The 286,218-nt window shown below is 39.2% G+C and overlaps 22 protein-coding genes, 6 non-coding genes and 10 pseudogenes across 32 annotated transcripts; 20 read left to right on the plus strand and 18 right to left on the minus strand.

The window, feature by feature from the left end:
* Positions 1 to 711: 711 nt before the first annotated feature.
* On the minus strand, positions 712 to 2,079 carry LOC144654594 (histamine H2 receptor-like; annotated as a pseudogene).
* A 3,512-nt stretch (positions 2,080 to 5,591) lies between these two features.
* On the minus strand, positions 5,592 to 6,575 carry LOC144653994 (beta-4C adrenergic receptor-like). Its single transcript, XM_078514123.1, has one exon. The coding sequence runs from the start codon at positions 6,573 to 6,575 to the stop codon at positions 5,592 to 5,594; it is 984 nt and encodes a 327-aa protein (XP_078370249.1).
* A 4,291-nt stretch (positions 6,576 to 10,866) lies between these two features.
* LOC144654778 (beta-2 adrenergic receptor-like) lies at positions 10,867 to 12,093 on the minus strand. The gene has a single exon (XM_078515003.1). The coding sequence runs from the start codon at positions 11,817 to 11,819 to the stop codon at positions 10,872 to 10,874; it is 948 nt and encodes a 315-aa protein (XP_078371129.1). The 5' UTR covers positions 11,820 to 12,093; the 3' UTR covers positions 10,867 to 10,871.
* A 7,584-nt stretch (positions 12,094 to 19,677) lies between these two features.
* Positions 19,678 to 20,719, plus strand: LOC144652968 (trace amine-associated receptor 7e-like). The gene has a single exon (XM_078512864.1). The coding sequence runs from the start codon at positions 19,678 to 19,680 to the stop codon at positions 20,629 to 20,631; it is 954 nt and encodes a 317-aa protein (XP_078368990.1). The 3' UTR covers positions 20,632 to 20,719.
* Positions 20,720 to 24,781: 4,062 nt separating this feature from the next.
* On the plus strand, positions 24,782 to 25,732 carry LOC144652940 (beta-1 adrenergic receptor-like). The gene has a single exon (XM_078512832.1). The coding sequence runs from the start codon at positions 24,782 to 24,784 to the stop codon at positions 25,730 to 25,732; it is 951 nt and encodes a 316-aa protein (XP_078368958.1).
* Positions 25,733 to 29,716: 3,984 nt separating this feature from the next.
* LOC144653995 (beta-1 adrenergic receptor-like) lies at positions 29,717 to 31,024 on the plus strand (annotated as a pseudogene).
* A 3,330-nt stretch (positions 31,025 to 34,354) lies between these two features.
* On the plus strand, positions 34,355 to 35,308 carry LOC144654918 (beta-2 adrenergic receptor-like). The gene has a single exon (XM_078515157.1). The coding sequence runs from the start codon at positions 34,355 to 34,357 to the stop codon at positions 35,306 to 35,308; it is 954 nt and encodes a 317-aa protein (XP_078371283.1).
* Positions 35,309 to 40,267: 4,959 nt separating this feature from the next.
* On the plus strand, positions 40,268 to 41,520 carry LOC144654265 (beta-2 adrenergic receptor-like). The gene has a single exon (XM_078514346.1). It carries the CDS (start codon positions 40,464 to 40,466, stop codon positions 41,445 to 41,447), a length of 984 nt encoding a protein of 327 aa, XP_078370472.1. The 5' UTR covers positions 40,268 to 40,463; the 3' UTR covers positions 41,448 to 41,520.
* A 4,306-nt stretch (positions 41,521 to 45,826) lies between these two features.
* LOC144655740 (U5 spliceosomal RNA) lies at positions 45,827 to 45,947 on the plus strand. The gene has a single exon (XR_013571195.1). It is a non-coding gene; the product is annotated as a U5 spliceosomal RNA (small nuclear RNA).
* Positions 45,948 to 48,273: 2,326 nt separating this feature from the next.
* On the plus strand, positions 48,274 to 49,342 carry LOC144655177 (beta-2 adrenergic receptor-like). The gene has a single exon (XM_078515391.1). The coding sequence runs from the start codon at positions 48,330 to 48,332 to the stop codon at positions 49,338 to 49,340; it is 1,011 nt and encodes a 336-aa protein (XP_078371517.1). The 5' UTR covers positions 48,274 to 48,329; the 3' UTR covers positions 49,341 to 49,342.
* Positions 49,343 to 49,728: 386 nt separating this feature from the next.
* On the plus strand, positions 49,729 to 49,849 carry LOC144655743 (U5 spliceosomal RNA). The gene has a single exon (XR_013571199.1). It is a non-coding gene; the product is annotated as a U5 spliceosomal RNA (small nuclear RNA).
* Positions 49,850 to 51,519: 1,670 nt separating this feature from the next.
* LOC144655175 (uncharacterized) lies at positions 51,520 to 55,827 on the plus strand. 2 transcript variants are annotated; one of them, XM_078515390.1, is made up of 5 exons: positions 51,520 to 51,777; positions 52,603 to 52,725; positions 53,276 to 53,338; positions 54,506 to 54,595; positions 55,625 to 55,827. In XM_078515390.1, the coding sequence occupies exons 1-5, from the start codon at positions 51,667 to 51,669 to the stop codon at positions 55,676 to 55,678; spliced, it is 441 nt and encodes a 146-aa protein (XP_078371516.1). In that variant the 5' UTR covers positions 51,520 to 51,666; the 3' UTR covers positions 55,679 to 55,827. The 2 variants fall into 2 exon arrangements, with proteins under 2 accessions (XP_078371516.1, XP_078371515.1); XM_078515389.1 differs by having other exon boundaries at positions 51,520 to 52,725.
* Positions 55,828 to 55,840: 13 nt separating this feature from the next.
* Positions 55,841 to 63,071, minus strand: LOC144655178 (uncharacterized). Of its 2 annotated transcripts, none has more exons than XM_078515393.1 (4): positions 61,747 to 63,071; positions 61,486 to 61,545; positions 61,115 to 61,204; positions 55,841 to 56,912 (listed from the first exon to the last, which is right to left on the minus strand). In XM_078515393.1, the coding sequence occupies exons 1-4, from the start codon at positions 62,791 to 62,793 to the stop codon at positions 56,859 to 56,861; spliced, it is 1,251 nt and encodes a 416-aa protein (XP_078371519.1). In that variant the 5' UTR covers positions 62,794 to 63,071; the 3' UTR covers positions 55,841 to 56,858. The 2 variants fall into 2 exon arrangements, with proteins under 2 accessions (XP_078371519.1, XP_078371518.1); XM_078515392.1 differs by lacking the exon at positions 55,841 to 56,912 and adding an exon at positions 58,884 to 59,655.
* A 1,706-nt stretch (positions 63,072 to 64,777) lies between these two features.
* On the plus strand, positions 64,778 to 64,898 carry LOC144655754 (U5 spliceosomal RNA). The gene has a single exon (XR_013571209.1). It is a non-coding gene; the product is annotated as a U5 spliceosomal RNA (small nuclear RNA).
* Positions 64,899 to 66,134: 1,236 nt separating this feature from the next.
* LOC144655744 (U5 spliceosomal RNA) lies at positions 66,135 to 66,255 on the plus strand. Its single transcript, XR_013571200.1, has one exon. It is a non-coding gene; the product is annotated as a U5 spliceosomal RNA (small nuclear RNA).
* A 3,254-nt stretch (positions 66,256 to 69,509) lies between these two features.
* LOC144654518 (beta-2 adrenergic receptor-like) lies at positions 69,510 to 70,795 on the minus strand. The gene has a single exon (XM_078514669.1). The coding sequence runs from the start codon at positions 70,723 to 70,725 to the stop codon at positions 69,739 to 69,741; it is 987 nt and encodes a 328-aa protein (XP_078370795.1). The 5' UTR covers positions 70,726 to 70,795; the 3' UTR covers positions 69,510 to 69,738.
* Positions 70,796 to 73,522: 2,727 nt separating this feature from the next.
* Positions 73,523 to 120,247, minus strand: LOC144653887 (prolactin-releasing peptide receptor-like; annotated as a pseudogene). The gene is made up of 2 exons (XR_013570834.1): positions 118,363 to 120,247; positions 73,523 to 73,706 (listed from the first exon to the last, which is right to left on the minus strand). The product of XR_013570834.1 is annotated as a prolactin-releasing peptide receptor-like (transcript).
* Positions 73,829 to 74,974, minus strand: LOC144653889 (prolactin-releasing peptide receptor-like). Its single transcript, XM_078514016.1, has one exon. It carries the CDS (start codon positions 74,972 to 74,974, stop codon positions 73,955 to 73,957), a length of 1,020 nt encoding a protein of 339 aa, XP_078370142.1. The 3' UTR covers positions 73,829 to 73,954.
* Positions 77,159 to 78,257, minus strand: LOC144653997 (G-protein coupled receptor 54-like; annotated as a pseudogene).
* Positions 97,131 to 98,717, minus strand: LOC144655291 (G-protein coupled receptor 54-like; annotated as a pseudogene).
* Positions 120,248 to 126,904: 6,657 nt separating the features above from the next.
* On the minus strand, positions 126,905 to 128,208 carry LOC144652970 (G-protein coupled receptor 54-like; annotated as a pseudogene).
* Positions 128,209 to 130,915: 2,707 nt separating this feature from the next.
* Positions 130,916 to 131,035, minus strand: LOC144655755 (U5 spliceosomal RNA). Its single transcript, XR_013571210.1, has one exon. It is a non-coding gene; the product is annotated as a U5 spliceosomal RNA (small nuclear RNA).
* A 1,339-nt stretch (positions 131,036 to 132,374) lies between these two features.
* LOC144654239 (prolactin-releasing peptide receptor-like) lies at positions 132,375 to 134,393 on the minus strand (annotated as a pseudogene).
* A 2,703-nt stretch (positions 134,394 to 137,096) lies between these two features.
* Positions 137,097 to 138,176, minus strand: LOC144655207 (beta-1 adrenergic receptor-like). Its single transcript, XM_078515427.1, has one exon. It carries the CDS (start codon positions 138,158 to 138,160, stop codon positions 137,156 to 137,158), a length of 1,005 nt encoding a protein of 334 aa, XP_078371553.1. The 5' UTR covers positions 138,161 to 138,176; the 3' UTR covers positions 137,097 to 137,155.
* A 1,537-nt stretch (positions 138,177 to 139,713) lies between these two features.
* Positions 139,714 to 139,834, minus strand: LOC144655742 (U5 spliceosomal RNA). The gene has a single exon (XR_013571198.1). It is a non-coding gene; the product is annotated as a U5 spliceosomal RNA (small nuclear RNA).
* Positions 139,835 to 140,240: 406 nt separating this feature from the next.
* On the plus strand, positions 140,241 to 142,769 carry LOC144655180 (beta-galactosidase pseudogene; annotated as a pseudogene).
* Positions 142,770 to 152,216: 9,447 nt separating this feature from the next.
* LOC144655181 (beta-galactosidase pseudogene) lies at positions 152,217 to 155,663 on the plus strand (annotated as a pseudogene).
* An 807-nt stretch (positions 155,664 to 156,470) lies between these two features.
* Positions 156,471 to 170,023, plus strand: LOC144653850 (calnexin-like). Its single transcript, XM_078513957.1, is given in 20 exon segments — positions 156,471 to 156,791; positions 156,867 to 156,985; positions 158,345 to 158,403; positions 159,202 to 159,266; positions 159,708 to 159,784; positions 159,999 to 160,080; positions 161,286 to 161,354; positions 161,734 to 161,769; positions 161,771 to 162,091; positions 162,636 to 162,747; positions 163,222 to 163,334; positions 163,486 to 163,560; positions 163,771 to 163,874; positions 164,142 to 164,187; positions 164,364 to 164,486; positions 165,437 to 165,505; positions 166,373 to 166,426; positions 167,108 to 167,137; positions 167,330 to 167,397; positions 168,300 to 170,023. Coding segments are annotated over 20 exon segments (1,809 nt in total). The 5' UTR covers positions 156,471 to 156,641; the 3' UTR covers positions 168,337 to 170,023.
* Positions 170,024 to 170,068: 45 nt separating this feature from the next.
* Positions 170,069 to 187,074, minus strand: LOC144653854 (alpha-1,3-mannosyl-glycoprotein 4-beta-N-acetylglucosaminyltransferase B-like). The gene is made up of 13 exons (XM_078513967.1): positions 186,907 to 187,074; positions 184,538 to 184,876; positions 183,196 to 183,329; positions 183,015 to 183,061; positions 182,102 to 182,215; positions 181,415 to 181,490; positions 179,298 to 179,412; positions 178,153 to 178,283; positions 177,030 to 177,137; positions 176,154 to 176,347; positions 175,505 to 175,611; positions 174,089 to 174,288; positions 170,069 to 173,121 (listed from the first exon to the last, which is right to left on the minus strand). Exons 1-13 carry the CDS (start codon positions 186,998 to 187,000, stop codon positions 173,089 to 173,091), a joined length of 1,692 nt encoding a protein of 563 aa, XP_078370093.1. The 5' UTR covers positions 187,001 to 187,074; the 3' UTR covers positions 170,069 to 173,088.
* Positions 187,075 to 191,777: 4,703 nt separating this feature from the next.
* Positions 191,778 to 205,321, plus strand: LOC144653848 (coiled-coil domain-containing protein 22 homolog). Its single transcript, XM_078513954.1, has 18 exons — positions 191,778 to 191,866; positions 192,916 to 193,087; positions 193,660 to 193,792; positions 194,282 to 194,415; positions 196,048 to 196,132; positions 197,665 to 197,834; positions 198,793 to 198,922; positions 199,634 to 199,707; positions 200,767 to 200,835; positions 201,511 to 201,630; positions 201,777 to 201,896; positions 201,995 to 202,111; positions 202,705 to 202,806; positions 202,933 to 203,040; positions 203,149 to 203,244; positions 204,122 to 204,181; positions 204,625 to 204,699; positions 205,129 to 205,321. Exons 1-18 carry the CDS (start codon positions 191,817 to 191,819, stop codon positions 205,243 to 205,245), a joined length of 1,932 nt encoding a protein of 643 aa, XP_078370080.1. The 5' UTR covers positions 191,778 to 191,816; the 3' UTR covers positions 205,246 to 205,321.
* A 760-nt stretch (positions 205,322 to 206,081) lies between these two features.
* Positions 206,082 to 215,869, minus strand: LOC144653866 (proton-coupled amino acid transporter 1-like). Of its 2 annotated transcripts, none has more exons than XM_078513984.1 (10): positions 215,712 to 215,869; positions 213,957 to 214,159; positions 213,074 to 213,164; positions 212,032 to 212,120; positions 211,365 to 211,448; positions 210,514 to 210,598; positions 209,452 to 209,712; positions 208,367 to 208,533; positions 207,276 to 207,445; positions 206,082 to 206,798 (listed from the first exon to the last, which is right to left on the minus strand). In XM_078513984.1, exons 1-10 carry the CDS (start codon positions 215,748 to 215,750, stop codon positions 206,542 to 206,544), a joined length of 1,446 nt encoding a protein of 481 aa, XP_078370110.1. In that variant the 5' UTR covers positions 215,751 to 215,869; the 3' UTR covers positions 206,082 to 206,541. The 2 variants fall into 2 exon arrangements, with proteins under 2 accessions (XP_078370110.1, XP_078370111.1); XM_078513985.1 differs by lacking the exon at positions 215,712 to 215,869 and adding an exon at positions 214,301 to 214,419.
* Positions 215,870 to 218,076: 2,207 nt separating this feature from the next.
* On the plus strand, positions 218,077 to 225,365 carry LOC144653900 (transmembrane protein 33-like). Its single transcript, XM_078514040.1, has 9 exons — positions 218,077 to 218,345; positions 219,827 to 219,921; positions 220,637 to 220,721; positions 220,950 to 221,052; positions 222,371 to 222,438; positions 222,886 to 222,926; positions 223,099 to 223,209; positions 224,313 to 224,396; positions 225,079 to 225,365. The coding sequence occupies exons 1-9, from the start codon at positions 218,244 to 218,246 to the stop codon at positions 225,230 to 225,232; spliced, it is 843 nt and encodes a 280-aa protein (XP_078370166.1). The 5' UTR covers positions 218,077 to 218,243; the 3' UTR covers positions 225,233 to 225,365.
* A 4,872-nt stretch (positions 225,366 to 230,237) lies between these two features.
* LOC144655182 (uncharacterized) lies at positions 230,238 to 232,101 on the minus strand. The gene has a single exon (XM_078515396.1). The coding sequence runs from the start codon at positions 232,045 to 232,047 to the stop codon at positions 230,863 to 230,865; it is 1,185 nt and encodes a 394-aa protein (XP_078371522.1). The 5' UTR covers positions 232,048 to 232,101; the 3' UTR covers positions 230,238 to 230,862.
* Positions 232,102 to 232,264: 163 nt separating this feature from the next.
* On the plus strand, positions 232,265 to 241,710 carry LOC144653859 (uncharacterized). Its single transcript, XM_078513972.1, has 7 exons — positions 232,265 to 232,647; positions 234,624 to 234,702; positions 235,172 to 236,061; positions 237,532 to 237,633; positions 239,008 to 239,064; positions 239,147 to 239,232; positions 240,141 to 241,710. The coding sequence occupies exons 1-7, from the start codon at positions 232,360 to 232,362 to the stop codon at positions 240,190 to 240,192; spliced, it is 1,554 nt and encodes a 517-aa protein (XP_078370098.1). The 5' UTR covers positions 232,265 to 232,359; the 3' UTR covers positions 240,193 to 241,710.
* Positions 241,711 to 248,650: 6,940 nt separating this feature from the next.
* Positions 248,651 to 249,671, plus strand: LOC144654921 (D(1A) dopamine receptor-like; annotated as a pseudogene).
* A 10,647-nt stretch (positions 249,672 to 260,318) lies between these two features.
* Positions 260,319 to 264,860, plus strand: LOC144653888 (nicotinamidase-like). Its single transcript, XM_078514015.1, has 6 exons — positions 260,319 to 260,457; positions 260,593 to 260,720; positions 261,027 to 261,080; positions 262,430 to 262,798; positions 263,644 to 263,958; positions 264,809 to 264,860. Exons 1-6 carry the CDS (start codon positions 260,334 to 260,336, stop codon positions 264,839 to 264,841), a joined length of 1,023 nt encoding a protein of 340 aa, XP_078370141.1. The 5' UTR covers positions 260,319 to 260,333; the 3' UTR covers positions 264,842 to 264,860.
* Positions 264,861 to 265,689: 829 nt separating this feature from the next.
* On the minus strand, positions 265,690 to 280,309 carry LOC144653868 (DNA-directed DNA/RNA polymerase mu-like). Its single transcript, XM_078513986.1, has 17 exons — positions 280,108 to 280,309; positions 279,340 to 279,405; positions 278,696 to 278,733; positions 278,306 to 278,399; positions 276,537 to 276,588; positions 276,373 to 276,432; positions 272,109 to 272,218; positions 271,301 to 271,370; positions 271,111 to 271,182; positions 270,210 to 270,339; positions 269,823 to 269,902; positions 269,545 to 269,597; positions 268,847 to 268,949; positions 268,652 to 268,722; positions 268,078 to 268,313; positions 267,752 to 267,838; positions 265,690 to 267,206 (listed from the first exon to the last, which is right to left on the minus strand). Exons 1-15 carry the CDS (start codon positions 280,302 to 280,304, stop codon positions 268,079 to 268,081), a joined length of 1,431 nt encoding a protein of 476 aa, XP_078370112.1. The 5' UTR covers positions 280,305 to 280,309; the 3' UTR covers positions 265,690 to 267,206; positions 267,752 to 267,838; position 268,078.
* A 3,224-nt stretch (positions 280,310 to 283,533) lies between these two features.
* On the plus strand, positions 283,534 to 285,095 carry LOC144654026 (alpha-1A adrenergic receptor-like). The gene has a single exon (XM_078514146.1). The coding sequence runs from the start codon at positions 283,834 to 283,836 to the stop codon at positions 284,977 to 284,979; it is 1,146 nt and encodes a 381-aa protein (XP_078370272.1). The 5' UTR covers positions 283,534 to 283,833; the 3' UTR covers positions 284,980 to 285,095.
* Positions 285,096 to 286,218: the final 1,123 nt, after the last annotated feature.

A 286,218-nucleotide genomic window follows, 5' to 3' on the forward strand; every position in this document is an offset into this window, starting at 1 on the left:
GGAAAACAATGTTTTCTCTTCAAAGCGGTAAGTTAATTGTGAAACACATTACGGTATTGCAACATCACATGTCTCGTGACGCATTTCCGCCACCAGTATCCTCCGGTCCACATTGTACGAAAACGAATTTTTAACTGCCTAAAACTCGTCCCTCGAAATACAGCTTAAACGACTTGTTTGAAGATTTTCTTACAGCGTATGGGAAGACAATCCTAGTCTTAAACCACATGTTAAAAATGAGATCGATTCGTTTGATTTTTAGCGAGTAACGAGGGATCGGAATTTCGCCTCAAATCGCTTTCGTCCCTTGCTCTTTTTTTTACTGCTGGTCTCTCTGGTAACGCCCACAAACATTGATGTCTGCGGATGTCGCATGAGGATATGAATACGATATCACCAGACCAGACGATCTGTAAACAAGTATCGTATGACGGCGTTGTATCACGTACGGCTCACACGATCGCTTTGAAAAGCTTTTGAAGGTCGTTTTGCACGGTAGAGATTTGGAATTGCGGACAATTCTCCCCAGGCGACCATTGTCAGAATACGATATCACCAGACGATCTGCAAACAAGTATCGCATGACGGCGTTGTATCACGTACCTGACGTACGGCTCACACGATCGCTTTGAAAAGCTTTTGAAGGTCGTTTTGCACGGTAGAGATTTGGAATTGCGGACAAACTTGACTCCTCTGTGCCCTGTGATACAATGTCGTTTGAGTCGTCCTGGGAGCGCTGTCTCATTGATTACCTAACTGGCAACAACACTGGCATTTTGCAGCCTCTGGTTGCGATCTGGTTCCAGGGAAAGTTCTGACGCTACTCTTGAGTCAAGACATGGGCAGCAATGAAGATAGCGGCGCAAAGCTTCGCGAAACTCGCTGTTTCGGAAACAGTAAATCCACGGGTTGATCGCCGATGATGTAAGCGCGATTGCCTCAATCCAGGGCCACACAGCAAACGACAGTTTATGGTCAATGCATTTGTCACTTCCTGTTACATAATGCACAACCAGAAATGACTAAACAGGGCATCCACGAAATGATAAAAACACCCAACACAGACCCGACGGTTTTGACTGCTTTATAATTTTCAGAAGCACAGACTCTAATGCTTTCCATGTTTTGCGAAGTTTGAGCTGTTTCTCTTCTTGCTTGTTTTCTGGCGACTTTGAAAATCCAGAAATAGCACAAAGTGACAACAGTTATTGGAAGCACAAACGTTATAAATGTTAAAGACAACCAAAGTGTTGCATCGTTTTCCGGATTATCTACCGACAAAATCCTGAAGAAAGGAAGAAACAGCGAGATTAACCACACTATAACAATTGTTGTGTAACATTTCTGTTTTGGTTAAGATATCCAGATAATGAAAAGGAAATCGAATGGCAATAAAACGGTCTACAGAAACACAACATAAGTTAAACACTGTAGCGGCAGTTGTGTGAATCCACAGCATGTCCAAAACGTTGTTCAAAATATGAGTGTCTGGAGGCTGAATCAAACATCTAATGGCTATCCAGGTCGGGTCTATGACAAGCCCTACTAAAAAGTCTGCCGTCGACAGTGAGGCTAAAAATCGGTTTGAAATTGTTCAAAAAGTCTCGTTTTTGTAGAACAGCCACAACACCACTGCATTTCCAATGACAGCTGCTAATCCGGACAAGGAGAACCACAATGAGAGAACGATGGATGCCGCACTGCTCAGTCTTTCGTTTAAGCAGCTAATATTCATGTTAGGTTAGTCTACAACAAAAGGAGAAGTCAGAAAGTAATTTTAAAGTGTTCAAAGTTTAGCAATTCTTTCCACACCACTCTTTCCGGAGGACAAAATGTCAAGCAGTTAAAATACACCTTATGGTTTTCTCTTTCGCATAAAATGAATAAAACGTTTAGTGCACGCAGGTGGCTTTGTTAGTTAGCAGGCAGGAACTTCTAATGACAGGAAGTTCTTCTTCTTTTCCTTTTTCTTTTACTCAATGTCATGATTAAGTCCTCCTCTGAAAACGTACGGTTATTGACTTGAGTTACTTCTTGAGCCACTTGGAATTTAACTATCAAGAGTTGAACATTCGTCGAAATTTCCTTTCTATACCAGTCGCACTGACAATATGTGCGCAACGATTATGTTGCTTCTGCATAAAATGAATAAAATTTTGCACGCAGATGGTTTGTTTTTTGAGAGAACTTCTAACGAATTTAGAATAAGCCAAATAGAGGAACTTGTAAAGAAAACCTGTCAATCATGAAAATAGTTATTAATACAAAACGGGTAGCAGAAATGGAAAAAGCATAATGAAATTGGCAAGGCGACCAATGATTAACTGTGAGTTTTTACAGTGAAAGTTTAAAAATAAAAACAAATTGTCATGTGATAAAAGGTGCTGGATGACATCCAGGGCCGCAGGTTTGGTTGGAGCTGTAATACGCGGAGGTTTCGTTTGTTCAATAAGTCTTGAAAGAGACAGATGTTGGAGATCTTAGTACGACTAAAACAACTCTGTATTAAAACCAAAGTTGATGTGCTCACCATAACGGGAATCCAGTGAACCGCACGAGTTTAACCGCCTCTCAAAAGCTCACTTTAAGAGAAAAGCCGCAGACAATTTATTATAATTTCTTTTATCTTACAATTTTTCATATTATCTTAACACATTGTATATTTTCACTATAGCTTAACTTTTAGATTTTTAACATTTTTAGCAAAATTATTGTACATTATATCATAACTTTTTATCATAGTTTATTTTATATCTTATTCTCATATCTTTGTTTTTAATTTGCATAGAAGAGCCAATATTGTTTTAGGAATGCAAATAAACCAATATTATTATTATTATTATTATTATTATTATTATTATTATTATTATTATTATTATTATTATTATCATTATTATTATTATTAACGGGTGTTTTTTTTAAATGATCTCCAACAGTAATTTAATATTACAAAGATTCACGTGCAAAACATGTCCTGAAACGTCAGCTAATAAAGCATAAGCTTCTGCTAGAGATCATTATGTTTTCAAGTCTAGGTTCCAGACCTCTGCTATTACAATATAAATAGTTTCCAAAACTTTGTAACGGTTAATTTTGAATATGTATGTTGCCCGGCATACGAAACGTCAAATTTAGTAAAAATGCGTTTATCACCGCTGTTTGTTTTATAATTTTTTGGCGAACTGTCTGCGAAATAATGACAAAGATTCACCGGACTGATCCGAAATGGGCCAGGATTCACAAAACGGCCGACTCAGAAATGTTGAAAGAAAATTACTGTATTAACAGGACGGAGTCCGAAATGATGTTAAAGATTCATTGAACATTGATGAACGGCAAAACGAGTCTCTCAAATATGATTACCTGCAAGGTTATATAATCTTATTAGTATTTTTAATGTTAGTGCCTTTCTAAAAACCACAGATGTGATTGAAAGGTCCTAATAAAAGATTATTTACTGAAGATGAAGTGTTCAACATGACACGAGTATGGGACAAAGAAAAAATCTGAGTCCCCAGACGGGAATCGAACCCATGGCCTCCCGGATACCGGTTGGGCGCTCTAACCAACTGAGCTACGAGAGACTCTTTGTGAGCTGGGCCAATTCCTAGGTTGATATGTGACACGTGTCCTGCATACTGCTGGGATCAGCAATGTCGAAATCATCAAGTGTGTAGAAAATAATAAAGATTTCCCATGCTCGTGCCATGTTGAACACTTCATCTTCATTATTTATTACCGAGCTTAAAATTTACCATCTTTATTATTTATTACAAAGATTATTTACTGTATCTATTATACAATTCATCCAAGCTAGCTACAAAAGGTAAGAGCTAGAGTTGTTGCTGGGAGACTATCACATATAATTCAGGCAAAAGGCTTTTTCGTGTGTTTGTTTTGCCTTATTGCCCCCCTCCCCGGGTAGCCTTCTACAACTTTTTTTACCAGTCAAAATTCAGCGTACAGTAGGGTCCTACAGCCAGACGCTATCCCCGATAGAAAAAACGGTCGTTCTTGGGCCCACTTATCATATCCGCTTTGTTGTCGTCACGTGGCAGTGCCCAGATGTCCATTGGCCTTTCGAAAACTGTCCTGCAAAGTGGTGGTAACATCCTTGGCGTACTGTGTCTGCGATTTATACTGCATGTCTGGTGGCTCTACAGATATCCTGAGTTCTATTGGCAGTCGTTTGTCTCGACCATGAGAAAGGAAAGAAAGGTGTGTAAGCAATACTTTCGTGCACAGCAGAACTGCTATCATGGCCAGGCTGTTTATCCCAACCTCCAGGATGGGCTGCTGCATGTTTCGCAAGCATGTCAATTGCAGTGCGATTAAAACGTTCAACGAGTCTGATGGACTGTGGTTGCATGTGGTATACGTTGCCTGTGGTCTGAGTCTACCTAATCTGCAGAATTTCTCAGACCTCTTTTAACATTTTATGTTATGTTTTCCTTCAGTGGTAGAATGTTCATGTTCTCTGTTTGATAGTGCTGAGGTAAGCAGTGGGGCACAGCACATCGGGAGTATCACTTTGTTAGCAGTACACCGCCAACTGTCACAACCGGAGCAGTGGTAAGGCGCTATTTGAGTGTGGTGAATGCCTTGTCTGCTTGTCTATTCCACCCAAACTCTTTTTTTCTCCAATTGGTGATACAGTGGCTTGGCTATTTTGGCAAAGTGGAGTACAAAATTTCGCCATCAGCTACAAATACCCAGGAATTTTGGAGCTTCTTTATTGTCTTGAATGTTATCCCACTGGCAAACTGTAGCAGTTTTCCCGGTGTCTGGGTTAACTCCATCACGGGTACTTCTGTGCCTCAACCAAGTGGCTTCATCTATAACAAAGTAGATTAGAAAGTAGATGTTATAGATCAAGATGTTCATGAAATGTTTGGATATTAAGCAGAAGTCATGTATGTATAACGCAGGACAGTCTTGAGCGAAGGGTATTGAAAACTCTTTGCAAGAGACGGCACTCTTTTGTGGCACTTGCAATGCAAGACACTCACAAGTCGATCAACAAATCGGTCTTCCAATTTCGAAAGATTTTGTTTGTATGACCCTCCGAAAGGATGGTGTGCACTCTACATTGAAGCTGCTCAGCAGCCTCCCAGTGCTGTTTCCGGGATTAGTGAAGTCTGCCTTATGTAGTTGCAGATGTTGTCCTAAAACGCAATCGCTGGGACTATTTCCTGCGATATTGGCAGTGATAAATATTGGGAAGCGAGCTATTTTTGATGTTTCTCGGTGCTAAGGTCCACTTCTTGGAAAGCGTTTCGATTTTTTTTGGGATTCGGCTTCCCGTCAATACGTCCAGTGGCTCGTCAATTTCTCGTGTTGAACACGTGAGGTCCGAAAAGTGTTCGCCGTCCGTCTACCTTTTGCCAAACTGCGTTCTTGCTTGAGGAGTTTCTAATCTGTAACAGTAGATTCGATGGTGTTCCAATAATCATCGGCTCTGCCTGCCAACTACTTTAGTCTTGGGTTCCCTTCGACACAATTTGTCAGAGGAATGAATTTTTATTTTTAAGGAAGAAGAAGTACAATGTCGTTTAAGTCGTTCTGGGAACGCTGTCTGTATTTTTGATTACCTAACTGGCAACAACACTGACATTTTGCAGCCATTGGTTGCGATTTGGTTCGAGAGGAGGTTCTGACGCAACTCTTGAGTCAAGACATGGACACCAGTGAAAATGGCAGCGCAAAGCTTCACAAAACTCGCTGTTTCGGAAACAGTAAATCCATGGGTTGATCGCCGATGATGTAAGAGCGATTGCCTCAATCCATGGCCAAACAATAAACAGCAAATGGTGATCGGCGCACTGGTCATGTTCTGTAACATCATGATGATGCACAATGGAAACAACCAAACAAGGCATCCACGAAACAATAAAAACACCCAACACAAACCCGATGGTTTTGATAGCTTTATAATTTTGTATAGTACGCACTGTTTTATTCTCATCGCAGTTATCTTTATCCCTTCCTATCATTTCAGCTTGTTTTCTAGCGACTTTGAAAATCCAAAAATAGCAAAATGTGACAACTGTTATTGGAGCCGCAAATGTTAACGTTGTTAAAGACAACCACATTTTATCTTTGTTTTCCGGAGTGTCTCCCAAAAATAACGAGAAGGGAAGAAATAACGAGATTAACCACACCATAGTGATCACTGTATAACATCTTTTCTTGGTTATGATGTCCTGATAGCGGAAAGGAAAACGAATGGCAATAAAACGGTCTACGGAAATACAACATAAGTTAAAAGTTGTGGCGGCAGTTGTGAGAATCCACAGCGTGTCTATAACGTGGAACAGAATGTGAGCACTTGGTGGCTGAATCAAACATCTGATGGCTATCCAGGTAGGGTCAATGATAAGTCCTACTAAAAAGTCTGCCACGCACAACGAGGCTAAAAATCGGTTGGAAATTGTTCGTAAAGACCCGTTTTTGTAGAACAACCACAGCACCACTGCATTTCCAATAACAGCTGCTAGCCCAGACAAAGAGAACCACAGTGAGAGAACGATGGATGCGGCACTGCTCAGTCGTTCGTTGGAGCAGCTTACATTCATGTTGGGTTAGTCTTCGACAACAGTAGAGGTCAAAAAAATTTTTGAACACGGTTCGAATATTGCAGTCTTTTCTACCACTAAAAAGCAAGCAGTGACGTTTTCCGCATAAAATGAATAAAGTTTCGTACGCAGGTGGCTTGTTTTTTTGGACTTCTGATGAATTTTGAATAGTCCCGATGGAGAGCCTGTGAAGTGAAGCTGTCAATCATGAAAATAGCTTTTAGTATAAAATGAGTACCAGAAATGGAAAAAGCCTAATGAAATTAGTTTAAGTGTGAGCTGTTGCGGTGGACTAAGTTTAATCACAGGGCTCTGTGAGCCACAACTGATTTTTTCTTACCAAGTTTTGCGTTTGATTTCCATACTTTGAGTATGTATGAGCAGCGGGTGTTTTTAATACTTCTTTGATGCAATGGGCCTTATTCACGATAACTGCGATGTTTGATTTCGCTTTATAATGCAAATAAGGCACGCAATTTTTGAGGGGGCAAACAAGCTTAAATAGACAAACTCCAGCTGGCTTCTTATTTTGACTGACAACTTTTTTATAGCATACTTTGGTTTCAGTGTTGTGGTAAAAATACCCTAAGTTTTTCAATTTCGGCGCTTTCATAAAACAGAACACGGCTTGCGTAGTTAACAAGTCAAGTTATAGAGAAACTGTTTCAAACTTACATCAATAATGAAATCATTATTCCATGACTTGACTCTCAAATGTGATTTAGCGCAGATAGTTCACTATTTCGACGAGCCGATTTTCCGAGAAACGGCATCATTTTAATGTACGTTTGCCCCCCCTCCCCATGTTTTTTCTTTTGTGAAAGCAAAATGGCAATTTATCAATATGGCGATTTTATTTGTAGAAAAATATCAAAACAAGAAAAATTTAGCATTTGTGACAAAATAAACATTTGAGGTTCCACTCTCTGGTCACGTCCACTGGTCAGAAATTGACGTAGACGGCTGCCCGAAGGTTAATCACAGGGTTACTCCCCAGCATTAAGTCCACCGGTACCTATTTACACAGCTGGGCGGAGGGAGGCACTGTGAGAGTTAATTTCCTTTCCCATTAATACCACACAATGAGCCCGACCAGGGCTGGAACCCAGACTGCCCGATCCAGAGCAGTAACTCCCCCCCCCCCCCCTTACCCCATTCAACAGTTTGGTTCTCATGTATGGCAAATATTGCCAGTTTTGTTTAAAGATGTATTAGAGAAATAATTTGTCTTGTGTCAATTCTTGGTTTAGTTTGTTTGGGAGGGTCTGAAAGATAAAGGGAAAAGGAGTCATGCAAGAATTCGATGCAGCGAGTAAGAGGATGGGGCCATTTGCATATTTGCTCAGCATTTTCAATTCATCCTCTATTTATGTGATGCTGGCTATTATTGTCGTAAAAAAAATCGGAAGCATTGCAAGGATCATATCAGAAGTCGTAGTGCTATTTACAGATTATTGACCCAGAATTTTGTTTTGATGCAGGTATCAATATTAATCCTAGGGGTAAGCTTGAACATGTAGACAACTGCAGGTAGGAGATGAAAACAGGGGTTTATGCAACATAAAGGAATGACAGAGTGGAAGGGAAAGTTCACAGTTTACATAATCCCCTCCACTTCCTTTCCCTTCTTAGTCTGTGTTGAAGGCTTCAGTCTGTCATATTATTATTATCATTATGATGATGATGATAATTATTATTACTAAATTGGAGACCTTGTGTACACTTTAAATGCATTATTCTCTGTATTATATTATATGTATTACATGATTTTTCAATGTTATTTACAGGTTGATGAATAAAGTTTTCACATTCCTGAGTGTCGTGTCACATGTATGGCAACAACAACAAGAAGCTTTATTTGCATGACTATAAGTAAATACAGTATTGCAAAAGCGTACAACTAAACTAAAGAAAAACTTATAACAATCATAATCATGTAATAGAAAAAAAGCAATTATGTATGTGTTACATTACTTTCATTCGATAGAAGATTATTTCGTAAGGACAAGCATCTCACAAGGAACTTCATTAGTCGACTGAGTATTTAAATAATAATTATCAGAATTCATTAAATTTTTGGTGGCTTGCATAGAAGGTAATTGTGTTATGTCTGGTATTTGATTCTCTATTTTTTTTGTAAAATTCATCTCTAAAACTACAGTATTTGGTACAATGGAAAAATAAATGAACTTTGTCTTCAATTTGGTTTGAGACACACGTAGGGCAGAGTCTATTATTCCTTGGGATTTGATCATATCTGCCAGTTTTGATCAATAATTTATGATTACCTATTCTAAGTTTCACTAATTCTTTCCTGTTATTTAGTTTTCTTGTAAGATCTAAATAGCAGGAAGGCGTATACTCGTTCTTGAACGTTAGAGACCCCGTTAAGAACGTTCTAGAATTTCTTAGAGTTTCGAATAGTGTGTTGCCAGTGTGAAATATACTGTACTTTTGTTGCATAAGACTTACATAGTGTTTAATCTTAGCATTAGTTAAGAGCATAGGGTCAAAATCAGGCAAATTATAATATTCAGACATCCTAATAACATTAGAGTAAAAACTATTTTTGCTGGTGTTATGAAGATCAGATGACATAAAAAAGATTTGTTTAACAATAGAATAATTTTCCTTATTGTGGAGATATAAGGTGTAATTAATTAGTTTTTGATTAATAGCTATTATAAGAGGAAACCTTTTTAGCTCAGCTCTACAAGCTACATTCGATGCCTTACTGCTTACTTCTAAGTAACGTTTACAGTACCGGAGATGAGCTTTTTCAATCTGTGAACTGTCCAAGGAATAAAAATAGGTGGTATATACTCCCCAGATTTCGCTGTTGTAAGAAATTGGAGAGATTATAGCGTAAGTTTATTTGATGGATGGGAGTTTGTTGTGTGTTTTTTGGGTGGGGGGTTTTTTTTTTTTTAAAAATTTTTAAAAGCCCTCGAAAAAATCAATGTCGTTTGAGTGGTCCTCGGAGCTTTGTATCATTGATTACTACTGGCACTGGCATTTTGCAGCCTCTGGTTGCGATCTGGTTCCAGGGAAAGTTCTGACGCAACCCTTGTGTCAAGACATGGACACAAGTGATGTGATGCAAGCGAGCATGATGTGTGCGTAAAAGGCCTGGAAGCGGGTTGCGCCTTTTGATGACGTTACGACGTTTGCGCCATTTCGATTGAGCAGAAAGAGAAGACCTGGTCACCAGGTGACGTGACGTGTGATATTGAATACTATAGCGAAATCGAAGGTGAAAATAAAAAATAAAAACAAAAAGGGACTTGAAATCAAAGAGTTTGCATACATATGGATTTTATTTGCTGAAAGGACTGGCTAAAACAAAGCGTTTTATCAATATTTGCTATCTTTTTATGGCTTCATTTAATAAAGGAGCCAGACCAACGGAAAAATGATGGCATAAAATAAGAAGGAAAAATTGTCAATAAATTCAACTTTTGCATGCAGATGGCTATGTATTTTTTGGTAAGAGGTTCCAATCAGTCTGCATTTCGAAATGTTTAAAGCGCCCAAAAGGTAGACGCTGCAAGTTTAAATGCTGTTTAAAGGATCTTAAAGCTTTTAAACACTCCGAATATATGAAAACAAAAGCACCACTCAGTGGCTATATAGCCTGCGTGGAAATGTCTCCTATTTCTGATTCTCATTTTGACAAGGCGTTTTATCCAAATTTACGGCCTTCTAATTTTCGTTTTATTCAAGGCGTCAACCAAAACATAAAATGGTGAATTTAAGCCTCAAGATTACTCGAAAGAATCATATTTGGAATAAATTCGTAATAAAGAACTCGAGATTTCATTGGCGGAGAATTTGGATTTATGGTCTATTTGGACGTAATTGACAAATGAGGCCTGTCCTTTTGTCACCGATGCAGTGGCTAATAAATTAACTTGCCGGCTGGTTACATTGCAAAAAGTTTACAATGAAAAACACGTGGGTGGCTCTCTGAGGGGTCAAAATAAATTACGAATTACTTTCGCAAATTGCTTTTTAGATGTAGGTCTTTTCTTCCTCTTGTCTGCAGCTGGTTAAAACTTCAGTAAAAACCTCTAATGCACAAAAAAAGAAAGAGTATGCTCAACTTTAAATTGGCGGGTGCGATGGCCGAGAATGGAAGCATTAATTAATCAGTAAAGTTTTAAAAAAGCCGGATGATTTATTCCCTAAATGTTAGAAATTTTATGGAAGAAGGAAAAAATAAATTTTTTAAGAGAGAAAAAAAAAAAGGACGAAAATTGTGGCAAAAATTTCAGCATGTCGCATGGTCCCTGGTCCCTATCTGATTCTAAGGAAAGTTCCGGTCGAACTCCTGAGTGAAGACCTTGGTGGACCCCAATGGAAATTGAGGCGCAAAGCTTCGCGAAACTCTCCATTATGGAAACAGTAAATCCACGGGTCGATCGCCGATGATGTAAAGGCGATTGCCTCAATCCAGGGCCAGACAACATAGACCAGTTTATGATCAAAGCATTGGTCCTTCGCTGTAACATAATCCACAACAGAAACAACTAAAGCAGGCATCCATGAAACAATAAAAACACCCAACACAAAACCAATAGTTTTAACAGCTTTATAATTTTGTATACCGCGGAATGAAGTATTGCTTTCGTCGGAGTTTTGAAGATTTTCCCTTGTTATTCTTCTAGTTTGCTGTCTGGCGACTTTGAAAATCCAAACATAGCACAACGTGACAAGAGTTATTGGAGCCACAAAAGTTATAAATGTTAAAGAAAACCAGAAGTTTTCAGCGTTCATTCGATTATCTACGAAAATCCTGGTGAAAGGAAGAAACAATGAGATTAACCACACCACTGCAATCACTAAGTAACATCTTTTCTTGGTTACAATGTCCTGATAACGAAAAGGGAAGCGGATGGCAATAAATCGGTCAACGGAGACACAGCATAAGTTAAACACTGTAGCAGCCGTTGAGTGAATCCACAGCCAGTTTATAACTTGCTTTGAAATGGCATTTCTTTTCGGTTGAGTGGAAAATCTGATGGCTATCCACGTAGGGTCTATGACAAGCCCCACTAAAAAATCTGCTAAGGACAACGAGGCTAAAAAGCGGTTCGAAATTGTTCGAAAAGACTCGTTTTTGTAGAACAAACACAACACTACGGCATTTCCAATTACAGCTGCTAAACCAGACAAGGAGAACCACAATGAAAGAACGATGGATGCCGCACTGCTTAGTCTTTCGTCTAAGCAGCTAATGTTCATGTTAGATCAATCTACGTAAACAGTAAAATGATGTGGAAAAATGTCGCAAGTTTTCAGGTTTTTCTCACTGCCAAAATGTTAAGGAGCTGAAAGATACTCCCACTGACTTTCTTAGATTAAAATGAATGAAAATGAACCAAAACTTCTAAATAAATAGAAAGTTTGTACGCAGATGGCTATGTGTTTTGACGGACATTAAGGGCTAATGAATCTGCATTGCGAAGTTTTCAAAACGCCCAGAAAGCCCCAAAAGCGTACTTAGCGGCTAGTTCAGTTAAATGAACTTTTAAAAATTCAGTATTTTTAAGGAAAAGTACTTCTCGGCAGACTGTGTTTGCATGGCAGTTTGATGGTGAGTGAATTCTCGATGCACCTGGCACTTGACGAAGTGGTCTAAGTAAAGTGATTCGTGATTTGAATATTATAATTTATGATTTGAATATTATAATTTATGATTTGAATATTATAATTTATAATATAATTTAATATATATTATAATATAATAAATAATATAATTCGTCCACAGGTCAATATTTGTAGTGGAAGCTTATCTACTCTCTTTTGCTTCAGAAATGACACTTTTGCAGTCCCTGCCATCCTGCAGAAACCCTTTTTTCTGTCATCGAGACAAATCTAAGCTCTGGTGAACATTTTGGAGTGATGAAATGTCAGGCTAGATCATTTAGGCGTTCCCTGGGTGCGCGTTGATATGATGTCAGTGTAAAGAATATACAGAAAGCGAAAACGAAGGCGAAATAAAAAAATAATAACACGAATAAGACGAAGCGTTTTTATCAATATTTACAGCTTTCTGGTTTTATGCAAGGTGTCATTCAGGACGCAAAAACGATAGCAAAAGAACAGAAGCTAATTAACCGTTGGCTAAATGAGCCTACATGTCAACCCTTTAGAGTCGCCAAAAACAGGCACAATTACTAGTTTATAAAATGGTATTAAAAGGTTTTAAAAGCTTTAAATATGTATTGTTGAGAGGACGTGCTAAAACAAGGCGTTTAATTCAGCGCATTTTCTTCTTCTTCTTTTGTTTTTCGTCAGACCGATGTTGAGAATAATTCAGTTCTCATTTCATTTGTGGCTAATTTGGAACTATTGTCAATTTCGCCGATGGTTGAAAAATGAGGCCTGTCCCGTGTTGTCACTGATGGCTGGCTAATAACTCTGTTGGCAGACTTGTCACAGAGGACCTTAATGAGAAATTAATTATATATATGGAAAAATGGTCAATAATCAGGGCCGTAACAAGCAAGAGGCAAGATGAGGCACTTGCCTCGTCTTGATTTTAACCCAAAATTTAAAGCAAAGTATGTTTAGTTGGGAACAAAATAATTACCAGTTGAACAAGATTAATTTTTTCAAGAAAAAATGTTAAAAAGAGTATCAGAGGTTTTAGTTCTCCAAATTTCATGGAGGGCATGTCCCACAGAACCTTCCAGCAAGATCTTGCCTCGTCTGTGCCAAAGGTCTGGTTACGGCCCTGATAATGAAAAGTAATTCCCTGAACCATCTAAATTTTGGAATACGGGCTGCTAAGGTTGTCCGGTAACGAATTAATTTCACCAAAAAGCTTCAACAAAGTGAAAATCTTTTTACTTCTGTTGGCCCCTGGCAAACAATCGCAATTCCGACCAACTAGAAATAGTTGACACTACGACTGCCCCCGGTGTTAATCAGTTTTTCTTTCTGCACATCTTTTTTCGACTTTTTTTCTTGTTTACAAGCAAAATAAAGGAGAATAGCGTTAAGTGGGGTTAATCTGGAACCGGAAGGAACCACATTCTTGTTAACTCTCAAGGGACTGTTTTAATTTCTCAAGGGAATACTTTCCGCTGTGGGTGATCAAAGCGCGTGACTTGTATTATAATATAAAAGTGTCACTCTATAGTTGTGCTTTAGCACTTCCGTTCTTGTAGAAAAAACGTGACTTGTCAAATTTACAAACGTTATATAACAATCAAAAACGTGAGTATCCCAAATCTTACGTCACATAACCAATTAAGAATGCGAGGTCTGCCATCCGAGTCGGTATGACCTCGCGTTGACAGCAATGTTACATGAATCGGCTTTACAACATGCGATCGTATCTACGCAGTTCGAGCGAAATTTTAGTAAAAGACGGCAAAATTCTTTCGTATTTCATCTTCAAATATAATTCGAAAGCATCGACTAAATCTATGCCTCTTGTTAAGCCTTCTAAAGCTCACAAAGAAGCTGTCTTGATATCCCACCCTCGCAGAGCCCAGAGAAGACGCAGCATGAATACCGTAACGCAATTGCGAAATCTGGCGTTGCTATGTGTATCATATTTGTTTACGTCGCCATGTTTTTCTCCGACAGTAATCGGAAAAATCCGTATTTTTTCGTGCTTGTTCGTGTAGCAATCGTAACAATGCGGCCTTCAACACAATGAACAGCGGTCTTCCTCTGAGAATTCAATATGGCGTCGAAAAAAACAGAGCCTCGAACGCACATTTCGCTGCCTACATTCGCTAATTTCGCCACTGTAACAGACCGCCTCAAAAGGTACTTGCAATTTAAAGGTGTAGAATTGTCAGATCTCGGTGAAATTTGCACTGTTTATTTGTGTAATGTCGAGGAAACTGTGTGTGAATACCCGGAGCGGCCCAGACATTTTTGACAAATTTATGGCTGTTCAAAGTTGAGGCACACATAAAAATAATTAGAAGGCTTTATCTCCAGAAGTAATACTCCGGGTATTTGTAGGTAATTAAACGTTTCTATCATAAATCGGCTCCGATTGAAATTATCTCTGTATCTTTCAGAGGAAAGCCGTAAATTGGAAATCTCTAATTTTATGAGCCTGCGATTTAACCGCGAATTCACACCTAAGGTGTGAAAATTGACACCTCGTATATCATTTTCCTGAATGTCCAGGTCTTGTTTTATAAGCCTATGTAACTTTTATTTTGAAAAATTATTTAACGTTTGAGATATTAATTTTCAAATTGGACATGTTTATAGCAGTTCTACTACCTTAACCTAAAACGATTAACAACGCAAATTTGTACTGGTACAAGTCTTTCACACACTAAAACGTTGCTAATAGTTAACCAAAGGGAACTCATTTCGTGACCATTGATTATTTCTGCTGAGTTGCACAATTTAGAATTGCAACATTCAATGCAGGTGTGAAGTGATATTTACAAGTGTTTTTGTGGCCTGTTATGAAATTACTTCCGGTGGAAGCAGTAAAAACTAAAAGTTTTTTCTTCTGTTCAGAAGTTAATGCATCGCCATTAGAAAAAAAAAAACAGTAACTGTTTTACTGAAAATGTAGTCGTTAGCAATGGCATGTGTAGCCGTAAGGTAAAGAATAACGCGAGGAGAAGCGGCTTTTGGTAATATCCAAACGAAAATTTACTTCTCAATGTGGGGTTAAGATTGCGTGACGAGACAAAAGGTAACTCTGTTGTGCGTAACCTTTATCGGGAACCCTGCATTAAGCCGAGTAGAAATCTTTCTAACTCAAAAGGAAACAACTATTTCGATTAGAGGCAAGCGTCAAAGTTTACCATTTTTAACCAAGCCAAAGTATATGAGTCGCAAAGCGCCCCGCCGTCGCGACTGACAAATACAGCATTTCCTCCGCGAAAATAAAAAAAATGCTTGAACTGAAAGACGTTTGAATTCTTCCATGATATGTTCGAACAACAATGCCCAGGATAAACCTTCTACTCATACTAACTTCATGCAAAAAAGTCGATATCTCGAAGAGATCTTTGATTTTAAAATTTTTTTGGTTTGCAAAAACCTTTATTTAACAATTCACAACTTACAAAGCACAGCTTAAATTACATTGAGTTACTAGTTACAGACCAAATTACAGAAAAGGAAAAATTTAAATACAAGGATACAAGTTCAAGTAAGGGCTTCTATCCTGGAAAGTGCTTTGATAACATGGTAAGCCAGATAAATTATAATGCAAGTTTTTTTTAACTAAGTTAATAGTACATTTATAGGTAATGGCTAGCTTACATTGAATGAATAAATGAATGACTTTATTATCGTGTCTAAAAATGTTTAGCTGAGGGGAAAAGTCCCCTCTACTAATTGTGGACACCTGACTAATAAAAAACTTTAAAAAAACTTAAACCTATCATTGTACAACTATTACAATTAATAATTTAAAGTTAAAATAAGTTAAAAAAAGGAGCTATTTACATAATAAAAACGGGTAAAAAAGTAAATCTATTTATGTGATAAAAAAGACTATATACATGGCTAGTATTAATAGTCACAGAGGCGGCAATTGCAACGTTCATTGTTTACATTAAAGAATGATTTGTGATTTGCACGTACTCTTTTCAATAGATAGTTTACTATTGAGGAAAGCAAGGAAGGCTTCGAAATAGTACTGTTCCTGTTCTCTTGAAGCAGAGTACATGTAATACTTGGCGATTATCAGTTAGAGGTTTAAACCAAGTTGCTGGCTAAAGTTGTTTGTGAAGCCGTATATTATAGTTTTGTCGTTCATGTCAATAAAATCGTCGTTTTTAACATTCCACCAGTGAGAAAAGCTTTGCTAGAAAGATTGCACGTTCGAGCAAGAAACAAAACGATGTTGTAAAGTTTGTTCTTGACATTTGTCTTCTTGAATGATCTTAACTCTGAAAAGGGTTGCATTGGTCGGCAAGATACGATGTATAATTTTGAATTGGAATATAGCGAGCCTTATATCCTTGGACACTTTAAAAGGAATGCTATAGATAGTTACTGCACATCTGTTAATCAATTATTTCGCTTGATGTTTTGGATGTTTAAGAAGAAAATACTCCCTGGCAGCTCGTGTTTTCTAATGGTTTCTGGCCTTCTCTTCTTCAAGATGGAACGAGGACATACGATTCAAAATGAACTTTTAAAGCCAATTGCTGAATAAACATACAAAAGCGAAATTATGCAAAACAAAATCTGAAAGATTAATGATAAACGTGAATTCAATTACAAGGACGCTACTTCAACAACCTGACATCATTTTGCCATATTTTGCTGTAATGAGTGATCCCAACGAGGATAAACTCCAACAACAGCAAAATGTTTTAAAATTACCATTTGAGCCCAACTGTTTTCAATATTTGAGATAAGAGCCCAAGCAAAAATGATCAACTTGACTCGCGAACTCTTTTGAAAAATTGCATAGCTTTCGACTTTCAGACGTTGTAAAATGAGTAGACCTCGAATAAAACCTCAAATTATTTTTACCTCAAGCTGGAAATCAAATTTACCAACGTTTGCAAGAATGGTTGAAGTGTTGTTGTCTCGTGCGCGCGTGTTTACGTTGATGGGTTCTCATCATCACCCAATCACCGCGCAGAGATTCATTCATCTTGCGTCATCATTGACCAATCACCTTACAGGCATTTAATTATCACACCTCCCGATGCCCACTTGTGGGCATTTTGCACAACGCCCGATACCATTTGCGTGTCCACTACAGGCAAATCGAGAATTGTTTTCTGTATATATGGATAATATACGTGCGGACTTCAATGATGCCTCCTTGGGTTATGGCCTCTGGGTTAAAACCCTGACGGGGCAATAACATGCAAGCTAGCAACGGGAGAACTGAGGCACTTGCCTCGGTAAAAATCTTGAATTTATCATTTTTTACGTGTTCCTAAATGTATCTTCAACACTTTTTAAAAAACACACAGAATTTATAGAAACAAAAACACCGCTCAAGGGGTGATTTGTAGTCTGCGTGCTGACTTCTCCTATTTCTGACATCTGACAGAGTTGTCTTTAATAATAATTCGAATAACGAACAAATAAAATAATATATAGACTTAGCCAAGCCTAAAAGCGGAGCTCCACACATTTTCTGGTTCATAACTTTTCATTGAAAATACTGTTATTAAAGTTATTAAACGTATACTACTCAAGAAAAATCCATAGCCGAAATAAATCGTCAACTCCAATCACAGAAATTGCGCTCACAAAATCCTGTCATAGCCTCAGACAAAAAGTGTAAGATTTAAGCCTGCGATACAATGGATAAAGGAACTTGGTCAGCGGTCAGCTACAAAAAACAAAAGACCTCGATGAGGTGTACATCTGAGCCCCTCAGCGGATACCTTGTTTTGACAGCTGTCATTTGACCAGAGCTCGGGTTACCTTGTTAATCCCCTCCCGCTCTCCGAAAGTCTGTAGGCGCGTGCGTACGCTCACTCGATAACCAAATTTTTTCGGCTTCATGGGTTAACCAAAATTCCTTACCAATGGTGCTCCGCCGGCGCGCTTCGCGCGCGGGAGCTCCGCTATTATGCAGTTAATTTGTGAAAATGCCACTGTAAATCTCATTAATTTATTTCAATTTGTTTTTATTTATTTGTTGTGTCGTAAAGTACTCATACCATACTTTTGATGTTGTTGCTGCTTATTTAACCGAATGGAAATAGTGCACTGTAAAGTCCAGTAAAAATAAATAACTTGGGAGCTGCGCGCGCTTTAGGCTTGCCTAAATCTATAAATAATCAGTTTGGCTCAGTTGTGTTATCCGATATAATGTTATGGCTTTTAGTTTTGGGTTTTTGCAAATACTAGAATATTAAAGTCGTCAGCCATGTTATTCAATCAATCAAGCAATCAATTCTAATAGGTATAGACACACTGTATAGACTTCTACATCAAATCTATTCCAACTCTTGGCCTTTTAGTAAATGTTGAGATGGAAAAAAATTGCAACAATAAATTTCCGACTCTTAAGGGCTTACGACTGGTTTTTCCTTTACTTTTAGTTTTGTCTTTGTCTTTGTCTTTTTTTTAAGTATGCTAAATGTTAAAAGTTTACTTACATATAAATTATTTTTATTGTATGTGTAGGCGCCAGAATTTTCGTTTCGTTTTCGTGTTAATTGATTCCCTTTGTTTTTAGTGTATTTCTGTAAATGTTACTTTTATTTGCATATTGGTATATATTCTGTTGCGTGTAATTTATTCAGTCAGTTTTGTTTGCGAGTTTCGAGTCAAGATTCGAGTTTACAGTCTATTTTGAGTTTATGGCAAGTTCCAAGTTTACAGTTCGTCTTTTATGATTTTTTCAGTGGTCACATTCGTCTTTGTAAGTTTCTCGTTTAATTTGCTTTGTCGTTTTCCTGTTTTCCTCATGTCGTTCGTTTTAAGTTATTTTAATTATGCTTATTTCTGAATTTGTAATTTTGTTATTTTCAGTTACCGTATCTATATTCGATTAAACGTATGTATAGCAAGATGGATTTCACGTGATTTTGCGTTTTGCGACTACAGTATGCATCTATGTGTGTTTTGTAATTATTGAAAGTGAATACAAAGTAATAAAATACAAAAAAAAAACATTTAATCTAGCAATGTATGGTTTTTAGGTGCTCTGTATGGTTTTAGGTGCCGCTTGCCACGAATATTGATCGTAAATCAATTATATAATATCGAAAGTCTATGTATATTTATGGACTCTTAAATTCATATAATTAAAATTACAAAATTATTTCACTAAGGGCCACTTTCGAATGCGTTTTCGATAGCCAAATGCCAGGTGGTCGGAGAACTGTATTTAGCATCAAATAATACACTAAGAGCAGATCGACACGACAGTAACTTGAAGTTTCCGAGGGAGGAGCTACATTACTTTTTGCGCCCAGGATTGATTTTAATTGCTTTTGAGTGTTTTCATGGTTTTAACATCATACAAGCTACAAGGAATAATGATAGTAAGTTCTGTCAACAAAGCCATCTGCGTGCAAAAGGTTTATGCCCCTTTTGTAAAAAAAAAAAATCGGCGAGGTGTTTTTGCCTGGTGTGAAATTTTTTTTTATGAATTCTACCATTGCAGTAGGCAAAACCTAACATGAATATTAGCTGCTTGAACGAACGACTGAGCAGTACGGCATCCATCGTTCTCTCATTGTGGTTCTCTTTATCTGGTTTAGCAGCTGTCATTGGAAATGCAGTGGTGTTGTGGTTGTTCTACAAAAACGAGTCTTTACGAACAATTTCCAACCGCTTTTTAGCCTCGTTGTCGGTTGCAGACTTTTTAGTAGGGCTTGTCATAGCCCCCACGTGGATAGCCATCAGGGTTTTCACGCAGCCGCAAAGAAGTGATATTCTGTTAAAGGTTATCGACATGCTTTGGATTCATTCAACTGCCGCTACAGTGTTTAACTTATGTTGTGTTTCTGTAGACAGATATATTGCCATTCGCTTTTCGTTGCGTTGTCAGGACATTATAACCAAGAAAAGATGTTATACAGTGATCACTATGGTATGGTTAATCTCGCTCTTTCTTCCATTATGTAGGAGTTTGTTAGAGAAACGGTCGCAAATTGAAAGATTGTGGTTTTCTTTAACATTTATAATATTTTTGCTTCCAATAATTGTGGTCACTTTGTGTTATTTTTGGATTTTTAAAGTCGCGCGAAAACAAGCTAGAAGAATATCAAGGGATATTCATCAAAACTTCGACGACAACAATACCCCAATACGTGCTTTACAAAATTATAAAGCTATCAAAACCATCGGGTTTGTATTGGGTGTTTTCATTGTTTCATGGATGCCCTCTTTACTCGTTTCACTAGTTGATTACTTTACCTCAATTAATGATCAGTGCTATGATTATAAACTGGCATATGTTGTGTGGCCCTGGATTGAGGCAATCGCGCTTACATCATCGGCGATCAACCCGTGGATTTACTGTTTCCGTAATGGCGAGTTTCGTGAAGCTTTGCATCGCAGTTTTCATTGGTTTCCTTTGGAAGTTACACCAGAGTTTAACTTAGAAACAGATCAAAACGAGTGTTTGTGAAATAGAGGATATACGAAAGGGCCCTATCATATACCCTCGATATAGGAAAGGTTAACCCTTTCGACCTACAGTTGGGTTGCTGCTTCTGTTTCCCACTCTCACTCTTGTAAGAAATATCATCTTTACTTCTGTTGACGAATGAATGTAGTTTTACTTGCTATATATTAGACACTTTCATGATACTGTTTCTATTCCTATATGCGAGTAACAAAACCTACAATTTTTGTCGTATTAAAGTCAAGCAGTCCAATTCGTCAAACGACAACATCACAGCTTTCTCTGATTAGTGGACGCGAAGTAGTGCGCGAGCTGTGAACTAAGAGTCATTTTGTCTTCTAATAGTCTACTTGAGGAAATAAAAGGACAATGCGCGACAAAAAAACATTAGCGGGCCATGGTGGCAGGGATTTTTACAACGAATATTTCCCTGATGACTAGGGAAGGGCTAAATTTAACACTACATATATGGTAAATTTCCCGCCATTTCCCGCTGGTGGCGGGGCCGGGGTTTCAACTGACTACTAGTGCATAAGGTCTTTTGCAAGGGAAAAGACGGGAAGCAGACTGACAGATACCACATAACTCAAAAACATTCCTCAGAACCTCGATTTTAAAGACAGAGGTTTTCGCGGACTGGTAGGGACGGCATGGAGGAAAAAGCGAGTCGATGAGCTTCCATTACAAATATTAACCCATGGAAAAATTAAATGATATTCAAATTACGAATTGTTATTTAAGACCACTTCGTCAAATGTCAGAAATTTAGGAGACCTCTGCACGCAAGCTACAAATGATCCATTAAGGGGCGTTTTTGTTTCCATAAATTCTACATCTGATTGCTTTAATGTTTTAACTCTATTTGTTCTTACAATGTCTGCCTTTTTGGGTGCTCTAGAAATTTTACATTGCAGGTTTTTAAAAGCTTCTCTAACGACCTATCAAAAATCTGCCATCTGCGTAGAATCGTTTAATTCATTGAAATTCTCTGTTAAGTTTTGTTTATATTCATTAATTTATATTTTTTATTTATATTTTATTTTATTTAGTTTTTTTATCGCAAGAAACATCATTACGTGCAATTAAACTACTTAAAACATTTTTCCCGTCAGTAAAAGTAGTGTAGAACAGACTGGCAAACTTAGAGAACTTTTGAAAATTATTTCCTTAATTTGAAATTTCCTAGCATAAATATTAACTCTTTTTAACGAACGACTTGGTTCTACTTTCGTGGTTTAGCAGCTGTTATTGACCCGTTATTGGAAATGCAGTTGTGCTGTGGCCTACAGAACGAGTTAATTTAGGAACAATTTCGAACCAATTTGTAGCCTAATTTTTTGGCCTTAGCAGATTTTTGAATAGAGTTTTTCGTATCGGATTTACACAACTGCCGCTACAGCGTTTATCTCATGTCGTGTTTTCGTAGTCCGGATTAATGCCATTCGGCTTCATTTATCTTTCATTATCCAAGAAAGATAACTGACCTACCTAGTGATGATCTAGCTTGTGATTGTAATGGTGTGGTTAATCTCAATGTTTCTTCCTTTCTCGTCCCCGATTTTGACACATAACATTGCGGAAAACTTAAAATCTGTTTCAATTCCCTATACATACATACATACTTTAGATATTTCCTTCTTCTATTAAATTTTCATTTTTAAAGCCCTGGTCAATAATACGGTTCGTGGTGCACCTGCATACAGGGAAGTCGTTATTGCTGGACTTCTAAGTGTTCAGGTGAGTAAGTGCATAGGAGGCGCGGTGGCCTAATGCTTTGCACACTGGACTCCGGATAGAGCGGTCCGGGTTCAAACCCTGGCCGGGGTCAATGCGTTGTGTCCTGAGGTGAGAAACTCAACTTTTATAGCGCCTCTCTCCACTCAAGTGTATAAATGATTACCGGCGAATTACAACCCTGCGATGGATTAGCATCCCATCTAGGGGAGAATAGAAATAATCCTAGTTGCTTCTTGCCAAGGAAACCGGGATAAGCTCCGACTTGATGGGTCACTAGGGCCCAACGCAGACGTTTTACCAAGTGTTCAGTTTTTCATCCAGCAAATGTCAGGATGTTTGGTGATGATGCCTGATACAATTGCTGTACCTCTGTTATAGGTTATAGGGTGTCTCATGTAAACTTCACCTCTGGCGCATTCCTATTCGCCCTTCTTTTCTTAGTGATACATCAACTCTTCATTCTGCTCGCATCACCTTTTCTTTCCAATCACACGTCCTTTCAATTTTGCGTCTGATTCAAAGTCACCGGCCCACGGCGCATGAGCACGAGGTCAAGCATATTGAAAGACCGCCGACACCACGACTCTCCAACTAGGTTTTAAGCTGCGAGAAAGGTCAAACGCTCTCTTGCTCACAGCAGCTCTGTATATTATGAGAATTAGAAACTTCTGTCTTCTAAACTGAATCTAATAGATCCCGTCATATTAGATAAGTCTCTTTCGTTTATACATTGTAGTGTTCCATTCTAACTGCACGGTAGTATTTTGCTCTTGTGTTCCACGCGGCGATTTCTTGCTAAGTCAAACTTGATTTCTGTTCGATCGTGCTAAACAGAATAAAAGAATAAAAGATCCTGTCAATCGACTGCCTGCAAAAAGCGATGATGTCATAAGTTATACATCATCCTCAGATTAACGGTTAAAAACAAATCACTAAGCGCTCTAATGTAACCTGCAAACTGCTAACTACATTAATGCACGCGTAAAAAATTTCGCGAGATGCAAATATTTAACTCGCTAGGGAGGGGATAGGAGAACTGTAATTAAGCCCAAAAGCGATTTCATAGAACTTGAAAACAACTCGTATAACTTTTAAAAACGCGCGGTGACCCCTACTTTTTATTTTATAAAATGGAAGTGTTAAGTTTTTAGAGCACATGTTTAACTTGTCATTAAGTGGAAAAATTTAGGCCGATTTTTGGCCGTGCAAGTGAGAGCTGTTAGAATGAAAAATGGCTCAAACCCAATTATTTTGTTAATAAAAACGCGCATCACAGTTTTGTTTTATTCAATGTTGATTTTGTTCATAAAAAACCAATTTCAAATGGAATTTGCAAGAAATTTTTTATTTACTTTTACTATTTTTTAAAATGCCGCGTCAGCACTTTTTTTTCCAGTTTTCAAACCTAATTATCTCGAAACTTGCGTGGCTACCCCCAATTTTCTTTTTGGATTTTAATAGCCCTTGGTAACATCTACATTTCTTGCATAGTCATCGGTCGGGCAAAAATACCTCGTTATTGGTAGGCACCGTCCTTAAATCCCTGTTTATTAGAATCTCGTCATTAAAAACATGCAAACGTTTTATCGTTTTATTTTATTTTTGATTTTATTCCAGTTTAGTTTAGTGGTTTTATTATCGTAAACTGAGGAAAACAGCGTTCAGTCATCGCTCGATACAAATACAGATTTTTTTCCAAAGGCGTCTAAGCCGTCATGGACTGAAGTATTTGCTTAGGCCGCATACAAACAAAGAAAGGTTGAACCAATACATAAGTTCCTATGCGCCCATTATCTTTTATGTTCCAGGTCTCTGCGATTTTTTACTATTCCGGTTTTATTTTAATATTCAGTAGGGTTGGGAACGACGCTAATTCTAAAGTGAGTTGCTTACTACTGTCCACAAATATTGATCAGTGACCAAATTATATGATATCGGAAGTCTATGTACATGTATATTTTTAGACTTTGATAGTTTATTAAAATTACACAATTATGTTACTAGAGACCACTAACAAGAATTTTCCTTAATCGTCAAATGCCATGCAGGTGGTTCGAAAACTTTATTCAGCATCAAATAACACTCTAAGTAGAAATCAACTCAAGTTGACGTTTCCGAAGGAGGACTTATATTTATAAGCATCATATGAGAAAAATTTTCAAGGAGAACCAATTCAAAATTAACTCTGCTAAATTCTGAGAATTTACAGGGTTTCAACGCCAAAAAGTTCCTCTCATTAGAAGTTCCTGTCAAAAAACAAAGCCTGCTTGTAAACGTTTTATTAATTTTATGCAAAAAAGGACATCACCAGGTGCCTAACATCTTGTTCGTCAGTGAGAGTGTTGTGGAAAGAACTGGCAAAATTATTTTCTGACTTCTACATTCTAATTCCGTTCTCAGTGTAGACTAATCTAACATGAGTATTAGCTGCTTCAACGAAAGACAGAGCAGTACAGCATCCATCGTTCTCTCATTGTGGTTTTCCTTGTCTGGTTTAGCAGCTGTCATTGGAAATACAGTGGTGTTGTGGTTGTTCTACAAAAACGAGTCTTTACGAACAATTTCCAACCTATTTTTAGCCTCGTTGTGCGTTGCAGACCTTTCCGTAGGCCTTGTCATAGACCCTACATGGATAGCCATCAGGTTTTTCACACAGCCACAAAGAACCGATATTTTGATGAAAGTTATCAACATGCTTTGGATTCACACAACTGCCGCTACAGTGTTTAACTTATGTTGTGTCTCCGTAGACCGATTTGTTGCCATCCGCTTTCCGTTTCGTTATCAGGACATTATAACCAAGAAAAGATGTTACTTTGTGATTATAACGGTGTGGTTAATCTCACTGTGTCTTCCTTTCTCCATGATCTTGGTAGACAATGAGACAAACGTTGAAAACCTGTGGTTGTCCTTAACGTTTGTATTTTTTGTGCTTCCAATTACTGTTGTCACGTTGTGCTATTTTTGGATTTTTAAAGCCGCCATAAATCAAGCTAGAATAATAAGAAGGGGAAATAATCTTAACTCCGACGAAAACAATACTCCAGTCCGTGCTATACATAACTTTAAAGCTGTCAGAACCATTGGCTTTGTGTTGGGTGTTTTTATCTTTTCCTGGCTACCATCCTTAGTCGTTGAAGTTGTACATCATGTTACGGCAAATGACCAGTGTGTTGACCATAAACTGCTCTTTGTTGTGTGGCCCTGGATTGAGGCAATCGGGTTTACATCATCGGCGATCAACCCGTGGATTTACTGTTTCCGAAATAGCGAGTTTCGTGAAGCTTTGCATCGCAGTTTTCATTGGTTTCCCTTGGACGTTACACCAGAGTTTGCCTTGGAACCAGATCAGAACCAGAGGTTGTGAAATGGCAGACATTTTGACAGTTAATAAGACAGTCCAAGAGACGGACGTACCCGGGGGCTACTCAAAACGTTTTGTACGGGGAGGCTCCGCTCCGAGGTCCAACCCTTACCCTTTTATATACCATTTTGACAGAAAAGGCACCCATTTCGTATACCTTTTACTGAAAAAATTTACCCCTTTCATATACCTAAAAGACATGACATAGGCCTAAAACGGGAAGTCTGGATGCCATTTTTTAAGAAAACCATCAAAGTGCACGCGACAAGACCGAAAGGTGGTTTGGGTATTCACTGGAATTTTGCATATTGGCCTAGAGGAAATTTACAAGTTTGTATTTTTGCACGTGGAGAATTTGTTTTTCTTCTCAGGAGGCCTATATCTGTAGCTTTACATTTACTGTCGCATGTCTTTGAGTGAGGAAAAATTCTTCTAAACTTCAGAGGGTCTAAACGTACCTTGTTTCTACATGTCTGAAAAGAAAGAAAACCTGAAAATTGCGCTTATTTTGTTGTTATATCTCATTAGTATTCAACACGTGCAGTAGCTCAATACGTCTACCCATACTACCTTTAGGGATTGGCTTGTGCAGTTTTGTGCTTTTTTCCGACAAAGTTTCTCGAAATAGCTGTATACCTGAAGCATAAAAAAGGTACCCCTTTCGGGCGGAGCCTCCCCGTATAGCCATTATAGCGAGTCCCCCCCCCCCCCCCAGCGGACGTATCGCAAAGATGATGTGCTTTGTATAACAGATACTTTTGAAATGTTGAGGCTTAATAAACTATTGTCTTAAAAAGCCGATAAGTTAGACGTTGTTTAAGGCTAAATCGAAGTTTAGACAATGACTCCATAAGACATAGGTAACCGGAGTCTAAATTGCATTATTTGAACGCCGATGAGCCGGAGTTTACGAAGACAACGTTTAGACGCCGTCTTACAAGTGTAGCTATTCTTTTGAGATCATGCTTGCGTGCTACACCCAAAGGAACACTACTGGCTTGCTGTCGTTTTATTTTAATAAAAGGGCTGCATACATAATGTGGTATAGAGTCGTGCCGAAATATTTGCTGGAAATGAAAAATGGAATCAAATATCAGAAATATCACTTTAAACCAACTCAGAGATTCAGAAAGCACATAAAAATATGAATCAAGAAATAAGATGACTCCAGTGGGCAAGAATCAGTGACAACAAAAGATTAAACGACGTTTAAACCTACTCAGGAACAGGTCTAACTTGCCATTGTTTGTTATTAAATTCTCAACCTCGGATATTGCATTTCTAGCTTTCTGATTGGTTCACTGAATCCCGATCATCAGCTCGTATACCTATGTTTGACCTTATATGGGAAATGAGTGCGGCAAGTGCCTCTCAGCGTAAAATTTTTCTGCGGGAAGCGACAGTTCCATCAGAAAAGTGGTTGAAAACAGCACATTTGGCGAGTTTTATGAACAAGAAATAATCAGCGGCGCCTACAAAAACCACAGAAATGCCATAATAAAATTAACTGCGCAAAACAAAAGGATTGCAATGCGAAAAGTTTAATTAATAATACTTGTAAACGCACAACAAGAGCAAGTGAATAAAGTAGAAAAGCAGCAAATAATTTACGAAAGAACGGCAAACTGACGCAGTTTCATTCATTGTACATTGTCATAAAATTAGGCTCAGCACTTCTGTAAAGTTTGTTACCTTTCAATGTTGGCCTTGTCCTTTTATACTTCAATAAAACTGTTCAACTTTGAGCTCAATTTCGCTTCAAATAATATAGCAGTCCTGATGACAGCCGTGGAGCCGTAAAGAAGTACAATGTAAACACTTGCTTCGTTCGACTTGCTCAAGACTTGCAGTTTCCAGAAAAGCTTTTGCTTCGGATCTTCTCGTAAATCTTAACTGTTGTCACAATTTCCAGGATATTTGGACGACTTTAGAGGGGATTGTTCGAGGCAAATCTTGGGAAGAAAACTCTCTCGCTCGCTTTCCTCGTATGTTTCATTCAACTCAAGAAGTGAACACCGCGCCAGAAATTTTCGCGCCTCTTCATACTATCACTTCGTTTACATCAAAATGAAATGTACAGTCGATTTAAACTTGAGAGGAATTTAATAAAACAATTATTCCATTCGCCCTTGTTGGATACGAGTAGTTATAGCCAACTCGGCGCTTCGCGCTTCGTTGGCTATTTACCACCTCGTATCCAACGCGGGCTCATAGAATAATTGTTAATTAGTCGACGGTTAAACTTCGTCCAGACGCGACGAAACAGCAGGTTATCATTCTTTCTTGCAATACTTTCTCTATCTTACGTGTGTAAACTTAATTAAAAGATGGAGAGTTGGAATAGATTAATATTGGCTCTACATTGAAACAGAAGTTAATTAGAGTTACATGATTGACGACTTTTAGTTATCCTCTGGTATCAAATTCAGACGCACAAACAAAACTACTGACTAGTATCAGAAACCCATAATGGTTATGAGTTTCTGATGATATCAATCACAAGGGGTTAATCTTCAATACCGTGTGAGGCTTTAGCGCTATTCCAATTGGTTGCTTCGCAATTTACTTTGTCAATTTTGGGTATGAAAAACTTACCGATACGTGTAGCGAGAAAGGCCATGGCGGGAGACCTATTTGAAAAATTGTAAATCCCTCACACAATTTTTAACAAGATGTCTAGGGAATTTTCGGACCAAATTTCGTGGCAATCCGTAAAATTCTCACAAAACAAAACCGCATTTTTTCGCTTCTAAAGATTTCTGAACATTTCACGCCTTTGCTGCGCCATTTGTCAACACCGTGGATACCACAGTCGCCTACTGGGCATAAACCAGCCAGTAGAAATACAAAAAATTCCAGGTATGTCCCAGGAGGCGCTTTGGAAAGAAAAGAATTTCTCGCTAACTAGTCGTTTGTGTGAAGGGCATGGGAAGAAAATAAGAAACAAATCTCATGTCAAATATCGGTGACTTTATTCGCTCGGGATTCCTCCAGAACCACCCAGCGTGCCGCCAGGAGTGTAGGGATGAAATTCGCTACGACGAGCGTATAAGGTCGCATCGGGTGACGCTAACTTTTAAAGCCCTAAAGAAGGATCGAACGTTTTCCTCAAATATCGTGTTGGGTGAACATTTCTGCACGACCGACAATTTGCAAAAGCTTAGGTTGTTGGTGATAAATCATGAGATGAAGTTGTAAACAACAGAAGGAAAGCGACTTGAATTAAAATGTGGCTCCGCGGATGAGATCGCCGCGAAAGACGTCACGTGACACTCTGTGGTTGACACATTCTAATTGGCTTAAAACACTTAGCAGACTTTTGACTTGTATTAAACAAATAAATTTTGAAAATTTGTTTTTGTGGATAACTTGCGTGTGTTTCAAATGCTTAGAATATTGTTTTTGGAAATTGCATAACTACTAGAAATCATTGATTTGACTTTAATTTTTTTAAGAATATCCCCTTGAAGGTAAACTGAAATCTTATCGCACGCCACGACACTCCGCTCTTTATTTATAGACTTTGACAGTTCTTTTAAAATTGCTGAATTATTTTACTAAAGACCAGTCACAAGTATCTTCCTTACTCATTAAATGCCATGTGGTTCGAGAACTTTATTCAGCATTAATTAAAAATCTAAAGCAGAGATCAATATAAGTCTGTAGGACCCTGTAGCCTGAAGGTTCCGAACAAGGACTCACAATTAAACAGGACAAAAATGTTAAGGTTCAGAATTGATTTCAAAAGAAAGATCTGAGAGTTTACAGGGATTAACACCAAAATATACGAAGACGAAGAAGTAAAAAATTCCTGTCATCATTAATGCTCCTGTCAAAAACTAAAGCCCTCTGCTTGCAAATGTTTTATTAATTTTTTGCAAAAGAAAACATCATCAGGTGCCTTGCATCGTGTTCGTCAGTGAGAGTGTTGCGGAAAGGACTGGCAAAATAATTCTCCGACTTCAAATTCTGTCGCCGTAGACCAACATGAATATTAGCTGCTTCAACGAACGACTGAGCAGTGCGGCATCCATTGTTCTCTCACTGTGGTTCTCCTTGTCTGCTTTAGCAGCTGTCATTGGAAATGCAATTGTGTTGTGGTTGTTCTACAAAAACGCGTCTTTACAAACAATTTCCAACCGATTTTTAGCCTCGTTGTCCGTGGCTGACCTTTCCGTAGGGCTTGTCATAGACCCTACGTGGATAGCCATCAGAGTTTTCAAGCAGCCACAAATAACCGATATTTTGATGAAAGTTATCAACATGCTTTGGATTGAACTCAACTGCCGCTACAGTGTTTAACTTGTGTTGTGTCTCCGTAGACCGATTCATCGCCATCCGCTTTCCTTTTCGTTATCAGGACATTATAACCAAGAAAAGATGTTACTTTGTGATAACAGTGGTGTGGTTAATCTCACTGTTTCTTCCTTTCTCCAGGATCTTGGTGGATTACTGGGTGAATGTTAAAAACCTGTGGTTTTCTTTGACATTTGCATTCTTTGTGCTCCCAATTACTGTTGTCAGTTTGTGCTATTTCTTCATCTTCAAAGCCGCCAGAAAACAATCTAGAAGAATAACAAGGGGAAATCATCATAACTACGACGAAAAAAATGCTCCAATCCGCGTTATACAAAACTATAAAGCTGTCAGAACCATTGGTTTTGTGTTGGGTGTTTTTATTGTTTCGTGGCTACCTTCTTTAGTCGTTGACTTTGTGTACACCTAATTGCAATAACGTTGTCATAGAAAAAAGAAAATAGCAAAAAGGCAAATAGGAATTAATTAGCGTAGTTTCATAACTAATACCATTTACAGAAAACTCACGAGTTTTTATCTGCACACTTTGAGTCCACTTGTTTATGCTAGTATAACAAGATAAATTGATTTATTCGTATTTTGAGGCATTTTGAAGCCATTTGTACAAATAACTTTCATGCATGCGCTTAATTAATTCCTATTTGACTTTTTTCTTTTTCCTTTTTTCTATGACAACCTTATTGCAATTAGGTGTATCTTGTTAAAGCAAATGACCAGTGCCTTGACCATAAACTGGCATATGTTGTGTGGCTCTGGATTGAGGCAATCGCCTTTACATCATCGGCGATAAACCCGTGGATTTACTGTTTTCGTAATAGCGATTTTCGTGAAGCTTTGTATCGCAGTTTTCCTTGGTTTCCCTTGGACGTTACACCAGAGTTTTCCTTGGAACAAGATCAGAAAGGTTGCGAAGTGGCAGGCACTTTGACAGTTAGACGGTCCAAGAGAGGGAGGTCTGAGAACAACTCAAACGCCTAAAACTGTACTAATCGCAAAGTTAATGTGCTCGCCTTAACATATGTTTTGGAAACGTTGACGCTTGATAAGCTGTAGTCTCATAATTTCTCTCCTGTAAAACAATCAGTATGGTTTAATAAAAAAACTTATTTTTTCAAGGAATCCTTTTCTCAATAACTTGTACTGTATACTGTTTTTGGTCTTGTATGTTTCTCTTGACAGGCCAGTCAGGTGAACTTATTAGCTAGGTCATCATCGCTCGCAACCCTCAAGACGTCCTAATCAAACAAACGCGTGCTAACACTAGGATTCAGTTCCATCTTTTTTTCTGACACTAACTTAAGGGTAGCAAGGAAGTAAAACCTAGTCCCTTTACCGTGTAGGTCCCCCCCGTTACATGATAAGGCCCCATCCTAATCGGCATAAAATTTGATGACAATCATGGCTTAGGGGAAATTTACCAAATAACTCTCAAACTTGGCAGTGGTATAACACTTGTTATTACGTAGCTAGCTAGCAGAGCTGCACAAAAAAAATTCAGTAGACGTGAGAATGCAACATAATCCAATACACGCTGCACGCTGGTGGCGTGAGCAAATAGCTTTGCCAGAATCTTTCTCTCGCGCGGGTTTTGATATACATTTCCACTGGCAACAATTAGTCCATGCTTTTTAGCTGTGCACTATTTAACAAATAGATTCCATTTTGCCGTGCGTTTGTTCAGTTATAGATCACAGATGACGTCAAAACGTGGTATGAACAAAAAAGTGGCCCACGAGCCGCTAGGCGAGTGGGTCACTGATGTTCATATCACATTTTGACGTCTTCTGTGATCTATAACTGAACAGACGCACGGCAAAATGGAATTTATTTGTTTTATACAATAGCACAAGACTTCAGTACACTTCAGTGTGAGCAATGCCGCTACCGGTGAGCTAAAGTTGTTTTCATTTCATGATAAAGTTTCCGTAACCACGAAGAACTGTTAAACCGATTAAATAAACAGAAAAATGGAAAATTGAAAGTCAATAAAAAAAAATAACCTTTATTCCATTTGGAAAGTTGTTCAAATCTGTAAGCATTAACCTAAGCGTAACCGCCATTCATTTGTTTCCCGTGGCGTCGTTCAACTGTACAAAATTAACATCGGTCAAACTCTTTCATACAGATTTCGGTAATTTCTCGAATAATTCACTGTCTTCTTCAAGCTTGTTTAGTCCAGTTAAATGCTTTGAAAAGTGAACGATGCTTGGCGTATTATTTCTCACTGTAGATTTGTAATTAAGCTGAACTTTTTTGCTTTGTTGTGGCCCCGCGAGTTTGAAAAATTTGCCGACAACTCTGATTTGGACTATGAACTCTGATCACGCGCGCGAGTCACACCACCCCGTGACGTGATATGTGCGTCTGTACTCTAATAGATGACAGGCATCAACCAATCACAACGCGCGCAATAGCTCGGTTACTGTATAACGAGTTATATATGCACTTGGGAAGTTTGGAGAACACTCAAGAAGCTAGAGTTGTTCGAGATGATAGCCGAAAGCAACTCTTACGCTTCTTGAGTGCTCAAAAACTTCCCGCGTGCACCTTAAATTGATAGTGCACGCTAAACCATGAACCAATTTTTAAATGACCTTAATTAATATTTGACTTAAAGCAGCGAATTAATGTGTCACGTGACTTGCTATTATGGATGCCTTCCACGAACATAAAATTTTAAATGGGCTGCTGAAATGGTATATTATGAATAGTAGTATACTTGGAGTAAGAACACACTACTTTACTTTTACAATATATAATAAACCACCAGGTGAGGATGGCTTCATGAAAGAATTTTTTAAGAGTTTTTCCACTCCCCTTGTTAATTTTTTGCATAATATTCTTAATCACGGTGTCTCGGATGCCAGTTCTTTCCGCCATTTTAGAGCACCTGGGTCCTTACTGGTTTTCCAGCACCTTTTATCTCATGACAGATCTTTTTAATTTTTTAAACTTTAAAACCGCAATTAAACTTACACTTGCACTTTGGGTCTCACTAATTAAATTTCCATTTATGCCACTCATTTTTATATACTATCATCGATGACAAGCTATCGTGACAAGCATCTATCCTGACGGGTCTTGCCATAAGCAGGCTTCCGACGATTTTAAGGAAAAGGAAAACGCTCTTCAGTTTTGAAAACATGTTTCGACAGAAACGTCTCTCATTATCTCATCGAGTGTTTAAAAGGATAGATTCATTAAAGTTCTTGCTAAAAAATAAGCAATCTGCGTGTACAATTGTTTTTCCATTTATGACAAAATATTATTGGATTCATTTTAACTACTTAGAGTATGCCCAGATTGTACATGTCAGTGATGTGCAGAACACTGGCAAACTTTAACACTTTTCAAAACTTTTTTCTGACTTTTAATTCCGTAGTCTATCCTATTAACATGAATGTTGGCTGCTTCAACGAACAACTGAGCAGTGCGGCATCCATCGTTCTCTCACTGTGATTCTCCTTGTCTGGTTTCTCGCATCAACTTTTCGTTCCAACTCGCAGGTGAAACATCCTTTTAATTTTGCGTCTGATTGAAAGCCACCTACGGAGCATGAGGCTACGAACACTCGAACACAGTATTTTAATACTCAACTAAAATGTGAGAAGGCAACACTATTAAAATCGTGACGAAATTGCGCATTACCCTTTGAATTGAATTCCCTGTTTATTCAGTTGTTTTATTATTGTCAAGTGACGACATCAGCGCTTGGTTCATCGCTCGATACAAATACAGACTTGCTCTCCATTTACATCCAAGCAATCAACGACTGAATATTTGCTTAGGCCAAATACAAAGAAAGGTTAAATCAAGTCCTGAGTTCCTTTGCACCCATCATCTTTTATGCTCCAGGTTCCATCGAATTTTACTATTTCGGTTTTATTTTACTGAACAGCAGGGCTGGGTACAGTTTAAGTTGCTTACAACCAGCCACGAATATATTGACAAGCGAACAAACTTATATAACATCGGAAGTCCATGTATATTTGTAGACTTTGACAGTTATATTAGAATTACAAAATTATTTCACTAAAAACTAGTGACAAGTATTTTCCTCAGTCGTCAAATGCCAGGTGGTTCGAGATCAGAACTTAATTCAGCATCAAATAACACTTTAAGTAGAGATAAACTCAAGTATATGACTTGAAGTTTCCGACGGAAGACTTACTGCGTGATACGTTTTATTAATTTTATGCAAAAGAGAACATCATCAGGTGCCTTACATCTTGTTCGTCAGTGAAAGTGTTGTGGAAAGGACTAGCAAAAATTATTTTCTGACTTCTAATTTTGTTTTCGTAGACCAACATGAATATTAGCTGCTTCAATGAACGACTGAGCAGTGCGGCATCCATCGTTCTCTCTCTGTGGTTCTCTTTGTCTGGTTTAGCAGCTGTCATTGGAAATACAGTGGTGTTGTGGATTCTTTACAAAAACGAGTCTTTACGAACAATTTCCAATCGATTGTTAGCCTCGTTGTGCGTTGCAGACCTTTTTGTAGGGCTTGTCATAGACCCTACGTGGATATCCATCAGAGTTTTCACACAACCAGAAACAACTGATATTTTGCTAAAAGTTATAGACCTGCTGTGGATTCACTCAACTGCCGCTACAGTGTTTAACTTGTGTTGTGTCTCCGTAGACCGATTTATTGCCATCCGCTTTCCGTTTCGTTATCAGGACATTATAACCAAGAAAAGATGTTATACAGTGATCGTTATGGTGTGGTTAATCTCACTCTTTCTTCCTTTCTCCAGAGTTTTGGTGGATAGTCACATGAACGTTGAAAACTTTTGGTTTTCTTTAACATTTATATTTTTTGTGCTTCCAATAACTGTGGTCACTTTGTGCTATTTTTGGATTTTCAAAGTCGCCATAAATCAAGCTAGAAAAATAACAAGGGACGATCATCAAAACTCCGACAAAAACAATACTCCAATCCGTGCTATGCAAAATTATAAAGCTATCAAAACCATTGGGTTTGTGTTGGGTGTTTTTATTATTTCATGGATGCCCTCTTTAGTCCTTTCTGTAGGTGACTACTTTATATCAATTAATGACCAGTGTCTTGATCATAAACTGGCCTACGTTGTGTGGCCCTGGATTGAGGCAATCGCGTTTACATCATCGGCGATCAACCCGTGGATTTACTGTTTCCGAAATGGAGAGTTTCGTGAAGCTTTGCATCGCAGTTTTCATTGGTTTCCCTTGAACATAACACCAGAGTTTGCCTTGAAACCAGATCCGAACCAAAGGTTGTGACGTGGCAGGCACTTTGACAGTTAGACGGTCGAAGAGAAGGAAATCTATGGGCAATTTAAACGCCTTAACTGTACTAATTGCAAAGTTAACGTGCTCGCTCCGACAGATGTATTTTAATGTTGACACTTGATAAGTTGTAGTCTCATAATTTCTCCTCTGTAAAAATCTCAGTATAGAACTTATCTTTCAAAACAATCCTTTTCTCAATTACGTGTTCTGAATTTTTTTGTCTTGTCGACTCTTATACGTTTCTCTATCATCATGACTGCCCAGTCAGCCTAACTTATTAGCTAGGTCATCAGCCTTGCGTGTCTAAAGAACTCTTACGCAGCCACGGAATAACACTCAGATTCAGTTTCATTTTTCATTCTTACTTCACAGAAAGCGTAGCAAGGAACTAGAACTTAGTCCCTTTATCGTGCAGGTCCACCCCACCACATGATTGGGCTCCATCCTAATTTGCACAAAAACTTAATGACGATCATGGCCCCCTTTGTAATGAGCTCTTAAATTCCTATAAAGGAGCCTTTCGCAGTGGTAAATTGTCAATTTCGTAGAGAGGAGGAAATATTAACGTTATTATAAGGGCTGTGGATTCACACAACTGCCGCTACAGTGTTTAACTTTTATTGTGTTTCCGTAGACCGATTTATTGCCATCCGCTTTCCGTTTCGTTATCAGGACATTATAACCAAGAAAAGATGTTACTTAGTGATTACAGTGGTGTGGTTAATCTCACTGTTTCCTCCTTTTACCAGGAGTTTGGTAGTCAAAGGAAAGTTGAAAACCTTTGATTTTTCTTAACATTTATATTTTTGTAATTCCAAAGACCTTTCTCTCTTTTTGCTTTTTTTTGGATTTTCAAAGCTGCAGGACATAAATTAAAAGGGAAAATCATCACAACTCCATCGACAAAAAGAATTCAGTTCTTGCTTTGCAAAATTACAAAGCTGACAAAACCATTGGTTTTGTGTTGGGTGTTTTTATCATTTCATGGATGCCTTCTTAAGTAGTTTCTGTCGTGGATTATTTTTCATCAATAAATAATCAGTGCGTCGACCATCGAGTGTTGTTTATTATGTGGCTCTGGATTGAGACAATCGCTTTTACATTATCGGCGATCAACCCATGACTTCTTGCAAAATGGTGAGTTTCTTAAAGTTTTGGGCCTCGATTTTTATTGGTGTCCTTACATTCACTAAGAAGTTCGGCCAAAACTTTCCCTGTAAGCGGATAGCGACAAGAAAATTGTGAAATGCTGAGCTTCTTTCCAGTTAGGTAGTCAAAGAGACAAGGCTCTGTGCATAAACCATATTATAGTTCTCGGGTGTAAATTCACTAAAAGGTTTCAGTGACATGTGCTGTATAAATTAAAGATCTCATCAAATTTCAGTGCTTTTTTTTCGATCCGTATTGGGGATCATTCGTCCAGCTACGGACCGAACAAGCTGTAGTTTTATAAATATTTGTTATAACGGCTGTTTAATTTCTAAAAAAACATTGCTGACAATTTATTCATCTATATTAAACAAAATTTAGCCACTGGCTTTCCAGGTAGAAGTTTGATTGAAATTGACCTGCAGGTGCAAACATGCAGTCAAGCAATTTCTACTTAAACACCAGAATGTTTTTCAAAAGCAATTCGACAAAATTAATTCCTTAACGTTCTACCTTAGCAGGCCGCCTGATTATTACAATCAGACTGCACGGGGAACCACCCAAATGTTTTAATGGACAGGTTTTTCATTCATGTTCTCTGTTACAAGCCGGTCAGTAGAGTTATTAGCCACGCCATCAGTGACAACTGACCCACAACTGAACCGGTATGCTTATTTTCTCAAGCAATCCAGACCACGATCGGCGAAAAAAAGTTCCAAATTAGCCTCAAATGAAATGTAGATTTATTTTTAAATCTTGAACAATTATTGAGGTTGAAGAAAATTTCTTGATTTGTCAGTGAGGAGCAAATCAATTATCAGCCAAAGCCGAAGCCGCTAACCCAAATAATTGATCTGCAAGACACTGACAAAACGCAATATTTTGCAAAAACCGAGCTCAATATAATAATTGTTTTATCTTTCAATTACTGAGTTTGTTTTGCACAATTACCTTTGGAAACTGGAAACCGCGCGTAACCGAAAAACAAACAATGTAAGGAAAATTAGCCTTCTTTGTATTCCCGCTGTTTTTTCGGGTCTAGAAGACAAATTTAACCACTCTCCTACAACTCTTGAAAACGAACTGGAATCGGATACATCTGCACATGCAACGCGGACAAAATGTTAAGTACAATTCAGCTTGTGAAATCACTTCCCATTTGCGATCCAGGTTCCGACGAATTATCTCAGCGGATTGGTGTGAGTTCCAGACTCGTTCCCAGTCGCTCCCTTGGCGGTTTTGACTAGAACGCATTGCACTACCAGCCTGCCCCGCAACCCTTGCCTTATTCCGCCCCAGTGTTTTGTCGCCTTTAGAAACAAATAAGTAGGGACTGGGAACGAGTCTGTGTGAGGTCAGCCTAGTCCCCCCAGCGACAGCAAGGAACTCGAACTGCCTTTATAGGAGACGAGCATAGGCTCACATCACACCAATCCCGAATATTCGTCTAGGGAGAGTGGTACATGAGGGAATATTTAGGAGAAGTATATATATAACTTCTCAGTATCAGAAAGTAGCTTTATGATCGCAGCGACCCGAATAACCAGATCTCTCCTGTTTTCTTAATGTTTCTTTCTTGCTCAGACATGACAGACATTGGAAACTCTGCAAAGAGGCAATTTACTCCATTCACATTTAAAGTCGACAAACAGCAGTTAGCAACTTTTCTTAAAGGTACTGTGTCACGGTTGAGTTAAGTTTATTTTATTAAGTTTTGCCAAAAACTTGCTATGAAACTTAGTGTTTGCAAATAAATTAATTCTATGGATCAAAATGATAAAACCATAGTTTCATTGCAACCAAATATGTTTCCCGGGAGTTATAATTTAAAGTTTCAAGCAAACGAGACTAACTTTGAAAACTGTTCAGTTCGACAATATTTCAAAAACCCATATGGCAATTCATTTCAATCTTCGTCACTTTTGTCCATTAAAACCTTCTATTGTATTGCTGATATACTGAAATGTTAATTCACTATTTTAAGAGGTTATTTTAATATTTCACCGAATTTGATGGTCATTTCCTATAACCATCAAACTAAATTTGACTACCTTAAAAATTTGGTTAAAATCCGTGCCACAGTCCCTTTAAGAAAAACAATTTCACACCCTGTTTAATTAAACGGTCTTAAACGTGTTTTAGCTCTGGTGCGTTTTTGGTAAATGATATGCCAGTGGCAGTCTATGACGCCCGATTGCATTGTTTCTTTGAAATTAGCCGTTTGATTAGCAGTTTATTGATGTACCTGAGGCCGAGTGAATGACAAATTATCAAAATATTCCAACCTCTTCTCCAGCTTTCTTTTTCCTTCACATATTTCAAGAACAAAGCTGGATAACTTCCCTGGAGACAAGGCTGCCAAAATGCAATTCACATTCAGTTTTTATTCTACTGAAGACTAAACACGTCACGTGAAGCATGTGTCGTCCTTTGTCAGGAACATCACGGCTGAACCAATCCCCAAGATCCTGCCTGATCAACAGGGGCTGGGAACGAAATTAAATGGAAAAGTGCGGTTGCTAATCTTCACTCGCTGATATTGACTTGTGAACAAATAAATATAGTATATTCAGAAACCTATAAGGGGTTGAAACTTATAACGCGCGTTCACAGCGTGGCATATCTGCGAAAGCAGAGAGTTTGTAAGCGAATGCTTTATACACGCAACAACATTTTTTTTCGAGGCAACATTTTTTTCGTAAGTGTCTCTGATGTATAAATTCAAAACACTTATCTGTCATCGAGCGCCCTTTTACACTGAACAGCTTGAGACAAATTAGTGTATAGTAAAAGTTGTTTGTATCCTGCAGACGGCAAAAGATAAAAGAGAGGGTCCATTATACCGGCGGTTTGGCGGTTTTAGGCCCGGGGGGGGGGGTACGTACTCCATATAACGGCCTATACGGGGAGGCTCTGCCCGAAAGGGATGCCTTTTTCAGGCTTCAGGTATATAAAAGGGTAGCGATTTCACAAGTTTAGGTATATGAAAGGGTATGAAAATCCGTCATTTAGGTTTTTTAAAAGGCTTGTCATTAAAATATTTCGAACAGACGCACTTTATGGCTGTATTATTTTAATTTATTAAGCGCTACATAAAAATGACAAGAAAACGTCCTGTTCTAAGGCTATGTGACGTCTTTTAGGTATATGAAAGGGGTACCTTTTTTCAGTAAAAGGTATACGAAAGGGGTACAATTTCTGTCAAAATTGTATGTAAAAGGGTAAGGGGTAAGAGCTTGGGGCGGAGCCTCCCCGTATAAAACTTTTCTGAGTGCCCCCCCCCACCCCCCCGGGGTTTCAGGTAATTTTAAGTGTCGGTTTGCCGGTACATTCGCATGATTTATGTGGCGGTATACGGTCATGAAATTATGGTTGTTTCCGTTAAGTAGAAAACGAAAGCTTCGAGAAAGCTGTTTGCTGTCTAGAAAAAAACAAAATATGGCGGTTTGCGGAATGAACGACCCCCTATAATAGACCCTCAAAAGATGACTGGCGGTTCCTCTCAAAATGTTTGAATTTTGATGTGCGCGGGAGGAACTCAATTAAGTGTGGCGGTGTCAGTTGCAATTTTAGTTGGTTAATTCCCCTTTAATATGGGTTTCTGATAATACTCAAATTACAAAAATATTTTACCGAAGGCCTCCAGGTGGTCGAGACTTTATACAGCATCAATAACCCTCTTACCAGGGATCAAGTTAATTATTTCTTAAAAATAAATTATAGTGCACTTATTTATACTGGGTTATGCACTCGGAAGAAAATTGAACAATCAAAATTTTAATTCAGAACAAAAGATGTCAATCTATTTTGTAAACAGACCGATGACTTTGAAGAAATTAGAACTAAAAAAGAGAACAAGTCATCTGCATGCAAATTGTTTGTTCACTTTATATAAGAAATACATTTAATATCGCGGTTGTCCAAAAGGGGGTGGAAAACTATAAACGCTTGTCAAACTTATTTTCTAACCTCTGTTGCTGTCCAAGACTAAGCAAACATGAATATTAGCTGCTTAAACGAGCGACTGAGCAGTGCGGCAACCATCGTTCTCTCACTGTGGTTCTCCTTGTCTGGTTTAGCAGCTGTCATTGGAAATGCAATTGTGTTGTGGTTGTTCTACAGAACCGAGTCTTTACGAACAATTTCCAACCGATTGTTAGCCTCGTTGTGCGTTGCAGACCTTTTAGTAGGGCTTGTCATAGACCCTACGTGGATAGCCATCAGATTTTCCACTCAGCCGAAAAGAACTGCCATTTCAAAGCAAGTTATAAACTTGCTGTGGATTCACTCAACGGCTGCTACAGTGTTTAACTTATGCTGTGTTTCCGTAGACCGATTTATTGCTATCCGCTTTCCTTTTCGTTATCAGGACATTGTAACCAAGAAAAGATGTTACTTAGTGATCATAATGGTGTGGTTAATCTCATTGTTTCTTCCTTTCACCAGGATATTAGTTGATATGCGAACGAAAGAAGACCTGTGGTTTTCTTTAACATTTATAATTTTCGTTCTCCCACTAACTGTTGTCAGTTTGTGCTATTTTTGGATTTTCCAAGCCGCCAGACAGCAATCTAGAAGAATAAAGAGGGGAAATCGTCAAAACTCCAACAAAAACAATACTTCAGTCCGTGCTTTGCAAAATTATAAAGCTGTCATAACCATTGGTTTTGTGTTGGGTGTTTTTATTATTTCATGGATGCCTTCTTTAATTGTTTCCATTGTGGATTATGTTACAGCAAATGACCAATGCATTGATCACAAACTGGCCTATGTTGTGTGGCCCTGGATTGAGGCAATCGCCTTTACATCATCAGCGATCGACCCGTGGATTTATTGTTTCCGAAATGGCGAGTTTCGTGAAGCTTTGCGCCGCAATTTTTATTTTTGTCCATTTCTTTCGCCGGCAAGAGTTCCAAAAGATCTTAACTTGGAATCAGATCGGAATCAGGGACTGCAAAATGCAACGGCTATTGGCAGCTAGGAAATCAACGAGATAGACGTCTCCCGAGGACGACCGTCGCAAACGATATTCTGTTTGTCTTCTGTAAATTAAATAAAAGATTCACTTTATTTCATTCGCGTCAAACTAGTCTTTTCGTTTCAATACGAACCGAACAAGCATGTTCAATAAATATCTCATTTTATTCAGTGTAGATGTGGCAATACAACTAAAAATATAAAATAAATGTAATAAAATACAGGCTCCGACTGAAATAGTTTAAACAAGATTAATTTTTGACTGTAGTGACTTATTGGTTCTTCAAAATTACTCCGTATCAAATTTGCTTCAGTAACAAAGATTTCTACCACTGCATGTTACGAACTGAAAATTGTAACACAAGACTATTTAATTTCATGTAAGTAAATAGGAGCAAAACATCCTCCACAGAGCCGGAAAATAAGTGATATTTAGGCCTTAATTAGAACTTTAACACAAAATTCTCGAATCTGATTAGTTCGCAGCTCGCTCTATTTGTTCGCTAAATTGCAGCCCGTGTAGCTAAGGTTTCAAAAACAAATTGCGCGTACGTGCTTCGACCAAGCTATATTGGGTTCCTTCTTGCGACTAATAATGAGATACAACTTCTTTTTTGTACGTTATTATACAACGTATCTTAAAACCTGTCATAAATGACTTTTTTTCAAGGAAATTTGTCATAGAAATGACTAATCGTTAACAGACCTCGCATTTTCTTTATTTTTCCCTTGAAGTTTGGTATAGTTACGATTAATTGGTAAAACTTCGTGTCGTCCTGTTCGTTTAAATAGTGAATAGATCTGAGAAGAGTCTAATTTGGTGCGTGTAGTGGTAGTCCGCTTTGTTTTATCACGAGTTCGATTCCTGAAAATCACATACCGAATTGGACAACACGAAGTCCTGTTATTTATCGATTTTAACTACGATAAAAACGCGAGGAATAAATAAAGAAAAAGCAAAGGCTGTTAACGATTTAACATCTCTATGGCAAAATTCGCCTAGAACCGCTGAAAAAGCCTTTACTGAAAGGCTTTTAGCCGATATAAAGAAGTATTCAGTCACAGAAACGAATCAAATAAACAGCGCGTGCGGCACGCGAATTTTTTTTAATTGGACAACTGGAGTCAGCTGCTCGCGCTTCAATTTGGTGAAAACTAGAGGGTGTGTTAAAAACCAATCAGATTCAAGAATTTTGATACAGTTATAATTATCTTTTATCGTTTTCGATATCAGTTCGTGATTAAACAAATCGTTTACACACTCAATGATGTGATTACAGGCTTAATCGTATCTATAACAAAATTCTCGTTTTTGATTGGTTCTGCGCGCGCCTATTTGTCGCGTAATCGGCGCGCGATCACGTGGGTGTCCAATTACAGGTATCCAATTTGAGCAACTTCAAATTGGATACCTGTAATTGGACACCTACGCCATCCGCGCGTCAATCATGCGCATTTCAATGGGTTTTTTCTTGCTGTTTTCTAACTTTTTGTGCAACCAACTGAATTTACCTTTGACTTTTCCTCACAGAAAAGGTTCCTAAAGACTTCCTAACCTCGAATTTTGTTATTGACACGATTAATTAGTAATTGGAACTCGTGTCGTACAATTCAGAGAGTAATCGTGCTCGTAATTTCAAATCGGCCTCGCGCTGCGCGCTCGGCCGATTTCGAAATTACTCGCCCGATTACTCCCTGAATTCTACTCCACTCAGTCCAATTACTATTACGAATTAGAATCCACTCTGCGTTGTTATCATTACTTATTAACTACCTAATATCATAGGTGACAAATTACTCCTTAATTTTGGCGCGAAATTTTAACGTTAATTTATAATTTCACATGTGAAATTATAAAATTGCCATGGCAACGTAGTTAGCGGCAAGATGGCGTCCGTAATAAAAGTTGTTTTAAAGCTTAAACTTTGTACATTTTCGCTTGAATTTCATCTTAGCCAGCTAGCCTTGGCCATGTTATAAAACTTTTGATGATATTTTATATTTCAAAACGTCAAAACGACTTCTAGACTTAAGCCAATTACATAAATGGCATCGAGCGGATTTTTGAGCGTTTTACACGGGCACCATTTTCAGTTCATTCAAGACGAAACTACGGTCATAATGTGAGAAATAATTGACAGTTTATTCATCTTTGAAACTTTTTGTCATCAGCAAAAAGGAATCTCTAAAAGGTTTTCTTCAAAGACTAAAAAACTTGCGAACTTGAGCAAAATGTATGCTTTCAACTTTTCAAAGCTCGGAGTTCGCGAGGCAAAATACCAGTCCAAAACCTACGATTGCAAGCTTAATTTGTCACCTATGATATTAAAATGTAATCAAATGGTATACTCGTGAAATTAGGAAATAATTTCACTTGCATTTTGTCAAAATGCTTATAATTTCCCTCGCCTTTTTTAGCATTTCGACAAAACGCGCGTGAAATTATTTCCTAATTTCACTCGTCGCCATTTGATTACCAATACTTATTGTTACTACAGTATATATGACTGGATTTATGAAAACCAGGTTAGTGAAATGTTCACCGTTGTTAGCGCAAATCTCCAAAGTAGACGATATAAAAACTAAAGTGAATGACAGTCTTTTTTTCTTTCCTCCTCTCCCTTTTCTACCTTTCAGCGCTGTAGTTCATTTTTTTTCCTTTCTCGGCATGTTTTTAGGCCACATCGCAGTGTAATGTACTTGGTCAAAAACACTCAGGTCACCGGCTTTTCTTTGACCACGTTTTCATAAATCCAGTTATATATATTTTCACAGAAAACTTAATTTTGCGAATTGGAAAAGGCAAATTTTGCGAGACTTTTTTTTGCGATTTTCGTGAGAAGAGGTAGTCTCAGAATTGGCGCTACAGATTTTAAAGCCACATTTTACATGAAAGTCAAGAGAACCATCACAAAAAAAGACTTAGAAACAGGTCACATGTATATCTTTTTCTGTGCATGAAGCTCAACGTTAAAGCCCGGCCAAACGCACGCAACATTTCAAAGCAACATATCCTAACATTGTTGCGCACAGCATGTTGCAATCGTTTGACCACCATGTTGCAACATGTTGAATGATGTTGGATCAAGTTTGAAAATGGTCAAATTTTTCTCCCAACATCTAGCAACATTTTTGGATGTTGCATGATGTTGTACTCGTTTGGCCACGTTCGTACAACATTGATGCACCGGAGCAGGCGCACTAGTTCGGTTTGCGCCATCCAACATGCTACAACATATTGCAACAGGGTGGCCAAACGCTTGCAACATGTTTTGCACAACAATGTTGCGTTATGTTGCGTTCGTGTGGCCAGCACCTTCACAACATCTGACAACAAGATCCAACAATGTTGCGATATGTTGTGTCCGTTTGACCAGGCTGTTATACTATACACAGGTCAGCATTTACATTTGTGCCGCGATGTGTCTCCTCCTTGTTGTATGATTCGCAAGCAGAAAAAGAGCGCGAACACAGATAAGTATGTGGATTTACTGTTTCCGAAATGCGGAGTTTCGTGAAGCTTTGCACCTCAATTTTCCTTTCAGGTGTCCATGTTTTTAGAGGCCCTGCCAGGGAGGGATCCTGTGTCGCTTGTCTAAATTTAATTTAAGTGTCCCGTGTTGCTGTTTTATCGCACTTCCCGGCACTGTCGGTTGTTAAATTTAAGGAAAATTGCTTGTCATTGTCGGAATTTAAGTTTCTGCCAAAGGGTTGTCGTTTGTCGCGATTTTATTTATGTGCTGTCGCTACTTTCTGGGCCGTGTTGCTTGTCGGAATTTACCCCGACAGGGCCTCTTTTTACGCAAGAATTTCTCCAGAACGTAAATCAGTCAGGAACCAAAGACTGGGAGATCTCGAGGTTCTTGCCAGTAAGGCATTCAACGAGTCAAAGCTCTGAGGATGACTGGAATCTGGCCTCGCGTGGAATTTTTTTGTTTCAGAAAAATAGCGTTACACACAATTGAAAATTAGAATGAAATGAAGTCATCAAATGATGACTTCAACAAGCAATAAAAATCTACACAGGGACTTATAACTAGACGCTTGCCGATTTATCGGGCGCGATAAATTGTGAAGCTTATTGGCGCGTGTTAATAGTGATCCAATGCGCCTGTAACTCCAACATATCCAATCCAACAAGTTGCCCGAGTCGGAAAACTCTGTGGCAGCCGCAAAGACTTTCGCTATTTCGCACGCCGGTCCAGATTTTGCGAATGAGAAAGTACTTTTTTTCAAAGTAAAATGGAAATCCAAAAGAAAGTTGAAATGAATAAGTAACAGTTTTTTGTTGCGCATGCGTATTCGTAAACGTCATGACATTGATTGCCCCACATGCTTTGTGGCGTCACTTTCAACAAAGCGCCTAACCCTTAGTGAAATCAGCAACTCTGGTTTTCCTTCATCACGCATAAATCTTTCGCCTTTTACTAAAGATTTCCGTGGAGGAGAACAACTAAATGAGTCTATAGACTAATTTTTCGACGCCCTGCCTTTCGGCGGGGCTCCTAAAATAAAAAAATGTATAGTATTCTGTTTTGCGTTTGCACAGAAAAGTTAATTTACATTGAGTAGATATCCCGGAGCTTGCTCTGCAAGATGACTCAATATGTTGGCTATGATGTCGTATGACGTCGTTAGATCCGCCATCTTGGATTTTACAATTACTTAGAAAGTTTAGAATGTAACGGAAATTAATACAAAATGAAGCTAGTATACTAGCTATACACCAATCCCCTTTGTACGTCCGAGGGTTAATTATTAATCATAAGTTGCTTTCAGCTTCCACTTATAGGCAGCATAGACAGTCCAACCTCACGTTTCGAGCGATTCAAACTCGGCTTAGCGGCCTGGCCTGGTATCAATTCCACATACTTCCACGGGAGGGAAGATAAAAATATCTGCAATCCGCATATCGTACATCTTTGTGGGTCTTTGGAAGGCCATACAGATGGGCTAATCAGGAGCTTTTCTTGCAGACGGAATTCGCTATTTCTTTGGGAAGAATTCTTTTAACGACCGCTTCGAGATGTTTTTCTTTTTCAAACAACGGATGATAGTATTTTGGTGGTCTTCCTCTCGTCGTGGGTCTCTCTGGTGCGACTGAAGTAAATTTGGTAAGATCGTTGATTGATGCTTCGCAGAGTAAACGGAGATAATCGGACTTGTCCATGACAACAGCGCCTGAATCCTTATCCGGCAAAGTACGAGCTTATCAAAGAAAGTGAGTTGATAAGAAGATATATTCTGGATGTGTTCGTCTCTGCAATCTTTTAAAAGACAGATCACTTTAACTAACCTTTCACTGAAAATTGAACATGGATGTCACAACTGCGTTTTATGTAGTACATGATTTATTTTAAATACGAATTAACTTATTATAAAATTGTTATTGAAATTATTTGTAAATAGCGTAGTTAAATTTTAGTCTGTTTTTATTGTAAATATCAATTTTAAGTCTTTTTATTATTATTTTTATTTATTTTATGTGTCCCCTATTAGTAGAGAGTGTTTCACTCTCGGCTAGAATTCCTTTGACACATTAATAAAGTTGTTGATTGATTGATTGATCGACATCAATATCTTTAAACAACAACCTGGCGATTTTTGACGTGTGTTCGTCAGACATCTTCTGGTAGTGTTTCTTGCGTAACAAGGCGATTGTTTTGAGGATGCAAAGGTAATGGAGAGAAGAGCATCTCTGTCGAATTTCACTGTAGATCTCACTAATCTGTGTCTTTAGGGACGTGGTTTGCTTCAATTTGGCACACAGTTCCTCTGCGATGACATTTTCAGTGAACTACTTTAATTACTAGAATAAGCGCCGCGGCGCTTATTAAATTTTACCGCCTCAAGTGTGGTGCTTATTCGAGGGCGGCGCTTATTTAAAAATTGGACGACGCAAACAATGTCATCAAGACAAAACTTCTACAGTAACTAAAAGAAGAGTATTTTGATTGTAAGTATTCGTTTCCTGTCCCGACAAAGTTCACGGCCTTCACCCGGGGGCCTTCACAACGTTAACAGAACTAAGTATTGTAAGAATTTTGAATAGAAAAAATAATGGGCGAGCGGAGCGGTAAAACATAATAACTTGAACTGCAAAACATTGTTTTTGATGAAAATGAATTAGCAAAGCTATTTCAGAGTTGCTTAGAAGTGCTATTTTTAGTTATACGGAATTCTTCAAATAAGCGCCGCAGTCCCGATGCGGCGCTTATTCGGGGGCAGAGCTTTCTACCTGTCAACAAACGGCATAAAAGTGCAAACGTTTATTTATTTTTCACAAAAGCATCTTTTTGAGGGGGTTCAAAACAACTTAAACTGCGTTTCCTTTTAGAGATCTTAGGAAAGTTGTGTTCATGAAGTCAAAGAAAACATGGACTGTTTGAATGGCTCTTACATGAAGAGTTTTACAGATTTTTTCACTTTCACATGAAAATCGCACTTTTTTATTCGACACCTGCACAACACTTCTATTTGCTTGATGGGAAACCTTGGTACATTAACATTACACTACAAATAAAAAAAATAAATGGGGAATTATTACAAGTTCCTACCTGTCAACAACGTCGGGCAAACGATCTACGAGAAAACGTTTTATTATTTTCTGCAAAACAATTAGAACAATTATAAACTGCGTTTCCTTTTTGAGAGCTCAGGAAAGTTGGAAAGGCAGAATCATATTACAAGTTCAACATGTCAACAAAAGAGACATCTGCGTGCAAACGTTTATTTATTTTCTTCAAAACATCTTTTAAAAATGCGGATTTTAACTGCTTTACATCAGTTTCCGCAAGAGAAAGAGAGCAGTGAAGAGAGAACTGGTAAACTCCGAACACCCTAAATTTATACTCTGGAATCCGCTGTTGTCGTCGACTAATCTAACATGAATATTTGCTGCTTCAACGAACGACTGAGCAGTGCGGCATCCATCGTTCTCTCACTGTGGTTCTCCTTGTCCGGTTTAGCAGCTTTCATTGGAAATGCAATCGTGTTGTGGATTTTCTACAAAAACGCGTCTTTACGAACAATTTCAAACCGATTTTTAGCCTCGTTGTGCGTTGCAGACCTTTTTGTAGGGCTTGTCATAGACCCTACGTGGATAGCTATAAGATGCTTGATTCAGCCACCAGAAAGTCATATTTTGTTCAATGCTATGGACATGATGTGGATTCATTCAACGGCCGCTACAGTGTTTAACTTATGTTGTGTTTCCGTAGACCGATTTATTGCAATCCGCTTTCCTTTTCGCTATCAGGACATTATAACCAAGAAGACATGTGATTCAGTGATTATTCTGGTGTGGCTGATCTCGCTGTTGCTTCCTTTCTCGTTTCTGATTTTGAAACACAACAGCGCTAAAAACTTTGATAAACTGTGGTTGTCTTTATCAGCTATAACGTTTGTGCTTCCATTGACTCTTGTCACTTTGTGCTATTTTTGGATTTTCAAAGTCGCCAGAAAGCAAGCTAGAATGATAACAAGAAGAAATCTTCAAGCCTCCGAAGACAAAAGTACTCCCGTACGTGCCGCGCAAAATTATAAAGCTGTCAAAACCATCGGGTACGTGTTAGGTGTTTTTATTCTCTCGTGGTTACCCAGTCTAGTTGTTTCATGTGTGCATTATTTTACTGGAAATGACAAGTGTTTCTATCATAAACTGTTGTTTGTTGTGTGGCCGTGGATTGAGGCAATCGCGTTCACATCATCGGCGATCAACCCGTGGATTTACTGTTTCCGTAATGGCGAGTTTCGTGAATCTATGCACCTCAATTTTCTTTGCAGTTGGCCGTGTCTACACGCAAGAGTAACACCAGAACGTAATTCAGACAGGAATCAGAGACAGGGAAATGCCGAGGTTCTTGCCAGTAAAGCATTTAACGAGACAAAGCTTTGAGGATGACTGGAATCTGGCCTCGAATAAAATAAGCATTACACACAATTGAAAATTAAAATGAAATGAAGTCATCCTGAAGCTTATTGGCGCGTGTTAATAGTGATCCGATCGCGATGCGCCTGCGACTCCAACATGTCCAATCCAACAAGTCGCCCAATTCGGAAAACTGTGTGGCAGCCGCAAAGATCTTCGTACGTCGGTCCCGATTTTGCTAATGAGAAAGTATTTTTCAAACTAATATGAAAATCCAAAAGAAAGGTTGAAATGAAACTTATATAATTTACAGTTTTTTGATGCGCATGCGTACTCGTAAAAGTCATGACATTGATTACCCCACATGCGTTGTGGCGTCACGTTCAACAAAGCGCCTAGCCCTCAATAATATCAGCAACTCTGGTTTTCCTTCATCACGCATAAATCTTTCGCCTTTTACTAAAGATTTCCGTGGAGGAGAACAACTGAATGAGTCTATAGACTAATTTTTCGTTGCCCTGCCTTTTGGCGGGGCTCCTAACTAGAAATTAAAGATGTATAGTTTTCAGCCCTTCATTTGCGGAAATTAATGGACCCCTCTAAGTTTGCGTTCCATTTAGGCACAGAAAAGTTAATTTAAATTCAGTAGAAAGCCCGGAGCTTGCTCTAAAAGATGACTCAATTTATGTTGCATGACGTCATTATTTCTACAATCTTGGATTTTACTGTTATCTCTATATTTGCCGACTGGTTTCAGATGTTATTTGGCAACAAATTATCAACTACGCACAAATCCACTCGACATTTCTCAGACGTATGTTGAGCATCTCTCACGATTAATTTTTTAAAAGATCGGTTCTGATGTATGCTGAGTGTTTTAATGGTTTTAAAGGGGTCATGTCACGATATTTTATGTCATATTTTCGATGTACAGAATTACTTTTAAGTGGATAAAACGTCGAAACAATTATTTTCTATGGTGGCAAAATACAAAGATGGAAACATAAACTGAAAATATGGAAGGCTGGTTACGACTGAAAAGATTATATGACCGATTATGAACGAGAAACACCGGTACAATTTTTTACAATGCGCCATCCTAGTGACGTAGTTCTTTTAACGTAGTTCAGTTAAAGGGACTGTGTCACGGCTGATCATGAAGTCTATTTTATTAATTTATGCCAAATGCTCACTATGAAACCTAATGTTTGTAAAGAAATTACTTCTATGGAACTAAATGACAAAACCAAAGTTTCATTGAAACCAAATGTGTCTCCCGGGCGTTATAATTTTAAGTTTCGAACAAACAAGATTAACTTTGAAAACTGTTCAGCCCAACAATATTTCAAAAACCCATATCTCAATCCGTTTCAGTCTTGTTGTTGTTGTTGTAAACAGCCAGCAAAAGAACGCGTTATTCTTAGGACGTAACAACATTCAAATGTAAAAAAAACTTTTCTGAATTTGCATGATTATGTGGATTTTTGTGTTTTAGTGTTGGGAAACGACCAGATGGATTTATATTTTGATTGCTCATTAAAGTAACTTCCCATCGCGATTTTTCAATTCATGTCTTATTATAAGTTATGTTTGTTCGTTGTTTATACTGTCACATAAAGTTCATGCAGCGTTCATGACAAAGTTTTGTGAGGGCTTCAAAGACATTTTTCGAACTGTTTCCCGAAAGAGAGTTATTTGTACTTTTCAGAACATAAAAAAACTCTTGTCCAGCTGGTACTTTTTTGTAATGATTTTGTCAAATGCGTTTACCATATCTTTCATGTTAACCTTGTGTACATCATGTGTTTGTCAACATTTGATGCTGAAGAACTAATTGCTTTTCAATGTTTCTGATACCATTCTAATCCTCTAGGATATAATTGTCAAGTCTTCTTATGGATCATCACTTTTTTCCATATTTCAGCTATTGTAGACAATTAACCCTGAAATAAACAGAGCGAAGTTTGCAGTAAATGTGATCAAATTATTTATATTGCTTTATTACTGTGAAAGCGCGGAAGATTAATATTATATGATAACTAGTTTTGAAGGTGAAGTTATTAATAACAATAAAATTTTGAGAGCAAGTAATGACTTACTGCATGCAAAGCACTTAAAAGCAGAAATGTGCATTATCTTGGAGATAAAAAAGTGATGTAGTTTTGCTTGTGACATAAAATACTTTGGCACGCCTGTGATAGTTGCCGACTTGAAGAAAAGACCTTGTGGAGTTTCTTTCTGAAGTCATAGGCAATATTATTGCTATATAGCAACAGTCCTTTAGAAACAGTGGGCAACCAAACAGGTGCACAACGGTTATACAGAATTCAATGAAGAGCATCCTTGATCGTGAATGAAAAGCCGCGTCCTTCATCCACACCCGACAACGATGTCTCGAGTGCACAGCGCTGATATTGAAGACACACATTCTGAAGCTCCTCGGGAAAACGAAGATAGAACGGAGGTGATGAGTAGAGATATAAGTTTAACAGCCAACCGTGATCTTCGCCGCAGAGAGTTGTCGTGCAAGCTTCGACCAATTTTAAGGTTAATGAAACTAACGGGAGGGTATTATGGTGACACGTCATTGGAAGAATTTCAACAAGCAAATTCTAACCTTTCACGTTTTTACTGTGTCATGGTGTTGCTGGGTCAGTGGATTGTTTTTGTACAGGCCGTCACGAGCATTTTCTTCGAAGGTTTTGCTCAAATGCAGAACACTTACTTTATACTGATGTTTAGCATTTGGTATTTGCAGAGCGCGGCAATAAACACGGTGCTCTTTTTAGTTTTGCCAAAAACCCAGAAACAGCCGTCTCGTTTTTCAAAATTTACAACCAGTTTACTCGCATCAGCATCTGATTTTGGCAGGATGACCAAGCGTAGAGTTTATAAGCTGTTGGCATTTACATGTTGCGCTGTTGTCTTCAACTCTATTTGCCTCGCAGCTCTAGACTTTTACAGAAATACCTCGATCGCCCGGTTTCAACCGTGGAATGGACTGTTGGTATACCGCTTGCTTCACTTCGTGTTTAGTGTCTTTAACAGCTTTGCGTACTTGTTGCCAGTTGTGTTGTTCGGGGTTTCGTGCTCACTGTTGTCTGGAATGTTTGATAACTTGCAGAAGAAAATATCCACGGAGAGTCCCTCTTCTCTCAACATCGCATCGCTGAGGCAGGAACATCAAAAGATTTGCGAAACAGTTGCTTTCGCCGACAAAGTCTTTTCACCGTTCCTTTTTGTGGTGATGTGTTTGCACATTCCTCTGATATGCTTTAATTTTCATCAGTTGGTGAAATCCAAAAGTTCAAGTGAAGACGCATCATATCTCATCACTGTGTTTTATTGGTGGTTGGGCATATCAGCAGAATTAGCTATTATCTTGGTGCTTGGAACAAGGCTAAACGAAAAGGTGAGCGATAACTGTCGGTAATTTGGTGTTCGGAAAAAAAACGATTCGTGACCAGAAATTTTCACAAGACACAGAAATGGTAATTGAGAATTCCTGCTATTGGGTGAAAGGGATAACGTTATGCGAGGGAGAAGAAGTGGCTACATATAGGTTAATTGTCTCTCTCTCTTTTTTTCTATCGTTTAAGTGACCTTCGTTCTCGACGAAATATCAAGCCTTTCTTGCTGATTTATTACGAATAAAACTAGTAAAGGCATTGTCCTCTTAAAAGCAGCTTATAGTTAACTTAGTGTATCGTGTCAATACAGTATAGTCGGTGTAATACAATGAACAGTTGAGCGAAACGGGTCAAAATATAAACAACGTAACGAGTAAAATATAGACCAGTAGTATACAGCAATATAACTTTCTTTCTGGTGTTTTATTAAACGATATTAAGACACCATGCCGGCAACTAAAGAAGTGCAAAACAAATCATGCGAATATTAATAAGTTGTGCAGTGTTATATTCTAGTAAGTGTGAAATTAACGAAATGTTTATTTCTTTCAGATTCACAGTTTCTATGACATCCTGCACAATATAAGCGTCCCTGACTATAAAGAGCACTTGGAGGTACGTTTGATTAGCAAGAACATTGAGTAGCAAACTGTCACTTGCTTGAATGCGAAGCTAACAAATATACATTTAAAACGAATCCTTTCGGCTTTTTTAAACAACTTACAAGAGTGCTGTTGGCTATTTTTTAAGCTTGTTAAAAAAAATAAAAAAAAAATAAACATTTCCGTAGGTTTAAAATTAAACTTCTGTAACTTTACTCGAATGTACGACCAGATCATGTGTCGAACAATCAGAAGGAACATAGCGTTTCCCTGCAACCTTCACATATTAATGAGTTTTTATTCATTGAAATATATTGTTCATTTAAGGCCCGGTTCAGACGCCGATCTTTTCATGAGCCGGACCTAATTCCTTGAATTAAGTACATGAAAAGATCGGCGTCTGAATCAAATTAAAACGGCTATTTCAATTTGGAACGGCTCACCCGTTCTTCCCGCCTGGCTTGGCCGATAATTTCGCCTGTGGAACGCCTTTTGAACGACTTTGATTCAGACGCCGTACTTTCCATGTGCCGATCCTAATTCATAAATTATTATAATGTATTTTGACTGGTTTTATTGGAACTGTATTAGGAACGGCCTCGGAACGGCCAAAAAGTACGGCGTCTGAATCAAGAGGCGTACTTTTGTCAATTTGGGTCGGTCAAATTCGAATTGAGTTCGGCTCCCCGGGGGGGGGGACTCCCATATGAGAGTGACGGGGATGCTCGTCGTCTCGCTTAGGGGTATAAATTTCAGACTTTGGGTCTCGCTTAGGGTGTTCTGGGGAAAATGAAAGAAAATGACAATATTTTTAGCCGTCAGGGTCTCGTTTAGGGTTACACACGAAGAAATATACCAATATAAATTTTTTTCTCAGAATTTTGGTGTCTTTTAGGGGTCTTAAATAGCTTGAGCCACGCCCAGATTGGTCTCTTTTAGGGGTTATTTTCAAAATTTCCGACGAGCATCCCCGTCCCTTTAATATGGGAGTCCCCCCCCCCGGGTTCGGCTCATGATAAGTACGGCGTCTGAACCGGGCCTTATAACATTTTTCTCTGAGTATCAGAAGACAATCTTATCAGCTAGCTCATTTGGTTTGTGCTGAAAGAATGAAAAGGATTGATGACACACTCTGTCCTAAGCAATTCAAATATATCAATATTCTTTTGCTTTCTTTCAGTTGCTGCATTTCTTGATGCATCTTCGTGGAGAACCAATCGGATTGTCTGTTGGAGGGTTGGTTGTAATAGACAAGTCTCTTGCACTCTCGGTATGTTTACATTTATGTATGTTTGTGAACGTGCCTTATGACCTATACAGCTATTTCAATTAACGTTGTCAGATCAAAGCTCAAAGCTAAAAGACAAGACCGAATGGTGGTCTGGGTATTCACTGGAAATTTGCATATTGGCCTATAGGTATTGTACAAGTTTGTATTTTTGCACGTGAAGATTCTAATTCGTGAATTTGTTTTTCTCTCAGGAGGCCTTTTCTGTAGCTTGCTTTCACTGTCGAGTAGCTTTGAGTTTTGAAAAGTCTTTTTAAATTTAGTGTAGCAAATATTACCTTGTTCATACAGGTCTGAAGAGAAAGAAAACGTGCAAATTCGCGTTTGTCATGTCATTATATCACATTAGTATTCAGCACGTGCAGTTGCTCTCCTCTTTGACCCATACTACCTATCGGCCTTGTCTTTAGCCTTTTTTTCCGACAACGTTAATTGAAATAGCTGTATACACTCTTATTTATATTTTCAATTTGCACAGTGGCCAATCACGCCGAGCCACTCAAACGGGGGTGGGCTTGTCTTGCTTGGAAATGGCAGGGGAGAAAGGATTTGCATTAGAAAACATGCAGATGAATTTAAGAAAAAAAGAAGAAGACATTGGGTGGATTTCAATTCAAATTTTGTCCTGTTTTTCTATTGCTGAAATGTTAAATACTCAAAACGTACATGCGCATTTTGTCTTTTTGAATTTGCGTTAGACATACGCGTTTAGGTGCTTTGTAAAGAGAGGAAAATGATCATCATATAGCACAGCGGAGTTTGTTGACGTACGCTTACCCTGCACTGGAAAACAATTCTCTGGCGAATAGCGCTAAATACACCCTTGGACGGGGTGATCTTTTCTTGCGCGTCGATCCTTTTTTGTCTGCCTAGCACTAGTAAACGAAGCTCGAGAGTGCAACCTTTTAAGGTGTGTAATAAGTAGTCGCCAGACGAGTGTAATTACACCATTCTTCCTCTCAGTAGATTTTATTTTATCTGATCAACTAACTTTTATAATTTTCATTTCAGATTGTAGGGATAATCATATCATACCTTGCAGTGCTGTTAACTTTACCAACTTAATTAATATCGAAGAAAAGCTTGGATTAAACGACAAACAGCGACGATAAAGACAACTCTTTGTTTGTACAGTTACATTTCACGCAAGAGAACTCTTGCATCTATTAAATGTGTAATAACACAAAAAATATGGAGCATTTTTCAGTTGAGTATCGAATGAATAGTCAATATATTCAGACATAGTGTAGCTTGGATCGTAAAATTTGGATCATGGAGAAAAGAAGCTTTATTAATAAGTTAGAGTACAGCAAATTGTCAGAACGTCTATATGTATATACATTTATCACAGTTGCAAAAACAAGACTTGTAGCATTATTGTGCTCATGTGTTATGTAGCAACATTTTATATCGACTGATTCATCAGGCCATTTGTTTAGACCGTAAGAAAGCGCCACAAAAAAAAATAGAACATGAAACATCAGTAAGGATAGCCAGTAATACAGGCAACATTTCATTTCAACTTGACTTGCAACATTGTTGCATAAAAAATTGTTTAGTGTTGTTGCGCTTATTACCACCCGTGTTGTAGGCAACGGCAACATGTTGCGCGAAGAACACATGAATTCAACTTCGTCTCGGTCCAAAAACACGCAAAACACTAGGCCAATACCTCAATAATAATAATAATAATAATAATAATAATAATAATAATAATAATAATAGTAATAATAATAATAATAATAATAATAGCGCATATTTCCATATTCTGATCAATAACCCAAATAACCCAATAACCCAAATGTATGGCATTGAACAATAGAGAAGTAAATTATATAAACTTTCAATGTTGTGATTATTATCTAGGTACATGGCGTTGCTTGTTCCTGTGATCCTACGGAATGTTCATTAAAAAAAAAACTTTTTCTGTAGGCAACTACACGCATCTATAACATTCATCTTAAAATTGTGGCCAAAAGGTGTTACTAAAGAAAGTCCTCTGAACGAACATGGGGAGTAAACTTTGGTTGTGTTTAGCACTAAGCTGACAGCTGCCACTGCCGCACTGACTTTCTTTTAATAGAGAGGTTCTAGTTGGTACAATGTTTTGTATAACTATATATTGAAACAAATATTTATATTTGGAAACACAGAGGTTCGCATAATCACTCAGTTGAAACGTGACTCAATTTATGATTAAAGTACTTATTGTTCTGTCGTTTAGTCATTATTTACACAGTAACGATTACTTTGGCAAAGACAACATAACCGCAAAGTAGGAGACAATCACTCCGACAATCTGAAAAAAAAGGATAAAATAAAGCAATTTAAAAATACAGCACAGTTACTGTCTATTAAATTTGTTATTCTACTGTCGAAACACAGGCGGTGTTGGACACGACTCGCAAAGCATGCCGGAAGAAATTTTCAATTGCACTTATCATCGTCTGATCGCCGATCTGTAAACATCTCCTCGCGGTGCGAAGATAATTTCAATGCTGAAAGAAATATCGGACGAAATCCATATCAAATCTTTCGCGAGCCTAGTAGCACCTATAGATGATCGTAGATGCGTATTGCTGGATTCATAAAGGCGACATTTTACGGCGGAACAACTGATTTTTGGATTCGAAACATCGCGGTTCGTCGACAATTGGGAATATTATTCGATTCTAGCACGTTTGTGATCGAAGTAAACGGGCTAAAATTGAACTTATCTTTGGCGCTTTGCTTTTCAGAAATGTTGAGTATTAAATGAATGAAGTGCGTCGATGTACTGCCACTGCTGGCCGACGCAGTTCGCCCTATCGTAGTTTTTGATGGATTTTCGCTGGGTTGTTTTGCTTGGAGGGCCCAACGGCCGTTTTGATATATATGCCGAGTATCGGCCAAACAAAATGATGATATAAACACTTTATATTCGTCTTCTTGAATAGATAGGTGGAACAAATGCATATTTCTAGTTCTTCGAGCGAGTTGCGCGAAGGATAGGTGGAGCACATGTATATTTATCGTTCTATTAAAGCGTGCTGCGCGAAGGATAAGTGGAGTACATGCATATTTTTCATTGTTTATGTTGCGCGAAGGAACTGAAGGATAAGTGGAATACGTTTATATTTTTCGTTCTTAATTAAAGCGGGTGCGTATAGTATAAGTGGAGTACATGCAAATTTCTCGTTCTTACTAAAGCGTGTTGCGAGAAGCCGATATAAAGTGTAATACATGTGTAAAGCATGTTGAACGAAGGATAATTATTCGTCGACTGCGGGACTGCGGGAGCATTATAGTTCAACTGCCTGTGGCTGGGCAATCGCTCCGACATGCCGAATATCGGCCAAACAAAAGGATGATATAAACACTACAATAACAAAAATGGCAAGTGAACATTAAAATATAAATACACATGAACGGGAGTACCAAATTAAGCCGTTGTCCTGTAAGAACATCGACAGAAATCATACCATCAACTCCCGCAAAATGCCGCGAAATGGAAGAGAACTGAGTGACATATCAAGGAAAATACCCCAACTTCAAGTCCAAATTTGACCGTTAAAACGGCGGGGCCCGCCCGGGCCCACCGTACTTTTCTTAAAGTTCAACCATCGAACTTAAGTTCTATGCAAAAATAATCCACAGTACTGATCCTTGTTTGTCAAGAAATGAGCAAATGTTCATCGACGTCGAACGCTTGCGCCAAACAACCCTTTACCATATAGCATGATTTGAGAGAAAAATCGCTTCCCTTAATTCAGAACTTGACAGATGACTGGCCTAGGTATTATTCTTCCAGCTCCACTAAAATAATCTGTAACAACCGTTACAGTTTCGCCGGAATCGCACGAAAAAGATGAGACCTTCTTAAAATCCCGCGACAAAATTGTCCGCCATTGCTTCCACCAAGGTGACAAATGATTGGTCGAAAAATGTCACGTGAACCGTGTCCAACACCGCCTGGCCGAAACAAGGAGATTAATCAACTAAACTGATTAACGCCAGACCATACGATATTTTGCTGTGAACAAGTTCGAGCATCAAATTGATATTAAATAGTCTTTTTTTTTGTAGCATTTGTTACGAAGTTTAAGCAAACATTCGGTTATCTTCCTCTTAAATCCCTTCACAAGAGATGCCGATAGGAATTGTACTAGTAAATAGATATTGTCTATGTGTGTTCACCAGACATTTCCATTACTTTCGCTGTGCGCAAAATCTGTACTAACACCACGTAATTATTAAGAGTACACAACGAAAGCATAGAAAAACTATGCACTGACACCGATTATATATTGAGGGAGTTTTCTTCTTATTAAGAAGTGAGTTGACAAAATAAGGCCTTCCTTATTTTGATCTCAGGCGAACTAATTAAAGATGTAAATAGTATGAATATATGGATTATTAGAAGCCCACAAGTTGGTTAAACTTTGACACGTATTTTAAATTTGGCTGAAATGTACTACTGGACTTACCAATCACTTTTCAGAAATTTCTTAGCCTGTAGTGTAAGGGGTCTTATTTGTTTCTTCCTGATATCTTACATAGGGCAAAAACTCACAGAAATTTTGTACTTGCAAACAATGTGTTTATTTATGAAGTGAAATTGCGTAATATGAAGTTTGCATCATCGATATTGTAAAGTTTCTTATGTCTTTCCTTCAATATTGTAAAGTGTTTTACTTATTTAATAAGAAAAAAAAAAAACGCAAAACACCCTCCTTTGTCCGCACTTGACAATAAATGTTTGTTATGATAATTTACAGCTTCCGTCTTCAAATCGATAACACTGACATATACAAGAAATTTCATATATATCTGTATTTATAGTGAGTACCTTAAATTACAAGCGTTTATAACGACTCTAATGTAATGTAAATATTGTTCAAATTTTTGGCGCATCAAACACATAAAAAAAAATCCCGGCTTGGACAGATCCGTCATCGTTGATGTACAATCAGATACTTCGCATTTTAATGCTAATAGAGATTTTTTTGTTACTTTGGCAGTGACAACATAACAGCAAAATACGAAATAATCACTCCAACAATCTGAAAAAAAAAAATGGCAAAAAGCGACAAATTAATTTATGATAAAGATTTAATAATTAACAATTATTCGCCGAAGGCGAAGTGATTATTGTTGAATAATCCCCGAGACGAAGTCGAAGGGATTATTCAACAATAATCACTGAGCCTGAGGCAAATAATTGTTTTAGTATAATTTTTAGAGGTGATCATCAAGAAGTTAAAAAAATAACGATAGCAAACAAGAAAACAGCAAACAAATGTTCGCTTGCATACGGTGTAAACCAGTTTAAATCATCGATTGCAATCAGAATTTGTTTAGTTAAAGCAATGAAACGGAACAAAACAAACACAATGAGAAAGATAGATGTCCGTTACCTTTGTATGATTGTGGATGACTTCTAAGCGAATGTGCGAATCCTCTAAAAATGAGTAGCTCCGGTGAGAAGAGAACTAAATAATGTTTGCTCAATCGATCTGACTGAGTTTCTCATCGATCGCCAAAACCGCCGTGTTTACGATCATTTCTAATGCACCTATCAATGTTAAGCCGCTGGGGGGGGGGAGGCTGGGCATAGGCGGGGGATTTGGACAGCATCCACACTTGCCCTGGGGTTGGGCATTTGATCAGAAAGTCTCAGCGAAGTTCAAATGCCCGGCCTATGCCCCCCCCCCCCCCCCCAGCAGCTTAACATTGATACGTGCATAATAATGCCTCGAGAACCATCTCTTGAAAATATTTTCGGTCCAAAAGTCTTGGTAGTTAATTTGAAAAATTCCCAATGTTTAAAATATCCAGGATTTGGACTGGTTTCTTTCCAATCAAAGAAATTTTCATTCAGCAAAAGCGGTCATGTTTACTTCCCTGGATGTCAAAGGTGGCGTGGCTAAGTAACCAAGCCTTCAAAGCTATAATCACCTCGCGCAGGGTGATTATAGCCTCATAAGTCGACCTTCTCAACCAATCAGAATTCTTATAATCACCTCTAAAATTATACTAAGATAAGTTAACACGATATATTCTACCTATGCGTACCTTAACCATCAGGATGTATATTTTGAATTTTTACATTGAAGTAATTCCAGTGAGGGGGAACTCGGAAGCATCGTGTGTGTTTAACGAAATAAAAGCATATGGGAAAATTCAATACAAAGCCCGCATAAGATAATAAGCCCGTATAAGATAATGTTGAGACATTTTGGTACTTCTTAACAGTAAACCATGTTGAAAAGTCAGTTACCTTAAAAAGTCAACACTAGGGGACCTTTAACCTCTTTTAGTGTTGCCGTCTTTGACAACTATTGCTGACATTAAGAAGATGTTATTCGTATTGCTGGTAAACCCTACAAGTTTATACTAAAGTTATTCGTCAACGTTATTGGGTTAAGCTGTGATAAAATGAGATAAGATGTAAGTCGGTTTAACACTCAGGGGCAGTCCCCATCATATCTATTTGCTGGCAAAAAAAATCAAAGGCTTTACCGTTAGAGACATGGATTTAGTGATAACAACCAGTCCCCCAATAGAAAGACCCTTCGGGTCACCTTGAAGATCCAGCAGAAACATCACTAACTGAAAGAAAAAATGCTCGTCAGTGGCGTTTTCGTTATTCCAACTTGACGATTATTATAAATGAGGGGAGAAAAAACTCTAGTTCAATGTATCTCTTCTATCCAGAAGGAATAAAAAAGTTTGGTACTGCAATCCTGATAGTTCAATTATTACTTGACCCCGATCACGTTTTTCGTTACAAATGAGCGGACGGTTTTACTTTGCTTTTTCGAACTAATATAAATAAATATACGTTGCCAAGGTGACTAAGTCGTCGATGTTCGTATAATACATGAAGTTACCTTCGCTTCGTCAGCTGTCGAAAAAGTAGACGTCTGCAAAATCTTTTGAAAGCCGTTAATCTAAAGTAAAAAAAGAAAAAAATCAATGTCAATACTTGGGAAATGTTTAAAATACTGCGATTCTACAAACTTGAGGAAGTAAAATTTCCATCACCTACATTTGTACAGTATTTGTCAGTGCCGAAATGAAATTAATCTAAATTCATACAAGGATGTTTCCGTCATACCAAAACAAACAAAAATGGAAAAAGCATGTTGTACCTTTTCGCTGAAGTTTGATCCAAACATCAATATAACAGCTAAGATACTAGCTGCAGCCAGTAGCCACCCTAGATTACCTAGTAAGAAAAACAGCGTATCTTCTTCCCGTAAGATAACAACTTGGGAAAAACTAAAACAAAGAAGCGGTATGTATACAGAAACAAATACTAAGAGAAGCGGGGCGAGCATCTTGTCAGCAAGTTCGATTACTTCACACAGTTTATGGTACTCCATTTTCAAAGCCGCTATGTCTATTGATATCCAATCCAGTCGTGGCGTAGTTCTTTTGTGTAAACAATCAACAAATTCTCTCAATGTTAAGCACGTTATGCAATAAAATAAAATTGGTAGCAGCCACACACCAAGTCCAATAATTTGAAAGATCATAGAGAGCACTTTGAACCCAAACCAATCATTCCAAGGTTTATAATTTCCAAGGTTGATTGGTTGCAATAGTTCGATGACTACCAGGCTTGCTTGAAAGGTTATTACGAAGACACAAAACACGATTAAACATTGTTTCGCCTGCGCTTTCACCTTTGCTAACTTAACGTCCTTAACAACAGACGATACGCTAACAAGGAAATTTTTGAATCGGGATTTCTTCGTACCAGTTAAACGAAACAGAACCAAACTCAAAGTAGCGTTTAGTGCGACTAATAAATTCCAGAAACTGGCCATCAAAAAGAAATAGATATCATTTTCAAGGAAAATACCGGAGAAAGCCATAATAACGTTTAGGCAAAAACCAGAAATTACCACACCGCAATAAATGCGAGGAAGAACGCTCAGTTTATGGCGACGGCCCGGGGTATGCGCCAGACAACGTCTTAAAGATGCATCTCCAAAATATATTCCGAACAACTTCATCAGCTTCAACACCGGACTGTATACTTCATCAATTTCTTTAAGCAGCTGTTCGTTGACATTTTCTTGCTCTTGAATATTAACAACGAACGAGGCGTCGTTTGTTGAGGGTTGTGACGATGTCGCCATTTCTTGGTCCAGATGCGCGATAGCTTCGTTAGGTGTTACTCGAGAAGGCATCGTTACACTCTCTCGAGCCTAGCCAGAGAAACGTTTCACTTTCCAGTTGTCCTTAAAATTTCTTCCTCCCTTGAAGTCCAATTCCAAGCCTGTTAATATTCCTTAATGTCGACCTTTTCCTCTCCCCTGATTTTATGTTGTGTGCTTCCACGAGAAGAAGAGTACGACGCGTGCTAGACTTGATTGAACCAAGTATATATGCCTTGTCTTCAAATTGATTACAAATAAACTGGAATAGAAGTAAACCTCCTCGGTGTTCAACGTAATGAAAATTTCATCTTTTGTGTTAATAATGTTGATGACTCTTTTTTGCCGATATCCTCTTGAATTGATGTTTATAAATTGATTTAATGTAAATTATGTTTTCCACAAGTTAATAAATGACCACCTACGAGTTATTTTCAATTTAAATTTTATTTACGATTGTCGAACTTTATGCTAGCTGCATGAATAATGTGTGACTTTCATTCACGATCAAGGATGCTCTGCATTGAATTCTTCATAACCGTTCTGCACCTGTTTGGTTGCCCACTGTTTCTAAAGGACTGTTGCTATGTTGCAATAATATTGCCTATGACTTCAGAAAGAAACTCCACAAGGTCTTTTTTCAACGCGGCGACAATCACAGGCGGGCCAAAGTATTTTATGCCACAAGCAAAATTACATCACTTTTTTATCTCCAAGATAATGCACAGATGTGCTTTTAAGTGCTTTGCAGCTGCAGTAAGTCATTACTTGCTCTCAAAATTTTATTGTTATTAATAACTTCACCTTCAAAACTAGTTATCATATAATATTAATCTTCCGCGCTTTCACAGTAATAAAACAATATAAATAATTTGATCACATTTACTGCAAAATTCGCTCTGTTTATTTCAGGGTTAATTGTCTACAATAGCTGAAATATGAAAAAAGCGATGATCCATAAGAAGACTTGACAAATATATCCTAGAAGATTAGAATGGTATCAGAAACATTGAAAAGCAATTAGTTCTTCAGCAGGAAATGTTGACAAACACATGATGTACACAAGGTTAACATGAAAAATATGGTAAATGCATTTGACAAAATCATTTTAAAAAAGTAGCAGTCGGACAAGAGTTTTTTTACGTTTTGAAAAAACTATCTGGTCCTTTCCCACCACTAAAACACAAAAATTCCACATAATGCAAATTCAGAAAAGTTATTTTCTTTACGTTTGAATGTTGTTACGCCCTAGGAATAAGGCTTTTGCTGGCTGTTTACTACCTCTCTCCTCCGCAGAGGTCTCTTTCGTGTTTCGGGCTGGGAAATAGGGAGAGGAACGTCGTCCCAGCGCTCCCCCCATTTTTTATTTTTCGTGTTTTCGCCTTCCTCCCCCGTGTTTTTCGTCTTCCCCCACGAAAGAGGCCTCTACGGAGGAGAGAGGTTTACTACAACAACAACAAGATTGAAACGGATAAGATATGGGGTTTTTGAAATATTGTTGGGCTGAACAGTTTTCAAAGTTAATCTTGTTTGTTCGAAACTTAAAATTATAACGTTTGGGAGACACATTTGGTTTTTTCCTCTAAAGTTTCATATAAATCCTTATATTTTTGACGCCGCCATTTTGACCCAGTTGTCAGAGCGTGAGCCTGCGCACCCTGTGATCAAACCACACACAAAATGGCGCCAGGTAGACAAAATTGACCTCAGCGGTGAAGGGACATGAAGTTATTGTTACTTACTCTAAAATACGCAGTGAAACCAGGAAAGGTACTGTGGCTCTTATCGTTAGCTTGGGCTGCCTGTGGTCGGCCGAGTCAGAAAACTTTGTGGCAGCCGCACAGACTTTCGTACGTCGGTACCGATTTTGTGAATGAAAAGAAAAATGAAAATGAAATGAAACATATAATTTACCTTTTTTGATGCGCATGCGTTTTCGTAGAAGTCATGGCATCGATTGTCCCACATGCTTTGTGGCGTCACGTTCAACAAGGCACCCAGCCCTTGCTAATATCAGCAGCTCTGGTTTTCCTTCAACACGCATAAATCTTTCGCCTTTTACTAAAGATTTCCGTGGAGGAGAACAAATAAATGAGTCTACAGACTAATTTTTCGTCGCGCTGCCTTTCGGCGGGGCTGTTACCTTGAAAGACGCATAAGTATTCTGTGGCACAGTGTTTCCAGCCCTTTAGTTGCTGAAGTTAAAACTAGACCCCTCTAGGTTTTCGTTCCATTAAGGAACAGAAAAAGTTATTAAAATTGAGTAGAAAGCCCTGAGCTTTCTCAACAAGATGACTCAGTTATGTTGGCTATGACGTCATATGATGTCGTATGACGTCATTAGATACGCCATCTTAGATTTTACTATTTCCGTAGAAAGTTAGAAAGTAACGGAAATTAATACAAAATGAAGCTAGAATACTAGTGAAATGTAAACATATATGAATTTTGTAATTCTGCAACTGGAAAAATCTAAGAACTAAGCCAATTTTTTTTTTAATTTCGCCAAACCTGCATGTAAGTTTGTAGCTGCTATGGCAATGTCAAACATTATGGACATACAATTGACAAATTAAAACTAACTTGATTTGATTGAACAACTACTGGAGTTTTCAGTATCATAGAGTAAATCTGCTTTTCAAAATAACGAGAAAATCTCGAGGGGGTGGCACTCACCCCCGACCCCCTTTGTACGTTCGAGGGTTCATTTTCAATAATAAGTTACTTTTCAACATCCACTTATGTTGGCCTGTAAACAAATTATATAATATCAGTAATCTATATAATATTTTATTCTGATAATATTGAAACAATTAAAACAAACCAAAATTTTGTTTTCAGTCCTATGCCGAATGGTTCCAGATGTTATTTGCTAACAAATTATCAACTACGCACAAATCCACTCGACATCTGACGTATGTTGAGCATTTCTCACGATTAATTTTTTGATGTATGATGAGTGTTTTAATGGTTTTAAAGGGGCCATGTCACGATATTTTATGTCATATTTTCGATGTACAAAACTACTTTTAAGTGGATAAAACGTCCGAAACAATTATTTTCTAAGGAAGCAAAATACAAAGAAGGAAAAATAACCCAAAAGAATACATGACCGAATATATCACCGATTACCGAGGAGCAACTTCGGTGCAATTTTTTACAATGAGCCATCCTAGTGACGTAGTTTAGTTAAATGACGATTGCTTTTAAGAACCTCTTTCTGAAATCCGTCAACAAAAGAAAGTTTAAATGAACATTAAATAATTTACACTTTTTTGATGCGCATGCGTATTCGAAAAAGTCATGACATTGATTGCCCCACATGCTTTGTGGCGTCACGTTCAAGAAGGCACCCAGCCCTTTGCTGATATCAGTAACTCTGGTTTTCCTTCAACACGCATAAATCTTTCGCCTTTTACTAAAGATTTCCGTGGAGGAGAACATCTGAATGAGTCTATAGATTAATTTTTTGTCGCCCTGCCTTTCGGCGGGGCTCCTAACTTGAAAGATGTATAAGTTGAAAGATGTTTATTCACATAAACACTTCTCGCAAAATCTCAACTGTTCGGATTGTTAAAAGTCGCAAGATGAAGCATTTTGTAAGTATACGCGATAGCCTTCTGGTGGACATCTTTGATGTAACTCCGAAATTCAAAATGCTCTATCTTAAAGACGGCCAATGCTATCAAGCTAAAAACCTTCATGTATGTATTAACTAAGTCTAATAGCCAGTGAAAGATTAAAACTCAGGGGCCTTGCAATTCTGGATTTTAGAATTTTGATGTCGTCACGTGAAAGCCAAGAATTGTCTTTAACTAAAAACAGCACGCTAACTTCGGTGCTAAACATAACGGACAAACGCATTTTTAGAAAAAAATTAGACCTTTTACTTGGCGTTTCGAATGCCTCTACATACATCTTCAGAAGTAACCGTTAAAATAGAAGTTCAACTAAATTTAAATGCGAATAACAATAGGATTGACAGATGAGGAAAAACAGATTGTGAAAAGAAATAATAATAATAATAATAATAAAATAATAATGGGATGATGTGTAGAGAGAATGAACTCAGAAAAAAAATTCTGAGTTCACATATGGGAGTTGAACCCACGACCTTCCGTGCACTAGTCGGACGCTCTAACCACTGAGCTACTGAGAACTCAAGTAGTGATCATGAGCAGTGACGATTTGTGGGTGACACAACGACTGCATCGCGCAATCAAATTATGGCAATGAAAACACACATTTAACCGCATCACGCAGTCACGTAGACGGAAATCTTCGGAAAATCGTCAATCAATCAATCAATCAATCAATCAATCAATCAATCAATCAAACTTTATTTATAGAGGGTAACACGTGATAGTTTTACAACTAATAAATTTGTGGCCCTCTCTAATGTACTAAAAAATTAAGAATCTACTATAAACAATAATCTAATTTAAAATCTAGTTAAAACCTTATTTAAAATAGAAATGTAAGTTAAAAATTTAAAAGGTAAGCTACAATGTTAATTTAAAGGTTATTACAAAATATCACAATCTAAAAATTATTATTTAAAAAAGGAGTAAATATATTATTCTTGTGCTGACTTAATTGGATAACATCGTAGTTAGTAGGTCTATATAATAAAAAGAATAATACATGGTTGCTTGAAGATATGAAATTTATCTTCTTGTGATAAAATCGATATTTCACTTGTTCGCTGCGCTCACTCGTGCGATAGAACAATCAAAGATAAATTTCAATCTCCGGGAAACCATGTATTATTCTCTATCTCCTTCCCCGGTCGGGTTGCCTTGGGACCCCCCTCCCCGAGAGCGTGTAGGCGCGGGCGTACGCTCACTCGATAACCAAATTTTTTTCGGCTCCATGGGTTTACCAAATTTCCTTCCCCATGGTGCTCCGCTGGCGCGCATCGCGCGCTGGAGCTCCGCTATTATTTTTTTCTCAAGCATCCTTGTGGTCCGGAATCCTCAATCCTTGAATCTGATTGGCTAATTGCACGCGCTCCAACGGTCCTCATTTTCCCATCCGGACCCGGAATACGGATCGCTCACGGCGCTAAATCATTTTGCAGCGTCGGACAAACGAACAGATGCAAGTTTTGCTCCCCAAAATCGAAAGCGCTGTTCACCAACCATTGTTAATTTCAAAGACAAAAAAGCAGTGGAATTAAAAGGCCTCAAAGTTCTTTAAAAGGCGAGTATATATTTCTTTCTCAACAAAATCGAGTTGTAGTCAGCTGTGTAGTTTACTGTTCGTAGTTTGTCGTTGTTTGTGCATTTCGCAGTGTTTTTTACGCCATTGTTGGCACTGTTTATCAGAAAAAGAAAAACAATTCTGCTAGGAATCATTGCAAAGATTTGTTAAATACAAGGGTGTGTAATTTGAAAAACTGCTTTTCAGTCGAGTATTTTTTGAGTCAGAGAAATAGGCTTAACACCCTGCGAGCAAAGTTGCTTTCAAGACTTTTCAAAACATTTACTAGTCGGACTCAAAATTGAAATCAAATCCTCGCGTATACAAGCGAAGATTATTTGTCGGTTTCTTTTCCAAACAAATTAACCGGTAGGAAAAAATTAAAACGTTATTTTGCCGGCCTTGGTCGGTCCGTATTGGGAAAAACTGTACCCTGGGTCTTGAGTACGGCCCTCGGACTGCGGCCTCGGTTCCGTACTCAAGACCTCGGGTACAGTTTTTCCCAATACGGACCTGATTAGTTTTTATCACGTCCTATAGGTGTTCAATAACAAAATTTGCGTGTCTCACGCGCTGTTTATTTGGCTCGTTCCGTTGACTGAAAAACTCCATTGTACTGTTTGTATTCCAAAAAACTTTTAGAAGTGGCTATTTTCTCAGCCAATCTTTCCATAGAGATGATAAATAGTTGACAGGCTTCGCTTTGTCTAAATTTACCTAATTTATTGATCGAATTTTTGTCATAGTCAAGATTGATTAACAACAGAACAGGTCTTCGTGTTGTCCAATTCTTACTGAACTCTGCCTGTGATCATCAGGAATCATAAAAGCTCGTGAGATGAAAAAATTGCTGAAATTGAACTCCCGCTATGCAGACCAAGTTGGGCTCCACTTAGTCCAATTTTCCACTAAAACGAATTGGAAGACACGCAGTTTTACAAATTAATCGTAACTAAAACAAACTTCAAGGGAAAAATTAAGATAATGCGAAACCTGTCAACGGATTAAACAGGATTAAACATCTCTATGACAAAATTCGCTGGAATGTATTTTTTGACCCCGGGCTTGAAGATATTATGCTCCTATTTACTTGAATGAAATTAAACAGTCTTGAGTTGCAATTTTCGATGTCGAAAAACCTTTCATACTGAAGCAGATTTGTTTCAGAGCAGCTTTGGAGACCCAGAAAGCCATAATAGTCATAAATTAATCTTGTTTAAACTATTTCAGTCGGAGCGTATATTTTATTACGTAATGATTCGATTTAGCGCCCTCCTTCCAATAGCGCCCCCTTCCGAAATCCCCCCCCTTTTTTTTTTTTTTTACCCCCTTCGCCCCCTTTTTTTTTTTTTTTTTCTCTTTTTTTTTTTTAAAATAAATAATTTTTAATTTTTTTTTTTTTTAAAAAAAACCCCCCCCCCCCCCGAAAAAAAAAAACCCCCCCCCCCCAAAATTTATTTTATATTTTTAAGTAGTATTGCCACATCTACATCGAATAAATTATCACTTTCTGTAGTAATGAGATATTTATTGAACATGCTTGTACGGTCCGTAGTTCGACCAATATTCCCTAATACAAATTGACCGATTTTTTTTCAATAATATCTGTCTACAGCACGTGCTATTGTAACGAAAAGACTACTAGACTAGTTCGACGCGAATGAAATGAAGTCAGTGAATCTTTTATTTTATTTTATTTTATTTTATTTACAAAAGACAAACACGGAGATATCCCTTGAGAGAGTCGCCGTCGGAATAGTCTGACCCTTTAATCGCCTAGCTGGCAATAGCCCCAGCATTTCGCAGTCGCTGATTCCTATCTGAGCTATCTGACTCCAAGTTAAGTTCTCTTGGAACTCTTGCCGGCGAAAGAATTGGACAAAAATGAAAATTGCGGCGCAAAGCTTCACGAAACTCGCCATTACGGAAACAGTAAATCCACGGGTCGATCGCTGATGATGTAAAGGCGATTGCCTCAATCCAGGGCCACACAACATAGGCTAGTTTGTGATCAATGCATTGGTCATTTGCTGCTACATAATCCACAATGGAAATAATGACAGAAGGCATCCATGAAACGACAAAAACACCCAACACAAAACCAATGGTTATGACGGCTTTATAATTTTGCAAAGCACGGACTGGAGTATTCCCGTCGTTTTGATGATTATCCCTTGTTATTCTTTTAGATTGTTGTCTGGCGACTTTGAAAATCCAAAAATAACACAAAGTCACAAGAGTTAGTGGGAACACAAAAATGATAAATGTTAAAGAAAACCACAGGTCTTCTTTCGTTCGATTATCTACCAAAATCCTGGTGAAAGGAAGAAACAGTGAGATTAACCACACCACTGTAATCACTAAGTGACATCTTTTCTTGGTTACAATGTCCTGATAACGAAACGGAAAGCGAATGGCAATAAATCGGTCTACGGAAACACAACATAAGTTAAACAATGTAGCAGCAGTTGAGTGAATCCACAGCAAGTTTATAACTTGCTTTGAAATGGCATTTCTTTCCGGCTGAGTGAAAAATCTGATGGCTATCCACGTAGGGTCTATGACAAGCCCAACTAAAAGGTCTGCAACGCACAACGAGGCTAAAAACCGGTTCGAAATAGTTTGTAGAGACTTGTTTCTGTAGAACAACCACAACACAACTGCATTTCCAATAACAGCTGCAAAACCAGACAAGGAGAACCACAGTGAGAGAACGATGGATGTCGCACTGCTCAGTCTTTCGTTTAAGCAGCTAATATTCATGTTTGCTTAGTCTTAGACAGCAACAGAGGTCAGAAAATGATTTTGAGAAGCGCTTAAAGTACAATTTACACTCAAATGGCTTGTTGTTTAGATTAATAAAATCTTTATTCGTGTTTAATTACGTTCGCCTGTCTCCGGTTTGATTGACAAGTTATGTAGCCTCGGGAGGCGGGGGAACGTTTTTGATCTCATTGACCTTATTGAATCGTGGAGACGCTGAGACATTCATAGCGTTGTTGGGTGCATTGCGAGTAGTCGCGGTTTACAAACCCACCCTCCCTCTCCTATGGAGCATTGCTGGCCTTTTGGGGGCTTTATGTAATTTCTTCAAAGTCATTGGTCTGTTTACAAAATAGATCGGCATCCATTGTTCTGAACTATCGTCTTGTTAAAATGTTTGTTTAATTTCCCCCCAAGTGTATGGCCCAGTACTATACAAATAGACGCACTATGATGACTGCATATACAAACATATTCGATTCACGGTTGTGCTACTCTCTCCTCTCCAGAAGCCTCTTTTTTTCCATACGGGCCGGAAAATGAGGAGGGGTGAAGAAAAGTTAACCGAATTTTTCATTTTTCGTGTTTTTCGCCTTCCCCCTCCACTGAAAGAGCCTCTGCGGAGAAGAGAGGTTGTGCTACGGGTATTCCTGTCAAGCTGGTTGTAACTAATCTTTGCATGGTGGTGGTCGAAGAAATAGCAATTAGTACTTCCACAATTTAACACACCAACAATTTTGGAAACGATATGTTGATGACAGGTTTGTAATTAACAAGAAAGACGCCGTAGCTGCCTTCCATGATATCAGTATACCTTAAATTCCATTGATCCAAAAACTTCTTTCACCATTGAACAATGGTCAAATCGCTTTTTTAGACATTTAAGTCACTAGAAAGAGTGGTGTCCTCATCACTGATTTGTACCGGAACCGACAGAGAGACTGAAGAAGCCACCCTCACAAAACAGTAGCTCCACCAGAAAGACTAGTTACCTTGTTTTACAAATGGGTCGAACAATCTGACACATAATTGTGCTTTCGCTTGTCTTCCATACATCAACGGTCTAGCTAAGCCACTTACGAGATTACTGATTATTACTCCGTAACAATATCTGAGTGGTCAGTAAAGCCTTTTTCTAAAACCCTTCAACAAGAATTTCTATCTCCAAAATGTAGACAACCTATCGATTTCTAAGCTAATGCAGTCTACAAAATCCCGTGTCACGGCAGGTTACTCCTGGAACTGCATAGGAAAGACTGGCATATGCTTTCAAACCAGAGAGAAGGAAAATCAAAGAATCTTTAAAAACTGCGCGAAGGACTCAAACTTTGCCAATCACGCTTGGTTGAACAACCACTGAGTTGACTTCAAAAGTGCACGTGTGATTGGCAAGGGCAACTACCGGCCGTATTCGAAAGTCCTTACAACCTTGGCATACTGCACAACTGAACTGTTGATGCAGATATTTCAAATTCCATTCTTTTATGACTTTATACTATTAATTTTACCCCTTTTACTAATTTTTCACACTTTTATTGTATATTTTTGCTCTTTAAGTTTTTTCGTACCTTTATTGTATCAACTCCGTAATTTGTGCGCTGATGGCCTTCACAGACTAGTTATTTAGTTGTTGACAACTATTTGCTATCGAAAAACTAAATGTTATCGACAACTGATTCTGTCCGATGCAAGCATTCCACGCATTGGAGTGTTAATTGTCAAAAAATCGAAGGGTCTCCACAGACAAGCTAGACATTCATTAGTTGTCGGCAATTATTTGTTACCGACAACTAAATGTTATCAAACATTGGGGTGTTCACTGTCGATAACCATGTCAGGCCAGCGAGAGGTTGGGAACTAACGTTCACAACACATGCTCATGACGCAGTACGTTTTCGTGGCCGTGGGGGTGGCCGCCAGTATGAAGAATGCCCGTAAAAATAGGTTTATTGACGTTTTCTTATCAAAGCGTAAATTCGCAATGAGGCCTTCGTTTCCTCAGTGTGTGCCATTAGTTAGCCAGAATTTCATGACATTGTTTTTGCCCGCAGAATTCCGCAATATTTGTTTATTTATAGACTGAAACACTGGCCACTCGTCGACAACTAAACAAATTTTTGCCAAACATGCGAAAAACGATCAAAAACGTAGTATCAGTTGTCGACAACCAAGCGAGTTTTCCTTAATTTTCGAAAAGGGAAACTGCCTCGTTAACTAAGAATTTAGCGTTTAGTTTTGGACACCTTGTCTCACACACTACGTTTTTTCAGTTGTCGTTTTTTTTAGTTTTACCTCATTGCTGTCACTCAAGACACTAATTGAGACTTCCTGTATCAGACCTTATTAAAACATGCATTATTATATGAAGCGAGTTATGTAGGTGTTATTACGTACTGTTATTACTTAAAACTAATATGTCTTCTCCCGACTCATTTGTAAGCCAACTTCTACACATGAGTGGGCGAAGAAAAACGTCAATGACTGTGTGGTGGGGTTGATAAAGGTGCTTGGGTTCAACTTTTTTAATCTGTTTTAAGTGAAGAAAACGTAAAAAATAAAGGAAACGTAGAACAACCTTTAATAAAGAGATGCAGCTGCTTGGGACTTCTTGGGGCTTATCAGCACTTATATACCGAGAAAAGTCAACACAATAACATGTCACTTAAAGACAAGCTAATACTTATGAGTTAAAAATGAAGCTTTAATTTTACAGAAGAGAAATTACGAGAGTAAAATTTATTGGACTACAACTGTTTTTACAGTCGTATAACACAATATATTATTATCACCTTTCTCCGTTTAAATCACATTTTATGAGCGTGAGTTTATTTTGCTCCTTTTCAAGCATTTCAGTCATAAAAAGCTTAATTCATCAAGCAATCAAACGAGAGGGTCCTACTTCTTTACATATTTCACAAAAATGCAAATTATATTTTTACAACTTTTTCCGGTGTTTTGTGGACATCTGCTAATTTCTGTAACTTTTTTTCCAGCAGAAAAACAGGAAACGAAAGGATTATTTTCCACACCGGCCTAGATCTGAGTATAAGTTATTTCTATCTACTTGCGCTATGTTTAAGTTACTCTGTATATTAATTTTGTCTTGATTAATCCATATCAGTTATAGTTGGACATTATAAGTCACCAATGTTCTGAACTAGTGTTTCTTAATCTTCTTGTCCGTGTGTTGACTCGATAACGATGGCCTCGAATGAACGCTAAATGAGTGTCATCCGAGGCATAGGCAGCCGGACCGAAAATCCTTACTCATAGCTATTAATATTATCGGGTTAACCACATGCTTAAGGTAATACATCGCCAATGTTATTAGTTCCACGTAGAGGAACTCCGGCTGGGCTGTCGTTTCTGGGGATAATTCCGGGATCAACATGAGGACTCCACGCGGAAGATAACAAACTTGGAAAACTAGCATCAGCACTATCAGCATCCTGACCAAATGTTTCTTCTGTCTTGCACGGTCGCTGAAGGTTTTCTGCATGGAACTGTTCTGCTGTTGGGCGTTGCACATCGATTGGATCTCGTTTTTAGCCCTGATGAGAGCACGAATGACGCTGAAGTAGGCTACACTTTGAAGCACCAGCGGAAGAGTTATGAAGAAAACCACGAGGTACATCTCATATGCGATTCTATAACTGGCGCTGGAGAAGCGCGCACGACAAACGAAATGCCCATTGGGGAGCAATTTGTTTCGGAGAAGGATAAGGATAAGGATCGGAACACCACTCGTCACGTAGCAGGCAATCCAGATGACCGGCACCGCCATCTTGACGCGTTTGACAGTCACCTTCGGTTTGAAAGGTGTTACAACGGCTCGATGCCTCTCCATTGCGATAACAGTATGTGTGACGACAGACACGACCACGAAGACATCTTGAAGTGGAGCCAGGATATAGCACAATACATCACCGAAGAGCCAACCGCGGTAGATCTCGATGATCCTCAACGGCGCCGCGAGAACGCAGACTCCCAAGTCAGCCGCGCAGATATTGGCAATGAGAAGGTTGCACGGTGTCCTCATCTCTCGCCACCGACAAAGATTCGCCACGACCAGACTGTTCCCCACCAGACCGACGACGATGACAAACGAGAAAAAAAGTGTCTTGAGAATGTTATAAAGCTGAGATGGTCCCCCTGGCGTTTCATGCGTCACCGCATGAGTAGTATTTGGCGGAAAGCTGTTCGTGTTAACTGTCATGTTCCCCTCGGGAAGAGTGTAGTTCGGAGTCATTTTGCCAGTAACTGATCGGTCGCTGTTGTTGAGACTCAGTTCAGAGTGCGACTTGGGCAGATCTTTCATCAGCTGCTTGCGCATTAACAGGATGAAGTAAAAGGCAATTTTCTTGCGCAGTTTCAGCGTTATATAACATTTGCCTTTTGATAAGGGGGCGGTTCGAAATTAATTGCGTAGAGAAGAGAGAGAATGCAGACAGGTAGGATATTAAGAGAATACACACAAATAAGACAAGAGAATACACAAAGATAAGCATAAAGGAAAATAAACTTTCAAGAGACGTGCGTCCAACGCCAAAACACACGTCAATAAGTGAAAACTTCCTTCCTTTTTTACCTCAAAAGTAGCGCGGTAAAACTTTCATAAAGAAGTCAAAGAGGGGCCGCCTAGCGAAACGACAAGCATCAAAAACTCATAACTATACCTCTAAAGACCAATATATGGAATTGTTTCTAAGTGAGGAACTCAATATTCATTTGTGGTTAATTTGGAACAACTCTTCAAACAAGGCATGCCCTGCGTCACTGTTAGCGTAGCCAATACCTCCACCGGCTGGCCAGCTTGCAATAACGACCGCTGTGATGGACCGCTCGTAAATTAATTTTACAGAAATGCTTTTGATGGGACGGCGGTTCGGGATTAATCGCTTTCATGTCAGTCACAGAAAACAATAAACTTTAGAGAGACGTATGCCCAACGCATAACACAGACCTGAATGAAAATTTGCATTAACAATCGCAATTTCGGCTTGCAGTAGCAATCGCAAGAATGGACTGCTCGACAATTAATTTAACAGAATTGTTTTCCTAAAAACAGAATCGTGAAGGGAAAGAAAAATAATTTGCTGTTACCTTTTTCACTCGATAAATTAAAGTTCTAGCGAAAATGTTACGATTTTTGATCCTTCGCTCATTCGAGGGCAATTAATAAACTTGTTTAAACTAGGGGTAGTTGACACTACAGCTGACCCCGCTGTTAATCGATCCTTTTTTCAGCGCATTCTTTACCATATTCAATTTTTCTCTCTCGATATTTTTGGCTTTTCGATTTGCCCAGTTCGTTAGAAAACAGTTTTCTGTTTAGGACATTTCTGCGATAATTCTGGGATTACGAAAACACTCGCTTTTAGCCAGTTTGCCTTCAGTCGCGAAGTGTTGAAATAATTTATTGAGACTATTTTATTTTAATTGTCTTGAATATAAATGAAGAATTTTTCAGATCGATTCATGTTGAGATTCAAATGTGTCGTTTAGCGGTATAAACACGAATACACTGAAAATGATTTTGAATGATTTCGATCCTCTTGACCTATTTGATTCAGGGAGTTTGTGGTGGTTAACACCTTGATTGCTATTTTCATAATGCCGTCAAAACGTCAGCAGGCTGGCTTCAGGAAGGACTGCTCCTCAGTGTATCTTCCAGATAGCCAGTCATCGAGCAGTCCATTTAATGGAAAACCTCCCTCTAAATCTATTTCATCGACTTTGAGGAAGCTTTTGATGCCCTCATAAGAAACGCTCTTTGGTGCGTCATGAGGCACTACAGCATACAAGGGGTATTCATCCGAACTCATCAGCACTGATGGACTAACTTATAACTCAGAGTGACGGGGTTGTCTGGAGAAACATATCAAACGCGAAATATTTAATGATAAAATATTTAATATTAAAATACAGCAGATGTCACTAAGAGAAAGGCTACTTTTACATCAATCGAAAATGAAGTTTTAATAAATTCGAAACTGAAACCTAAGTTTTACAGAGGAGAAAAGATGACAATGAAATTCACTGGACTGTTTCTTCTTTTAAACTCATATAATACATTTTATTTTTCACCATTCTCGGTTTAAATCACATTTCATGAGCATGAGACTTGTACCCCTCTATAAAGATTTCATAAAAAGCTTAATTTATCAAGTAATTAACAACTGAGTCGGTCGTACTTCTCTACAAAATGATTAACAATTACTATTTACACTATCTGTGGTTTCATTGAGATCAGCTAATTTCTGTAACTTTTTCCCAACAGAAATACCATACAAAGAATAACCTTCCATCCTGGCCTAGAGTGTGAGTACGTTATGATAAGTCACTCATTTTACGTACAATAGTCCTGGTAAGTCACTAATTCTTCGTATAATCAAGAATGTCGAAAATTTCACAACGTCTTGATTAGTTGATATCAGTTTATCAGCCTTCTTTTCCAGGTGTTGAGTCGGTGACTTGTCGAATATTAACTGTTGTTACGAAAGAACGCCTGATGAGTGTTATCCAAAGCATCGGTAGCCGGACCGAAAATCCTTACTCATAGCTATTAATATTATCGGGTTAACCACATGCTTAAGGTAAAATATTGCCAATGTTATTAGTTCCACGTAGAGAAACTCCGGCTTTGCTGTCGTTTTTGGGGAGAATTCCCAGATCAACATGATGACTCCACGCGGAAGATAACAAACTTGGAACACCAGCATCAACACTATCAGCATTCTGATCAGGCGTTTCTTCTGTCTTGCACGATCGCTAAAGGTTTTCTGCATGGAACTGTTGTGCTGTTGGGTGTTGCACATCGATTGGATCTCGGTTTTAGCCCTGATGAGAGCACGAATGACGTTGAAGTAGGCTGCACTTTGGAGTGCCAGAGGCAGGGCTATGAAGAAAACCACGAGGTACATCTCGTATGCGATCTTATAGCCAACATTAGGAAACAATGGAAAGCAAAAGAAATACCCATTGGGGTACAATTTGTTCTTTAGAAAGATTAGCATCGGAACACCGCTCGTCACGTAGCAGGCAATCCAGATGACCGGCACTGCCATCTTTACGCGTTTCACGGTCACCTTTGGTTTGAAAGGTGTTACAACGGCTCGATGCCTCTCCAGCGCGATAACAGTTTGTGTGATGACGGAAACGACCACGAAGACATCTTGAAGTGGAGACAGGATATAGCACAGTATGTCACCGAAGAGCCAACCGCGGTAGATCTCGATGATCCTTAATGGCGCCGCAAGTATGCAGACTCCCAAGTCAGCCGCGCATATATTGGCAATGAGAAGGTTGCACGGTGTCCTCATCTCTCGCCACCGACAAAGAGTCGCCACGACCAGACTGTTCCCCACCAGACCAACAACTATGACAAACGAGAAGAAGAGGGTCGTGAGAATGACATAAAGCTGAGATAGTCCTCCTGGCGTTTCCTGAGTCACCGCTGATGTGGAATTTGTTACAAAGCTGCTGGTGTTTTCTGTCATGTTCCACTGGGAAAGAGTCGTGTTCGGAGTCATTTTTTCAGCAACAGATCGGTCGCTGTTGTTGAGATTCAATTCAGGTTGCAACTTGCGGTAGATCTGTAAGTGAAAAGCAATTAACTTCCTTGCCCATTTACCGCGTTTTATAAGATTGGCCTGCCTTTTGATTAGACGGCGGCGACGACACATGTCACAGAGAAGAATAAACTTTCGAGACTGGCGTGTGTCCAACGCACACCATAGACGTTAATTTGAAATTATTTGTTTTTCAGTACCTCAAAACTATGCAATGTTTAATCAACGAGTAGCCTGAGTGCTGTATCAAATTTAAAACACGAGGCGCAGCCGAGTGTTTTGGACTTGATAAAGCACGAACTGCGAGTTTATTAACGTTTGATGTAGATCTTTTCATTCTTGCAATGATATTGTTCTGCGGCATTTTGTAATAACAACGCATTTTGTAATGGGTGCGGACAAAACCTGGGCCCAGGCCCATGGGCTATCCTATGGGCTACCCTATGGGCTACCCCTAAATTTTATTTTTTTTAAATTTAATTTTTTTTTCAGACTATTATTATTATTATTATTATTATTATTATTATTATTATTATTATTTATTTATTTATTAATTATTATAATTATTATATAAACATCAATGACATACTAGGAAATCTTTCGCAGGAAACGTTGTCTCACAAAAAATATGCTGAATAAGCATATTTTTTGAGAAAAAATATTAAGATATTAAGTCCAAGTTTATCGATATTAAGTCGAAACATCTTCGGATTTTCCTCTGCAATCTTCGGAAGTCTTTGGAAATTTTCGGAAAAGTTCGGAAACTGTTTGAAAACATTCATATGACCTTCGGACAACATTTTGAAAATCTTCGGAAAACGGTCGGAAATATACGGAAAATCGTCAAACGCCTTGTTGGTTACTTGGAGATATGAAATGTACCTTGCACACTCGAAGATAATTTCATATTTCCGCACAACCATGTATTATCTCCTATATATTATGATTAATTATCACTTGGAGAAGGGTATCCCCTGACAATGCTAGCGTACGAAAGAGACGAAGAATCCATTCCCAAAATTATCAAAAACTTTGGAATTAAAGTCTATCCGAAGCGAAGCTTTGTGTTATCCCACGTTCACTGTGCTATTAGAGAGATTAAGCTTGACGTAATACGGCAAACGGCAAACGCGAGCTTGCCTTTCATTTTGCTACCTATTAATTGTATTCTAAAATTAATCTCTCATAAAAATAGGGAAAAAATCCTACATTCGCAACAAGCAAAAAACTATTCATTCCCGCGTACGAACGCCAAACGGCAGACGGCAGAAGTTGAATTTTTGCCGTTCGCGGGAAAAATAAACGTCATGCTTAACCTCTCTATTATGTTACATAAGCAATCGGAATAATTTTGTCCCCTTAGGAAATATTGAAAAAAAGCAGAACACTGCCCGTCGGTTGCTCATTAAGCCACTTATGCGGTAAACGTCACCCGAGAAAATAGAAAGTTAACCAAGGTAAAAGCTCGATTAACCCTCAGGCATGGTTTAGGTCGCGATCGGTAACCAAGGTTGAGATGACAGATATATATCTGCTTGCGGTCGCATAGTATTTCACATCCCGTGGTGTCCAGATTGTGTCAGTCTCATTCTATCACGTTTTGATTGTTTCCACGTTTTTAATCTACCTATCAATCTGGTGTCTTTCTTTGCCAAATCCGGAGCAACCACTAGGACAATGTAATCAAAAAAATTTAAACCAGAATTGGTTTCTCGGCCAAGATTTTGCACGTCCAGCGCGCATTGTCTTTCAAAGAGAAATTGGTCTCGACTTCTCGAGCTTGAGGTGCTGCAAAGGTAAGAGCCGCTGAAATCTTGAGACCTGAGTTTGCAGCTCAAAAATAAGAGCCACAGCTTTTCTCTTTCTTCAGCTGCCAATTCGATTTGATAGTGATCGTGTTTCATGACAGATTTACCTCGGCTATTTAAGCCAGTATAAACCCTGTACAAATGTACTATCTTTTAACCTCGCACAGCTGCACGTTTACGGCTAGCAAGGCAAGGCCCTTTTAGGGTAAATTCCGACAAGCGACACGGCGTTTAAACAGCGACATGGAAGAAATAAAATGGCGACGAACGACAAGACTTTTATTAAAATAGCAGGGTCGTAACCAGGTATATTTTTTCATCGCTGATCCCAAATTTTAGCTATAAATTTTGATTCCTGATCCCCAAAATGTGGCAACATTTGATCCCTGATTCCAATTCTGATCCCATCTGATTGGCTGATCCGGATCCCATGACTTGTGACCCGGGATCCCGAGGCTGTGATCCCGATCCCGAGGCTGTGATCCCGATCCCGAGGCTGTGATCCCGATCCCAAGGCTGTGATCCCTGATCCCATATACCTGGTTACGAGCCTGAAATAGCGACAGCGAAGTAAATAATTAAATAAGAGCACTACGGCGAATCTCTCGGTTTCTTAAATGTTCGACGGCGAACCTGATGTAGTCACAAATCGACACAAATACCCTGCCCTATCAGCATGCAGGGCATGCTTTTATAGGTCCCGCAGCTATCAAGTCGAAAAGTGGATAAATACAAACAGTCAAAAATTTTCTTTGCTTGTCCTACTCACCAGTATTTCGCTATAAAGGGAACAATATGACAGATCCTTATTCGTTATGGCTGTGGCTGATCAAAAAGTTATAAATTCAATAAAAAAGTTGAAAGGAACAAACTCACGCTAAACTAATGAGGGTTTGCATTAGAGCGGAAGAGCGAGAATGTTGCTGTTATAATCACTGAGCTGGCAACCAACTAACGTACTTCATCCTGATAAAGCATAGCAAAGTATAAGGAAATACGACAAACAAGCCCAGATGTCATTTCAGCCGAGCGAGGTCAAACCCACCTTTGAAAAATTGACAGTGAACGCCTGAAACAGCGGACAGCAGTCCAAAAATAATCGCCCGTCGAGGTCGAGAAATCGGTGGAGAAATGTTTAGCGATCGAGAATTTTTGATCAGTTGAGAACACGTTCTGCTTTGCGTACCTAATTTAGTCACGTCGTTTTTAATTGGTCGAGACATTAAAAACATTAACTGCCTTTTTAAAATACCGGAGAAAGTTCTGCCCTGTGTACCTAGGTTACTCACGTGTATTGTGTTCTAAAGCTAGAACGTCGTGTTTTTTATCTGTCAAATGATTAAATTAATCTTAACGGCTCTTTCAAAATGCACGAAAAAACTTCTGCTCTGTGTACTTAGTTCAGAGTGATGTCGTTTTTTAATTGCTCGAAAACTACTGCTCGTTTTTAATTGGTCCAGATATTAAAAAAATGAACTCCCTTTTTAAAATACTGGGGCACTCAGCAGACCGTTTCGGTGTAAATTCGGGTAATAGTATTTCGGTCCATAAAATTTTCTGAAGTTTGAAAGTACTAGCTTGCGTATCCAAAAAGATACACTTTTCTTAGTGTTTAAAAATAAGGCTTTAAATCACACAAAAAGGACACTTATAACGTAAAAACGATGTTCCGACACCTATAGTAAAATTTTCTCGTTGGGTGCCCCTGAAAATACCAGAGAAACTACTGCTCTGTGAACCTAGGTTACTCACGCATTTTTTTAATTGGTTGAGAAATTAAAATATCTGAGAAAGTTCTGCTCTGTTACTCGCGCCCGTCCTTAGACGAAATGACGAAATTACGACATCGACATGCGGACCATTCTTAGTTGCGACATGACAAGCTTTGAAAAAGGAGAAGGGAGACATGCATACCTACCCTAACAGGGCCGCGGCAAACACTCAATAATTCATTGATAAGTTGGGACCCCAGGAAAAAACCCTGCTGCTTGTTTCCAGCTTTCCTTATGTATAGGATAATATATAGAAGATAATACATGGCTGTGTGGAAATATGAAATTATCTTCGAGTGAGCAAGGTACATTTCATATCTCCAAGCAACCAACAAGCATGAACAAGGCTTTTGAAGATTTTCCGTATATTTCCGACCGTTTTCCGAAGATTTCCGAAGATTTTCAAAATGTTGTCCGAAGGTCATATGAATGTTTTCAAACAGTTTTCGAACTTTTCCGAAAATTTGCGAAGACTTCCGAAGATTGCCGAGGAAAATCCGAAGATGTTTTGACTTAATATTGATAAACTTGGGCTTATTCAGCATTGTGAGACAACGTTTCCTGCGAAAGATTTCCTAGTATGTCATTGATGTTTATATAATAATTATTATAATTTATTAATAAATAATTAATAATAAATAACAGTCTGAAAAAAAATTAAATTAAAAAGAAATTTAGGGGTAGCCCATAGGGTAGCCCATGGGCCTGGGCCCAGGTTTTGTCCACACCCTTTTGTAATAAGTTACGCATTTTGTAATAACAGTTGCGGCATTTTGTAATTATGTGCGCATTGTGTAATAAAGTGTGCAGCATTTTGTAATAAATCCAACTTACGCATTTTGTAGCAAGGGCTGCAGCATTTTGTAATATTTGTAAGTATACGCAAACTGTAATAACGTCTGACGCAAATTGTAATAAGTTGTTTTAAAAGATTTTTTTGTGAGAACTTATTTTGCGTGACATCTTAGGCTGAATCAGGAAGCTGACCATTTGAAAAATATTTTAAAAAGATCCTCTAAACGAGACCAATCTGAGCGTGGCTCAAGCTTTTTTACCCCTAAAAGATACCTAAACAGTGAATTTTTATTTTTTGGTGTGTATCCCGAAACGAGACCTTGCCAGACAAAACTATTGGCGTTTTGCCCGGTGCACCCTAAGTGAGACCAAAAATCCTAAATGTTTAATTCGAAGAGACGCGAGACAACGAGCATCCCAGCCCCGTTCATTTGAGAGTCTCCCCTCGCCCCCCCCCCCCCCCCCCTTACCTTAGTATTGTTCTGTTGTTGTTATCAGGTTTTTGGGGGTAACAGACAATAACCAACGTAAAATACACAATGTACCATGAAGTTCAAAGTGCAATGCGATGTAATGAGTAATTAAAGCTCCTGTTCAAAGTCTTAGTGTACGTAGTAATGACTTTCAATACTTTTCTGGCAGAAGAGTTGTTAGACTCTCCAGATATATTCCTATGCATTTTCGTGTTAGAAATAGCTTAAGGAGGTGGGTGACCTTCTCAACAAAAAAACATGCAAGGGAAACTTGTCTAAAGCACAATCCCTGCAGTACATCACTCATTCAGTATCTGGCGATTGCATGAAAGCTCTCGCATCATCATTTACATCATGTTTGGCGTGTAATAGAACCCTTCTGACGGCTTCTTCATTGTTTGAATCTAATGGTCTCACCAACTTTGGGCTTTCCCTTTTTGATAGAAACTGCAACATTTCTTATACACTCAGTAGCAATAACAAGATTCTTTTTAATAAATATATATTAAGAATCGGATTGGGAGAACACGAGATTAGTCCTGTCTTTCGGTTTTAAAATATATATAAACAGTAAAAAACCGCGAGTAAGAACCTAACAGTTAAGAACCTGTTAGGCTAAAATTTGGAAATTACACCCCATTTGTATTAGAACCTATTTAGCCTCAAATTTGGAAACAGGTTCTTATTTTCTACAATTGATTAAAAATGTTTTTTGGGAAGTTTGGACAAAGCATAACTGTGCATATATATATATATATAATTTCATGTTCTAAATGATTAGTACTTTTTCAAATAAGCACTTATGTGGTACGCACATTTTATACAAGGAATAGGCCGAATATCACTAAACGTTCTATTAGCATCAAAGTAGTTTTTCTTCAGAAAATATTAACCTGTTAAGAACCTGAATAGCCTAAATTTGTGTTACTACCATTTATATAAGAACCTGTTTAGGCTAACCTGGGAAAAATTAGGTTCTTACTCGCGGGTATTTCCCTGTATTTAACTCAAGGAAGGGATGTATGGGGGCCATTAATATCGATTTTCAATGTTTTTTTCCTTTCTTCTTTCGCTCTGCACCTTTGATGGATATTTGCCAATAACGATCAAAGACAATGTTTACCCCACACTATTTTAGGTGAGAGGTAACACTACTGTTGAAGTGCTTTGAGGCAAGGGTACCAAATGTTCTTACTTCGGACGATTGGAGGCTTAAAGTAAGCCATACCGCCAACCAAGTAAGATCCTGGCTTTGCTGGTCATATCGGAAGGCTTGGTTATACATGCCTCAACACCAACCCCACCCCCTCCCTCGGCCACCACCCCTCCTCCTCACAAAAAAGTCTCCTTAAGACGAAAGGGAATTGATAGCGGAGCTCCCAGCGGCCCGAAGGGCCGCAGAGCAGAGCCCCATACACATAGAAAATTAACAGAACCATGCTTTTGGTTTTTCATGGTCATCATGGCTAGCGGCATGGTTCGCGGGCGCGTACGACGTACGTACGTCGTGCAAGATGGCGGCCATAGTTTGATGGTAGAAAGAGTGAAGCAAGACGGCCGTATAAAGTCGGCCTTTAAAATTTAAAGTGGTTTGCCAAGAAAAACAAGAAGCTAAGAAACAAAATGTTGCTGACAATTACGTGTAGAAAGTAATCGACCGCCAAAAAAGTGGACATTGAGAGCCATAATCGATCGATGACTTTCGTGTCTATCTGTAGAGCTAGCGTCGTACATGAAGGAGCATTCGAAAACTAAATCGGGTTTTACATGAGTTTCATCATCGATGAATCTATCTAGAATCAGTTGCTGCTCATATATGTTCAAGGTATGAAAACCAAACGTAAAACTTGGTGTAAAAATTCAGTCCTGGCTCGAAGAGCTCTTTGATTCATAGCGTTTTTGGAGGAATAATTCTGTTCCTACAAGTTTTATTGCATTTTTGGAGGGACATATGTATTTTTGGGAGGGACAGAAGCATCAAGCTCTCTTTCGTAAGCGAAACTATAACAGGATCGCGAAACTATTTTCTTTGCTAGAAAGAAGATAATTTACTGTCCTCTTAAGTAATTTTTCGTGCCATGAGTAATGACATTTGCCCTGCTTTAAGATTATTATTTTTGTCGTACCGCAGACATTCAGTTTAACCGTGAGCGATTTAAATTTGTCTTGCACTTATAAACCTAATGTTAGAACATTAGTAACATTTCGATATACAATTAAGTATAAAAATAAGCGAAAATAAGCCACGACGTTTCGAACTCATCTTGAGTTCATTATCAAGTAGATATGAGTAAAATAACGGTCGAGTTAAGTTTAAATGCAAATAGAGGTGATAGAGTATATTAGAATATTTTAAAAAAACCACCGTAAAAATTAGTACATTGGCCGCTTATTCACCAGAATGAAAACATTGTAAGCTCCAGTGAAAATTAAATAAATGGGGAGCTCCGCTTTTAGGCCTGCCTAAATCTATATATTAAATTTGTGCGATCATTGCATTCTGGCAGCGAGAAAGCCTAAGGAAAGTTTCTATTACACACCAAACATAATTTGAGAGATGGTGCGAGAGCTGCCATCTTGCGAGACACAGCTGTACTTAACACAGAAGTAATGAACACTTCTGTGCTGCCCAGTCAGGAGCTCGAATTGTGAGGAGACAACAACAAGTTTGGGTCCCTGAGTAAGGCTCAAAAGAAGATGCCATGGCTCTTCCTGTTGAATTCTGTGAGGCGACTTGCGAATGAAGGCGCTGACTGGGCAGCACTACGCGTATTTCATTACTTCTGTATTTAAGTGCGAAAGGTTCCCTAGGACTTGGAAAATAGTTGTGGATTGTAGTTCTCTCCTTTTTTACGCATTTCCTGGTGCTTTGAACTCTCTTGCTGTAACTGGCAGTTTTACGTAGAATCAAAAACTAAGATCGTTTAGGGCGGTTAGAGAAAGCGGCAGAGGTAGAAGTGTTAAGGATACTAGCCAAAAGTAAAATATCGTGGCTACATTCGCCAATGGTTATGAATATTTGTTGAACTTTGCTTATTCGTTTGGAGATTCATTTCCTTGGCCAAACAATGAGCATTGCTAGCGCATCAGAATTCCTTGGTAACGACGCGTCACCTGATCCGGACTTCGAGGCGACGCCGCAACTTGAGCCACCCAAAAGCGTGACAGGCGTGGAGCCATTCCGCTTGAAAAAATCTAAAACAACAGAACGAAGTAGAAAAATGACTGAAAAGGGAATGGCTTATTTAGAAATTAAACTGGCAAATCGAAACTCTGCCTATAGAAGATTGAAACAACAGATGGAGAAAATCAATGCGATGCGTGACTCGCCAGACGCGCCGATAGAACAATTAGAAGAACAGCGCTTTCATCTGGATCGTTTCAAAGATGAATTTGACGTCGCGCATAAAGAGCACGACGATCTGTTAGAATTTGAAGAAGAAAGAGAAGCCTCGTATCGATGGTTTGATGTCCGAGACCGAGAGTTCTTTGAGTGTAGAATGAGACTTTGTGAACGAATACAAGCATTAGAAAGAAAATCTAGCCGAGCACCATCAATGAAATCTGGCCACAGCAAGGGGTCCATAGCCTGCGTTGCAGACGAACAAAACCCCGGTTATATGCGTCTGCGAATTAGAGCACAAAAGCTTGTTCCGGCCCCCCGCGCGTTACCAGGGATTTCTATAATTACCTCTGATTGGCTCTTCGATAGGGCCGTTCTTTCGTGCGCCGTGATTGGTCGAATGGATCTCGTAACACCATAGTTACGCTTTTGATGAATAACAGATACACAATAAACTTGCGGCGATCACGGCAGATCGGTGAGAATAAACGTTTGAAGCGGTAAAAAAGCAACCGGTCCGAACTATCTGATAAAAAAGAAAACAATAATGACAAGAAGCAAACACAACTGAAAAGCAAAAGGTCTTTGTCTTGTGGTGAAAGAATGTCACACAACGAACCATTCGTCATCCGTGATGAGAAGCAACATAACCTTGCAACACAATAAACAGCCGAACCCGGCGTTAAAAATGCGGAATGCAAGTAGTCGACATCTTCACGGAAAATTAAGGACCAGAGCAAATATTTCGAGAGCTCAAAAAATATCTTGCAAACATGAATATGTTCCAGGATGTTCAAAGACTAACCGCAATAGTAATAACTGTACATATGACAAATTTAACACAGAGGTGTCAAAACAGTCAAAATATACAAAGAAAAAGCCGTGCAGACTATGACCTCTACACATTTGCTATTAAAGTGCCTATGAAGTAAAAAATAACTTTGCTCAATTTGCTTGTTTATGTCTTAGTTAGCACGAATATGCGTGTTTAAGATATCAAAAGCGCTTTTTTCTAGTATTTTTTGAGCCTCGAAGTTTGGATTTCGCAATTTGAAGTGGGTCCTTTTCGCGCGCGGCCAAACGCTCCGGTTTCACCGGAAATGACGTACTTAGTGGTTCTAAAGACACCAGGATTATGGCGTAAAGAGAGCAAAGAGGGCTGACGAAAGCCATATTTCGGCTTTTGAGTCAAACAAAGGCAATTGCACAAACGAAACTGCATCAAATACACTTATTTCCTTTGGTGAAGCTTCGCAGAGTAAATGGAAGCGAAATTTCAATGTGTATAGTAAAGCTATTCGTTCTGATGAAAACGCAAGAAGAAACGAATTCTGTTCCGTCGGCAGTTCAAGGATCGCTGTTCTCAGCAAAAGCTCTTCCTTGCCACAAATGAAACGATAAAGTCATGAAGCGAAGAGGAAATTTATCAAAAGAGTTATCTCTGTAAAGGATATGGTGGTCTCTCTATATCATTCTGCCCTGACTAGCCGAAGAAAGATTTAGCCAGCAGTCGCGCCAGGAGTTTACAATATGTTACACAGCTGGGTACAGTATACGTGTTATTCTTTTATTATGAGACTTCGTTCCTCAAAATTTAATTTGTATGGTTAGTAGATCGTGTTATCATTCGTAAGGTAGCAGTCGTTTCTTTTCCCAAACGATCGATCGCCAGACGCAAATGTGAAATGCATCTGTGAAAGAAGCAAAAATATGGAATGTAAATTCGACTTGAGTGAGTTAGAAATGCTTGTTTGTTTTCAAGTAGCGCGCTTCGAATGTTGTCATTCACGTCTGCATTTCCGGTAGTATTCTATGGCGAATGCACTTTTAAACAATACACTGAGATCTTGCAAAATCTTGGACAAATTTTACGGCTGCCTTCGCCGGAATTATTTGCTGATAAACACGCACTGTAATCAGGATTTATCGTATCCGGATAAAGAAGTCGACGGTTGAAAATATACCGTAGAGCTAACGAACCATAAAGAGCAACCACTGCAGTTCTGTTTATTCTTGAAGAGGAAATTTTTGGTTTCGTTCAAGTCAAAAAGTGCTAATCTTGAGTTTGAAGAAGTGTTATCTTGCCGTGTTGTCAAGTTTAATTATGTCACTCTCACGCTTCGGAGAAATATGTCAGTCCACTGTGTACTTTCCCACACAAGAACACAATCAAAATGAAAGCGAGCAACTGATCGCTACTTGTATTAAAATCACCAAATCGTTATATAATACCGAATAACCACCGGGATAGGCGTACCGTAACCTGAATTTACACATTCGACAAGCAAGCAACCTCGGCGCGGCAAGCAGCGCTCGTGTCAATTCCGAAGCACATTGCGACACTGCGAAACCACTCACAAAATCAAAGCCCGTCGATGTATGTGCTTTTGGAAACAATAAAAATTCTAGTTATTCATTTTTTATAGGGAATTTCTCATTTGAATCTGCTTCGCCGAACTTCGATCGTCCTCGTCGACCAGCGCTTGTGTGAAAGAGCGCTTGATCGGCTTGCGGCGGTTGGACAGGTCCGACTGACTACTTCAGTCCATTTAGTGTCACGATATTTCGTTGTGCGATTCTTTTCTGCTAGAAACACGCTCTGCCAAGTCCGCAGATGGCAACATAGCGTTCTTGTCGGACAAGATTTCGATTTATCAACGAAAAAGCAGCAACAATCTCAGCTGAAGTAGTGAACTTCACTGTGTATGAACAAAATCTAAGTGTAAACTGATCCGTGGAACCACTAACTACGTCATTCGAGCCAAATTCGTGTCCAGTCTCCGGACCCACTGTTTTGTCTTACCGAGGGCACTTTAGGCGGCAAAAAGTCCGATTTCTCTCTCTTTGACATTATTCTTTTTTTAACTTTTCGGAAAGTAGACATAATAAGCTACCAAAAAAAGCAAAAAAGTTTTTTACTTCATAGGCACTTTAAAGCGACAGTCTTATGGCTCTACGCAATTTAAAACGCCTCCAAATAATACAGCCTACAGCATAAAGTGTCCTTTCTAAACAAGTGAAAAGCGAAATAAATTGGATTACCCATTTCACAGAGCGGCAAATATACAAATTATACGACAAGAACGCCTCAGTGTAACTGGTATCTGGTATTCATCGAACGCGTAACTATGGTTTCACAAGATCAACCGACCAATAACGGCGCTCGAAAGAACAGCCCTTTTCAAGAGCCAATCAGAGGTTATTATAGAAATCCCTGGTAACGCGCGGGGGGCCGGAACAAGCTTTTGTGCTCTAATTCGCAGACGCATATAACCGGGGTTTTATTCGTCTGCAACGCAGGCTAGGGGTCCAAAGTGTCTGACAGGTCTAAAATAAGTTCGCGTGGTTCTTCTTCCACAAAACACCTTTCGCTTGCTTTAGTGGATGCGGCAGCTAAGGCTGCAAAGCTACAGGCTGAAATGGAATTTCTCGAAAAGGAAAAGGAATTAAGAAGATTGCAGCTTGAAAAAGAACTAGCTATCGCAAGCGCTGAAGAAAAAGCAATAAAGCGAATTCTCGAAAATGAAAGATTAGCGGCCGATAAAGAAGAGTTAAGTGTCAAAGGCGTCAAGCAGGAGTTGAAACCGGACGTAAGCGACCAAAACATTAAACAAGAAAGAAGTTTTACTCCCAACCCGCTTGCTCCTGCATTCGTTTCTACGCCATCTCTTGAGCCTCTGAGACCAAATTCTGCGCCGCACTTCCAGAACAGTGACGTTAATACAACACTTCAAGAATTAGTCACCTTACAAGCCAAGCAAACAGAGTTGAGCTCGTTGATAATCAATCAGCAGAAGATTACTAACCTTCCGGTAAAAGAGCCGCCTGTTTTTTCTGGAGACTACTTTGAATATCCAGCCTTTGTCGCCGCCTTCGAATCTATCATCTGCAGCAATGTGCCTTCGAACAAAGATCGCCTTTACTTCTTAGACAAATATACTAGAGGGAAAGCCAACCAAGTGGTAAAGGGATTCTTGGCTATGACTTCAGATAGCGCGTACGAAAAAGCTCGCAAGATGCTAGACGATCGCTTTGGCAACCCCGTCCATGTCGCAGAGGCATACAAGTCCAGACTCAGAAACTGGCCAAAAGTTATGGACGGAGACAGCAGTGGCATTCAGGACTTTGCAGATTTCCTCGTGCGCTGCGAAGAAGCAATGAAGAAAATGCACTCCACGGGAGACCTGGATTCCACAGAAACCCTCCGCCTCGTAAGCAGCAAACTGCCTTCGTACTCTGGGGTGAAATGGTGCCGTCACGCCCACGATATACAGAAGAAAACAAAGAAAATTGTCACCTTCAGCGCCTTTGTTAAATTTGTCGGCGAGGAAGCAGATGTAGCAAACGACCCCGTGTTCTCGCCAAATGCTCTGAAGGCCGATAGAAAGAAACCCGATAATCAGATCAGGTCTGGGTGGAAAAACAGACAGAAGAAAAGAGACGATAGCAAGCAAAGTGCAAATACTTTCGCGATGTCCACTACTCCACCACCGAACAGTTTCGTCCCGCCGTCGCCAGCGAATCAGGCAGCTCAGGCCTGCCCCCTTTGCGATGGTCGACATTGTCTCGCCAAGTGTAACAAATTTTTGAAGAGCTCAGTAGATGAGCGCAGTGAAATCATCCGCAGTAAAGGTCTTTGCTATGGATGCTTTAAGACGGGCCACTTGTCCTCTGGATGTATCAATCGATCTACTTGTGAAGAATGTGGAAGACGTCACCATACTCTACTTCATGGCGTGAAAAGGAGAACGACCGCAAGTAATCCGCAAGACACTCAGAACACTCAGCAAGCTTCCAGTGAGAAACCACCGGTCGCAGAGTCCGCTAGCTCAAACCTTATCAATGTAGCGCACAGTTCAGCTGCAGAACCCGCTGTGATCACCAACTGTCGAATCATTCAAGTCATTCTGTTTCACAAAGAGAACCCAGAGAAAGAAGTCAAGGTTTATGCTCTCCTAGACGACGCAAGCGATACAACCTTCGTCACCACCCAAGTTCAGCGTAAACTCGGCATTGAGGGTGTTGAAACCAGTCTTGATTTGAGTACAATGCTTGGTCGTGAAAGGATAACAGTGAAGAGAATCGATGGTTTGGTAGTGCAGCGTCTCGATAAGCGCACCGAAGTTGAGCTACCAAAGGCGTACGCAAGACAAAGTATTCCGTCCAGACGAGACCAAATACCAAGACCAGAAATCGTGAACAGCTGGCCACACCTTAAGAAAATTCAAGATAAAATTCCACCCTACGATCAGAATGTTGAAATCGGCTTGTTAATTGGTTGTAACTGTCCCAAGGCGATCAAGCCAACAGAGGTGATACGGGGTAAGAGCGAAGAACCTTACGCAGTTCGCACCTTGCTGGGATGGAGCATCGTTGGACCAGTTGCGACGTCAGACACCCCTCTTGATGACCACGCCCTAGATTCCACCTGCAATCGAATCATAGCAAGAGAAGTTATCCCTGGAACTAGAGACAGCCAGTTTAGCTTCGTTTTCAACAGGAAAACAAAAGAAGTAATAAACCCTTCTGCAATCAGACAGATGTTTGAACTTGACTTCGTAGAGCACAAGAGCAATTCGAAGCATGGACTATCCAAGGAAGATAGAAAGTTTATTGAGATTGTTGAGCAGGGAGTTCACCAGTGTGAAGATGGCCACTACGAGCTTCCGCTACCTTTGAAGAATGAAAATTTTAACCTTCCTAACAACAAGACTGCTGCGCTTCGCCGGCTTAGTCAACTTAAGAGAAGGTTCGAGGCTAAAAACGGCCAAAGATACTATGCAGACTATGTGGAATTTATGAAGAAACTGATAGACAGTGGATACGCTGAAAGGGTGCCGGAGATGTCTGATTCGGAGCATAAATCAAGCGATCAAGCTCAAACGAAGCACAATGTTTGGTACATTCCTCACCATGGCGTCTACCATCCCAAGAAACCTAACAAGATTCGTGTGGTCTTCGATTGTGCTGCTGAGTATGAAAGCGAATCGTTGAACAAGCATCTGCTTCAAGGCCCTGACTTGACGAATAACTTGACCGGTGTGTTGTGCAGATTTCGACAAGAAACAGTCGCTTTCATATGTGACATAGAGGCCATGTTTCACCAAGTGAAAGTGAATGAAGAGTACAGAGATTTGCTACGCTTCCTCTGGTGGGAAAACGGTGACCTCACGAAGCAACCTAAAGAGTACAGAATGACAGTGCATTTGTTTGGAGCGACCTCGTCCCCAGGCTGCGCAAATTTCGCCTTGAAGTCAACGGCAAACGATTTTGAAAAAGAGTTTGGAACCACTGCCGCAGATTTCCTTCGTAACGATTTCTATGTTGATGACGGCTTGAAGTCTGTTCCGTCGGTTGATGAAGCCGTAAAGTTAGTCACAGATGTCAAGCAGATGTGCAACAGAGGGGGTTTCCGTCTCCACAAGTTTGTGTCTAACAGTAAAGAAGTCATCAGAAGAATCCCAGAGCTTGACAGAGCAGATGGCGTAAAGGAGTTGAATCTAGATCTTGACTCGCTTCCTTTAGAGCGCGCGCTTGGAGTTCATTGGTGTGTTGAGTCCGACTGCTTTCAGTTCTCCATCGTGCTACAAGACAAGCCGTGCACTAGAAGAGGAATTCTTTCAACTGTTAGTTCGATTTTCGACCCACTTGGATTCGTTGCTCCGCTGTTGTTGGATGGAAAGTCAATCCTTCAAGAATTGTGTCGTCATGAAGTAGGCTGGGACGATCCGATACCAGACGAAATTAAAGTGAAGTGGGAAAAGTGGAGAGCAGATTTGTTACAAGTACAGCGCGTCTCGATCCCCAGATGTTACAAGCCCGAGAACTTTGGTCGAGTAGTAAACGCACAACTCCATCATTTCTCGGACGCGAGCGTCAAAGGTTATGGTCAGTGTAGTTACTTGCGACTCACAGATGAACACCAGAGAATTCATTGTTCCTTTGTTATGGGCAAGTCGAGAGTTGCACCGCTGAAACCCGTGACCATACCTAGACTGGAGCTTACCGCCGCCGTGTGCTCAGTAAGGATCAGTCAGCAACTTCGCCAGGAGCTAGATTATCACATCGACCAAGAATACTTTTGGACAGACAGCAGAGTGGTACTTGGATACATAAGCAATGAGAGTAGGAGATTCCACGTGTTTGTCGCTAACAGAGTGCAGGAAATTCAAGAAAACACTTCTGTTGATCAGTGAAAGTACGTTGAATCGAAACAGAATCCAGCAGACGAGGCTTCGCGTGGTATGAAAGCACAAGAACTACTAGATTCTCGATGGATTACCGGACCAGCCTTTGTTTGGGAGAAAGAAAACCAGTGGTTAGCCAGCAAAGAAGAAGACTACAAGCTCCAGGGAAGCGACCCTGAAGTTAAGAAGTCTGTCGTCATGGTAACCGCAGCAACGATGCAAACTGCGCAGACCCATTCAGAGAAGTTCAGCCTTGCAGAAAGAATAGAGTATTTCTCTGACTGGAATCGTGCGAAACGAACAGTTGCCCTGTGTCAACGCTACATCAGATGTTTGAGAGATCGCGTGCACAAGAAGTAGGGCAGCCAAGAAGAAACACGACAGCTAAAAGTCAGCGATTTAAAGAGCGCAGAGTGCGAAATTATCCGTACAACACAGAAGAAAGCCTTTAAAGAAGAGATAGCAATTTTACAGAAGATGAAGCAGGAGAGTACTGATCCCGACAGTAGAGACTTTGCCCAGCAGAGAAAGGTGAACATGAAAACATGCAGCTCGCTCTACAAACTTGATCCATTTATAGACGAAGATGGAATTTTGCGAGTCGGTGGTCGTCTCAGACGTGCAAGCCTGGCCGACAACATAAAGTTTCCCATTATCCTGCCGCGTGACAGTCATGCTACCAAGTTGATCATCAAGCATTTTCACGAACGTACACGGCATCAAGGCAAAGGGATAACCTTAAATGAGATTCGATCAAATGGATTCTGGGTGGTCAGCGGTTCGTCAGTAGTCGCCAGCCTGATTGTGTCCTGTGTCAAGTGCCAGAGACTACGCGGAGCAGTACAGGAGCAAAGGATGTCAGATCTACCTGAAGATCGCCTTGAGTCTACACCACCTTTCACTTACTGCGCCGTGGATTATTTTGGACCGTTTATTGTTAAAGAGGGGCGCAAGGAGCTAAAGCGCTATGGTGTCCTCTTTACCTGTATGGCTTCGAGAGCTATACACCTTGAAATCGCCAACTCCCTCGAGACTGACTCCTTTATCAATGCCTTGAGGCGGTTTATCAATCGTCGAGGTCCCATCCGCCAGCTACGGAGTGACCGAGGAACAAACTTTGTGGGAGCTCGTAATGAACCTACCCAAGCTCTAGCCGAGATGGACCAGGAAAAGATCAAAACAGAGCTGCTAGAAGAGCAGTGTGATTGGTTCTCCTTCAAGATGAACGTTCCAGCTGCTAGCCACATGGGGGGCGTTTGGGAGCGACAAATAAGATCAGTGCGCAACGTCCTCTCATCGTTATTACAAGATAACGGAAAGCAGCTAGATAATGAGTCACTTAGTACTCTAATGAGTGAAGCAGAAGCGATAGTCAACAGTCGCCCCTTGACAGTCAACCAGCTTGCTGATCCAGATTCCTCAAGCCCATTGACCCCTAACCATCTTCTGACGATGAAATCGAAAGTCGTTCTTCCTCCACCGGGTTCATTCCAGCCAGCAGATATGTATTGCAGAAAGCGTTGGAGACGAGTACAACACCTTGCGAACGAGTTCTGGACCCGCTGGAGAAAGGAATTTCTACTTAGTCTTCAACAGCGTCAGAAGTGGACACGCCCTCGGAGAAATTTACTTGTCGATGACGTAGTTTTGATCAAAGATGAAAATCTCCCTCGAATCGCATGGCAGCTCGCGAGAGTATCAGCCGTCTACCCCAGTTCTGATGGTCAAGTACGCAAGGTTCAAATAGCTCTTGCGGATAGCTGTTTGGACAGCAAAGGAAAGAGGATCGACTCAGTGCGGTATCTAGAGAGACCAGTCCAGAAGTTAGTGCTGTTGATGCCAGCGTCAAAGAATTGAAGAGATCCGGGGTAATTCCCGGCCGAGGAGCCTTTACAAACATTGAACTGAACTGTAAATAGAACTTGATTAAGTGATAATTTGAACATTGATAGGTTAATTAGTGAAATATGATTATTTCAGGGGAGCCATGTTAAGGATACTAGCCAAAAGTAAAATATCGTGGCTACATTCGCCAATGGTTATGAATATTTGTTGAACTTTGCTTATTCGTTTGGAGATTCATTTCCTTGGCCAAACAATGAGCATTGCTAGCGCACCAGCATTCCTTGGTAACGACGCGTCACCTGATCCGGACTTCGAGGCGACGCCGCAACTTGAGCCACCCAAAAGCGTGACAGGCGTGGAGCCATTCCGCTTGAAAAAATCTAAAACAACAAAGCGACACGCCTAGAAGTTTGTTTTGTTTTTGATTTCGTTTTGGCACAGTCGCTGCAAGCGCCACAAGAAGAGAGAACAGCAAACAAACCAAAGCTTTGATCTTTAGAATGTCCCGAAAGAGGGCTGTTTGTACGTACTGCGAATGAGCTGTGCTATATCATGTTCTGTAAAAAAAAGAACATTACAGCATGTCCTTGAAGCCAAAGTCATTCAGACTTACGTTTGAATAGACAATTAAGCTACAGCTACTAAAGACCTTGCCATAACCTGTTGGGAATGGATAGAAAAAGTAATAAAAAATGCTGCACTGTACAGGGGACCGCTTGTGCCGAAACAGAAATAAAATGACTGTTTCATTAAGTGACTATTTGTGTCCTGGTATTTATGATATTCTAAGCGTCATCTCGACCGTTTATAACTTTTAAATACGAGACACGTTTTAACAAAATCTAAGGTGGAAACTTTCTAAATCGTCGTCTTTAAATTAGTTTTGATGGGTTTTGGCAGAACATTGTTAAACGTCAGATTTATTTTTGGCGCTACAGTTGACGGCACCTGCATGTATTTTAAATATCTTCTTGTGGGCAAATTTCATTAAACATTGCTTCTTTCTTTACCAAGTTTAATATCATTCTTCTTTTTCTACTAACACAAAAGCGAGGCTTCAGTAAAAAGGCGCTGCTTTAACGTCTTTGGTCAAGGTTTTTATTTCTGCAAATTATAAATTATAAAATTATCGCCTTTCTTTAGTGCGGAAAGAGCAAATTGAAAGAGCAAACGGTTTGCAGTTGATCGTGAGCGAAAAGTTTCTGTTCCTATGAAACGATGAATGAAGATGCTACACGTCACACAATACGGGGACAAATATCATGTGATTTCTTTGCAAGCAGTGGTGCTTTCCATAAAATCGACTTTCATAGAGTCCTATCAGTTATCTGGATAACATTTATTTTCTTATTGAACAAGTTTCTATGAATAAATTGAATGGCAATATAAGCCTCGTTCTCATGAGAGACCTTATTTGACATGTACCGACTGACAAAAACATAGCTATAACTCAAAACTTATACCACAATTTGAAACCACAAACTACCTATAGCTAGCATGAAAGAGGAGGTTTTAAATCCGTCGTCAAACCTTTTCAGTACTCTTGAAGTGCAAAACATCATTTCTGTCCTCTTAGCTCCCGGACTATTATGAGTTAAAAATGAGGCTTTAATAAATTCGAAACTGAAACATTTTACAGAAGAGAAATGACGACATTAAAATTTATTGAACTACAACTGTTTTTACAGTCGTATAACACATTATATTATTATCACCATTCTCCGTTTAAGTCACATTTAATGAGCGTGAGTTTTGCTCCCTTTCAAACACTTCAGTCATGAAAAGCTTAATCCACCAAGCAAACAAACGAGAGGGTCCTACTTCTTTACATATTCACAAAAAATGCAAATTATATGTTTACAACTTTTTTGGGTGTTTTGTGGACATCTGCTAATTTCTGTAACTTTTTTTCCAATAGAAAAACAGGAAACGAAAGGATCATCTTCCACCCCGGCCTAGAACAAAGTACGTTTTTTCATCTACTTGTGCTAAGTTTGATAAGTTACTCATTCTATATATGAATTTTGTCTTGATTAATCCATATCAGTTATAGTGGGACATTATAAGTCACCAAAGTTCTAAACTAGCACTTCTCAATCTTCTTGTCCGTGTTTTGTCTCAATAACGGTTGCCTCGAATAAACGCTAAATGAGTGTCATCCGCGGCACGGGCAGCCGGACCGAAAATCCTTACTCATAGCTGTTAATGTTATCGGGATAACCGCATGCTTGAGGTAATACATCGCCAATGTTATTAGTTCCACGTAGAGAAACTCCGGCTTGGCTGTCGTTTCTGGGGAGAATTCCCAGATCAACATGATGACTCCACGCGGAAGATAATAAACTTGGAAAACCAGCATCAGCACTATTAGCATCCTGATCAGGCGTTTCTTCTGTCTTGCACGATCGCTAAAAGTTTTCTGCATGGAACTGTTGCGCTGTTGGGTGTTGCACATCGATTAGATCTCGGTTTTAGCTTCATAATGAGAGCACGAATGACGTTGAAGTAGGCTGCACTTTGGAGTGCCAGAGGCAGGGCTATGAAGAAAACCACGAGGTACATCTCGTATGCGATCTTATAGCCAACGTTAGGAAAAAATGGAAAGCAAAAGAAATACCCATTGGGGTACAATTTGTTCTGGAGAAATATTAGCATCGGAACACCGCTCGTCACGTAGCAGGCAATCCAGATGACCGGCACCGCCATCTTGACGCGTTTGACGGTCATCTTTGGTTTGAAAGGTGTTACAATGGCTGGATGCCTTTCCATTGCGATGACGGTTTGTGTGATGACGGACACGACCACGAAGACATCTTGAAGTAGAGACAGGATATAACAAAGTATGTCACCGAAGAGCCAACCGCGATAGATCTCGATGATCCTTAATGGCGCCGCGAGCACGCAGACTCCCAAATCAGCCGCGCAGATATTGGCGATGAGAAGGTTGCATGGTGTCCTCATCTCTCGCCAGCGAGAAAGAGTCGCCACGATTAGACTGTTCCCCACCAGACCAACGACGATGGAAAACGAGAAGAAGAGGGTCGTTAGAATGACATAAAGCTGAGATGGTCCCTCGTGCGTCACCGCTTGAGTAGTATTTGGTGGAAAGCTGCTTGTGTTGACTGTAATGTTCCCCTTGTGAAAAGTCGAGTTCGGAGTCATTTTGCCAACAACCGGTGGCTGTATTTTTAGATTCAATTCAGGTTGCGGCTTGCGGTAGATCTGCTGCTTGCACATTAGCAGGATGAAGTAAAAAGCAATTATCTTGCGCAGTTTCAGCGTTATATAACATTTGCCTTTTGATAAGAGGGCGATTCGAAATTAATTGCGTAGAGAAGAGAGAGAATGCAGACAGATAAGATAATGGAATACACACAGTTAAGCATAGAGAAGAATAAACTTTCGAGAAACGTGCATGCAACGACAGAACAGACGTCAATAAATGTAAATTTTCTTTTGTTTTCACCTCAAAAGTAGCGCGGTAAAACTTTCATTAAAGAAGCCGAAGAGGGGCCGCCTAGAGAAACGACAAGCATCAAAATTTCATAACTATACCTCTAAAGACCAATATATGAAATTGTTTCTAGGGGAGGAACTCAAAATTCATTTGTATGTCTGGTTAATTTGGAACAACTCTTCAAACAAGGCATGCCCTGCGTCACTGTTAGCGAAGCCAATACCTCCACCGGCTGGCCGGCTTGCAATAACGACCGCTGTGATGGACCGCTCGTAAATTAATTTTACAGAAATGCTTTTGATGGGACGGCAGTTCGGGATTAATCGCTTTCATGTCAGTCACAGAAAACAATAAACTTTCGAGAGACGTATGTCCAACGCACAACACAGACCTTAATGAAAATTTGCATAAGCAACCGCAATGACGGCTTGCAGCAACAATCGCAAGAATTGGCTGCTTGAAAATTAATTTTACAGAATTGTTTTCCTAAAAAAACTGAATCGTGCAGGAAAAGAAACCTTTTTCACTCGAACAAAGCGCTAGGGAAAGTCTTCCGATGTTTGATCCTTCACTCATTCGAGGACAATTAATTAAGAAACTTGTTTAAGCTAGGGATAGTTGACACTACAGCTGTCCCCGCTATTGATTGATCTTTTTTTTCAGCGCATCCGTTACTACATTCAATTCTTCCTCTCGATATTTTTGGCTTTTCGATTTACTCGGATAGAAAACAGTTTTCTGTCAGGGGCATTTCTGCCATAATTCTGAGATTACGAAATACGAGAGACATAAGCCTTAGGGCCTCTTTACATGAAAGCCGAGTTGAGTTTCATTCCGGGATGAAAAAAATTTCATTTTACATGAGCGTGTTCATCCCGGGATGCTGGGACGTAAGTCGTCCCGCCCGAGTTGAATTCATCTCGCCCGTGCTTACATTACTTTATATTTCATCCCGGAAAGACTGTTTACATGACGTTTCTCGTCACGTTTCATCCCGGGATGACATTTCAACTCGGTGTTTCATCCCGGGATGAAATCATGTATCATCATGTAAACAGCAACAAGAAAATGACCAGACACCGAGATGAATTCATCCCGGAAAGAAAGTCATCCCGGGACGAAAACTCTCATGTAAAGAGGCCCTTAAAAAAATTAGATACAGAAACTGTCAAAAACGAAAAAATAAGAACAGACGTCAATAAAGCTCTGGTGAGGGGTGCATGCTGTAAACTATACCGTCCAAGAGTCTAAAAAAAGTCTAGTAGTTGTTGTCTTTGAGTCCTAAACTACAATTTGTAATCCAATTAAACGCTCAATAAAAATATTTATATACATATCTGGATGGGATAATAAAATTAAATAGGCTAACCCTGCCGCCTTTCCCCCCTCCCCACCCCCCCCCCCCAAAAAAAAATCGCCTTCATAAACCGGCATGCCTTGTGTGTTTGAGTAAAGCAATCTAGTTTATAATGGCGGATCGTAAACAAACTCTTTCGAACTCTTCAATTAATTCCACAGATTGCTGTCGTTAACCGTGCTTTGAAGGTAAGTTTTAGTTAAAAATTGATTGCATTCTTGATCTTTCAGTTATCAAAGAGGTGTTTAATTTCTAACAAACGGCGACTTACTTGTATTCGACAGCCGACAATTGAATTTTTGCACTGATATTTCCAAAGGCTTCATGTCTGACTCGGAGCTGAAAGTGAAAATTCCGTACTAATTCCTCGAAAATCTGCTTCTGTACTGCCGAGAATGGAACTTGAAGTGTTCAGCTCCTACACTCCTTGATAATCTGGCAGGTAAGTGGATTGTATTAATTTTTCTCTCTGCGTTAATTTTTTCCGTTGGTTGAGTAATTTCGCGAAGGCGGCATTTGTTTACAAAAGTACTGTTTGAATTTTTACTTCTCACAGTTCGTACTTTTAACTGCCCCAAAATTTTATTGCATATATTTGAAGCGAAGACATTGCTCTTTCGCCGGAGTGTAATTTTGTGAAGTCAAGTCATGTACCCTTAAACTTGGCCATTTTTTCGAACCTTCGACCTTAGCTTCAAATGGGGAAAAGAAAAAAATTGTAAAAAATTTAATTTTTTTCAAAATCCAAAACCAACCCAGTAATAAATAGTGAACATTCCCTTCTACCGAATAATGACTGAATATTCGGTCTCGTTAGGTTTTCTTTTCGCGACGAGTTGTTTAAAAAGTGTCGAAAATTGCAAGTGAAACCCTTCTGAGAGCCCCCATACCGAAATTCATCCACTGCTGCTAAAACATAAATCGGATGGAGCTCAAAATTATATTTATGTGAATCACTCATCAGGACCTTTATTCTGAGAAAGTTTGAAGAAATTCATTTTGAAAAATTCAGATGACCGCTCTTAAAACTAATATCTCTTCGACCGACTCATTTGTAAGCCCACTTCAGTCTACACATGAGTGGGCGAAGGAAAACGTTAACGATGTGGTGGGGTTGATAAAGGTGCTTGAGTTCACCTTTTTGATCTGTTTTAAGTGAAGAAAACGTAAAAAAAAGGAAACTTAGAACAACCTTTAAAGGGACTACCGTAGAATTCCGGTTATAAGCCCTGGGCTTATACAACTTCGTAAGGGGTTTTGGGTGGGCTTATAAGCGGAGGGGCTTATATCCGGGAGGGCTTATAAGCGGAATAAAAAAAACGTTTCGAAACGAGCGGGAGTGTTGATCGAAATACGTTTTTAAGGTTGAAAACACATAATAAAGCAACATTTAGCCCTGTTCAGTACCGTCATTCAGCAAAGGGGGGCTTATAACCGGATGTATTTTTTTGTTTTAAGGTCTTTAAGGTAGATGGGCCTATAACCGGGGGGGGCTTATAAGCGGGGGGGCTTATAACCGGAATTTTACGGTATGTCACGGGGATTTCGCAGAGTTTTGGTCTAAACTGTTCTAAAATTAGTGGCAGGCAACTAAACCCACTTGAGATAACGAGACAACTGCGACGATAATTGCGGGGAAGATTAGACTCAAATGGGGCACTCGCTTGCAAGGAAGAGCCGTTACACTCTTGGGTACCGGGATCTAACCACGAACTGAACGGACAGCAACAGCAACAACTCAGCTTGATTCCAACAGCAGTTTCTTCCGAGTAGTTTGTAATCGTCGATGTAATCGAAGAAATGTGATCAAGAAATGTAATCGAAAAAGCATAACAAGTGCGGTTGCTTATATACGATTTGTACAAGCGTCTATTGTTAACAGAGTATAATACCGTATTTTCTCAATTAAACGCCCCCGGCGTTTATTTAAAACTTGGGTTGGTGGACCCGGCGTTTATTTGAAGCCGGCGTTTAATCGGGGCCCGGCGTTTATTAACGGATTGCAATTTTCTGTTAATTTTTTTAGATTGATTTATTGTTACCGATCTCCGAGACCAAGGGGCAGTTTGTCAAGGCGGGACGATTTTTCTCTTCGTTCTGCCCCGAAAAACTGCCCCTGGGTACCCAAAGTTGATAATTATTTAAAGGTACATTATTGCCCATCGAGCACGTTTATGTTGCAATCAAGATTTGTGACAAACAGAACATAAACGGTATATGAACAATAAAGGAACATGCAAGTAAAGGTTATGGGTACAACGTTTTAAGTTCATAAACGACAGTCGCCAACGTCCTCCTCGTCTTTAAACGACCTCCTCCAACTTATAAGCAAACGCTGGAGGGATCCTCGAGATTTCAACGACTGTGAGCACTAACAGAAGAAAGGAAATGCGTCAGTTATGAAGACAGCGTCCAACCTAGCTATGTTACGGCGGACTTTTCCTTTGAAGGTTTTTTTAAATTTTCCAAACAGCATACCATACTAGTATGTCATAGCAGTGTCATTCAAGAGAGTATATTTACTTGTTAGCTTGACCTCAAATAAACGCCGGGACCTCGAACAAACGCCCCCGGCGTTTATTTAAATATTAGCAATTTTGACCCGGCGTTTATACGAGGCCGGCGTTTAATCGGGGTCCGGCGTTTAATCGAGAAAATACGGTACGTGCGCTAACACCAAGATGTGAAAAGTGATTACAACAGAATATAAAGTCCTTTGAGGATAGCGCAACCTAATAAAAATTCTAACTTAACTTTCCGAGTTTATTGTCAAAAGTGTTCGTTGCTTGGCGGAGAAAGTTACAACTAAAATAACACTAGATTCAAACTACCGAACGAAATTAAAACTAGTGAATAGCTAGGAAGTGTTAACGAGCGGTTTCTTGCCGACCGCTCGCACCTCTAGTAAATTAAGTAACCAAACATTAATTAAAGAAACTAGATGTGTCAGCAAATGTATTCACAGTTAAAACAAGATGAGTCAGCGACCAACAGGTTGTTAATTACTCCTATTCAAGTGAATAGCAGAGACGAGATCGGCACGAGACTCATTTAGTAAAGTAATCAGAAAACTAAATTAAATACTGAGAAAATTTAACACTATACACCGAATGCAAATATGGCGGACCACTCGGTTGTTGCCTGGGACGAGCTGCATGAAAGCGAGGCTAGTCAGGCTTCGGTGTTGTGTTTTGACAATGCTTTCGTACAGAAGTCTTGCTTTATATTCATCGATCTGGTGTGTTTCTTTACGCTGCTGCTACGAGTTGCTGTGTTTCTGAATGCGACGAGAAGTGATAGAAGTGTTCACTGTTTGCCTCTAAGGGAAAAAGTGGATCAATGTAATTCGTTGAGACGAAACAAAGGAGTTCGCGATCGCCGCTGGAACTACCGGTATTGAGGTTTGTTCGCTACATTTCAGGTTCGAAGATCTTAGAAAATTTCGTTTAAATGACGAGCTTATGTGGTGTCTGGTGGTGTTGCAGCACGAGTTACATGGCAAGGACCTTTCCCAAGGTAAAGGAAAGCTCCACTTCCAAGACATCCTCTGTCTCAAAAGAAGATGTTCATGTCCGGCTTTGTTCGCGTACGATCCACTCGCACGGAATCGCACGATCAAATACTAACCAAGTCAATGAAATTTAACTGCCCCGATAGTTAAAACTAGTGAAAACATTGAGCCAAATAAGAACGACTTGGAGCTAAATGTGATCGCTTACACATTTTTCTAAGATCTTCCAACCTGAAACAAATTAACAGTTCCCGCGGCGATCGTGAACTCCTTTGTACTCCTTTCTTTCGTCTCAGCGAATTGCATTGATCCAATATTTCCCTAAGAGGCAAACAGTGAACACTTCTATCACTTCTCGTGGCATTCAGAAACACAGCAACTCATGGGAGTAGCGAAAAGAAACACACCAGATCGACGAATAAGCTAGACTGTCCACAGCCCTCTATTTTTTCGTGTTTTTTCGATCGATGAGCGCGCGGTGAGAACGGCGAGAGAACTGGACGCCAGCGCAAAACGGAAGAAGCAAGGGGGTGGGGGGCGGGGAGCGAAAAAAATAGAGGGGCTGTCATCTTTGGAAATATTGAATTTCCCGTTTCTCCAGAAACGGAAAATTCCCATTGGTTGAGAGGCGGCAAAAGTGTCATCGCCTTAACAACGGCCGATCATGATTGCTTGCAGGCGGCGTCTTGCGGTTTGCTCAAGTTGTCATCATTGTTGACATGCTGTGATTTGTGATGAATCGATTATTGGAACGCTTGTTGGAGAAATTTCCAAACGTTTCGTCGCGCAAAGACGAGCAGAAAGAGGCTGTTCGCCACCTTTGTTCGAAGGACGTAGTTGGAATTTTACCGACTGGCTTCGGAAAAGCCTTATCTACCAGCTGTATGCTACGGCGAAACAACTGCAAGAAGATGGGAATGTTGTTGTTTCGCCGCTAAAAAGCATAGGCATAGCTTTTGCGGCATAACCTTTGGCGAATCACTTGGCCGGCATAACTTTTGCCTCGCCGAGGACGTGTGAGGCGAACGTGACATTCTTTTGAATCGCTCGTCACGATCAACTTGCCTTGTTGAAGGATCTACACGCTAGAGATTTCTTTATAAATTCAACATTGCTTGCTGCAAGTCTAGCTTAGCTTTTTATGCACAAGATGAACAACACAGTACTTGTCTTCTTGCACTGCAATTCCCAAATCGACCAAGACGTCTGCCAAATTTCGCCGTAAAACACCTTCGCGTTTTGGCTCGACAAATAAATTATTATATCGGTAAATTATTTGTAGAGATGTACGATGTCTTGCCGAAGTTCCCCAAGTGAATCGCGAATGAGCACCCGCATATTCTGCAAAAATCGGAGGGACCGTTGATTTCGGCTTTCTGCCTCTTTTTGCAGGTTTTTGGGGGTTTAAGAAGTCGTCTCAGACGACATCCTCCACACCGAAATAAAAACTCACGCGTTGTTGTCACCACACGTGTAGTTTTGTAAACTGTTGCTTAGTCAATTAAACAAGCACTTTACTCAAATTTAATTGGTCCAATTTAATTGAAAGGTCAAGAGGCGGAGTTGTAAATTACAAGGCGATGACAAGGGGAGGAGTCTAATACTTCCACTTTTATTTAAAGATGTCTACAGCCTCTCTAGCTTCGCTCGCTTCCCGCCCCCCTCCCCCCGCGCGCTCGCTTTCTTTTGCTTTTTTGCGTTGAAAAATCGAGAGGCTGTGGACAGTCTACGAATAAGCAATACTTCTGTACGAAAGCATTGTCAAAACAAAACACCGAAGCCTGACTAGCCTCGCTTTTATGCAGCTCGTCCCAGGCACCAACCGAGTGATCCGCCATATTTGCATTCGGTGTATTTAATCGGGCGTGGCCGATTTATAGTTTACCCTTTGGTCGTCCTAGACAATAGTCTCCTGTCGGCTAAAAATGACGGGGATAGCCTGGGCCAATCGGTTTCAATTCAGTTTTGACAGTAAATCGTTGTAGGAACACTGTGTCGACTTTTGGGCTAATCTACAATCTGGTTCTCTTCTTTGCTTCGGCGGGAGGGCAGAGAAAAAAGCTTAAGGGGTAAAGTACTAATAATCACCATTGTGAAACTGTAGTTGCTTTGACAAGTTGAAGCTATTTTTGTAAATAAAAGGGGTAACGTCATTCATGTCACGCAATGTTTTTGTGGGAAACTTTGAAACTAGACGCTTTGCTGGTTTCTACAAATAGCAGTGTGATCTGGCGGTACATTTTTTTGAGGCAGACGCCACTTTAAAACTATTTTTATATATTTAGCAAGAAGTATGCGATTTTCATTTCCGCACAGTTGGGCGTCAAAGTCACCTGTCACAAAGAGTAGAATGTTTGCACAACTTGGTTTGGATATATTTTAGATTTGACTAGTGACGTTAGTAAGACACTTCTCAAGACGTCAGCAAAACATTGGCAATGTACAGTATTGGTGTGAACTTGAATGGAATTTTACGAGATCAGTAAAGCTATCGAATAAAAAGATGACTTGAAAATGAAAACTTCGAATAATTATAATTAAATGCCAATTGAATTTTAGATGAGAAATTCCGGAAGTGACATCTGTGTTCAAAATAGGAATTTTTGTACAACTTAAAGTTCCGAAAAAAAAGACCACATGTTTTGTAAAAATGACAGACAAACATGATCAGGAAAACAAAACAGGCCAATGGGTTTTATTCACGAAAATACAACTTTCTTAAGAAAGAGTTTGTAAACAAGAAAATGGAATCGAATTACATTTCACACGAAATTTGCATACATTTGAACTTGCAAAAAAGAAGTATCTCTGCCGAGACATAATAGCGAGACCTTACATTAATAATTATTGTATTCTGATCTTCGATGATCTGATTGTTATTTTTTATGCATTAACTATTTGAAAGTGGTTCTCATCGATGAAAACAAAACGGTTTTTCACTCACTGCTTGAAGTATTTATAGACGTGAAAACATTCGCTTAATCAAATTATATTCTGCACGAAATATTTTGTATCCATTTGTCTCGAAACTTTGAGGAAATTGACATCTTTGTGGACAGTACTGCATAAAAGCAGTTCATAGAATTGAATAAAAAGATAAGAACCATATCGATAAAGGATATTTTAAAACTTTATTTTGGCTCATTTTGACGAAATTCAGGATTTTCAAAGACTGGCAGTAAACGGCTGTATCTTGTCTGTCTCTAACGATTTTGCTACGGCTTCGAACGACCTAATTATTCAACATGGTATCATGGTAGCGGGCAGAAGTCGGTTCGTTCTGAATTTTTCAATACGGTATACAAGTTACAGGTCAATATACAGACCCTCTGTACAGTAAAGAACGTTTTGGGAACAAACCATTGTGACATGATTGTGAACTTATTTTCTATGTTGATCAGTAAAAATCCTTAGTACGACATGGGGTTTGTTATCAAGTTCGTTTGTACGTTAATACTGCAAGGTGTATAACCTAAGAGAATTATTATCAAGTGTGTTTTGTTTTATTAGCGGTTTATACTCTAAGGTCTTGGTATGGGAGATCAAAATTAAGGCAAATTTCTGTTATTATCTGATTGCTCAGTGGCACAGATTAGTACGATACTGAATTGGTTAGGAAATGTAAACAAACATTAAATTGAATGAGAGTAGAAAGGGAGGGACAGGTGGGGGTGAAAGGCTAAGGAGATAGAAAGGGAGGGAGAATTAAAATCCATGCTTGGTTATATCACGCAGCCTTTGACTTCTGTTGTTTTCTCACAAGAACAAAACTTAAGGTGGGGTTCTACCTGAATTTGAATGGAACTTTAAGAGATTTAAAGAAGGGATTGAAGAAAAGAATGGAAACACCTCCAAACAGTTGACCCCCTCGCAAGAGCACTCCGGGTTGTCAGGAGACTGTTTGGTGTCCGTCCACCAATTTTTAACTTCAAATTCAAATTTTAAAATCACATTAAATCTCCAATATTTCTTATTTGTCTAAATTTTACTAATCCTTTGAGAAAAACTATCGCCTCCCAGACATCCCCCAAAATCGTCCAAAAATTAACAAAATACTGCAAAACAAATATATATGGGATAAGTAAAGCTTTTTTGGATTCCTTGAAACGCGGCTGAAATGGTTTTCAGTGTTTTCCAGCCCTTATACTTTGGGTCAGAACTACTATTCTTCACCAGTTGCTATAACAGTAATGGTATGAAACAAATACCTAATCATTGGTCAATAAGTTGTGATCATTTTCTTGACAATAGTAGTTACCTGATTACGAGTTGTATACTGTTCCATTAAAGTGTAAGGGATGGAAAATACTGAAATGCGTCAGCCACCTAAAGCGTTGGAAAAATTGGTCTTCAGGTAAAAACCCCGCCTTTATTAAGTATTGAGAAAAGGCTGTACTTTGCTAAGTGTTACAAGTTTATATTTTCTAGACGTCTAGTTCAATCGTTTATTTGTATTGTGCGAAATAAATTTTTATAAATTGAGACCATTATGTCATTAGGTAATAATGCAATCTTGAAAACATTCCAGATTTTCATTATTAAATTGAAACACGAAAAATTCAAATTTGGGAAAACAAGCCTGTCAAAATGACGTTGCCATGGTGGTTTCAAGTTACTGGCACAATAACTAATCCTACCAAATTATTGCGAGATAAATTTTAGATAAACGCGCAAAATTTGGCAGCATTTGGTTGAATCTTGAAAAAGTTATAAGCGTCCAAAGTCAGCGCGGGCCTCAAACCCCCCCCCCGCCCCCCCCCCCCCGTCCTGAATAGGTTTAAGTGACTGTTTTTCCAGTGATTTTTACTGTACTGTACCCTGCCTTTCAACTCAAAACAGATAGCTAATTATATAGCGCCCGATTTTAAGCTTCTCAAGCTTCTCAAGCTTCTTGTTAGAAATGTGACAAGCGCGGAACTCTTAAGTAATTAGCTACACGTCGAGAAAGAGTCTTCAAAATCGTCGCTTGAACCCGATTGGAAGCGTGTCTTTTTTTTTTGTTTTGTTTTAAATTTTGTTTTGAATTTTCAAAATGTATTCTACTTTTTACGCGATCTAGAATATCGGCCGGCGAATGACCGATGTGAGCGGCGCTAGAGTCTCGTTGAGGCTCGATGTATTCTTGATTTAAATGTTCAACTTCTAAAGCGGAGCAGGGACCGGTCTGAGATCGCCTGGAGTTAAGCGGTGAAAAGTCTTCGAGTGAACTGCCTTCGCTCACTTCTGGCGGTCCTCTGGGAGTTTGTTGTTTTGATGAACTTGGTTGCAAAATAGACGGGTCGTGGATTGAATCAATACTTATGTCTATGTTTTCTCTATTGGTAATATTTGCTTGATCTGGACTTGAATACGCTGTCGAGTGTCGGTCGTGGCTGATCGCCTGGCCGGATACGTTGTACTGGTTTGTTTATTTCGCTGGGATTTGTCGGGTGCGTCGAGACTTGAAATGGACTTGAGTTAAAATATGGTAATTCACACAACAACGTACAATTCTCTTCGTCGGACAAAGAGACCTGAACTTCACTATTGACTTTAGGTGTACTTGAACGTATGACGTGGGGAGCTGACCCTCTGCTTCGTAGATAATACGGCGTTAATTTCTTCTTAAAAACTTTCCTTACGGACTTCATAAGATACAAAAGAAGTGACTTGTACTCACGATTACTTGAGCGGCTTGTTTTCCTCGGCGCTCAAGGGATTACATGTCTCGAAAACCAACAGGATGGATCTTTGTCTGTGTTTACAGGGTCTGGAAGGGTATTTTCGGGATCCGGGATTTGACTAAAATACAGTGCGGGATTCCGGAAAAAGCAAGATATCTTGACGGGATTCGGGATTTAACTGCTCTCCGGGAAGTGAGATTAACCGAAATTTAGGCACGGGATGCGGGATTTTTAACCTTTCTGTCGGGAAATCGGGAAGTCGTCACGACACAAATGAACGTTCAGGCAGCGAACACGAATCAACCGGGCGAGCACGCGGTGTATCGTTTCAGATAAGACGCGGTCGACACTGTTCCTGTAAACTTCTTTAGTGCTCTTTCATCAAACTGATGTATGAATAGCGATTTCGTTTTTTGCACGCGTAAGTTCAAAATATCAATCGAAAGCACCAATCTACATTTTACTTTTTCTAGCTTTTGCAGAAATTAATCTTCCATTTTTTTGGGGGGAGGGGAAGAAAAACGGGATTTGGGATAGCCACTTTTAAAATGCGGGATGCGGGATTTTCCTAAAAAAGAAGCGGGAATGCAGGATCAGGACCCCCCTTCCAGACCCTGTGTTTAGATGCTTCTATGCTGATAAAACGTCCAGTCGGGCTACCAATCTCTTCTCGCACCACTGTAACGGTAGTTTTTTCCTTGTGTGCGTACGGGAAAACGGGCGAACTCTAAACTTGAGATAACGAGACAACTGCGACGATAATTGCGGGGGAAATTAGACTCAAACGGGGCACTCGCACATGTACTCGCTTGCAAGGGAAGAGCCGTTACACTCTTGGGTAGCGGGATCTAACCACGAACTGAACGGACAGCAACAGCAACAACTCAGCTTGGTTCCAACAGCGGTTTATTCTTACTAACTTCGTAATCGAAAAAGCATAACAAGTTCGGTTGTTTATATACGATTTGTACAAGCGTCAATTGTTAACAGAGTATAATACGTGCGCTAACACCAAGATGTAAAGAGTGATTACAACAGAATATAAAGTCCTTTGAGGATAGCGCAACCTAATAAAAAATTCTAACTTAACTTTCCGAGTTTATTGTCACAAGTGTTCGTTGCTTGGCGAAGAAAGTTACAACTAAAATAACACTAAATTCAAACTACCGAACGAAATTAAAACTAGTGAATAGATAGAAAGTGTTAACGAGCGGTTTCTTGCCGACCGCTCGCACCTCTAGTAAATTAAGTAACCAAACATTAATTAAAAACACTAGATGAGTCAGCAAATGTATTCACAGTTAAAACAAGATGAGTCAGCGACCAACAGGTTGTTAATTACTCCTATTCAAGTGAATAGCAGAGGCGAGACTCATTTAGTAAGGTAATCAAAAAAATAAATTAAATACTGAGAAAATTTAACACTATTTAATCGGGCGTGGCCGATTTATAGTTTACCCTTTAGTCGTCCTAGAGCGTAGTCTCCTGGCGCGGCCAAAAAGACGGGGATAGCTAGGGGTTGCTACAAAACCGCTACGGGTGACGCATACCGCAATGGTTTTCATTTTAGTTTTGACAGGAAATCGTTGCAGGCACACTTGGTCGACTTTTGGGTTAATGTGTAATCAGGTTGTGTTTTTTTGCTTCGGCGGAAGGACAGAGAAAAAAGCTTACGGGGCAAAGTACAGTATGGGGCCCAGTTGTCGGCCACTTTTGACGTAAACTTGTATTTCTTACCTCAGAAGAACCGCAGGAACTTGAAATTTCTCCCAGAGCTAGCTACATTATTCAGCTTTTTGGTGTAAAGCTATCGACCGGTCAAAAATTAATTTGCCCGAGCAATAATAAAAATAAAAGCTCCATTTGTGGGCCCAGTTCTCGGCCACTAAAAAGCTTGTGCGTAATTATCTGGTTTTCATTTTAGTTTTGACAGGAAATCGTTGCAGGCACACTTGGTCGACTTTTGGGTTAATGTGTAATCAGGTTGTGTTTTTTTGCTTCGGCGGAAGGACAGAGAAAAAAGCTTACGGGGCAAAGTACAGTATGGGGCCCAGTTCTCGGCCACTTTTGACGTAAACTTGTATATCTTACCTCAGAAGAACCGCAGGAACTTGAAATTTCTCCCAGAGCTAGCTACATTATTCAGCTTTTTGGTGTAAAGCTATCGACCGGTCAAAAATTAATTTGCCCGAGCAATAATAATAAAAAAAAGCTCCATTTGTGGGCCCAGTTCTCGGCCACCTTGGCCCAGTTCTCGGCCACTAAAAAGCTTGTGCGTAATTATCTGTAAAAAAAATGCTCAATTAATTTTCACAGTCATAAAATCACTCTGTAAACCTATTTATGTTATATCGATCCCAAATTATTTTGATGAGGCTTTGTTTTACTTTAGAAAAGAAGGATTTTAACGCGCCTAGTTGCCTATGTGCAGGTTCTGGCAAAACCGCATTGTGTGACCCGTGCATTTAGATGGTTTATTTTGCAGTGAAAAGGTCTTGAAAGATTTAGGTGTTGTAGAAATAATAGACAAGACAAGAGTCAGCTCAAAACTTAGAGATAAGATTGAACTTTATTTTTAAAACATTTATTTCTTTCATTCTGGCAGCAGCAGATGAAATTATATTAAAAACCAAGCGCTAAGCTGTGATAGCGAGCAGGGTGGCCGAGAACTGGCAAATACGCAAACGTCGCAAGAAAAAATTTCGAAGTAAATTAAGACCAAAAAATACAACGGTTCAACGAAAAGTTAACTAAAGCAGAAAGCTGAATTATTCTACGTTTCACGTGCCAAAAATGAGCTCGTATGGTGGGGGCTTTTGGATAAAATACGAATTTAACTACATCCATGAATTTTAAGGAGCCGTAAACAAACAAATTTTTCGGGAATGCAAATTCACCTACCTCCGCGTAAACTCGACGTGTGAGCTTTCTATATCGAATTGAACGATCAAACTCAAGATACTTAAAGCACATGAATCAGTCTATCGTTTGAAGGAAATACCTTTTTCTTTTAATTCAACTGGAGTGTGAAAAAACGCGTTAAACACAAAGTGGCCGAGAACTGGACCCGGCCGAGAACTGGGCCCCATACTGTACTGATATTCACCATTGTGAAATTGCACTTACTTTGACAAGTTAAAGTTATTTTTGTAAATGAAAAAGGTAACGTCATTGATGTCACGCAGTGTTTTTTTTTAGCAAACTAGATGGTTTGCTGGTTTCTGACTATGAATGGGGGTGTGATCTTGCGGTATATTTTTTGAGCCTGACTCCGCCGTAAAACTTTTTTTTTATTTAGCAAGAACTGTGTCGATTTTCATTTCTGAACAATTGGTCGTCAAGTCGTTTGTCACAAAGAGTAGAATGTTTGTACAGCATGTTTTGGAATTATTTTAGATTTGGTTAGTAAGACGCTTCTGAAGACCTGAGCAAAACATTGGGAATGTACAGTATTAATAGGAACTTGAATGGAATTTTTCACAAGTTGGATAAAGGTATCAACTGAAAAAAATGGACTTCAAAATGAGAACTTGGATTTTGTTGTAATTAAATTTTATCGCGGATTGGATGCATAATATCACGGCTTTGAAAGCTGAGTCTTCAAATAATTAGAAAGGTTCCTTTCTTCCTTTTGATCTTATTGTTATTTTCATGTATTGATTATTCGAAAGTGGTTTTCGTTGATACGAAAAAAAACGGGTTTTCACTGAATTGCTTGAAGTATTTTTAGACGTGATAATATTGGCTTAATCAAATTACATTGTGCACGAAATATTTGTTATTCTTTTGTCTTGAAACTTTGAGGAAATTGAAATTTTTGTTTGACAGTAGTGTATGAAAGGCATTTTATAGAACTGAATAAAAAATAAGAAACATTGATAAAGGTTATTTCAAAGATCTATTTTGCCTGATTTTGAAGGGTTTCAGGAGTTTTAAAGAGTGCTGGTAAACGGCTGTATGTTGTTTGTGATTACGGATCTTATTTAGTTTCGAACGCTCTAATTTTTGAAAGGTTAAAACAGGTTAAAACCGGGCGGTTTCATGAGTTTTTTGGGTAGAAAGGTACGGTGGTGGTAAAAAAAAATGTTTAGAAAGGAATGACTGTAGTAGCACGTAAGTCGGAGGTTTGCGTGAGTCACGGGGTATAGTATGCGTGAGCTGGATTTCCGGCGTCATAACGGCATGTTTTGTTTACTGAAAGATACACTCGACGTTTAGTTAGCTTAGTCGGCTTGGGAAACTATTTTAAAAATGAATGTTGTAATAGTTAATTAATAGTAATCTAGAATTAACCCACTCTCGATTGGAGTCTGTTCTGGATTCGCGCTACCTTTTCGCCGCGAAGGAATTTTGTAAAATTTCGCTAGTGGAAAGAGGTACTGTAAGAACAGTAAGAACAGTATCAATAACTCAAAAGGAGGAACTTCTTTGTAGCTCTGAATTAAGACGTATGATAAAATTTTAGAATAAGAAACTTTCGATATATGGTTTTCATATTGTTTTTGTCAATTTCCTTTTGTGGCAGATTTTTTGAGAATCAAGCTTTTCTTTCGTGTGATGACAGACACAGGACAGAACGAGAGGTGGATGAGAAAGATGCCGAAGATGAATAGGCACCGAAAAACGACAAGAACCGTCAAGGACTTATCTTTAGAGGGCGGGGAGTTTTGGCATACTGTATTTCGAGGACTGGACTGGACTAGTAAAACGCGGACTAGTAAAACGCGGACTTGTAAAACGCGGACTAGTATAACGCGGACTAGTAAAACGCGGACTAGTAAAACGCGGACTTGTAAAAAGAGGACAAGTTAAACGCGGACTAGTAAAACGCGGACTTGTAAAACGCGGACTAGTAAAACGCGGACTTGTAAAACGCGGACTTGTAAAACGAGGGCTTGTTAAGCACGGACTTGTAGAACGCGGACTTGTAAAACAAGCGCTTGTAAATCGGATAAAACTAAACGGTTTAGCGAGCGAAACAATTTGTGTTCGAAGCTCTTGTGTGTTTCTTCGACGGCATATTTCTAGCTTTTTTGAGCACTCTATGGTCTGTTTTAGCGTGGAGATGTTTTTGCAGTATAGCACATGTTCGTTCTGCAAACCCCTACTAAAACAACGGGATTGATGCTATGAGTTGTGTGCATATGTTTCTTTCTTTCCACTACTTGACGTCTGTTGAGTGCAGTCGTTTGTATTGCTCGCACGAGGTAGAACGGGGCCCGTCCAGAAATCAACAGTCAATGGTAAATAAAGGTGACGGGCCTACACGACTCCTACGTTCGTGACATTAGAATATTTGCCGTTACAGTGCGGCTACTGTAACCGGGGTCACCCAGACAGAGTTAACCAATCACAAAGCAGAACTGAAACAAAAGATTTCTACATTTTAAGCTTCAGCCAATGAAATGTCGAGTACAGAACAAAGAAATTTCAACTTCTTCGTTCGCCACGAAAACAGATCGATACAAACTTTGGCCGTATAGGCGGCGCTGAATTTTCAATTAATTTCAATTGCATCCGTTTTGAACTTGAGTGGTTGTGACAGCAACATTTGGAAGGTAAATATTAGCGATGTATATGTAAGAGAAGTTCGAAACTGTGTAAAAACGGGGAAAGAAACGACCGTATCGTCTGTGTCAATGGTGCGTGGCGGAGTTCGCTCGTGACAATTTCAAGTTTTGAAAGGTTACGCAAAGTGCGTGGCGTATTTGCAAACAACGAAGCACATTACCAGCGTGATAAATTTAGTTTTCTGCGATGTCCGATCGTTGAGTTCCACCGAAAGCGTATCGGCCGTATACATCCGAAAGTTTCGGCAATTCAGCTAGCTTGAATAAACACGCAAAAACATAAGCTTCACGAGTGAACAAATTGAAATTTTATTTTTATTTACTCAAACGACAAAAAAAATGTTGGCATCGCCACTTTCACTGGTACGTTATACAGCGCAGAATGTCTTCCTTCGCTAGCATCACGTGTATTTATTTCCCAAATGGTACAGCTACCAAAACTCCAGTTGATGCCGTAGAGAAAACTTGAAATTGTCACGAGTGAACTCCGCCACGCACCATTATTGACACAGACGATACGGTCGTTTCTATCCCCGTTTTTACACAGTTTCGAACTTCTCTTACATAAACATCGCTAATATTTACCTTCTAAATGTTGCTGTCACAACCACTCAAGTTCAAAACGGATGCAATTGAAATTAATTGAAAATTCAGCGCCGCCATACGGCCAAAGTTTGTATCAATCTGTTTTCGTGGCGAACGAAGAAGTTGAAATTTCTTTGTTCTGTACGCGACATTTCATTGGCTGAAGCTAACTTTGTCTGGGTGACCCCAGTTACAGTAGCCGCACTGTAAATGTTTAAATTCGGTCTTTCGACCTTATTTGCTTCTGACTTCTTTCTGAGGGTACTGTTTTAATTTGGGGGCAGTATGTGGTAAATAAAGGTGACGGGCCTACACGACTCCTACGTTCGTGACATTAGAACATTTGCCGTTATATGTTCAAATTCGGTCTTTCGACCTTATTTGCTTCTGACTTCTTTCTGAGGTTACTGTTTTTTTGAGACATTATGTATTGAAGAGAGCCGTAAGATGATTGTGGCCAAGGAAGTGTCTAGAGGCGTTTTACAAGTCCGCGTTTTACTAGTCCGCGTTTTACTAGTCCGCGTTTTACTAGTCCGCGTTTTACTAGTCCAGTCCAGTCCAGTCCACAAGTTAAAGACACATCAAGACCACCCCACTGTGAATTGCCATAGCACAGACAAAATTATAGTCAATATCTTATATGTTTTTAAGAGAATTACATAAGAACCAAGGCATGTCTTGTCTTGCCTTACATTGACATGCAATAATTTGGAAATACTAAGCTCGTAACATAAGACAGAATCCATCAGGAATTTGAGTAACATTAATTTTAGTTACGCAAAAATTGAGCACCAGAATAATTTAAATCCTTGTGTTCTTTCATACCTTGTTAAAGGCTTGATAACACCAACATAACACCAACAACAGTTCTTTATCAGTGGGGATTGAAGAAAAAAATGGAAACATCATCACACAGTTGACCCCCATGCAAAAACACTCCAGGATGTCACGGGACTGTTTGGTGTCCGTCTGCCAACTTCTAACTTCAAATTCCAATGTTAAATTCACATTAAATTTTCAATATTTCTTAGTTGTCTAAATTTTACTAATTCTTTTAAAAAAACTATCACCTGCCAAACATCCCCAAAAATCACTCAAAAAATTACAAAATACCGCAATACATAGATACATGGGATGAGTGAAGTTACCTTGGATTCCTTGAAACACCAACAAGCTATTTCCGTTTAAGGTGGCTGATAATGGGTTTCAGTATTTCCCAGTCCTTATACTTTGGTTCAGGACTAAAAGCCTTCATCAATTGCTATTACAGTAATGGTATGAAACAAATGTTCAATCATTCATCAACAAGTTGTGATCATTTTCTTGACAATAGTAGTTCCCCGGTAAACAGTTGTAGTACTGTCCCATCAAAGTGCAATGCCTGGAAAATACCGAAAAGCACACGACCTTCAGGTGAAACCGCACCTTACAGTATTACCAATACACTGCACTTTGCTAAGTCTTAAAACTTTACATTTTCTAGTCGTCTACTTCAATCGTTTATTTGTATTGTGTGAAATACATTTATAAATTGAAACCATCATGTCATTAAGTAATAATGCAATCTCGACAACGTTCTAGATATTATATTATGCACACTAATACAGCTCATGCAAGCCCTGTGACTTACACAAACACAGTCGGACTGAGTGCTACTTAAGTAACTGCTTCGTGGTTTCTGCTGTACTGAACCCTGCCTTTCAAGGCAAAGCGCCCGATTTTAAGCTTCTCAAGCTTCTCAATGTTCTTGTTAGAAATGCGATAAGCGCGGAACTCTTAAGTAATTAGCTACGGCAATAAACCAAAACAACCGCTATCACAAAAACTTTATGACACAAAACGTCGGAAGTAAAAAGGAACAATCTATTATTTTAAATCACGCCTTTTTGTAATTTCGGATATTACGTGAACCAAATAATAGGTCAACAGAATATTTTTGGCTAATTAGATGCTGTTGGCTTTTTTAAGTGTTTTTTTTTTTAAATGTTAGATAAGGATAAACACAGAAATTACTAAAATGCGGAAATTCTCTCGTAACAATATATCACCTTAATTTGCAGATAGAAATCAAGCTACGGCTATAAATATCGATATTTTGAAGACGCGCGGAAACAACTTGCAATCCGTTTCCATCCGAGCCATCCGCAGCCAAAGATGCTTGTTAACAGATTCAGTGCTTTAATATAGCAATTTGTAATAAAAATGGACTATAATTTTTAGGTTTCCTGCGACACAAATATAACTGTTTTGGCAGTTTAAAAATCCGGTAGAATGGGTGACATAGTCCCTTTAATAAAAAGATGCAGCTGCTTGAAACTTCTTGGGGCTTATCAGCACTTAGCGAGAAATGTCAACACAGCACATGTCACTTAAAAGCTTATACTTATGAGTCGAAAAAAAGGCTTTAATAAATTCGAAACTGAAACATTTTACAGAAGAGAAATGACGAGTATAAAATTTATTGGACTAAAACTGTTTTTACAGTCGAATAACACATTATATTATTATCACCATTCTCAGTTTAAATCACATTTTTATGAGCGTGAGTTTTGCTTCCTTTCAAACACTTCAGTCATGAAAAGCTTAATCCATCAAGCAATCAAACGAGAGGGTCCTACTTCTTTACATATTCACAAAAATGCAAATTATATTTTTACAACTTTTTGGGGTGTTTTATGGACATCTGCTAATTTCTGTAACCTTTTTTCCAACAGAAAAACAGGAAACGAAAGGATTATCTTCCACTCCGGCCTAGAACTGAGTACGTTTTTTCATCTACTTGTGCTAAGTTTAATAAGTTACTTATTCTATATATGAATTTGTCTTGATTAATCCATATCAGTTAAAGTGGGACATTATAAGTCACCAATGTTCTGAACTGGTATTTCTTAATCTTCTTGTCCGTGTGTTGACTCAATAACAGTTGCCTCGAATGAACGCCAAATGAGTGTCATATGCGGCACAGGCTACCGGACCGAAAATCCTTACTCATAGCTATTAATATTATCGGGTTAACCGCATGCTTGAGGTAATACATTGCCAATGTTATTAGTTCCACGTAGAGAAACTCCGGCTTCGCTGTCGCTTTTGGGGAGAATTCCCAGATCAACATGATGACTCCACGCGGAAGATAACAAACTTGGAACACCAGCATCAACACTATCAGCATCCTAACCAAGCGTTTCTTCTGTCGGGCCCGGTCGTTGAAGGTTTTCTGCATGGAACTGTTCTGCTGTTGGGCGTTGCACATCGATTGGATCTCGTTTTTAGCACTGATGAGAGCACGGATGACGTTGAAGTAGGCTGCACTTTGGAGTGCCAGAGGCAGGGCTATGAAGAAAACCACGAGGTACATCTTGTATGCGATCTTATAGCCAACATTGGTAAAAAATGGAAAACAAAAGAAATACCCATCGGGGTACAACTTGTTCTTTAGAAAGATTAGCATTGGAACAGCGCTTGTCACGTAGCAGGCAATCCAGATGACCGGCACCGCCATCTTTACACGTTTCACGGTCACCTTTGGTTTGAAAGGTGTTACAACGGCTCGATGCCTTTCCATCGCGATAACAGTTTGTGTGATGACGGACACGACCACGAAGACATCTTGAAGTGGAGCCAGGATATAGCACAGTATGTCACCGAAGAGCCAACCGCGATAGATCTCGATGATCCTTAATGGCGCCGCAAGTATGCAGACTCCCAAGTCAGCCGCGCAGATATTGGCGATGAGAAGGTTGCACGGTGTCCTCATCTCTCGCCACCGACAAAGAGTCGCCACGACCAGACTGTTCCCCACCAGACCAACAACTATGACAAACGAGAAAAAAATTGTCGTGAGAATGTCATAAAGCTGAGATGGTCCTGCTGGCGTTTCCTGCGTCACCGCTGATGTGGAATTTGTTGCAAAGCTGCTGGCGTTTTCTGTCATGTTCCACTGGGAAAGAGTCGAGTTCGGAGTCATTTTTTCAGCAACAGATCGGTCGCTGTTATTGAGATTCAATTCAGTGTAACTTGCGGTAGATCGTTAAGTGAAAAGCAATTAACTTCCTTGCGCATAATTTTCCGCGCTTTGAAAGATTGGTCTGCCTTTTGATTAGACGGCGGCGACGACACATGTCACAGAGAAGAATAAACTTTTGAGACTGACGTGTGTCCAATTATGATCTAAGAGGCTATTGTAAGCTTAATCAGCCTGCTTTTAAATCAAAGTTTTTACATAAATCTTATCGCTACATAACTTCACGTTTATGGAACAACCTACCTGACAATATAAGAGGAGCGTCCTCTCTTAGAATTTTTAAAAATTTACTGAACAATGTTAACCTGACCACCGAGGCCAACTGCTGCTGTAATCTTTGTATCGATTAGTTTACATTTTTAAATTTTATTGTCTACGTAGTTTTTAAATTTTTATAGTCTAGTTTTTAAATTTTATAGTCTAATTTTTGTATTTTTATTGAATAGATAATCATATTTAAATTTTTTACATTGTAATTTTTAGAATACACGTTCACTTTTAAACGAGCCCCAGGCTCATTGGTGACATGTGTTTAAATAAAGTACTACTACTACTACTACTACTACTCCAGCGCACAACATAGACGTTAATTTGACATTATTTGTTTTTTAGTATCTCAAAACTATGGCAATGTTTAATCAACGAGCAGCCTGAGTGCTATATCAAGTTTAAAACACGAGGCGCAGCCGAGTGTTTTGGACTTGATAAAGCACGAACTGCGAGTTTATTTAACGGCTTTAAAAACCTGTGATGTAGATCTTTTCAGTCCTGTTCTGATATTTTGATTTTGAGTTATTTTGACCAAGAAAACTGGACATAAAATTAAGCCGTGTCTTACTCAGATATAAAGACACTCATTAAACATTAATTTCCTTTATATTTCCTTAATGAATTATTAATGTATTTTTGTAAAGCCCAGTAAAATCGCAAGAAAGAGGGTCTGAATGGGGTAAACCGACTAGCGACAAAGGGCGAAAAATATTACCGACTACCGACAAAACAAGGAAAAAATTACCGATTAGCGACAAATAAATTCTAACCGACAACCGACATGGTCCGATGTTATACGGACGTTTGTATTCAGAAAGAACAGCATTTTGAAGTTTATGTCTAGCTTAGGAAATGTCTAGTTCAGAAGTAACCACACAAAGTTTTCTGTCGCCTTTTCGAGCAGCAGCGGGGATTCATTCGTAAAACAGCGGCTGGTAATCGAGGCCACAAGGCGTCCCGCTGTTGTATTTTCACTGCGCGTTGGTTATTCATGTGGTGACAGGCCATGAGCGGGACTGTTAAAGTGATTGTAAGGCAAGGATGTTGCCATCGAACGCCATCGTAGCCGGGTTCCGGTGGACAAAGAAACCCATAAAGGTGTTTCCGAGCTAAAAAACATCTACCGGGCTAAAGGAGCAGGCTCATCAATTTGGCATTGGCGGGTTCTCGCTGAAGTTATTTCGCTTGGCGAAAACGCTTGCGGGAAAATGCGAAAATTTTGCAATTGTAACGGATGGGCAGTGGCAGCTTGAGCTTCCAAATTTAATATCGGATGAAAGCAGCAGTGAGCTCAACGGTAAGTGTGGAACGTTCTATTAGTTTTAGTGTGCAGCGAAGTTAAATGTTTCACATGTAGTTCTGTAGTTAAGTATTAAGCTCAACCATTAACGTGGTTAACCTTTGGTTCCACGTTTTTTATTTGCTGTTTTGTTGAACGGAATGTTTGTATTCACCGTCCATTTTCAGGAAAGCAAAAATTGAAAAGAAAAATCCCTTACAAATAGAAGAAGCGAGTAAATGAGTTTATAACCATCTTTCTGTTTTATTGCGGTAAATGAATTTAAACACTGTGGTTTAGCATATTAAAGACCGTGTTTATTAATAAACGCCTTTAAATTTATTCTTTTCTGAGAACGATCCAAATTTCGCTCCAAGTGTAAGTACTATTTGGCGAGCATTTGCTTATGCGAACTGATTTTATCGGTACTAGACGAACACGTTGGTTAAAAAACAGAGTTAACGAGGTTTAAGTGCAACCAAATAATGAATTATTACAAATTTTACATATCGTCTAGAGTTTAAAGTCTTAAAACTGCGTAAATTAAATAACAAATATTAATAATTAAATTGCACTTTTAATCATTAACTGAGATTTACCGACAACCGACAAAGGTCGAAAATTTTAACCGACAACCGACAAAGTAAAGAATTTTTAACTGACTACCGACATGTAGACCCCCCATTCAGATCCTCAAGAAAACCTTTTTAAGTAACAGAGGTGATAGAAACGATCGGCGCAATTATTAACCTGCGATCAGGCGTTATTTTTCTCGCGGCGGAGGGGTCAACGGAAAAATTAACGCCTGATACAATTACTTGACGAGTCGTCTGTAAAAAGTCCAGAATCTGGACTTTTTTTCTGATTGGCCGGAAAACAAAAGGCAGCATAAGAACTCTATCCTGATTGGCTAATGAATTTTAAGTCTGATTTCTGGTCCAAAAATATCGCACGTAGACAAAAACAATGGTAGATGATTGTTATCATGGCGGGTGTTGAGCGGAATGAAGTAGAAAGCGAGTTCTTCTAGGTTTTAGAAAATCTCTCAAGAGTTTTGTTCACAAAACATTTAAAGACGAACAAAGGGAGTGTTTTCGGCGAATAGTTTGTGAAAGAAAAGATGTTTTGGCTGTGCTTCCGATGGGATTCGGTAAGAGCGTGATCTATCACCAGTGGTGTCGAAGAGTTTACATCACACCACCAAAGACGCCAGACGATCGTGCCAGTGACGAAAACTACGACCTTGAAATTAATGACCTGAGCCTTACACAAAATCAGCCTTTGCAGAAAACAAATTTTAAAAACCACCCGATCAGCTCGTTCAAAAAGGGTAATTCTAACACATGTTTGTGAGAGTAAAAATATAATTTGAAGGAGCTAATCACGCCCGGGGGGGGCACTACCCTATATGGCCTATACGGGGACGTGCCGCTGGATAGGGTATGGTTTTTGACTCCTCCGGTCCTGAACAGGGTATATAATTTCAAGCTCCTCTGTCCTAAACAGGGCCTGAAGCTGTCCTAGACAGGGTATGGCTGCAAGACTGTCGTCCATGTATTTACATTGTTTTCGCTTTCGCTTCAATAAAAAGCATTATTTTATTCAGTGGGATAGGTGTTTTTGCATTTCAATGCTTCAAACATCGCGTATGGAACGCAATCACAATAAAGCGTAAATGATTGTTGATGTTGTCCTTTGTCCTAAATAGGGTCTTAGAATAGGGGGTGTTGTCCTACACAGGGTAGGCATTTTAAGTTTTTATTGTCCTAAACAGGGTCAGAGTTTCAAACCTCCAGCGGCACCCCTATACCTAAACTTAGGTCAAGTACCCCCCCCCCCCCCGGGTAATCACGCTTATCTGATGGCATCGCCGACATTCTCGACGACGTTGACAGATATTTTAATTAGGGGGCGGCAAACGACTTGACAAGTAATTGTATCAGGCTTTCCTTTTTTTCTCCTTCCCTCCGCCGCGAAAAAAAGAAAGCCTGATCGCAGCCGCAGGTTACGCAATTATATGAGAACCAGCCTTTACGATCGGGGCGATAATATGAGAACATTACACAGACGATCGCCAACGTCTGCGGCGATTGGGGCGATCCGGCGTTCGCTTGGATCGCCCGTGTTCTATCCTTCTAGCTTCTCTTTCCCTCCTTCGCGTAAAACTGCAATACCTGAGAAGATAGGAGGCCACGAGATTTTCTCTTTCATTAAAGGCTGCCATTGCGTTGGTTCTAGGGCTAAAATGATTGTTTTTTGTAGGTCTTCGCACATATCAGGCGATCAGGCGATCGGGCAGTTGATGGGCTCCTGGATGATCATATGAGAACCCCCGATCGCTTTCAATCGATTGAATCGCCTGCGATTGTCTCAGTATTTGCAAACGATTGATGCGATAGAAACGATCCGGGCGATCATATGAGAACCAAACTTAAAAGGGACCGCTCGGGAATTTGTAGGGACCTTACGAAACCATGACGGCGACTGCAACGAGAAGGTCGCCAAAAAAAGGTCAGAACAATAGCTCTTCACGTGCGTTATTCATCTTGATACATTTCTTAGTCGTCCATTGCAAAATAACAGCGTGAAATGACCAAAATCTGCGTAGTCCAGAGAACGTGAACCGCCCCAGTGAATTTTTAATGTTTCTAGTTTGAATTTAATGATGCGCTTACATGTTCAGCTGGGAGGTGTAGTGGCCTAATGGTTAGCGCGCTCGATTCCGAGTCGAACGGCCCGGGTTCGAAGCCTGGCCAGGGCGCTGCGTTGTGTTCTTGGGTAAGACACTTTACTCTCACAGTGTCTCTCTCCACCCAGGTGTATAAATGGGTACCGGCGAATTTACTGCTGGGGGGGGGGGGGGTAACCCTGCATCCTATCCAGGGGAGAGTAGCAATACTCCTAGTCGCTTAATGCTACAGAAACCGGGATACGCTCTGGCTGTATGGGCCACTTGGCTCGGACACAGACGTTTTTACATATTCAGCTAGAGATTAGGTTAAGCCGCTAATATTCATGTTAGGCTAGTCTACGCTAACAGAAATCAAAAAATAATTTGGAGAAGCACTTAAAGTACAATTTGCACTCAAATGGCTTGTTGTTTAGATTAATAAATTCTTTATTCGTGTTTAATTACGTTCGCCTGTCTCCGGTTTCATTGACAAGTTATATAGCCTCGGGGGGCGGGGGAACGTTTTTGATCTCATTGATTTGTACTTGAAGCCAACACAGAGAGACCAAAGAAGCCACCCTCGCGAAACAGTCGCTCCACCAGAAAAACTAGTTTCCTTGTTTTTCAAATGGGTCGATCCATCTGACACATAACCCTGCTTTCGCTTGTATTCCATACATCAACGGTCTAACTAAGCCACTTATGAGATTACTGATCATTACTCCGTAACAATATCCGAGTGGACAGTGGCCCTTTTATAAAACCCTCCAACAAGAATTTTCATCTCCAAAATGTAGACAACCTATCGATTTCGAAGCTAATGTAGTCTACAAAATCCCGTGTTCAGGCTGCTCTAGGGGCTGCATGGGAGAGACTGGCATATGCTTTCAAACCAGAAAGAAGGACCGTTAAAGAAACCTCCAAAACCGCGCGAAGGGCTCAAACATTGCCAATCACGCTTGGTTGAATAACCATTCAGTTGACTTCGAAAGTGCATGAGTGATTGGCAAGGGCAACTACCGTATTCGAAAGACCTTAAAATCTTGGCATACTGCACAAACTTATGATGCAGATATTTTATATTGCTGTCTTTTATGACTTTATACGATTGCGTATTTTTACCCCATTTACTAGATTTTCACACCTTTACTAAATTTTCACACCTTTACTAGTTTTTCACCCATTTACTAGTTTTTCGCGCCTTTATTGTATAAACTCCGTTATTTGTGCGCTTGGGGCCTCCATGCACGGACTAGTTTTTTAGCTGGCGACAACTATTTGCTATCGAACACTAATGTCCGATTCTAGCATTCTGCACATTAATTGGAGTGTTAATTGTCGCTGACTTAGTCAGGCCAGTAAGGGCTTGGGAGCACTACGCATGCTCAAACCACTGACAGCTGACAACGAAGATAAGATAGTTGTCGACAACTAGGCCAAACTTTTCCGCACACGGGAAAAACGATCCAAAACGTAGTTCTCGACAACTGTTAGTTGGAAAACTAAGGGAAACTGCCTTGCTGCCAACAACTAAAAATTTAGCGTTTAGCTGTCGACAACTCGCCTCACACACTACGTCTTCTAGTTGTCAATAACATTTAATTTTCGATAACAAGTAGTTGTCGACCACGAGGGATCGAATACCTGAATGCTGAAGCATTTTTATGTTCGTCCAGCTCGGTTGCAAAAAAAAGTATGTTTGCATAATTATATTTAACTATTTGCTTTTTTTCCCCCGGTTCAGTCTTCCTCATCTACGTACTGAAACTCAGATTAGCGCTGCCTTGGGAGTCTCATAGAAAATAGGGGTCTGGTTGTTTGGCCGGATGAACATGGAAGAACGTAGCTTTCAAAAATGTTATTTCGATCAGACAGTTTAACAACACTGTTGTCACTCAGGACAGAATTGAGACTTAATTTATCAGACCTGATAAAAACATGCATTGTACATGATATATAAAGCGAGTTATATTAGTTATTACGAAAAACTAATATGTCTTCTTCCGACTCATTTGTCAGCCAACTTCTTCACATGAGTGGGAGAAGGAAACGACGTCAATGATGTGGTGGGGTGGATAAAGATGCTTGGGTTAAGCTTTTTTTGGTTTGTTTTAAATGAAGTAAACGTCAAAAACAAAGGAAACTTAGAAAGACCTTTAGAAAAAACAGGCAGCTGCTAAGGATTTCTTCGGACTTATCAGCACGGACCGGACTATCCGTAGATTAACACATATCAGACGAAAAATGTTTAATACGACACATGTCACTCAAAGAGGCTACAACTGAGCTTTAATTAATTTGAAATTGAAACGTTTTACACAAGAGCAATGGCGAGAATACAATTTATTGGACTGCAATTCAACTGATGTTACAGTTGTATAATACATTATATTAATGATTGTTACATATAGGACCAAACGTTATTACACTTAGGACCTTTATTACATTTAGGGACATTTATTACATTTGAGGCTTCACAACTATGCCAAACTTTCCCGCACACGGGAAAAACGATCTAAAACGTAGTTCTCGACAACTATTAGTTGGAAAAAGGAAACTGCCTTGAAATGTTCAATAAAGTACATGTCACTGACAGAAAGGCTACTACTTATGAGTTAGAAATGAAGCTTTAATTACTTCGAAACTAAAACGTTTTACAGAAGGGCAATGGCGAGAATACAATTTATTGGACTGCAATTCAACTGATGTTACAGTTGTATAATACATTATATCAATGATTGTTATCACCATTCTCTGTTTAAATCACATTTCATGAGCCCGAGTTTAGCTCCTTTAAAGTCAAACATTTCAGTCATGAAAAGCTTAATTCATCATGCAATCAAACGAGACGGTCCTACTTCTTTGCATATTACCAAAAATGTAAATTAGTTATTTCCCTTATTTTCTCTTGGTTTTTTACAACATTTCCTGTGTTTTGTAGACATCTGCTAATTTCTGTAACTTTTCCCAACAGAAAAACAGGAAACGAAAGGATTATCTTCCACACCGGCCTAGAACTCAGTACGTTATTTCTATCTACTCGTGCTAAGTTTGATAGCTAAAAGTTACTTATATGTGAATTTTGTCTTAATATCAGTTAAAGCGGAACATTAAATATCACCAATGTTCTGAACTGGTATTTCATTCTGTTGACTCAATAACCCGGGTTGCCTCGAATGAACACTTAATCGTGATGAGCGTCATCCGCGGCACGGGCAGCCGGTCCGAAAATCTTTACTCATTGCAGTTAATATTATCGGGTTAATCACATGCTTAAGGTAATATATCGCCACCGTTAGTCTTTCCACGTAGAGAAAGTCTGGCTTGGCTGTCATCTGTGGGGAGAATTCCCTGATCAACATAATGACTCCACGCGGAAGATAACAAACTTGGAAAACCAGCATCAGCACTATCAGCATCCTGACCAGGTGTTTCTTCTGCCTTGCACGGGCGCTGAAGGTTTTCTGCATGGAACTGTTTTGCTGTTCGGCGTTGCACATCGATTGGATATCGTGTTTGGCCCTGCTGAGAGCACGGATCACGTCGAAGTAGGCTGCACTTTTGAGCACCAACGGAAGGGTTATGAAGAAAACCACGAGGTATATCTCATATGCGACTCTATAACTATCGCTGGGGAAGAGTGGATAACAAAAGAAATGCCCATGGGAGAACAATTCGTTCCGGAGAAGGATAAGGATAAGGATCGGAACACCGCTCGTCACATAGCAGGCAATCCAGATAAACGGCACCGCCATCTTGACGCGTTTGACCGTCACCTTTGGTTTGAAAGGTGTTACAATGGCTCGATGCCTCTCCATTGCGATAACAGTATGTGTGACGACGGACACGACCGCGAAGACATCTTGAAGTGGAGCCAGGATATAGCACAGTATGTCACCGAAGAGCCAACCGCGGTAGATCTCGATGATCCTTAATGGCGCCGCGAATATGCAGACTCCCAAGTCAGCCGCGCAGATATTGGCGATGAGAAGGTTGCACGGTGTCCTCATCTCTCGCCAGCGACAAAGAATCGCCACGATTAGACTGTTCCCCGTCAGGCCAACGACGATGATAAACGAAAAGAAGAGTGTCGTGAGGATGACATAAAGTTGAGATGGTCCCTCTGGCGTTTCATGCGTCACCGCTTGAGTAGTATTTGTTGTAAAGTTGGTCGTGTTAACTGTCATGTTCCCCTCGGGAAGAGTGTAGTTGGGAGTCATTTTGCCAGCAAACGACTTTCGCTGTTGTTGAGACTCAGTTCAGGTTGCGACTTGCGGTTCTATCATCAGCTGCTTGTGCATTAACAGGATGAAGCAAAAAGCAATTTATAACATTTGCCTTTTGATAAGGGGGCGGTTCGAAATTAAATGCGTAGAGAAGAGATAGAATACAGACAGATATAAACATACAAATAAGCATAAACTTTCGAGAGACGTGCGTGCGACGACAAAACAGACGTCAATAAATGAAAATTTTCTTTCTTTTTTATCGCAAAAGTAGCCCGGTAAAACTTTCATAGAGAAACGACAAGCATCAAAAACTCATAACTATAACTCTAAAGTCCAATAAATAGAATTGTTTCTAAAGGAAGAACTCAAAATTCATTTGTATGTCTGGTTAATTTGGAATAACTCTTCAAACAAGACATGTCCTGCGTCACTGTTAGCGTAGCCAACACCTCCACCGGCTGGCCGACTTGCAATAACGACCGCTGTGATGGACCGCTCGTAAATTAATTTTACAGAATTGCTTTTGATGTGACGACGGTTCGAGATTAATCGCTTTCATGCCACAGAAAACAATAAACTTTCGAGAGACGTATGTCCAACGCACAACACAGACCTTAATGAAAATTTGCAATAACAACCGCAATGACGGCTTGCAGCAACAATCGCAAGAATGGACTGCTTGAAAATTAATTTTAAAGAATTGTTTTCCTAAAAACAGAATCGTGTAGGGAAAGAAACACAATTTGCTGTTACCTTTTTTACTCGATAAAGCGCAAGCGAAATTGTTTCGATTTTTGATCCTTTGCTCATTTGAGAGCAATTGATAAAATTGTTTAAACTAGGGATATTGGCACTGCAACTGTCCCCGCTGTAAATTGATTTTTTTTTCAGCGCATCCGTTACTACAGTCAATTCTTTCAATCGATTTTTTTTGCTTTTCTTTTTAATCAGTTGGTTGAAAAACAGTTTTCTGTTTGAGACATTTTTGCGATAATTCTCAGATTAAGAGATTAGATTTAGAAAACACTCGCTGGCGGCTCGTGTTTTCTAAATAAATTATTCTCGTGTTGTGCTAACAGAATGTTTCGTTGTTTCTGGTCTTCTCTTCTTCAGGGTGGGAAGAGGAAGTGCGATTTGAAACAAACTTTCAGGACAAAGTGTTGAAGCCAAGAGAATAAACAAAACAAACGCAGTGATGCCAAAAAATTCCGAAAGATAGAAGATCACGTAAATTTAATTACAAGAACGCGACCGCAACATCTCGACATTATTTTGTCATAACTGGCTGTAATAAGTAATCTCAGTGAGGATAACCTTGTGCAATGCCAAACGTTTTAAAATCATCACTTGAGTCCAAATGTTTTTTAAGATGTTTGGGCTGGGAGCCCAAGCAAGAATGACCAACTTGTCACTTGAGCCGAAAAGGATGCCGAAAGAATTTCTCACTTTCGTCAATAGAAACGCCTGCGTCGGTTTATGTCGAGAGCTTTTTGAATTTCGTCTTTTCTTCTTGACAAGTTTTAGTCACCAGGGAACATTTTAGACCTAGACGTACTATTCTTGTTCTTGGACAAGTCACTTTCGGCTTTCAGACCTTGTGAAATGAACAGATCTCGAATGAAACTTCACATAATCCTTACCTAAAGCTGGAGTTCAACTACAATCAACCTTTGTCAGAATGGTTGAAGCGTTGTTGTCGCGTGCGCACGTGCTTACGTTGATGGGTTGTCATAATCACGCAGTCGCCGCGCAGAGATTCGTTCATATTACGTCATCATTGACCAATCACCGCACAGGCGCGCATTTATCACACCTCCCGATACCCACTTACCTGGGGCAATAAAACACAGCAGCTCTTTCTTTTACTCAATAATGAGACGGAAACCGAATTTAAAATGTAAATGTCATTGTTTCTTTCCATATCGGAGCCATGGGCTGCATAGGGGCGTAACCTTCTTTGAATAAGGGATGTTTTTATCTCAAGTGTTGAAACGAAGGGTTCTCTACCACTTTGTAGAGAGTAAGACTCGTTGCTCACATTAACACAACAGCCTTTATTCGACGTACAAAGTTTACCGGTTTCGAGCGTTACTCGACCAAATGCTACGTTATGTAATGGTCTCAAAGTGTCTCACTACACCTCGAGCCACATTGGTGGTATGCAGTATGATCTAGCTTGTAAATTGCGTCTTTTCAAGACAGCGTTTTACTCCATTGGTTCTTTGAGAGACTATAGGCGCTAACATCCGTAAGCATAAACAATGCACTGTTACCTTTTTATCACAAGAGTGGTCCACGTATCGTCTAATTAAGATCAGTAGCAACTCAAAGGCTCGAAACACTAAGCAATAGAGTACTTATTGTAAATAATAAAGATAGTAATTGTTTTTAGAGCGCCCAACCGGTATCTGGGAGGCCATGGGCTCGATTCCCGTCGGGGACTCAGAATTTTTCTTTGTCCCATGCTCGTGTCATTGTTAAAAAATTCATTTTCATTATTTATCACCGAGCTTAACATTTACCATCTTTATTATTTACAACACACTTGATGATTTCGACATTGCTGATCCTAGCAGTATGCAGGACGCGTGTCACATATCAACCTAGTAAATGGCCCAGCTCACAACGAGTCTCTCGTGGCTCAGTTGGTTAGAGCGCCCAACCGGTATCTGGGAGGCCATGGGTTCGATTCCCGTCGGGGACGCAGAATTTTTCTTTGTCCCATGCTCGTGTCATTGTTGAAAAATTCATTTTCATTAGAGTACTTATTATTACTACGTTGGAGCCCCGCCGAAAAGCAGAGCTACGAAAAATTAGTCTTAAGACTCATTTAGTTGTTCTCCTCCACGGAAATCTTTAGTAAAAGGCGAAAGATTATGCGTGTTGAAGGAAAACCAGAGTTGCTGACAATAGGCCATTTCCGTTACCCTTCGCCTCTGTTTCAAAACGAGTAAGTGCGAAACCATTCATAGAAAATGAGTTTTACCTACAGGTCCATTTTTATCAAATCGACATTTTCATTTGAATGTCGCACGAGATAAAGAGGAAAATGTAAGGGCGGAAATTGTGAACGCGATACCACAAAGCATTGGGACATAAACATACTTTTAAGAATACTCATACGCATCGAAAACGTAAATTATTATAAATTTCATTGCAACTTTCTTTTGGATTTCCATTTTAGATAGAAAAATACTTTCTTTTTTAAAAAAATCGGGACCAACGTGCGAGAATCTGTGCGACTGCCACAGATATTTTCGAATAAGGCTCACTGATTGGAGTCGCAGGCGCATAACATCTTCTTTTACAGGCGCTTATTCGCATCACCATTTATCGGACCCGTAACCATGACGATTACCTTATAATGGCCTACCGTCCCGAGTGAAGACCCTTTGTTGCGTTTTGTTTCTGCCCTGTCACAAACTGACAACCTTATAATAAGTAATTTTAAAAAGTTTTCAAAATTTAAGTTCCTCCTGCACCGACAGGAAATAGATGGAAATGCACGAAATGACATTTTTGCCAAAAATCAATAAAACATTTACACGCAGATGGCATATTTTTTGACAGGAACTTAAAAGGAATAAGCAATTTAAACTTTTTGTAGATATCGAAAAAGGAAGACGGTACTTGAGTTGATTTCCGCTGAACATGCAAGGCTAATTTGACGGTAACTAAGTTTCAGATTGAAAAAAAAGTTTCATATTTAGTGGCACATGGCATATGACAAGCGAAAAAACAAATTGTCAGTGTTAACGTTTTTTTTTTTTTAAATAATATCGTTATTTGAATATTATCTGAGGGCGCTTTCCATTAGTCGGAACTAGACTGGTATATTCGTGATTAGTATTCCGTTGTTAGTCAAATCAGTAAATGCATAAATATTATACGCTGTCGTGGTGGATACGTGGGAAAATGTCGTGGAAAAGGCCCATTTTACATCCAAAACCACAGGACATGCCGGCCAGTTCTAGCTAATTGAAAGTGCCCTAAGTTTCAGATTGGTATCTGGCATTTGACAAGCAAGAAATACTTGTCAGTGGTCTTTGTTAAAATAATTTGAACATTATGTAGGTTGCCCACGGGGCAGTATTTGTAGTAAAAGCTGATCGACTCATTTTCGCTCCGGATATGACACTTAAGCCGTCCCTACCAGCCAGCAGACACCTCTCTCTTTGAAATCGATCGAGGCCCTGACGAATATTCCGGACTGATGAAATGTCAGTGTAGTTGCCGAGAAAGCTTTATACGGTAAAAAATGATGAAGATGAAATTTACTGAACTGCAAGTGATTTTCCAGACGTATAACATATTTAATTATTATCACCATTTTCGGTTTAAATCACTTTTCGCGAGCGTGAGGATTGTGCCTCCTTTACAAGCATTTTGATAATTGTAAAAGCTTATTTTATAAACTAAACAACAACTGACTTAGTCGTACTTCTTTACATAATAAAAAAATTCGAAATTACTTTTTACACGTTCTGGGATTTTTTTTTGACATCAGCTAATTTCGCTAATTTTTACGACTACTTCCAAACAGAAAAACCAAAGAATGACCTTCCACTATCGACTACAACTGAGTACGTCTTGTCTACTTTATACTCATGATAGGTAACTATTCTGTATATCAAAGATGTAGATAATTTTACAATGTCTGGATTAACATGTATCAATTCAAGCAGGACATTCTAAGTCACCCATGTTCTAAACTAGAACTTCTCAATCTTCTTGTCCGTGTTTTGTCTCAATACCGGTTGCTTCGAGTGAACGCTAAATGAGTGTCATCCGCGGCACAGGCAGCCTGACCGAAAATCCTTACTCATAGCCGCTAATATTATCGGGTTAACCACATGCTTGAGGTAATACATTGCCATTGTTATTAGTTCCACGTAGAGAAACTCGGGCTTGACTGCCGTTTCTGGGGAGAATTCCCAGATCAACATGACGACTCCACGCGGAAGATAACAAACTTGGAAAACCAGCATCAGCACTATTAGCATCCAGACAAGGCGTTTCTTCTGTCGGGCCCGGTCGCTGAAGGCTTTCTTCATAGAAATGCTCCGCTGGCGAGCGATGCGCATCGATTTAGTATCGTGTTTAGCCCTGAGTGCACAGATGACGTTAGAGTAGGCTGTACTTTGGAGCGCCAGCGGCAGGATTATGAATAAAACCACGAGGTACATCTCGTATGCCATTTTGTAACTATCACTGGTAAAAAATGGAAAACAAAAGAAATACCCATTGGGGAACAATTTGTTTTCTAGAGAGATTAGCATTGGAACAGCGCTCGTCACGTAGCAGGCAATCCAAATGAAGGGCACTACCATCTTGACGCGTTTGACGGTCATCTTCGGTTTGAAAGGTGGTACAATGGCTCGATGTCTCTCCACTGCGATAACGGTCTGTGTAAAAACGGAGACGACCACGAAGACATCTTGAAGTGGAAACAGGATATAGCACAGTATGTCACCGAAGAGCCAACCGCGATAGATCTCGATGATCCTCAATGGCGCCGCGAACACGCAGACTCCCAAGTCAGCCGCACAGATATTGGCGATGAGAAGGTTGCACGGTGTCCTCATCTCTCGCCAGCGACAAAGAGTCGCCACGACCAGACTGTTCCCCACCAGACCAACGACGATGACAATCGAGAAGAATAGTGTCGTGAGAATGACATATAGCTCAGATAATTCTTCTGGCGTTTCCTGCGTCACCACTGATGTGGTATTTGGTGGAAAGCTGCTTGTGTTAACTGTCATGTTCCCCTCGGAAAGAGTCGAAGTCGGACTCATTTTGCCAGCAAAAGATCGGTCGCTGTTGTTGAGATTCAAATCAGGTTTCAACTTGCGGTAGATCTGTTATCAGCGCTTGCACTTAACAAGATAAAGTAAAAAGCAATTTTCTTGGCAGTTTCAGCGTTATATAACATCTGCCTTTTGATGAGATAGCGTTTCGAGATTAATTGCTTTCCTGTCACAGTGAAGAATAGACTTTCGAGATGTGCCTAACGCTCACCGTAACACAAACTTTAACTTCTAATGTTAATGAAAATTTCCATTTGTTTTTACAGCGAAGCTAGCCCGGTAACAGTGCCATAAAAATAATAAAAAGAAGCTACTGCATGCATAAAAATATTACTTATTAAAATGTGACAATTTCAAATATCATTAAACAAACAGTGCTTAGTTTCACATGTCACTGAACAAATACTGGTAAATTAAAAGAACGATCACACAGTTGGCGCTAAATGACTTACTGACTTAATGTGACAAACTATTTAATTTTTTTTAACATATTTAGCAGAGCCGCGCAGTCAAATTCGGTGTACGTAAGTGTAAACCATAATCCAATAGTGCACGCTGATAACGTGAGCTCATCGGCTTTGCCAGAAAAGTTTTTCTTGCGGGTTTCGATGTACATCTTCACCGGCAATGTTATAAAACAACTGACTTGTGCTTTTAGCTGTGTACCATGAAATTATGGTGCACTGGAGAAGTTTGGAGAGCACTTTAAAAGCTGAGTTGCTCTTGGTTATCGCCTCGAGCAATTATAACGCTTCAGTTGGTGTTCTCCAATCTTCCCGCATGCACATAACTCGATAGTGCACACTAAAGCATAAACCAATTGTTAAATATTATTTTACCATTGTTCGAAAACAGTGATGTCTGCAGTAGATAATTTATGCGATGAATGTTTGCATAACTACCGGTTATAACAACAAAGGTAAAATAGAACATGACAAACCTGTCAAACTGGTTTTTCGTTAATTATATTTCACCGCATTTTATTCATGAGTCTATGACATCATCGAGATTAATGTATTCCTGCCCAGGCTAATAAGAGGGAATAAGGGAATAAAACATCACTACGTACCATACTGTTCACAGGTGAGAAGCCATTTGAGGCACATATTCTAGGGAGCACATAACTAGCGCAGCAAGATTGCGCTGGATGAAAAACTCAGTCAAGAGGAACAGGTGGGGTTCCGGGCTTGTCGAAGCTGTGCGGATCAAACAGCAACACTGCGGATTATTGTGGAACAGGGCATCGAGTGGGAGTCTTCCTTGTACATCAACTTTATAGATTTCGAAAAGGCCTTCGATAGCATCAGCAGAGAGGTTTTGTGGGAGTTGTTGCAGCACAAAGGGATGCCTGTCAAGATAGTCACCATCATCAGAGCTCTTTCTATGAGGGTTTCTCCGCACAGGTGGTACACAATGGACAGAGGACTCAACCATTGCACATAAGGACTGGGATAAGACAAGGATGCCTGCTATCTCCCTTGCTGTTTCTGGTCGCCTTGCATTGGGTGACGAGGACAAAGTTTGACAGGAAGAGAGGTATTCAGTGGACCTTTACGACATCCTTAGAAGACCTTGATTTTGCCGACGATTTGGCCCTACTTTCGCACAGAATACAGGACATGAGGGATGAGACACGGGCCTTGGAGGTATAAGGTGCGAGGGTAGGCCTGAAGATCAATGCCACCAAGACAAAGCTGATGCGAATTGCATGGTACCAAACGTGGTAATGGTGTGTCGGTTGCAGGAAAGCAGATTGAGGGAGTGGATGGGCATTGTAAGCAAGAAGGGAGGCACTGATGAGGATATACTTTCAGGCACGAATTGGAAAGGCAAGACAGGCATTTGCTATGCTGAGACCAATATGGCGATCCACGGCACTAACAACCAAGACCAAGCTGAAAGTCTTTGGGTCAAATGTGAAGGCGGTGCTTTTGTATGGCTCTGAAACTTGGAGGCTGACCAAGGGAATGTAGCAGACGTTGCAAGTGTTTATCAATAAGAGCCTGAGGAACATCTTGCCGATTTGGTGGCCTTGAAGAATCAATAACAAGGAGCTTTGAGACATACAGGGCAGCGACCGATAGAGGAAGAGATAAGACAAAGAGCTTGGAGCTGGATCAGCCACACGCTGAGGAAACCAGATAGACAGATGTAGTCAAGAGGGCACTAGAGTGGAACCCACAGGGGAAGCGAGACACACGAGAATGGCAGAGTTGAAGGGAAAACAACTTGAATTGCGTGGAATGAGGCAAAGGGCACTGCACTAGTTTAGGACCTATGTTCCACTAAGGAACGAAGAGGAGTAAGCAAGCAAGCAATCAGGCAAAGGGCAAGAAGTAGGTAAGTAAGTATTCTAGGGAGAAATTGGAGGTGGATTGGTCACCCCTTTAGGTGTGCATTTACCGGGAAAAAATGGGTGCATTTACAGGTCTATAGTGGCCTCAAAATGAGTCGAAAATTATTGTGTATCTTTTGCCTTTATTTCATAGTACCAAATATTCTCTCTTTATGTTACCGTTTATAGTCAGTATGCTGTACTTATTTTTAGTTTTGATTTTTCAAACCGATCACCAGTTTCTATTTCATGCTACACTGAAACTACTAAAAAGTAAAGATTGCTTGTTGGTAGGGTAACATACCATTTCTTTTAGCGCAATTTTCTTTCAAAAAAAAGCCTACTCGCAAATCTGATAGCGCGTGCCGTTGCCTCTCTCCACCACAGAGGCTCTTTAGCGGAGGGGGAGGTAGAAAGGGGAGAACGAGGGCGAGGAGGAGTGGGAAGGGCCGCGCTCGCTTTCGTTCCCTATCCCCAGCCCCGCAGCTTCCAAACTGCCAGCGGTCAAGGCAGTACGAAAGAGGCTTACTGCGAAGAAGAGGGCGCTATGATAGTAAATGTAGTCTTCTAGCATTACAAGCTGGCGGCACTTCTTTCGAGTACTGAAATACAGTAAGTAACAATTTCTACTTTTTGTTTCCATAAATGCATGCAAGCCTATGCTTAACCTCATTTTAAATTAGTTAAATTTTATTTGATACATAAGTCGACCAATATTTCCTCAATAGGGTCCAAACAAGCTGGTTAAATAACATCTATTTTTATAGCATGCACACGTGTCATTGAGAGAAAGATAGAAAATGAATCTTTCATTTAACCCGATCCAAAATGAAACATTTTTACCAAAGAGAAATTCATCCAATTCCAGATTCCAGTCGTCCTTAGAGTTTTGTCTCGTCGAATGCCTTATTGGCAAGAGCCCCGACATTTCCCAGTTTTTGGTTCCTGTCTGATTTACGTTTTGGTGAAATTCTTGCGTTGAAACATGGACAACAACGAAAATTGACGCGCAAAGCTTCACGAAACTCACCATTTCGAAAACAGTAAATCCACGGGTTGATCGCCGATGATGTAAACGCGATTGCCTCAATCCAGGGCCACACAACAAAGTACAGTTTTTGATCAATGCACTGGTCATGTTCTGTAACATCATGATGATTTACAACTGAAATGATTAAACAGGGTATCCACGAAACGATAAATACACCCAACACAAAGCCAATGGTTTTCAGGGCTTTATAATTCTGTAAAGCACGGACTTTATTGTTCTCGTCGAGGTTAATTTCTTGCCGTCCTATCATTCTAGCTTGTTTTCGCGCTTCTTTAAAGATCCAAAAATAGCACAAAATGACAACCGTTATTGGAACCACAAATGTTATAACTGTTAAAGACAGCCACAGTTTATCTCTGTTTTCTGGAGTGTCTCCCAAAAGCGACGAGAAGGGAAGAAACAATGAGATCAACCACACCATAGTGATTACGATATAACATCTTTTCTTGTTTATAATGTCCTGATAACGAAACGGAAAGCGGATGGCAATAAATCGATCTACGGAGACACAGCATAAGTTAAACACTGTAGCGGCAGTTGTGTGAATCCACAGCATGTCTATAATGTTCATCCAGAAAAGTCGAGGATTTTGAGGCAGAGTGAAAAACCTGATGGCTATCCATGTAGGGTCTATAAGAAGCCCTACCAAGAGGTCTGCTACGCACAACGAGGCTAAAAATCGGTTGGAAATTGTTCGCAAAGACCTGTTGCAGTAGAACAACCATAACACAATTGCATTTCCAATGACAGCTGCTAAACCAGACAAGGAGAACCACAGTGAGAGAAAGATGGATGCCGCACTGCTCAGTCTTTCGTTGAAGCAGCTAATATTCATGTTGGGTTTGTCTGCATCGACAGAAGAAGGCAGAAAATAATTTTGAAAAGAGTGCGAAATTTTCAGGCTTTATCAACACCACTCTTACTGATAGGCTATACAATATACGGTATGCTGGTTAAAATGCACACTGATTTTTTTTGCATAAAATCAACAAAACGTTTGCACGCAAATGGCTTGTTTTTCGACAGGAAGTTAAAATGTTTCTGACGGATTTCAAACTAGAGCTTCTTAAAAGCTATCGTCATTTAACTGAACTACGTCAAAAACACCTACGTTTTAAAAAGAACTATACGTCACTTGGAGGGCGCATTCGGTGTTGTAAAACATTGTACCTCGTCTTTAGTTTCTCGTTCCTAATCGGTCATATAGTCTTATTTACTCTCGACCACCCTTGCCTATTTTCGATTTAATTTTACTTTTTTGGTGTTGTTATATATTTGAAAGCAATTATTTTGAGGTTTCCTCCATTTTAAAAGTAATTTTGTAAATCGTAAATATGCCTTACAATATCGTGACATGGCCCCTTTTTTTAAAAAACCATTAAAACACTCAGAAGACATCAAAGCCGATCTTTCACGGATTATGACTCCTGTCAGAACTTGATGTCATGGCTAAATGCAGCGCAAACGTCAGGCAAATGGCTCGAGTTGAACTGCGTTTATTGGATAATTTGCTGGAACCACTTGACATATAAGCACCAAAAAATTTATTGTTAGTGGTCTTTGTTTAGTTATTTACAACTAGACTCGGGTTAATTAATCACTACCGCTGGTCAGGGGACCGAAGACCCCGGTTCGAGTTTTACAGCCGGGTCAAACGCAAAATGTGACGTCACGTCCGGTCTTCGACGCCTCAAACTTTCCTCAGAATTTAAATGACTCGAAAGTGTGCAAACGTTTGTAAGAAATTGCTATAGAAATAGCACAGTGAAAGGAAAATTCAAGCTGGGGAAACTCAGTGAAGATCAATTATCAAATTCGCCATCCATAAGCTGCGTATAAACCTTAACTTTTCAGGGACGGCGTTAACTTTTGGCTTTTAAAGCGAATGTTTTTGGAGCAGCTTGGAGAAGATTTGGCGTGAACTGTGGCACGCGCGCGACGTTTGACCGCTGTGTGCTGCAATCGACCTGCAATCTCGTTCCCAGAGCCTGCGTTCCCCTTGACAAATCCAAAACCTGAACCAGGAAATCCTGGTCCCGGTTTGATTGTGCCAGTGTGCCGGAGATTGTGGTGAAGCGAACAAGTTTTTAACAGCCAATCAGATTTAGACGCCTTTGTGGCGGGCTTTCAGAATAGCCCAGACATCCCGATGCCTGACGCAGACCAAAAGGATCGCGACCTCCGGGGACGAGATTGTTCGTCCGTACGCCATTTACTTGCACTGCGCGCGCGTGCGTTTCAACTGATCGTAAACAAAACGGGCGTCTTTCTTTATTGATTCTATGGTACCATCCGTTTTCCTGACAAGAGTGATCGAGTTATCGTCTGATAGAAACCAGCAGCTTTTATTGTGTTCGAGACAGAGTATTTCACATCTTTTAAGTTGGGAGCCCCGCCGAAAGGCAGGGCAACGAAAAATTAGTCTATAGACTCATTCAGTTGTTCTCCTCCACGGAAATCTTTAGTAAAAGGCGAAAGATTTATGCGTGTTGAAGGAAAACCAGAGTTACTGACAAATGGAAAGGCAGGGCGCTTCGTTGAACATCACGCAACAAAGCATGTGGGACAATCAATGACACGACTTCTACAAATACGCATGCGCATTGAAAAAATGTGCATTATTCTTAATTTCGAATTTGTCGAAGGCAAATTGGTACGCATAAAGTTGTAAATTTTCCTTATGTAGTTTTTTTTTATTACTTGTCGTTTGTTTAAGCATCTAGCTAATATTCATGTTAGGTTAACCTTAGGCGCGAAGAAGACGGTACGATTTTGCCTTTGATTATCGCAAGCTTGTCGCATGCGACGAAGTTGTACCGTGTATTATAAATCGGCGAAATCAGCAGAAGTCAGAATTAAATTTTCTCAAGAAATAGCTCATGAGAAGGTTATTAGTCTGTCCAGGTGGCGGCTCGGCGGCAGGTGCAAGAGTTAGGACAGTATTAAACCCGTCATCATTAAAATATACTGAATGTGTAAAATACCATAACAAACTTACAATCTACATTACACTTCCTGCACTTCTAGCCTTTTAAATGTACTTCTTTTGTGGCCCGCTGGCTCAGTGTAGTACTCATATTCTCTTGGTGCAGACCTGCTTTTGGCGTTACTGTGCGCTTTGACTTTGCGTGACGGTATCACGCAAGCCTCCACGGTTGAGCCTCTCTCTCGTGCACGTCACATGATTTCCATGAGCTTCCAAAACTGAAAAGCACTGTTAGTGACAATGGCTGCTTTTCAGAAGTTGGTTCTGGCTTCCTTGGCCTTTTTGTGTGCTTTACATTACTCCGAGTCACGCTCTTTTGTCATCGACTACGAAAACGATTGCTTTCTAAAAGATGGGCAACCATTTCGTTACATTTCAGGAAGCTTTCATTACTTTAGAGTGCCTAGTTTCTACTGGAAAGACAGGCTTATGAAGATGAAAGCAGGAGGTTTAAACGCTGTCCAAACTTATGTCGCTTGGAATATTCACGAGCCGACTCATGGACAATACAACTTTGATGGAGACGCAGATCTTGTCAGTTTCATAGAGCTCGCTAACAGCCTTGGTCTTCTAGTTATTGTCAGAGCAGGTCCTTACATTTGCGCCGAATGGGAGTTTGGCGGCTACCCACCCTGGCTTGTGAAGAACACTTCAATTATTTTAAGATCCATGGACAATCACGAGTTCACGACCTATGTAGAGTCCTGGATGGGAGTACTTCTACCCAAACTGCAACCTCTGTTGTATGCAAATGGCGGACCAATCATTTCAGTCCAAGTTGAGAATGAGTATGGGTCTTACTTCGCCTGTGATCACGATTACATGGAATTTCTTGAACAGTTATTCCGCGAGTATCTTGGCAATGATGTTATTCTGTTTACAGTCGATGGTGATTCAGAGACTGACTTAAAATGTGGTACTATCCCATCACTGTATGCCACTGTCGACTTTGGAGCATCGACAGATCCAGAAGAAGCATTTGCAATTATGCGCAAATTTTCCCCCAAGGGACCCCTGGTCAATACTGAGTTCTACCCAGGCTGGTTGGACCGCTGGGGTGTGCCTCACCAAACACGACCTGCAGAAGATGTCGCCAGTACTCTTGACAAGATTCTGTCCATGAACGCATCCGTCAACTTTTACATGTATGAGGGAGGAACTAACTTTGGCTTTATGAACGGGGCAGGTTATAACAAATCTTCAAATGTTCTAATACCAAGCATTACCAGTTATGACTACGATGCCCCTTTGTCAGAAGCTGGTGACACAACTACAAAATTTAGCATTCTGAAAGAGACAATTGCCAGGCATGAGAAGATACCAATTATTCCAGTCCCTGCTAACACAACAAAGTTTGCTTATGGTAAAGTTCAAATGTCGCAAATGGCAACATTCCTAGATGTTGTGGCAAATCTTTCTAGTCATGGTCCTGTGAATGCCTCTTTCCCTTTAACTATGGAGCAGATTGGACAGAACTATGGCTTCATTCTCTACAGAACACAGATTCCGGAATCTTTTTACGAGTCTGGTGCCACCTTAAGCATCAGCGGCTTATTGCGTGACAGAGCAATCATATATGTCGGCAAAGTCCGTCAAGCCACAATGTTTGGCTATCCAGGAGGCGAAACTGTGGCTCTTAACATTGGACACTTTCTTCAGCTAGATATTCTTGTGGAGAATATGGGACGACGCAATAATGGAATCGCTGATCCAAAAGGAATCCTCGGCAATGTCACCTTAAGTGGAACAACACTAATGAACTGGCAGATATATCCTATTAACTTAGGAAACCTGTTTGCCGATGAATTTGCCTTTGCATCTAACTCTGATGAACACGAAATTGAATTATCTGATGGGGATAATGCATTTGCTCCGTCCTTTTTCCATGGAGAATTTTTTGTAAATTCTTCATTTGACACGTTTCTTCAAATGCCAGGGTGGAGTAAAGGTCAAGCGTTTGTCAACGGCTTCAACTTGGGTCGCTACTGGCCAGTAGTCGGTCCACAGAACACTTTGTTTGTCCCAGCAAATGTGCTTTCAGTCAGCCAGAATCCTGCCAGTGTAGTGTTATTTGAACTGGATAGTGCTCCATGTGAATTTCCTGAAAAGTGTTATGTCGAGTTTGTGTCAACCCCTTCTATAAATGGTGCTGTACATCCTATAGGTGGGAGTGAAATGGAAGCTTGAATCAATGTGAGCTTGTGGTAATGAAAATTGAACATAGGACAGCTGCCAATGCTGTCATGTTTTTCTCTGTACTGACAAATCATAAAAAGAATGCTGCATGAAAGTACAAAGTACATGTAAGTCATAATACAGTCAAACCTTTGTTTCAAAGGACCCTAGTCAGGATCCGCCATTTTCAATGCCATCAAAATTATGAAAATTATATGATGAAGGGAAATCTTATTGCATGATCGCTGCAAGTTGTGCTACTGGAAGTCTGTTTAATTACCTTGAATAGTCAGGTGCCCAGGAGTCCAAAATGTGACACCCACGGGCATTTTTGTCTGATTTTTGGCAACATAGCTATTTTTACTAAATCGAGTACGCTGATTTCGAAAATCAATGTTGCCAAGCTTAATTCTTGCGTTAAGATGATGTTTTGATGCATTTAATAATGACGTCATGGTCCAAATAAGGAATTTTCTTTCCTTTAGCTATTTTAAGCAATATTCATCCAGAAATTCGTTCAAATCATAATAAGTATACTGTAAAATGATTTTAAGAATTTTCTGATAGTTTTTATACCGTTTCTATGAATATCAAGCCGTCCAGTGAGAATTGACCACGCCCTCTCATAAAAATTCACTTTATCATGGGTATAGTGTTATCATTTTGTTTAAAAATGAATGTGATTCTTGTATTAATAGAAAATTGTAATTGAATTGCTCCACAAACATCAGCGATGTTTGACATACACCATAACGACTGCTTTTATCCACAAAGAGAGTGGCAAGGAGAGACAGAAGCAAGATAATGAAGCTGAGAATTCTCTACATTCCACACAACAAAATCCGGGTTGTTCTTGTCACGGACAAATGAGACATTGCAAAAAATTGCCAAGAAAGATCTCGTGACTCTAGAAATAAAACAAGATCTTTCGATTGGACAGACTCAGCTTGAACGATTCGTGGAATGGAGGCTACTATCTTCAGACAGAGAGAAAGAACGGGAACGGGAAGAAGGGATGCAAGAAAAACTTTCGTGACCCTGTTCGAAAGAATAATCCACCTCTATTTGCCAGCCTTTATGAAGTTAAAAGTGCTGCAACTAGCCGCAAAAAGAGAAAGTCTTTAAATTTGCATGGAAACCAGAGTATTCTATGTTGTCTAGTGACGGTGTATGAAGGCAGACGCGAGATAAACATGCAAGCCATATTGTAGCATCTGAGGTATAATGCCGGTGCCACTGTTTCTCGCAGAAATGAACCCCACAAGTGTGAAACAAGTCAATTTTAGAAGACCTTCTCAGAAGAAAAGGTCCAGTGCCTAGAGTCAGTTTGTTCTTCGATGGCTTCGCCCTGGTGGTAGCATACTAATTATGGTGGCAGCTATTGGCAAACCAAAAAATGCAAATGCTTTCGGTGGGTTTGCGGAATGTTACGTGAACACTGTTTTACGGAAAGGTCCTGGATACCAGAGGATTGATGTGTTACTCGATGGGAGGCACTCCATAAAAGCAACGACAAGAAGTCGACGCTCCGAGAACACGGCGCGGCCTGTGAGCAGAGTCATTGAAGTTCATAAGAGAGGTTCAGTTGCGGCCGATGAAGTGGCGAGCATTTTTGGCACTGGGAGACAACAAAGCGGACTTTGCACGGATTCTCTCAGATGAACTTATCTCGCAGGCACTGACTCTGCAATCGTAGTATATCTGGTGGTTTTTTCATACGAAGTGGATTCTGCTCAGATCCTGGCCTAGATGTAGCCTTTTTGAGATCCAACCAAGAGGAAGCCGATACGAAGTTTGTTCGTTATGCAGTCAGTCATAGCGGGCATGTCGATAACATAATAGTTTCCACTCGAGGCACAGACTTGCTGTTACTTCTCCTGGCACATCGATCGCGCTAAGCTCTCATCAACAGTGTGGATATGGGCAGGAACTTAAGAGAATCCAACGTAAATAACTTTAGAGGATGTCTCAGCAAATCTTCCTAATAACTCGTCAAGTTCATTGTTACCATCTCACACCATCACCGGCGGTAACAGCACCTCTTTCATCTGTGGAGAGTTTTCACAGAACACTTTGTTCTTCTTTTCTCGGTCGGCGAAGATGTCCTCGAAGCTGACCCCACTACCTCCGCAGAAAACGTTTGTTGAATGTAAGAAATCCGATCTGACCACTGGCTATATATGTGCCTCTTCGCTATAAATTTAGAAAAACGCATGCCATGTGCACTGGGCTGTGTAGATGCACCAAGACCGACGCTAATTTCTATATCAAACTGCGCTAAAGCGCTTTAAAGAAACTTGTTTAAAAAGCAATATTAGTTCAGTGTTTTTAAAAAAGTTCAGAAGATATATTAAAAATATTTACCGATATTGATTAAAAGTAGAATACACAGATTTAAAACTGAAAGCAAGGAGCAATGTTATGATCATTTTGAATTCGTTAATTTTACATGCGTTCAACCAAAGTCTTTATCACGAGCCTATAACAAACAAAGTGCATTGTGAAATAAGTTAGATTCAGCAATATACAAGACAAACAATAAAGTTTTATCTCTAACTATAGCAACGATCATATATTACGACATTAACTATGATGTTATTTCCATTTATTTTACCACAAAACTTAAACAAAATGCTGAAACAAGGGAAACTCGATATATGAAAATTGGAATGGCGTCATTCTTGATGCTCGCTAGCTCGTAGCTTCAGCGTGGCACGACGACAATATTTTTCTTTCTTATTGCAACTATAGCGATTTGTTAATACAAAAATCGCATATGTTCTTTAACAAAATAACAAAACTACACCCGTGATAAGGTTCCCGCGATAGGGTGAATTTTGTTTAAGAGGGCGTGGTCAATTGTCACTGAAGGGCTTGATTTTCACAGAAACAGCGTAAAAACGCTCAGAAAATTCTTTAAATCATTTTTACAGCACACTAACAATGCTTTAAATGAATTTCTGGATGTATTATGCTTAAAATAGCTAAAGGAAAGAAAATTCCTTATTTGGACCATGACGTCATAATTAAATGTATCAAAACATCATCTTAACGCGAGAATTAAGCTTGGCAACATTGATTTTCGAAATCAGCGTACTCGATTTAGTTAAAATAGCTATTTTGCCAAAAATCAGACAAAAATGCCCGTGGGTGTCACATTTTGGACTCCTGGGCACCTGACTATGAAGGGACTATGTCATTGGGATTTCGCAGATTAATTTTGGTCAAAACTTTTTTGGAGTTATAGTCCATCAGCTAGTGGGGTTGTATGGCTCACTTAAGGGGAACAAACGAAACTTGTCTAACACTACTCTTTGACTATTAAGCATCGTAAAAATGTGTGATAGCAAGGATAAAACGGTAGCTTTCACTGTGTAAATCGAATTTGAAATTTGCTCTCATATCCTTCTTTTGGCCGCCATCTTGGATTTTAAAACAAAAATCCTTAATTTTTTTTATTCGTTCTTAAATACTTACTGATTTTTTGCTTAGATATATATTTGAGAGGTACTACATATTCGGGACATTATTTTAGCATTGTTTACGGTAATAAAAGCAAAGTACGCAATAAATGAGGTCGCAATGTCCGCCATTTTGTTTTTCAGCTCGTTTTCCTTTTGCTCCTCAATCATCTAAAATAACAAAATTACCATAAAGGCGTTCCATCGCAATGCTACGTTTTTTCAAGTATACTACACCATTAATCAGTATACCCCAAATCAGATTACATAGCTACGTCCACGCATAAGGTTAGAATAGGGCTCAGTTAAGAGATTGTTGAGTACAGAACAGACAGAATCGCCACACTCGTATAAAGTCCTCCTTCACTGCTGCTATGCTTCCTACTCTTCTGGAGCGGTGAAGGAATTACCTGAAGGGAATCAGTAGCTCTTCTCTAGATTGTGGCTTGAAAATTTCCTCTTGTAACATTGAGTTCGGTTAGTGGAGATGCCTCGCGTGGTGGGAGAACCTCTGGCTTTACTTTCCCGGGCGCCTTTCACTTTTCTCTGGCTTCACTTTCCCTGGCGCCGTGAATCTCATAGCACAGCACATCCACACTCTGACACGTCTTCTCGTACAGCTGATACACTTATGCTTTCGTATCTTTAATGATCACCTCGGATACTGCAACTCCTCCCTGCTAATCGCCATAGCTCGGACGTACGTTTCGTACGTTGGCAAAGCTCCACTTTTCTGGTCTTCGCACCTCTTCCCTCTTTTTTAAAGTACTTTGCATGTCCGTGGGACGATATGTTTGAAATAAAGGGCTGGGTTGGAAAATGACGATTGTTTTTTAGGGGGATTTATTCAAGACACTTGAATAGCAATGGTATTCTTTTCTTCGTGAAATAATTTTTAAATCTGTACTTTTTGCTTTATTTTGTGGTACAAACAGTCATATTGTGAACAATAATCAGCCGTGGCGACGTCACATATGACATCACGTTGTTGTTTTTGAAACACTAGAATGAACGAAATCATGTCGTTAGTTCCAATAAGTTTTAAATTTGCGTTTGAAAGCGATTCGTTTACGTTAAAAGAATGCAGGCAGCTTTGTAGCTTTTTCACCCCAAAAATCCAAGATGGCGGCCAAATTAAGAAGCGTATAGGGGAGCCAATTTAAAATTCGATTTATAAGTGAAAGCTACCGTTCCAACCTTGCTATCATACATTTTTGTGATGCTCAATAGGCAAGGATTAAGATAAGACATGTTTTGTTTGTTCCCCGAAAGTGAGCGATGAACCCAAATTTTCGGATCTCAGCTGATGGACTATTAGTGGTAGGCAACTTAATCCTAAATAGACATTATCTTTGAACATCAAAGGAAAATATAACCTTAATTTGCAGCTAGAAATCAGGCCACGGCTATAAATATCGAAATTTTGAAGATGCCCTGCCTAACTTTTTCAAATTGCAATCCGTCTCCATCAGAGCCATCCGCAGCCAAAGATGCTTGTTTGCTCTAATATAGCAAATTTTAATAAAAGTGGACTATTAATTTTAGGTTTGTTGCAACACAAGTATAAATTCTGGCGGTTCAAAAATCAATTAAAATCTGTGACATAGTCCCTTTAATCAGTTTCACAGTGATCTCTTTCATTTAGACGCGCTCTGTGAGAAATATAATTATACTGAAAATCCCATATGTCAACAAAAACAAAGGCGTGGCTGACTAGGGTCCTAAGGACTGAAACCCATTAAAACAGACACCTAAGTTATTGTGGATAGTGTTTTTGGGCTCGGCATCTTGAAACCCATTAACCTCCTTAATATCGACACTTCATTGACTTGGACAGTCTAGTCCATACAGTGTCCATATTAACAGGGTGTGGCTTTGAAAATGTAGCCTGGGTGTGGGTTCCCTACTCAAGGAACAAATACATTTACAGGAAGGTAAAGAGAGTTTGTATACGTCTCTTAAAATTCCTATTTACAAAATATGTTGCAAGATTTCAGTGCTTTAGGTTTTAGAACTTTGCCGTACCTGTAGGTAGTGTATTGTATGGTTAAATTGAAAGACAGCAGTAGAAACTACTTTTCGAGGGATAGGAGAAGGTGTGGTGGCCTTATTTTTTTATTATTATTATTTTTTAATGTTTTTTTTATTGATTTAAGTTACAAGATATAAAGATTACAAAATACGAAGATTACATTGTGCTAGTGTAATTAATAACAATGTGCTTAATAGGCAAGAAAAATAAGTTAAAAACAAAAAACAAAAAAAGGAGAAAAAGAAAAGAAACAACAAATAATGCACTTGGCTCCAGGTCTGGGTTTCAACCTGGGCAGGGTCTTTGTGTTCATGTTCCTTGGGCAAGCTGCTTAAATCTTACTGTGCCTCGCACCAGGAGATAATCACCAGGATATTGATGACTGACCCACCTGTATTCTAAATCCCTAGTAATGGACTTTATAGACAGTAAACTTTGCTGCTTTTAATTTCTTGACTGAACCATTTGCCTAAACCATACAATTATAATTAAACCATATTACTATTGCATGATTGCATTTCCCAATGTTGTGTGATAATAAATAATTTATTGACCTTAAGAAATCATCAGAAGATTGGTATAATCTTAACTAATGTATTACTCTGTGAAATCTGATTAAACTTCACTTATGATTCCATTTATGAGTAAGCCATTGTTTCTGACGGAGTACATCCATGGGCACCCTTCTTTTTCTCTTTACCGACAATATTGTGCAAAGCATTTTTCAATACAGTCAAATCTCTGAACATTTCTATAAGATGGACACCATTTAATTACAGGCAGTTTAGTTGGTTCTAAAGAGACAAAATCATATAAGCTCTAGAAATCTCTATAATATGGACAACATTCCCTGTCCATTTTGTGTCCATATTTAACAGTTTGACTGTAATACCTAAAAGTTATAGGCAGCTTCATAACTATAGGCACTTTTCTCTGTCCCTTTTGTGTCCATATTAAAGCCTAATGGGCCAAAAATGTTCCCCCTACTTTTGTAGAGGAGAAAAGTGACTTCTTCTCTTTAGCATTCCTGCCTAGATCTTCTAGTGTTTGATAATCTTCAGTGATAAATGGAATCTTCTTGAAGTGTGTTTAGGGTACTTTGTGAAAACTTCCTTTTTTCTGCCTTTGTGATGATCTTTAGTATTGCATGCAGGGTTGTCATTAGAAGGCAGGACCTGGGTACCAGTACCACGATACTCATAAGTCAGTACATGGCTATTTACAAATTGTGTAGTTCCATAAATAATCCATATCTATCCCATGGAAGGGATTTTTCTTAAGGACCCCCCCCCCCCTCCCCACCCCTTTGGAAATTCCAATTAAAGCTTCATACATTTCCTTAATGGTTTTGGCTTTAGAGACCCCGCCCACACCTGGAACCATACATTGAACATAAAAAAATTTACTTCAAATGCTCTTTCCTGCCTGCCTACTCTCCTTATGATGCCTTCCTACTTCAACCCCAATGTACGCAGAAAAAAAATAACGTGAATAAAAAAGTATTTTACGCAGTTTTTGTTGAAAATGAACTTCAAATTTGCCAAGCAATAAAATTAACTTTCTGAACTAAGAAATAAAAATAAAAGAATGAAAAGCGGTAGCCTTTAATTTATAGAGGAAGATGGTGGGTGCAGTATTTTTCTAACATAATTCTGATTTTATGTGGTTTGAGTATCTGCTGGGCCCACACGAAACAGGGTCGGTCAGGGTTTTTATGTATACGGTATACAGGGGGCCGGGGATTTTAAATCGGGTATACAGTATTTTACACTGAAATCGGGCTTTTATGGGTATAAAGTATACTGTGTTTTTCCAAATGTTGGTATTTTGCAGGATTTTGAGGGGAAATTTGGGGTATACTGGTACATGTTTTTCGGGTATATTGGTATACCACTTACCCCCCTGGCCGACCCTGATGAAAGATCTATCAGTTCTTCGGATGTTACAAAAACCTTCCATGATTTTTACTTGAAGTTTTCCATTACCATAGAGTAAATACAAAGCAAAATTAATGTAACGATGTTAAAAAAATACATACGGCCAATAAAGAACGTATTTAATCGGGCGGGGCCTGGGCCCGATTCATAATCTGCACGGAATTTTTTTTTTTTTTTTTTTGTCGGTAAATCGATCCAGACCCACGCGGCCCAGCCGGCTCTTCTGTCACGGTCCACGGTCACGCAAGATTTAATATTTAATAGCGATCAGCCGATCGCTCGCGTTTAACATGAACACTCTGCTCTCTGAAATGTATAATTTTGTTTCATTCCATATTTTACAAGAAGAGAAGGCTGAATATAATCACATAGCGAAAACAAAGACCGCTTGGACATGTCCAAGCTATTTAAAACTACCACTACGTCAGACCCATGTCACGCGATCTCTCACTTGTAGCTATAAATAATCATTCACCTATTTTCTGTTTGAATACTCTGCGCTCTGTTTGTGTGAACTATTTATTGTTGTGTTACTCAAGCGTTTGGCTCGGAGCGAGTACAAGTCGTACAATTTACCCGGAACGTGTTAAATATTGCAAAACGACGACCTATTTTCTGGATATCCCAATTTTTTTTGAGTTTACGGTATTTTGAGAATCGAAACGTTATCGAAATGTTTTAAAAAGCAAAACATGACGTGGTAAAGGAAATTCATGTCACGTTCACTCCGTGACTAACGCAAACACGACTTGTGTGTTTCTCAAGTGACTGCTTTTCTAAAGATTTTACTGTGCGGCACCGTGCCTTTAAGCCAAAGCACTGAAAGAGGTCAGGTGGTCAAACATTACCCGCACGATTATAAACTGCTTGCAGTTCTTGTTAATAATAAATACCTTTGCATATTAACTTGCCAGGATCAGAGTCTGATACGTTTGAAATCTCTCTTCATTAGGGACCAGTCATTATTTATGTAGAGGGGGGGAGGGAAAAAAGAAGGGGGGGGTCAAGGCTATTTCAGAGTGGCAAGAGGGGGGGCTAAAATTTTTTATAAAGAAGTTTAGGGGGGATCAGCAGTTTGAGGTGGGTAAAACAGTTAAATAGAAGAGTGCAAACACTATAAGTGAAACAGTGACGCTATAAAATTGTACAATTTTATGCTATTTCTATTGTTTTCTTTTGTTTAAACTCCACTAATTATGTACAACTTTTATAGTGATTTGTATTTTACAGAAATACTGTTTGCACTCTAAACTCCATTGTTATCTCAAATTTTAGTTAAATATTAAAATAATTCAGACCTATCTGCTTTAATATCTGGTTTGACTTAAATTATTTCTTTTTACAAAATGATTATCACTGCAATAGCCCAAGAAGTAATAAAACATGATATAACAACAAGAAAGTAGTTCTTTTACACTTTAGGAAAATCATTGGAAAAGATTATATTTTGCATGGTTATTACATTTGTGTTCACCATGAGAGCATAATTTGTAAAAACTATCACTTTTCCAAAGTTGAGGAGTTAATAATTGAGGTATGTTTACTATACACATAACTCGTCCAAAATTTGCCCTATTGCTGGAAGAGTATCCATAGCAAAGAAGCCTTGGCTGACTAAGTGTTGATCCAGCCTTTGTGCATCAGAAGAAGTGTGCAATTAAGATTGTATGTAACATGCATTTAATAATTACTTAAGGCATATAAAGAAGATATGAGGTGAGGGGGGGGGGGGGGGGTCATAACGTAAATATTGAATAAAGAAGGGGGGGTCACTTGCTACTTACATGGCCTGGAGGGGGGGGCCTTACAGAAATTTTGACCTTTCCAACATATTTTTCCCTCCCCCCTCTACATAAATAATGACCGGTCCCTTAGATTTTGTAAAATTTCACAACTTTTCAGAAGTTTCGCTTCACAGCTCAGGTAGACTTAGTACGAGCCTTGTGATTGGCTAATTTTGAGAAGCAGGCTCCAGTCTTTCGCGGCTTAGAAGCCATGTGTTACGTCCACGCGTCTGATTTGAATTTCTTTCTGCGCTTTTTTGACGGCTCTGTTTTCAATTTTTCCTTCTAGCCCTTTAAAAGTTTCAAGCTGTCGATAAGACCTCGAAATTTTTTAACCTGACCTTATCCTTTATTCACCATGCGACTAAATAAGTTGCTTGTGTGCAGACCTGCTTTTGGCGTTACTGTGCTCAAGAATGTAACGCTTTGGCGTTACGTGACGGGCTACGTGACGATTTCACGCAAAATAGCCTCCAGGTCCTCCAGGGTTGACGCCTCTCTCTCGTGCACGTCTTCCAAAACTGAAAAGCACAATGTACAGTGACAATGGCTGCTTTTCAGAAGTTGTTTCTCCCTTTCTTGGCCTTTTTGTGTGCTTTGCATTACTCCGAGTCACGATCTTTCGTTATCGACTACGAAAACGATTGCTTCCTAAAAGATGGGCAACCATTTCGTTACATTTCAGGAAGCTTTCATTACTTTCGAGTGCCTCGTTTCTACTGGAAAGACAGACTTATGAAGATGAAAGCAGGAGGTTTAAACGCTGTCCAAACTTATGTCGCTTGGAATATTCACGAGCCGACTCATGGACAGTACAACTTTGATGGAGACGCAGATCTTGTCAGTTTCATAGAGCTCGCTAACAGCCTTGGTCTTCTAGTTATTGTTAGAGCAGGTCCTTATATTTGTGCCGAATGGGAGTTTGGCGGCTACCCACCCTGGCTTGTGAAGAACACCTCAATTATTTTAAGATCCATGGACAATCACGCGTTCACGACTTATGTAGAGTCCTGGATGGGAGTACTTCTACCCAAACTGCAACCTCTGTTGTATGCAAATGGCGGACCCATCATATCAGTTCAAGTTGAGAATGAGTATGGGTATTACTTCGCCTGTGATTACGATTACATGGTATTTCTTGAACAGTTATTCCGTGAGTATCTTGGCAATGACGTTATTCTTTTTACAGTGGATGGTGACTCGGAGAAGAAGTTAAAATGTGGTACTATCCCATCACTATATGCCACTGTAGACTTCGGAGCATCGACAGATCCAGAAGAAGCATTTGCAATTATGCGCAAATTTTCCCCCAAGGGACCCCTGGTCAATACCGAATTCTACCCAGGTCGGTTAGACCACTGGGGTGTGCCTCACCACACACAACCTGCAGAAGATGTCGCCAGTACTCTTGACAAGATCCTGTCCATGAACGCATCTGTCAACTTTTACATGTACGAGGGAGGAACTAACTTTGGCTTCATGAACGGCGGAGGTTTCAACAAATCTGCAAATGTTCTAATACCGAGTATTACCAGTTATGACTGTGACGCACCTTTGACAGAAGCTGGTGACACAACTTCAAAATTTAGCATTCTGAAAGAGACAATTGCCAAGCATGAGAAGCTACCGATTATTCCAGTCCCTGCTAACACAACAAAGTTTGCCTATGGTAAAGTTCAGATGTCCCCAATGACGACCTTCCTTGAAGTTGTAGCAAATCTTTCTGATCCTCTTGGTCCTGTGAATGCCTCTTTTCCTTTAACCATGGAGCAGATTGGACAGAACTATGGCTTCATTGTCTACAGAACACAGATTCCAGAATCTTTTTACCAGTCTAGTGCCACCTTAAGCATCAGCGGCTTATTGCGTGACAGAGCAATCATATATGTCGGCAAAGTCCGTCAAGCCACAATGTTTGGCTATCCAGGAGGCCAAACCATAGCTCTTAACATTGGACACTTTCTTCAACTAGATATTCTTGTGGAGAACATGGGACGACGTAACAATGGGATCGCTGATCCCAAAGGAATCCTTGGCAATGTCACCTTAAATGGCACAACACTAATGAACTGGCAGATATATCCTATTAACTTAGGCAACCTGTTTGCTGATGAATTCGCCTTTGCATCTGACTCTGATGAACATGAAAATGAATTATCTTATGTGGATAATGCATTTGCTCCATCCTTTTTCCATGGAGAATTTTTTGTAGCAGCAAATTCTTCATTTGACACGTTTCTTCAACTGCCAGGTTGGGGTAAAGGTCAAGCATTTGTCAACGGCTTCAACTTGGGTCGCTACTGGCCAGTAGTCGGTCCACAGAACACTTTGTTTGTCCCGGCAAATGTGCTTTCAGTCAGCCAGAATCCTGCCAGTGTGGTGTTATTTGAACTGGACAGTGCTCCATGTGAATTTCCTGAAAAGTGTTATGTCGAGTTTGTGTCAACCCCTTCCATAAATGGGCCTGTACATCCTATAGGTGGGAATGAAGTGGAAGCTTAAAAGCATTGTGAGCTTGTGGTAATGAAAACTGAACAAAGGACAAGATTAGCTGCCAATCCTGCTGTGTCTTTCTCTGTACTGATTAATCATAAGAAGAATGCTGCATTAAAGTACAAAGTACATGTAATAAAACTATTAAGTCATAACTAAGTTGTGCCTCCATATGATAATACGGTCAAACCTTTGTTTCAAAGGACCCTAGTCAGCATCCACCATTTTCAATGTCATCAAAATTATAAAAATTATATGATGAAGGGAAATCTTATTGCATCGCCGCAAGTTGCACTGCTGGAAGTCTATTTCATAGCCTGTGAATACAGCCGCCTCTCATTCCTCCCGCAATGAAGAGCGAAACGCTGTATTCACAGGCTATCTATTTAATTACCTAAAGCAGTTTCATGGTGATCTCTTTCGTAAAAACATGCTCTGTGAGAAATATAGCACTGAGAATCCTGTATGTAAACAAAAACAAAGGCGTGGCTGACTAGGGTCCTTTAGGGAACGAAACCCATTAAAACAGACATACACCTAAGTTATTGTGGATAGTGATTTTGGGCTCTGCATCTTGAAAGCCCATTAACCTGCTTAATACTGACACTCCATTCTTATGGACATTTTGTAGTCCATGCAGTGTCCATATAAACAGGGTTGCAGCACTGCGAGTGGGTTTTCTGCTCAAGAAACAAATACATTTAGAGGAAGGTAAAGAGAGTCCATCAGGGGCAGATCCAATATTTTTCTTAGGAAGGGGTGCACCACTAGAGAATGGCGTAACTGGTTTATTTTTTGCAGAATACCAGTTGTATAAGAAAGCAACAGGTCACCTCAGGGGTTGGGGGAGTGCACGCACCCCCTGCACCCTTCCCATACATCCGCACCTATAGATCTTTTAAGTAGTAGATAAAATATGAGCGGGAGAACTGTATGGGCGTTAACAACGGTGAGCCGATAGGCGAGCCATTGTAAACGGCCATACAGATCGGACGCAAATATTTTATTCTACTTGTGAAATGAAAACAATAAATTGAATGCAAAGTATTGCTATGCAAATCAGTAGAGATCTGTATTAAAAGTTAATGAATACTAATTAGCTGAGCAGGAGTTTGTATCAAAAGTTAATTCTTTTGTTTGATTTGTATTGGGGTTTACAGTTGTGTATATGTGATCTAAACACTGTGCTGGAATTGGTTTGCACCTTCATGAATATTTAATGAATTTTACAAGTGTTTATCTTGTTGTATTGTGTTTTATCATTGCATGCAGGGTTGTCATTAGAAGGCAGGACCTGGGTACCAGTATCAGGATACTTATAAGTCAGTACCTGGCTACTCTCAAATTGTGTAGTTTCATAAATTATCCCAGTGGCAGATCTAGGGGAGGGGCCCAGGGGGCCCGGGCCCCCACCTTTTTTTTTTTGGCCAGACTGAGGCATGAAGGGCCGAGAAAAATTATTTTCGTGCATGGTCCCCGCTCCGTTTCCAGGGTATGGATGATCACCCCCCCCCCCCCCACTTACCTGAAGGTCTGGATCCGCCACTGTATCTCCCACGGAAGGAATTTTTTTAAAACCCCCCCCCACCCATCTGGAAATTCCAATTAAGCTTCATACATTTTCTTTAAATTTTTTGGCCTTTGAGACCCCTCCCACTCCCAGGAATTTTTAATCCCTTCTGTGGGGGGAGTATATGGACATTTTCTAGAACCACAAGTGCATTGAACATAAAGAAATTTACTTCAAATGCTCTTTTCTGCCTGCCTACTCTCCCTATGGTGCCTTCCTACTTCAACCCCAATGTACGCAGAAAAAATGGCATGAATAAAAAAGCATTGTACTCAGTTGTTTTTGTTGCACATGAACTTCAAATTTACCAAGCAATTAAAAATAAAAAATAAATGTCTGAACTAAAAAAAAAGAGGAGGAGGATGGGTGTGGAATTTTTCAAACGTAATTCTAATTTTATTTAGTTTGAGTATCTGCTGGGCCTACATGCATGAAAGATCCTTCAATTCTTCAGATGTTACAAAAAGCATCCATGATTACTTGGTATTTTTTCTATAACCAGCTGATCAATGACGTCAATGGCTAAAGAGTAAATATGAAGCAAAATTAATTAAAGATGTTAAAAAAGTCTGAAATCTATCTGCATTAGATTTCGCAAAATTTCACAACTTTTCAGAAGTTTCGCTTCAATACACAGGTAGACTTAGTACGAGTCTTGTGATTGGCTTATTTTGAGAAGCGGGCTCCAGTCTTTCGCGGCTTAGGAGCCATGTGTCGCTTCATTTGACCATTCAGTTACCTCCACGCGTCTGATTTGAATTTCTTTCTGCGCTTTTTTTAGCGGCTTGGTTCCTCAATTTTTCCTTCTAGCCCTTTAAAAATTACAAGCTGTCGACGGGACCTCGGAATTTTTAACTTTACCTCATCCTTAATTCGCCATGCGGCTAAATAAGTTGCTTGTGTATCTGGGACTTGTAGCAGTTGTAGTACTTCTTTGTACTTTGGCATCACGAGCCGAAGACGATTTAGCGGACGTTGAAGACGAAGATGAAATAGAAGGCGAGAGCGAGAACGAGCCGGAAGAAAAGGCAAGTAATAATCTTATTAAGTGCTTCGACGATTTCACAGGCCTAGTTTAACTGTATGTTTATTGTATGTCGCAGGGCAAAGAGAAAAAGAAAGTCGAAGTTGAATCTTACACCCCGCCAGTCATTGCACTTGAGCACGAGGAGTCCGTATTCTTTGCAGAGCCCTTTGCAAAGCAAGGCGAGTTCGAGGGCAGGTAAATAATTTACTTCGATGTAATATGCTTTTATCCTTTTTTGTTGCTAGTATTTGGGACATATTGCAGTGGTTTGCAGTTGGAAAACTATCGCTGGTCTAAAGGATAAGTTTTGACAAGAACATCTGATTTCCTTTGTACAGTTCCATAGCGTGATGTACTATTTAATCCGTTTTGAAAAAACACTTCTTTGGTTTCTGGTTTTCCTATACCCTTTTTCGCTTTATTACGTGCTGAAGTTCAGTATTTGGTCATTTTGCGGAAAAAAAGTCCTGTTCAATTCATTTGGGTGTACCCAAGGTAGCTATTTGATGCACAATGCACCTTGCTAAGTTTGTGTACATGTAGTTTGTTCATGTCCCACCCAAAAGCGAACTGTTTTGACATCATTTCCAAGTTTATTTGGCACACTGGTTAATTTTGAATAACAAGGAAGATTCATTCTTGTTTTCAAAGATATAAACCTACACCTAGGGCAAAATTTGTAGCCTTCTTGCAACAGGTGCAATGCTTTTGACATTTAGTATGTTCCAAGCTAAGCATGCAGCACTTTTTGGTAGAATTAGGGAGTGTTCCTTAAAACAACTTCAAGACAACTATCAGCAGCACAGTCTTACTTTAAAAGTTATATTATGCCGTAAAAAATTAAAAGGCAGAATCATTGTTGATATGGGCTCACTGTTGGCAAAGTTTGCATTGTGTTTTGTCATTTTTCCCAACAAAGTCATATATGAACGTGTTTGTTCACAGATGTAGTTGTAAAATTATTGTAGTGGTTACAACTAACCAATCAGTTTGACAAGACTGGATAGACAGTTTCATAGCTAGGCAATGTGTCTTATATGTTATTGATTCTGGTAGAAAACAGCAACATAAATTTCCTTAGGAGAGTAAAATAAGTAAAAGGGTTGCAGTGTTTACATTCTTTTTGAAAAACAAAACAAACAAACAAACAAAAAAAACTAGTTAATGCGTTAGAGTTTGCCCAAAAACATCTCAACAAGTACTATCTATTTTCACAGAATATGCTAAACTATCTTATTGCAGTTATACTCCTTCAGTGCCAGAGTGTCTGCGCCCAGAATTATAGATGGGCTGGGCGGATCTGGAAAATTCAGAAACGGGAGGTTTCAAACATTATGGCAGTGCATTAACTTTGCCCCACACCCACAACAAACTTGAAAGATTGTTTGTTGCAATTATTTTGATAAATCCAAGAGAAAGGGGAGGGGGATTACCCCCTCAGCCCCCTGCGTAATCCACCCATGATGACATGTTTAATTTTGCAGTACCAAATTTACATGCAGCATTTCTTGCTACTTTATTGTTGACGTTTTAGTGCTTCTTTTATAACATCAGGTGGCAGAAATCTCAAGCCAAGAAAGACGGTGTTGATGTTGAAATTGCAAAATATGATGGTAAGTCTTCATGCAGCAAATTATCACACTACATTAGGTCCATTTAGAATTCCCAGTCATTGTAGGACTAGACAAAACATTGTTTCAAAGTAGTTAACATCTCCATGGTAACAAAGAGGAAATGTGAGCATTCTTTGTTCAGGACAACATTAGAGAGCTTACATGTAAGCACAGACAGTTAAGAGCCACAGGCACAAACCACAAGGTGCAAGTTAGAAAGCCTTTGTTTTTAGCAATTACAAAGTGAATTTATGAACAAAAACTCGCTAATTAAAATATGTGCCAAGGACGAGAACGTTCCACGTTCAGTTGCCCTCCGTGGCTAAAAACCTGTATTGTCTGCACCAGTTGGTCTCTCTTGGAGACCTGTGTGTTGATAAAGAATGTCAATCTTGAATGGTCCACTGCTTTTGTTTTATCATGATTTTCCTAGAACCCTAACTATAAATTATGCTGTTCCTTTGTTACTGTAATCCCCCATATATCATCTTCAGAACAATTGTAAGCTGCTGTATTGAATTAGAGTGTATGCCTTATTTTAATTGATCATGATTACTATGATGACAGATCAGTAACAATAAATTCTTTGGTACACACGTAACAAGAAATTGTCTCAAGTTATTGTTTTACAAGCAACAAAACAATGCTACTTGCTTCAAATGCTTGTCAGAATTATTTGCTGAGCAGTGATAGCAAATTTTGAAATAGAATTTCATTTGAGTGTAAATTAGTACTGATTCGTTGTAAAAAGTTTTGGACATTTTTTTTCTAATTTACCTTAATTTAATTCTATGACAGGTGAATGGTCATTTGAGGAGCCAGCAACCAAGTTATTCAGTGGAGATCTAGGGCTTGTTCTTAAGGTACAGCTTCAAGTTCAACAGTTTCAACAATTTTTTCCCTTGAGTGCCTGGTTAGCAAAAATAGTAATACAGTAACTCAAGATACATGTACTGTAGAACAACTTTTTGAAACCAGGGCAGTGTACCGGTAATTCCTGTTTTTGGTGGCAGGGATGGTTGGGCCTGCCGGACCCGGTGAAAGAGAATAAAATCGGCTGAAATATCACATGAAAAAGTGACTTAGGTAAACTTTTAGAGCTTCAAAAAACTTTGGTTTTTTTGCGGTTTTTTTTAAACCCCGGGGGGGGGGAAAAGGACTAGAAGTGTTGCCATCAACACCATTTTATGAGATTTCCCCAACAGCATGCAAGTTGTTAATTAGTGTTCATTAATTTTCACACTGTTGCCATCTCCTGCCTTAACAATCTTCAATACGCTAATCTGTTGTTGGTTGATCTTTAGTCCAAGGCAAGGCACCATGCGATTTCCTCCTTGCTGAAAAAACCATTTGAGTTCAAGGACAAGCCATTTATAGTCCAGTGAGTATAGTTTCTTCAAGTTTAATTTCATTTAATATGCCACTCTCACTTCCAAGGTTGTCAAAATAACCCAGATATAAGAAAAGAGAATTGCATTTAAATTTGTACATAATTTTTGTAAAAAAAAATAGTCATAAGTATGTGGCATGTTATCATTAAAAATTGAATTGTAAATTAATATTGTAATTACAAAATAAATATTTTTTTATACCAGGTATGAAGTAAAATTTCAGCAGCCAATGGAATGTGGTGGTGCTTATGTCAAGCTTCTTTCTCAGCAAGACTCTTTTGACTTGGTAAGGTGTTGATTTCTTGGTAATTGAACTGGTAATTAAACATTTTGCTGCTGATAGGCAGCCTTCATATTCTTGAAAGCATTCGAGAAGTTTCGTTAGTTGGTTAGTTAGTTAGTTCGTTCTATCGGATCGTGAATCAGCCTTTCAGCAATCCCCTTTAAAATACAGTACGAGCCAGCCAATCAGCAGTCCCCTTATGATCGATGAAATTTACATGTGCTCTGTTTTGAAGGAAAGTTTAATGGCGTTTGAACGGTGAATTCAGAACGATGTTTATACCCTCTTGTAAATAAGAAACACATTCTTGGAGTTCAAAATGGAAAGAACTAACCCTAGAGAACACTCGACCGCATAAAAATAGGACACCAACGGTCTTCTAAGACCTAAACAGCGATGAAGCAGAACAGCAGCTCGTACAAAGTCAAGTTCAAATGGATGGTAAATGTCTTCAAATAATGATTTGCTTTACACTCGTTTAGCTGATGTCTTGAAACTGGATTCAATAATTTGGAAATTTATGCTTTAATGCTTTCCGTGAGCATCTGGAAAAACATAAATTATGCATGCGTGTGTTCTCGCACGCAACAGTCATGCAAGGAAGTCGAAAGTCGCTTGCTTCTATAAAGCGCAAATGTAGTACCGTGCTTATTTAAATAAAATTTGGGCGACCTCGTACTTTTATTTTGTATTTGTAATTCGTAGTTTACATTATGGAAGCGGCGTTGTGTAAAACCTTGAAAAATTTGCATAGTGGGATTGATATTTGATACAAACTTTATAGTAATACAAGTTGTTTTCATTGAGGCGCGTGGGAATTTTGATTTCAAGATTGTGGTATTACTTACACAGTATACTTCATCTGCAACCTTTTGTTATCTTTCCATCAGAAAATATTTGTGAAGTTATTTTTCTGTACATCAAATATTTTTGAAGTGTTACTAACTATGGTTACGGCAGCACTTCACTTCTCATTGAGAACTACTAGTTTTATAAATAGATTAGGTTAGGAAAAGGTGCCTGTAAGGTTGGTGGGGCTACACTGTATGAGCTTTGAGCCAAACATGAGGACTCCTTGGTATTCCCCTGTGAGTTCAAACCAGGTACAGTCTCATAGAGGGGGAAAGGCACATTATTTTTCTAATACTTATACTACCTGCCAGAGGCACCTCCAATAAGTAAAAGCATTATGTCTTTTATTTCTGCAGAAATCTTTCCATGACAAGAGTCCTTACACCATTATGTTTGGGCCTGACAAATGTGGTGAAGACAAAAAGGTAATATTATTGTTACATGTTAAATAGTTACAGTTGTATATCTACATGTATTTTTAGGTATGTGCCAGGCCAAGGAGTTTGAGGAGCCTGAGATTGTTCAATAATAGTAGTGCACATCTTAGGTTTTTGTGTTCAGGGTGTGCTCAATTTGTTAGTTCCCATTCACTGTCAGAGTAAATTGTTTGCTTGAGAACACAAGAACCCTGGCCAGAGGTCCAACCAAAACCTCTCAATCTGGAATCCAGTGCACTGCATGTAGCTAGAAGGCCACTTCGTCTGTTATTTATCAATTGTTAACTTAATCTAAAAGAACAGTGAAAAGTCTAGTGTCACATTGTTCTTGTTTCTCACATTGTAAACAATCACTTTTTCCTTTCAGCTGCACTTCATTTTTAGACATAAGAACCCCAAAGACTGGTGAATTTGAGGAGAAGCATGCAAAGAAACCAACTGGAAACTTCCAGAGTGTATTTGATGGCAAAAAGACGCATTTGTTCACCTTGGTAGTTCGTCCTGACAACTCATATGAAGTATTTGTGGACCAAGCAAGTGTAAATTCAGGCAACCTGTTGGAAGATTTCACTCCCCCTGTCAACCCCCCTAAGGAGATTGATGACCCTAATGATAAAAAACCTGAAGACTGGGACGAGAGGGAGAAGATTCCTGACCCTGACGCAGAGAAGCCAGATGACTGGGACGAGGATGCTCCTGCTAAGATTCCTGACCCTGATGCAAAGGTTGGATAAGTGAAATTGCTTATTCTGTGTTCTAAAGAAATGTCCCTTTTTAAAAATTCTTAGCTGTTGTAATATATAATTTACAAAGGATGATTTTCTAATCCTGTCACGTGCAGAGTCTCAAAAATACAGTATGGCCTCTTTTACACCTTATGAGAACTGCACCTTTGGCTGAAGGAAAGTGGTTTTAAGTGCCCAGATTGAACATTTGCCCCCCCCCCCTCCCTATTTTATTTAGTACATACACATTCTTACATGTAGAGTGCATATCGTTCATACAGTTGGGTCTGTATGATATGAGCCTCACAAAGAACTTCTGGTAGGGATTACACTTCTTGTAGACGAAATTGGTAGGCATCAAAATTAATGGATATTATTTTTATGAGGTACACTGGTAAACAATGTATTTAAAAAGGAAGTGAATTAGGTTTCTTTCTTGTTAACCAGAATTGGATTTTCAAGGGAAATGCAAGTGTTGCTAAGTGTTCGAAGGTAACAATAATGTTAATAATTTGTTTTGTCATTTTGTCTTGTGTGTTTTCAGAAACCAGCAGACTGGTTGGATGATGAGCCAGAGTATGCTCCTGATCCTAACGGCGTTAAACCTGATGACTGGGACGAGGAGGAAGATGGAGAGTGGGAAGCACCACAGATTGGTGAGCTGACTTGATAAACTGTTACTGGGAAAACAATGTGTTGTACATTGTATAAGTCATGCACTTTGGACACTCTGACATATCTTGTTTCTTTGGAAGTAAAATGTTTACTAAAAACTGCTAGTCTGGGAGGCAAAGAATATTATTATTATTATTGTTGTTGTTGTTTTATGAGACATTTTAGTGCAGAGTGTTGCTGTTATTATACACCCTCAGTTAGCTGTCTATTAAAAGTTTTATTATCCAAAAGATTTTCCCAACTGAAGTCCAAACTTATTTTAAATATACAGTTGAATCCTGATAACTCGGACCCTCAGTAATTCGAACCTCCCACTAACTCGAACCTTTTCTTATTCCCCTCCTCCCTTTTACCAATTTTACCCTTGATAACTCAAACTCCCGATATCGATTTCCCTTGAAGGTTCAAGTTATATCGGGATTCAACTGTATGTTAATTTCTTTTTCTGTATTTAGCAAACCCTAAATGCGAGAAGGCTGGATGTGGAGAGTGGAAACCTCCTGTCATAGACAATCCTGCTTACAAGGGAAAATGGTCAGCACCTCTGATTGATAACCCCAACTACAAGGTAAAATTTGACGCTTCATGCACTATGATCACGTGGCAGTTAAAATTTTGTGCCTACGTTTTACAAGGTGTACAAGGATTCTTAACTCATCTGGTTTTGTCTTGGTTTTGTCAGAATTTTATTTGAAAAGACATGAATATTTATTTTGCAGGGTATTTGGAAGCCAAGAAAAATTGACAATCCAGAGTACTTTGAGGATAAGGAACCCTTCAAGATGACGCCCATTGTGAGTAATCTGTGAATTTCCTTGAATGGTACTGTAGAGTAAAAAACTTTAAACCTATTTTGAAGGTTTTTCTGTGCTGATTCCTTAAGTTGACTACATGCAAGCACTTTTAGTCAGAGATAAAAGCAAGTAACTATATTTTAAAAAACATGATTATGGAATCTTTGATATTGAATTAATTTATCATTAATTTGATTTGTTGTCCTTCAGGCTGCTGTTGGTTTGGAGCTCTGGTCTATGACCCCAGACATACTGTTTGATAATTTTATCATCACCAGTGACAAATCTGTTGCTGATAAATGGGCCTCAGACAGGTAAAAACAGCTGGGCTCAGGTTGTTCATGGGCGTTCAACACTATATCCACTGGATAAAATTGATTATACTATCAAGTTGATAGCATCACAGTTGCTTTGTTAACACTTATCAACTAGAAAAAGATAAATCCAGTGGACAGTCAGCGTTATCACCCTTTAAATAACTAGGACAGTTGTTCTTAGATTGTGCAGGTTCTCAAAAGCTTCATGTCTGATAAATTCCTCATTTTGTGGACTAAAATTAATTGTTTTATTTTTGGTTTCAGCTGGGTGAAGAAAAATGTTAGAGAAACATATGGAGGAGATGAAGAGGTTAGAGACGTGTTCCTTATCTGTGACTCTTTATTGGCTTTTTTAAGTTCAAAAACACTGATTATTGTACAATGTGGGTATTTATTTTTTATTTCTCTGTGAAAGTGTCCATAAATTGACAATAGAACTGAAACAAACTGAAGTTACATTTTGTGATAACTCATTGATTTTCATAGGGTGGAGTAGTCAGTAACTTGCTGGAGGCAACTAACGAGCGGCCATGGCTGTGGGTGCTGTTTGTCATCGTTGTGATTTTGCCGTTTGTACTTATTGCTGCTTGCTGTTTCCCTGGAAGCAAGGTAAATACATGAATATAATTTTAATTTATGGAACTTTCAGTCATCTTCTTGAGTGCCTGGGGTTTAGATTTGGGCATCCCTCGCCTTTCTCTACATTGTGACGCTGCCAGAACTTCATACCATGAGGTGTACCTACCTTCTCAGATCCATTGTAATCGCTCCTCACAAGACATTTTGTCTTCCCTGTTGATGCCCCTGGGAGTTTCTGGAGGCATTAATCTTTTCAATATTTATTTTTCTCCTGATGATGTTAATCAAGCACACAGGTCAGAAGAATTGCTTTTTAAATAAGTTCTCGCAACTGATACTGATAGCAATACATCATTATCACTTTTGTTTACTCTCGGATTTGTAGAGTTAGCTTATACAGCTAATATCTCTGAGCATTCCACAGTACACAGCACAATGGGCAAAGACCAGACAACCCTCCAAGTTTACTTTTTTCCTAAGTAGCCATTGGCACCAACACCAAGTTTTGGTCGCCAGTGAAAATTTAGTCACCAACTAAGCTGATGCCTCATCACCCCAATTAGTCGCCAGGCTGGCGACCGGATAGCGCCAGCCCAAAGTAGTCGCCATGGCGACAAATGGCCTTGGAGGGTTGCCAGACCACAACACCGGGAAATCCATGCCCTTCTCTTTACCATAAGTGTGTGGGTTCTTTTACGTCCCCTGCTGACCGTGACACTGAAGATGCAGGAGACGGGGCCTACGGTTTATCGTCCTTATCCGAGAAGACTAGAATACCAAGCCATTTGCAGATGTCATTGCAAATTGCATAAATTATTCTCCTCAGTTATTTGAAGACCCTGAGTATTGGTCCGGTCTGGGACTCGAACCCGAGACCTCCTGCATGGTAGTCCGGCGCTCTACCAACTGAGCAATGTAAGGAGATTAGTAATAAGACTTTTTATGTTAAATTTTGAATGTCATCTATCTGTTGGTTACAGTCTAGTGATGCTGCCAAAAAGAAGAAGACAGATGAACCAACTGAAGATGTTAATCCTGATGAAGATAAGGTAGGGTGCTGTAAAGTAAGTCTTGGGGCGTCTGGCTGTACAGTTGAATTGACAGGCTCTTCATGTTTCAATATTATTCATTAGCAAATAAAGGTAGTTTTTTATTTGGTTATCATTTTCATTGGCATGCTTTGATCTCCATGTGAATATAACTTTAGCAAAAATTAACTTGAGTCTGGCAAACGTTAGATGCAACAAAGTGATAGTGACTGTCACATTAAGAATCTGTACATAGCAAATAGTTTGCTATGTACAGATTGCATAATTATTATGCAAGAAGTTAACAGTTGTTGTACATAAAGACATTGCCTTTTGGGAAATTTGTCGAATTTGTAGGCGTGGCAAGGGTTGCCATAGCCACACAATGCCTAAACATGTAAATTTTTGCAACTTTTAAAACTTTTTTTCTTCAAGATTATCTTGTTATGATATGTCTGTTTGTTATTTAAAGATGAATTCCAGTCCGTACTGCGCAATCTCGGCTACAATGTTTATGTGAGCCCACACGAAGGGAATGTTTACGAGCAAAACTAAAAATTCCCCGACAAACTTACCTTTTTCTTCCTTATTAACGCCAGATATCCTTGCAGAACAAATAATAACGAGTAGAAGAACCTTGACGCTATTTCAAACCGATGTTTCAGCTCATCGGAAATTCTTGAACGAAACGAACTGTAATGGCGGACTAAAAAACGTCATGTATGCTGTCACCGAAGTGTAACGTTTCAACGAATTCAAAACAAAAACGTAAACAAACCCTGAGTCTGCGCAGTACGGACTGGAAATCAGCTTTAATCTGGTCAATTTCTAACTCTAAATTGATGTAAAGCAGACAAAGATTGTTGTATTATAACTTTTTCTACACAGACTGAAACACAAACGGGAGAGGGAGAGGAATCAGCTGAAGCAAGTGATGAAAAGGTGAGTCATTAATTTGTGGTTGTAAAAAAGAAGTATTATTAAAAAAAAATAGCAGCTAACTTCTGTGGGTAACTACAGTCAACTCTCGCCTTGCGGACACCCCGCTATTACGGACGCTCGATATTACGGACAAAATCCAGATCCCCGGCGAAAGTTATAGAGGTTTGACTGGAAATGACTCCCGCTATTACGGACTCTCGCTATTACGGAATTACGGACACTTTCCTGGTACCAAAAGAACAATTTTATTGTTTTGACTCTCGATAAAGCGGATACCATGAACTTCTCACATAACATTATTGCAGAAAATTGCAGTGTGTTAAATACTATTTGTCGAAACACACTTCAGAAGTCTTCTGCAATAATTATTTTTGCATCAATTGTTTCAGTAGCTGTACACCAGACTTTGCTTTTTCACTTCAGCTTGCGCCCTTTTCTTTCAGACGACTCCTTTTGAGAGATCAAACCCTCGACCATTGTCATTCTCTATACCTAACGACTACTGAGTCTTTTCACGACTGTTGATAAGCTCGTCATAGCCCATACTATTTAACCTATGTTAACGCCATTTTTTTCCTCACACCCCGCTATTACGGACTCTCCCTATTACGGACACTAAACGAAGTCCCGAGCGTGTCCGCTATAACGAGAGTTGACTGTATCTTTGCACATGTCTTTTAGGCTGAGGAGAAAAATGAAGATGAAGAAAAGGTAAGGAATTTAATTATTGAACAAGTGAACTCACAGTTATAATCAAAACTTCCAGATGGTTTACTGGTTGACCATTTATCTTGAGCATAAGAAAGATCCAGATATTCTGTGTTTTAATATTTTTTTTTGAGTGAGACTCTTAGCAATTCATTTTGATTTGTTGGTTGACATTGATTTGTTGGCATGTAATAGGAGGCAGAGGGAAATGAGGACGAAGAAACAGCTGGCAAGGATGAGGTTGATGAAGAGGACAGTGGAAGGTTAGGGATTAAAAAGTCATTGCACTGCATTTTCTGTACCATGTTATTTTTATCCCTATCATTACTACCGGTAAATTACATTATTGACCATTGCTCTCTTAACATTTCCCCCTCCCCCCGCCCCCAAACACAGAAGAAAAACTTGGCACAGCATTTTGCTATTCCGAAAAAAGCAAGTTACAATGCCTGGGAAATGATCCCTTGGCAACCACATAAGGAAGAGTTAAATTCATGCCGTCGGAGTTCATGAAAGAATGCATTAATCTTAAGACAACAGTTGCTTATATTTAAATGGAGGCTCCTTACTCTTGAATTTTAAATACTCCATTGAAATTCAAAAGAAATGAAATAACATGTCTAATAATGATCTTCATTTCGTTGTCACCCTTGGAAGGTCAGTGCTTCTGTCTGTGGACTGTTTTCTATGAGAAGATTTGCCATGAGCTGAGCAAACTGTTTTTCAAATTGCCCAAAACCAGCTCTGTCTTTATAAATTTCCTTTGCTTTACCCTGCACCCCTGCATCAACAGAAGCTACATGAAAGTGTAAAGGACTCTCACTCACAACTCTTGGGGATCGCTTGGGGATCGCTCTTTTCATGTGGCCGCCCCTAAATTATGGAACGATCTTCCAAGTGAAATAAGAAACATGCCATCTCTGCAAAGTTTTAAGAAAGCCATCAAGACCTTTTTATTTTTAAAAGCTTTTTAATTGTACATTTCTTTTTATAGTCATATACATTTTAATCTTTTTTAGCTTGTGAATTTAAATTTTAAATTTTTAGTTTTTTTTAACTATATTGTAATGCGCAATATTGAAAATTTTTAAATTGATAATTGCGCAATATAAGTAAATTATTTATTATTATTTATTTATTACTGATGAATCTCTTGCATTCATAGGAGGACAACAAGACGGAGGACAAGAAAGGACAACTAATTTTTGTCACAGTTCCTACTGCATGCATGGCTCCAGATCTTCCAAGAGTTATTTTGAACATTCCTCAGTTCTCTGCCAGGCTTTAAATATTTTGCATTTATTAGCTATTGTTTGATTGGCTTCCCGTTTTCTTTTTGTCATGTAGTCATGCATTCATTGAGGCTTGTCCACAAGCTTGTCTAAAATCGAGTTTAACAAGCTTACTGTAACATTAAACAGTCTTACAGTTGGCGAACTTGTGACCCTTGGGGCCTGATCAGATCATTACATCTCGGTAACACTGAAGGTGTTGCTAAAGATGGAAAAGGTTTTAAGCTTAGCAGTGAGAAGTTGTGTTTTTTAACTTAAATAATTGGTATAGGTCATGGTGTTTAAGGTCCACCTTTCATTTAAAAAAAATATAGAAAAAGGAAAGAAAGCAAAAAAAAGTTTCAGTGTTCCTCAAAAGCTGGGAGTCCATAGTACCAGTAACAGAGTGATTGAGAGCTTAATAAGAAATAAGAAGTTGTATGTCAGAGGCATAGGCAAGCTAGCTCAGTCCCCAATGTTTTCATTTTGTTTTGGCACTGCGGGGGCCTTACCCCTTTGGAACCTTAAGAATGTTGGGGAAATGACATGTCATGACTCTAAGAAGTTTCCTTACAGCAAAGATCACAAGAAACTTATAAAATTATTGTGAATTGATATGGTCAGTTAACCGTTGAAAGATGGTGCGCACTCATTACAAAGTTGTTCATCAGTCATGAGCTCAATCAGAATACAAGTGAATTACAGTAATGGGCACTCTTGAAAGTGGCTGAATGTCAAGTTTAGAATTTTGGACGATATTACTCTCACATGCAATAGGCCCTTTGCGCAACCCAGTCACATGGTTGTGCTGGGACACATCCCAGCATGGCTGATTTTGTGCCATGTGACCGGATTGTGCAAAGGGTTTATTTTGGGCTCAAAAGTTAAATGTATTCCATCAATATTCAGAGGCATTTCCTCCAATCATGGATAAGCTAATTCCACCTTGATCAGAAACAGCCAGGCTTTGGGGAGGGTGAAGTAATGGTTTAATATGGGGCCCAACCTTTCTTTTCTTACTCCTTTGCCCCTTTTATACTGTAGTAGAACTTATTGTTTAAAGGACGTATCTTAGGTTTCTTTTTGAAATTGCTTGTTTTTGGTCTTTGTCAAGCTTTGTTGTATATTTTGCATGTAGGTTGTCCTATTTACCGTGTTTATTCGATTATGCGCCTATTTTATTTTTGGACCTTGAGAGTGAGCGCTTATTCGAGGCTGGGCGCTTGTTAAATTTTTGCCATTTCTTGCAAGTAGGAAGTTTATTTCACAACAAAACAATGAATAATAATGAAACGAGAAGATGTACCAAAGCAGAATTTTAACTGTTTATTGAAAGTTTCTTTAAAAAACTAACAAAACTCGGTCTTCGGGAAAGTCTCTTAGTAGTTCTTAGTCAATTTCAATAATAATCGAAGTAGTCCTCTTGTACACTTCAGTATTTTTTGAAGGGGGATGGGGGTGGGCGCTTAATCGAATAAATACAGTAGTTATTACTTTGCATCATTCAATCCCTTTTTTTTTAGTGAACAAGTTTTACATTTAATTTATCAGTGTCAGGGCTTTCAGAATTTGTAGCAACAAAATGTTGCCATTTTAATAAAACTTTTGAATGTCTTGGTGGGCTTCTTTTGTTTTGCTAGTTTTGCCAACTCATGGTCACGTAAAATATTAATGCTCTTTTATTACTAATATTCCTCTTTTAGTGCAATCTACATTAAGAATGGAATTAAAACTATGACTATTCACACGACTTAGTGCATAATAAATTATAATTGTAATTGTATCACAAGCTTCCCCCCCCCCCCTGGGTTGACCCTTGGGCAAAACACAGCAAAAATATTGGGGGATGCATGGAATCATTGCCCCTGAGAAGGGCAAATTTGGAACTTTGTTTGAAGTATGATGGGGAATATAACTGGGGATTGTCTGTAAAGGAAACTCCTAGCCATAGGACTCCACCTTGCAAGGAAGGGAAGGGAAATCCTAAAGATTGTTTCAGTCTTGGGGATCAACAACAGGGGGGAAGCCAGTGATGTGCGTATAACAAAGCCATTTATTGTCCAGACTCCAAGTGTGAGACAGATGTGCACTTGGAGGAGTTGGACAGTAATACAACTTAACAGTCAAACCCTGTTCAAAACAGACAGCAGAGGGAACACAGGAATTGCCATTGTTTACAACGTGACTGTTGAATTTGCCATCTAATAACTAAGTGCTTCAAGTATTGAGCGAGTTTGACTATAAGAAAGAGTTCATCATGGAAGTCACCCACTACACTCCTCTTGAACAGTGTCCATAAGCGAGATAGCCTATGAATTTTCTTCAGTAGCCCTTATGCATGTTTACGTAAGACTGGCTAGTTTCACCACCAAGCCTTGCTTTCGAAGTGCAAACTTGTAAGTTTTAATATGACCGAATTCCCAAAGCAGCCAAGTTGAGAAGAATACTCACGTGAAAACTGAATTGAGGTGGCAGAGAGTTGAGAATAACTGTGTGTAAACAAGGCTTGGTGGTGACTTTTGAACATATAACGTTATCATGCATAACGCCTATTGAGAAAGAAATGGACCTAACTAGATGGCTATGGTAAAATATTTGGTGTTTAACTGAAGCAGTAATGCAAGCCAAGTGAGCAGTTGTGACTTGCTGTGAGCTACTCGACATTAGATTAGGTCACAGATTGACACTTGGCTACCTTTGCTCAATGGCCTAAGCAACCCAAGGCAGTTAACAACAACCTTTACTATGAGTCCTTTGTTTGACAAGTATGTCGTTTTGTTAGATATAAGCTATAAAAACACAGATGCCCGCCAACTGAAATAAAAGAACTTGTTTATTGGGTGTTTTTTCAAAATTATGTTAACTCTGAAGTCAAAAAGGAACAAAAAAAAAATGAACTGCCCAAAAATCTACCAATCGCCATAAAGAGAGAGGCCCTTCCAGGGTAAATTCGACAAGCGATAAGGCACAAAAAGTAGTGACAACACATAAAATAAAATCGCGACAAATGACAAACCTTTTGTAAAAACTGTAAATTCTGACAAGGACAAGCAATTTTTATTCAATTCGACTACCGACAGCGAACGGCAAGTGCGATAAAACAGTGACAAGGGGCATTTATAAATTTAGGCAAGTGACACGGCATCCCCTCCTGGTAGGGCCTCAAGAGCCTGTTAAGGTGAACTTCTGTTTGCCGAGAGGTAATTGCTAAGATAATGGAGAGCAACAGAGTTCACATGATTTTGAAAAACCCAGTTTTCTCTGACTCGTCCCCAGTCGTCTTCATATAGCAAGCAGCAAAGGTGGGGGAGCAGGGGAGATGGGACAGTGGAGCAACCCCCTCTTTTGTTTTCTCCCTACCCATCTCACCTTGTGCTCCCATTCTTGGCACCCATCTCTCCCTGCGCTGGATGAAGACGACTGGGGATGAATCAGCAGTAACGTTTTCTAGCTACATGTACTTTCAAAGAGAAAAACCCCTCTCAACAAAGTGTCAAAACTGACAGAAACTAAAGATGACAAGGAACACAAAATAATTCAGAAACAATCATGGTGTGCCCCGATGGTACATTTGCATAATATCTTGTACAGTAAAGTCTATTCCATGGAGGTTTCCTTGCTCTCTTTCACCAACATCACTATAAATTATACAACAAGAAAATATCTGTACCTTGTATGAACAATGTATGATGAATTGTATGGTTGAAATTTTAGCTTGGCTAAAAATTTTAAATTCATTGTCAAAACCCTTTTAATCCTATACTTTATCTTGTTGTTTTTCTACCTTGTATTTCCTCTCAATTTAAACGTTTCTTTTACAGTCGTGATCTTGCATTCACAAAATAACGTAAGACAATAAGAGATGAAAAAGAAAATATACATCACTTTGTAAGCACTCAGACTTGCTTTCTTGACTGTTCATGAGAGAGCAAAGAAATTCAACGCTACTGGAACCAGAGTACACGGTGAAGTATAACTTTTAAAAATTTTCAGTTGCAAAATCAATGACCTATTATATTATTCAAATGATAAATTTTATTGATTGATTGATTGATTGATTGATTGATTACTTCGACTCTTTTACGCTCTAGTCTCAGTAAACTGAGTTGTTTTATGTACAGGGTAAAAAAATTTGAACGAACAAACGATGCGAGGGTATATCATAAAATGGTGAAAATAAGCACCCCCTTGCCACCCCCTCCTCCAAAAAAGAAAAAAATTAATAATATGATATGATATACGCCCAATATGGTAGCTACCTATAGCTAGCCCTTTGCAACTTATCTGATTAATTCCATAGAGTTGTAATAATATTTAATTCCAAAAAACAGATTTGTCGGCATGATATGGGTTTTAGCTGTCCAGAAAAAGGGCTTTCCAACAAAATGTAGTATAGAGGATAAAAGGCTGCTAAATTCCAAGTAAAAGATGATTGACTTTCAGAACTTAATGGTAGTTGTTCAGGACTTTGCAAGTTCATAAATAAGTTTAACCTGGTACACACAGTCTACAGGTGTATCCACATACCCCACCCTATGTATCCCCCCTGGGGAAAGACACGATGAACGTTACATTTGAATACCCTACCTGAAATACCTAAGAATTCATAATTTTAAGAAATTTGATGATAAAAAATATTACTAGCATTTGCCATTATGTACATCCTATTGATGTTTAGCTCTGTCAGCTACCGCTATCCTTTGGTACTATGTGTATCTGAAAAGAACAACAGTTAACTGATTAATACCAAATCAAAAGCGATGCCATTTCTAATACATAAAGTGTTTCAAGCCCTAACTAAGTGAGATAATATTTACAATAGGTACCAATAGAGTAATTTTACAGAATATCTGCCATCTGAAATAATTTTGATCCCCGGGGGGAGGGGGAGGGGGGCACTCAAAAGTTTTATACAGGGAGGCTCCGCCCCGAGCTCTGACCCCTTACCCTTTTATATACCATTTTTGACAGAAATTGTACCCCTTTCGTATAACTTTTACTGAAAAAGGGTACCCCTTTCATATACCTAAAAGACATGGCATAGACTTAGAACAGGATGTTTTCTTAATGTATTAAAATACATTAAAATAATACAGCCGTAAATTTTCGAAATATTTTAATTAAAGGTCTTTTTAAATACCTAAATGACAGATTTCCATACCCTTTCATATACCAAAACTTGTAAAATCCCTACCCTTTCATATACCTTAAGCCTGAAAAAGGTACCCCTTTCGGGCGGAGCCTCCCCGTATAGGCCATTATAGGGAGTACCCCCCCCCCCCCCCCCGGGTTTTGATCATGGTAATGATGATAACTAGCACTAGGTGCAGGTAGGTACAGGGTGTGGCAGGGGGTCATTGTCCCCTATGGGAAGATGTGTGTCTTGTTCTGTGGGTCAGGGAGCAATTTATATCCACACCCAGACCCCTAAGGAACTTTACACTTACAACCCCTCTTTTGGTAAGATCTTGGATCTTGGTTCATTGAGCGACAATGAAATGAGTTTGACCCAAAATATCATTGATAGTGCATTATACATACTACCGTAATTAGTAACCGTCTAATTCTGACAAAGTATTTTAACTGACTTGTTAATGTTTAAAAAATTTGTGTCTGGGGTGTTATTTGTATCTCAGTCAGTAAAACAGTGGCAAAGTTCACGATATTGTAATCTCGTAGTTACCTCACTTAAAATTATCCAGCTTTCACTATTATGACCCAATACACGTATTCTCATTTCCACCACTTTTCCAATATCTTGAGGTACTGTGCCTTCTGCCAAACCATTGGGTGTGAATGTGCCCACGCGTTTGTAACTAGACAATGGGAATTCATACTTCAGGAAATTTTTCTTCGCCTCTGGTGAGCCATCTCGTCCAGGTTCTGCAGACAAAATTATTTTGAACATTAAATTTGCATTTCTTTCCACTTTTCTTAACCTACTTCATTACTAGATTATCGGTATTTATTCGATTTACCCCCCTGGGCACTTATTAAATTTTTGGACCCTGAGAGTGGGCGCTTATTCGAGGCTGGGCGCTTATTACATTTTCACCATTTTTAGCAACTGGTTACTTTATTTTGCAACAAAACAATGAATAATAATGAAACGTGAAGATGTTCCAACGCAAAACTTAAACTGTTTATTGAAAGTTTTTCAGGAAAACTCGGTCTTTGCGCAAGTCTTTTAGTCGTACTTAGTCAATATCAATCTCAATTTCAATAATAATCAACACTCCTCATGTGTGTTCATAGGGTTTTTCTATGAGGCAGGTAGGGGTGGGCGCTTATTCGAGGCTGGGCGCTTATTAACTTTTCCTTCCTAAAGGGTGGGCGCTTATTCGAGGTGGGCGCTTATTCGAATAAATACGGTAAATGGCGCTGCCTTTGATTAAATGCCACATGAAAGCAAATAATAATACTGAAGAGGCCAGCCCTCGAATAAGCACAAGTCATTCACAACATTTGCACTTTAGTCAATCAAAGCATCATAAGAAAAAGAAAAATAGGTACAAATAAAATAATAAAAAAAATCATGAATCTCAGTCAATCAGTCCGACTGAATTGTTTGAGGAGTCAACCTAAAAAATAAGTAGCCTCAGAAATGTATTCTCCTGGATTACTGACAATGTCTTTCAGTTCAAGGCGGTTATATTTCATTCTTCTCCCATGAATGACATTTAAAACATGTGTATTTTGTTGTGAACATATGCTTGTTATCATTTACTGATGTTATGATTTTTAAAAAGAGTGCCACCCTCAAATAAGTCGCCCCCCATGGAATAAGCGACGCAGCCACAACACCAACAATTTCAAAAATGCTGCGGTGCTCAAATGTTATTAATAAGGTAGACTGAAGGAAAGTTGAAAAGTTTATGACTTTTGGCAATGTGCAGTTCCAGAAAATCTACATACCCACCCAATGGAAGCTGTCATTGAAAATTCCAAAGGGTGGGGGTCTCAAAAGCCAAAGTTTTTAAAGTTAAATATGGCGCTTAAATGGAATTTCCAGAGGAGTGGGGGGATTCAAACCAAAAAACCTTCCGTGGGAGGGATATGGATATTTTCTGGAACAATACAATGAAAGCTAATATTGCACCTGGCATCTTCTTTGCTTGAGCTAATGTTGACAGGGGAAGAACTTCCACTGAAGCATTTCTGATGATGTCACCAGGATGTTCAAGATTTCCAGACTTGAAACGAAACCTGTCACGTGATAAATAATGAAACATGAAAGTTTATAGAATTATTGTCATCTTCCATGATGCTATATGGTTATAATTTTACGCAAGGTAAAAAAAGTGTGCTTTACATAATAGTAGTCAATTAATTTTATACTAATGCTGGTATTTTGGTGTAGTCGTGGCTTTGTTGCCAAATCCATGCATCTTTTTTTTTATCTGCCCCCCTCCCCCCAAAAAAAACTGATCCCCACCAGAAGGGCCCATAGTAAATTGTCATACAACCCATACATGGAAAAAAAGGGTTTGGTTCAAGAGATTACATGTAGAGAGCATTTTGATTTGACATAGCAGGTTCAAGTTCCTGGTTACACTGTTACACTATACCTGCCCCCCGGCCCGAGCGCCCCCCGCAACCCCGCCAGGGGACCAGCCACAGACGCCCACCCCGAGAGGAGGAGCGGGCCACGCACGACGGGAGGAGGCCGCCGCACACCGCGACCCGGAAAACCCCGACCCAGAGGGGGGTTACACTACAGTAGTATCTACACTGTGACTGTATCTTACTTCTCTATTATAATTTCTTGGTGGAATTTGAATCGCATGACATCATCAGCATGAGGAGGGTAAGCCCAGAAGAATGTCTGCCCCATATATGCACGGTCAATAGCGTAGGCCTGGTATGACTCCACTGTCGTTACTACGTCAGCCTTAGGGTTCAAGTGTGCTTGGAATAATGGCGCTTTCTTGAAGTCTTTATCCTAGAGAACAAATCACAGATTGAAAATTTTAGTTTCTCTGCTACTCTTGCAATTTAGTCATGTCAAGCTTAAAATGTTTAAAAGACATCTCTTTTTCTCTTGAAATCTTAAATTATCCTTGAAACAAACCATGGATGCAAACTTTTAGTAAATTATTTTTTCTTACAGCATTAACTGCTACACGGAAATTATTAACTTTCCTGTCATCAAAGTATTTGTCCTAAAAAGCAAACCACAGATTCAAACTTGTTATTTCTTTATCTTACAGCATAAGTGCCAAGCTGAAAATACTAAATCCTTCTTATTGATTGATATGATGCATGAAAACACACAAAAAAGTTGTTATAGAATTACAACTTTGGTAAATATTCTGTGAAACACTCTACCCTGCATCCCTTCACAATGTTGCCGTGTGTTGATTTCAACTTGCAATCAATTCAAGCAAATTGAATGTCATCGAAAAAGGGTTATCGTTTCCAGCACCAAATTGCGAAATTTTCGAGGTTTTTACTGTAACTTGTAGACCCTTTTATTTTGTAGCTCTTCATCTTGTAGTTCCAACCAATAATAATTACTACCCTGTCACCTGTCTGTTTAAAATATCAATCTTAAAAAGACTTCTAAAAAAATCTTAAAAATGACCTAAAATTATTAGTCATATAAATAACAATAATTAACTTACAATCAAGGTTTGCTTCTTTCCTTTCAGGGAAGACTCTTTTCCCACATGTTGAAAGAGGGATGGTTTGAATCTAATTCGCAGGTGAAGCTTCTCTCTTGCACAGTGTTGCTGAAAAGAATAACAATGATAGGGACAAGGATAAGGATAACAATTATGATTATTAAATAATAATTCAATAAACCAACCAGGTTTAACCCTTTAAGCCCCAATAGTGCCATTTGGCACATAATGTCATAACTTGGTCAATATTTGTTAATAAAATTAATTTGCATTTTTGCCACCAAACTTGCCTTGGAAAGATCTGCATTTTGAAAGCATAAAATTGATCCTCCCCCCTATTTGTGACTTGATTTACCACCCCAGCCTATAACTTTTGATACTTTTTTTCCTGATACGTATATGAGATGCAACATAACTGAAATTAACCACAACAGTGAGAGCTGCACAATAAGCTATAGTTTAGGGGTATACCTACTATATATGGAGAAACACACATTTTTAAAACTTTTTCTTTTTACGTTTTAAAGCCATTTCTTTCAAGGCCATAACTTTCTTATTATTTGTTGACATGTTTTATGAACTATTCTGATCATTACCTTTCAAATGGTGTATCATACATCAGGACAACCAGTTAATATTTATTGATTTAGGAAAAGAGACCAGTTGCCTCGGAGCTTAAAGGGTTAAGCGGCACAAAAATATAATAATTAAAAGCCCATACAAAATATTGCAGGGCACTGGGGTTTCTGAGGGGAAGTGGTTTTTCATCACCAAAGTTTTTTATTTAAGCAATCAAAAGTATGATCATCACGGATGATATTTAAAACTAGAATTTCTAGAGGGGTGGAGGGCTCAAACCAAAACCTTTTAAGGAAGGGATATTCATCAAAATAAAACAAAGGAAATTAGAACTGTGATCATGGTAGTTTGGAAATTTAATTAGCATAGATTTTTACGATTTTATTTCTCCATTTTCTCTGTGATTTTAGAGTCAGAGTGTTTCTGTATCATTGAATTTCCAAGCACCTTGAAGTTTGTCAAAAATTCTCTGTTGCATGTCACATTTTCAACTCTCTTCTCAGCATTTGGAAGTGTTATAATCCATGCTTGATATGTTACATACCGTATCTTTCTCTGGATTGCAGACTTTGACCCAGAGAATGTGATCCATAAGCCAGTCAACAGGCTTGTCTTTATGAAACATCAGGAAGAATTCAACAACCATGCTCAGGTCACTGGAGCGAAAAAGCTTTCCTGTGAGGGTGCCAAACAAAAATGTGATTAAAAACAATAATACCATGGGCCATTTCTTCTTTTTGCATTCAATCTGTAGTTCACGCATTGTATTTGTCGCTTGTCATAAAATGGGTTTTGACCACTCGCCAAGCAGAGAGGAAAGACATTAAAGGTGACATCTCAGACTGTGAATGAGAAGCAGATCCACCTGAACAGCTAATCTCACGTGCAATGTGTGGATGCAGCTGTGTGTCAAAAAGAGCTAGGCACATTCTAACTCATGCCAAAGAGCTCTTGTCCAAAACATAAGCTAGCAATAACCATTATTTTTTCAATGGATGCCCTTAAGCCCAGCGTATAAAAGGTCAAAAACTCGAGGATCAGAAATCAATCGAACCCAATCGAACACCAATCGCTCGATAGTGTACAATAAAGTCGAAACCAAAATTCAACACTCTATCTTGCTGTTAGCTCATTATGAAGATCGAACTAATCAAACTCGATTTCGAAGTGATTTTGTTCGGAATTTGTTTTGATAAGTTAAACACCAGGCTACGCTCAGTGAGTCGGTACACCGTAAAAATTTCCGCAATATTAACAACCAGTCATGGAATGCTCGATTGAGTACGATAATTGTCGACTGTTCGGTAATCGAACGTTCGACTTCGTTCGATTGTCGACTGTTGGTAATCGCACGTTCGATTTTGTTGACTGACTACATCTTATTGTGCGTTCGAGTTTTCGATTCGAACTCACTGAACGATTAGTTTCATTGGTTCGATTACCGAATGTTGTGATTGGATACGCCGGGCCTTAAGCTTAGCTATAAAGGGTTCAAAACTTGAGGTTAGAAAATGATAGACAACCTCAACTGAAAACTAGCTTAATCCACGATAAGTGTGAATTTTGGTTTCACTTTTACTTTTCAGTGAGGTTTTCTATCATTTTCTGTTACATTTGTGCTTTAATTGAATAACCCAGCCAAGAACAGCCTGCTCAACAAGATGCCATTGTCCATTATTTTATACATACCTATAAATCCAAGAGATGAAAACTCCAGTATTAGCCAATCATTGGACTCTTGTTGGAGTGCAAATGTTTTGATTGTAGATGCAAAAGAAGGTGTAGCAACTATATCATCTTCAAGCTAAATATAAACAAACAGTGAGAACAAAATAAGGCAAGTCACTTTCACAGTGTTTTACAACAACACTTTTCTAGTGATATCTAGAAGAATTAACAATTATAGTTTTTAATACTAATAGGGTTCTATCTAGGATTTATCTTTTGGGGGAGAAGTCCCAAGTGGCCGAAGGCCATGACTTTCCTAGGGGGGTCCAGGGGCATGCCTCGGTAAGGCTCACCAGCAATTAATATTACTATTTAAATTGAAGGCGCATACGGAAAAATGGCCGCTTGAATTTCTGGCTAAATCGAACATTATCAAAACAGCTCCAAATTTTGCATCCAGGTTTGTTTACGTGTGATAAACACTGTCCTGTGTTTCATTTGGCTGCTCTTTCCTTCGTTTTCGAAAAATAACACATGCAGAAGACAAGGTTTTTGCTGGCGGCGTCTTTACGTCTTTTCTCTCACAAACTATAAACAAAGGAAAGCTTTTGTTCCTCAAAACACATGAAACCAGCTAAAGTTTTGGGATTACAGGCCTAGCCCTAACGCAAAAGCTATCCCCAAGGCCTAGGGTTGGGGTTAGAGATTCAAGTTAGGGCTACAGCCTTAGCCCTAACGCAAAAGCTTAACCCCAACGCAAAAGCTTAAGCCTAGCGAACAAGCTAGGTTAGGGTTAAGGTGACGCTAGGGTTTCATTTCAAATTTAGGGTTGAGGGCCTAAACCTAACAAAAAAGCTTAACGCCAAGGATAAGGGCTAGGGTTAGCGTTTCAAGTTAAGTTTAGGATCAGAGTCAGCCTTAACACTTAGATCGCGCTTTTCGTGCAGTAAGCTTTCACGCCAGTTTGCTTGCGGCTAGCTTTCACTGCAGTCTGCTTGCGGTTAGCTGCTTTTTGTTGTTTCGGGCAAAGACTATTTTAATCTCAGTGTTACCGTTAGCTGTAATTTGAGGTGAAAGTGAAATAAAGATTGATTGTTGTGATAGACTGATTGATTGAATATGTTTGCTGGTGTCTTCACTTTATACTAGTTTTGCTTTCAGTGAAGTGCCGCTGGCTTGCTCTCACTTCTATCTCCACTCCTTACAACATCACACATCTACAAAATCCCGCGAAAACAAGGTAAGCTTCTGAGGTTTTCGTTCGCACGAATCCATTGATTGATTGATTGATTGATGAATATTTAATGAGGCACAGAAAAAAATTTTGCAAGGGAAGGTGCCCTGCGAAACATCTAAAGAATTTTTTAAAGTCTAAAACCAGCTCGCTTCTCAGCAACTTTGTCGCTGCAGCACCCAAGCGGACACTGCAAAACTCACGCTGACATAGTTCCCGACAAGAGATCTGTGTTTTTAGACTTTATTTCCACTTGGCCCCGCCAGCCTTTGTCAGACAACTTTCAATCGCTGAGCACTAAAAAGCACTATTGTACAAAACAAAGGCCGAACATCTCTCATTTCTTCTAGAAATGCTGTGAGACTTACGGGTTTTCAGACTTAATGATGTCCTTCAACCGCCAAGTGGACGCACTTGTGCTAAAACTATAAACAGCTACATTTTCTTTTCAAAGCCGCCATTTTGCTAAATTCGAACTCTTCCGCCTCTAACATGTGACCTTACGTCACAATGCAGTATCCAGTCCTACTCTACTCAAATCAACAAGGAAACATGGTGGCAGCAAGTCAAGGCAGGCTTTTAAAATGGTTTCTCGCCTTCCGTAGACGCTTAGGAAACCCTACAAGGAAAGATGTGCACGCGATGCATTGGAAAACTCAGTCTGCTGGCTGACTGGAAGAACGTAAGCTTGCAAAATGCCTTTTTTGCATACATTATTTCTGAAAAATGAACAAAAGACCAGCGAAATGAAACAGAGGACAGTGTATAGCACACGTAAACAAACTCACATGCGAAATTTGGAGCTGTTTTGATAATGTTCGAATTAGCCAGAAATTCCAGGGGCCGTTCTTTCCGTCCGTGCCTTCAATTGTTAGTGTTTGTAGAATTTCAAAACAAACTGTACCTGAACATAGAACCTTGCTTTTTTCTGGCAGTACATCATCAGATAGCAGAAATCAAGATTCTGTTTTGTTCTCCACCTAAATCCACATGACAAGTCAGTTAGCCAACTTTTAAAAGCTTATTTTCTAATATTACCGTACTTATTACTCACAATCATACAACATATTACAAGGCAGGGGCAGATCCAGGATTTTTCTTAAGAAGGGGTGCACCACAAAGGAATTTTTTTTCTTTTTCTGCAGAACACCATTTGTATTAGAAAGCTGCAGGTCATCATCTCAGGGGGGAGGCGGTGTACACTCCTGCACCCTCCCCCTAGTTCTACCCCTGCAAGGCTGTACACTATTCTGCAGTTGCCTATTTACCACATCATCACATCATCAAGTTCAGTCAACTGGATAATTATACATATATTATATGTTGTGGTTTACATTGATTTAAAAATTTTCAAGCCGGTTGGATTTTTATTTTTCATTGTCTGATATTCATAATCATAATCTGAAACAAAGGGAAATTAAAATCAAACTGGTTTGAAAAATTTTCAACCAAAGAGAAATTTAAGCCACAACATGTACCGGTACACCCCTTTGCATAGCTTACTACATAATATACTGTACAGGGTCAGCAAAAATAAAATACTTAGCTTGCACACTGGAAATAAAAGTCAGATAAGATGTGATTTTCTTACTTGACTCTTTCTCTTGTATCACCAAATGTAAGTGGCACACTCTCAAGATCTGGATAATAACTTGCTGAAGGTGACACAAGTTCTATTAATCCTGAATGAATATCCGCAGGAAATCTAAAAACCAAGTGAGAGCCATATTGTTACACATACACTCCTGTACATGTTGAGACAATTGAATTCCTCTTGCGTTGATATACTAAGTAAACATTTACCATTTTGTTTTTATTGGACTGAACCATGCCACCACAAGCCACTAGCACTTCAGTACATTCTGGGTGGCTAGGGGTGGGGTTATATCTCCTAAATACACAACACAATAACTTTCTTTAGGGGTCTGAGGGTTTGTATTGCCTAGACCATTGCAATTTCACCCAGGGAAGGGTGGGGTGGGCACAAAAGAATGTAGGTAGCAGTAACTTGTTAGAATTACAAGTTGCTCTGAGCATACGCACACGGCTTAGCACCCATATATACGCTGGGCTTGCCTGGCATTTGTTCCGTTTCTGTATTTAATCGATATCCTGATAAATAGGTTTGTCACTCACAAAAAGCTGTTCAGTGCGGCAGTGTTTCAGACCTGTCTTGATGACTTCCATGAGTTTCAGTTTTTTCAGTTTTAGGACACTGGCTTAATAACAAGATTCACTTCTAATTATCAAAAACTACCGGTAATTATTCAACAGTTTTTTTTTCATCATACCCAGTTGAAGGGCTTGGTGGAAAAAGGGCATTTATTTAGTGATTTTCCCTCAAAATCAACTTTGCCAAAACAACTCCAAATTTCCTATGCGGGTTATTTTATGCCCGTGAAACATTGTCCTGGTTTTATGGTCACTTGCTTTTGCTTCGTTTTTGAGAAATAACAATGTCTAGCTATATATAGCACACATTTCAGACAGCACTTGAAACTTACCTTTGTTTGACATCATTAGCTACTGCTTGACTAAACTCGATATTAGTCTGAAAGCACAAATAAAAAAAAAAATTAAGACATGTGCATAATAATACACCCTTCTTCTCTCTTTGGTGGTACAAATGTAGAAACATTTTCTAAGCGTGCATGTACAGCTTGCAGTGCTTGTTAAACTACTTACCTCACCAACAAAGATTACTATGACACAGTCGTCCTTATCTTCTTGTGACATTCCATCCAGCAGAGAAGAAAGTGTATCTAGCAGGTATGACGTTTTCTCACGCTTTATTGTTGGAATTCCAAAAACTAAAGACACTGAAAATATCAAATAGAGTAAAAATCAACATTACTATATGTGAATCAATCAACTAGTTGGTCTGCAGTCAGTTGGTCATTTTGTCCAAAGTTGCCATTTTGCAGACTGGGTGAAATCTGTAAAATATCAAATACTTTCATTCCTAGAATTTGGCTCTTTTTTAGTATTTCAGCATTGTAAGCTTAATACCAGTGCATTCTCACATGGTTTTAGCCTTAAAGGCCTGGTAACTATCCAGTGATTTAAAATAATCCTATGGAAGTGCCGGGTGTTCAAGGTAGGGGACGGGAGGGAGGGGGGTTATAGAAGGAAGCCATTTCCCAGAATAATTATCAGCAGCATACACTGTAATTGTTGCAGTCTACCAAAATTTGGAAAGCATGACAAACCTGAGCATAATATATTCTAGGAGCATGTGTCAACCCCTATCAGTCAGTCAATCAGTCAGTCTGTCTGTCTGTGGTCTGTCTGTCTGTCTGTCTGTCTGTCTGTCTGTGTGTCTGTCAGTCTGTCTGTGTGTGTGTGTCTGTCAGTCTGTCTGTCTGTCGTGTCTGTCTGTCTGTCTGTCAGTCTGTCAACCTGTCTGTCTGACAGATGGTAGGTCAGTTGGTTAGTCATTCTGTCCATCCATCCATCCATCCATTTCTCCATGTGTCTATCTGTCTGTCTGTCTGTCTGTCAGTCAGTCAGTCAATCAGCCTGTCTGTCTGACAGATGGTAGGTCATTTGGTCAGTCATTCTGTCCATCCATCCATCCATCCATGTGTCTGTCTGTCTGTCTAGTCCCATTATGCAGGCAGGCAGGCAGGCAGGCAGGCAGGCAGGCAGGCAGGCAGGCAGGCAGGCAGGCAGGCAGGCAGGCAGGCAGGCAGGCAGGCAGGCAGGCAGGCAGGCAGGCAGGCAGGCAGGCAGGCAGGAGGAGAACAGACAGACAGGAAGACAGGCGGGCGGCAGGCAGACAGGCAGGCAGGCAGACAGACAGACAGGAGGAGACAGAAGGCAGGCAGGCAGGCAGGCAGACAGACAAACAGGAAGACAGGCAGGCAGGCAGGCAGGCAGGCAGGCAGACAGACAGGAAGACAGGCGGGCAGACAGACAGGCAGGAGGCAATCAGTCAGTCAGTCACACTGCTTGTTTCACTAGAAGATATTAAAATTAATATCTTCTCTTCAGTGTGAGGATAATGGCTGAATAACATGAAGCTCACCTCCTTGACGATCCTTTGAAATATGTAGTGCAGGCTTTAAGCTGCCAGGAGAGTCCATTAGATGAGGCATAAAGTTGTATATACTTGGTAATCGTAGAACATTTTGACCTTCAAAAAATATCCTAGATGAATTTTCAATACCATTAGGATTTGATTTGTTATTAGTTCTTCTACTTTTTGCAGCTTCTAGTGCAGTCAGCTGCGCCTTTAATGAAATAAGTTCTTGTGATCTTGCAGAATTCTGAAATTCAGCATCTCTTAGTCTGTCCTTTAGAGACTGTATTTTCTTGACTAGCTCAACATCTACTTGGTTAGTTTCTATAGGCTTCAGTGGCAAACCTAAAATGAAGGAAAATAATAAGCAAACTAAGTGATTATAATTATGAAAAAAAAAATACTGGTTCAATCTTAGTTGTGATTGGTGGCTGGGGGGGGGGGGGCATTACAATAATTATTCTCACAGTACATCCCCAAGGTTTGTTTACTTAATAATCATGTACGAGTGTTAAATCGTGAGACGTAAGCCTTTCATTTCATACATGTAACTGAGAGGCATATTACAAATTTTGCTTAGTTCCTTGCCCCCAGGTGGGGGATAGGGCCGGAATTACAAATTTTACTACTGAACAGTGAAATCCCAATGTCTTGAACCTCTGGCCCGGTTAACTCATGCAATGTTAATTCCAATTTTTGTAACCAAATTTTGTTTCCCTTGGAGATTAAAGAAATCATGATTCTTCTGTATCTGTACTATCCCTTTTTAGAGATAATGTTTTGAATTTATTTGAAAATTTTGTTTTCAAGGTTATATTGTAAATCTTCAATCTAGTATGTGTTATTCAACTGATCGATCTGATACTCCTTTATTGCATGACAATTTAAATGTATAGACTTTAATTACTTTTTTATCACATATTTCAACAACACTCACATACCCAAGGAGATACTCAAGGAAAAATGCCAGGGAATTGTGATTGTTCTTTGGGAGGGGTGGGGTACATACACGTATCATGCATGAGTACTTCTGGGGGTAAGCATGGTTTTAAATTTGTAAATTCAAAATTTCAATTTTATTTCAGGATGCCTTCTCCCTTCCCTCTACCCTGTCCACCCTGCTTCAGTAAAAGTCCCCCCCCCCCCTGACTCAAGAATTAAAAATATTGTAACTAAAGATACTGTTGTTGTTTTGGTAACAATGACAACATAGAGGCAACCCTTCAATGATTCAATTCATGATGAATTAGCATTTCTGCTTGTACGTGGCAATAAAATTAAGTCGTTTAGAATTTGCATAATTTCGTTTCTTCTCCACAATTTATTTGCTTGAGTTGTCCAAAAAGCGTGTAATTGTGAAGTTTCTCAAGAGTAAAGCTTTTAACTGAATGTAAAATATTCATGCATGGTTAGTGTGAAACCACAACTTCAATATTAGAAATACACTAAAAAAATCATGTTGAAGGCAAAATATATGGCATTCCTAATGAAGAGATCAATTAATTTTTTGAGTTTAAAGTTTACTTCCATGAATGACGAAAACAAGATTCAGTCGATTTTCAGTATTGAAAATTCAAATGCAAATTTTTTATCATCGCGTTATTTGCCAAAGTCAAATTATAGCCCGAGTTGCAGATGTCAAACACAAGTTGATAAATAAAATGTTCTTCCTGCCAGAGAAAATGCCGGTTAATCGAAGAACGAGCTCGGTGAAAAACTATAAGCTTTAATACATTCAAACGTGTTCAGACGAATTGACACAAAGAACTGTTGTTTAAAATTTGGTTATCAGGGCACTAATGCGGAGTACAAGATGCAGAACCCTAATTTTTCGTTTGAAATATTAATGCGATGAGGTGAAAATTCCAGATGCTCTCAAAGTTTTTGTATTGCTAGATAACGTTCTACATTTTATCGCAAGGTTGTATGAAAACATTCCCAAACAACACACAGAAGTGCTTCCAAACAAAGTGAGCTTTAGAATAAAAGTTAGGATGTTTTGTCCTAAAACCAAGTTAGGATGCAGTTTAGCTACTTGGAAAACCTCCTACATTAACACGACGATTCTAATAAAACGGCAGGTATAATATTATTACTGCTAGCGCGATTTCACAGCTACAACCGGGCAATTGATTGCACGGTTTAGAGCACTACTAAATTTAGCTTACATGCACGTTTGTCTAGCGGTCAGGAAAACACGATCCTTTCATTTTCATCTTTATCATGTTTTTTTCTCCTTTATCTAGTGCAAACATTTGTTGTCTGCCTAGTGGCTTAGGTATATAGTTTGTACTGCCCCGAACATACGGAATTAAAGAGTCGATAAGACTCTTATGTTAGCATCAAGCAAACGAAGATGGAGTGAATGTACTTACGTTCTCTCTCCAGTAGAAAATGGTACATAAGCGGGCTTAGAGCGACAATGAAGAGTAGAATGAATCTGTTTCTTTTAAAAGTAGTCCAAATCATGCTTTCCCCTGTCAAAAATAAACAATAACGCTTCGTGTTAGAGTGAATTGGGCCATCGAGGCGGTTTGAGTGGCGAGTGCCGACGAAGAGTTTGTGTACTGACCGAGAGGAGCCTGAAATCCAGTGGTTACCGTTACAGTGTTGCGTGACATCGTGACTTCCGCCATGACATGAAATTTACGCGCGTTTAATTTCCGCATTTTTGAATGACTCCTGAGGGCCTTGGTCGATATTTGTGAGAAGCTTTTCGAAAGTTTTGTCTTGAGAAAAAAGTGATAAGAAAGAAAAATAGAAAGCCGTATGGGAGTAAGGTTGTCGAAGTAACGCGAGTTGAAAAAGAACTTTTAAGGAATGCATGGCTGTTTAAACAGCTGGAAATTAATTAATACAAATACTGATGGCCGTCCTACGGCTCGAAAAATAAAGCTGTAGAATCGAGTGCTGTTTCAAGCTCTTTTAAACTTTCAAGAGTGATTCCCAGATTGTGCAAACAAGGAAAGAACTATTCGATTTACTTTTAGGAAATTATCACTCGAGATAAATTTTCCGGGGAATCGATCGGAGTTCTTTATAAATTATGGTAAATTCTTTGCGACCAATCAAAGCGAGCCAGCTGTCTTATCTGTTATCTTATCTATGGCATAAATGGGAATACATATTCAGTAAGACTCCTGAAATAACAAAGGCCTCATGTAGTGATCGATATTAAAATTGCAGAACAGTAGTTTGTTTAGTTGATTCATCATGAAAGGCCAAAAGAAACCGTAGTAGCAAAATAATAATAATAATAATAATAATAATAATAATAACAATAATAATAATAATAATAATAATAATAATAATAATAAAATATAATCCATCAACCGATGCATTTGATTGTGAATTGTGGCTCCGGTGGGGGGGGGGGAGTTTTTTTGTACGGGAAGGCTTCGTCCAAGGTCCAACCTCATACCCTTTCAAATACCATTTTGACAGAATAGACACCCCTTTCGTATACCTTTTACTGAAAAAAGGTACCCCTTTATATACCGAAAAGACATGACATATACCTAAAACAGGAAGTCTTGATGCCATTTTATCTGGCGCTTAATTGAAATGATACAGCCATAAAGTGCATCTATTCGAAATATTTTTATTGAAGGCCCTTTTAAATACCTAAATTACCAATATCCCTACCTTTTCATAAACCTTAACTTGTGAAATCCCTACCCTTTTAGATACGTGAAGCATGAAAAAGGTATCCCTTTCGGGTGGAGCCTCCCCGTTAAGGTCACTATAGTGAGTCCCCCCCCCCCCGGGATTGTGGCAGAGTATGAAATCTACCTTAAAATACCCAAATAAGATCGACCCTCTCCCAGTCACGAAATTAATCCTTAAAATATCAGGGCAAATTCATTCCAATAATTAGCCCACAGAATACTTTTCAAATGTTAGTCCAAAAATGTTTGAAAAGAAAGTAGGCCCACCAAAAGCGTTTTGAACAAAAGCATGCAAGTCCTAGAACGATCACTGGAAATTAATTTGACAGACTCCACGATAGAAGTCTAAAACAATAATTTAGATGTAATTCTATTGGTGATTGTTGATGTCTCTCTTTAATGATAACGTGTTCATAAATAACAGTACAAGTAAAAATGAATACAATTGCGTCACAACATGAAAGTCTTGGGGCAAAAACATAATTCAGCAACTGAGTAGTAAACCAAGTAGGGTTGTTTTACATATAATCTTATTTTAAATTTCATTTCCTGACTTGCCGCAAAACGACAGCCGAACCGGCGCATTTGAACAACCTCTCTTTCTCCCTCTCAATGCTCAATTTGGGCTCATAATGCTGAATGATATCGAATGGAGAAAAGAATACGATTTGGATTGTATGGCGAAAACTATATTAATTTTGTTCGGGGAAACAAATTAAGAACAGGCAATGTTTTGGTCAGGGAGCTTCTGGCACACATTGAGAAGGACACAAAAAAGTTTTAGTACATGAACAAACGAGGAAAAAATGAATCGACTTCACGTAATTTGGCAGGCCTTATCGAGACGCACTTAGCGGCCATTTATAAATGATATTTTTAATTTTTTTTCTCGTTTCAATAACGATGAAAAAGTAAAAGTGCTAAACCTTAAAACTCTAAGATCATTTTTACTTACCAGTCTTCGATGGTGCTCATGTAAAGAATATCAAAGTCGCTTTGACCGGAACTTATTTAACAAATAAAGAAGCCAGGGCCACGTGTTAAATTGTCATAAAAACACGACAAGACATAAGAACTCGAAAGAAATTATATCCATAACTACAGCTCGTGCATGGGTTGTACGTTTTTCAAGTGCTCTCCAAAAACCGGAGTGTTTTATGACGGTACAAATTGCATGGCCTGGATCTCTTTTATCTTCTAAACCAATCAGAGCGTATGCAGAATAAAAATGTCATTAACCGATTGAAATGAAGACACATATCAACATATCAACCTAGTAAAAGGCCCAGCTCACCACGAGTCTCTCGTAGCTCAGTTGGTTGGAGCGCCCAACCAGTATCTGTGAGGCCATGGATTCGATTCCCGTCGGGGACTCAGAATTTTTCTTTGCCCCATGCTCGTGTCATTGTTGAAAAAATTCATCTTCATTATTTATCACCAAGCTTAAAATTTACTTCTTTATTATTTACTACACACTTGTTGATTTCGACATTGCTGATCCTAGCAGTATGCAGGACGCGTGTCACATCGTCTGGGAGGCCATGGGTTCGATTCCCGTTAGGGACTCATAATTTCTTTGTCCCATGCTCGTGTCATTGTTGAAAAAATTCATCTTCATTATTTATCACCGAGCTTAAAATTTACATCTTCATTATTTACTATACACTTATTGATTTCGACATTGCTGTTCCTAGCAGTATGCAGGACGCGTGTCACGTATCAACCTAGTAAAAGGCCCAGCTCACCACGAGTCTCTCGTAGCTCTGTTGGTTAGAGCGCCCAACCGGTATCTGGGAGGCCATGGGTTCGATTCCCGTCGGGGACTCAGAATTCAGGCGCAATTTATGGAATTATTTTGTGTGCTGCATGAAAATGACAAGAAAACGTCCTGTACTAAGTCTATGCCACTGATGTCTTTTACGTATATGAAAGGGGCACCTTTTGTTAGTAAAAGGTATACGAAAGGGGTACAATTTCTGTCAAAATGGTATATGAAAGGGTAATGGGTTAGAGCTCGGGGCGAAGCCTCCCCGTATAAAACTCTTTTGGGGTCCCAGGCTGATTGACCGCCAGTCCGCCAGCATGCCTGCTAAGTTGAGTTGAGTTCAACTTCGCAGGCACACCGGCGTCTGTGGGTGTAAAAAATGATTCATATCGCCATACTAAGTAAGTAAAGTAACGGTGCACCGCATAGACCTTTTCGCCGTGAAATGCGCCATGTTGAAAATGGGAAAAAACGAGTCGCAAATTACAAAGTTTATACAATGTATAGGAATTTCAGGGATTTCGATGTCAAACAACTTTCATAAAATTGAATTTCTGCGTTATTTACGAGTCGTAGACTTACGATATTTGGTAATTGATTTTACTGATGCAATTTAAGGATCAGTGGCCTGGGTAGGAAATCTGTAATCTCGTTTTCAGCTTTCCATACATTTGTCCGCAGACAACGTCGCCATTTTACAGGCAGGTGTATGAGAAAAAATAAACGCGATTACAGGTTTGCCACCCAGGCACAGCCCCCACATTTTATAAGTAAAATCATTTACCTAATATCTTTAAGATTCATAAATAACGCAGAAATTCAATTTTATGAAAGTTAGTTGACATCGAAATCCCTGTAATAACCCTACAAACTCTGTATTTCGCTCCATTTGTAAAATGGCGGATTTCACAGCGAAAAAGGTCTGTTCGCACCGTTGCTTACTGTGATACTTAAACACACTGAGGAAAACTCCTTAACAGGATTTAAAAAACCCTCAGATAGCCCGGAAAGACCAGAAAGACCCAGAAACTCGTAAAGGGTTTATAGGTTTAATTCTGCAAATACTGATAGAAAAATGTCTAGATTAAAGAGAAGTAGACACTTGACTCAAATAGTTAACGAAGATAAAATGCAAGGCTGATTAAACGGTATGGTAGTATATTTAAATTCCAATATTTCGGAAGGCACGGTGGTCCTTGCAAATTTACCCCATTCTCGTCCCCATAGCCCTTTCGTTTCTCTTAGCCGGCTGGGCCTTGGCACGAGAAAACGGAGGTGAGATTTTTATGAGGTTTCTCCATTTGGTGTATATAGGACACGAATATATAACCAAAAAAAGAAGGGCTCTGGGGAAACTAGCCTGCGAGCAGGCTCTCCATTTGGGGGCAACGTGTATATTGAACTCTTCGAGCGCCGAAGGCGCGATCCCGCGAGTGTCGAAGGCGCGAGTGCGTGGGCGAAGCGGGCCCGCCTTCGGCACTCGCTGGATCGCGCCTTCGGCGCTCGAGCAGTTCAATATTCACGTTGCCCCCAAATAGAGAGCCTGCTCGCAGGCTATGGGGAAACAGGATTTCCAGTCCTAGATTCTAGGACTTGGGGTCTTCGTGTATGCAGTCATGGCGTTTCAAAAGAATGTATGAGAGAGTTGTTACGTTTTCTACTTTCGTTTAGAAATTTTTTGTTCCAAACAGCCAATCAAAAAAATCGAATTAATTTAAAAATCCTATGTCCTCAGAGCTAGAGTCCTACGTTTTCTATGCATGAATTTACGCTTGACTTATAGGAGACTGGGGAAGAACGATCCAAGACTAGAGCCCAAGCCTCCCGGTCAGTGTCTTGCGATCGATCCAAGATGGAAGAAGTAGACAATATTATCATTCACACTTTCCGACAGATCGGCTGGTGAGTATTCAATAAACATCGTCTTATATCATCGTGCTAGTTATAATCCAACAATAGAATATCTTTTTTGGTTGAAACTCTTTAAAATGGGAGTACTGTATCCATATTTTACTGGGAATAAGGTTTGTAATTCGATCTCTGGAGACCTTAAATTGACTTGACACTGTATATTCGACGCCCCCTTTACTTGCAAATGCTGTTAAATTGTGTGATTAATGATTTGAAATTGTGTCAGACGTGTTTTAATACAAAACAGGATTTGTTTTGTAGAAATAAATTGGTTTCATCTAATAATATGATCCCAACCAAAAATCTCAAGAAATCCCTTTCCACAACCAATTCATTGCATCTTGGTTCATTCATAATGATTAGCAGTGATTTCTTTGGCTTAAGGCCAAATAATTGCGAATAATCAGTGTCAACAGTGTCCCTGATTAGTAGGCTTCATTGGGTACTATAAGATTTTGACACTTAAATAAAGTTTATCATAATGATGAGGAGGCTTTGCTTTGGCTTGTGGAAGGAGGTGGAAGGAATTGACATGCAGTTTTTTAGGCCTGGCCAAACAGAGACACAAGTAGAATCAAGTTTTCAACTTGCATCCACTTGCGTTCCCATTTGGCCAGGAATTGCATGCACCTGCGTTGACAAGTTTGCAATGACTTGCGTCCTCTTTGGTCCGGATCCAATTTGCATGCAAGTCAACGCCAGTTTTTCTCCATTTGGCCACCCAACGCAAATTAACGCAGGTTTTGCTGTTTACTACAAGTACTTAATTTCTGCATGCACAGTAGCATTAAAATGGCTCTTTTGACAACTTCTGTGCACTTGTGAGTAAACTTGCGATACTTGGCCAGCCAACGCAAGGTTGTACGCAAGTTCAACTTGCGTTTTCCTGCATCCACTTGTGTTACCGTTTGGCCAGGGCTTTATTCACCACCAGGAGGTACTGCAAGGATGATGATGGCGATAAATCACTGGAAATCAGCTCTTTTCATAAATCCATGTGCCTAGCTACTTGATGATCAGGCTCTATTTTCTCCCAACAGTGACATCTCTGAAGATGTTTCAAGCTTAAGAGAGTTCACCACGGCCATGATAGTGGCAGCGACATCCAAATGCCTTCGTATGATCAAGGATGATCTCCAGATACCATCAGTGCTGCCTGCTAGCATGTCTTCAAAGTTTCGACTTGGGACCACCTTAGCTACTGCTTGTCAGGTGTGTGCGGAAATATCTTCTAACTGCAAATGACCACTTTAGACATTTTTTTCTCATTAGAGTCTGACATATTTTAGTGGTGCACTGTGATGAGTTATTGGTAGATCTAGGAGAGGAGGCTAGAACCCTGACCCTCCCCTCTTTGACGAAAGATATAAAAACAGAACTTTTGTTCCCTTCCCCCCACACTGAGGGTCCCCAAAACTCTTTCAAAATTCAATCACATAAAAATGGGCTTTTTCATTTGTCATGAACAATAACCAAAATTGAAATAATGAGTATATGTCACATTCAGGCAAAATAGTAGGCTCTTCCGGTACAATTAAACACTGGAAGTAAAAAACAAGATTGGGTGCCCAAACTAGTGTACCTTAGTCGTGGCCATATAAAGCTGAAAGTCAGTGCAAGTCCTGTTGAAACTTGTATCCACCTGCCACTCTGTTTGGCTCAAAACATTCCGAATACTGCAATGATTGCCTGTAATATAAGATGTCATGCATCCGATATTCCTCTTAATAACGTCAATTATTGATGTTATTGATTGACTGTCAGTTATCTGTTTTTCTCTGTAGGAAGTTGGTTATCGTGGTGAGATAGGATATCAAACCTTTCTTTATTCCAATGAAGCTGAGATCAGAAAGTTGTTCATGTTTTTAGTGGAGAATCTTCCTAAAGAGAGTTCAGAATCAGCTAGTGAACCTTTAGGTAAGTTTAACTGCAAATCTAGTGAACACGGAGGCTGACTTTCTACTTCAAGTATCTCACCCAGGTAAAACTGAGCTCTGAATAAATAAAAGTTAACTCCTTGCATCTTAAATATAGGCTTTTCCCTCCCCGCAAAAAAACCTCTCAGGCTCAATTCACTTCCTCCCCCACCGCCCCAAAATGGCAAAACTTTATGGCCCCTGTTGGAGACTGGGCCCAAGTTGTTTTGATTGACAGATTGTTATGTAACAAGACTTGTTATGGTGCAATCGCCATGTGATGTGAGACTAGTGATATTTTCTTTCTCGTATGTTGCCATGATGGAATTCAAAACGCGAGGCATCAAACCCTTTTAATGTGATGTGATTTATTCAATTTTGTTGTAAAATATTTTGGAGGCTTCCCGACAACTCAACACAAATACCAAAATGGCCAATTTATCCCAAAAAATCTCCGCCACAGCTGTTTTTTTTTTCTCTCCATTCACAGGCTCATCTGTGATGCTGCACAGACGAATATCAGCTGAGTTGTCCAAGAGAATGAAAAGGCCCTGGACACCTTCATTTTGCAAGAAGGACAGCACTGGCTGGAGTGGAACCAAGCCACGAGCCTGGCACAAAGAGGTGTGTGTTTATTCCTTACTGCAGATTAGCTGCAGAAACTCACAACATATACCAAGTAAATAATAAAGATGGTAAATTTTAAGCTTGGTGATAAATAATGAAGATGAATTTTTCAACAATGACGCAAGCATGGGACAAAGAAAGTTGATCCTAGCAGTATACAGGACGCGTGTCACATATCAACCTAGTAAAAGGCCCAGCTCACCACGAGTCTCTCGTAGCTCAGTTGGTTGGAGCGCCCAACCGGTATCTAGGAGGCCATGGGTTTGATTCCCGTCGGGGACTCAGAGTTTTTCTTTGTCCTATGCTCGTGTCATTGTTGAAAAATTCATCTTGAGTTCATTAACATTTATACCTACTTGTCATCGTCATCAGTTTCTTCTCCCTGTGTTGGAGTAAGGTGGGATTGCATACTAGTCTTATCCTAAAGCCTGGGCTTAACCATCAAACATTTTTGTCCAGCATCATGTTGGAAGAGCATGTTTGACTGTTTAGCCACCTCTCTCAACATTGTATTTTAAGGTCGCGGGGGATACCTGTGCATGAATAAATTCATGAGGCGAAATTTTGTTTGTCCTGCATCTTTTAAAAGGCTAATATTTCGGTTGTTATGGGTGCGATTAAGCTCAAATTTTACAGCGACCTAAAGAAATGATGAAAGATTATGACTATTATCTTTTATATGGTGGATTATACTTAACGGCGGTGATATAGCCTCGTAAGTGACAAATTACGAGATACATGATTTGGTGGCAGAGTTTACGGATCGACTATGAGACAGCACACTGTGATCTTGGCAAAAACTGATCAGTCAATATCTCTAGTGTGTCATAACAGAAGCGGATTTTTTAATTTTAAGTTTGCTAGGAAGTTATGATGGTTTAAATGCGAAAATTTGAATTTAATGCCTTCTACCTCTTTTTAAAAGCGCTCTTTTAAAATTCCGCTTCTGTTATGACACACTACAGTATTCCTAGTTTAACTCTCTGCAGTGGCAGGTCATGAAGTTCTGTATCCGCGCTGAATTCTCTGCCACAAAATTGTCGGAAAAGTCCAAACTTTGAGATTTCCGAAGGTGTCCCGACCAAAACACGATTTCCAAAGGAGAGATGTAATTATGGTAATATTAATAATTATATTCCATGCTTTAATTGTAAGAACAATGCGTTTCAAAAAAGACACGATTGTTTATGAATATTGTGATTACTCTTCCTACAATCTATATAAATTCCTAAAGCTAAGTGTTGCTGTAAATTGGTTAAAATTCCTTAGCTTAAGAGTTCTAACACTTTTCTTTGTTTTAGATTATTCAAGGAAAAAGGAGAATTTTTTAAGATCCATACGTCAATTTTGAGTAAACATTTTGTTCACAATCCGTGCTACACGCGAACACATCAAATCACGTGCACGCGCTCATATTTTTTTCCAGTCATAAATATCTCGTAAAGTTGTCGATGTCAGTCGTTGTACGTCGTGCATACGCTTTAAATAAATGCATAATGATGAGCATAAGGTGTCCCCCGCGACCTTAAATGGTTTCACATGTTTGATCTAGATCAGACATTTTCATCCAAAATTTTGCTTCACAAAAGATAATAAATTAATTAAAAACATGTATAAAATCTTTTACAGGGAGCCAGATCTCTCAGACGATTTCATGCATGTCCTTTGAGGGTACCAGAAGGTCTTGGAGATTTTACCAAGAAGATACCTAAAGGTAATCTTTCAGTTCCTGATAAAATTCTGAATTCAAAATAATATTGGCATTACATTAATATTTGTTAATAATATTATTTATTATGACCTCACTGTTCAAAAACTCATCTTTTAATACCGGGGTAATTCATTAAGAAAATACAAAGGAAATTAATGTTACTTTAATTAGTGTCTTTACATCTGATAAAGACATGGCTAAATGTTATGTCCAGTTTTCTTGGCCAAAATAACCCAAAATCTTGATATCAGTGCAAGAATGAAAAGATCTACATCAGAGGTTTTTAAAGGTGTTCAATAATCTCGCAGTTCATGCTTTATCAAGTCTAAAACACTTAGCTGTGCCTTGTGTTTTAAACTTAGCACTTCAGCCTGCTTGTTTATTAAACATTACCAGTACTGGTATGTAATGAAGGATAATGGAGTGTCTGATTTCTGTGTTTTTGGTCACTACTTTTTCACATGAGAAGTTTCTACTGTTTCTTGTACAAGATTTGGTAGTTAGATCAGCAATATTTGGTGCCTTTTAACTGTTCTCTATTGGTTGTTAAGTTTGTGCCTTGTTCCAGGTGCTGAAAGTGACAATAATAGGCGATTTGCATGATGACATCATTTGACTACAACTACCAGAATCCTTCGCTTTTTCTTTTTATCATTCTAATTAGAGCAATTGTTTGTCAAACCCCACTGCAGATTCAAAATTTAAATAACAAAAGAAAGGCGAAATGAATTCTGGTGGTTGTAGTCAAATGACGACATCGTGCAAATGTGCTATTACAGTAGAATCCTGATTTCTCGAACCTCCGGGGGGAAACAAAATCGCTTCAAGTAATTGAGAGGTTCGGGAATGGGGGGTAAAATTACAGAGAAGTACTATCCAAGGGAAACAAAAATTGTTTCAAGAAATCTGGAGTTTCGAGAAACCAAGGGTTCAAGAAATCGGGTTTCTACTGTACTAGCTAGGGCACATAGCGGTTTGTGGCCTGAAACAGTGCAGTGGTGGCAACACGCGCCGGAAACAGCAGGAAATGCCACTGATTTTCGAGCTTGGTTCTCTCAGACCGAGCGGACTGAATATTAATTTCAGTTTTATTTGACTGATCCTGTGCATATCAACAACATGCGCCGTACATTTCATTTGTACATCAATCCATAATTAATCGACTGTGTAAATTTCGCACGTGCTCGTATTGCACGTGCTAGCCATTTGTTTTTCGTATGGCACAACTCGCTTTTTAACATCGGCATTTTTACATTACACTGAAGAAGGGCTCTGCCCGAAACGTCTGTAAATATTAATTTTTTGACACTGAGTACACTTAAAAGATTTTTTTCTCGAATTTTTATAGCTAGGGCACAGTTCTTTAAGGGTGGATAACACTATCCACCAGATCAGATTTAAATTGCGATCTATTTTCCAAGTGGACAAAACATACTACAATGTCCACTGGATAGCGATTTACCTGGTGGATAGTGTTTTTTATCCTTTGAACAACCAAGGCCAGTGTTGTTGATGTTTTATTATCTTTCTGTTAGAATTAAAGACGTACTACAGCAATTCATTGCCATTCATTACAAGTCAGCCATCTTCCCGTCAAGATGTGCCAGCATCCGTGCTGGAAGCTAATGCCATAGCTGTCACTCTGGCTAATGAGTGGGAAAATGAGTGGAACCAGAGTGGACTAGCATCGCGACTGTCTAAAGAGGTAAGTGATGGACTCCAAAGTAAAGGAAAAAGGCAGCCTTGAGCCAAGTGGCGCATACTGCCGGAGCTTATCCCAGTTTCGATAGCATGAGCAGCTAGGAATATTTCTACTCCCCCCTGGATGGGATGCTAGTCCATCACAGGGTACTCCCCCAGCATTATTTTGCTGGTACCCATTTATACACCTGGGTGGAGAGAGGCACTATGATACCCAAGAACACAACGCAGTGACCCTGGCCAGGGCTCAAACCTGTAATGTTAGACCACTGCACCTCCCTGTTAGGCTAGAAGATAACTGTAAATTCAAAAGATACCACCACCACCCCCAGAAAATAAGTCTCACTCCCACCCCAACCCCCCCCCAAAAAAAAAGTCTTAGATGCAACATTCCTTCTGAAAATATGCTCTCCTGAATATAAGCCCATTATGTTACTTTACCTATTATAAGCCCCTATTGGAGCTTTCTTGTATATTATTACATTGTCAGAGAATGCTCAATGACTTGTAAATTACGTTTGTTTTGATATGTTTAGAGAGTTCTACCATGCAGTATTCTTGCATGCATCAAAAAAAATTTTCAGACACAGTATACATCCCATGCAAATAGGAACCCAAATATTTTTTTAAACATAATTTCTATCCAAAAGCCCCCCCCCCCCCCTCCACTCCCACCCCTATACATAAACCATCCTCTAAAATAAGCCCACCTGAAAGAGCTTATTGTTTTGGGATTTTATGGGATCTGGACTGGACTGGATTTCGTGACAAGAAGATGTCAGTGGATGATGAGCCAAACAATTAAATAAATCTGGCCTAAAAAATCCAAAAAGGTTTTGTGTATTTACCAAGACTTTTAAATGCCTTGCTGGAAATATTCCGGTCTCCAAAACCTAAGAGATTTATTTAAAAATTTTCTGTTACTACTTGACTAAATGCCCTGTATTGATAAAATGTTTTAGGAATACCTTGCTCAGAAGAGGGAACGTTTGGAGAAGAAAATCAAACAGCACTTGCAGAGTGAGCTGCAGAGAGCTAATCTGAATGCTGCTGCAAATGCCGACCTAAGTGACATTGTGTCATCTCTGTCAGGTAGGCTTACTGTTAACCATAAGCCCCAAAATCTCTATCAGTGATTAATAACTGAATAACATCATAGGCATGTAATGCATACAGAGGGTATAGCTGTGCATAGCTTTGCACATGTTTCATGTCTTTATAACAAATTTAGTAGGTCTACAGGTGCTAAGAATGTAGACCTGATCATCTCAAGGCAAATGTTTTGATTAAAATCTTTACTCTTCCAAGGTCCAAATCAAAATGACTGGTATTAAACTTAAAAAGAGTTTAAAATAATGTTCATCTGAAAGTCTGAAGTGAAATTGCAGAGATGCTAGATTCACACACACACAGTAAATGGATTGGAACAATAGATTATAAGCTGGAAGGGATTTGCTCTATGACCCCCCCCCCCCCCCACCCCTCTGGAAATTCCAATTTAGCTTCATACATTGCTTTAAAGTTTTGGGTCTTTGTGACCCCCTCTGCCCCGGAATTTCCAATCCCTTCTGTGGGTGGAGTATGGATATTTTCTGGAACCACACAATGTATGTAAAGGTGTTGCTGATAGGCATAAAAAAGAGTGGCAAACTGATTGTGCCTTGTTTGTATTTGTTGTCTGTGGCTTCTGCAGTGGTGAAACATTATTTTGTAAAGCTGTTTAATATGCCTGCCTCAAATTTAAACTTAAATTCATTTAGTTGTAAAATTTCATGTGTGTTTTGTTAAACTTTTTAATGACAGACAGGGCATCAGGAACCGGTGCACCATCCAAGGGATCCAGGTTTACTCGCACTGAACAACTTCAGTTTGCGCAAGTAAGATTACTATCTATCCTGCTTGTAAACTGTTTTTTTTTTGGCTTTATCATAGAATCACAATTTAAGTGAATTAGCCATACATGTATAAATGGTTCAAGAAGTGTTTTTCTTTTATTGCTTTGAAGACAAGCAGTTTGGGTTCATATTTAAGTGGTCTCAATTGGTTGGGTGTCAAGGGGGTACATTAACACTCCACCTGGACACCTACATGTACCTTTAAATGCTCTTGTTGTAAGAATTTTTGGTAGGATGCAGGAAACACCTCTGTTCTAGGGACAAAGAGGAAATAATAGTGTACAAAACAATGTGTTTGACTTAGCAAAAAAAAAAAGATTGTTGCTTATTTAGTATTTTGAGGCAAAATTTCCTCCGTTAGCTATTGTGAGGCCACAAGTCTATTTTCAACAAGGACACTAATTATTTTTGTCATACATGCACCTTATTACATGAAATTTTCGCGACACGTTAATTTCGCGAATTTCGCGATTGAAAAAAAAAATCGCGAAGTGAAAGTGACGCGAACAATAAGTGTCGCGAACATAACATGACGCAAAAATTTTAAAAGGGACTCGCATTTCACATTATGTCAATAATCAAGAAAGAATAAGTTTAGTACCACTGAAGAAAGGAATGTTGTGTTCAATTGACTCGAGAACAATAATATTTATTATTAATTCACCTACAAGCACGAACTTATTGTGGTCATTGTGAGAACTGCTCTGTTGTTACGGTTGACATTTAGCCTCGCCGTTGTGTTTTTTGTTAATTTTGGCGTTATATTGTTCCTTTGATAAAGTCGTTTTATTTAATTCAAGGACATGTTAAATAGTATTGCCAAGGAAATGTAAATTTGTTTTACTCAAAAACGCGAAATATAAGTGATTAAAAATACAAAACTTTCGCAAAATCGCGAAATTTAAGTGTCGCAAAATATGCGCACCTCAAAATCGCGAAATTAACGTGTAGCGAAAATTTCATGTAATAAGGTAGTTGCCTGATGATCACTTTTGGTGAGTAGCAAACAATGTTAAATTTATATGATTTCTTTCTCGTCAGGATGAACAAAAAGCTGCTGCCATGGTGGGACTAAGCGAGGAAGGACCTCCTAAAGTGGACACTGAAGAGGTGCGACTGATGTCAGATCACTCTGTGTTTTGTTTCTTGGGAATCCTTAAGCATAAGTGCCCCTGCTGATGAGAGCATCCTTATGGGAAAGGGTCCTAATGAAAGTGACCCTGCTGAGAGGGGCTTTACATCATGAACACCTCGCATTTTATTTCAAAATTTAAGCTCCTATAAGATAAACAATCAATAGGCAAAGTTTGATAAAAATCTCAGTGCAGGTTCTATTTCAGTGGAATAACCTTAAGCTAATCTGTTATCAGTGTTAACTAAATCAATTCTAATTCCCTTAAAAAGGAATTGTAAAATGTGATTTTTAAATGCGCTGGAAAAATTGCACAGCCAAACAACGATTAGTTTGATCTTGAGCCTGATTGGTGGACAAGATAAAATCATTGCTTTGATTGGTTGAAACGTTTTAAGCACAACCAGCTACAAAGTTGTGAAAAACGCGGGGAAATTGCATAGCCAAGAACCATTGGTTTGATCTTGAAGGTGATTGGTGGAGGGGATAGCATCTTTGCTGTGATTGCTTAGATGGTTTTGGGTACAACAGCTACAAATCTCAGAAAATAATTTAACCATATCAAGCCCTAGATCTAATAATTGTTTTGAACATACATAGCATTTGAAATCCATTCTACCATAAATAAATAATTGTGTATTTTGTTTGAGTAGGAGATGAGGAAAAAGAGAGAGGAAGAACTAGAAGCGCTTCAGTCTAAACTCGGCGAGCTGAATGCTTCCATTGAACACAATGAAGTGGAAATAAAAAAATCGCAGGCTGGTATTCAACAGGTCAGTGACCGATTGATTAAAGTAAAATAGTTTACAATGTTTATCTCCTCAGCGGAAGAGCTTTACATAAACCCAAATTTGTAAACTTGCAACTATTTTTTGGTCTCATGTGCAACTCTTTATCGTAAAAACATTTTTAATTTCAGACCAACGAACAAATCTCCAGCCAGAAGACCAAGAACTCAGAGCAGGAGGAGGTTTACAAAGTGAAGAAAAGAACGATTGACTTGCTTCCTGATGCGGAAAATAACATCGCTAAACTGCAGGTGATTGAACGAAATACTTGAAGGAGTAGTTGAGAAGTAATTTACAAGTCACAAAATTTTTGGTATAAATCATTGATATGAGTTCTTTCTTTTTCCAGAGTGTTGTGGATGCGAGTGCCCAGCGACTCGTGAACTTAGCTCAGCAATGGGAGAAACACAGAGCTCCTTTGATTGATCAATACAGAGACCTGAAACAGCTCAACGCCAACAGAGTGGTTAGTATATATATCTTTTCTTTTTTCCTAGGATATTTTCTTAGAAGTGCGAGACTTACTTGGAAACCTCTTGGGTATTTACGGCGTACCCAGAAAACATTGCGTTATACAGTGCCAATTTTCGTAAAATCCGATTCGTGTGTGCTATGATAAAATAAGTAATGTTTTGCGATACGCAAAATTACCTTCGAATTGATAAAAAAAACTTAAAATAAAAGTATCCTAACAGAAAAACACCAGAGAGGTGCAAATTAACCAAAAAGGAACAAGGATGGTTAGGATTGTAGACTGCAAAACAGTCGTTTTTTCCTTAAAGTCGTTGGAAAAAGCGCTTATCGAAGCCGCGAAGCGCCGAACGTTGAGGCATGAAGCGGCGATCGTCACGCGAGCCTCGCTTTCCCCAGTCTCACTCACAGTTTTGACATTGGCTCCAGACCTCTCGCTCTCGTTCGAAGACCGAGCGCGTTCGCAAAAGATCGATTACGAACAACAAAATTGAAAAGTTATAGTACGCCTGCTGTTTTTGCCAGTTGATCGATTATTTGTATTTGCTTCAAATTGATGTTTTGTTGTTGTTGTTGTTTGCTTTTCAGTCCGAGGCTCAGAAGCAGCTGGAGGAGATAAAATCTCTCAGAGAAAAAATGAAGGAAGTGGCAGATGAAGCCAGAGGGAAAGAGGACATTTATAAACAACTGGTAATTAATGCGTGTTCACGATATCTGAGTCTTGGGGCTTGCTCATTTCATTTAATACCGAGCTTAAAATTAACTGTCTTTCATTATTTCAGTACCTTTCGCATGTCTTCATATGTCTTTTTTCAGGTTGTTGAGTATGAGACCATGAGCAAAGATGTGAACAGGTCAGCGTACACCCGTCGTATCCTGGAAATTGTAGGAAACATCAAAAAACAGAAAGAGGAAATCAACAAGGTACACTGCAGTCCGGTACAGCCGTTCTCATCTTGAAACGTTTTAACTGTGTTTCTTCCCACTGAGTCCTTTTGTTTCTCTTCAAGTTGTCTTCATTTCATCCTGTAGATTCTTATCGACACCAAAGATGTTCAAAAGGAAATCAATCAGTTATCAGGGAAGCTGGACCGAACATTTGCCGTCACTGATGAACTTATATTTAGGGTTTGTACATAGAGCGGTTTTCAATTGAGTGTCGAAAGTAATTCGCGTTTGCATTGATTGGTTTAAAACCATCGCGCCACTTTCTCAGCCAATCAGAAGTAAAACCAAAACCAATCGTGACTCGCTCGCGCACGTTTTCCCGCGCTTCGTGCCGGCTACATGTACTTGCTTCGAGGTTTGATTGGTTTTCTGGATTGTCTGTGTTATTTGTGATTGGCTAGAGTGATTACTTTGGTTTTGGTTTTACGACACTCAATTGAAAACTGCTCTATTCCAAAGTTTTGCTTCAGTTGAAAATTTAATTCTGTTGTAGTCGCTTTGTTTGTTGTTTTCTTAAATTGATTTGATTGTTTATACTTGTTCAAGTGGAGTTTATTCCATCAATCTGATTCCAAAAAAAAAAAAATAAAAACAAGGCTGCGACTTTGGGGGAAATGGAGAATCCTTAGACGTGCTCGAGCTGTCACGCTAATAATAATTAAATAATAATAATAATAATTAATGACTTATATTGCGCTATTATCAACTAGTTTAAAACAAAGTTTTCAATCGCGCATTACAAGTGTATGAAAAAACAAAAAATTGCAAAAATATAAAAAAATCTATCTAATTCTACCATTTAATATCAGTCAATTTACAAGGACACATTCCAAAATACTAGTGTCAAAACGTATACACCATAAATAGTTTATAATAGTTAATCGTTAATTAATCGCTTATCGTACCCAGTACGAAATTAGCTGTCACGCAATATTGTGGTGTAAGAACTTTCAACGTCACAACCTAAAAGAGCGCTGCGAGGATGAGAAAAAATAATTAAAAGTAAAAGTTAGTTCAAGGCTGATTTAGTTTTTCCAACGTTTATTTCCTCTTGCAGGATGCGAAGAAAGACGAGTCTTGTCGCAAAGCTTATAAATACCTGGCCAGCCTTCACGAGGTACGAAAATGCCTTACATCTCTTGTAGCATGAGTTTGAGAAACTGATTCAAATACACGGAATTCAACAATAGTAGTTTAATTTTGTGCAGCAACATTCGACAAATGACAGGAACCCATTAGGGCGTGAGGATGACTAACGATGACGAGGATGGAAATGGATTTCATTATGGACAAACTTCAGAGAGGTTGAGAGAGTTACGTTTTTACAGTTGACCCAATTGTTTGATTTTTTTTACCAAGTCTTGTTTCAAGACGGAAAAAGTTGGGAAATATGCCAGGGAATATTTGGTTTGGAGAAATTACTCGGTAACCGTGCAGATTTGAAATACAGTGAAGTTTTTTTTATTTCATTTGCAAAACCCATGGTCCGAATGAGTAGAAAATGGCGGTAGGTGTTGTGTTATTATGGCCCGCATTCCTAATAAATTTGTCGTATTTCAGAACTGTAAAGAGCTGATTGCTTCAGTGGAGGAGACGGGATTGATAGTGAGAGAAATACGAGACTTGGAGGATCAGGTATATATGGCAATGCTTTGTTATGTAAGAAAACATTTAACTGGTACACTGTAGTAAAGGAAAAAAAACATTTCTTTAAGAAAGCGCCGGTGCGGGGAATGGTCTCTTTCTTTTCGCAAAGCTAACTGTCACATCACGTGATCATTTACCACACCAGGTTGTACATTATGAGGAAGAATCCATGTACATATCACTAGTATTTTTATCTCGTTTTGCTGTGGTTCAAAGTTCGACATCACATTTTGCCAAAGTTTACTATCCATTAGGTATTATTTCATTCCGAAGAACCTTACGGTTAGATTCCTTTAGATTCAGATTTAGATTCTCCCCAGTCCTTGCTCTCTTACTGCATTGATTGCCCGGATGTAGGTTACCGCTGGGATATCGCTGGCGCTAATTAACGAATTTTCCACGTTACTTTTATTGCAGATTGAAATGGAAAGCCAGAAAAACACTGCTACTAACTTGGAACGAATCTCAGGGGACTACAAACAGATGAAAGAAGAGAATAACGCTCTGGCGAAGAAACTAAAAGCAGCCAAATAAGAGAACAGAAAATTATTTTATACAAATAGATATTTTTTAAACGAATTATGCCTCACTGAATAAAAAATTGATTGAACGTTGGTTTTTGTTATCTGGGACACTTTGTTGTTAGAAATGCTACTTATGAATCCACTGTGACGTCAAATCGACGCACGTTTTGAAATGTGAATTATTGAAAAAAAGTCATTTACGAGTTACCTGTTACCTCGGTTTCAAGCCCTGTTGCACAACACTTATATGGAAACGAGCATATAAAACCGTGACCGTGCATATAAAACTTATTCACCAGGACTTGTTTTAAACCAACGGAAAGAGCCATCTCTGAAATGGCCTACTGGGTTAGTCAGTTCGCAGGTGAACGCATGTCGCAAAAAAGTCATTTTAAGCTGTCTTATTGGGCTAAAGCGAACAACAATACCAACTTGTGTCGAGCGACTTTAGTAATCAGAACCTGGGGCGCCTGCTATTTAGCCAAGCTTCCGAGTGCCAATCCCTATTCTGAAATTAAATGAATAATATTTTGAGAAACTCTTCTTTGCCCGTGCCTTATATATGGTGGCTGAAAGGAAAATTCCGATGCTTTTACCAACTCTCCAAGTTCTAAAATAGGCGCTCTCCACACAAAAAGGTCTCCAGAGTTCTAATTGAAACGTGCTTATTTGGACATTTCTTGCCTTCCTAACAGACCTTTCCTGTACAGGTACTCAATCTCGGACTGAACTTGAACAGTACTTGAGTTTAAACAAGTTTAAGTTTTCATCAGTCTCAAAAAATACAGTTAATCAAACGGTCTTGGTAACTATCAGGAAAAAACGCCACTAAACAAGTAAAGGCATAATTTTTTTATTAATTTTGCTAATATTTATGTACAGAAGACAATTCGTCCTGCATTGGACCTGAGCGTCATTATTCGATTAAACACAAGGTGTGTCATGGCGTATTTAGGTCATTGTACGAGTCACAAATTATCATTTTAATTGTTTTATAATTTGTATTTAACATTTGTTTCACTGTTTGATCAGTCCTTGTATTTATTTTTATACCACACGCCTTTGTGGTTAAAACAGGTGATAAAACCTCTTTCAAATAAATTAAATTGCTCATCTCGGCTCAAAGTCTCGAGCTTATCCCGAAGCCTACGAACATTTTCCGAAGTTTAATCCGAGCTACGAGCCTTCCTCGATCGGTAACCCGCCGATCTCAACATGCATGCTCTCTAATCCTCTTTAGTTTTGCACGTACAGCATTTTTGAGCAGGCTTCTATGATCCTCTTGACTTGGATATCAGTTCAATATTTAATTTTCTCCTTTTTCATATCGTTCAATAATGCGCGCCACCGAAGTGTATGTGCCGAACATGAACATTAACACACCCATCACCATAATCACGCCATCTTTAAAGAAGGTAAACAATGGCACGCGACCGTCACCTTCTGAAGCCAGAGTGAGGATGTGAATGAAGATTGGAAAGATAATGGCTAGAGCTGTACAGCTTACGGAGCCGACCAGCGAGATGAAATTATCCAGCTGGGGAATACTGACCGCCATGATGCCTGCAGTGAAACAAACACAAGTCACTGATTTGTGAAGGATGGTTTAATTTTATACAATTTGTTCCAATCGCTCCGATCGTCTCAAATCATTTTGAAGCGATTTGGAATATCGAGACAATTTTCGGGGTTTCCTTATAATCGCATGAGTCGATGTTTTCAAGTGTGACTAATCGGTTCGGGCCTGGGTCCGACTTCATTTTGGCGGGAGTCGGCCGAAGAAACAGCAGTGAATTCTAGGATAACCCGGATTCAGATCGCCACGATGGCCCCAGTTTCCTAGGGGTTGGCTTACAGTAACTCACTTATGACCCTTAATAATTGTCTGGATAGAAGTGGTTCAAGTCGATCCCTGTATTCGATAACCCTCGTTTTCTATAAGCGATAGTTAATTCGGCTGCGTCTCGTTAACAATTCGCTCATAGAAAACGCGGGCTCGTAGTGTCTATCTGTTAATTAAACAAAAAGAATTGCGCTTACACGTGAAAATAACAGTCGCTGCTCTGATTCCGTAGTCAGCCATGACGTGATATTCCTCAGGCACGCGCTTGAGGATCGGTGGCTGGATTATCAACATAGGCACGTAAAACTGAAGGAAATACGTCAAAAATATGCACGTGGAAAACAGCAGCTTTACTCCTGAGTAGATTCTAAAACAGAGAAGAAAGGCACTAGTAAATTGGTCTCAAAGGCATGCACATCATTAAGATGAGCTCACTTATGGCGAACAATCCTTAAATGTAAGATTTATGATTTTAATTCGCTGTAATGTAATAAGCCTCTTTCATGATCTGGGTGTCAATTTATTGGAGTTTTGTAGAGTAGGCCGGACAAACGAGGGAACAGAGAGGACTTATTAACAGAGAACATGGGCCAAGAAAAGAGTCTCACAACAGGGGACTCAGTATTGAGGGGCCGCAAGGGGGTTTCTCGTGAAACGTGATTGTACGTTTTTATTTTCCGTGATCTGTGATTATAAAATAATATTGTCCGTGAACTGTGAATGACATACTTGTTGTGACACGTGAAAGCAAAAAATAAGGTTGTGTAATCGTAATATTTGACTAGAATTCAGCACTTTCTCCGTAAAAACCAACCTGCTGTGCAAGGAAGATTACTTTTGGACACAATTTGCGTGATGGCTAAATATTTAAGAACAGGTAGTCAGTCATTTTTGCAAAATCGTCCTTGCAAGACTAAAAACACTTCGATATGGAGGCTTAAATGCACAAGACTTCCTCGTCTATGTTATTTTCCGTGAAACGTGATTTACCATTTTTAATAGTCGTGAACTGTGCGCATGACCCCCCCTTACCGCCCCTCAGTATTATCCGAGAGAAGGGCGACAAAAACGAACCGAATAAGGGGTTAGGGATGGTTTTATCGAGGTGTTTTGAAAGATTGGAACATTGATGCCTTCCTAGAGGGAAGCCTCGACATCATTTAATTTGCAGTGTCATCTCCAGGTTTCTTAAGAGAAAACGTGGATAACGTAGCAACAAACTTTTAGTATATATAGCTTAATCACCCTTACAAGTTTTGTCAGTCTAAACATTTGAGTTCTCACTCACCCTTCATCAGGAAGGTTCAGTGTTATACTGCCCTTACATTCGTCTTGACAAAACAGGTATCCCAGAATTCCTATTAGCGCAAACAGCAGTGTGACGACTCCCATGCCAAAGCTAATAACTAAGCGATAGTCTTGCGGTCTGGCCATCTTATTTTCAATTGGCAAAACCTTAAAAATAACAAGAAGCATCAGACTTTGGTAATCGTTAGTTATAAGTTATTGGTGGTTCTGGACGAAAAAACAGTTTCTTTACAACTGAAGCCAAAGATGTTGGTTTCCGCACAATTTTCGAGCAATACAGGCAAAAATAAAGTTACCAAAAAGACCTCTTAGCATGGCAACAGTTTTAGTACAGCTAACAAAAACCTGCCAAAAATTTAGCACTCAAGCTGACCCCGCGAGAGAAAAATGGATTTGAAGTTGTCTTTATTTCAGTTAAAACGGACGTCTTGCGCCAGTTCAAAACAAAATGGCGCGCGTTTAATACATTTTTTCGAGGTTTGACTTTAATTTTCTCGAGAATGCTTTAGAATTTAATTGCGGGGTCACTAAGACAAATGAATTTCGATGAGATCTTTTAAATAGTATACAAAATGTTGCCGTGCAATGAGTAGATTTTTGGTACTTAATTTTCGCACTCATTGCTCGAACTTTCAGCGGAATCCGTCTTTAAAAGCTTTCGACAAGCGATAGTATTAGTGTTTGAAAATTGAGCGGTGCGTTAAATTGTCGTCAGCTGTAAAATTTCCGTAGCCGTTCGAAGTCGAGCAACTTAATTAGTACGCGGGACTTGTACTTCAAAATGTAAATGTGAGACTGTCTGTCTTTTTGTCTGTCTGTCGGTCTGTCTGCCTGTCTAATCGTTTGTCTGTCTGTCTGTCTGTCTGTCTGTCTGACGGTCTGTCTGTCTGTCTGTCTGTCTGTCTGTCTGCCTGTCTAACGTTCTGTTGGTCTGTCTGCCTGTCTGTCTGCCTGCCTGCCTGTCTGTCGGTCTACAGTTTCTTTTAACTTTTTAGCTTAGCCAGCGGGGGTTACGATCATCAGTCAGTACTTGGCCCGCCAGAAGCCTAATGACGCCATACATACCACTCCAATTCCTTCAAAAGCATACATGGTGATTCCATAGAATACGGGAAAGTTCGACCATCCAGCAAAAGCTGGTAATTTATCCGTGTGATGAATGTTCCTGACCAGGTACTGGAAAATGATTACCAGCGACAGAGCGCAGCAGATATTGGCCGCGATGGAGAACGGGACCAAGGTACGAAGATCCCGAATGAAGGACAAGAGAATTATTGGCAGAAGTATAATTGCCATCCATGCTTGGACATCAAGGGAGTTAGAGACCTACGGGAAAGGAAACAGTTCATTTGCGAGTAAAGGTAAAGTCTACGTTCGGGCCTAGTGACCCATTAGGCCGGAGCTTATCCCGGTTTATGTAACATTAAGCGACTAGGAGTATTTCCACTCCTCCCAGGATGGGATGCTAGCCCATCGCAGGGTTAATGATAATCAATTTATATAGCGCATTTTCCATATGTAAATGTTCAAATGCGCTGTACACATACTGTAATTTACTACACAAAGGCCAGACCACACCACCGGGAACTTCGTGCCCTACTCTTTGGGAATAGTGTGTGGGTTCTTTAACGTCCCCTAGACTGAAGATACAGGAGACGGGGCCTACGGTTTATCGTCCTTTTCCGAGAAGACTAGAATGTCTAACCATTTGCAAATGTAATTACTAAGGCAGCACATTCTCCTCAGTTATTTTAAGACCCTGAGTGTTGGTCCGGTCTGGGGTTCGAACCCACGACCTCCCGCACGGCAGTCCGGCGCTCTACCAACTGTGCTAACCAGGCGGCGGTTAGCTAACCAGGGTTACCCCCCCCCCCCCCTGCAGTAAATTCGCCGGTACCCATTTATACACCTGGGTGAAGAGAAACACTATGAGGGTAAAGTGTCTTACCCAAGAGCACAACGCAGTGACTCCGGCCAGTGCTCGAGCCCGGACCGTTCGATCTGGAGTCCCGGCAGTACGCTAACCTTTAGGTCGCCGCGCCTCCCAAGTACATTTGTTGCGTGAACGTCAAGTGTTACGTGCATGGAAAGAAAAACGAAATAGCAAAGAAACCTTTTTAGACGTACCTGTTGAAGGTTGTTGGCGATAAACACAAAATACACGCTGCAGAAACCCAGCTGGGATAAACACAGAAAGATGTTGACGATGAGTCTGAAATAGATAGAAAACGAAACACGTCAAAACTTGCCTCTAGCTCGGGGAGAAATTTAATTGTGCTTTTGTAAACCACTTTTAATTAGTATTTCATTGTCTTCGTCCCCAAAAGGGGAACCTTTTTCAGGCTGTAGGTATATAAAAGGAAAGGGATTTCACGAGTTGGACTGTACAAAAATAAGGGAAAAATTTTAGGGGAACTGTCATCTGGGTATTTAAAGTAACATGAAACAAAAGAGGCATTGTTTCATCAGGATATCCAAACACTGAGAAAAGAGTTGAAAATACGACGCGCAGCGGACTGAGTAGTTTTGACGAAATTCGAGGTGTTTGGATAGCCGATGAAACACTGTCTCGAGTGTTTGATATATCTTCTCAATCGAAACAAAACCTAAGGAGTAAACGGAGAAATAAATCGTAAAAATCTATGCTAATTAAGACCGGGTATCCAAACCTCCTTCACGGTTGTGATTTTCTTTGTTTTATCTTGATGAATTATTAATGAGTTTGAGAAAGGACCGTAATTTCCTGATCAAACCCATTGAACGGTCGATTCATTTACCATTTTAAGGGTCATCCAAGCGACAAATTAAGAAATGGTATCCGTTCTGTAGGTATGTGAAGAGGTACCATTTTCAGTGTAGAAGGTATATGAAAGGGTTACCTGTCAAAAATGGTATAAAAAAGGGTAAGCGTTTTGACCTCGGAGCTGTGCCCTGTATAAAAAATGTTTGAGTATCCCATCATTGGTCGCCATTATTACCTTCCCAGGTGTGCCCTCTTAGGATAGTAACGTCTAATACACTCCTCGGTGACTTCTCCATAGCCCAGTGCAATCTCTCCAGTTCTTTAATAAACAGAATAACACAAGAAAAAGAGTTGCTTGAAATCATACTCTAGTGTTGTTAAGAGGTAAAGAAGATAAAATGGTAAAGCCTGCTGACAAGCCAAGTAGCACATCAGGCCAGAGCTTATCCTGGATTTTGCAGCACTAAGCGACTAGGAGTATTTCTACCTCCCCCCCACCCCCCCCCCCGGATGGGACTCTAGTCCATCGCAGGGTTCAGCCCCCATCATTAAATTCGCCGGTAACCATTTTTACACCTGGGTGGGGAGAGGCATATTATAGGCATTATTAGTCCAGTCCCTGAACTCTCTCTACCACGCACCATTTATAGGGGTTGAACCCAGTCGCGCAAAGAGAGAGACTCTCTCTTCGCGCGTCTGGGTTCAGCCCCTATAAAAGGCGCGCGGAAGAGAGAGTTCAGGGACTGGACAAAGGCATTATAGAGTAAAGTTTCTTGCCCAAAAACACAACACAGTGTCCCGGCCCGGGCTCAAACTCGGTCCGCTCGATCCGGAGTCCAGCGCACTAACCATTAGGCCACCGCGCCTCTCAAGTGTTATTAACAGAGTTCCGTCAAACTTACCTTTGACACAGGACGTTACTACATTCCACCAACAGATGCATACAGTGAATTGTTACAGCTGCGACTACTAACAGCGCCAGCGGACCCATCTGCAAGACAGCAAAGAAATAAGATTGATCATAAACAGCCTTGTCATAACGTTCGAAAAAGCATACACTGATCGCTTTTGAGAAAGGGAAAACAGTACAGCGCGATTCACTGTAATGTAAATTAACGACTGATATAACGTTGTTTGTGCGCGTTTTACGCCACAAGCAGTCATGACTCGGGGGAGTGGGGGCTACTCAATTTCTTTTATACGGGCAGGCTTACCCTTCCATATACCATTTTTGACAGAAAAGGTCACCCTTTCGTATATACTTTCGATAGAAAATTGTACCCCTCTCACATACCTACAGAAGGGTTACTACATCTCTTTTCTCAATTTTTCACTTGAATACCCCTAAAAATACTTAAATGAATCGACTGTTTGGTGGGTCTCTTCGAGATATTTTAAAGGCCCTTTTATATACCTAAATGACAGTTCTCCCTACTCTTTTGTACACTCCTACTCGTGAAATCCCTACCCTTGTATATACCTATAGATTGAAAAAAGGTACTCCTTTCGGGCTGAGCCTCCCCGTTTAGTCCACTATGGGGAATACTCCCCAGCAATCATGTAAAACAGTATTTAAATTTTTGTTTTAGCTTTAGAGCAGTTTTCAATTGAGTGTCGTAAAACCAAAACCAATGTAATTACTTCGGCCAATCACAAAAGACACGGACAATCCAGTGAACCAATCAAAACTCGAAGCAAATACATGTAACTGGCACGAAGCGCGGGAAAACGTGCGCGAGCGAGTCACGATTGGTTTTGGTTTTAGTTCTGATTGGCTGAGAAAGTGGCGCGAGATTTTAAAGCCAATCACTGAGCGTAGTAATTCAAAACCAAAGCAAACGCAATTTACTTTCGACACTCAAGTGAAAACCGCTCTAACTGATGATTTGTAACCAACCGTGTGTATAAATAAAAATTCGGACTTGACTTGACAGAAGCACTTACCACAATCCCGGCATGCATCATGGCCTCAGGTAATCCCAGCATGCCTGTGCCGACATTTCCCCTCCAAAGATGCATCAATGTCTGCACATTACTATATATGGAGACAGCGCGGGTAAGAACGTCAGTCCAAAAATATCATTTGCATGTTCGGGAAAGCGACAGCAATAAAGGAAAAATGTTTGAAAAATTTCACAATTTCGACAAGGCAGTGATATTATTTCTCCAAAACATATCGAAGGGCCGCAGCCAAGATGATTCACGATAGAAAACTATTCAAACATTCTCTGAAGACTACCTACAAATTTTTAACCCGAAGTATGTTACTTGAAAAAATCAATGGAAAGGTATACTTATTTGACTTGTTTGATTAGCTATCAGTAAAATAAGAGGTAAAATGTTAAAATTCGCCACAATTTAGAGACTAAAAACCGGCTAATTCACATATGAACCAATTAAATGCCCTAGCCGGAAACGAGTCTCCCCGTAGCGAAGCTAGCTTAGAGAACTTAATTAAAATTCTCACAAGAATAAAGACCAAAACTGCCTGAAACTTTCACTGATTTCCTCCGGCCAGCCTGAAATTCCTCCATGAATTGAATACTGAGACAAGTTTCTTTTTATTAGTGCGAATTCAATTTTAAAAGTTAACTATTGCAAGCTTGTTCCAGCAACGCATCCTGTCGAATTATACCCCAAATACAGGCGGGCAAGTATGAAAAACTAAAGAAAACAAAGTAAAAACAATAGAATTAATTTTCGGCTATTTCAATCATGTTTATGGACCACATGGAATGACGGAAAGTTCTCCTACTTCGGTTGAAAAACAAACTTATTTATCCTTAAGCTTATGATCGCAGTTACCAAGTAATGAATTTTAACTTACGTTGTGGTGTTTTCAAGATGTTGCCTTTTCTCTGCGGTAGATTCTGAAGAATTGGCGCTACCTGTTGTAGCGCTGTACGATTTATCTTCGTCTTCTCCACCGACCAGATGAGAACTCTCATTTGCTTCCACATCAGCCGAATCCTTCGCTCTCGAGGTTTGCGCATCTTGACCGATGGATGGTCCCTGGCTTGATTCTTGATGCTAGATAAAATTACGACAGAAATTTTCAAGAATGTGAATGTTAAAGGATTATAAATGCTTCTGTCATTCTGCATTGTTAAATGGTTTTGGCGCGCCGGTTCCTGTATATTTTCCAGTCGCTGTTCATACTAAGAAATTTACCTTTAAATAACAATTTGCCATCTCTTCACTGTTACGACATCATTTTTCTAGATCTGCTTGATAAGAGAAAAATCTTCCTTGTACTAAGACAAATGTGCAAATAGCAAGATGGGAAGCTGTGCGCCAGGCATAAAATGCGTTAATTATTACAAAGAATATTATCATAATGACTGTTCACGAGACTTCACTGGATAATTATTCCGCTCAGTTAGGACCGACTGGCATTATATATAAGCAATGGACCATGCAATGAGACATAAGCGGATTAGAATATGGCCACACTTACTAAGACACATTGTAAGCCAGTTTCTAAGTCCCCAAACTGCACACGCAAAAAACCCTGATGATCCGACCGTCCCCTCCCCCACCCCCACACCACCACGAATTTAGCTCCAAAGGAAGGCATACTTCTACTGGTTTTAAGACCGCTACTGAAGATCTTGTATTGCATTTTGCGCCGTTTCTATGCTCCGGATCAGAGACATCTGACGACAACAGATAATTAAAAAAAAAATGTGTTTAAAACGAAAAGAAGTTTCATAGTGTGACTCATTCTAACTTCCATTTAGTGTATTATTTGAAATGATTGAATCGCCAAAGTCAGCGCTTTTCACGACCGGAGCAGTCCGGAATTATGACAACCGTTTGATCTTTTCAATTCACGATCATGAATCGAGCTAAAGGCATAAATTATGCTATGTTTCAGCTTTTAACATAAATTATTTTGCTATTCTGTTCACCTTGAAGCCAGGTTCAACGCTTGACTCACTCGGGAAAATAATTCAGTAATCTCGTTCGGCTCAGCCTGCAGACACGTTCGGCTCGCGTAAAAAGTTCCGTATTTACCTCACGTATCCAGGTTATGCCTAGTACTATTGCATAAAATAATCTGAAATTAAACAACCCACATTTTTTTTGGAAAATGCCGAATATTTAAATGAGGAATCTTTCCCCGAGGCAGGTGAAGGCAAAGTGTGTTCGTATGTTTAAAAACAAAATTTTTGCGAATTGTATATACTGTCATTACCCAGGACAAAATCGAAGTTTTTCTTATAAGTAATTGAGAACTAGTAATAATGTAGCAACTTGCTAATTCAATTTTCAATTTGAAATTGCATTTGAGCCCTCCATCTTAAGTATGCAGCCAAAATTCGACACACAGTCGCTCTGATCCTTATTTCTTTTTTCGCCCGAAATAAAAAGATTAAAAAGCTAGTTGGGGCGGTATATATTCGTTCCTTGAGACCAGAAAAATATTCGTATAGAAGAGGATTTTTGACTTGAATCAGGAATACCCGGCGAATCATTTACAACCGAACACATCTGCCTATAACTAAATCAAAATTGAAATAATACCGTGATTATTTAGGGCGCGGAAAATCCCTGCAATAAAAATAAGTGAAATATTTACCAAGACTAGCGGTATTTTCTCCTCGTTCATAGCCGCCATCCTTCAGTTCCTTGAAAAGCTAAGCTGCCGCTGTTTAAATTCGATTCTGAGCTAAGGAACATCTACCACACGTGACGATGAAAGACTTTGATGAAATTAGTCGAATAAACTCGACTCATTTGCATGCGTTGATCCAAGAGTTTTATTATTTATGATTTGAAAGGAAGATAGCAGGAATGAATAATTTTGCATTCAGGTTGACCAATGGGATCTTTCGTCAACAATCGTTCCGAGCAGAAGCAAGCAAATTATGTCGCGAATAGTAGAAAATAGCAATTTAACTTTTACATTGCAAAAACAGCCCGAGCTCTTTTATGCGCGTGAAGACAAAAAGTGATGTCTTGTATAATAGTCACCGGTCCCGTTGACGATTGTAGATAACAAGAGGCGATTGAAACAAAGGCATCGCATCATAATTTTTATTTCCTTTTCTCATTTAAATTAAGGAAAACCCAATGAACGTAAAACATAAAAAGTATTATTTGAAGAATTCTGGTGCTGAAAGTTGCAAAACCTTCTCATTCTGTACATGTTTTTTGATGTATTGTTTCACAAACACGAGACAGAGTATTCGACTGCATTGCAATCACCATGGAATTTAGCAACGTGTTCTACTTTGCAAAAGGTTGACGCAATTTCAGTGGGTTTTCGAATTCTGGAATTTGGATATACGTTGGATGCAACAAAGGGCCCGTCCACTCAAATGCTTTTTAATTTCCTTAATGCGTCCACACCACACTGATGCGATCGAAAACGCTCAAACAGTTTTCATCGAGAACGCTTACTAGTACGTTGTTGTTCAATTTTACCCCTTGGTACATTTTTTTTTTATCGATAAACACACATATGCAGATACATTACAATGCAATAAACCGAACAGTAACAATTTGACTGTTGTAAAAGGTATACACTTAAGGTACGATAGTAAAATGATAATAATAAATAATAATAATAAATAATATAATAATACATAATATTTTAAGAGGAGGCCTCCAATCACCTAGGGGTGGTTTTCAGGAGGGTCCTCTGAGAAAATAAATGTTAAACCTTAAAATACATTAAAATCTAAAATACAATAAAAAGACAAAACCTATGCGGTAAGCTAACTAAGATTAAAAACTAGAACAGGAATTAAAATATTACTAACCAAGGTTAATGATTTAATAAAAACTGTTTTAATAGAGATAGAAAAGTAACCTGAGAAGTAGTATGGATACGTGTACAGTTTTTAATATAAGTTTTTCTAGTTGGTATTTCAAAATGGAACGCTATCGTATCACTGTCGACTGCGAAACGCATCGACGAAAACGCATAGTGTGGACAGACCGTGCCTGAAATGCGATCTATAAATTAGGCAGATTGGGCTTTACATTGAAGGAACTTTCATGGTTTTAACCAAATATCTTAAAGATTGTCAAGAAATAACGTCTTTGCCTTGGGGAATGCAGGTACAAGTACTTTAATTTGCATGGTTCTGTAAGATGAACGCTTTTGTAAAGATTTTTCAGATTGAGAAATTGCGGGCATATTTTTATCATGATTATCTTTACTCTAGACTCGAATTAGTTCATACGCTTTTCACGAAAAATAATATAAGCCAAGTTATTTTTAATAAATCTTCCTTGGTTATATGCTATATCACTGACTGGAAAATCAGGAAAGCCTAGTGAGAGACTGGATTTGATGTGTTTGTCCTCGACAAAATGTACGCCCCCTACCCAGGTCCCTCCTTGCCCTTGCCCATATTTGACATGCAACCAAGATGCCGTCTCCTTGCAAGCAACTTCGTGCCCAAAGCACTGGCGCCGGATGAGGTTGTGGGAGGTTGCTCTTGTAGAGGGTTTAGTTTAGTATGTATTAGTTTTCAACAGCGTAGTCTCTGTGTTCCATCAGGCCTGGGAAGTAGCTCTTGCTCTTGCTTATACCCTTCTACTTGATCTTACTTTTACTCGTTTTTTTCGAGCTTTGAGATTGGAAAACATGAACGCGATACGTAACTGACTTTCTATTTTCCAGGATCTTCCGCAGTCAATCCAAAGGGGGGGAGGAAGATAGGGCGGTCGGCCAGATACTCGTCCGTTGATGAAACGTTTGTTGCAGAAATAAAAAAAAACTTTAATTAACGAATTTTTTCTCCCGTTTTCAACACATGTACAAGAACGTTTGCTGTCGTTATCCTTGACCCGACAATTGTCTCTATTGCTTTATGGCTACTTTTACAGTACCTTATCAAGTGAATTCATGGCTACCCCTGGCCAAGTAAGGAAGCGTTGGAAGCGATAAGTTCGGGGTCTGGTGAAGAGAAATATATAATGATCAGCGGCTGCTCCCATCAGCGGCAGATGGTTGATGCAAGCAGTTCCACCGGTTATTTTATCGTCTTTATTCCTTAGTTTACACGACTTGGCTGATCATTGCCCAAGTTTATCGCTTTCCTTTATTACCCTTGTCCGTTAATAGAGCGTCAAATTTGTGAAAATCGACTTTTAAGCCATGCCACCACAGGAAAACGAAGCAGATACCAGCGCGTCAGGCAATCCGCCTGGTGGAAGTCCGCCCGGATCATCATCTAGCCCTAACTGGGCTGCACTTAGAGTAAGTAAGCTTACATACAATATTTATTTACACCGTAAACTGATTCAGATCTGTCAAAAGTACGGAGCAAAGCTTATCTTTGTATAGGTCGTTTCTGATCTGTCGTACATTGTAGGTATTTAAACCCATGCTAGATATGCTAAATATCGATATTTAAGTTATACGTCCACGAGACTTCGTAAAATGTTTTAGTTCCTCCGTCTTCTTGCCAAAATGTGTCTTCTTCTCTTGATTTACGTCCTTAAAAATGTTTTGTTTAGTTACTCAAAGAAAGGTGTTATTGAAATCCATCGTATTAGCACACTATCTATAGAAGCTAGAATATTGTGAAATTTATATAAAGCTTTTAATAGGAGAACTTGGTTTATTTCCGTTTTCGTTTTGTTTTATTGCGTGATCATAATGTCCTTGCGTGCACGTTGTGATTTTGAAGTCTTGGGCTGATATCTTCAATTGGCTAACACTACAACTTGACTACAACAACTTCCAAAATGTCACTGGTTGTCATTTATTTATTATAAGGACAATTCAAGGTAGATTATTCTAAATGGAGTTTTTAATAGACGGTGTACTTTGAATCACGACAGTTCTGGACACTGCCATGAAGCACATGTTTGAGAATTTTGCTTCATAAAATAGCTCGTCATTAATTTTTTAAATCAGGTAACTCCTGCGATTAATTTTTGGTGTCCGGATTATTACTTATTACTCTTCCTATTGGATATACATCTGATAATAAATTATTATTATTTTTTGTTATTTTTTTTTATTATTTTTTATTTTTTTATTTTTTTATTTATTTATTTATTTTTTTTTTATTAGTGTTGATAGTATTTACAATAAATTATTATGCATTTAAATACCTGCCAATTTTTCTGGGTCAGAGGCGATTAATTAACGATACAATCATGTCCAAAGTTTTCCAAAGGTGTCCGAAGTATTCCAAAGACGTTCCGAACACATCCCGATTCCACTGCGTGTACGTGTTTTGCTAAACACAACCTCATTCCCAATGCTTTTCTTGTCATAACTCTGAGATTTTGTGGAAAGTATCGTCATTTATTTTACATGGAGTTTTTGTTTCTCACATTGGTTTGAGTTTACATATTTTTGGAAAGCATGTTGGTTATGATTGTAATAACTCACATTGTTTGACTAGATGTGAGAAATTGGTTGGTAAGCGTGAGTTGGCGTTAAATCGAAGTTTTCAACTCGCAGACATGAGACTCACGCGTAAGGCGTGAGAGTTGGCAGGTATACATTTATATAACAGAAAATATTTGAGACAATGGACCTTATGAAGTCTGTACATAGTAAGGTTATGTTTAATTAAAGATGCTTGCAAATGATCTCCCCTTTAATGAAAACACCATTTTATACATGATGAATTTGCTGTTAAATTTTACATTAACTGCCTAATGTGGAAAGTATGTTTTTAATCATAATAAATGAAATATTAATAACATTCTCTAAAATTGTAGCAATATCTGTTGGACAACAAAATTGATTCAGCATTATGGCTCACACGAGTATTTACAATCATCAGCTCAATTCTTTATCTGCTTCCATTCTTTAGGTAAGTTTATAAATGTAATGCAACTCAGGGGTGTAGCTAAGAAAACACTTAGCCGGCTCATCAACAAGCCCAGCTGGCTTTTCTGGCCTTGGCAGCTCTAAAAGTTTACCTTTTTCGGCCGGATTTAAGTTCTATTTCAGCCGGTTAAATCAGCAGGCAGCCGGCCCTTAGCAACATCCCTGGTAACTATATTAATTTTGACAATCTGTTTAAGTGACTTTACAAAAATGTATTTGAGACATTTGGTCTGGTCAAGGGGGTGAGTACTAATTACCAATATAAAGCGTGTTGCATGCAATAATCATAGGCAAAATTGTGCCGTCTAATTTGCCCCTTCCAGAATTCATTTTACTTTAAATACATTGTGTATTCTCTAGCTGCTGATCAATTTCTTTCAAATTCAACAGCAGTAATAATAATAAATCGAATAATTACAGTTGAACCCTGTTAACTCGAACTCTGAAGGGAAAAGAAAAACAGTTTGAGTTAACCGAGTAAAAATGACTGAAAATTGGGTCAAAGGGAAATGGAAGTTAGTTCGAGTTAGCGGGGTTGTTCGAGTTATCCGAGTTCAAGTTACCGGGGTTCTACTGTAATAATTGAGATAGCATTGATTTTCATCTAATGTTCAGGTGGATGTAAAACTCACACTAGACACTATATTTTTTACTTTTTTAAAAAATTGCTCTGTTTTTTTTTTTGTTTTGTTGTGTAGTCCTATGTTCAGTTATAACTGCTACAAAAGAGTATTGATCAGTTCAGCGGCAACGTCAGCCTTAAGACTCCACCAAAGGCTTCCAGTAAGTGCACATACTGTTTTTATTGTTTTTACCATAGATAGACCTTAGAGAGCATTCTGTTTATGGCCTTCAACAGGTTTATACATACATGTATTTATTACATGAGTGATGACTAATGCAACTAAGAGGGCCAATAACTAACGATTAATCCAAATACTTCATTGTCAGTCCAGTATATCATTTTTATGATTTTATAATAAACATGCTTTCATCATTTCTGTTTTGTAGAGATTCCAGTTTTCAAGAGAGTACTTTGGATTGTTATTTGCTGAAGACAGCTGTCATTATCTTCTTTACAGCGTCATGTTTGTTAATTCTCAGCCAGTAACCAGTATCCTTTAATTCAAAACTGCCGTTAATCATTGATCTGTGTTTAAAGGGGCTTTGTCGCAATACATTGCACAGTTCATGTACATTAAGGTGATTCCACTGAAATAGAAGGAGTATTAAAAATTTTCTGAAACTTGGTCCAGGTTACAATTATTATGTTATGAGGATTAAAAAAATAAAATAAAAAAAGGGGGTCACCGCGCTAGTTTTTGTGTAAAATGGATGCCTTTGTAGTAAATATACGACCCGCGAAGTATATATTAGGTATCCTAGTAATCCAAATGGGGATTGCTATTGTTTCGAGAAAAATCATTTTTGCATTAAAAAATTAGTCTAGTTCAACAAAATAGACTTTGATCTTATATTAAAAACTATTCTTATTGTACAGGAATTAAGATAATGAAGAAATTAAAGATTTTGCTCTGTGCGCATGTTAACGACACTACCTAAAAACGTGCTTTTTACGGCACTAAAATTAAAATATCTCAATGTAGAATTTTAAACTTTTCTTTAAATTGCAATATATTGTAGACAACCGTATGACATTTAAATAATTGCATTAAAAAATGGGGTCACCGTGCTCGTTTAAGAGAAAATGACCATTTATTTCCCTACCGAGCTTAGCCTGAAGGGAATCTCGTAGTGTTCTGTGCGCGCGCGCGCTCGTGCTCGCGCTAAATGACGCGAAAACTTATGCGCAGCTAGGATGCGCAATGCAATACCGTGGAATCACCTTAAGTCATTTGTTTGTGATGTCCAAAATGTGGCTAAATGAAATTTAGGCTAACTTAGAATAAGATAATGCTGGTCAGTGGTAGTGATGGGGCAGGCATGTACTGGTACTTTGGAGCTACATACAGGATTTTGTAGTGCTTGCATGTTTGGTGTTCCAAGTATATAGGGACATACAGTTCTTTCAAGCTTTGGAATGAGTGTGCATTAAGGTAAACTTAAAACAACTCATTAATAATTCATTAAGAAACTTAAAATAAATTTATTGTTTAATGAGTGTCTTTATATCTGATAAAGACACGGCTAAATTTTATGTCCAATTTTCTTGGCCAAAATAACCCAAAATCTAAATATCAGTTCAAGAATGAAAAGGTCTACATCAGAGGTTTTTGAAGCAGTTCAGTAAACATGCAGTTAAACTGTTTGTGCTTTATCAAGTCTAAAACACTTATATTAGCTGCGCCTCATCTTTTAAACTTGATAAAGCACTCCTGTTCGTTTAGTAAACATTACTTAAACACAACATAATTATACATGTACCTGATTTTTAAAATGGCTATTTCCTTGACTGCAAATTTCTAACCAAGTTATCTTAATTCCTGTTGCATTATTTGCTCTTCTCCATACGGTCTCCTTTACTAAAAAGTTACTAGATGTAAGTATGCAATTTTTGTCAAATTATTTTAATTTGTTTGTTCATACAATATCCCCAGGGGGGTATTTGGGATTTCAAGTGACCGGGATGATCGAAGGATTTTTTTGGGTTTTAGATTTTTGATTCCGGGATTTTTCTGGGTAGGAAAATTTGGCAAGTATTTTTTTCTATTTAAGTAGCCTGGATGTTTTGGTAGTGCCTTTGCGAACAAAGTACAAACAGACATGTTTTGTTGTTGATTTTTGAAAGGTTAATTTTTGATGTAGGGATTCTTTTTGGGTTATGTTGGAAGCCCTAGGAATTTTTTGGGGTCTTTATTTTTTCCCCCATTCAATTATCCCCGTCACTTGAAATCCCAAGTACACCCCTGGGACAAGATCCCAGTTTTCAACTCTTACACAATGTTTACTTTTAGTGACATTATTTTTTTTTTATTTTTCCAACCAGATCCTTGGAAGTGGGGGAATTCTTAACATGTCCCTCATAAGGTAAAACCCCTATTTCAATTGATGCAGTATTTGTATTTTTGCAATCTCCTGTCTCAGAAAGATGAACCTTACATTAATATACTGGTAACTCCCAATTTTGTAGACTTTTTCCCCCTGGATAGTTATAAATCTCAGCTAACCAAGTAATGTATTTGCTTTATTGTTTTTTTAGGTCAGCTCGTAAAGCCATTGAGAAGGTGGAAATGAATCAGCAGGGAATTTTGAGGTTTATTGCCTGCACTGAGATCATGCTCATGCCTGCTGTTATTTTAATGATGTTAAGGTATGTACCCAGTCGAGCTTGTAGTGTAAATGTCAGTTACAAGTAATATTAAATTTCTCTGTAAGTTGTACTTGCTTTTATTTGGGATAAACTTGTGTCAATGAACTTGCCTTGTAAGATGTTAGAAAACGTGCTCTGATTAGCCAAGATTTCTGAAGCAAAAAAAAAATAAATAAGTACCGGTAATAGGCAGATTTAGCAAAGACAACATGACTTCATTTGTGACGACTCACAGTGACACACTTGTTCTTGTTGTCTAAAAAGTGCAAATACCATCATCATCTTTTGGCATGGATATCAGGTCCAGACTAACCCAAATGCTCAGACTGTGTCCTTGTCTGATGCCACAGTCTTTACCCAAATTTGCAGTTTCTTTAGTTTAATAGGGTGGTCATCCCATCATGCTGATGTTCTTCACCTTGGTTTTGTGCGTTGTCTGACATTTGCAGACTACACTAAGAGAATACCGTATTTATTTGATTAAGCACCCAACCTCGAATAAGCGCCCACTTCGAATGAGCACCCGCCCTGAAGGTAGGAAAAGTTAATAAGCGCCCAGCCTCGAATAAGCGCCAACCCATCTCCCCCAAGAAACTTAAGTCCACAAGAGGAGTATCAATGAGATTGAAATTGACTTAGGATTACTAACAGACTTCGCCGAAGACCGAGTTTTGTTAGTATTTTACAGAAAGCTTCAGTGAATAGTTAAAATTCTGCTTTGGTACATAATCAAGGTTTGTTATTATTTGTTGTTTTGTTGCAAAATAAACTTGCTACGTGCTGAAAATGGTGAAAATTATATAAGCCCCCACCTCGAATAAGCGCCTACCTCGAATAAGCGCCCACTCCCAAACTCCAAAAATTTAATAAGCGCCCAGGGCACTTAATCAAATAAATATGGTATATATCGTGTTACCATTATTGAAAGCTAACTGTAAACATGATAACCAAAGTGCTTTTCAGGCTAACTAGAGTGAATGGTAGGCTAACCGGAGTGAAAAGTCTGCAAGTCTGCAGTCTGCAATCTGAAAATGTCACACACCGGATTTTGTGGCATACTAGTGATACTAATGACAGTAAATCATGTTAACTTATAATTTCAGTGGTCAAGTTGGCATTGTCATTCCCTTTGTTTATTATCGCTTTCTGGGATTCAGATATGCCTCCAGACGGAACCCATACTGTAGGTTAGTGAATGTGTGGGCAGTAAAATTTGAAATGATGTTTATTACAGTTACCAGTACATCTTATCAATAAATGGACTAAATTCAGTAGTTTCAACCAGATAGAGCCAGACCATAATTATAGCCTGTTGTTCTTATTTTTGAGAAATTTTTCAAAAATAATAATACAGTAGAATCCTGATTTCTCAAACCTGTACTCAATTTTCTTTGGACTATGCTGTCTGCGAGTAACGTCAGAATCCACATGTCAAACAGGCTTCCTTTCCTTAGTTGAACACTGCAATATTTATCAATAACACTGATTTTTCATACTTAAAGCAAGGTCCCAATTTCTGAAACCATTATTCATCACTGCTGTTTCCTCCTTGGAGGTTTGATGAAATTAGGATTCCACTGATAATTGAAAACTGACGTTGCCAAGTTGGTGATCTGTCTCAATCAACATGTATCCTATTTTTCAATAAACCTTGTTCCATGAAAAGTAATAAACATTCTTCTTTGGCTTTTTGTATGTAACTCTGACTTTGAAGGTAGTATGGCAACTTTAATCCACAGTGCTCTCTTTTGGTATCTAAGCAGTGCATGCACTAGTATTGCAAGTACATACATTTCTAAACGACCAAACTTCCAATAATCAATGTATTACAATAATTATCTGATTATCTGTTTATTTTATTTATTCCAGACTTCTATTCTCTGAACTTCGACGATCGGTTGAGCAACTTGCAGGTCATCCACGCTGCCCTGGCTTTCTACGGACATTTGTGTTCAAGTTTACAGCCTTCATTGAAAGACTGGCTCCTCCGCTAATGGCACCGCCTCCACAAGCTGCTTCTTAAGAAAAAATAAATATAATTCAGTGATACTAAAGTTCAGCCATGTGTACTTAAATATTTATAACTTAGTGTTTATTTTGTGGTACAATTTTACCCTTGGTAGGATTTGGTATTTTCCTTTGTTCTGGTGTTTGGTAACATACCCAGGGGGGACTCTGGGAGTGACGGGGAGTGCGAAGGATTGGGGGATCGATCGTGATTGGGTAGGAGAATGGAGGATTGGGTGACTGACAAATAGGGGATGGGTAAGTGCGGGCAAAAAGGGGGACAGGGAGGGGGGGTCCAGGTGGGGCGGAAGACTTAGGGATGGGTCCTGAGGCCTCCACGATCATCCCGCTTTGCCCGGAGACCCCCTGGGGTAACATATGATAATGAATGTAAATGAAAGGAAAATACCAGATTGTTCCAAGGGTAAAACTGAACCACGACATAAGAAACTGGTGGAGAATAGTAGTCAAGGTAAATAAAAATATGAAATAATGTCGGTGAAAAGTACCTGAATGTATCTTGTATTCACTCTAAACTGCAAGTTGTTGTTTTGAGCAGTTGTCGTGAAAGTGTAACTGTACGGTTGAACCTCCTTTTTTGGACACCTCCATAACACAGATACCTTCCTATTACAGAAAGTTCACTTTGTCCAAGAGACCAAAATTAATATAAATTCTACCTCTGTAATAGAGACACTCTTTTGAGGCCCTGCCAGGGTAAATTCCCACAAGTGACACTGCCCAGAAAGTAGCCACAGCACATAAAATAAAATCGCGACAAATGCCAACCCTTTTGGAAAAACTCAAATTCCGACAAGGACAAGCAATTTTCCTTCAATTCAACTACTGCCAGGGACGGAAGTGCGATAAAACAGCAACGCAGGACATTTTTGAATTAAGACTTGTAAGCGACACGGGATCCCCCCCTGGTAGGGCCTCTCTTTTTGTCCATAAATTTTGGTGTCCATATTAAAGAGGTTCAACTGTAGTTCGTTTATACATGTAAATGGTAAGCAAGTGAATATATAGGCCCTATTGCTTATTGAGAAGTAGCAAGTCGTAGTTATTAAAACTGACCATAATTTTATCTGGAAATCAAACACCTTTTAGAACTACTAGTCATGATGTACTAGTCCTGTTTGCTAGTCAGTTGGATTACTGCTGCTTGTGTCACAGGATAATTACTTTTCTTGTCTACTTAAACCATCTCACAGACAAAAGGAACAGTATTTTGTAACAGTTATTGGAAGTACTCTAGTTACTAAAAGAAATCAATAAGTCTGTCTCTCTGCACAGGTTAAGTTAACTGTCTTTGGGTGTGTAGAATACTTTTTTAACATTATTAATTTAAGTCAATAATGTTTTTAATCAGCATCATACATGTTGTATTTATAAAAAATCAGTAATTAAAGCAATTTTAGCGTATCTGTCTACCTCTGTTGCGTCTTGTCTGTTTCTTTACATGTGGACAAATAAGGCTTGAGCTGTATTCAGATTGTTATCTTTTAGGGGGTTAAATTCAAATTTCCAAATGAGCATTCCAACCCCTATTTCCCCCTCCACCTATCCCCAACTCCAGGGTGCAAGTACCCCAGGGGGGTACTCCGGCTTGCAAATGACGGGGATGATCGAATAGAGGCAAAACTCAGGACCCAAAAAAATCCCTAAGTCTTCTGACATTACCCAAAAAAATCCCTGGACCAAAAATAACCCCCCAAAGAATCCCTTGTCAAATTACCCCTAAACTGCCAGGAGGGGCGATAACATATCACAAAGAACACTTGTTTTGTTTATTCATGATACCATTAATGCGCCAAGGCCGTGCCAAGGCCCTTTAGTTCGCTTTTAATACCCAAAAAATCCTCTATCTAAATCAAGTCACCCAAAAAAATACTTGCCAAATTTTCCAACCCAAAAAAATCCCAGAATCGAAAATTTCAAACCCCAAAAAATCCTTCGATCATCACCGTCATTAACAAGCCGGAGTACCCCCCCTGGGGCAAGTACACTGGGTCATGTGGTAAAATGACAGTGTCATTCCCAGACACCGTTGAAAGTTGGGCTTGATTTTAGGAGACAAGAAGAGGGGGGCAAAATCAATCTCATTCCCAGAGCCTGTATCCCCCTTGACCAGCAGTCAGGAAACTCAATGGCTCTGGACGAATCCAAAACCAGTCCCAGGAGCCAGAGATTGTGGAGGAAACAAACATGTTTTCAACAGCAAATCAGATTTGACTGTCTTTTTGTTGGGCTTTCAGACTAGCCCAGAGATCCCAATCCCTGGCGCAGACCAGAACGATTGTGACCTCTGGGGACAAGATTGGGGCAAAATGCGAAGCTCTGCATAGCTCCATGTGCACTGTGCATGACCAAAGACAGTCAGGGGGAACAAGTGCCAGTTGATGGCAACATCACTTCTCTCTGCCCGCGGTTTTTGTCCCAGAAGTTTATTCGCGTGACGGCTTTTGGAGTACTCGTGGGCGCTCACGCTAGTTTTGGATTGGATAAAATAATTCGGAAATTTTCTGAGTGCTTCAACGAAGATTTGCCAAAACTGGCACTTATTCCCCCGACTGTAGATAGCCTTCTACACAGATGTTCTTTTGGATATTCAAATAGATTAGGAGGAAAGATTGTGACAGGCCAAAAGAATGTCTGCATAGGAGGCTTGACCAAAGAGGGAAGCCTGGGAAAGAGGCAGGTAAACAAGATCAAGTCATTCTCATCCCTAGAGCCGCTTGTCTCTCTTAGCTGGCAGAACCTGGGGCATGAGGAACAAGTGGCTCTGGGGACACACAATTTGATTGGTTTGATTTTCAACAATGGGAATTTACATCTAGCAAATCAAATTAACCATTTTAAAACCCCTTTGCTGTAGGGAAATGTAAAATGGTTGATCTGATTGGCTAGATTTCAATTCTCTTTGTCAAAGATCTAGCCAATCAAATCATGGTCCCCAGAGCCACTTGTTTCTCATGCCCCAGGTTCTGGCGGCTAAGAGGGACAAGCGACACGGGGGACGAGAATGGGTCAACAGTCTGAAGCATAAAAATAGACAGTGCTTATAACACCACAAAACTTTATTGATGCAAAGAATAAAAATCATACAGGTGAATTAAACCACCAGTCAGGTACATCTCAATGGAATAGAAATGAGGCATCAATACACCGACACCTTAATAGCTTACTACCACCATAAAGGAATTCCTCCACTACAACAAACTGAAACATTTTCTAGACACTAGGCTGTGTCAATACATTTTAAACACTCCAGAAGCTCTGGGGGAGACCAGCTTCACACACACTTCATTGGGGTTTTCAGTGAAATGTGAACTCTGAAATTCAAAATCCAACTTATGATTGCATTTTTCACTTCCGCCAATCATAATATTATTATGGTGACAGCCAACCAACCATGAAAAACAGAAACAAATAAAATGGATGTAAATCTAGCCTGCGTGGCCGGCCTTCAAAGGCCACGCAGGCTAATGTAAATCTACCAAACACAACTGACAGACATGACCTTTTGACCTGGTTGAAATAAACTTCTGTTTCCTGAGAGGTCTATGGTGGCCTAAGATTGCCATAGTCAAATTGGTATTGAATTGTAAAAAAAAGTTCAAAAATAAAAATAAATTAATAGAAAATAAAAATAGTTTTACTTTCTTTTGTTTTTTAAATTTTTTTTTTATAAAATTATTGAAAAAAAAAATAAATTAAAAAAAATAAAATGAAAAGCAAAAGAAAGTAAAATGAAATCAAAAATCCGCATGGCCTATCGTTGCCATAGACCAGAATCACTTGCGGTCGTATCACAACAAACATGGCTGCTCGAATTCGGAATGACTCGTGGATTGAAGATAGAAAACTCAAGGGGGAAATGAAGTAAAAAGCAGGTGACAGGCCTACACAGACTACTACATCGTGACATTTGTACATAGTAAGCCGTTCTGTAAAATTGGATTGGGTCGTCCAATTTGTCAGTCCAATCTGTCAGCTGTATTTATTAGGAGGCGTTTTAGCATGTTTTAGGCTAAGTAGAGTCAAAAGACTGCCGCTCAGCAGATGTGTAGAGGTCATAGGTCTGCACGGTTTCCCGTTGGTACATTTTGACAGCTCTGTATTAATTTTTGTATTTATTGCTATTGCAATTAGTCTTGGCTCATTCATATTCGCAAGATATGTTTTAAAAATGTTCGCTCTGGAATGACACGTCTTAAATTTTCCGTGAACATGTTGATTATATACTTGCATTCTATATTTGTAACGCCGGGCCCGGCTGTTTATAGTGTTGCAAGGTGTGTTGCTTTTCATCACGGATGACATATTTATTTTTTGTCCAGTTTAGATCTTGTTATTTGTCACAACATACCACCCATCGGTGCGTAACCTTAAAAATATACTTATGCTTAACTGGGATTTAATACAAAATCAGCCTTTGCTGAACTCCATCTTCAAAGATCCTCCCATTATATCTAAGAAAAAAAGGCAAATATCTTAAAGACATGCTCGTTAGAGCTAAAATATGAAGGTAATGTACAGTTACACTACATCATGTGGGAGTCCGTGCTGGCCTGTCACACGATCACACGTTTGAAGCAAAATAAATTGGACGACCCAATCCAATTTTATATAACGGCTTACTATGTACAAATGTCACGATGTAGTTGTCTGTGTAGGCCTGTCACCTCCTTTTTACTTCATTTCCCCCTTGAGTTTTCTATCTTTAATCCACGAGTCATTCCGAATTCGAGCAGCCATGTTTGTTGTGATACGACCGCAAGTGATTCTGGTCTATGGCAACGATAGGCCATGCAGATTTTTGATTTCATTTTACTTTTTTTTGCTTTTCATTTTATTTTTTTTAAATTTATTTATTTTTCAATAATTTTATAAAAAAAAATTTAAAAACAAAAGAAAGTAAAACTATTTTTATTTTCTATTAATTTATTTTTATTTTTGAACTTTTTTCACAATTCAATACCAATTTGACTATGGCAATCTTAGGCCACCATAGAGGTCTGCTAAGATGATTGACGGCAACAAAAAGCGTAATCTGTTGATTAAGAATTGAATTTTAGAGTTCGCTTATCACTGAAAACTGCAATAAGATGACAGGGATTTTTATTTTAACTTGTCTGAGATAGTTAACTGGTCAATGGTTTCCACTAGTGACCAAAAACCAATCAGCTTGTGATAGTTATGCAAATAATCCAACGTCCTATTATTCAATGCTGGTGAGCAGTTCCACTGAAAAATCTGGAGTGATGTAATAATAGCTTAAAATTGAAGCATTTTTGTAAATGGGACAATATAACTCAAATGTGGCCCATCGTAAACTTCATTATAATTTTTTTAACAAAAAAGTTTCCAAGTATTATAAGAAAAAATGATTACAAGCAATAATTATTGAACCCTTCTCTCATAATTGTGAACTGTTCAGCCTCCTTTGTACGTTCATATGGCCACAAGAAAAACATGCAAAAATGAACAGTAACTTGTGTTAAGTTGATGATGGCTGCATGTATGTTTGTATGAAAAAACCCATTATACTGCAGTTTGTATAGTGGGAATGCTTTTTATGCACTTATTAGAAATTGCATTTGCAGTTTTCATCACCACGCGTAGCATGGGTTTAGGACGTTGTTATATCCTGACCTTGAATACCACTGGTCTGGAGCTTGGCGTGGTCGGTGCATGTTCCCTTTCTGCAGGAGCACTCCTCGGGGGTGGCCTTGAAGGTGGTGCAGGGGTAGCATGCAAAGGACGCAGGGGAGGAAGTGGAGCTAATCTGGCTGCTGGTGGTGCATACACTGACGCTGATGGTAGAGTGTTCAACTTGCACTGCATGGGCTGACCATCAAGTTTGCGGTTATGATATCTATTCAAAGCAAACATTGCATCTTCCTTGCGCAGATACACCACCTCCGCAGTTCCTCTGCCAAGCATTTTACAACTCCTCAAATCACCGACAACACCAAATAGTTCTTCGACATCTTGTTGAGTGACCAGCGGGTGCAGATTGGACACTGTGATTCTACAGCTTGAAGGAGCCTCTTGCTTAGATGATATTGGCACCTTTCCTGTCTGCGACCTGTTGCTTTTCTGACTGTGATCCAGCCTCCCCTCAAATACACTGTCTCTGAAACTCTCCTCAGTGTCGAGCTCGGATTTCTTGACTGCATAGAATTCATTTTCTCCAGCCATCTGGCTGTACATTGTTTGACCTCTACTCTCCTTCTCTCTTCTCTTTGCTTTCTTTTCACGTTCTCTTCGCCTTGCCTCATTATGTCTCTCGCGCTTTAATTTTGCCTCGTTTTCTCTCTCTTTTCTTTTCGCTTCTTTGTTCTTAGCGGTTATGGTAAGATACCCTGCAATGATGTTTGCCTCTCGCTCTAACTCTTCTTTGCTCCGTTCGACCTTTGCTGTGATACGTATCGAATCTCCCATCATCGTGGCTGATCGATTTGGCGGCACTTCTTGCTTTGTTGTGATTTGAATGTGGCCACCAGTTGAAAACGTAAGCGACCTATTTTGTTGGTGTAAATTCTGCCTTTGTTCTTTCCTGTGTTCGTCTAGCACAGAAATGGAACGAGCGATAGGTGTACCAAGGTTTTTCTTCGTAGAAATCTTCTGCCTCGCGTCGACCAAACTTCTGCCTTTCGATCTGGCCGCGAGCGCGCGACCAGGTTGACCCTTTTTCGCCTGCTTTTGAGCCAAAGTAGACCGCAAATCTTGCGATCTTTTAACATTTTTTGATCCTCCAGCACCTAAACCTACTTTTCTTCCACTCTGCAAAGTTTTACCGCTTCGCATTTTCTTTTTAAACATCTTTACTTCGTGATTTTCTCACAAGTACATCAAGATTATGAACACGAGTGAACGCGCACAATGTAAACGGCCTTTCTATTGGCTGCGAGAAAGAGGGAAATCCTAACCAATGAGACGCTTCTTTAGAAAATGGTTTTAGTCGAGCCTGCGTTACATTTGATCAGCAGAGTTTTCTTAGCACATTATTACTTCATGTATGCATAAAAGTTCGCTCGCTTTCAGATCAACTTCGCTTGATCGACGATCCAAGGAAATGAGCTGAGAAATGTTTCAAGGAAGTTGGAATTTCGCACCAATAATTTCTTCATTACCATGAGGGCATTGCTTGAGCACTTGATGACTATAAATGGAACAACAACACAGAGTAATACAACAACACATTGCCCTCTTCTCACCAAAGCAACAGACAATGACGATTTGCAGGGATGTGAATATACTGATTGGGCATACGCTTTGTTTGCCCTGGTCGCGTTAATTATTGTTGGCATTCCGTTTGTGGCCTTCATCTGCTACGTACACAGGAAGGTACAGAACAAGAAACGAGACATAGGACTTACTCACAGTATCAGCCATGACAGCTCAAGCGCCTATCCGTATCAGGTATGGTTGAGCTGGAAAATATTAAACGTTCTCAGTTTCTCTTTCTGACAATTAATTCAATTCCAGCAGAAGCTTCTGATTCCAGCCAATATCAATCAATAACAATAGACTGATTATGCTTTGCAGAATTAAATATTATTCTGTGACTGATGATCATAGACATAGACATAGACATAGACATAGACATAGACATAGACATAGACATAGACATAGACATAGACATAGTTTATTTAACCACCAAGAGCTCAGGAGCCGTAGCTCGTTAAAACGCTCTCGTGAAATTAAAAAGGTCTAAAAATTACAAATAAAAGACGTTTAAAAGGTAAAAAGTGTAAATGTACAAAATTGTCTTTGACCAGTTGCGGTCGATATATTTGTATTAGAATCAACCGTAAAACAATTTTTCTGTCAGAAGACTTCACAATAAACCCGTACCAAAACACTGAGATTTTTTTGTTATCTTCACAGTATTGCGAGGCTACTAGTACACTTTTAATATTAGTGTACTTAAATATTTTAAACCCAATGACAGTTTAAAACTGAGCAAGTGACCAATCATTAGCCAAATTATAATTTGGAATTCTTGTGTTTAAGATTGTGGTCTATATAAAGGTGTGACCAGCTTTTGTTAACAGAAAGATCTTTTAAAATCAAAGTCTCTTCGAGATATCGACGTTTTTGCATGAAGTATAAGTCGAAGGTTTATCCTGTGCATTGTTCTTCGAACTTATCATTACAGTTTCTTTGTAGTTTAGTTTAACAATTTCCTATCTCCGCGGAGGAAATGCAGCCATATAATTTTGTCAAAAATGGCTCGTCCGCGCCGGGTATTTATACACATATTCCTTAACATTACACAAATAAACAGTGCAAGTTTCACAGAGATCTGACAATTCTATACTTTAAAATTGCAAGGATCTTTCGAGGCAGTCGATTACGGCAGCGAAATTAGCAAATGAAACAGCAAAATATGCGTTTGACGCTTTGTTTTTGCGACGCCATATTTGAATTGTTATAGACCGCTGTTCAATGTGTTCAAGGCCGTATCGTTACGATTGCTCCACGAAAAAGCACGAAAAAAATACGGATATTTCCGACTACTGTCGGAGAAAACATTGCGCATATATTAAATTGCGGCGTAAACAAATCGTTACACTCAAGCTGCGTTTTGTCTAGGCTCTGCGAGGGTCGGATATCAAGACCCAGGATTAAACAAAAGCCATATATACAGTGAATGCTTTCGAATTATATTTGAAGATGAAATACGAAAGAATTTTGCTGTCTTTGACTGAAATTCCACTCGAACTGCGTAGATACGATCGCATGTTGTAAAGCCGATTCATGCAACATTGCTGTCATTCCCTGTCAACGCGAGGTCACGTCCCTAACGACCTAGGCTGATGACGAAATAGAGTTGCGCTTGCATGTAGCGACCAAATTTGGCCTAAATTTTAACCGCTCCTAAGCTAAAAGAAGCCCCCATCTCTTGCATTTGTTTAAACTTCAATAATATCTTTCAAAAGAGCGAGTTTTTTGGTATGGTTTATTTTTGACGTTTGTAATTTTTAAACGATGTAAGTGCTAGTGATTATTTATTCGTGTTTTAGTTACGCAATCAATTGTTTGTGCGACGCTTTTTATAGATCGCCTTTCAGACACACGTGCGTTGAGATAAGAAAGCTGACATGTCACTTTTAAAATTGTTATATAACGTTTGTAAATGTGACAAGTCACGTTGTTTTCACGAGATCGCAAGTGATCACCCACAGCGGAAAGAAATCCCTTGAGAAATTAAAACAGTCCCTTGAGAAATTAAAAAAGTCCCTTGAGAGTTTACAAATATGTGGTTCCAAATTTTGTTCACATAACCCCTATTCTACGTTTTTAGCTTGTAAACAAGCAAAAACGTCGAAAAAAAGGAAGGCACATCTAACAATTTTTAGATGATTTTAACAATTGCCTATTCATTTCCTCAGCCTCTCCACAGAGAAGGACACGGACATGCTAATTATGGTGCCACTGATTATAGCAGTGTTGAAGAGCCACCTATCAGATGTAAGTATGGTATTTATCATGGTTTTTAGCAAATCCTTCTGCCTGATATTGGCCAAACAGCCAAACACACTATGCGATTAGCTACACAAGTGCTGTCTCTCAAACAGTAGCCCTGGGAGTGTTTTCAATTTGGTATTTTTGCACATCATAGACATAGGCAAAAAGAAAGAAAGAACTTAAAAATTAACTAAACTAGTGATTTACTACTGGTAAATTCATTTTATCCTCAAAACAAAATCACAGAAACATTTTAACTCAAGCAATTTGAAAACTTATGATACTGTCCTGTGTCACGTTGGTCTTGAGGCAGATAATAATGCCATAATGACACTGGCAGGAAATACTATTTATTTTGTTCAGTCCAGCTTCCTAGTAACTACTAGGCCATGCTACCTCCCGCAGCCGATTATACTTTTTTAAGTAAATAAATACATTATATAAATAGTAACTTTTCTACTGTTGTTTTAAGCTCCAAGCCATGGTTCTACAAGCAGTGCAGCTGATAGACTGAGCCAACAACAAGATACCACGAGTGTGGCATCCAGTCGTACAAGTGTGATTCCTACTTATGATGAAGTTTCTTTAGGTCATCGTAATGCTTTGTTAGCAAGTAAATCTCACCACCAATCTAATCCCGAAACCCAGAGGGGTGGAGACCACCAATCGGCTGCGAAAAAGAATGAAACAAGGTCATCGCACTTGTCAACTGACAGTCAAGAAAAGGGTGTTGATCAGCCAGGACAGCTTTATGAGTCTGTGGATGTTGTGTCAAATGTACCTAAATTTCAAAAACAAGCCATTCCCGAAGATCAAAAACAGCCACCTCCTAAACCTCCAAGGCAATTTATAGATGACGCCAACACGACAGTGACTGAGGAACCAGTGTATTCCGTACTGGAAGGCCCTGAACCTGACAGCATCACTCAGCCTCTGTCAAATGGTGTCATGGTCCCTACTTCTAGTGCGATCCCTGATGCTAAACCAAGTGCTGAAGCTAATGACAGCTCAGGGACTGGTGATGAAGGCTCTCCAGTGTATGCTGTTGTGGACCCATCCCCAGAGGTGCCCGATAAGGATGAGGATCAGGCACAGTATAATGAAGATGAACAACGAGACAGATCACCTAGTGAGGAGAAACATAGTTTATTACATGATGAAAAGCCAGCAGATGACTCTTGCAATGTAGGGGCTGCTGTAGGCTCCCCTCCAGACAAATACTTGACCGTTCTTCCCCCTACTCCACCTAAACACATGAATGAACCTACAAGTGAGGAAAGAGCTTTGTTAGAGTCAAGTGGCCAGCAGAATTTTGATCAGTATTCTGTCAGTCCAAACAAGGAACCTTCAAAGTCCAGAACTGTAAGTGTACAGTCATAGTTAAGGGTTAATTTTGCGCTTTAATGAACTTTATCATAACATTAATTTAATTGACACTTTAAAGGGATAGTTTACACTAGGTTGATGGAATTGGAAACCAGGTCAGAGTTGAAAACTCACCACTAGTGTACACAATCCTTTAGTAAGAATGGTGAAGTTAATTTACATAGAAATTTGCATGAAAAAATTTACTGTTATACAAAAAACCAACTTTCATTTTAAGAAATGTCTCAAAATTTTTATGTGTCTTTCTTTTTGCGACTTTTTTTGCTTGTTTACAAGCGAAAATAGGAGAATAGCAGTTATGTGGGGCAAAATTTGGAACCTTCTTGTCATTCTTGTCTACTCTCAAGGGACTTTTTTAATTTCTCAAGGGAATATTTTAATTTCTCAAGGGATTACTTTCCGCTGTGGGTGATCACGCGATCTCGTGGAAAAAACGTGACTTGTCATTTACAAACGTTATATAACAATGTTAAAAGTGACATGTCAGCTTTCTTATCTCAACGCACGTGTGTCTGAAAGGCGATCTATAAAAAGCGTCGCACAAACAATGGATTGCGTAACTAAAACACGAATAAATAGCCACTAGCACTTACATCGTTTAAAAATTACAAACGTCAAAAATAAACCATACCAAAAAACTTGCTCTTTTCAAAGATATTATTGAAGTTAAAACAAATGCAAGAGATGGGGGCTTCTTTTAAGGCTTCTTTTTTAGGCCAAATTTGGTCGCTACAAGCGCCCATTCTATTTCGTCATCAGCCTAGGTCGTTAGGGACGTGACCTCGCGTTGACAGCAATGTTGCATCACAGGCAGACCACCCTATGTGTTCGTGGTTAATTATCGTTGTTGACATGAGACGAACAAAAGAAATTTTGAAATCTATAAGGGTTACTGAAATAAAGCTCTGGAAATAACATATCTAACTACATTTCGCTCTAAATATCTCAATAAAGTTTAATGAAACGTTTATCGACTCATGTGTTGTATTTCTTCGCCTGCGCGGGCCGTTTTAAGCACTTTTTTAACTGATTTAGCCGGCCGAAGGCCAGTAAGAGAGAAAGAGGAGACAAGGCTTGCAAGTCGGCGGCCGCCAGCAGCGACCTCCTCCACTTCAAACCGGAATTAACGCCAAACTACTGAAAATCTCACCTATCTGACGACGGCTATCGATCGGTGAGTTGTTGCTCTATCTCTTCGCGGAATTTGAACTTCATCCCTCCAATAGTTTCCGAGAAAATCCACGCTGAAATCATGCATACGGCTTTTTGACTGCACAGGATAAACCTTCGACTCATACTTCATGCAAAAAAAGTCGGTATCTCGAAGAGACTTTGATTTTTAAGTCTGGGTTATTTCAAGTTCAAACACAATTACTTGAGAGTGATTATATTTTTACAATGCTTGCGGCAAATCCAGTAGAATTTCACTATTAATTATTTCAACAGGATTTTGAGGAACTTCTACTGGGTAAAGTTAGAGCTTTGCCGGCAAATGAAAGAAATGGTACCTTCCTTGTTCGGGATTCAATTTCTTCCACTGGATCAAAGGTATGTGAAACTTTCACTAATAGAATGTTTAGTACTGATAATTGCACAGAGAAGGAGTTAATTTAGCTAAATACTGATTTGGTTGTAAAACTCCTAAGATTGCCTTTCAACAGTCATGTATTCCAAAAAATAGTAACCCTTCTAGAGTGTTTGGATTTGTAACGAGAGATAACAGTAAATGTTGACCTTAATGCTAACCGAACATCGCTAGTGCTTACATTAGAAAGACTGACTGCTAATTGCATAAATTACTACTTAAATACTGCATATGTGCATGTGCACTTATATATTCTAATATTCTAATTAGCCATGTTCGAAACGAGCAGGGGACTGGGAACAAATATTCAATATCGATTGAATTGAAAAATTGGGCCTGTCATGTGAAAGAGCATCCAAAAATTAGTGACTTAGCCAAATTTGAGAGTTATTGGTTTAAATGCAAAGGCATGGTACTCTTTTAAAAATCGTGAAAATAAGAGAGCTTAGTATGGATTGGATGGACAGCTGTCCCTCCAATCCATACTAAGCTCTCTTATTTTAACGATTTCTAAAAGTGAGTCATACCTATGCGTTTAAACCAATAACAATCAAATTTGGTAAATAAACTAATTTTTGGATGCTCTTTCACATGACAGGGTTCATTTTTCAATTCAATCGATATTGAATATTCGTACCCAGTCCCCTGCTCGTTTCGAACATGGCTAATTACGGTTATGCATAATTCGTCACAGGATTATTATTCTTATAAACTCTCTTATGGGCAGACAGCTATATGTACTCAAAGCATACAAAAGTTTTATCGATTTAAAAAACTAAATGCCAATCTGGTGGCCTGGCACATGATGGCATGATGGGTCAATTTGACTCTGCAGGGATGTAGCTAAGAAAACACTAAGCCGGCTCATCAACAATCTCAGCTGGCTTTTCTGGCCTTGGCAGCTCTAAAAGTTTACCCAAGCCTTTGTTTTCACGCGAAATTTCAGCTGGATTAAAGTTCTATTTCAGCCGGTTAAATTAGCCGGCAGCCGGTCCTTAGCAACATCCCTGAGACTCTGAATTAAAAGATCCAGCCTCAAGCCTCACCAGAGTCCTTGTGTTGTGTTCTCAGGTAATGCAGCATTACTCTCCACCTAAGGAACAACCAGATAAATTGCTTGGGGGAGGGGTGTAGCTGATGAACCGTCAGACACTACTGATCCCTGGGGCATAATTAGTAATTTTAACAATCATTAATTTACAAATTTTGTAGAAATTTAATTTTCAGTCAAGTCAGTATTGCATGCTCAACCCAGTCTACCCCTCGCTTTCAGCATACGACAATACAGTACTCACTGGCCACAACATCACTCATAGCCATGTTACCATGTTTTGCAGGTTCTAACCATGTACTGTTGGAAGGCTGACTCGAACAAGGAGCTCTACAACTTCAAGGTTAATAAATGCAATAAATGTGGCAAACAATAATTATGGTAAACACAATTCTCATTCCTGAAGTTGTACTTTGCTCTTTTAGATTTGTTTGACAGAAAATGGACAGACATTCCTTTACAGGAGTTCAAACAAGTTTTCAGATTTAAATGGACTTTTGGAATATCTCAGGTAAGAATTTGTAGCTAAGAGAAACTTTATGTGGTAGTAAGGAAGAGCTTCAAATCACAGCCATACTTGACAAGTCACGTGACCAGAACAGGGAAAAAAACTAAACTCAAACGGTGTCAATAGATAAAGAACGTCCACATGCTTAATGCGACGTACGGTTTTTATGAAATTCGCTTTATTATCAAAGTTTTGACGTAAGGAACCTTTACCCGTATTTACAGACTTTCTTCAGTAGCGTTTCTGTTTATCGTGTAAACAGTAATTGCATGCGTCAGATTATAAAGAAGGCTATGTTAACTCTGATATGTAAAATAAGAAACTCTTCCTTCTTTCCTCAGAGTTTTAGTGTTACAAAACGCTTCAAAATCGCTTGCCACAAAATACAGTCTTCAGCAATACCTTGAAAAGACCTAACAACTGCTCTAGATCTGTAGTTAAGAAGGACCCCCATTAAGTCTGTGTATCAAGCTAAAGCTTATCCTAGTTTCCGTAGCATTAAGCGACTAGGATTATTTCTACTTCCACCTGGGTGGGATGCTAGTCCATCGCAGGGGTTACCCCCAGCATTTAATTCGCTGGTACCCATTTATACACCTGGCGGAGAGAGGCACTGCGAAAGTTAGGGTCTTTTCCCAAGAACACAACACAGAGACGCCGGTTAGATCTTGTTCAGGAGTTGAGTTTTTTAAACTTCAGTCCATTGCACCTGTCGCTTTGTGGTAAATAAAGTGTGGTAGATTTCCGGATTTCTGTGTGTTCTCTAATTAATCGAATGGCAATAATGAGCCTTCGGGGTAGCTGTAAATAACTACTTCCTTGAAGTTAACATTTGACCGTTTTCTGAATATGTATTATTTTTCAGTCAACTTTGCTGTAGAGGCTGATCTAGGTATTTCTATCTCTTTCAGAGAATACAAAGATATGCTGCCTTGTGTCTTAACAACACAAGTTTTTCCATAATAACTGCATTTTTGGCCTTGCCAGCAATATCAGTGTCCTTGACATCTCGTTGTTTAGAAGTATGGGCCGGGTTGTAGCTTGGGGCAATGTATTACATTAAATAGAATTAGCATAATTTATATTTATATTTTGTATGAAAGTAAGATAAAACTGAAACTTGAATCATTATTAGATAGTAATATGTCAAAAGGATAGCATCGCGGTGTTTCTTAGAAAAAAAGGCTTGTTAACAAATTGAATAGGCAACAGCTACAGTGGTCGCAGGCCTAGCTCCTTCCTTCTGAAGAACGCATTGCCAAGTTTTAAATGTATTACGGACAACGCAGTTATGAGCGAAAAGAAAGCCTAGGAAACATTCACATGAATGAAATAAACAGTCAATGATGCGTGACACTTGGGATCATAGTAAAAAAATTCGAGAAAAAACTCTTTTAAGTGTCAAAAAATTAATATTTACAGACGTTTCGGGCAGAGCCCTTCTTCAGTGTAATGTAAAAATGCCGATGCAAACATGCCTGCTGTTTGGCGATCCCGTTCAAGCTTAAAATTCTTCGAAGGCTTTCTTTTTGCAACTGAAGCTGCGTATATAACTGTGTTGGTTCTTCATGTATTATAAAATTATAAGACGCTTTCTAATCTTGATTTTTGATAAAGAGCTGGTAAAAAATTCTCATTAAGGCGCCTACATTTCCTCCGTATATTTGTAAGTTATTGAAAACCTTGTTTTTATATTGTAAACTATAAAAGCGCGTGTAAGGCTAGAGTAGGGATGTAAATATTTTTACTAATAATTGTTATTTAGAAATACATTTCAGTATTTTATAAAATTGTGGTGATAAGGCGGGCTTTCATTAGGTGCCTGGGTGCCTGGCGAAGTGTTGTGCAAGAGTCTACGTATATACGGCTGTGATAACACGTCACTCGCCTAATTTTTTAAAAGGAATTATACTAAAATGTTGCTCAATGTTTACACAGCTTCAAGCAAACTCTCGAGCGAATCAGAGTGCGATTTTAGGGCAGTTTTTAATTGAGTGTCGTAAAACCAAAGCCAAGGTAATCAGTCTGGCCAATCACGAACGACTCAGACAATCTAGTGATGCAATGAAAACTCGTAGCAAATACATGTAGACCGACACGAAGCGCGGGAAAACGTGCGCGAGCGAGTCACGATTGGTTTTGGTTTTACCTCTGATTGACTGAGAAAGCGGCGCGAGTTTTTTGAGCCAATCACTAAGCGTAGTATAAATGCAAAACCAAAGCAAACGAGAATTACTTTCGACACAAGTGAAAACCGCTATACGAAAGTCGTGCAATTTCCCTAAACCCACTAACCTTTTCGCATCCAGCAATACTTAATAAACACACGGTGTGTTTTTCTATTTTGTCAATGAAAGATGGTATCACTTGGTTTCATCCATACGATATAAATGTCTTCTTCTTAGTATATAAAAAAACTCGTTTACTGTGTAACCATACACCCAGTTCAGAAAACTGAATAAACTATTTTTTCCGTCTTTATAGGTGGATTCATTTTAAATGTAAATTTTGCAGTGAACACTAACCTGTAGATTGACACAAGTGGGTTAAAAGGTAAAGTCTACATACAAGCCTAGTGGCTCAGCAGGCCGGTTTCCGTAGCATGAAGCGACTAGGAGTATTTCTCGAAAACACCGACAAACACCAAAAGGTAATAAAGTAAAAGGAACAAGATTAGGACGGACTGCAAGCGAATTAAAGAACGTAAAAAGTTTTGACTACCTGTACGCTTCCCCTGAAAAACTTTGAAAGTTTATGTAGCTACAATTCGTTTCTATTTTGGCAGTAATACTGCCAAAGAAATTGTTTCATGGAGCAACGAAAAATTGTAACTGAAGTATGAAAGTGCGGTGAGCGAGAAAATTCAAGTGATGTTAAATGCAGAATGTAAGTGCAGTACTGACAGTAAACACCCGCAATATAAGAACAAGTGGATTAAGGACCGATCAGGCTGAAACTGAAGTTGGCCAATAAAGCACCACATAAAAACGAAGAACCAATTCAGCCTGCTTATTATATTCTTATTATATTTCTCACTGAGCAACCGGTAAATAAGAACTTATGGCGGCCTGAACCCCGAAATCCCGAAATCATAGGTGTTTACTGTATTAGATGAAAAACTCTCACGATCAAAAGCCCACCCGATCGAGAGCCCTTTAGAGTCTGGGGACCAGACTGGCAGTAATGCGAATAAGCGTGGGTGTTTAATTAATTAGCAAATAAACTATAAATATAAAAATTCATGTAGGTATCCCTTGCCAGCTTCCTGTGGTACCTTTTGAACATCTGCTTCATTACAGAAGAGGCGTGATCTTTTTAATTCGCAAATCCTGTGTGGATTTTTATTTTTTATTTTTAGAGGAACACAGTACATCAGAGCGAAGACGGTAAGCAAGCTTTTGATTCGTTTTATTTTTGTCAACGGCGCATGAAAGCCGGATCATAGACAGTTTTGCCAAATGTTATTTTTATTTATACACCTGCTTTTAAGCAATATACGACTTTTCGCGGGAGCGGTAAAAGTTTGTGATTTAGACGCGATTTAAGACTAAAGGTGTTGCGACTACGGCTCTTTGTTGTCTTATTGTGAAGTTAAATGTTGCGTCTAAGTTAGTAATTGCCATAATAAGATTACCTTTAATTTTAACCATTGAATATCCCAGTAATATTTTTGTGCAATGAATTTAAGTAAATGGCTAGTACACTTAGATACATCGATATATCGTTTTAATCCCTAAAATTGTTTGTTGAAGACTGAATTCGATTCAGTTTCGATTTTGAGTCACAATTATAGGTAACGTATAAGAGCTTCGAGTTAGCGAATTCAACATGGCAATTTAGATTTCACAAAGTGCAGTTTCGAGGAATTACATTTATATATATCCCATGCTCCAATAAGCGAGTATAACTTCTTGAACATGTTCATAAAACCTAAGAGATGAAAGTAAAGGCGCATTCGCAATATTCCCGGGAGTTAGAACTCTATTTCGGAATAAGAATATCTCCTAAACAAACGCCTTGTCGCGTTTTTATTCGGGATTGAGAAACGTGCATGCCCTAATGTTACGATTCAAAATCGGGGTTATGGATACATTGAATCAGATTGGCTTAGAAGCTCAGCTTTCAGTAATAAACCTTTTAGTAAAAGGGAAACGGTATTGAATATCGACTTGAAAACATATAGGAATATTGGATTTCGTTTGGCCTGGCAATAATGAATGCGTATCACAGCAAAATAAATAATAATATCTACCCGAAAATAGCGCCGCTGTAGAAAACCGAAGAAGTTACCTTAAAAAACTAAGAAACAATACAGGATTTCGACATAAATACTGTATTAACTTTTGCAGCTAGAGATTAATCCGTAAATAAAACGCGCGCTCAATTCAGTTTATTTTGGATCATCGCTGTGAATCAGCCCTAAAATATTATTTACTTGAAAGGGAACGGTTCAATGGACCCTTTTTATATCAAAACCGGGGACTAAAGTTTCTCAAAACTTACTTTGGAATGTATTCAGGCGGCCTAGAAAAGTAAGAAATAACAATTTCGTCTTTGAAATTCGTTCCTTTAATGCATTTACACTGGACATGCAAACTTGAATGCATTGCTGATATGGAATTGTAGGTGCCTATTTGTAATATTGGTCAAGTGTATTCAAAACGTGGATTCCTGGATAAAGTGTAAAGGGGTTCTTTCTTAAACTCACTCAAGAAGTCCATACGTATTTTTTTTTCTGGAATCTTCATTGACGTATTTAATCTGAATTTCAGTCGCGAGCAGTCATGGCTTTGTTTGCTTAGTATAGCTACATAGAGTTTCACATACTGAATGAAAGCTTTGATTATGACCCAAGCTTTTTCAATTTTGAGAACATTAAAGAAATGTATAGCAAGAAAAAAACTCAATTGCCTTCACAACTTTATTTTTTACACCATTTTACTAGTTTTTAATAAGAAGACAAAAAGGCAAAACTTGCGGGTGGTAATTAAAGTGGATTGTGTATGTGGTCAGTGATCATGTATTCCCTCTCGAAGTCAATTGGTAACGTTTGACCGCTGTTTACAGAAGCAGAGAATAGTTCAGACGATTTTAATAATAAATTTATGGAAATTAGACGTCAGATTGTCAAGTGAGTTCTAAAGAAACATTCGCTGCAAAGAAAGGTGTTCTCACAACAATTATTTCTTGAAAAGAAAAATTGACACTCTTGTTAGACTTGTGTGTTTTTGTCAAGACTGACAATAATGAAAAAATGTTGTTGGACGATTTGAGTTGAATAGCTTGTGGCGTTTGCAATGCTTTGTGTACTTAGAAAAATCATTGTTCAAATAAATTTAGTTTTCAGGTCAACAGAAAATTTTAACAATATGAATATTTTTATAACCCGTATAGGAACATACGAAATGAAATACCGACTTAACGTAATGTGGATGTGAAACAAGCTAAAACTTTCGTTTTCTATATATTTAAATTTAATTGTGAAATGTTCAAGCTTTATTAAATACGTTTAGCACTAAATGAAATTCCCCTTAGCTGACTGCCGCCCGCTAAATTTAATTTATTAATCCGGCTATAACTTTTTTAATACTTTGAAATGATCTTAGGAAAACAAATCAAATTTGAGAGCTTTTTAAACTACAAAATCGTCTAAATGAACGATTATGCGATGTTTTTTTTTTAATTTTTTTCACTCATTCAGTTGATATGTTTTGGTAATGTTCACTATTTTTTCACTTTGGGCGAAGTTATCTTCTGTGGAAAGAAAATTTCAATTTCTTCTGTTTTTCGTTATCATTACCTTCACTTGCCGGAAGAAGAAGCTTATCTGTCACTGCCCTGTCAATTGATGATAGTTCAAAAAGACAATTGCTGCCGTCTGATAGAATCTCGAGGCTATAAAACATCAAGGAGCGATTTTAAAATTAAAAAAAAACCATCCGAAATACACTGCATTCAGACGTTTGACAGGGGTCAAGGAATAACTCAGAATATCACGCCTTCCTTGAGCTAGACGCGAAAAATACCACGCCTTGCCGTGATTAAGGTAAATCTCTTTACATAGTATTTATATTTACTTCAGAACTCGTTTTTGCTTTCTTATTTTCTTTTATAGATTTGTACAGTTCGTAAGCTGATATTCTCTAAGTAAACTCTGAGGCAGTAAAAACCGTTACGAACCATCGATAGTTACCAAAAAAACTCAGTTTTGTGTGACCGCTGTAGTAAACTTGGCTAAGTGGAGAAACTGAGAAGATCGAAGTCCGAAGAGCGAAAAAAAATGAATGAAATTAGATAAATAGGTAGACGCTGCTATTGTTGCCCCACATGTGTTGACAAGTTTGACACTGGGTATCCGGGAGAAGTGAAAAGAGCACAGATAATAATGTCATATCACAATATCACTTACATACTTAAGCTATGAACTGAAAAGCACAAAGTTGATTCAGCGATATCTCGATTTGAAATGAAGCTTGAAAAGCGGAGTTGCGGAAATGAAAGGTGGCGGGAGGCGGGAGGGGGGACGGTGGGTGTGGTGCGGTGGGTGGGGCGGGCGGGGGGGGGCGGGGGGCGGGGGGCGGGCGGGGGGCGGGGGGCGGGGTGGGGGGGATCTTAAGGGTACACACGGCCGGGAAGCAGGGGAAAGGGATTGACTTTCTTCTCCTTCGATGGGGTTAGGGATTAGCTGGAAACGGGTAGCCTCTATACGATCTCTCCTTCGCTGGGAAGAGAGACCAGTGCAGAGAAGGGAACAGAAGACCAGAAACAGATGACACACAGAACGGGAAACAAAGAAAAAGAGAGAGAGAGGAAACAGTGCAGCGCCAACAAAAAGAGCCGCAACAGGGAGACGGAGACTATGGTAGCCGAAATTTAACTCCTGAGGAGTGTTTGAGGAGAGAACAAAAAACGCGGGTGAGCGAGGAGTTGGTATTACATCATATCCAGAAGTGGAGTTGATAACTTTTTTTTAAAAACCAGTATTTTTTTCTCCCTTTTTTTTTTTTTTTTTTCTTAAAAAAAAAAAAATCCAGGGGGGAGGCAAGCTCGCATTCCTTGGTTTCCCCAATATTCTCGGTATTTTTTTCGCTCTCACCAAGCCTACGCTACCGAGACGCCGCCGGAACAGATTTATGACTCAGCTAAGGAAGCGGGTTGCCTTTATTCGATCGGTCCTTCGCTGTGACTACCGCTGTGACTAATCCCTTCGACCTTTAGCTCCTTTAAACTTCGTCATTTAAACGTACTTCCTCGCACGTGTGTAAGTAAATCATGAACATAAATGTATGCTTCTCTATTAATTTAGCAATCTGAAGCAGATAAATCAGTACTTTCATTTTTGTCAGTAATTGATAATTGTAATTTATCTTATCTAGGCCCGGTGACTTTATCATTCAATGTTGCGTGTCCTCCTCCGAAACTGATTATGACCGGTGACGCACGCATCTTGAAATGCGAACCCTGGAGTTAGCTGAAATATAAATAAAATATAAACATTGAAACGTATTTCACGGAAAATCGTCGAATTGAAGGTGCAGAGAGTAAGAGTATGTGATCTTCCTCGCCTCAATCGACTCGAGCTTTGACAAACTGTCAGTTTTCAAACAGTTTCTTTAGAACTCATGACACGTCGATGAACTGTGTTCAGGTGAGGCACGAGCCTTTAATCAATATTCATTTCCCTGCATGAGATTTTAGAACCATTTTTTCACTTCAGCATAACTGCGATCAGGCGATCTTTAGGGAGGGAGGGCATGATCTCAGGTTAACTCCAGCACAGAATGCAAGTCATACTTCAGGAATAAGATTCAGAACGTAATTTTCAGAAATATAGCTTTTCAAACTCCGCCCGCCCCCCCCCGGCGCCGCCCCGCCGGCGGGAGGGGCGCCGCCAGCACCAGCCCAGAGAACCACACAGCCAAGCAGAACCACACACACACCGACCCGACGGACCCCTAGGACTAAAGGTGGACCACAGAACTCCAAACAAATCACTAAAATCTCGCTCTCCGCTCTAATGCAACTCTATATTTAGCCTGAGTTTCTTTTTCAACTTTTTTTATTGTTTATTGATCAGTCCAGCCTAAAATGTTTTATTTTTAGGATATAGATTTATTGGGGAGTGATGTATGGGGAATACTAGTTGGGATAGGCGTAGTGTTTTTTTGTGTTAGTTTTGTGAGGGTGTGGGGGGGAGGAGGGGATGGGAAGGAGGGGGAGGAGACAGGGGTGAGGAGTGTGGGGAGAAGAGTGACCAGCAGAGTGTTGAGAGCCGGGGACATAGTGGTGATGGAAGGGAGAGAGAGTGCCATGTGTGATTGCCGAGGGTGGTGTGAGGGGTGGCGCAGGTACAGGAGTGGAATGGGTATAGTGATAGCGTAGTTGTGGAATAGTGATAGGCGAGAGACGAAGTAAGTCGATGTGTGACTGTAAGTGGCTAGTGTGGAATAATGTGAGAGAGTCGAAAGGAGCTGGAACCGAGATTACGAGTTCGTTGTAAGAGGGTGTAGAATAATGTCGGATGTAGGCTTTCTCGCTGTGAGAGTAGTATGTTTGCTGACAATAGTGAAATTTTCGACTATCAACACAAATGACGAGGGACGGAGTGTTGGGGGACCCGACTCTGGGGACGTGATATGAGCAAGTCGACAGTGTGAACTTAATGAGTTGAAGACGATAGGGAGACGAGAAATGGAGTGGGAGCTGAAGAACGAATGAGTTGAGGAATTGACAGAGGGACGAAATAGTTGAGTTAGGGGGCATATCGAGTTGAGAGAGAGAAATGATGAAAAGTGGGGTAAAAGGAAATGGAAGTAGTTAGTTAGGGGGTGTGAGAGATGAGTTACCGGGGGTTCTACTGTATATAAAATATGTTATTCCTTGTAAACGGCGTCAAATTTGACCGGGGGCGCCGGCGCATATTTGTTCCTTCACGTTGGTCTTTATATTACTAATATTGTGGGATTTAAGGGTTAGCCCTTTTTCCAAACCTTTTCAGGTATTATACCATTGGTCATACTGATTTCATTATCTTACTCAAAGTATAAATAACTACCCGCAAATTGTGGGCGCGATTGGACAAAATGCTGAAAGGGTAGCCTGCGGAAACGAATGCTCTTTAGCATTAATTAAAGGAGCTACGTCAAGGGGATTTCGAGATTTGTCTTAGCTGAATTAGTGTAGCACCCAAAAATATCTGAACCAAGGAGAGACAGCACGGTTCAAAACGAGGGGGGAAACACTTGGTAGCCTACTAGTTGAATCGTTTTCCGAGCCCGGCCAGATGCACTTAACAGAGTGCTCAAAGAAAAATGGACAACGGCCGCGACAAATGGCTGTGAAACTGGTAAATCAGTGACATAGTCCTTTTATCTATGTCGTTTTTAATTTTGCAGATTTTGACTTTAATTGTAGTTGATTGGAGTGTGAGATGACCATGCCTACTTCGGCCTCAGCGCGTGTAACATGGTCAGTACTTTACAGTAGCCTCGCTGTCTTCACCATTGTTGGGAATTCACTCTCCATAGCAGTGTTCCTCAACAATTCAAGACTTCGCCGCATGCGCACAAGTATGTTATTGATCAACTTAGCAGTGGCTGACCTGCTCGTGGGCGCGGTTGCCGTTCCTATGTACATGGTATTTCCAGTGGCCGCAAAGCATTCTAGCCCGGAACAGCACTTTTATCATCTCCTACGAGGCTATTGATCTGCTAACAGGCTTTGCATCTCTGTTCGGCCTGTCTGTAATCGGTCTTGAGCGCGTGTTTTCTGTATTCTGGCCTCACAGGCACCGAGCGATGGGAAAACCGCCTTATTTTGCGGCAGTGGTAGTTTGCTGGCTTCTGTCATCGCTGCAAGTTTTACTGCATGTTTTGAGTGCGCGTAAAATCATCGATTTTACAGCGTTCTTCTACAACATGATGTTCGCTCTTTCGTTCGTCCTCGTTGTGATGCTCGCCGCGTACACCGCAGTCTGGTACAAAGTGCGGGCTCGTCAGCTTGAGCTTAGCGACCGGCGCAGGAACAGCCGTGTGTCCATTGAACGAGAACAAAAGCTCGTGCTCACACTAGTGATTGTCACAGGGGTATTTTTCGTCACGTGGCTACCATTTCATTTCTTGAACATTGCAATGTTCTTTTGCATTCGCTGCCGACCGAAAGTGGGGATAAATTTCATCCACGCAATTAAACTCCTTCACTACAGCAATTCTTTTATGAACCTCATTATATACAGCTGTAGATTCCCAGACTTTCGGCGGACGCTTGGCCAGTTTTTCGGGAGGTACTCTGGGCGCGTTTATCCCATGCAGTCAGACATTAATGGACGACTGAGTTCAATGAACACGCATAACAACACTACTCCATTGGAAAGGGAAGGAGGCAGTCGGATTTCATTTTACTGTCGAGAAGAACATCGTTAGAAATCTTACCGAACTCTTATACAGTTTAATCAAGATTAATAATAATAATAATAATAATAATAATAATAATAATAATAATAATAATAATAATAATAATAATAACTTTATTTAACGAGGGTAAAAACACTTATAGTTAAAAACTGAGAAACTAGTGGCCCCATAAATACAATTAAAATGACTAAAAACAAAGTACTAAAATAGAGTTTAACTTAAGAAATAGAGAAATGGTCGAGACCTACGAAGACCAAGGTATTTACATATTTTTTTAAAAAGCTTAACATTCTGACTAGATCTAATGTTAATAGGGAGCTTATAGTTAATAGGGATTAAGATTGTATGGATGTACGTATAAGAGCTTGTAGGGATTTGAAATAAAGTTGAGAAAAATATCTCTTATTATCACTGAAAAGCTACTTAATAAAACTTAAAATCTTTGTTTTAGTACGTGACAGATCGATGAAACGAAAATCGCGCGTATGGCTTTTTAAAGCACTAGAAAAACAAAAAATGACGCCAGGCAAGGTTTATGCCTTTTCAATGATAGTCAGAAGAGATATTTTTCTCAAATTTATTTCAAATCCATACAAGCCCTTATATACCCTGGGAACCAGAGGATTTTTTCTTGCGCGCGGTGAATACTTTGGCATTAAGACATGACTGACACCGAAAACCGCGCAAGGAAAACCTCTGGCACCCAGGGTAGCCCTTATAGTACATCCATACAAACTCTCATAGTACGCTTTGATTACCTGTGTTTAAATATTGTGCGAATACAGTAAGTCGCGCAGGATATCACATGATACATAGCCGTGCGCCGAGTTGACTAGAGTCGTTTCTCGGTGATATACTCAGACAAACTGTATAATTTCACTCCCGATTTCTCGTTTCCCTTAAAGTAAGGTTCGAAGAATTGGGTCTCAACTGTAGAATACCATACCTATAATGTAAGAAAGGTAATCGCCATAATAATGGCAGTAAAACTAAACTAGTGTAGTAAGTAAGAAATGCCAAGAATAAAGGTTACAACAATAAGTGTATAACATAGAGCGGTTTTCACTTGAGTGTCGAAAGTAATTTGCGTTTGCTTTGGTTTTGAATTACTACGCTCAATGATTGGCTTTAAAATCTCGCGCCACTTTCTCAGCCAATCAGAACTAAAACCAAAACCAATCGTGACTCGCTCGCGCACGTTTTCCCGCGCTTCCTGCCGGCTACATGTATTTGCTTCGAGTTTTGATTGGTTCACTGGATTGTCCGTGTCTTTTGTGATTGGCCGAAGTAATTACATTGGTTTTGGTTTTACGACACTCAATTGAAAACTGCTCTACGGCACTAATCCTCTCTGCGAAAATCTGAAATACAGTAGAATCCCGATTTCTCGACCCTCCAGAGGAAACGAAAATTGTTTGAGAAATCGGGGGTACAAAATACAGAGAAGTACTATCCAAGGGAAACGGAAATTGGATCGAGAAATGAGTTTCGAGAAACTGAGCAGTGAACTGAGGGTTTGAGAAATCCGGACTCTACTGTAAGCGTCACCCCAGGGGGGGTACTCCGGGATCCAAGTGACGGGGATGTGCGAAGGATTTTTTGGGGGTCGAAATTTTCGATTCCGGGATTTTTTTGGGTAGGAGAATTTGGCAGGTATTTTTTTGGGGACTTGATTTAAATAGGGGATTTTTTTGGGTATTCGCTTTTTTCACGATCCCATAATACATCTTGTTTTATTTAAATAACCCCCCAAAATTTTTGCATAAGCATTGTTTTTAATTTCTCTGGGGACGATTGCACGTCACTGTAAATCCCAAGAGAAATTGAAAACAATGCTTATGCAAAAATTTTGGGGGGTAAACAAGATGTATTATGGGAACGGTGAAAACAGCGAATTAAAATCAAACTAAAGTGCCTTGGCGCGGCCTTGGCAATTTAGGGGTAATTTGACTAGGGATTTTTTGGGGCGTTTTTTTGGTCCAGGGATTTTTTTGGGTAATGTCGGGAGACTTAGGGATTTTTTTGGGTCCTGAGTTTTGCCTCCATTCGATCATCCCCGTCACTTTGATCCCGGAGTACCCCCCCCTGGGAGCGTCACCCCACGAATGAACGCCAGTCTTAACCTGTGTACAGCGGTCCCGTTTCGCTCAAAACAATCCCGGAGGGAACGTACGTCCGCTCCACGATTTTTTTTTTAGCGGAGCGGAGCAGGACGGCTGCATGTACACAGGTTACGCCAGTCTCCCCTCCCCGGCTTTTTTTTTTCTGGTGAGTATTGAGATAACAATGGTTGAGCATCGCATTTGTCGTGTTTATTGTTTTATTGTTTTTACATAAATGGTAAATTAACATAATCGCACTGATTGAAGTCGGCGTCAACTTCACGTTTGTGAAAACGCTTGTACTAACGAAATTACTTACGAAAACCAAGTGTGTAGCTGTTAGAACTACAGCTTTGTATAATTAATACTCACATTGCTGTTTGTTTGTCGCGTAAACGTAATGTTAAAAAAATAAATGACCGGCTGACATTGATTTGGAAAAGATTTAAACACCTCCCTTGGGAAAACACCCCTGCTTTATCACTTTATAATATTCCAAGAGTTACGGTAAATCTGTTCGTTTTTCTATTTATATATTGTTTCATTCTGGGAACGTAAAATTAAAGAAACAGTTTCGTCATTAGATATTCTCTCATGTTAAATTCTTTTTTTTTTAAGATAATTGCTTTCTTTAGCAGAAAAAAAAATCCCATTCGGTTTGCTCTGCTTACGTTCCGGTTCATTTGCATAACAGAACAGCGGCTGAGAGTGAAATATTTCCAAACAGCTGCTAAAATCTAAAATAAACAATGTTACCTTTCACTCGCATGAACATCCTTGCTGGAGTTAGACGTTAGACGTACGCCCGTGAACTAGAGATGATTGTGGCCACATTGGAGATGTCAATCGCCGTTAAAGCTCTTGCAGTGAGTACTTGAACATTATATAATCGTTCTTAAATCGATCAGTACCAAGAAATCTGGCATCCTGGCATCAACATGAACACGAAATGAACACTGTTACAGATCTAGCTAGCTATGAACGATTCAAGCCAGGTGCTGTCCGAGATTTTTTGCCCACCAATACAAATATGGGTTTTAGACGAAAGAACCAAGTTCAAGGTTACCGCCGCGGTTACAATCATTATTTGCCCCGTCACCATTCTTCTAAACATCTTAGTAATCGTAGCAGTAAAGCTAAGAAGAGAGTTGAAAAACAACAAGTCGAACATTCTCTTGGCAAGCCTGGCTGTAGCGGATGTTTTAGTGGGCGCTGTTTCCATGCCATTAACTATTAGTTTAGATGTCCTAGTCCTTGTTAAGTATTTGAGCGCGCCGAGTACATTTTGTAGCATAGCTTTCGTGAATGACGTAATACTGTATATCGGTAGTTGTTCGTCCGTGTATCATCTAACCGTAATTGCTTGGGAGAGGTACGTGGCGATAAGAAAGTGGATGGACTACAAAGTTATTGTGACCAAAGATCGTGTCAAGACGTACGCAGGAATTGCCTGGATTCTCGCCGTGTGTGCACCAATTCCTCCAAGCATCATGAAAATCGCTGGTGTCCAGTACACGTACATCTTGATCGTCGACGTAGTGTGCGTTATCCCGGGCGCTGCGTGCATAGTTCTTATCAGCTATTTCTACATAGAGGTTTACCTCGGTGTGCGCCAACGGGATCTCGACCAAGTCAGAGAGGTTCGAGCTCTGATTAAAGCCAAGCAGGCCACAAAGGTTGCCAAAAGGACTGCCGTACTGACAGCGGTGGTGTTAGTTACGTTCGTCCCGTCGTTAATCTTCCTCCTCTTTGGAGAACTTTTTCCCGCTCTTCGTAGAAGTGCGTTTTTTCGTTGGTCTATGATGCTAGCTCAGCTCAACGCTCTCCTAAACCCCGTTCTGTATTGCTACAGAGACTGCCGCTTCAGAAACGCGATGCTAGAGATGCTAAAGATGAAAAAGCCTGCTCCTCGCCAACAAAGAAACATAAGACGAAATGGCTCTGTCCAGTCGTGGGACGGTATCCCTGAGGTCCAGCGCGTACCGAGATCAAGAACCTGCGACGCGCTAGCAAACCTAAGCAGGGCTCCTGGCCTAAGAGGCACTGCTCCCCAGAGTTCTGGCAGGGACGTGGTCTGGCATAGACGCATGTCAGCTCCGTCTCGTCATGCAACACACAGAGTGATATGTGTCGATATACATCAGCCTAAGAAAACCACAAGAGAACCAAGAATGCAAGTTGAAAGCAGTGTAACAAGGAAAGCCAGAAGCCAAAGTTATCTTGAAAACACAGGCGAACAGGCTCAAGCCTCAAAGCTCCAGAAATCACCTCAAGCCCCTCAGCCCGAAGCCGGTTCGAGTGTTCAACCCTCGGCTCAAGAGTCCCGGCACAATGTCCGTGAAATGAGCAGATCAAAGTCCTTGGATGAACATGTGTTATTTCAGATGATCGGCAACTAGCACAAATGCCAGCAGGAAGCGATGCGAAGACCGAAAACATCAGTACCAACGTCGTCAAGACGTTTGATAACTTACTTGTAAGAATTGACAGGGCAAGCTATAGACGTGAACCACTCCGAAATAGCGGGCTTCTTTAATTAATAGATCACTTAGCCTTGTGTAACATCACTAAAAACGATTTGCTTAACTCAGGCAGCTTTTCGGAGGGCGAGGGTCATTGGAGCTTGCACAATTGCGGCATTTTTTTCATGCGGTATTGAAATTGGCCTATTTTCATGCGGTATTTCGGTAATTTTAGTCTTGAATGGCGGCATTGCTTCTCGGAGGGCGGTATTCTCCAAACCTTCGGGATGCGTTTTCTTAGCGTTTTGGTATAGACGATAGTCGGTAAAGAAACTTATCCTTCACTTTTTTTTAGCCATTTTTGGTCGTTTGCTGAAGCAACCTAAAACAGCCTAATTTTGTCAAACATTTTAATCTACAATTTGACCGTTTAAACAACCAGTTTAAAGCCGTGTCATTATTTCCACGGTCCCGCCGCTCGTTTTTGCCTCTTTTTTTTACCCTCGCGTCAACGAATCCGCTAGCCATACAGGCTTTAACTATAACTACGAAATTGCAGTATTTTTCGACTTTTTTTGTGGCATTGCGATATTTGCCGAATTTTTTTTACGGTAATGCGGTGTTAAGCAACTCCCAATGTCCCCCTCTTATCGGAAAGAATTTTGATATTTCAGAAATTGTTAAGTTGGGCTTATATTTGTTGGGAATTAAAAAAAATCAGCATTAACCCTAGCCCTATGCATTAAAATAGTGCTTGTTAAAAAAACTGTTTAAACATAACGTTGTAAAACACAAACATCAAAACTTTCTGAAATATTGCGGTGACATAAAACACAATGCAATCCCAGTATAGGGCTAAAATTTAATATACGCTTGTGAAGATATTGGGAAGAAAGGGAAAAGGCCTTATTACTGAGGGAAGAGGGTATTTTCGGGAGGGCCTATTATGGGAATTATACAGTATGCGATTGCTTTGGCTTTGGTCTTACAGTAGTCATAAGAAAACTAATTCGACTGAAGAAATGGTCGCCGAAGCCATGGAAAGTCTTTCACAAATCATAGTGAAGTAAAAGTCCAGTATTTTCAAAACAGCTTTCAAAACGCAGGTCATGTGACTTGCCAAGTCTTCTCCGTTAGTCATTTTGATGCTGTTATTCTGATAGTTCAGTACACAATCTTTTCGGGCGAGTTTTATTTATAGCCGGAGCATTTTCTCGAGTGATATTAAACGAGATATATATTCTCATTGCCTGACAATATGAATTTGAAACGGTACGACAAAAAAAATCGCAACTTTATTTTGTTTATACACTTTGTCTGTGGCGATCGGTAGACGTAATTTCAGTAAAATGATTTTATCCTATTGATTTTGTTTCTTAAGGGTTAATATATAAAGAGTCTGATAGATGAGTAATTTAATGAATATACTAATAGTTTGATATAGTTTTAATATAGTTAGCTAGCTAGTTCCATTTGGTTCAGTCTTCGTGTCAGAAATATCCTGTATCATGTCATTAAAGATGTGAATATTGCAAAATGGACGGTGATCGAAAGAAGCTCTCTGACTGGGTCCCTAAGAGGGGTCCTGAGAGGTCTAAGTTTTGCAATTTTTCGATGTGTAAAATCTGATCGTTTTAACAACGAAAATGCTCGGACTTATAATTTTAGGACGAAAAACTTTCGGAGGATTTTTTAGCACATTGCACACGATAATAAGCTCTGCAGAGCCTGAAGACCCGGAAATAGAAAACTTTCAAAACCCAGGCATCTACTTTGACTGAAAACGATCGTTTTAAAGACAGTTCAATGTGTTCAGTCGATTATTTTTATCCTTGTTTTCTATGATGTGCTTTGCTTGTTTTAAAAATGCTTAATTGGGACTCAATTTTAGCTTAATATGTTTACTTATCTTAACTTGTAGATACTCCGAAATGCTCGGTAGGTACAATATTTGGATTGTTTTTGTGGTTCGCAGTTTCTTTTCCGTCCGAAAGTTTATCCGTCCGAATATTCTCGTTGTTAAAGTATATAAGTATAAATTTGAAAAATAAAATGAATAGAGGGTTCATTTTAATTGTTTTTATCCTATACCATACGTGGTGGTTGTTGTTTCTCCCTCCCGAGGGTTTTCTCCGGGTCTCGCCCCCCCCCCTTCACCTTGATTGGAAGTGGGTAGAGAGCCACCGTGGAGATCCCCTGATTCCCATTTATTTCCCATTTTTTTATTCCCATTAAATGAAGTAGGAAAAAATTAGGTTAGGATACGCTAACTGATCCTAGTACATCGCAGGATTTTAGAGTGACTGCACTAAAGAACCCTTGTCAGCCATACCTTTGTTTTTGTTGAGATATTAAAGGGTTTTCGGTATTTCATTTCACGCGGAGCGTGTCTAAACGAAAGAGATCGCTGTGAAACTGCATACTAAAGGTAATAGTCTTCCAGTAAACACAACTTGCAGATATGCAATAAGACTTCGCTTCACCATATAATTTTCATAATTTCGATGACATCGAAAATGACGGATTTCAAGGCGTGGCTATATCGTGTATATATTCCTGCATGCTTAGTAACAAGTTGCAAAAGGATTGGTTTTTGGTTTCTTCAGATATCGCTATTTTACTTCCTATCAATTAACACTCATTCCAAACACAGACAGCTGAACACCGATAAAAAATTTTGCAATTAACAAATCTCCAAAGGAAAAATCAAGTCACTTGTTTAAAGTGTCTCTTGAGGAAGCCGTCAATTTCCTCTCTTATTCAAAGATTTCGTTTCTGCTCTGCATTTCTTCTCCAATTTCCCACGATATCGTGCCCATTCCTTTATAATTTTCTGAAATGTTGTCTCACTTAAATGTTTTGCACGGTTTTAGTAAATAAAAAAGTTGTCTCACTTTGAAAATAACTGTCCAAGTCCAAGTATTCTCAGTTAGCCGTAAAAGAAGGAAACGAGGCTAGTTCTTCCCAACGGCGCTAGACTAAGAGTTGTCCTCCTTTTTTCTTACTCCGTCTAGCGTGAAGTGCAATAGAACTAAGAAGAAAGGAAGGGGCTGCTCTAAGCCTTCAAAGGTGCCGAGACATTTTAATCGTGAATTTTATGCTACGTTAATTAAGATGTTTCTGTTTTTTGTTTCATCCTGTAGATGTATCATTAAAAAGAAACTGTTTCCTTATTAGATGCGCATGAATGTGTTTTTATCTTTTTTAAGATAATAGTTTCACCCATCCTTTTGAAGCTCAAAAAGGTTTCTATTTCTTGCCCAGCCTCCGTTTCCGTTCATTTACACAACATAAAGAATGAAATTTTCCAAACAGCTGCTGAAAATATTGGTAACAATTAAGTCAATTAGCTTTCACTCTTGAAAACACAATCATGTAGACTCGAGTTGATGGATGATCATTAACACCAAAACAGAAGATAATATTTTAAACCCACGATCAACCTTCCAGATCGCAGCCGGGTAAAATATAATCACGTTTTTTTCAAAACAAAAAGCCGTCGATTTTTATGCCCTTTTATAAAATAACTAAAGCCAACGAAATGCGGCGATGCGCCATAGCCATGTAAACTGTATTACGAGATGGGGGAGCGGGTACTTAAAAAAATTTTATAAAACCAAATTGTTTGCAAGGCTGGTACAACGGCAGGAGGGCAAGATTTATTGGCCAATATTTCAACTAGCAGAGCTAGTCTTCTTCAGGGCCAGTACTATAATATAAGGAAAATAACGGCTCTAAAATTTGAATTTGGATAATACAGTGTGGGTTAATGTTTAACTAATACAGGCTATATAAAGATATACGGTGACAAGATATATAATAATAATAATAAAACTGAAAAAAACAAAAATAATGAAATTGTCAATGTTCATTTCTACGGTTAATACCATTAGGCGCAAGTGTTTGGCCTCTGTGTATCAGGTAGGCCTCTCTAGCCTTTCTGCGGGATGCATTATTTGTCGGTTGGAGTTCCAGAGGAATGAGTGTCATGTCTTGGATAGAGTGATCAGGTAGATTAAAATGCGTAGGTACTGCATCCCGCAGAAAGGCTAGAGAGGCCTACCTGATACACAGAGGCCAAACACTTGCGCCTAATGGTATTAACCGTAGAAATGAACATTGACAATTTTATTATTTTTGTTTTTTTCAGTTTTATTATTATTATTATATATCTTGTCACCGTATATCTTTATATAGCCTGTATTAGTTAAACATTAACCCACACTGTATTATTCAAATTCAAATTTTAGAGCCGTTATTTTCCTTATATTATAGTACTGGCCCTGAAGAAGACTAGCTCTGCTAGTTGAAATATTGGCCAATAAATCTTGCCCTCCTGCCGTTGTACCAGCCTTGCAAACAATTTGGTTTTATAAGCACTTAGAGTGACGTCCGGTACGAGCATTTCTTGAACAAGAGATCCGGCAGCAGAGAAGCCAAGCAGTTTTTTCTTCCTTGCGTGGTCCCCTGCATCCAAACTGTTTTTTTAAATATTTTATACTGGGAGGCTCCGCCCCGGGGTCCAAGCCCTTAGCCATTATATGCCAATTTTGAGAGAACAGGTTAGAAAATGGTACCCCTTTCACATACCTACAGAAGGGATACTGCATCTACCTTCTAAACTGTTCACTCGAATAACCTTTTAACGGATCAACCGTTCGGTGGGTCGGTTCAAGTTATTTCGAAAGGCCCTTTTGAATACCTAACAGTTTTCCCAACCCGTTTCTATACTCCAACACGTAAAATCGCTACCTTTTATAAAGTTCCAGCCTGAAAAAAGCATCACTTTCGGGAGGCACCTATTCGTTTACTTCATCAAGGGGAGTATACCTCCCACCCGCTATACCCCCGCCCCGCGCGGGGGTATACTCCCCCCCCCGCTACAAAGCCTACCCCCCCCCCCCCCAGCGACAAAGCCACATGTAAAAATACCCTATATAGTGAGACAATCAGGAGCGCGTGTCATACGATCTTAAACAACTAAAGCAAACCCCGGGCATTTTACTCTTTTTGAAACCATTTGATCAAATTCCGTACTACAGTAAAAACCCGCGTATAAGAACCTAACATTTAAGAACCTGTTAGGCTAAAATTTCATTTTTAAGCACCCTTCACATAAGAACCATTTTAGGCTAAAATTCCAAAACAGGTTCTTATTTTCAAAAAAAGAAAATAATAATCTTCTCAAAAATATGAATTATTGGGAATTATATAGTGAAGGTTACAGTATAAGTTTGATTTTAACAGAATCAGATTAAAATAGTATAGTATTTTGCTTACCGAATCATCTAAGAATACTGTTATTGGACATTAAAGACCAGATCATTTAAAAATTCTACTTTATTTCTTGAGCAAAACTTAAGAACCTAATTAAGAACCTAGTTAGCCTAATTTTACACTAAATACCATTTATATAAGAACCTGCGGTTTAGGCTAACTTGAAAAAAACCTAGGTTCTTATACGCGGGTTTTTACTGTACTGTATATTGGCAGTCTAAACGGTCAAATGCCCCACCAGTTGGGGCTTCACAGGGTGTCAAAAAAGACAAATAAAACTCCGATGTTGGCTATGTAGCTTGAAATCGCTCTTTTTAGCTTTGCTCGATATGTAATCTGTCAAGGATTTCTGAAAATGCTTTACGAATTCGGCATCTGATAATTCGACTTAAGTAAAAATTTTGCCATTGAAACCTCCGGCTATCAAATTACAACGGCCGAAAGAAACGACTCCCGTCCGAAAATAATGTTGTCGAGTAGACGACTGTGAAGATCCCTTTTTTTCGCAGAGAGAGAATCGCGAGAGAACTGGACACCAGCGCAAAACGGGAGGCGCGACAAAGGCGCGACGGGAAGGGGGCGGTAAGCGAGAAAAAATCCCCGTCCCCATCCCCTCGTGCTCTGCACTCGCGCTCGCTTCTTTTCTTTATTCTCTCCCTTTGAAAAACAGCAAGGCCGTAAACAGTCGGCAACTTCGCAGCCTTTCTTTAGCTTTCGACAAACGATCACAAACTACAGAGACTACAGAGGGTTCCCTCCAGACAAGATGACGTTTAAAGATGCGGCCTGGTTACCATTCGATCTATGACGTCATTACGAGGAACAATTTCAAGACGAGACAAGAAAAGAACATGGCGAAGCTCGATACAGTCAGTCATTTCTTTGATAAATACCGGCAAAATGGAAAGAGTGGAGAACAAACTTTACAGTTGATCCGAGAGAACATATCAAACTCAATCAAGGGATCATCTTTAGGTGATTACTTATTATAAATTGGTTTTGTAAAAAGCCAGTCAAGCGACTGTTAGAGAAGTCGTTTGGTCCGATATCCTAAGAATAGGGCTATTGTTTCCGTTGTAAACAAACGAAAAACTTTATTTATCCACACAGGAAAGTATACCAAGTATTGCGATGTTCCAGAAGACGAGTTTAAGAGCTGGCTAAACTCTCTGTTGGGACAAGAGAGCTTGAACGAAGAGCAAAGAAACGAAATCCGGCAACAACTCTGTGTTTGCTTGGTCAGTAGTGCGAGAGAGATGAGATGATCGAGTTGTATTTCAGTGTACTTAAGCCTAACATCTTATTGTCTGGCCCGTGGTTGATGCTTTAGTTTAATTATTAGTTTATGTAAACCGCCGCCGCCGGAATTAACCGTCGATTCGAAGTCTGAGCTGCGTTTATTAAAATATGCATAGTCATCTTAAAACATTTATTTATTTCATTTTGATTATTTTATATCCCGCAGACATTTTGAAGGTAACATATAATATAAACGAATTAAATTTTCTATGGTAAACAGTTAACTTTTTTGTTTGTTTAAACAGAAACGAATTGACGAGAAATCTTGTGTAGCTTTGTGGAAGTACTGGCTAAGACCGGTAAGTGATGATGAATGAAAACTTTATTTAAGTGTAAAGCTTATAGCTGGAAAATAATACTATATTTAGGGGACACTGCTAAAAACTAAAAGATACACTAATACTAAATATAAATAAAATAAAAATATATATATGTCATATAAAAATATTATTATATATATGTGTAAAAAATATTAAAATATATATATATTGATCAAGGAGCACCCCCCCCAAGAGATAAGTATGATTTCATTGCTCAAAATACATGCAGTGGCACATCTCATACACCATTGTGGAACAATGGGATGTGTCACTGCAACATCTGACCAGGCTATATTTTCTTGAGTGTGTGCACATAAGCTTATAATTTTTTTGCATTGCTGCACGTCCCTTTGCGTAGTAGACGTCTATAAAGCCATAGGGCTTCTTGCTTCACAATTGCGAGACAAGAAGCCCTATGGCTTTATAGATGTCCCTAGTAGCATTTTTTCCTGTTGTTGTTGTTCGACAAAAGTTGTGATATATTGAAGTGTGACATTCGATATACAATACTCTTCCGTGAGTAATGTCAAACGCTGCTTTGTTTACACCGCTTTGAATTTAGAGATGTCTAGTTTCTTTCTAAACACATACAAAATGTGCAAAGCACATGGGCAAAATTAAAATCCCTTTGTCCCTAATCCCCTCCCCCTTCCCCATCCAGGCAATTTCAAGTGGCTGATGAAAGGTGACCCATAGTGAGCTAATCAGAATGTGTGACCTTGAATACCTCTTCTTAGATATTTTATTTTTCAAATCTTTCTGAATTTTGGGGGGGGGAGGAAAAAACATAACTTGCCCAAAAGCATGAGAGCAGCATTGGCCACTTTGGTAGCTAGCGGTCTGGGCCCATCTAATAAGCACAAGCATAAGCGCAAGAATAACCACAAGGACACTGGTGATAATCACAAGCACAAGGCAACATATGCAAGCACAGTGTTCTAGAAATTCTAATAAACAATGCATGATGGTCGTCACCACAACAGCCAAATCTTGTGCTTGTGCTTATTTCAGGCCAGTCTCTACTGGTGAAATAAACATAACACTGGCTTTGAAATAAGCATATTAAGACAAGCACACAAACCAAAAGCAAAAAGTTTATTTGGCCGTTCTTGTGCTTTTATGTTTTAAAAATTCTTGCAACTCTCAGGAAAAATCCAGCATGTTCAAATCAAAGAAAAACTTCATGCACAAATATCACAAGAGACAAAGGCAGCCAGAGAATTACATGTATTAGTCAGAATGGAAGCGAGAATCTAAACTCTACCCAACTCTTTGAATCTTGTTGTTGCTCTCTTAAACACTATCTAATATGCTCTTTTATTTCATAGGTTCTGAGCCCTGTATCAGTATTACTCATCGTTGACGCACAGAATGACTTTATCACTGGCTCCCTTGCTTTAAAGCACTGCCCTGCTGCCGAAGATGCAGAAGAAGTCATCTCAGTGATAGAAGACTTATTGTCAAAAAATATGTTCAGCGTCATTGGTTACACATTTGACTGGCATCCATCAGACCACTGTTCCTTTGTTGACAATGTGTCACTGTACCCATTACACTCAACAAGTCCAGTGACTTCTGATAAAGCAAAGCTGTTTGACGTTGTGGTTTACGACAAAACTCCTCTCATTGAACAAATTTTGTGGCCCCGACACTGTGAAATAGACTCTTGGGGAGCTGAACTGCATAAAGGAATCAGGGTACAACTGCCATTTAATACAGTTTGATTAACTATTGATGTTTTTATTATGCCAGCCTTTTTGAAGAAGTAACTCATTTATTTTACAGTGATGATTGTATTACTGTTCACAACAGTCTAGTAAGCAAACTGGTGACATCATTGAAGACATATCACCAACTAGATGTTTTGCCTTGATGCATATATGGCAATGTGCAGTTCAAGAAAATATCCATGACTACCCCATGGAGGGTCATTGGAAATTCCGCAGGGGTGGAGGCTCTCAAAAGCCAGAGGGGTGGGGGGATTCAAACCAAAAAAACAGTGGAATGAGTATGAGTATGTTTCTGTTTTTTTCTGGAACGACACCATCACTTAGGACTTGCAGTTGCTGTTTTGATATTGGTGCCAACAGGCTTATTATAATTTATATTAAAAAAAATTATTGTTTTTAACCGCAGGCACTTGTATGATAACATCCCAATTTCTCAAACATCCAGAGAAAATGAAAATTGATTTCAGAAATAATTTCTGAAATCAATTATTGGGAGTTTGAGAAATCAGGGGTATAATTTTATTGTTCAAATTACTAGTAAGAGACAAATCGAAGGGAAATTACTTTCAGTTTAAGTTATCTGAAGGATTAAGAAATCAAGAGTTTGATAAACCAGGATTCCACTGTAGTCTCCTTCACAGAGTGGTGTGAAAGTGGAAAAATGTAATATTTTCACCTCTAGATGCTAAGACCCTTTTGAAGACAAGATAAATCATCACTGTCACTTTTGAATATTCTGAGATTCCACATCAAAACAAAAATTATAACAATTTTTTGTAAATAATTTATTCAGTTGTTTCTCTCTTTTTCAGCCCCCAGGTGATGGTGACATAACAGTCAAAAAAGGAAGCAATCCCCGTATAGACAGCTATTCTGCATTTTGGGATAATGCCGACAGCGTACAGACATCGTTATTTGTGGATCTCTTGAAACGTGGAGTAACAGATGTTTATGTATGTGGCTTGGCTTTTGACGTGTGCGTCAAATATTCAGCTGTTGATTCTGCTGAACAAGGTTTCAGAACTTATGTTATAGAAGATGGGTGTCGTGGAGTGACATGTGAAGGAATTGCCAAAGCAAAGGAGGAATTTGCCAAGAATGGTGTCATCTTACTCCAGTCTCATAAGGTTGGTCAAGTAATCAAAACTCAAGAAGCAAGCATGAATAATAATCCCCATTACTAAAAAAAATAAAAAACGCACCCAAGTGCATTGTTGAGTTATGAAAGCATGCAGGCATTTTTAAGAACACTCAAAAAGTCCGAGAAACACTCGGCTGTGCCTTAAAAATTCCTGCATGCCTGCATAACTCAAGTTTTTTCTTTCTTTTATAGAATGATAAAGAAATTATGCACGCTCAAACTCGTGACGTAAGCCGTGTGCAATTTAACTCGATAAAGCATGCACATCACATAATCCAAGTGCTTTATGGAGCTATTATGAAGTCGAAACTTACCAATCATAGTGCACACAATTCCTCTGACATTTTATTATACTGTATATTACCCAAAGCAAGCATGGGGTTTCCATAGACCAATTTGGCTAACATGTGTTTACATCGTTGTTGCCACCCAATTCAGATCATGCGATGATTCCTTTGGGAGGTTACAATTGTTCTGTTTGTTCATACTCCCATGCGCTCAGTTACGTGTGACAAATTGCACAATTGTAACCTCCCAAAGGAATCATCACATGGTCTGAATTGCGTGGCAACAACGATGTAAACACGTTAGCCAAATTTGTCTATTAGTTATTAACTAAGGCAGGAAAACTGTCAACAAGCTAAGTGATGTTGGATCTGGCTTACACTAGGATGGTCTTCAGGTTTGAGCTACAGCACTTGGTTTACCAACTTGTAAGTTTATAAAAACAAACAATTTATTTAGCCAGGTCCAAGACCCCTCCCCACCCCCCCCCCCCCACCTCCAATGACTTTTGCTCACAAAACTTACAACAGCACTTATGTTATACACCACAGGTAGAAGATGCATTAAGGGACAAGGAACAGTAATGAAATTCAAAGCCACTGGGAGACAGAAAAGAATACATTTTTGTTTGTTTGTTTTTTAATCTTTTAATATTTTTTAAAACAATTTTTATTAGCATACAAATAATATATAATTGCACGGCTTGCATAAAAAAATTAATGTTACTTGCACAAAATGCATTTTCATACAAGTCATGTGTACAGCTGTAAATTGATAGTATAGAGCTTTCCAAGAAACGGCTCTACATTGATAAGTTATTGAAAAGGAGGGCTCAGGGAGCTTAATAGTCAATAGATGAAGATTTAAGACAAATTTTTAAAAAATGAAGTTAAGGTAACTTTCAGCTTCAGTAATCTTTTTTTTTTATCAGAGCATGCAAACTACTGTTACTTGTCACTGTAAATTGTAAATCTTTTTGTTAGACTGTAAATGAGTGACATAGTTTACTTATATAGTGGGAGATTTAGTTCTTTGATCTGCTTTGCTGACTCTTGTGATTATCAGTTAGAGGAGGAGAAAAAAGAACAATGCTAACAATGCCTCCTGATTCCAAAGTTATCATAAAATAACTGTTTTATAATATACCTGCAAATTGCCCATTAATTCGTACTAAATTATGTGACCATATTAACTTGATTAAGCACCCCTGGTTTACTCTTCGCTGCCTTGATTAAACCATCTTCATTTTTATGCATTTTATACAAATTTAGTTCTGGCAAGAACCCTTCCCCTCTCCCCCCAGTTGTTGTAATAGCGAAGCGCACAAGGCCTAAAAATAGAATGCAAATGAATATAACCCCAACGAGGCTCAGAAAACATCAGCGTGTTCTGAGGGAAATAGAAGGAATCTAGGCAAAGTTTTTGTTTTATGAAAGGTGTTTTAGGAACACTGGCTGTTAATTTAAAACGTGTTTTAGGAAAATCGTCCACCATTTCAGTTTGTTTGTCTGAGTCGTGACGTCACTTGCACGCTTCGCTATTCAGTCTGCCTTTTCTTATTTCAAACATGTGTTAAGGAGTAGTGTTAAACTTCATGATTCTATTGGGTCGTTTATTCAAGGTTTGGCACTTAATCAAAATATGGCATGACATGTTGATCATGTCAAATTCTAAACAACAGAAATGATGTTTGATTGTATAGCTTATTTATATGAATAAATAAACATCTAGAATTATCAGTAAGTCATAATTCTTGTGAATATTTTATAATATTTTTATCAGATGGGTGTTGGCGAGTGAAAGATATGAACTTTAGCCTGGAGTACTACTACATGTGTGATAGTAAATAAAGTTTGAGGAAATTGAAAATTATAATGATTTAATAAAATTATGTTCAGTTACCCATGGGTTTCAGTAAGTTTTTAAGTAGGTGGGAAAAACTGCAAATTAGGCCTGCAGCTGATGGCAGTTCAATTTTAATCTATAGTGCCATCATTTAAAAAGAAATCTTGGCAGCAGCAAAATATGGCAATTTAACATGAGTTGACAGCAAATTTTGCTGGTTGCTACCTCTTATTGAAACCTCTGGTTATTAAGAATACAGCATCATTAATCAAAACTATAACAATTTGACCAAACTGGAATCCAAGTGTTCAGTCCAGTTACCATAATATAAATCCAATAAACACTTGTATCTAATTATGTTATTGAGCTATGGGTACAAGTAGAAATCTCTGCATAAAACTTTTCGGGATGGTTTTTACACTAGTTTATTATTTTCTCCACAAGATGTGTTATTAATAATAAAAAAACTTAAAAAAGTAAAAAAATGAGTTGTACATGTACATGTGATTTTCCTTGCCTAAATATATTTTTTTCGAAAAGAAATAGTAAACACATTCGCCAGGTTTCTACTGAGTTTGAGAAACACTCGTAAACATTTGGAAGAACTCGAAAAAACACTCACCTATGGTTTGTGTTTCCACATAATTTCTTGTTCTTTCAAATGTCCATATATGTTAGACTGAGTAGCTATGAACCTGAGTTTTCCATGAGCAAAGGTCAACAAGGCACAGCCAAGTTGACTGCTCTTAAAAAACAAGGGTGAGAAGTCTAAATATTTTGTTTCAATTAGTAGACGCACTAAACATTTGCAGTCCAAAACCTACAAGAATAATGTTCCCTTTCAAAAGCAATGTACACGTGATCATGTTCTATCAGGGAAAGAACCAATCAGATTCATGGATTTAGTGTCAACAGATTTCACTTAGTGTCTACAAAAACTCAGTAGAAACAGGTGAAATGTCCTCTGTTATTTTAGTAACTGAGAACACCAAGTCGAAGATTTGCTGCAGTTCGCTATGCATTTCTGTCTTCTGGTTCTCTGTATACAAGCTTCAGTTCTTCAAATATCTCTTGTTCTGACCTGGCTTCTATTTGACGAGCAGGCTAGAGAAAAGCAGTAAACTCGTCAATAAACTGACACCAATAACAGATACAAGTGCCAGGATGCGACTGTTCGCACTTCTGTGCATTGGAAATCTTCCAAATCGATAACAATGCCTCTATACAAGGTTGTGCTCCTTTGGGATGATCTGGATTAGGAACAATGATTCAAAACCCACTCTGGGCAAGGATTCATCAGTTTCTTTGATGTTCCATGATCCGAGGGATATTGGATCATTGATCCTGCACTGGATCATCCCAAAGGAATGCACCCTTAATAAGCACCATCAAACTTTTATTCAACTTCATGTATTGTTTACTGAAAAACCTCTTTAGGAGTGTTCAATAAAATTTTTATCTTATCTTTATCTTATCTTATCTAACTGTTATGGCAAACTAACAAAATGTTCCAGGAAAGGGGGGGGGGGGGACCTGCAATGGACTAGCCTCCCATTCAGGAAGAAAGTATCCCACTGAGTTCTTAAAACAGAAAACTATTGCTTTTACTGCAAGTGATTTGCAAGCCTTTCTGTATTGTGATAACTTACCATTTGATTGTGATTCCACATTCCATGGTTTGATAATTTGATTTTCAATATCTTCCGTGCATAGTCCCTCAATGAACGATTAAATTGCTAAAGATAAGGAAGATAAGCACCAGTTATTAATATAATTATCGTTAAAAGTTCATCAGCTGAAAATAGTATAACTCAGAGGTTGATGACCAGCAAAAGCTGGCCCATCCACAAGGGTTTTTCTGCATTAATGTAAAGACTGCGTCTAACAACATGGACCTGCAATGCCTACATGGATATAGTTATATATATCTAGGTTTATTTTGCAGTTTCTTTTGCACAATATTGTTCATTCTTACCTTAGAACCAGTCCATCCTAAAAGAGCAAATGGGAATTGTTTTGGTGGCGTCACAATCAAGTCCACTCTCCTCACTGCCTGCCCCTCCCCTCCCCTCAGGACATGTATCTGCACAGGAACCTGTCTTGTCAGTTTCAGGACTGGCTTGTGTAGTTTCCACTGTCTTATTTTCTGCATTTGTTTCTACTTGGAACATGCAGAAGCAATGATCGAGGTTATCCATCTGGCCTCCCTGTCTGATAAAAAAAGTAAAATGCTCTTTATAGTGATTCTCCTTTAAATAGGCCAGAGTAAACAGACATCTGGATGGTCCACTTAGCTAAAAACTACTTTACAGGAAGTCCACAAATCCAATGCACTATCATACTATCAAGATAAGATCAGGAAACCTTGCAATAGTACTCTCTGAACTAAACTGACAAGTCTGTGTCCCAAGGCACAACTAAACTGCAGTTACTGTCAGTAGCAGTCAGTATTTCAGTTCCCAAAGTTTGAATTTTAAATTCTTTTCAACTTAATTGATTGCTACAAATAAATTATAATTTTTTGAAACTGCTAAATAAATGCAACAAACCTTTGACTTCCACTCTTAGTTTCAAAATGTGGATTGCGACCAACCATCAAATCCTTATGACGCATGTGGCCCTAAAAATATACAAGAAAATTCTTCACACTTTGAATTAGATGCCTGATTTGACCACGACAAAAGAGGTAGAGCATCGAAAAATTCAGTTAACTTTTCTTTTTGAGGGAAAAATTACATGCTTACCAACTTTTCAAGTCTCTCAACCAGTTTAGATAACAATCCTTCAACTTTTTTTTCATCTTGGTGTGTGATTAATATGTCCACATCGTGCCCTGAAGGTTTACCTCTGGTTAAAAAATACAACAACTGAAGTTTATGAGGAAATTTAGAAAGTGACAATGATCTAACTCCATGTAACTAACTACACAAAAACTACAGACCTGAATTTAATGCTGTTGAGTAACTGTCTGGTGGACTTTATAGTAGCATCCCCATCCAGGTAAAAGTACATCCTGTATCGAGCCAAGCAGACCATACCGCTGGAGTTTATCTCGGTTTCTGCAGCCTAAGTGACTAGGAGTATTTCTACTCCTTCCTGGATGGGTTGCTAGTCCATCGCAGGGTTACCCCCCCCCCCCCCAGTATTAAATTTACTGGTATCCATTTATACACCTGGGAGAGGGCACCATGAAAGTAAAGTGTCTTGCTAGAACACAACACAAAGATCCTGGCAAGAGCTTGAACCCAGACTGCTGGATGTGGAGTCCAGCGCACTAACCATAAGGCCAGGTCATCTCCCGCTTCCCATTCAGGGATAGAAGAAATTAATTAAGTAGAGATAATTAAATAATTAATTAATTAATGCTTCTTATAGTTGTTAAAATTTTATGGCCAAATGCAAACTAAACCCCTTTAAAGCAAAAACAGGCACAGATTCTCACCTGCGATATCCACCAACTAATTCCACTGCACAGTTTTGCTGAACTGTGTCCAACTGTAAATTAATTTAAAATTGCAAATCAACAAATGAATATGTTGCTTTTAATAAGGTAAATAATTGCATTCAAATTGGCTGGACAATGTAAAACAAGTTAAAATTTGGTCAGTTACATGTTCCAAGCAGATCTGCAGATTAAGAACATCTGTAATATCTGTAAGTAAAACAAAATAATTCAAGTAGAAACCATAATTCTAATCGATTCTCCTTCATTCAACGAACCTCTCTAACAACAATTTCCTTAATCTTGATGGCTTCCTCTCTTGGAACAGGTTGAACCAGATCACTGTGATACTTCAAACCTGTAATGCACAAAATGGTTTAGCTTAAGGACTGATTATCAGGGAGTCTCCTGGATACAGACCGAATCTCCTGGACTCCCACACAGATCACCAATAAACACTAATTACCATCTTTTTTATCTACTACAAATGAAAGTGTTTGAAATACATATTTCCATGCTTAATTTTGACCAATTGCCTGGAAAATATTTAGATAGTAGACAGTTTTTGAGGTTGAATCCTCAAAGAGAGATCTATTTGTTTACTCCATTTTGGGGTTGAGAGGAGGTACCTTATGCAAGGTTGGCATCTCTGATCTTCCCCTTACCCATTGTCTGTTGTTCAGTGAGTTTCATCCCATCTGATACTGCCTGGATAACATCAGCCATGCTCCGGTAACCTTTTTCGTACCACTTTCGAGCTGTTGCAGGCCCACATCCATAAACAGATGAAAATATCTGTAAAATGAATGGTACATGCACAGCTATTATTCAATTGCTTCATTCATTGGTTGATGACCAACTGACTAAAGATACCCACTGACTGACCACTGACTGACTGATTGACTGGCTAACTGTCTGACTGACTGACTGACTGACTGACTGACTGACTGACTGACTGACTGACTGACTAACTGTCTGACTGACTGTCTGTCTGACTGACTAACTGACTAACTGTCTGACTGACTGACTAGCTGACTGACTGTCTGACTGTCTGTCTGTCTGTCTGTCTCTCTGTCTGACTGACTGACTGACTGTCTAACGTCTCTGACTCTCTGACTGACCAACCCACTAACCAACTAACTGTCAATCCATCAGTCTGTCAATCAAGGGCAGGCAAACTGATAGACTTACTAATGGGCTTGCTGATTTACACATACATGTAAATTAATTCAACTACCAATTGGCCAGATTATTGCAGAGAACTACGTGTACAAACCTTGACTGGCTAACTGTCTGACTGACTGACTGACTGACTGTCTGACTGACTGACTGACTGACTAGCTGACTGACTGTCTGACTGTCTGTCTGTCTGACTGACTGACTGTCCAACGTCTCTGACTCTCTGACTGACCAACCCACTAACCAACTGACTGTCAATCCATCAGTCTGTCAATCAAGGGCAGGCAAACTGATAGACTTACTAATGGGCTTGCTGATTTACACATACATGTAAATTAATTCAACTACCAATTGGCTAGATTATTGCAGAGAACTACGTGTACAAACCTCCATCGACTTGAAAAAGTCACTAGATATGATATCTTGAACTTCATCTGAGGAGCCATTTTCTAGAATGTCCTGTTTTTGCAAGAAGTAAAGATAATTACAATTGTATAATATCACATTATGTTTGAAGGAAATTATTTTTGTGTTACTGACTGGTTATTAACACCTTTCTCAATACTAACCAACTTGCCTGAATCACTTTCTTGCTATGACTCCCCACACTGCTTAATTTGGCTGCCTCTTCAATTCTGGTGATCTGCCTAGAACACAGTTTTTTTAATTCATGAAATAATATAACAATAATAAATAATTATGACTTTATTAGAAGTGCTTCCACAGATTGGCTCTTCGTCCTCCAAAACCTAAATGGCTACAACAAAATTAACAAACTTTGGTGCTGCTAGCATCCAATCTATACACAAAGTCTCTTTAGATCACAACACAGTACACGCTTGTAATGAGTGGTTTGATGCCTTAACCAATCAGCTGTTACAGGATGTACAAACCATAGTTAGTAGTACAAACTCAGACCAAAAAATTAATTCTCATAATAACAACAGAATTAACTAACTAACATTGGAGACTGCTTTGGGAAGGCATCATTGAGGCAAACTAAAAGAAAATTGGAGATAAAGGGTGATCATGGGAAGGATTGAGACAGGATAGGGATTTTGCAATAAAAGATGGAGTTAAGTTTCACCCTAGTAGCCCAACAACAGGGCATGGATAGCCAGAAACTTCTTAAGTGTAAGATGCTTTGAATGAATGGCCACACCCCATTTGGCTGTGCAGTTCAAACTTCACACCAATATCTCCCCTTGTAGAATAATCACATCTTCTTGACACCAATATCTTGCCTTTTATAATAATCACATCCAGCAGCATAGGCCCGTATAGTATGCAAAGAACTTTTCTTCCTAAAGTAAATTTATTTTATAGTGTGACCTTCCTTTCAAGTAATTAAATACTTCTTTAAAAATTACATGTAAATGCCATACTTTGGATAAGACTTGAGGGCACAAGCTGCTCGTCTGAAAGCTAGAGCTCTGGAATCCCTTTGACCACTGTCCACATACACTGCATGACGTTCAAGGATTTCAAGAGCATCCTAAAGAATGATGTTAAAAAGACTAATTGAAGACCTGCGGGAAAGAACGGCCCCTGAAATTTCGAACATTATCGAAACAGCTCCAAATTGCGCATGCAGGTTTGTTTACATGTGCTAAACACTGTCCTGTGTTGCATTTGGCGGGTCTTTTCTTCATTTTTCAGAAATAATGAATGCAAAAAAAAGGCATTTTGCAAGCTTACGTTCTCCCAGTCAGCTAGTAGTCTGAGTTTTCCAACGTATCGCATGCACATCTTTTCCTGTAGGGTTTTCTAAGCGTCTACGGAAGGCAAGAAACCATTTTACAAGCATGTCCTCGACTCGCTGCTGCCATGTTTCTTGTTGATTTGAGAAGAGTAGGACTGGATACTGCATTGTGACATAAGGTCACATGTTAGAGGCGGAAGAGTTTGAATTGAGCAAAATGGCGCCTTTGAAAGTAAAATGTAGAAGTTTATAGTTTAAGCTCAAGTGCGGCTGCCAGGTGGTTGAAGGACATCATTAAGTCTGAATACCCGTAAGTTTACAGCATCGCTCGAAGAACTGAGCGATGTTTCTGCCTTTGTTTTGTACAACAGCGCTGTTTAGCGCTTCGTAAAAAACGTTGCACAAACCAAGGTAGTTTTGAGCCTGGCCGCATAAAAAGCCTAAAACAAGAGGTTTCTTGCCGGGAACTTTATCAACACGAGTTTTGCAGGGTCTGCTTGGGTGCTGCCGCGACAAAGTTGCCGAGAAGTGACCTGGTTTTAGACTTTAAAAAATTCTTTAGAGGATTTCGCAGGGGACGTCTGTTGCAAAAATTTTTTCTGTGCCTCATTAAATATTCATCAATCAATCAATCAATCGATTCGTGCCTTAGTTTATGTTGTTTTCGTGGGATTTTGTAGATGCGTGCTGATGTAAGGAGTGGAGATAGAAGTGAGAGCAGGTCGGCGGCACTTAACTGAAAGCAAAACTAGTATACCGTAAAGTTCCGTGTATAAGCCGCACCCTTTTCCTCTAAATTCAAGTCAAAAATCGGGGGTGCGGCTTATCTACGGAAACATCTCTGGTTGAAGTTCTAAAAGGCTTATTAATATTCATAGACGTCACTGAATAAACATATAACAACCTTAAAACTTTGTTGTTCACTGCCTTTTAGTTCCTCTGCAAAGCTGTTTGCAGTGAAGCCTGCCAGTCACTTCGAATCATGGTTACCTCGAATCATGTCTTTCTGTCGCATGCGAGAAAGCACCAAGATAAACGCAAGTACTCACAAGGCAAATGGCCGACCGCTTCGCTTTTTTATTGACCTTCACAACAAATGCATCTGTTGGATTAACAAACTCATTTTCTGCATGAAGTTTTTATCCTGTTGCGGGTTGCAGTTTCCAAGAATCTTGAAATAAAAATGTGGTTTCTTCCGAAGAAAGTGCCGCCGAGTGCCGCCATGTTTGTTTTTAGAGCCCAGACTCCTCTCTACATTTCAAAGCTTGGCTACTAAGCATTCATCATTCGCGTACGATTCGAACGAATTACAAGTGTTTAGAAGTGATAATCTCGAAAAAATTATATCAAGAGAGCATCCAAGTTTAAGATATTGTGAACTCAAACTAAAAGGAAGGTATGACAAGTGAAATTCCGCTTTCGTAGGTCTTAATTTGTATTAAATGTTGCAACAACCGCCGTGTCAGTGTTTGTTTGTTTACCAATAGAACTTCACTTGAACTTCAAACTTTATGGTCTGTATATTTTTTTTTTCCAAAATTTGAGCTTCCAAATTGGGGGTGCGGCTTATCTACGGGTGCGGCTTATACACGGAACTTTACGGTAAAGTGGCAACACCAGCAAACATATTCAGTCTATCACAACAATTAATCTATATTTCACTTTCACCTCAAATTACAGCAAACGGTAACAGATTAAAATAGTCTTGCCCGAAACAACAAAAAAAATCTCGATGATTTGGTAAGTGCAGAATGCAATATGGAACAATTGAAAGTATGATGTTTTATATATGTTCGTGTTTATTTGCTTTACTTTACTTTCGGAAAAACTGTTCACAGGCTACTTGTATTCTTTCCTAGGTGTTCCTTACGTTAATCTTTGCAAACGTAACACGACACTTTTGTTCGTTTGTAACAAAATACTTTTGTTTTCCTTGAAAATGCCGTAACATGAAACTCTTGTTTTTTGTTTGTTTTACGGCGACATCGATGACATTTGTTTAATTTAATTAAGTTACGGTTTAAACTGCACGAAAGACGATTCTCAAAACTAAAGAACAAATCTATTAAAAAAACATCTTTTTCGAAAGGGTTTTTAAAACGCAGTACAGCTAGGATATTTGTTTCCTGGTTATCAGGTGTTCACGCCGAAAATCCCGGTGCAAGTTTTTGCATACCTAATTACGATTTACGAAAGCGCTGTGAACACGTCACACGCTCACTCAAGCATGAAGCCGAGAAGCACGTAGTGTGAAGATTTCTTTCAAGAAATGTCGGAACCGTCACGAAAGCATGTTCAAACACTAAAGCGGCAGAGGTTTTACAAAATAAAACGGAGGTTAGTTCAACTGATGGAGAACAAATAAAAGGAAAGGAAGTGACGGATGTAACATGATATTCTTGTTTTTTTCTCGCAGATCGCTGTGATGCCTTTTAAGTCTAATTAAATTAACGCCACGGATTCTACAGGAATTCAACCGCATTGAAAAGCACACCACGTTAGGCTTTAATACAAAATTTCTAAACACGTCACTGTTATTTTAATTTTCGATAGCTTGAATTTCAGTTTGTTATTGAAACAGCAAACGAGATACTTTTGTTTTTGTCAAAAACATGTAACATACTTTTGTTTTTGTCGAAAACGGATGTAACATGATGTCTATGGTAACGTGATTTATTTTCTGCAAAGAAGGCGACATTGATTATAACACAGATGTTATCAGGTTATCAATTAATTATGAGATGCTAGATCACCTTTTCTAAGAAAACAGCATTGCCATATCAAGAATTATTTCACATGATCTGCTATGACGCCTTACTGTCTAATTCAATTAATTTGTGGTTTTAACTTGGGGCCACGGAGTCTACACGAATCCTTCTGCAGAAGAAAAACGCAATGTTCGTGATGAAGACTGATCTGCGCATGCGTTTAGCACAAAGTATTTTTTTCCAGAAAGAATTGTACCACAAGGAGAGCATCGTGCTTTCTGAAACAAATATATACCTTGAGTTCTTCAATTGTAAGTATCGTAATGGACTCCCCGATTTACCAAGGGCACACGGTCAGGTGCTCTCCATCCCCTCCCCCTTTACAGAAATAATTAATTAATTGATATTAATTAATTAATTAATTGGTGATTAAAAGTTTACACCGCGTTAGCGGTTTAGTGGCTTAGTGGTTTAGTGGTTTAGTGGTTTAGTGGTTTAGGGGTTTAGCAAACGCCAACCCACCAAACCATCACAATAGTGCATTCTGCACTAATTAGCTAACTGCAAGCAGACTGCAGTGAAAGCTAGCTGCAAGCAAACTGGCGTGAAAGCTTACTGCATTAAAAGCGCGATCTAAAGGTTGAGGCTGACTCTGATCCTAAACTTAACTTTAAACGACTTAACCCTAAACCCTTGGGGTTAGGGTTAAGCTTTTTTTTTGCGTTAGGGCTAGGCTTTCGCGTTAGGGCTAAGTCTGTAACCCTAATCTGAAACTCTAACCTTGACCCTAAGGCCTTGCGGTTACCTTTTGCTTTAGGGCTAGGAATGTAACCCTAAAAATTTAGCTGACTTCATCGTTTTGAGAAACAAAAGGTTTCCTTTGTTTATCCTTTGTAAAAGAAAAGTCAAAAAGACGCAGCGCCAGCAAAAACCTTGTCTTTTTGCATGTGTAATTTTTCAAAAACGAAACAAAGACCAGTGAAATGAAAGACAGGAGAGTGCTAAGCACACGTAAACAAACCTGCATGCGCAATTTGGAGCTGTTTTTGATAATGTTCGAATAAGCCAGAAATTCCAGGGGCCGATCTTTCCCGCAGGTCTTCAATTGAAATAACTTTCATCACTGTCTTTATGGGCTATACCAATAGAGTTTTTGAGGGCCATATACATGTATGAGTAATCCCAAAGTGTATGGTTTTCATGTCAATTGGGTTGGAAATAGGATCATATTATACTCACAGTGAATTTTGTATTGTGGTGTTTCAAAGGAGTTGCTCTCTGGCAAACAAACTTGGTGTCCTGTCAAAAGAAACAAAAAACACCCTAATGTAATGTAAACATTTTGACAATAATAAAATTTTTAAGTTGGTTTAATAGAACAGAGTTCATGGCCAACTGTTTACCTGATATTCACCGAATACAGTTTCTTCAGTGGTTGTGTTGCGTTCTGCATTACTGAAAGCATTTTAAAAACACACAAGACTTCAGGAGATCCCTTCTTTTTTTGTCAAAGCTTTAATAAAGTGCCCACAATTATTATAATTTATTACTATTAGACTAACATTTCTCTTGAGAATCATTGCAACTTCACATCTTCCTTAGTCCAAAAACAATTTATTGTGGCCAATGAAATTTGTTTAATGTGGTGCACAGATAAACGGCCGTGGATGTTTGACTTTAAATCATGAAGTAATTTCTGCTGCCTCTTGATTGTACAGGGTATGGGTTTATTCATAAAAATGGGACATCGACTAACCACTAAAATTTTAAATGCAGATACAAATATGTATTAGCCTGAGTATCAGGCTTTTCTAAGGGGTAGGGGGAAAAGGAAGGAGCGCGGACGGAAAGAAAAGCCTGACACAGACGCTTTAATTCCAGTTTTCCACCCCTCACGGCGTGATAAGCGTCAACCAATCAAATTCATTTCCGGTTGTCACTTGCGAAGCCGGACCAAGATATAACTGATAAGACACAATACATCTTGCAACAATATTTATAATGCCGATCCCGGCATCAATAAAATGCAAGTAATCAACGTTTTCACGGAACATATATTTTGTCCTTACACGGCGAAAATTTCAGAGTTTAAAGCATATCTTACAAATAGAATTGAGCAAAAACAAACTAGCAAAACATGTGGCAAAGTAGTGTGAAACAAACAGGAAACCACGCAGCGCAGACTATTATGCAATGACCTCTAGACATTTCCTTGGCCACAATCTTACAGCTCTACTTAATACATAATGCCTCTAAATAAAACAGTTCCCCTCAGAAAGAAGTGAGAAGCAAATCACGTCGAAAAACCGAATTTAACACAGAACGGCAAGGGTACAAATGTCACAAACGTAGGCCCGTCACCTTTATTTTGCTAAAACTCCAAGGACGTCGACTTTCCGTTTCACAAGCAGCTTTCGAGGCATAACTTCTGTCCTCTATTACGTCTAATTCCAGGAAAAACTGTAGAGCGCCTTCACGAGCCGTTTTGAAGTCGTCGCCGTCCATAAATACACTGAAATAACGCTGAATAACGTCGAGCGAAGTTTTCGTTCACTGTTCGTTCGCGTGGAAAACGCCGTCATAGAAGACGCCGTTATGAAATGTTTATTTCCGGCCGGTGGTGTGACGTCAGGGCCCATTGTGAATTACCCAATCAGCGCCACATCCAGAATCTGGATGTTTGACATGACCCAATCAAAGCGTTTGTGTCAGGCCTTCCTCTCCTCTTTCCTTCCCCTCCCCTCCCCCCTCCCCTTAGGAAGGCCTGATACTCAGGTTAAATATGTATATACATGTAAGGTTGCAAAAAATAATAAATAAATACAGTGGAACCCCCGATATAACGATATGCCAAGGGGGCAGTAAAATTATATTGTTATATCGAGGTTCTGTCCCATACATTTTATTTTTGCCGGGACATAACATATTCATCGTTATATCGGGAATATCGTTATATCGAAGATCGTTATATCGGGGTTCCACTGTAAATAGAAATTGGAAAAGAAAATATACCACATGTATTTTTAATCAAGCCAAAAAATGAATTCATTACTTACTGAATTACAATTCAACTAGTGAAATCAAACAATACTTAAAATAGTTGACTATACAAAATGAAATAACTAACTGTTATGTGTCTACAGAGTGAGACTGGTGGCTTTAAAACCCCCACCTTGATGTTTGTGTTGTTGACATCCCAGCAGATCTGACCTTGACATTATCAGTAACATCCAATATTTTGCCTGCTGTTATACAGTCGCTCAGCCCTGATCAACAAGATCAAGCTCAAATTATTTAAGGGTGTGGGAAGAATGTGAGTCATAGAGTTGCTAGTTGCGATTTGCAGTTGCAAGATGTGAGTTGGAGTTGCGAGTTGTGAGTTGCAGTTGCGACTTGCTAGTTGCTCAAAGGGTGGATAACGCAATCCACCAGGTAAATCACTATCCAGTGGATAACTGTCATACAAAACGTACTTTGCTATCCACTGGATAGTGATTTATCCTGTGGATTGCGTTATCCACCCTTTGAACAAAATGTTATTAATACACATGACTGTACTTACAATCAAGAGTCACAATCTCTACATTCTCTTCAAGTGGCCTAAAGAATAGAAAATGTTTTATATATAGACAAATTTATTGCCATTTATTGTATTTACATAATTTATAACAAAAATCCATTGTCTGTCGTAAAAATAGCTCTTCCAATTAATTCTCTCCTGGGCCATAACAAGCAAGAGGCAAGACAAGGCACTTGCCTCGCCTAGCTTTTTACCCAAAGTTAAAAACAAAATGTGTTTTGTTGGGAAAATAATTGAATCTAGAAGCTCTGAAACTCTTTGAGAGACATTTTTCATGAGGTCTTTCTTGAGAAAAATCAATCTTATTCAACTGGGGATTATCTCCAGTTGAATAAGATTGAATGATTTTAAAATTTCTAGAGGGCATTCCCTCCTGAGCCCCATGGTTACTGCCATAACCTGGTCTGGTTTGGCCCTGCTCTCAGAGAAAAGACTTATGCAAGAATCACAATAAGCTTCTGATTCTCTAGATGACCTCTAACAACCCCTGACTTAATTAATATATATTTTTACATGTTTAGACCCAGGCAGTCAGAAACTTTAAATAAAGTTACATACTACAGGTAAATACTAATATTCATTGCTACTTTTCATCTCATATTAGTTAGGTGAGTAGCGGTTCATACCTTTCTATGAAAGCCAGCACCCTCTCTGCAGTCTCATAACCAGTGACAATGTGTGTTACTGAATCCCTGCAGAAACCCAAAACAATGTTTCAGATATGGGCTTTAATTTTATGCAGTCAAACTTTGTTGAACCATTGTAGAGTTACTGTACATCCACTGTTGTCATGAGTAAACTTAACATGTAGATCAAATTTTAATGGTTAATAAGATGTATGTATTTTCTGGTTTTGCCCCGCCCCACGCGGGCGGGCGCGGGACGGCCGGGACGGAGTCCAGGGCCGGCCTGGGCGCGAAGATGGAGAGAGCGCCCGGGAACGCCCAGCCCAAAGCACCAGTCCCCAGAGCCCCCGGGCCAGGGAAGAGAGAAGGGGGGAAGATGGTTTTAAGCCTTACTGTAACTATCCCCTTCCTCACCCACCCCCCAGGCAACCCTACCCCCACCCCCACCCCAGGCACACCTCCCTTTTCTTTTAATAGTATGTTTTTCTCTTTAAAATGCCAACTTGGTTCTTGTTGGTATTTTGAGAGATCCACAGTCCACAATGTAGACTTCTCAGAAAATCATCTTTAATGTTGCATTACATACTCCTGCGCGCATACTCCTGGTTCATCGCCCGCTGCCGCAAATCTCTAACCTGCGCTTACTGAATCTAAATTAAGCTGTTTTCATTTTTCAGACCAAAGGGGGAACCAAAAGGGCTTACAAATCACTGATTAGTTGCCATACTTCGAATGTTCTCATGATAGAGCTTCACAAAAACCACTGACCTGTGATGTTCTGTTATGGGAAATCCCTTCTTTCGTGCGAGATTGTTTAACACTTGAAGCCTAGCTTTGGGGATTTTTTTCGGTACGATGTAAATCATTGTTTCTTTCGGAAGAATCTCTGTATTTTCCGCCTTTTCATCAAGCTGTTTTTCGCTGTGTTCGTTGTCATGTTCTAACTTGCGGCGCTTCGACGCCATCTTGTTTCCCCTTTCCCCGCCACATGTTTTTCGTTACCAGTGCCCGCGCTTCTATTCAGGCCACTCTTTTGGTTCACCGCGCGCCGTCACACGTGTCAGACAGCTTTTCTTTCTTTTTCGGGAAATTGCGTTCATATTAAAGTGTTAGTATGAGCAAGGATCAGTAAAATGGTTGCTGAATGTAAAAATATTCCCATTTCCTCAGGTAAACGAGTGTTTTTACAAAGTGTTTTCTGGCAAATTGCGCCGAAAAGTCTGTATATCACTATTTTCAAACACGTGGAACTTTTTTTTAATAGTAAAGCTCCAAAACACTAAGTAAATCGCCAGGATACCGGTTATGTATCAAACTTTGAACTGTGAAAATTAAAACCTAAATTATCTTTGAAGTACTTTCCTTGCTTTTTGCACATTTCTGACGTTTGACCGCGGTCGACTCTTTTGGTCTCTTTTGGCAGTTGGGATGTCGATTGATATATACAGCCTTTTGAAAAGTCGTTATGAATTTCTTTTGGCTTACGGTTGAGACATTGATGTATTTTTGGTAATTCCTTTTTTTGTAAGTCAAAGCTTCCTCAAATCCCTTGTGTTTCGAGCCCTGAGTGGGACATACACACAATGGGCAACGAAGTTCCTAAAGCATGCTTATCGTTTAATAATTCAGCAGGTGCTGTTATAACGGTAAAACGAATGAGCACTGGAGGAGGAAATGCCGTGTGATAAGGTGGTAATTTTTTGTACGTGTAACTGACCCAAAGAAAAAATAAAAAAGGAAATTGGATGTTGTTTGATATCTTACAGTGACAGTTTACGAACTGGAATTGAAAAGATTTTTCAGGGTTTCACATCGCTTTTTGTTTAGGTCATGCACGGATAAATGAAGCAGATTTTGAAGTATTTCTGTCTGTCCGCTTACGGAAGGTCTCCGTTTATGGGAAGTTAAAAATGAGGAATTTAAGAGGAGAAATCACCAGGGCCACTTTTTCGCTTACAGGAGTTGTCCGCTAAAAGTTCAGTTGTATAAACTGTGCAGTATGGATCTCACATAGAGTAGATTTTGTTTATAAGGCAGGGGAGAGGGGACACAAAGTGCCCCACCCCATGTAATTCAGAAAACCACCTAGGGGTGTGTAAGACGTCCTAAAAAATTCACTTTAATGGCCCTGTGCCAGTTTTGACGTCATAACACGCCGGAATGACGTCATGCATTAAGTCTGCCATCTTTGATCCACCATCTTGAATTTTGAATTTTTTGGCAGGAAGTATCAAGTAAGGCAAGTTTGAAAATTAGCACTTTGCCTCCTCCAGGCTAAAAATGATTAATTTTCGCAGATTTAGCTAATTTGTTTAACACTTCCTTTATAAACCACTTTCGTTTTTTACGACATCAAAATTTTTACGATTTAAATAAAAATTAATACGAAACGTTTTATGTCGCAAAGATTTCGCGTATTAAGGTAGTCCTCAATCGAGTTCTCAAACTGAGTCTCAGTCTCAATCTGTTGGTCCGTGGTTAGTATTTGGGAACGCGACAGATTCCTCCTGGCAGCAAATTTGTAGTTGGAGCCTGGAGACCAAGCAAGGTTCCTCTACAGGTAACCTGTGATCAGGCATGGAAGGGTATGTCAACTTTCTCAGGTCACCTCTACAGGTGGTACGTAGGCTGAGCTGCTGATTGGTCAAACACGGAAAACGTAATATTCGGACCGGAGGAATGGGAGTCTGGGGCTGATTCTGAAAACGTCTGCAAGAGAAGATTGACATGTTCACGCCAGTGGGCCGGACGTTCGGGCATTGGCCACGCAACCATTCTTTTAATTTAATTTAAAGAGCCGAGAATCTAAGAGTGAGAAAATAATTAATGAATAAAAGAAGTAGGTTTGTAATTAAGGAAAATTGAAGTAGTAACATAAGGAGCAATTCCTGGTGACTCAGAGGATATTGCTTACTTAAATGTATCACATTCTAATTTATGGTAAAAGACAACTGTCCTAGTTGAGGAAGATTTTTGACCAATATTATATTTAGTTATAATACCGCCTTTTTAAGTATGACTTTGTACTCATTTGCTGGAATTAATCATCTGGTGAAGGTTTTAGTAGATGCGCTATGTAAAAACTCAAAGTATCCTTTATATTTTTGCTAAGCAGAAGTAAATTGCCGATTTTAACTACGTTAAAGTGATAAAAGCCTTGAGCTACCCTGATGTCGGAAAGTCTTCTGCACCGAGGATACAAAAACGTGACTTTGTTAAAATTACATCCGGGAGCGGGCGTTCTCTAGTCTAACAGGTCTCAATAGTTCGATATAACTGCAAATAGCAAAAAAATCTTAAATTATAAACGTAAACTTGTAGGAACACGGACTCGGGTAGCTCTGTAAAGATAAAATAATTAATAGATGGCATTTTTACAGAAGACTGAAGTCTGACGCAAAAGGTATTTGCACAAAATGACAAGTCTTTGGCAAGTTTGCCATCAATATTTGTACAGTCTTTGCCTGTAATATTTATTCTTCATTTTTAAAGAAAGCTTCATTAGAACTGGGACAACGCTTAGAAAGTTCTAGAGCATGAGATCGAGCATGCATAACTGAGAGATGGTGATCCGCGCGAATAGCCGATATGACATTTGGCAAACTTTTTAATGCAATTTTCTTTTAATTAAGAATTTCGCATCTATCTCGTAGGATAAACGATATGTCAAAACTACAAAGAGGTGGGTTTTTTTTGTCCCTCTGGCCTTAGATTGACGATATGATCCTTTTATTGAAACGAAACGTGCATTTTTGCACTTTTCATTTCGTATCTTTTGTGTTCGCAGTTCGATTCGAATTAAAAAAGTTAGAAAAAAATCTTCTTGAAAGACTTAATTTATTCGACATCAGTAACCTATAGCTAGTTTCAGGTTTCTTAAGGTTCTTACAAGTTAATAAACCAAGATCTTCTAATGGACATAAACCCTACAATTGAATTTAAGGCTATCGATTGTTTGAGTCACCGCCGCATTTAAAGGTGAAGAAACGAGAAAAAAAAAACAGAATTTAAAAACAAAATTGCAAAAAGTCAGGCAAAATGATTTGAATTGGCCAAATAAGGGGTAGTCGGCAAAAGTCAGTTTGTTTTATATTTTTATTTTTTTTTAGAGTATTTACATATCGGCAGGTGACTTGAAATAATAGCTGCGAACTTGCGCACAGCATATATAATTGCTTTCAAACAAGTCACGTTTTTCAAGCTAAGTCGATGGTGTCGATGTTTAGTCATCAGGAGGGCAAAACTAATCGCCGATGTATCTTTTCACCGGATCATTTAACCACAACAGTACAGGAACAGTCGCAGTATCTCGTTAGCTTTTGAAAATCTACTGCCTTTACGATCTTAAATTGGTCGTAAAGCCCGCCGGAAGCTGGGTGATAAATGAAACATTGAAAGACGAGTGCTATCAAAAACCGCCGACGCTTAGTACAGGAGTTTGAGAACGCATTGTAGCAAGCCATTTTATATCCAATTTAAATCTTAAAAACAACTATGAGTGACTCAGGCAATGTGTCGCTGGAGAAAGAACAATCTTCTGGCTTTCCCGCCGTTGCTGTTATACAAAGTGTTTTTCTCGCCATGGTAATGGTGGTAGGCGCAATCGCAAACAGCTTTATTTGCCGTTGTATCCTCGCTCATCGTTCTTTGCGCACCAACACAAACTCGTTTATATTCAACTTGGCTGCTACGGACTTCTTGCTATCTGTGCTGTGTATGCCTTTCGCGCTGGTGTCAGCTATCACCGGAATGTGGGTCTTCGGCAAGGTTATGTGCGTACTTACGGGGTTCCTGCTCTCCGTCCTCTGTATCGCGTCTATACTAACGTTGGCTCTGGTCGCGATTGATCGCTACCTGGCGATCTGTCGCCCTTTAAAATATTGTACACTTATAACGCAAAGGTCAAGCTTAACAATGATTGTGTACGTTTGGTTTCATGCAGCAATCTGCGCTATATTACCAGTGCTTGGATGGGGTGAGGGCTACTTTTTTGTACCAGGCGAATCAATTTGCCGACCTTCGTTTGGTAAACCGTCAGTTGATAACGGCTACACGATTTTTCTGTTCATTGCATGTTTTGTAGCGCCTTTTTCGATCATTGCCTTCACCTACGTTTCTATCCTATGCACAGCAAGTAGACAATTCCGTCGAGTTCACCATCACAAAGGGAATCAAGTTGGAAACGTAGAAAACTTACAACCAAGCAACTCGCAGTTCAACTGTGAAACCACGTTTGCTCGTTCGCCTGAAAACACGGTTATCGCGGATGAAATCACCTCCGCCACCAACACGTCCCGTGCTAAAAAGCTCTACGCCCCAAAAGCGATACGAAACAGGCGCCGGCAGAAAGCGCGAGGGTTCAAAATGTTATGGATTATTGTCGTGGTATTCCTGATATGCTGGAGTCCTTATTTCGTCATGATTTTTTACAGTTCTGTAAGGCACCAGAGCTTCCCAGACTCAGTCAAAGTTCCTATGATGTTGCTAACGTTTCTAAACAGCGCACTCAATCCCTTTTTGTATGGGTTTTTGAACAGCAAGTTTCGCGATAGTCTGCGGAATTTTCTCGGACAAAATCTTACTTTCTGCAAATGTGCGAAACAAACTGTCCAGGAGTCACGAGTGTTTCACCTTAGTTAGAGAGGTTTTGCTCTTTTACAGTCAAACCAGCAGTTTGTGATTTAATAATTTTGGGGAACAACTCAAAAATTGACAACTTAATCAGGTAGTAAGGTGGTTTAAAAATAATAAAAATATTTAACATTATTTCTCATTGCGTGCAGTTTTGTCTAATTGAGGAAGCGAAATGGATGGTTGTCCTCCCAAAGAAAAACAGCGATTTAATTGATATTTTGTTAGGCAGCCATTCCAAAGTTTACATATGAAGCAACTTAATTAAAAAAGAATCTAAACATAGTTTTTAAGTCCCTTTTACAAACAAAGGCAAAACTCACACCATAGGTCTTTATGAATGCAAATGGTCTAATTTCGCTGAAAATGAAGATCTTATCTGCTAGAAGACTTCAGGCTTTATTTTCACTGTGTTTATACATAAACATTACGCTTTTCATATAGAATTCGTTTAGGACGCAGGTGAAAAATTAAGGAAATACTATGACTATAGCGAAATTCATTTATATAAAAAGGAATATCTAAGTATTCGCTTTTAGCGGGGGTAAATGATAAATTGACCTTTTTAAAGCAAAAAAGAACGACAACTTCGATCCCGGTGAACATTTTCTATTTAATGGAACATTCATCAGAGGTAAAGGTCGGACGAGATCAAACGCGGAGTTTTAAAGTCGACGAAGGCTGACAAGCAGTCGCTTTTGTTTCACCGCCATTTCTAACGCGCTTTCATCAAATTTGAAACTGTTCAACTTTTTCATGGCTTCAGTGGAGAGTTTTGGCAAGTTAGACAAGCAGAATTTTTATTTCAACTCTTGAGCGTTCGGAATTAGTTTTACCTGCATGCACACTGGTGATAGGTGTTGAAAATTTAAGACTCTCTCCGTTTAGTTCATCTTACTAATCCCTTTCTGATTATTTCGGATTTTATCTGTATTTGAATTTATTACCATTATCTTAAGGTCACAAGTAAAATCCACGATTTTCAGAGGAGCTGTAAAAGAAGTGACTTTTTGCTCTAGGCGACATTTTATAAGTTCGTTTCCCGCCTCGAACCGGATATTTGTATTTTTTATTGAGTCGCTTAGCCTAGCACTTTATAAGTTCTAGCTGAAAGTTATACCACTTCGGTTTAGAGCAACATTCAGCAAATAGACTCAAAGGAAACTTGTCCACGAATAAAGCAATCACGCTGGGAAAATGGTCTTATAAAAATATAAGAACAGACAAGGAAAAGTAAGGAAGCTTACA

Source organism: Oculina patagonica, chromosome 5, assembly GCF_052425735.1.
Source record: "Oculina patagonica isolate OP01 chromosome 5, crgOcupat, whole genome shotgun sequence".
NCBI lineage: Eukaryota > Metazoa > Cnidaria > Anthozoa > Scleractinia > Oculinidae > Oculina > Oculina patagonica.

Coding starts and splice junctions, on each gene's coding strand:
- LOC144655175 (XM_078515389.1), top strand. CDS start 51,667: ATGAAAAGCCGCGTCCTTCATCCACACCCGACAACGATGTCTCGAGTG. Junction 52,726..53,275: donor GAACAAGGCTAAACGAAAAG/GTGAGCGATAAC, acceptor TATTTCTTTCAG/ATTCACAGTTTCTATGACAT. Junction 54,596..55,624: donor ACAAGTCTCTTGCACTCTCG/GTATGTTTACAT, acceptor TTTTCATTTCAG/ATTGTAGGGATAATCATATC.
- LOC144654778 (XM_078515003.1), bottom strand. CDS start 11,819: ATGAACATTAGCTGCTTAGACGAAAGACTAAGCAGTGCGGCATCCATC.
- LOC144654518 (XM_078514669.1), bottom strand. CDS start 70,725: ATGAATATTAGCTGCTTAAACGAAAGACTGAGCAGTGCGACATCCATC.
- LOC144655178 (XM_078515393.1), bottom strand. CDS start 62,793: ATGCCTTCTCGAGTAACACCTAACGAAGCTATCGCGCATCTGGACCAA. Junction 61,546..61,746: donor GATCAAACTTCAGCGAAAAG/GTACAACATGCT, acceptor TTTTTACTTTAG/ATTAACGGCTTTCAAAAGAT. Junction 61,205..61,485: donor CGACAGCTGACGAAGCGAAG/GTAACTTCATGT, acceptor TTTTTCTTTCAG/TTAGTGATGTTTCTGCTGGA.
- LOC144654918 (XM_078515157.1), top strand. CDS start 34,355: ATGAATATTAGCTGCTTCAATGAACGACTGAGCAGTGCGGCATCCATC.
- LOC144653868 (XM_078513986.1), bottom strand. CDS start 280,304: ATGGCGTCGAAGCGCCGCAAGTTAGAACATGACAACGAACACAGCGAA. Junction 278,734..279,339: donor GTGCTGGCTTTCATAGAAAG/GTATGAACCGCT, acceptor TCTATTCTTTAG/GCCACTTGAAGAGAATGTAG. Junction 269,598..269,822: donor AGGAAATTGTTGTTAGAGAG/GTTCGTTGAATG, acceptor ATTAATTTACAG/TTGGACACAGTTCAGCAAAA.
- LOC144655207 (XM_078515427.1), bottom strand. CDS start 138,160: ATGAATATTAGCTGCTTCAACGAAAGACTGAGCAGTGCGGCATCCATC.
- LOC144653994 (XM_078514123.1), bottom strand. CDS start 6,575: ATGAATGTAAGCTGCTCCAACGAACGACTGAGCAGTGCCGCATCCATC.
- LOC144652968 (XM_078512864.1), top strand. CDS start 19,678: ATGAATATTAGCTGCTTGAACGAACGACTGAGCAGTACGGCATCCATC.
- LOC144653866 (XM_078513984.1), bottom strand. CDS start 215,750: ATGGCGGCTATGAACGAGGAGAAAATACCGCTAGTCTTG. Junction 212,121..213,073: donor TGATGCATGCCGGGATTGTG/GTAAGTGCTTCT, acceptor GCTGTCTTGCAG/ATGGGTCCGCTGGCGCTGTT. Junction 210,599..211,364: donor AAGAGGGCACACCTGGGAAG/GTAATAATGGCG, acceptor TATCTATTTCAG/ACTCATCGTCAACATCTTTC.
- LOC144653859 (XM_078513972.1), top strand. CDS start 232,360: ATGAGGGCATTGCTTGAGCACTTGATGACTATAAATGGAACAACAACA. Junction 236,062..237,531: donor AACCTTCAAAGTCCAGAACT/GTAAGTGTACAG, acceptor TTATTTCAACAG/GATTTTGAGGAACTTCTACT. Junction 239,065..239,146: donor AGGAGCTCTACAACTTCAAG/GTTAATAAATGC, acceptor TTGCTCTTTTAG/ATTTGTTTGACAGAAAATGG.
- LOC144652940 (XM_078512832.1), top strand. CDS start 24,782: ATGAGTATTAGCTGCTTCAACGAAAGACAGAGCAGTACAGCATCCATC.
- LOC144654026 (XM_078514146.1), top strand. CDS start 283,834: ATGAGTGACTCAGGCAATGTGTCGCTGGAGAAAGAACAATCTTCTGGC.
- LOC144653889 (XM_078514016.1), bottom strand. CDS start 74,974: ATGACTCCGAACTACACTCTTCCCGAGGGGAACATGACAGTTAACACG.
- LOC144653888 (XM_078514015.1), top strand. CDS start 260,334: ATGGCGAAGCTCGATACAGTCAGTCATTTCTTTGATAAATACCGGCAA. Junction 260,458..260,592: donor AATCAAGGGATCATCTTTAG/GTGATTACTTAT, acceptor TTATCCACACAG/GAAAGTATACCAAGTATTGC. Junction 261,081..262,429: donor GGAAGTACTGGCTAAGACCG/GTAAGTGATGAT, acceptor TTTATTTCATAG/GTTCTGAGCCCTGTATCAGT.
- LOC144655177 (XM_078515391.1), top strand. CDS start 48,330: ATGAATATTTGCTGCTTCAACGAACGACTGAGCAGTGCGGCATCCATC.
- LOC144653848 (XM_078513954.1), top strand. CDS start 191,817: ATGGAAGAAGTAGACAATATTATCATTCACACTTTCCGACAGATCGGC. Junction 203,041..203,148: donor AGAAAGAGGAAATCAACAAG/GTACACTGCAGT, acceptor TTCATCCTGTAG/ATTCTTATCGACACCAAAGA. Junction 204,182..204,624: donor ACCTGGCCAGCCTTCACGAG/GTACGAAAATGC, acceptor GTCGTATTTCAG/AACTGTAAAGAGCTGATTGC.
- LOC144653900 (XM_078514040.1), top strand. CDS start 218,244: ATGCCACCACAGGAAAACGAAGCAGATACCAGCGCGTCAGGCAATCCG. Junction 218,346..219,826: donor CTAACTGGGCTGCACTTAGA/GTAAGTAAGCTT, acceptor CTAAAATTGTAG/CAATATCTGTTGGACAACAA. Junction 220,722..220,949: donor GACTCCACCAAAGGCTTCCA/GTAAGTGCACAT, acceptor TCTGTTTTGTAG/AGATTCCAGTTTTCAAGAGA.
- LOC144653854 (XM_078513967.1), bottom strand. CDS start 187,000: ATGATTTGGACTACTTTTAAAAGAAACAGATTCATTCTACTCTTCATT. Junction 183,062..183,195: donor TAGTAATCTTTGTTGGTGAG/GTAAGTAGTTTA, acceptor TTGTGCTTTCAG/ACTAATATCGAGTTTAGTCA. Junction 175,612..176,153: donor CAAGAAATTATAATAGAGAA/GTAAGATACAGT, acceptor ATCACGTGACAG/GTTTCGTTTCAAGTCTGGAA.
- LOC144654265 (XM_078514346.1), top strand. CDS start 40,464: ATGAATATTAGCTGCTTAAACGAGCGACTGAGCAGTGCGGCAACCATC.
- LOC144655182 (XM_078515396.1), bottom strand. CDS start 232,047: ATGTTTAAAAAGAAAATGCGAAGCGGTAAAACTTTGCAGAGTGGAAGA.